Source organism: Mustela nigripes, chromosome 13 (assembly GCF_022355385.1).
Source record: "Mustela nigripes isolate SB6536 chromosome 13, MUSNIG.SB6536, whole genome shotgun sequence".
Taxonomy (NCBI): Eukaryota; Metazoa; Chordata; class Mammalia; order Carnivora; family Mustelidae; genus Mustela; species Mustela nigripes.
This window is the reverse complement of record NC_081569.1, coordinates 133,036,264-133,324,621: the sequence shown is the minus strand read 5'-3', so window position 1 is coordinate 133,324,621 and position 288,358 is coordinate 133,036,264. Positions and strand designations below refer to the sequence as shown.

Here is a 288,358-nt window from a genome sequence, read left to right as displayed (position 1 = left end):
ACAATCTTTCAGTGTGGCAGAAGACATGTTAACAACACCCACATTTATCTTTAGTGTCTCTGTAATAAGCCAAAAAAAATTAAACCTGTGGTCAGTAATGATAATTCAGTATTCTATCTTATTTGGAAGTGATCAGATATTCAGTGAATTTCCATCATTTAAGCTAACTTAGCAAAGCTATTGGTGGAAGTTACCAAAAATTTGGGAAACTATTTTTAAGTAGATATGCCATAAAACATAATTATTGCGGAAAAGTTCACCTAAAAACTCTTGACCCACTTATATCTATTTAATTCACTTGTTTTGAACAACTGTATTTAGATTACTTATGAAAATTTCATGAACTATTATATCAGTAAGCCATCGTTTTCTGTTTTTTTTTCTTGATGGCAACTTTCAACAGATGTAACGTGAGCTTTTTGACTTTTAGTCACGCTAGGTAGAATAAAAGTATTATACTTAATGCTGGTAACTTTAAAGACATGTCTGTATTAACTAAACTCACAAACTAGCTCTTATTTACCAAAAATTACCCTAGATCATGTGACGTAAAAAACATTTGGGTTAGTTTCTATTATATTTCTGAGTTTTAGAAATGCTTAATGTGATAAATTATGTGTCTTTAGGCTAGTTAAATAGAGCTCTTTTTGATTATTTTTACTAACATGTAATGTATTATTTGCCCCAGGGGTACAGGTCTGTGAATCGTCAGGTTTACACACTTCACAGCACTCACCATAGCACATACCCTCCCCAATGTCCATAACCCTACCCCCCTCTCCCAACCTCCCCTACCCCCAGCAACCCTCAGTTTGTTTTGTGAGATTAAGAGTCTCTTATGGTTTGTCTCCCTCCCAATCCCATCTTGTTTCATGTTTTCCTTCCCTATGCCCCAAACCCCTCCCCCTGCCCTGCCTTTCAAGTTCCTCATAACAGAGAGATCACATGATAATTGTCTTTCTCTGATTGACTTATTTCACTCAGCATAATACCCTCTAGTTCCATCCACAGGTTGCAAATGGCAAGATTTCATTTCTTTGGATGGCTGCATAGTATTCCATTGTATATATATACCACAACTTTTTTATCCATTTATCTGTTGATGGACATCTAGGTTCTTTCCATAGTTTGGCTATTGTGGACATCACTGCTATAAACATTCGGGTGCACGTGCCCCTTCGGATCACTCCATTTGTATCTTTAGGTTAAATACCCAGTAGTGTGATTGCTGGGTCATAGGGTAGCTCTATTTTCAACTTTTTGAGGAACCTCCATGCTGCTTTCCAGCTTTCCAGAGTGGCTACACCAGCTTGCATTCCCACCAACAGTGTAGGAGGGTTCCCCTTTCTCCAGAGTCTCGCCAGCAACTGTCGTTTCTTGACTTGTTAATTTTAGCCATTCTGACTGGTGTGAGGTGGTATCTCGTTGTGGTTTTGATTTGTATTTCTCTGATGCCGAGTGATGTGGAGCACTTTTTCACATGTCTGTTGGTCATGTGGATGTCTTCTTTGCAGAAATGTCTGTTCACATCCTCTGCCCATTTCTTGATTGGATTGTTTGTTCTTTGGGTGTTGAGTTTGATAAGTTCTTTATAGATTTTGGATACTAGGCCTTCATCTGATATTGTCATTTGCAAATATCTTCTCCCATTCTGTCAGTAGTCTTTGGTTTTATTGACTGTTTCCTTTGCTGTGCAAAAGCTTTTGATCTTGATGAAGTCCCAATAGCTCATTTTTGCCCTTTCTTCCCTTGCCTTTGGCTATGTTTCTAGGAAGAAGTTGCTGCAGTTGAGGTCGAAGAGGTTGCTGCCTGTGTTTTCCTCAAGGATTTTGATGGCTTCCTGTCTCACATTGAGGTCTTTCATCCATTTTGAGTCTATTTTTGTGTGTGGTGTAAGGAAATGGTCCAGTTTCATTTTTTCTGCATGTGGCTATGCAGTTTTCCCAACACTATTTGTTGAAGAGATTTTCTTTTTTCCATTGGACATTTTTTGCTGCGTTGTTGAAGATTAGTTGACCATAGAGTTGAGGGTCTATTTCTGGGCTCTCTATTCTGTTCCATTGATCTATGTGTCTGTTTTTGTGCCAGTACCATGCTGTCTTGATGTTGACAGCTTTGTTATAGAGCTTGAAGTCTGGAATTGTGATGCCACCAACTTTGGCTTTCTTTTTCAATATATCTCTGGCTATTTGGGGTCTTTTCTGGTTCCATTTGATTTTTAGGATTATTTGTTCCATGTCTTTGAAAAAATTGATGGTATTTTGATAGGGATTGCATTAAATGTGTAAATTGCGTTAGGTAGCATAGACATTTTCACAGTATTTGTTTTTCCAACCCATGAGCATAGACCATTTTTCCATTTCTTTGTGTCTTCCTCAGTTTCTTTCATGAGTACTTTATAGTTTTCTGAGTACAGATTCTTTGCCTCTTTGGTTAGGTTTATTCCTAGGTATCTTATGGTTTTGGGTACAGTTGTAAATGAGATCGACTCCTTCATTTCTCTTTCTTCTGTCTTGTTGTTGGTGTATAGAAATGCAACTGATTTCTGTGCATTGAATTTATATCCTGACATGGTTACTGAATTCCTGTATGAGTTCTAGTAGTTTTGGAGTGGAATCTTTTGGGTGTTCCACATAAAGTATCGTATCATCTGTAAAGAGTGATAGTTTGTCTTCTTCTTTGCCAATTCAGATATGTTTAATTTCTTTTTGTTGTCTGATTGCTGAGGCTAGGACTTCTAGTACTATTTTGAATAGCAGTGGTGATAGTGGACATCCCTGCTGTGTTCCTTACCTTAGGAGAAAAGCTAAAATAGAGCTCTTTACAAATTAACTTTGTCAATACCATCTGGTGGTAGAAAAATACCACATCTATATACATTCATAGACATAAGTAAACACACAGACGCAAACCGAGAAATACCGAGGCTTCTGTTCTAAAATTTTAGCTATGCATCAGGTATAACACAAAACTCACTAGTTTATAAATAACCGTGTCTCTGGCAAAGGAGCAAGTTAAGGTTACCCACTTAAATGGTTAAGGCCTTCTAGTAATATTTGTGGAGAAGACTTTTTCAGTTTGTTTTTAAAGATTTATTTATTTATATTAGAGAGAGAGAGACCCCGTGCACGCACATGAGTGGGGATGGTAGAGGCAGAGAGCAGAGGGAGAATCTCTAGTAGGTTCCCTGGTAAGTGTGGAGCCCATTGTGGGACTCGATCCCACAACCCTGTGATCATAACCCGAGCCAAAATCAAGAGTCAAATATCCAATTGCCCGAGCCACCCAGGTGCCTCACTTGGAGAAAGCTTTTACAATTTATATTTGTCCATAAGAAGTAACGTTATGGAGGCTGTGAAATAGATTGGGCAAGGGAGCCTTTCTAGAAATTTATATTGTAAAAAGCATGCCCCACACCCGTTTTTCCCCTTCATTTTAGGAGACTGTGGGCTGTGTTTTAGTTACCTGCTGTGGTGTATACATTTTTAAGGACAATGGTAAGATTTACAAGATTTCAAGGGATGGAGAAAGAATATACATTATGGCCGAGTTTGGGATATCTTTATCTTTTATCAGAAGCTTAGAATAATTACTATTTAAGTTTTTACTTTTTCTCACATGTAGGACAATTGTATTCCCAGTGTCTTCATTTTTTGCACCATCTGCTAATGTCTGAAGGCAAATGGGAAAGGAACTGAGTGGGTTTTGAGTTTTAGAGTTAAGCTTTTGTTTCTCTTAAGATCCAAGTTGTAAATCAAGAATTATTGCTGTTAACCCCTTTTCTTTTACACTCATGCATGCCATCTCCAAATCATTGGGTAGCTGCTTCCATTGTAGTAATTCAAGGTTGACTAGCCTTGCTAAGCATGTTATTTTGAATTTGTCTTTTTAAACTAGGGAGAAAGTGCCTTACTAAGGTGGAAACTAAAAGATTTTTGTGTTCTGGAACTTCAGGGTATAGTGAATTATGCCTTTGAGAAGTCTATAAAGTGTTCAACAGAGACCTTCAGATGCTCTCCTTCTTTCTGGGTGCATGATTTAACCTTAAACCAATTCACCTTAGAGAGGAAAGCCTCTACTAATGTTTCTGTTAGCCCCTGAATATCAGCCCCCCGCTGAGACATTTCTTGGCCATTTGCAGGAGGCTGGAGAGAATTTGGGCTATCTGTTTTTTTCTGAATTCCCTTCCTGCCCTCCCACTCCCACCCCAGGTTGCCCTGGCTTGTCTGGTAACTACATACAATTGTGGGTGGGAAGAACACTTCTTAGCAACAGAACAAGGTCCATGTGAGTGGCCATTCACCTTTTTAATTGCTCTTTAAATTTGGTTGGATATCCTGAAAGAGGAGTTAGATGGGCTTTATGATTTAAAAGATGTTCCTATTAATGGGGCATGAATTTTTTTGTGCCTGGGAGGATCTAGGATATATCCACAAAGGCTATTACATAGGAAGTCCTGAAGCTGGCAGAGCCTGATTTTTAGAGCCAAGCAGAGCAAGCCTTAGTGTAGTGTGGGTGCTTCTGCTAAATTCACTTCCTGGCTTCCAGCATTCCCATGAGTAACCTGTGTACTGTGGACCTAGAGATTAGGCTGGAGTGCTTTTTGTAAATCTTGTAGGGAAAGGAAAGCTAAAATAGGCAACGGGGTATTTAAGCGATTTTTCTGAGGAGGGTGGAAGGGTTTGGGAGGTAAAGGAATTGGCTGGGGAGATGGGGCTGGATTTTAAGAAAGAGGATTTATGATGCCAATTTTTGTACTTAGTCTAATTTCTGTTCTTTCGTCTTATTAAGGCAGATTTCAACATTAGCCATTATATTCCATTGTGTTCTCTTATTAATTTTGTCTTTTGTAGAATGAGAGCGCTCTAAATTGTTTTTTTTTTTCTTTCACATATAGACAGTTCAATATGGCCATCATCTGGTCCTCGATAGGTCGGATCTTACAGTAATCTCAGCAGTGACATAAAGCAACAAGACTTTTTATGGCATAACCATGGAAAGCCTCCCAAAAGAGGGTGTAAAATACAGCCCTTACCATATCCAGAGAGTTCTTTCCCAGGCTTGGCCTGGGAAAGGGAAGACCTTCTTTGTCACAGGCAGTAAGAATGGTAGTGGAAGAAGCAAGACCTGGGAATCCGTGATATGGGGCAGGCACCATCAGAATGGGACTTCTCAACCATAACAGGACAGTGAAGGTTGAGGGGACAAAGGCCTCCTTAGCAGCAGCCCCCCGCATGACAAACGCCTACAACCTGGCATGGCCAGACAAAGAGGGTGCTGCTTGTGACTTTGTGTCTTGGAATCCTGGTCCATTTGACTGATCACCAGTTGCAGATCAGTACTTACACGTATTGGGTGGTGGAGACCAGAGAGAACATTCTCACTGGTCACAAAGCCAATGTCTCAGGGCTTAGAAGAAAGGAAAACTTCAACTAGTTTTTACATAGGGCACCCATAGGAAAGTTTATCTAGACAGACCCTGGTCTGGTGAGAACTATCCACTCACCAGTCTGTGAGGCTGGCTTGAACAACAGGCTTATAGGCCCCATGCCTACATTCTGCCCTGTGGTTTTTCTTCTTATAACAAACAATGCAAAAGACAGAGAGAAAAGAAGCCAGTGATCATCTCTAAGAGGAAGGGTGATGATCAAAAGAAAATAAGAGCACTCATAACAAATCATTACTGGAGTTGTTATACTGAAGAAACAGATTCACACAGAGTTAATATTTTCTCCCGCTGATATGAATTTAGTGGGAAATAAAGACTATTACCCCTCTCACTTCCACATGACCCTGCAGGCAGAAACCCAGGGGACTGGTGTGGTAAGAATCCTTACATTCTGTGGTATTCTGTCAGCTCCAGCAGCCCCCGAATATTTGTAATGTCCAGCCAGTGGAAAGCCCCACTTTGGGTGCCAAAACTGCAGGGGAGGAAATTTTTTCCTTTTTCCCTTCTAGGTTCTTTGGCTGGTCTAATAATTAAATTCACATAAGGCAGATAAAAACAAATTGAATTTTGTATGTTTAAGAGCCCTAAATAAGTAAGAGATTCCCTGGCATTTAGGGAGTTGGGGCTTATATTCTGTTTCTTAGGAGCTAAGGAAAGTTTTTAACATGTCAGATAAGACTTAATAATTTAGATACCCTATGACAATTCTGGCCAATGAAAAATGGCTTTTGAGAACTCGGTGATAGTATTGACATAGATGGTAATTCAGAGACACATCCTTCTGTTTATACCTTAATCAATTGCTAAGTAGTCTAGTTTTCCAGGTAGTTTAAGTGGATTTTGTTGTAGATTTTGATTGATGTTGTTTGTTGATTTTGTCACTAAATAAGTTACGTTGTGGGGGACTCTGATCTCTCCCTGCAATGCTGGTGTCACAACTGCGTGAATTTTTGCTGTAATCTGTACACCATCCATGTACTTAAATCATTCTTGAGTATCTCACTCCTTGAACCTAACTTTCAATTACTGTTACCTTTCTTTTACTCTCTTGAATTGTGGGCATTTCCTAGAGTTCCATCCATTCTCTTTTGTGAGTTCAGCCCTCTTCCATTTAACCTATTTCAGACCCATCTTAAACCACACCTCAAGCCCTGTCTCCCATGAATAGCCAGAGACCCATATTTTCCACTCCCTTCTTGACTCTGTGCTTCTGCGGCAGATTTGCAAGCTTAAGTGCCTGGCCAGCAATGTCAATGAGTAAAAGCAGGCCTCAGGGTAAGAAAAAATATTTTTCTATACTAAGAAAAGCAACAGAGTAAGTGGAGTGATAAATGGCCGTTGACATAGGCTCAAGGTCAGGAAGACAGAGCTGGGGACAACAGGGAGTGGGGAGGGGAGACTGTAAACCCCATGCAGGCCATTTAGCTCTGGCCATTTGATGTTATATGGGAATGTGAGCCCAAGGTTACCAGATCTCCCAGGTTTTTAAAATTTTTAAATTTTTATTATTATTTTTAAGAACAGCTATAAATGAGGATTTGCTCATTAAACAGTCTGAATATTAAAGGATGGGTTGAATTTTTTAAAACACATATTTTAAAAAAATATGTCTATGGACCAAGTTCAGTATATAGGCTCCTAGTTTATAGGCTCTTCGTGTAAAGGCAGTTTGTGTTCTGGGTTATTGTCAAGCACTCCCCTGCCCATCTCCCATTCTTCCCTTCTGTTTCTGTTCATTTAATGAGAGAACCGTCCCCCAGTTATTTAAGTGAGGAACTTCCAAATCGTCACTGACACCTTCTTACCTCATTGCTTCTTTATTTTGGAGAGAAGAGGTCTGGGTCAAGGGAAAAGCTTTTTATGAATAAAGGGAGATTTGGACTTGTTAATAGGCAAAAGGGACAAAGCCAAACAGAGAGGGTAACGGACAGAGCTTGGGACGTCCACTTGAGGGTGGATCCAGCTGCAGGACCTTCTTGATCTACTGATCTACCCTTCATTACTTATATTTCCCAATGATTTTATTTTACCCAAAACCAAGTATTTTCTCTTTATTTGATGTGCGGATACCATATTTCCTTGAAATTTCTTTTTTTTTTTTCTTTAAGATTTTATTTATTTATTTGAGAGAGAGAGCTAGAGGGAGCACAGGCAGACAGAGTGGCAGGCAGAGTCAGAGGGAGAAGCAGGCTCCCTGTGGAGCAAGGAGCCCGATGTGGGACTCGATCCCAGGATGCTGGGATCATGACCTGAGCCAAAGGTAGCTGCTTAACCAACTGAGCCACCCAGGCGTCTCTCCTTGAAATTTCTTGAGGAAATTTATTATCCTTTTAGAAACAGGTTCTTTGTTTTTTCATTTTAACTCTTTTTTTCTTTGACATTCTTGAATTCAATGTTTCTTTCCATGTTGCTGATTTTTCTGGGGTGGATAGCGATTGTGTAAGGGAGGTAAAACTTCACCTTCTTAGGGTCTCTGACTGGGTCTGAGAATTAAGTTGACATGCGACACATTAGAAAAGCATTTTTTTGAACATGTACATGGGAGTTTTAGCAGGAAAATGAAGACCTGAAAAAACCATTGAGGCCCAAGTGTTTCTATATTAGGTTGAACAAAGAGTAATGATCGTGGAAAAGAAGCTAAAATATATGGGGAGGCTAAAGTAAGATAATAGATTTTATTTTAAAAAGATTTGTTTGTATATGTTCTTCTCAGCCTTGACTACCTGTCTCTGGTGATCAGAATGTCCTTTTCCTCCAGGTACAGGAATGGGAGTTTTCATAGGGGAGTTTTATCTCCTGTTCTCAGGAAGTAAAGGGGAGATCAGTGCATCTTTCTTGTACTTGTGTTTTTTTTTTTTAAAGTAAACTCAGTATACCAAATTGGCATGTTTTGGGGTGTCATATTCTAATCTCCTTTGGCTGTTTATCATAGATTTATTTGTAGTATATGATAGAGCCAAAAGATTGAATTCAGCATTTGTCATGGAGGTTCTGCTGACCTGGTTGTGCATGTGGGCTCTGATTTACAGGAGCCATGATGGGTGGGCCAGCCATGTTGGTAGGGTGAATTTTCCAGAAGATGTGTGGGTTACTTGTCTTCTCAGTGCAGGTAAGCTTCGTTATTAGTTATGTGAGACATTGTCTAGCTTCTCTGGGGTTTAGACTCTAGCTGTGTGATCTACCCTTCGTTACATTTATTTTCCAAAGGCCCAAAGGATCACTCTGTGGGTGTTTCTCAGTGGTTTTAATCCAGGGGCTAATACCACGGAGTATGGTCTCACAGAGAAGGGACTGACGCAGGTGTCACATTCATTAATGACCTGCCTCACTATCCATGGTGTATTTCTGCTGACACGTGTTAGGTTTTCCTAGAGTCTGCTGGGAACTTTTATTTGGAGGTCCATCTTCTAGTTTCTAAGGGATCTTTCAGTTCTGTTGAATTCCATTTTCATTCCGCTTCAGTATGCTTTTTATTTGTTAGAGTTTGTCACAATGATCTGCTAGTGCCACCTGTACTGGGATTTCCTGTAATTGCTGTGCATTTATTTATTTGTTTTTTTAATATTTCTTACAAAATTGGAGATTTTGTAGGTCAAAAGATAAATTTGTGAGTTATTAGCAGTTTTGAACCAGAATTGTTCTCTTTTTATACAGTTTTACCTTTCTGTTTCTGCTTATGCTATTTCCCCTCAGTCCCCTTTCTGTGGACAGACATCAAATGTAGTATGCCTTTACCTGTGATATGTGTATGGCATTGCTCCTAAGATTCTTAGGCTTGGAAGGTTTTTTCCCCATTGTTCTGCCTGGGAAGTAATGTTAGGGAAACTTAGAGCTCAGTAGCTTGACCTCAAGTGTAGGTGCATAACTGGGATCCAGTACCATTTAGTGGCCATATCACCTTGTAGAATTACATCTTTCGCTTCCCTGACCTCCTGAGAATTGTGGACTATACTAGCATCTGCCCCTTAATGGTGCTGTGAATAGTTAGATGGGATAGACATGTTCCAACACCTGCGACATGGTAAGTTCTGAAATACTTAGCTGAATTTAAAAGGTTGGCTGAATAAATTCTGTTGTGGTTTGGCCTTCTCTGTTTTGCACAGTTTCCTTTCTGTTCTCCTGCCCCCTCCCCAGACCCCAAGTTAGAACTCCTGTTCCCCTGTTCTTGTCAGCAGCGAGTGGTCTTCTAGTACACCAGTGATACCCTTGTTTTCCTAGGTAAATTGAGTTAAATGAAGGTATTTCTTTCTTTGTATGACCACAACCTTTAAAACTCATGGCAGGATTCTCATTTTGCCCAGTGTATCCGTCAAGACTCTCTAGAGAAACAAAATCAGTGGGAATACACACGTATGCGTCTTATACATATACATAAATATATTTCCCCCCCAGTTCGATTGGAAAATAATTGATATACATCACTGTATAAGCTTAAGGCACACAGCATGGTGATTTATTCACATATCTTGTAAAATGATTGCCATAACAGGTTAGCTAGTGCCCATTTTCACATGTAGGTAGCAGTAAAAAGAAGAGAAAGATGAAAAGAAAAATAAATATTTTCCTCATGATGAGAACTCTTAGGGTTTACTCTTTGAACAACTTCCCCGTATAGCATACAGAGGTGTTACCTGTAGTTATGTTGTACGTTTCATCCCTAGTACTTGATGTATCTTAAAACTGGAAGGCTGCAAGATTGTGCCTTTTGAGCACTTTCTTCGAATTCTCCCTCCTCCCACCCTCTACCTCTGATAACTATAAGTCTGATTTCTTTTTCTGTGAATTTTGTTTTGTTTTGGTGTAGATCTCCCCTATAAGCGAGATCATATAGTATTTGTCTTTGTCTTTCTCTGACTTCCTTCGCTTAGCATAATGCCTTCAAGGTCTATCCATGTGATCGCATAGGATAGGATTTCTTCTTTTTTATGGCTAGTAATCCGTTGTGTATACACACAGAAGTAGCTCATGGATTTGTGGGCCTACAGGTCTAAAATCTGTAGGGCAGACCAGTAGGCCGAACACTCGGGCAGAAGTTAATGCTGACAGTTTGAGGAATTCCTTCTTCTTTAGGAAACTTCAGTCTTTGGGATTAACACCTTCAGCTAATTAGATGAGGCCTTCCCACATTATCAAGGGTAATCTCTTTTCATAAAGTCAGCTGATTGTAGCTGTTAATCGATCTACAAAATACCTTCACAGCAACCCCTAAATTAGTGTTTGATTAACTGAGCACTATCTAGCCAAGTTAATATATGAAACTCACACCTGATGTAAGCTTAACCAGTACCGAAAAACACTGCATGATTGGTTAAGCATTCTATCAGTAGAGTTGAGGCCACCTGTGCTGATGTCATCAAATATCCAACTGAATATTTATGCTTCAAGTTCTTAGCAATTCTGTGTTTAGTGGTGGTGGAGCATGTATGGTGATGGTGAGGTCTGTGCATGTTTATCCAAATTATCGGAGAAGGCTGTTCTCTCCCATTTTGAGCAGCTATAAATATGACATTTATGATTTGAGCCTGTTTCCTTCATGCTTATTTTTAGTGAAAAGATCTGTATATTGGCTGAATTTCAAAAGAACCTGGTTGTTTAGAATTCAGGCCAAATGCACAGTTGTTACTGTAGAGGGGAAAGCAAACATTACCTTCTGATTATTCAGTGTTCTCTAAAGGAAAGAATGACAAATTCATGTAGCAAAATTATGGCTTAATAAATTCAGTGCCATGTAGACTGGTATACTTAGGGCATACCCTTGAGGATGAAAACGAATGCTTTCCCTGGCCTACTGCTTGTGTGCGCCCTGGCAGTTCGTTTTGTCTCTCACCCTGCATAATTGCCTCTTACATAAGGAAAGATTGTTACCTCTGCTTAAAATAGAAATCTCCTCTATGGGCTGTGGAATTGCTCTTTTTAAAATAACGCCATTAGGAAGCAAACAAAATGAATGAGAGGTGAATCAGGTAGAACTGTCACTCTCTGTCTCTCTGCTACGTAAGGATTCGTTTTGAAGATTTTGTGCATATTCCTACCCATATGAAGTATGGACCATAAGAGTCTGAGTTCTGAACACTATTCATGACATTTGAAATAAAAAAAAAATACATTATGTCTTTGATGACAAATTTAAATATGTAGCCTCTGATTTTTTCCACATTGTTAAAGCATGTTAACCTTACAGTGTAAATAAAGTTAACTTAGGGAACCTCCTGGCCAGGTCAGCTTAGCAAAAGGTGAGTGACACCAGTGTTTATCACTATTAGAGGTTTAATGCTACAGCTCTGAGCAGTTGTGTTCATATAAATGTTTCGTTTCTAATCTCATAGTGTTGACTTGAAAAGTTTTTTTGTAGAAAGTTTTTTTTGTAGAAAAGTTTTTTGTAGAAACTTTTGTAGAAAACTTTTGTAGAAAGTTTTTTTTGTAGAAAGTTTTTTGTAGAAAGTTACACTGTCATAATACATATTTTTAAATGAATCAGTAGTATAATGGGTCTGAGTCTAAGAGAAGCCATCTCCTCCACGCTGGTAGCTGACTGACAGTGTTTTTGGTCTTTTCTTTAATTGTATAGGTTTTTTTTTTTTTAAACCACAGTGTGGATGATGCCTTCTCAAATGTTTTAATTACGTTGGGAAATAAGTATCCTCTTCTTTAGGTAACGATGAGATGTACAATTTTTTATTTTAATGTTTGCCATGGGCTCAATTATTGTGTTCAAAGCTATAGAGAATTATATTATTATCTCTTGGAGGACTTAATAGTCTATGCCTTGGAAACATCCACAGTACTGAGCATAAAACCGTAGAAGGATGGGGTGCTTGGGTGGCTCAGTGGGTTAAGCCTCTGCCTTCAGCTCAGGTCATGATCTCAGGGTCCTGGGATCGAGCCCCCCATCGGGCTCTCTGCTCAGCGTGAGCCTGCTTCTCCCCTGCCTCTCTGCCTGCCTCTCTGCCTACTTGTGATCTTTCTCTCTGTTAAATAAATAAAAAAAAAAAATCTCAACCCCCTCCCCCAAAACCCAAACCCTGTAGGAGGCTTCTAATGACTATTAAGTGGTTTTGACCCAGCCTATAGTGAGCTTGTAATCTAATTTGTTAAAATTTTATATTTTAAAATCTTGTTGTACAAGTATTTAGGGAGATTGTCCCCTTGAATTTTTCCACATTCGTGCATTTAGCATCAGAGTTCACTGATTCTGCTGCAAACAAAACCACATTTTATTTTCCTGTTCCATTGGAATTTGGATTGTTTGCACTTTTCTGAGGTTAGGAACAATTGTGTTTGTCTCTGGGTGACAGTTCTCCTGGTGACCATGAACTCAGGAATGGATTGTTGGCCAGTGAGATATACCCATGCTTGACTGTTTTCCAAAGTGACTATACCAAAGTGCAGCTCCCACCTGAGAGTCTGAATGTTTGCCCTGTTCCACATCTGTGCTGCACACTTGACATTGTCTCACTTGTTAAAAGCAGTTGAGTTGATGGGTGTGTAAATGTGCTTTTTATTTGTTTCCCTAATTACTAAAGAAACCATTGTTTTATGTACATAAGGACCTTCTATATTTTCTTTTATAACTTCCGTCCATTTTTCTCTTGGATCATCTTTCTTAGAAATTCATAAAAGATATATTCCAGATACTTACTGTTTTGTTGGTTATATGTTTTCTTGTTTGTGGTTTTGCCTTTTTTATGATGATTTATAATGAACAGAAAATTTTTTTATTTTAGTGTAGAATGAATTTATTTTTCTTTATGGTTTTTTCTTTTTTATGTTGCTAACCTATTCTGAAGCCATAAGATATTCTTTTATTAAAAAAGTTTTTTAATCCTGCCTTTTATATGCAAGTCTTTAGTTAAATTAGAATTGATTTTTCAATAAAGAGTGGAATATAGATTCAATTTAATTTCCCCCCCACGTGAATAAACACATGTGCAAGCACCATTATTAAATAATTCTACCTTTCTGTATTAATCTACAATTCCTGCTGTGTTGGAATTGATAGTTGGTAGGGCAGGTGCCTCCCTACCATCTTCTTCTTGTGCAATATCTTGATTTTTCTTGAGCCATTGAGTTTTCATGTAAACTTTATATATAATCACCTTGTCTTGTGTCTTGAAAAGCCCTGTGGTTGTAAATGTAAATGTGTGTGCATGTGTGTATGTATAAGCACATACACATGTGTATCCCCCACCTCTGTCACTGTGGGTGTGTCTCAGAGTAGTCCCCACTGGCAATGAACACATCTTGCACTTGGATTTTGATTTCTAAATACCACTTTCTAATCAAAGGACTCAGGACTCCTTGGCTCATTTCAGGGAAAGAAGGTACAAAATGAGACTGAAACATCTATTTTCAAAAAGTAAGAAATGCTCAGAGAATGATAGGGTCATATGAAAATGACCTAGAAGCCATCTTGAAGGGATTTCCACTGGCCAGATCTGGGACAGGTTGGGTTACAAAATGGATAATCGTAGTAGTGTATAATAAGAAAGAATAACAGTGCGGGCATACCTCGTTTCCTTGTGCTTTATTCTATTGCTGTTCACAGATCCTGTGTTTTTTAATAAATTGAAGGTTTGTGGCAGCCCTGTTTGAGCAAGGTTTTGGCGCCATTTTTCCAACTGCATTGGCTCATTTCATGTCTCTCTGTCACATATTGGAAATTTTCACAATATTTCAAGCTTTTTTTTTTTTTAAAGATTTCATTTATTTATTTGACAGAGAGAGATGGCAAGCAGGCAGAGAGGCAGGCAGAGAGAGAGGAGGAAGCAGACTCCTGGCTGAGCAGAGAGCCCGACGCTCGATCTCAGGACCCTGGGATCATGACCTGAGCCGAAGGCAGCGGCATAACCCACTGAGCCACCCAGGCGCCCCAAGCTTTTTATTTTTATTATTATTATTATTATATTTGTATGGTGATCTGTGATCAGTGATAATTATAACTGGTGTAGTTGTTTTGGGCCTCAAAAATCATGCCATATAAGATGGTTAACTTAACTGACAAACGCTGTATGTGTTCTGACTGCTCCACTGACCATCCCTCCCTATTCCTGCAGACACAATACTTTGACGTTAGATTAATTAATTTCCTTGCAATGGTGTCTAAGTGTTTGAGTGAAAGGAAGAGTGGCATGTCTCTCACTTTAAATAAAAAGCTGGAAATGATTATGTTTAGAGAGGAAGGCATGTTGAAAGCCAAGATATGCCAAAAGCTAGGCCTTTTGTGCCAAAAAGCCAAGTTGTGACTGCAAAGGAAAAGTTCTTGAAGGAAATTAAAAGTGCTGCTCCAGGGGACACATGAATGATAAGAAAATGAAACAGCCTTATTGCTGACATGGAGAAACTTCTGGTGGTCTGCAGAGAAGATCAAACAAGCCACATTCCCTTAAGCCAAAATAATCCAGAGTGAGGCCCTAACTGTCTTCAGTGCTGTGAAGACTGAGACAGGTGGGGAAGCTGCGGGAGAGAAGTCTGAAGCTCGCAGAGGCTGGGCCATGAGGTTTAAGGAAAGACGTCGTCTCCCTAACATCAGAGTGCCAGGTGAGGCAGCAGGTGCTGACGGAGAAGCTGCAGCAGGTTCTGCAGAAAGTCCAGCGAAGATCATTCATGAAGGTGGCTGCACTAAGCAAGAGGCTTTCAGTGTGAATGAAACAACCTTCCATTGGAAGGAGATGCCATGCGGGACTTTCATAGCTAGAGAGAAGTCAACGGCTGGCTTCAAAGCCTCAAAGGGCAGGTTGACTCTCTTGTTTAGCTGGTGACTTTCAGTGGAAGCCAGTGCTCACTGGCCATTCTGAAAATCCTAGAGCCCTTTAGAATGATACTAATTCTAATTCTATTCTGCCTGTGCTCTCTGAATGGGTTAAGAAAGCCTAGATGACAGCACATCTGTTTACAACATGGTTTATAGAGTATTTTAAGCCCACTATTGAAAACTGCTCAGAAAAATGTTTCCTTTCAAAATACAACTACTCATTGACAGTGCTCCTGGTCACCCAAGAGCTCCACGGAGATGGACAAGGTTAATGTTTTCATGCCTGCTAACACAACATCTACTGTGCAGCCCACGGATCAAGGAGTCATTTGAACTTTCAAGTCTTACTATTTAAGATATGCATTCAGAAGGGCTCAGATAGTGAGTCCTCTGATGCATTGGTTAGAGTAAATTGAAAACCTTCTAGAAAGGGTTTACGATTCTAGATGCCATTAAGAACATTCATAATTCATGGGAAGAGGTAAAATTACCAACATTAATTAGCAGGAGTTTTGAAGAAGTTCTTTCCAGCCGTCAGGTATGACTTTGAGGGGTTCGAGACTTGAGTCAAGGACGTAATTGCAAATATGACGGAAATAGCGAGAGAACTAGGAAGTGGAGTCTGAAGACAGGACTGACTTGCTGTGATCTCCTGATGAAACTTTAACTGATGAGGAGCTGCTGCTTGTGGACGAGCAAAGAAAGTGGTTTCTTGGGAAGAAATCTCCTTCCGATGTAGATTCTGGGCAGACTGTTGAAATGGCAGCAAACCATTTAGAGTATTACATCAATTTTGTTGATAAAGCCGTGCAGGATCTGAGAAGATTTGACTCCAGTTTTGGAAGACGTTCTGCCACAGGGGAGATGCTGTCGAACAGCTTCACGTGCTACTGAGGAGTTATTGATGAGAGGATGAGTCCATCGATGCAGCAAACCTCATTGTTGTCTTATTTTACGAAACTGCCACAGCCACCCTAAGCTTCAGCCGCCCCCACCCTGCTCAGTCAGCTGCCATCAACATCCAGACAAGACCTTCATCAGCAAAAAGGTTACAACTCACAGAAAACTCAAATGATGGTTAACATTTTTCAATCAAGTACTTTTAAACTTATGTATGTTGTTTTTTAGACATAATGCTATTGCCCACTTAGTGGTCTATTGTACTGTAAACACGACTTTTTTTTTGCTGGGAAACCAGTAAAACCAGTGAGTTTATTGGAATACTCACTTTCTTGGGGTCAACTGGAACTGAGCCCACAGTTTCTCCAAGGTGTGCCTGTGTCTGTCATCACCTATTGAATATATATATTCAAAAGCATGATATCTTTGATTTGAGTTCAACACCACAGAATTCATTCCAGCCTTTCTTTTTTTCTTCCTTTGTTTTGTTTGTAGCCTCAGAGTTTATAGCCAAGACAGTGGTCTCCGAAGAGGCTAGGTTTCTTCTCCCCCATGTTCTCTTGAGTGGTGTTATATTGTGCATTTATAATGCAGTCCATTTGTCACTGATTGTGTTTTCATTTTGAATTGCCCCACATACTGGTTGATTTTAGTTATTTACTTTTTTTGATTTTGTGAAGAATTACCATGTTTATGTATGTCAAAACTAGACAAGGAGTTATATTCGGAGATCCGTCTTCTCTCTATTCCTTGTATTCCATTTCCAACCCCCATTTCCTAGCCTAATGGCTTTGTAATATCTGTAGAATAGAATTCCAACTTAGGGAACACCTGGGTGGCTCAGTTGGTTAAGCATCTACCTTCAGCTCAGGTCATGATCCCAGCGTCCTGGGATCGAGTCCCACATCAGGCTCCTTGCTTGGCAGGGAGCCTGCTTCTCCCTCTGCCTCTGCTGCCACTCTATCTGCCTTTGCTCGCTCTTGCTCCTCTCTCTCTGACAAATAAAAAAATAAAATCTTTAAAAAAAAATTCCAGTTTAGTATAACTGACAGGTTCTTCTGCCATCTCAGTCTTGGCTTGTCCTTGCCCGCCATGTTCTGGCTGCTGCAGATTTCTTGGTACTCCTCAGATAGGACTGGTTCATTCCTGCCCTTGCACATTCTCTCTCTCTGCCTACAAAAATGCTCTTCTCCTCTTCTTACCTTGCTCATCTTTAGTCATTCAAAATCCATTTTAGCTCTTGCCTGTTATGTATAGGAAGACTTTCTTTACCTACCCCTTCTCCCCACTCCTTCTCCATAATAATTCTCTCTCGTTAATTTCTAGCTCCATAGTGCTTGTGAATATTGTATACTGTTAAGACATTTAACTTAAATTATCGATGCCTAGACTTGTCAGCTTCTTTATAACTGTGAGCTCCTTAAAGACAGGAACTTTATCTTTGTGTTTTCAGCATCCAGGTCAGTTTCTTACACATTTCAGTTATGCAGTAAATGCAGTATAGTGAGTGGATTTAACTTTTTTCTTTTCTTTTCTTTTCTTTTTAAATTCCTTTGCTCTTTATTTCATTCATGGTATAAGCAGCTGTAGAGAATGTGAATCCTTGGGTTATGCCTTTGATCTTTTTGTTCATGGCATTGTTGTATTCTCTGCCTCTCCCAGTATATTTGGGCATAACCCTGGTAGTTCAATGTCTTCCTCTGATCCCTGGGATGTTGCATATCTAATTAAATTTTAGACATGGTACGGATGTTTAAGATGAGGTCAAGATATAGAAACTGAAGTATGCAAATGTAGAAAGTCAAGACTATTTTGTCTGTCAGGTTTGCTTCCTCAACTTGAAAAGCTGGAAGAAATTGTACTGGAAACAAATCTGTTCAACAGTGTTTTAAGAACCCTAGTTAGCTTTTAAAATGTCATTATTTTTGTCCAAAGGGCACATTCAGTGACCTTCCAAACTGTGTTTCTAAGCTGCTCCTGTGAGTTTTATTCTGTGTATAGATTATCCAGCAGATAATATGGAAATGTGGGGCTTATTTCCACCAGTTTCCTCATCCACCATCTGTTACTTTCCTTCCTCCCTCTGGATTGCATTCCCTTCCCGCCACTCCTCTGGGTTCTGTCTCATCACAGCTGGAACTCCGAGCAAAGGTTTGGTTGCCGGGCAGACATCATGCTAGATAAGGGAGGGCTTCAGGATCCTGCCTTGTGGGGGTTCAAGATTTGCTGCTGCTCAGAACAGTTGATGTCCAGGGAGCCTGGACTTTGAGAAAGCATCCACTTGTACTACTGACCTGTATTTTTTATTTATAAAACAAAAATCAAAAACTAAAATATTTTACTTTTTTATTTAAGTGTAACACATACGCAGATAAGTAGATCGTAAGGGAGCCCTTTGATGAATCTTCCCAAATTGAGCATGATCATGAAACCACCACTCAAATCAAGGAGTGCAGTATTACTAACGCACCAAAATTCCCTGTTCCACCCCTTTCTGGTATCTTCTTACCCCTCTTCCCACCTCAAAGGTAACTATTATCCTGACTTATATAGGTTTACCTATTTTTGAACTTCCTAAAATGGATCATGCAGTGTATTCTCTCTGTGTCTGGCTTCTTTGTCTCAACATTATGTCTGTGAGATTCATCTGTGATCTTGTATTAATTATGATTCATTTATATTTATTACCATATAGCAGACAAATTACAGTGTTTGGGCTGGCTGCTTTTTTGGGTAAATTAAGTCTTATTGGCACACAGCCAAACCCATTCAATTACGTATTCATCTATGTAAATGTACCCCAAAAGCAGAACTGTGTAGTTGCAATAGGGCTCAGTAGCTATATGGTCTGAAAAACAAAAAATATTTACTGTTTGGCCTTTGCAGAAAAAGCTCACTGACCCTTGTTGTATAATATTTCATTGTATGAATACTTGACAATTTGTTTGTCACTGAGTTTTGGCTATTAAGGTTAATGCTTGACTATTTCTGTGTGTGTCTTTGGGGCTACGAGTGTGCATTCCTGGTAGGTATCCTGCTGGGAGTGGAATTGCTGGGCTACATTGTAAGTTTATGTTCTGTTTTATCTCGTTCTGCTCAACTGTTTTCTAGTTCACACCCCCACCAGCGGTGTGTGAGAGCTGAATTGTTGTTCGTCCTAAGACCTAGTATTGTCAGATTTTCAGTTTTAGCCATCTTAATCAGTATGTACTTTTATTTCATTGTAGCTTTATTTTGTAGTAAATGGTAAGGAATGAGGGTGAGTACCTTGTTGTATGCTTATTGACCATTGGGGTATCTTGTTTAAGTGGTCTTTTTATTGTTTTATCAGAGTTCTTCATATATTCTGAGTGAATCCTTTGATGGATGTATGTACTGCAAATATCTTCTTCCATTCTGAGACTTGCAGCATTATTCTTTTAGTGGTGTTTTTATTTCTGTGAACCTGAAGGTGATCAGAATAGGCCACCCAAAATATGCCACTTGGCACGAGGATTATTTTGAGTGGAGGAAACTGAGAAATGGCAGATGCAGGGAGAGTTCTCTTTCCTCCCTTCCTTCCTGCCTGAAAATTGGGGCATAGATTTCCATTTGTAAGGTCACATCCCATCTCTATACCAGGAAGAGAAGAACCATTCTTCTCACTGGAGAAACTTGGGTCCACAGAATCTTACTAAGTGGTTCTATCTGCCACTTCGTTCCTGGTCCTCTTTCCACAGTTTATCATCCGTAGGCACTCCCATCTCCTTTTCCTGTCTATAGTCACTTCTGCACAATTTGTTGCCCCTTATTAAGATGGTATTTAAGCCTCTGGGTCAAACTGCTTCTCTTGTTTTTTTACTTGTTTTCTGTGAAATCCCCATGGGTGTAAAAATATTAACATCAATAAAGAAACATATACCTTTTCTTCTGTTAATTTGTCCTTGTCAGTTTAATTAGCAGTCCCCTAGAAACTGAACGTGAGACGGTAGAGAAAAAGGTCTTTTCTTCCCTACAAGCTAACGAATGCCCACAACATTGGTGAGCCTTACATACACCGAGGAAGGTGAAATTAGACGTGGTATTTGTAGATATGTGGACAATACCTACTCCCTGCCTTCTCAGAAGGGCACACCATCCCCAGGAAATGTCATAGCAGAGAGTGATTTTTATGTTTTTAAGTCCTTTTTAATTAACAGTGTGATTCGCTATATTGTTATTTGTCCTGAAGTCCAAATAGGGACAAAGTTCTCACCTTTCACTTTCAAATACTCAAAACCTTTCCAGGATCTTGGGGTTCCTAGTTCTGTGGGTGTGTTTCTTTAGTGTTCCATGGTATTCTGAATATTCAAAGTTTTAATAAACATGCTGTCAGAAATTTGATCTAATATATGTATGTATTCTGAGACCTATTCCCTCATATCCCTGAGTTTAGAAATGTAGAAATTGAAGCTGACTTATCTGACTTCAGTTCGTAGTGATTTGAAGAGGGTAGGTAGGTTTTCTAGGGGATGGACTGCATGGTTTTTGAGGTCCATTTAATAATTGTGTTTTTGTTTCAGTTTTACAAATAGCAGTTCAGGACAATGTTAGTTGATTAAAATATATTTAATTTGTTTGATAGTAGATACAGATGATTTGAAGGTATTTAGAGATACTCTAACACTGTAAATGTTTTCTTCTTCTTCTTTTTTTTTTTAAGATTTTTAAGATTTTTAAAAGATTTTATTTATTTATTTGAGAGAGAGAGAGGGTGGGGAGAGGAGCAGAAGGACACTCAAACTCCCCACCGAGCCCAGAGCTCGATGTGGCGCTGGATCCTGATCCCAGGACCCTGACTGAGATGTGACCTGAACCCAAGTCAGACACTCAGCCCACTGAGCCACCCAGGCACCCCTGTTTTCTCTAACTTCTAATTTAAATGCAACTGCCTAGGTTGGTTTGCCTCTTTCAGAAAAAAGATAAAACTTTTTTTTTTCAACTCTTTTCTTTTAATGAGATTTCTTGTGCACTTAGCTATTTTTTTTTCTGGTTTTTTAAACTGCTTTTTTAAACTACTGTATATTTTTCTTTTCTTTTCAGGTTATTCACTATTAATATGGATGCTATTGTCTAAATTTCTGCAGCCATGGCACAAGAATATAGTAAGTACTATCCTCTACTTCCTATGACCTCCATGCTTTAAAATGTGTTGACATTATGTCTTCAGGTTTTTCATTGGAGCAGAGGAAGTACAGAAACAAAAGTTTTTAACACTCTGCTTTTCTCAAAGAGATCAGTTCATTTGGTCATCTACTTCTTGAGTTGGTAGCTTTATACAGAAATTCATCATGGCATTGATTAATTGCATCTTTAGATAAACACAGTCGTGCTCAGCCTGCTTCTGATCAGGACTAGCAGAGCGGGCATCAAGGTTGGATCCGTATCTCGTAGCCCTTCCATCTCCCATGTGGGAGCTCCAGGGTCGGCCCTGTTCAGGGGCAAGCCATCCCTGCTTTGTCTGTGCTTGAGTCCTCATGGACAAATGCCCAGGGTTGGGCGCTACCTGGACAGAAGGATGGTTTCAGGAAGGTCGCGTGATCCTATCGCAGCCAGTGACATTGGAAGGCATGTTGGCCAGGAGCTCCAGGCCGAGGCTGTCTCATACCTGAAACGAGTCTGCAGGAAGAGTCCGCCCCCCTTTCTCTTCCTCTGGGTGCTGTTCCATGCTGGCAGGGGATCTGCTGTGGCTGCAGCCCGAGCAAGAAGCCACCCAGGGCGGAGGACAGAGAAGCCAGCCCAGAGGCCTCCTGAAGGCCCAGCTTTTGAGCCAATGCGTTTCCTTTTTGTTTAAGCCAGTTTACACTGGGAGCCAAAACATCCGAAGTGATTCACTTAATCTCCATTTTATTTTTAGTAATCCATTAGTTTCTCCCTGGGGAATGTGGGAGTAATTGCAAAGCAAGGCAAAATAATTCCGTTAAATTAAACTGGCAGGGTGTGCTGCTGGTGTTGACTGGCACCCTCTTCACTCTGAACAGTTAACTGATGGAGTGATTTAGGATTCAGAGACAGGAGAGTAAAATAGATTGCTTTCACTCTCTCTTTCCCTCCAGAAGGTTCTGCGTTTTAAACAACCCACTTGGCCTGTGAACTCTGAAAAGCGTCTTGGCCTTCCCACCTGAAAACCAGCCCCCATCCCGGTGTAGATTTGGCAGTATGGACCTGTTCTTTGTGTTTTCAGATTTAAAAACAGTGGTATAAGGAATAACACACATACCCATATGTACTCTCCGTGTAATACACTAGCGAAATTGAATGATTACCACTTCTATGGAACAGTTAAAAATCTAGGATAATGCCCCTAACGGCAATGCCCTTCTCTGGCTCCGAAGAACCGTTCCTTATCCTGCTCTTACTCTGTATTTTTCCCGATGCATTTGCCTGTGCTTTTATCGCATTTGTGCAGTACGATTTTTCTGTATGCTCTTTAACTTCAGGTAAATGTAGATACTATGTACATTTGTTCTTTAAAATCACAGAGGAGTTGAGAATAAATTCAGGATCATTGAAAGAGGCCCTAAATTTGTTCCGAGACACTAGACATCCCAGTGACCTATGCTAAATGTGTTAGACTATAAATTGTTGAGTTTAATCAACATGTGGACAGCTTTTTATCTTATTCTCTGAATCGGTGTCTGGTCTGCTAGTGAGTTCCCTTTCCTCACCTGCTTCTGTACTCCCATGCAGGCTCTACTTCTGTTTGAATAACCCATGCTCAGAAGGCTTGCTTTTGGCAGACTTAGGTTAATCTGCATTTTCCTGCCATCACACTTACAGAATTTACTCTCATGCATTCTGAAACGTCAGTTTGTTCCTTGTATTGGTGGCAGCAGTTCCAGAAGAGGCATCCACTCCTGTGAACAGGTTGGGAAGCATGGTGCTTTGAAACACAGGACCTCAGTCACTGGCACTGTGTCATTATTTCCTTTTGTGTCTGAGCTGGAATCTTGGAGATCATTTTGTATCATTCTTGTTGGAAATAGACCTCAAGTCATTTAACTTCTGCGATCAAATAACTCCTTCTGTTGCTCTTGGAGGATTCATGTTACCCCTTGTTCTTGTTTGGAATGTGGCCTACACAGAACTCAACAGTCATTTCCATTCAGGGATCATTAATTCCTTCACTTGGGGACATAATTGCTGATAGAGTGTCAGAGAAAGATTTATGACAGTCAGAAGAGAACTTTTCTTTTTTCCTAGGATGTTATTTTTGTTTAAATGTTTGATGTATAGGGAAAAAAAAAGTAAGCTCAAAAGATATTTTCTCCTTAGTTCATATATACTGTGTACATGTTACAGGAAGGAAAACAATAACATCTTTTGTTGGAATCAAATGGGGGTTTTTGTGCTGTGTACATGCATTTTTCTGTTGTTAAAAGAATGGGTCCTCCTTTAAATTTTATTTAGATGTAACTATCTTTAGCTTTTTTTCCTTCAGTGTGGACCCAGGATTTTAAGTTAAGATGTTGCCAGTGTGAGATGATTATAGCCATCAGTGGAAATGCCCAATGAGGCCCTTGTGAAAAAAGCTACTCTCCCATTGAAAGATAACTAGAATTCAAGATAGCACATGCTGTGTTATACATCAGGCCAAATAGAAGAAATACAAGATATTTACATTTTAATCCCATAGTATATTTTATATGCATTTTCTCATTTAAAAAATTTAATGTTATAGTTGCTTTTTAATGGACGAAGCCTATTGAAAATTTTTTTTTGAGAAATTGATATTGTGAACTGATGTGTTTGTTGTATTTGTGTGTGTGTGTGTGTGTGTGTGTGTGTGTGTGTGTGTAATGGTATCTTCTTATTTATTTTTTTATATAAAGGGATTGGTAGGCTTGGCTTGATTTTATACCTCAAAATGAAATGGTGCCTTTGTGGGGGATGGTCCACAGGGCTGAGAGAACTTCTAGACAGTGACTCAGACCTGTAATTAGGTCTTGCTCTCCGCACCCTTGTTGACTTGAAAGCACTGGCTATAGACCATTTAGTCTGGGAAAGCAATACATGAATCATCTAAATTGGCACAAATTATCTGGAATGCTACTAAATGTTTTCTATTCTTTATTCTGATTGAGGGACTGAGAAAGGGAGACTTGTTCTTTGTGAAAATACTCAAGAGGATACTTACAGATTTGGGGAACTGGTTTTCTTCTCTAGATAGAATGGAAAGCAGTTGAATATTCGACATTTGTAAAACAGTTTTGATTTTGTGGATTTGCTTTAGAATATTCCTCTAAGCTCTGTATCCTTCCCTTTGGTGAACTGTTGCTTGTCCATCTTTCAGGAAGGGGAATCCAGGGACGCTCTTGTTCTCTGGAGCCTCAGCTTAACCGCCACACCACAACGGGAGTTATGGGAGAATCCTAGAAGGTTCTATTGTGCTTATTTTGCTTCCTTCTAACTTGGCCCACTCATCAATATCTCTCATATTTAGGATATAATTTTGTTACCCTTTTCTTCCCTTTCTCAAAATAAAGGATCAACAGACCTGTTGAGACCTGTTAGGTACTTGGCAATGAAGTTGGTGAAAGTTTCTATCTTTACTAAATAAAAAGTTTACTTTGTTTCAACTTAACTTTGTAGCAAAATCTTGAAAATATTCATATTCATTCTGAAGTGGCGGACATTTATAAATCATTTAGGTTAAAGATAAGACTATATATAGAAAGTCAGTCTTTTAATTTTTTTTTTTTCCCCTTTGGGTTTTCTCTGATGGTGCATTAGGGGTCTTGCCAAGGGCTTACTATCTTACTGTGTCTGCTCTAAAGAGAAAAAGACAAGCAGACTAATCCCTAGCAAAAAGACCAGATTTTCAACTTGTAACATGAGTTGACCTTTTGGTGCATGGATAAATCTTTATTTTCATTTTGGAATATATGCGAATGAGCATCTCCTAGGAATGCATCTGTTGACAGGAAGCAGAAGAAAGCCACCGCTTACCGTGTAATTGCATATCTCGCGGGTCTGTCTACTGTTTTGTGTCTGTGGGTAACTGTGCATAAACATGTGAGTTATGTTGTTTGTCTTCATCTAGGGCATTGGCTCCCTGTTAGACATGGCCACATTCACTTTAGAGTTGTTGGAGATCAGGCATTAAAATCATAAAATTATTATTAGCACATGCTGATTTGAGTTGGTAGATGTTAGAGTGAATTTCTAAGAAAGAGGTGAAGTATTTTATGAATACTCTTGACAAAATTCTGTATTAATGTGGTTAGTTAAACTTTTTTCCCTAAAAACAAATCACAGAGACCTTCCTATTTGCAGTTTAGGGTGTGTTCATGGAGAACTGGGATCCTGTTTGTCACGAGGACTTGCTTAGTACACAGTTAGCCTTCCACTTAATTTCTTTCTACAACTAGGGACCATGAGACCATGTCTTGGTACCAAATACAAATCACCCAACCTTTTTCCCTTTAGTTTACATATTGTGTAAACAATTGGGTCATTAGCCAATACATAAACACAGGTGTGTGAAAGCTGTATCTCTAGTGGGAATTTAACATCACTTGATGGTTTCCAAGTTACTTTCTGTAAATTATTTCTTCCATGCCAGTCAGTACCTCTTGTTTGATGGGTACAGTGAATCGTAAAACCTCAGTCAAGAATTCTAAAGTTCTTAATGAATATAAAAATACCTAAAGGAGTTTTATGTTTGATTCTGTCCTATCCCCGAGGAGCAAATGCCTTCTAACTTTGTGCCAAGGAAATCTCAGTGTTCTGAGTGAATGCTAATCCCTGACCAACACGTCCCATCTCTCTCTCTCTTTTTTTTTAAATTCTCAGACTAATTAAATAGAATTAGTCTGGCCTGTAGGGTTAAGTGCCCCTTCTGTAATCTGGAGAACTCTGCTAAACTGTGTGTGAAGATAGACCAGCTGTCTCCATTTCTGTCTGGATATTTGACCCCATCCCTAAAATTTGATAATGTACTCCCTGTACTACATAAAGACTTCATTTAAAGATGGAGGTCAGTGGATTTTGATGCTCTGCAAGGGTATAGAACTTACTGCTTTTAAAGATTTAGGCCAAGGCCCAGCATTAATCACTGCTCTAATTTGATCCTTGACTTGTATTTTGATGATCATTTGGAATATCCATTCAGTTGTATTTATTCAATGCATGGAGAAAATCTCATTTAATACTGTCTCCCAGCATTGGGGCACCTGGATGGCTCAGTGGGTTAAAGCCTCTGCCTTCAGCTCATGTCATGATCCCAGGGTCCTGGGATCGAGTCCCACATTGGGCTCTCTGCTCAGCAGGGACTATGCTTCCCCCTCTCTCTCTGCCTGCTTCTCTGCCTACTTGTGATTTCTGTCTGTCAAATAAATAAATAAAATCTTAAAAAAAATATTGTCTCCCAGCATATTTAAAAAAAATCTTTAATAAAAATAATATATTCTTATGAAAATGTAAAAACAGATAACCATAAAGATGAAAACCAAAATGAGAACCATGTAGAATTATGCCATCTAGAAGTAGCTGTTATTAACATTGGCTAATAATGTGTTCTCACAGAACACAGAGCATGCCATTAAAACATGGATACGTCCCTCACCCCAGTTCTGAATAAAGATGGATGGTGGTGGCACCCAGAAACCCTGAAATACCTCTATATGGTACGTGTTAAACCTAGTATCATCTCAACTGCTACCTGTGTTTAGTTCCACAGGTTGTCATCACGTCGTCACAGGGTAAGGAGATAGCCTCTTGAGAGAGAAGCTGGACTGGGGCCCATACTGGCTACCTTTTGTTACCATCCACTTTGAGGGAGAGATTTTCACGAGTACGGCATAGTTCTTGTTTTTCTTTTTTAAGTGAAGGTGTACTGTGAAAAAGCTGCTTTCTAGAAAGAGTAGATTAGTGTGCTTTTGAAAGAAAGACATTCTGCTCCCTTGATGGAGAGATAGGAGAGGAGAGTCAAGGAACCGAAGGCTCATGTGGTAATTCTCCAGGGATGACTGAATGTCAGAGTCTCTCCTGGGCGGGCTGGCTCTCTCTCTCTCTTGCTCTCTTTCTTTCTTCAAGTACGGCATATCTGTCCCCTGCGACCTCCTCTCCGATGCTCCTCATCATCTCTCCTCTCCCTCTCCTGCCCTGTGGCAGCTTCCCACAACCGAGCAACGCAACATGGCAAACCTGCGGAATTCTGCACTGACTCGTGCTCTGATGTTCCCGCTTCAGGCTTCGGTTTGCAATAACTTGGGCGACTGTGTGGTTTGCAAATCATCGCACCACAAAAACTCAAGCCACAGACATCTCCCTGGATCTAAAAGTATTTGTCCTTTGTGGTGTTGTGATAGTTTCTGAGCATTTGTTTGTTGGCCTCCTTCTCAGAGGCCCCAAATAACGTGGCATGCCACAGCCCTCTAGGCTTCCAGTGGGCCACTTTCAAGTGTCCCTCACTGAGCCATTCTCCATGAGCAGTGATGCGCTGCAGCCCGTTAGTGGGTAATGAGTACCCGCCCCCCCGGTTTCTTGTCCTGAAGCCATTGTGGTGTAAACAGAACAAATGAAGAGAGCTTTACACTCTCTTCCAAGTAGAGAGTGTAAAAGTTGTTTCAGAGGAAGTCTGCATTTTGTGTGGTGTCGTTCAGTTTTGGCACTGCGTCTGCTTAAATGTCAGCCTGGAGTTCTTTGGGAGGCTCCGCCCCTGGAAGGCACTGAGGATTTTTGGAAGAGTGTTAATCCGAAGCTGTTAATGTTAAAGAACGTTTGTTACACAGCAGCAGCTTGCTGACTTCACTTTTGCCATTGCAGTGTCTTCCACTGAGAGACCCCGGAATTCTGTCAGGCAAATAGGGCCAGGTTTTACATTACTTGGTAAGTTTATAGTATTGGAAAACACTCAAACTTAGGTTCATTGATGTCACAATGTGTTTTTCGTTTTAAGTACTTTTTTTTTTTTAAGATTTTATTTATTTGACAGAGAGAGAAAGATCACAAGTAGGCAGAGAGGCAGGCGGAGAGAGAGGGGGAAATAGGTTTCCTGCCGAGCAGGGAGTGTTTTTAGTTTTAAATATCAAATTGAGGTCTTTGTATTTCAGTGGTTGAAGAAAGCAAATTTTAATTCATTTTTAAAAGTCATTATTAAATAATAATCCTATCTTTTCTACCAGTTTTACCTGTGGGACATTTAAATACTGCACAATGATATTTAGTAGTTCTGAACAGTTGTCTTTTTTTTTTTTTTTTTTATGATTTTATTTATTTGTCAGAAAGCACAAGCCGGGGAATGGCAGGCAGAGGGAGAAGTAGGCTTCCCATTGGGCAAGGAGCCTGACGCAGGGCTGGATCCCAGGACCCTGGGATCATGACCTGAGCCAAAACCACATTTTATCCACAATGTTGGGATTGTTTTTCAGTTGATTCTTTTGGATAACACGCATTAGATTTATTTCAGGCAACTCTTCTCAGCCCCGTTGCTGTAAGTAAATAAATAAAGAACTCTCCCCGTTTATTTATTCGCTACTTATACTCCTAACAGGTTACAAGACTATCAGCGGGTTCCTGATTTTATTAAGTTTATTACTCTGCACAAAGGCAGCTTGATGAGTTTTTTTGCTTTTAGGTATGATTCCAATATGATCTCTTTTTGGAAGGGCTGTGGATAAGTCATTTTCAGTCCGTCTCCCCATCTTGTTCCTTAGAGTGGGCTACCTATTTCCTTCTCCACCTCCACTTCTTCCTCCTTTTTGGAGATGGAGAGCTGGAGCTGGAGTGGGGTTAGGGCAGAAGGGTAGTTAGGGTAGTTAGATTTGACCTTTTTTTTTTTTTTTAAGATTTTATTTATTTATTTATTTATTTATTTGACAGAGAGAGAGATCACAAGTAGGCAGAGCAGCAGGCAGAGAGAGGGGGAAGCAGGCTCCCCGCCGAGCAAAGAGCCTGATGCAGGGCTCGATCCCAGGACCCTGAGATCATGACCTGAGCCAAAGGCAGAGAGGCTCAATGCACTGAGCCACCTAGGCGCCCCTAGATTTGACTTTTTCAAAGTGGAGGATGAGAATAAAATCAAGTTCAAGTAAAGAATGAAGTGGTGGACCTGATCTGGGAAAAAAATTAGAGGGTAAAGAATTCGGGCGAGGAATTTATAGTCTAAAAAGTGAAACACCAAAGGGAAGTTGCTAGCTCTGCCCTTCCCCCATCAGCTGTTTCTTCTGTGGACTTCCTTGCACCAGGTAGCCACTATTTCCTCACCAGCGTCTGAGGACAGCTTTTGAGCAATAGTTAACTTGTCAGTGGGTTTTTTTTTTTCCTCTTCCCCCATAGTAGATGCTCAGTTAATAGAAAGTTTGACTTGCAGAATTAGCAGAAAGAAAAATAGTCCTTAAAACTGCCCTTCTAATTTGCTATTAGATGAGTTCCTCCTTCATTATTTCTGTGAGGAGGCTAGGAGGTAAGTGGGGGTGCTTTTTAAAAAAATTGAATCATCCCTACTGTTATACCAGGTTTTTTTCTTTCTCTAGAGGAATGAAAAGTGTGAGAAATCATTCAGGTTTCAAGTTAAGAAGGTACATTGTTGTCTAGTTCCCACAGAGATGATTTCTAGCCATTCTTATATTTCATTGTTCTCCGTATATTGGTTCAATTAAAATTTTGTTCTGAAATCTTGTCACATTGAGTTCGTGGGGTCCCCTAGAGGTAGCGTGAAACCACAGCTCAGAATCATTGCATTAGGGATCATCCCTTGGCCAGAAAGGCAGTTAATCTGGAGTTAGTCTGGAGGAATACCGTCTGGATGCTTTAGTGTTTCTCTTCTGCCTCTTCTGGTTTGCTACCTCAGATCTCTGTCCTTATCACCAGGTCTTTAAACTTCATTGTCAAGTTCACTCTCTTCCTGATGTTACAAAATAGAGGCATGGTGCTTTTTGGAGGAGTTTGTGTCTGTTTTCTGCTATTTCTGGGTACAAAAGGCAAAGCCAGGACCATTCTTCTGGGTTTCAATGCTTAAAAAACAACAAAGTTGAAGGAGAAAGAAAGAAAGGAGAGAACAAAAGGAAAAGAGTCTGGTTTCTTAAGTAGTTTGTCTTTGTTTTGCAGATCCTATTTTGGTCATGATTATTGAATGTCATGTACCACTGACTGCAGGCACAGGGTGTTTCCAATCTGGGAGAACACCATGGTCTATAAAATAGTTTCTCGGTTATGGTTTCTCAGCTGTTCTTTAGCACAAGAGAAGATGCAATTATTTCAGTTTTGCTAGTTGTTTTCCTCTAAGGGCAGAGGAGAACATTGTTTTTCTGTGAGCTTCCTAAGGCCAAGTGGTCTGTTTGACGCTGGGATGTTCCATGTAGTCCCGCATGGACTTGGCCCATTTTCCCAAATGAGATAATGAATACAAAAATGCTCTAGTAAACTATAAAATATCATAAAAAGGAGAAGTATCATAAATTGTTCTCACTATTATTCTGGGCTAGAGTGGGTGACTACAGATATTCTGCTTAGTTCGTGACCTTTCATCTAAGCATCTAAGAACCGGCTACTTCTGATAATCCTGTTTCTGGGGACTAGCTAGTTCTTGATGATGCCGGGTTTTTTGTGTTTGTTTGTTTTTGTTTTTTCATTTTTTTTTTTTTAATCTGCCTGGACCTTTTATGGCAGAAAAATGATTGCATATTGAACAAATGTTGTAATGTATATTGCATTAAAATGAGTTCCTGACATTTCACAATATTTACAAACACAGGAGTCACTGCCCTTCATATACGGCAGTAATTGTCTGTTGGCAATGACCGTGAAGTTCTTGGCCATGTGAAAAAATTACTTCAGAGTCTCAGTCTCCTCGTTCAGCCAGGGGCCTGCTTCTCTGGCAGATGGACTTTGTTGCCTTGGTTGAGCTTTCGTATAGAATATTGCTTTTTGTTTTGGATTAACTCTTTGCCCTCAGGCTTTTCAGTTGGTACAAATCCAGGGCAAAGACCGTTCTGACTTAGAGATGTGACCTGGTCTATAGAAAGTAGAACTTGCGAGGACAATTAAGAGGGGGGAAAAAGACTTTGTTTCCTCTCTCTCCCAGAGGATCTACAAAGCAGAACTGTTCTCGTCTAAGTCCTCAAGCCTCTGTGGGTGAAGCGACCCCGTTTCTGCAGGTACTGTCTCATCAGGTGCCTGCAGTGGGACGCGGCCACGTCAGTCCGCAGGCAGGATGATAGGTGCTTCTGCATTGGCTGCGACCGCCTCATCAGAAACGCTTCCCCGGCTCTCAGTAGTGGACCCGGGCCGACTCTCGGGGGGCTCTGAAAATACTGTCTTCGTTTACATCCCCAGGCCTCTTGGAATTGTTTCCAAACACTAATGGCTTGGTCTCTGCGGCTCGTTTCACTCAGGGGCGGAGATGGGCTGATGGTGGCATGTTTTCTAAGGCTGTCTTATTCGAGGGACGTTGTAGGTTCTTCCTTTCCAATATACAGATCTTCCTCGACTTAGAGGGATTCTGTGCCAATAAACCCATCCTATGTTGAAAATCGCAGAAGTCAAAAATGCATTGAATACACCGATCCTGCTGAACATGAGGCTTGACCTACCTAGCCTGCCTTGACGTGCTCAGAACATTTGCATGAGTCTGAAGGTGGGCAACATCGTCGTTCATAAAGCCTGTTTTACAAGAAAGTGTTTAAGATACCATGTAATTTGTTGAGTGCTGCTCTGAGCGTGAAAAGAAGAACAGTGCTATGGGTACAGGATGGCGGTCGGTGTACCGGTGGTTTACCCTCAAGATCACGTGGCTGACTGGGCCCTCTGGCTGGTGGTCACTGCCCAGCATCCAGCGACAGGATCTTAACATGTATCACTAGCCTGGGAAAAGATGAAAATTCAAAATTCCAAATAGGCATTCTCCTGCTTTTGCACCATTGTAAAGCAAAAAAATCATTAAATTGAACCATCATACCCTGGGGACTGTCTGTATATTGAAATCAAATTCAGCGAAAGGCTGTGATAAAGTTGATTCATGGAATTTGTTTTTAGGTATTTGGGTTTTGTTTGTTTGTTTGTTTGTTTGTTTTTTAAGCAGAGAATTATAACGAAGCTAACAGTTGTCTTGGAAGTGATGTCTTGGCTGAGTAAGAAAAAGAAGAAAGTGGCAGTGGAAACACTTGATGGACCTTGATGAAAATGTTTTAAACTCTTGTTAGCATAGAAGTCTCCTCCTTCAAAAGAGAGGGGGATATTTAAACTTAATTATGGAGGCCTTTTAAACTGGAATTGGGGTGAAAGCAAGAGGACTCAAACATGCAGAGAAAAGAAAGTCCAAGTTGTAACTTCCACAGCAACCAGACTTGTTTAAGCTACAAAGAAGCAATTTCTTGTCTCCACCTCTAGTCCGTGTATATAATTCATGACCCCATATGAGGTGAATTCACTCTTTTATTGGGCCATTTATTAAATGTTAAGTTCCATCTATTGGTGAGTAAATCAGCCTAGAGAACATGTTCCATATTGAGAATGTTTGGCTAACCTAAGGATTCGTGTGTTTATTAGTCTGTGATATCTCCATTTTAAGGAAAGTAAATACAGGCCCAACGACATAGTTCTCTGTTAAAAGCAGCAAAACAAGTCACTTGAAGGGCAGGGAGCAGATGGGTCCTTGCATACTTCGTTCTCAGAAAGATAATTCGTGTGGGCACAATGCAGGCTTCGCTCTAACGAGAGAGAGTCCAGCTCTGCCCGCACGCCCTCGTTCTGTTAGGCCGGCCTATGGCCGCTGCGCAGCGCTACCTCAACGTTCTCCCGTCACACCTTTTCCATCGATGGAGCAGAGGACTTCCACATACCTGGGGACTAGGACAGATGGAGGAGACAAAGGTAGCTTCGGAGCCAGCCTACTTCCCAGCTCCCGTCTCCTTGGTCGCTCTGTACTCGCTTCACACCTGCTCTGTGAGGCCCTGCTCCTGTCCACAGGTGACCCCTTCATCCCCTCTGTCTCGTGGTCCTCCCACCTTCCAGGTGTTGACCTTTAGCTGTGTCATTGCATCTCTCCCAGCTCATCGCTACTTTGCCTGTCAGCACCCTCCAGCTCTTTCTCTGTCCAGCACAGATCTTCCCGCCTGTCACAGATCTGTCATCCTCTCTCGGTCCCTGCACTGGGGGACGAGGAGCTTGACATCATCACTTTTCTACCCTTTGTCTTCAAGATTTTTGTTTTTTATTTTTTTGAGCTGTCATATGCATGCAATAAAATGCATATTAAGATTTGGGCTATGTCTAGTCATTGGCTCTTAGGAATAAGGCTGCTATAAGCATCCTTATGAAATCATTTTCTGGGCATGTATTTTCATTTTTCTTGGGTAGATATCTGGGAGTAGAATTGTTAGATCATGGAGTAGATGGATGTTTTGCTGTCTAAGAACCCATCAAACTGTTTCTCCAAAGTGGTTGTGCCATTTTATACCAACAATGTGTGAGGTTCTAATTGCTCCCCGTTCTTATCAGCATTTGGTATTGTCAGGTTTTGTTTTGGTTTTCATTTTAGCTGTTTCTGGTGGGCTGAGTGTGAAACACTATCTCATTGTGGTTTTAGTTTGCTTTTTTCCCTGAAGTCTAATAATTTTGGGGATCTTTTCATGTGCTTCTTGGCTATTTATCCCCCCCCCACTCTTTTTTTTTTTTTTTTTTGCAGAGTATCTTTTTTCAAGTATTGAGTGTTTTTCTAAATTATTATTGAATTATCTTTTAGTTATTTAGCTGCAAGATTTTAAATATATATTAAAATACTATATATATTTAAGTAATAAAGATACACATAAACACAGACACATACAATGTTTCTGGTGAGAGGAAGGTTTTATTTTAAATTTAATTTACCATTTTTCATGGTCAGTGCTTTACTGTGTGTTATTTGAGAAATCCTTGCCTATACAATATTGGGAGTATACTTTTCCTATATTTACTAAAAGATGCTTTAGGGTTTTATCTTCTACATTTAGCTTGATAACCTAACTTTAATCTTTTAGGGATATGAAATAGGGCAGCTGTTGAGGTGACTTTTTTCATACACACACACACACACACACACACACACACACACACCTAGTACCATTTATTAAAAGATATTTCTATTAACTGAGCTGGTGTTTTGGTTGAAAGTCCGTTGCCCATCTACGTGTGCGCCTATTCCTGGACTCTCTTCTGTTTCTCTGCTCTGTTGTCTGTTCTTAGGGCAGTTACCTGCTGTCTTGAATATTGCAGCTTTATAATAAGTTTTGAAGTGAAATAGTGAAGTCTTCTAACTTTGTTCTTGTTTTTATAATTGTTTTGACTATTATAGGTTCTTTACATTTTCATGTAAATTTTAGAATCAGCTGTGTTTCTTTTTTCCCATAAAGCTTGGGAAAGATACAGAGATCTAACTGTATCTGTGTGATACAGTTATCTATCTGTGTCTAAAATGGGACTGGAACTCACAACCCGAAGATCAAGAGTCCTATGCCATACTGATTGAGCCAACCAGGTGCCCCTAAAGCTTTTTAGATTTTGATTGGGATTTCATTGAACCTCATTTTCAGTTTGTGGAGAATAGACATTTTGGTGATACTAAGTCTCTTCATCCATAAACCTCTCCACTTAATTTCTCTGAGCATTTTGTAGTGTTCAATATAGAGGTTTCTCACATCTTCCATTTGGTAAATGAGTTTTTTAATGCTTCTGCGAATGATGTTTTAAGATTTCATATCCAGTTGTTCACTTGCTGTTTGCATACTGACCTGAAAACTCCTAAATTCTCTTGTTGGTTCTAATATTGTGTGCATGTGTGTTTTCTAGGATTATTGACATATATGATTCTAGGTATCTGTGAATCCCAACACTTATTTTTTCCTTTCCCATCTGTATATCTTTTTAAAGATTTATACCTTTTGCAAAGATTTGCTTTAAATGGCCTTATTGAACTAGCTAGAACTTTCAGTATAAGGCTGACTAGAAGTGCTAAGAATGGAATATTTGCCTTATTTGTGATCTCAGGGAAAACATATTCAGTGTTTTCCTGCTCGGTTTATACCTAATTTTTTTTTTTTTTTACAGTGGCTAAACCCAATAATTCTTTGATCTCCTTAGTTCCAGGTGTGGAGCTCTCAATCTACATGTTCCCAGGCTTCCCTTTGTTTCTGACATTTGTGCTGAATTACCCTCATTCTTCTCTTTGTTTTCTGCCTCATTTCCCCCAAAGTAACTTCCCTCCTGCCCCTTGTCCTTCTTTTTCTTCTTTATTCTCCTACCTCCATGAAAATCGCTTCTTATCTTTCACTAGCTTTTCTTCTTCTCATTCATTTATTCTTCTATCAGCTAGTTATTGAGCAGGTACAGTGTGGCTCGCTGTGCTGGTATCTGGGGCTGTCCAGGTTGATGACGTCCTGGTCTCTGCCCCCAAAGAGCTCACCCTAAAACCATGCGAAGTGGTTCCAACAAATGAATGGCTCACCCAAGATGAGGGGTGTTTCTCTAGTCCTCTGCATGTGGTCACGTGCCTGTTCTCAGTTGTGTCCGTCCCAGGCCGTTTCCGCGTCCAGCCAGAAGCACGGGTGTTGGAATAACGGCGCTGCTTACTGCTTTCTGTTCTCTGGTTCATGGAAGGAGCTAGCCCAACAGTGCTTCAGCACCTGATGGTAGTACCTTGCTTTGTATCTTCAGGGACTCTGTAGAGTTTTATATGCATCAGAAACAGTGTTTTCAAATAAATGAGCTCATAGAAGACCTTGTTCTTTGTTTATTTTTATCCTGTATTTTATGACTAGATAGATACTTTAATCAACTGAATTATGAAAGTGATTTGGGAATGTATTAATTTACCAGGACAATTTTTTCTTGTTCTTGTGTTTTGTTGGAATGTTCCCATGCAGGGCTCCTTTCTTTACCTCTGAGCTACGGGACAGTAGGATGGTTCCCAGGCTTGTTACTGCTGGCAGAGCAGACTCTTTCTTTCCTTGATAAGTAAACATTCATGAGCTACACTTTTTCAAGATTCCTACCTAGGGTTTTCATTCTGTTACTTTATCCAAACAATGTCTGTTTCTTTTCCTTTGTTTGTCAGAATGCTTCTCTTAATAAAGAGCTCTGCTTCTCCTTGTAGAGCCATAATGATGCCACAGAATACATTTCTTAAAGGAGGTACCAACTAAGGATTAATGTATTTTCAGATCATTAAATTATAAAGCCATGAATAGTGTATTAATGCTAATGGAATAGATACATGAAGCATTGTTCAGTGATTTCACTGGCACAAAGGTGAAGCAATTAAATACATTAAATATATACAAATTGAATTATGTATTTCTTTCAGGCAAATGTATGCTACTTAGTATCCATTAAACGTGTCTGCATAGCTTTATTGTGTTTGAGCATCATGTCAGAAGTCTGTAAACCCAATCATGTAATGAAAAGTCTGTTACTAGCATTTTATTCACTGAGTTTCCATCATTTACAAAATTTAAATTACTTTGAAAGATAAAGAACTTATCTTTTATTACCAATGGATTTTTTAAATATCCTTACAGAGAAGAATGTACTGATGATAGAAGGTATTTATGTATCAGATAAAATCCGTGTAGATGGATGTATGTTTTATTGTGATTTTTTTAAGAGCCCTAAAAATGCAGTTATCAACATATAGTCAACAGGAGAATCAGTGTTTTAAATAGAATTTACACTAGGATGTAAACAATTCTTATATTCTTAATTAAAAATAAAATAAATTTTATATTCAGTATTAAAGTGAAATGAAAAGACATGAGTGGACAATGAAATATTTCTTAAACTATTTGACCGGGAGCAATTATTGGGTCTTCCTCTCAGAGGTTGTATTATTCCTTTTCTTGTTTTTAAACTCAAGTCTGTGTTTTCTGTTCTTTTTCTTAATATAAGATTAAAAATTCTTCACTTTGGGGTACCTGAGCATCTGCCTTCAGCTCAGGACATGATCTCAGGGTCCTGGGATGGAGCCCTGTGCTCAGTGGGGAGTCTGCTTCTCCCTCTGCTTTTGCCCCTTTCCCTGCTCTTTCTTTCTCTCTCTCAAATAAATAAAATCTTAAAAAAAAGAACTTCGCCTTTATTATGCCTAATAAGAGTTCATAGTGATTCAGTTTGAGTGGTTTTCAGTGCTGGAAAAAGATTTGAGAAGTCCTTCTGAAGGGCAGTCACAGTGGCTCCCTTAGCCTTAAAGAGGACCTCACAATGCAGGGTTCATTTATCAGTAGATTGGGATTTTGTGGGCATAATTTATTTTCATCGATTACTCTCTCTGAATCCTACTATTTCAATTATGTTACCATCCTTTAGGCAGAGCCTTCTTTGTGGGAGAACATTTTTCCCCCTCCCCTGTTATGCCCTGAGTCTCGTTCTCCCTAGGCAGGATGCTTGCTTGCCCTTACAGGGAAGGGACCGTCCCACAGGGAAGCCCAGGTAATTGTGCTATAGCCCTTGCAAGCCATAGGACCTCTTTTGATTATTTCTGATGTTTTATTTATCCTCTTATTCTCTCTGCCCAGATTGTCCAGATAGAGTCAGATCTGACAAAGGTCAGCTGCAAACATGTGATATTTTCAATCACAAATTGGCCAATCGGGAGGTTTCTATTTAGTTACTTGAACTAGGTCACCAGACACATTGTGTTAATCCCATAGTTTAAATGGGCCATCTGTTGAGTCACCCTGGTAATTGTTCTCTTTCTGAATGCCACTGTACCCAAGTTAAGCTACAGCCGAGGGTGTTAGGAGTCTTTTCAAAGAGACTAATGCCCTGAACTGTGGGCCCCTCTCAACTGAAACTTGCCCTTGGAGGGTTTCTGTTGTTTACTTACTTGCTTCTGTATTCTTTTTCCTCAATTTTGAGATTTTTTTTTTTTTTTTTTTGTGAGAGTTTTGGATTGTAAAAGTTGAAGGTCAAGCTTGTTGAGGATAATTAGAAAAAGGGAGATGTGGGATTGGGAGTAAGAAAATGAAAACATTTGTCAGTAGCAATAGTGGATTTCTTTGCTGGGAAGCTTTGGGAAAGGCACAGGAGAGGGCGGATGAGAAACCTGGTCTGCACATTTGGGCTTTTCTGTGACTCAGGAGAGGAGCTCAGAAGGGTGGGATGAAGGAAGATAGAATGGAGGGTGTGAGTGGAACTGGCTTGCCCGAAGCATCTGAAATATGCATTTTACTTTGTGTTTCTGATTTTCTGGGGAGATCTGGAAAGTAAGAGTCAAAAACATGGAGTGTGAAGTCTGGAGAGCCGTGGCCATGAGGCAGAGAACTGGACCGTAAACACGTTACCTGTGAAAAAGAGAAATACCAGCTCCATCCTGGGGCCTCTTCTCTACCAAGGAGAGGTCATCTCGTTCTGCGACTTTCACTGCCAACCACATACCTCCATGATACCTGCTTCTCTATCTCCAGCTCAGACTTATTTCAGATTTGTGTTTTTGGTGGCTTCCCTGATATCTCCACATACATCTCCAGTGGTCAGCACAAAACTTGATTTCTGCGTCAAGCGCACAACTCAACGTGGTTTCTCAGGACTCTCTTGGTTTTAACACCTTCTGGGGAAGCCTCTCAGTCCTAGGCAGACCAGTGTCGATGGCCATCCTACGTACAGTCCTTAAACCTTCCCGAACATTCCAAATTTCTTGGGAGACTCACCACCCAGAACCGTCCACCCTTCTTGACATTGAAGAGTTACCCTTGATTCATTGTGTTCTACATCCAGCAGAGTGCCATGTAGATTACCAGCATCTAATCTCTAATCTCTCAGCATGCCTACTGTCTGTACCTTCAAAAGACAAGGCCATGCTGCCTTGCAGCTACTTAAGAAGGCCTCCAACCTTCCTTGTAAACTGACACCATCTGTCTCTCCTACCTCAAGTCACCCCCCTCCCTTCCAGCCGTACTGGCTCTCTTCCCTTTGGGCATGCTGAGTCTCTTCCTATTTTAGGGTCTTTCTATTTGCTCTTCCTTCTGCCTGGAATGCCCTTCCTTTATTGTTGTTCTTTAAAGATTTGTTTATTTATTTTACAGAGGGAGTAAGGTGGGGGGGGGTTTCAGTCCCTCCACCCTGAGATCACAACCTAAGAGTCAAACCCCAAACTGACTGTACCCCCGGGTGCCCCAGGAATGTCTTTCCTTTGGGTAGCAGATTCCTTCTTGACGTTTAGGTGTTCTTATCTTAAACGACTTCTTCACAGAGAGGCCTTCCTTGACTAGCCAACTGATGAGAGCTGCCAACCAGCCACGTTGACCACATTATTTTTTTAATTTTATTTTTCTGGATGGCACTTCTCACTCTCTGACCTTTGTATTATTTATTGATGGGCTTGTTCTTGATCTTCCCCTACTAGAATGTAAGCTCTTAGAATGACAGCTTTGCCCCTGTGTTCACCAGCCTATCCTCACATCTTAGAACAGTTCATAGATAGGTAGGTATTCAGGAAATATCATTAATTAAAATAAAGAATGAACTTAATTACCTCTAGACATCTAATTAAAACTTTGAGGGAAAGAAGATTTTGGAAGATTTTTAGCAAGCGAGGATCAGTAAATGGAAATTGTGGGGTATCTGTCATCGCTGCTACAAAATGTATAGTATATCGTTGATACAATTTCATTTAATAACATCATCTTTTGCTTTATGTTATTTAAAATTCTTTTATAACCTTTTCAGGATTATTTGCAAATATATTTCCCTATGTCATATATTTCTTTTCAGTTCGTATAAATCTTTCAGTGGCAAACTCCCCTCTGACAGTGGTTTTCAGGTCTGTACCCCTGAGGGTAAAAGTAGAACCATCATATACATTGGTGTGTGGGCGCTGCAGAGAGCCTGGGAGCCTTCCTCCCTTGTTTAAACCAAGGGACTAAGTTTGGAATTTGGGTGATTATAATCGATGCATTTCAATGCTAAAGATACTTCTGAACCAGGGTGGGAACCTCTGGACCCTTGGCACTTGGGGCCAGATGCTTCTGTTATGGAGTCTGTCTCTGGTGAGGACGTCCGCAGTCTCCCTTGGCCTCTGCTCGGTGGGTGTTCGTAGCATTACTCCCCAGCTGAAACCGTACATGTCTCCAGATACCGCCAAATGGCCCCTTGGGGACAAAATTGAAGCCTACTGTTTGAAACCGCCCTCTCTTTTTCTTTTATATTCTTTACCTTGGGAAATTACTATGCAAAAAAATCAAGTTGATGGCTGATTTGGGGGTGGGGGGGCAGTGAGGAATGTAGCAGATTTTTAAAAAGCTATTATAAAGACAGATTCTTCATCTTACATCATTACTAAGTTATAAGACTCTATTTTCAACTTAGTATGCCTCTGTAGTTCCACGGTAAGCTTTGCGTTAAAAACCCTAAAATATTCTGAGGGAATTTGTTCTTTCCGTGTTTCTATATTTTTCGCCTGCTCCCATCACCATGGAGCTAAACGCTTTGAGAGACATGTTAGGTTAAAAACAGTAATGACAGAAGAGGAAAAAAATGTATTTCTTCTGCTTCATTTTTCCTTCTCTCCAGTTCTTCTTTTCCCCTCAGTCAACCAAATGGGGTCTTTAATGTGAATTTTGCTAAATTGGGCATCAAGGTAGGAAAGATAGGTTTTTTTTTTTCAGAGTGTGTTTCTCTCCCCCTTGGAAAATGCTCACATCAGAATTTGAGCAGATCTATGAATTGATGATATTCTAAGACAAGACAAAGCATACCAGAACCATGTAGGGAAGGAGCCTTTTTCCTTGGCCTGCACCCATTTTAGAGATTTATGTATGACACAGGACACATTGAATTGCTAGGACTCTTCATCATCCAGAATTTTTTTAACATATGGAAAGCAAATATCAAAATGTGTGTATGCTTGTCTTTAGTGCAGAGCTGATTGATTCTCTGAATGAATACTGTTCTTATCAGCGTTCTTAAATTGAGAACTTAGCCCAGGATTGCCTATGAAGCATTTCAGTACTCCGAGATTCTCTATTAGTTGAAGAGTTTGAGTTTCTAGTCTCCTTCCTTTGGAGTGGAGATGTTGCAGCTTGCTGGGTGTTGCATGCTGTAATCAGTCATTTCTGGTCCACAGAGAGCAAAAGGTGGCACCCATCCGCATTTGTGTTTTTCAGGTTAGGGTTTTTATTTGAAGTCATGCCCTCAACCAGTTATATACTTTGAGCCTTGACCTATCTGAGTGGAACATTCTGCTCAGTACTTTCACATGTACCAAGGATTAATAGCAAATGGGGAAAAATTCTTTTTCCCTAGTATTTACAGACAGTGGTATCTTCTGTGAGTTTCTAGGAACATGCACTGATACATTGTTTCTGTTCATCAAAGGTGATTTGGAGAGTGTTTCTGTTTAAACACTGCATTTTTCTTTTTCTAAACAGATTAATGTCTTTTAATATCAATTAGTAATCCAGTGGTGGTCTAACTGTGCTGAAACCTTCCAACGTTAATTTCAGGATGCGGCGGTGCCTCATTTCTTTCTAAACAACATTAGTGCTTCCTTTTGCATGAATGAAGACATGGTATTGAATTTAAGAGTGGATGACTCTTAAACTATGGAATTTAAACATCAGACTTAAAAATAACTGCAAAGATTAAAAAAATAGGAAGTTGAAAAACTTGTATCTGGTTTTGTGCTATGGGCTAGTGAGAGAAGAAGGTCTTTTTCTATATTATGAAGTCCTTTGCTTCTTATCAGTTACCCCAGGATGAAACCCAAGGAGACATTCCTCGCATTCTTGAGTAAAACTCCACCCCCCTCCCTTCTGTATGAATTGCTGGTATGAGCTGCTCTTTGTTCATTTGTATATTGATCAGAACAAAGATAACAATTCACAAATTACAACATCCTCTGATTTTATTTTTAAAAAATATTTTTGGCAAGTTTTTGGATGTTTTCTTTCTTGTTAACTCGCCAGCAGTATCCAGACAACCCTGCTTTTTACAGATTGAGTATAAACATGCATGCAGAAAAGTTACTCTCTTCTTACCTTTATAGTGTTGCTACTCTGTTTGCAAGTATATATAGACACACCCACCCACATACATGTAGATTTACACATGTATGTATATGTGTTATGTGTGTTTCTTCATCTATGTGAATGTTTTTCCTTTGGCTTTCAGTTTAAGCAGCAGATACCTACTATGTGCCCAGTGTGGTGCCCAGTGCTGGAAGTGTAACGAGCTGGTAGAGACCCTGTCTTCTTTAGAGACTGTAGAAAACCTCGATACAATGTAACATGCGTACGGAAGGTTAATAATCACTATTAACATTACCAACCCTGAAATCCTGCTTGTTGTTGTAGTCTCCCCATCTGCACCTGTGCTGTTAATCAGGCGTTTTCCCTTTTTCCATTGTTGAGATATTACTTAAATTTAAACGTAACATTCTGTTGTGTTCTTTCATGTAGTTAAACACTTAAACATAATTGTAATGAGTAAACAGTATTGTGTTTGTGGACATAACATGATTTCTTTAGTTTGGGGACATTTAGGATGCTTAGAGTTCTTTCATTTTTTAAATTTATTATTGTATTTTATTATATTGTATTTTCATCATGCTAAGTGTACTCTTTAGTTCCCATTCCCTATTTCTCCCTCCCTCTCACCCACCTCCCCTCTGGTAACCACCAGTTTGTTCTCTATAGTTAAGAGTCTGTTTCTTGGTTTGTCTCTCTCTCTCTCTCTCTCTCTCTCTCTCTCTTTTTTTTCCTTTGCTTGTTTTATTTCTTAAATTCCACATGAGTGAGATCATATGATGTTTGTCTTTTTCTGACTGACTTATTTCATTCAGGATTTTCCTCTCTAGCTTCGTCCATGTTGTTGCCAATGGTAAGAATTCATTCTTTTTTTTTTAATGGCGGATATTCCATTGTGAGTATGAGTGTGTGTGTGTGTGTGTGTGTGTGTTGGACATTTGGGCTGCTTCCATAGTTTGGCTATTGTAAATAATGCTGTAATAAACATAGAGGTGCATGTAAGCCTTTCAATTAGTGTTTTTTTTTTATTTTTTGGCGAAGCATTCAGTATTGTGATTACAGATTGTAAGGTAGCTCCATTTTTAATTTTTTGAGGACGCTCCATACTGCTTTCCATTGTGGCTGCACCAGTTTGCTTGTCCGCCAGTGGTGCACGAAGGTTCCTTTTTCTCCACATCCTTGCCCACACTTGTTTCTTGTGTTTTTGATGTTGGGCATTCTGACAGGTAGGAGGTTATATCTCATTGTGGTTTTGATCTGCATTTCCCTGATGATCAGTGATGTTGGGCATCTTTTTGTGCGTCTTTTGGTCATCTGTATGTCTTCTGCCAACTTTTTTAAAAAGATTTTTTTTTTTTTAAATTAGAGAGAGAGAGAGCACATGTCAGGAGAGGGAGAGAGAGAATCTTAAGCAGACTCCCTACGGAGCATGAAACCCAATGCAGGGCTCAGTCTCATGACCCCGAGGTCGTGACCTGAGCCACAATCAAGAATCAAAGGTTCAACTGAATGAGCCACCCAGGTGCACTCAGTATTCATTTTAAAATTGGATTATTTGTTTTTTGGGTATTGAGTTGTATCAGTTCTTTATATATTTTGGATACTAACCTTTTATTGGATATGTCATTTGAAAATATCCTTTCCCATTTAGTAGGTTGCCTTTTAGTTTTATTGATTGTTTCCTATTTTAAGGTAGTCTCAGTAGTTTATTTTTGCTTTTATTTCCCTGCCTCCAGAGACTTTTCTAGAAAAAGGTTGCTGTGCCCCATGTCGGAGATTACTGCCTGTCCTTTCTTCAAGGACTTTATGGTTTCAGGTCTCACATTTAGGTCTTTAATCCATTTTGAGTTTGCTTTTATGTATAGTATAAAAAAGTGGTCTAGTTTCATTCTTTTGCATGTTGCTGTCCAGACAGTTTTCCCAACACCATTTGTGGAAGAGACTTTTCCCATTTGATAGTCATTTCTCCTTTGTCAAAGATTAATTGAACATATATAATTGTGAGTTTATTTGTGGATTTTCTGTTGTATTCTATTGATATGTGTGTCTGTTTTTATGCTAGTACCGTACTGTTTAAAATACTAAATTTAACTTGAAATCTGATATTGTGATACTCCCAGTTTTTCTTTTTTAAGATTGCTTTGGCTGTTTGAGAGCTTTTGGGGTTCCATATAATTCTTTTCTATTGTAAATAATGCGGTCATGAACCTATTCTCCATAAGATTGTGTCTTTTGGATTATTTCCTTAAGAAATTTTCAGGAATAAATAGCTGGGTATATAAAAATTATGTAAACATTTTATAAAGGCTCTTGGTACATATTTCAAAGTTTTTTTTTTTTTTTTCTTAAACTAGTTTTCACTCCTCCCTGTAGCTAGGGAGCACATTTTATTGGTGGGGGGGCAATCCCTGCCTCAGCCTCTTTATTTGTATTTATTCCTGAAGAGAAGTATTTTTAAATGCTTATTAGCCAGTTATTTATTTTCTTCTCCTTTGTTAATTGCCTGTTACAACTTTTCCCAGTTTTCTTTTGGAGTCTTAGTACCTCATCTTGATTTATAGGGACTCTTCATAGATGTTCAGTATCTAAACCTGTATTGAACTTGCTAGTTTTTGGTTTGCCTTTTAATACACAGATATCTTCAAGTTTTGTGTAACCAAATATATCGGCCTTTTTTTTTTTTTTTCTGATTTTCTTCATTACTTTTATACATAGGATATCTTTCTCCATTATATATCACTTCCCCCTGCCATTTTATTATAGTTTTACTTAAGTTCTTTACAGTCACTGATTTCATAAGCAAGGAGGTCTGCTGTTCGTGAATCAGCAGGACCTTGCTGCCAATGAAGGCTACTGTGGGTTGTGTCTCTGTGCTTCTCTGCTTAGTGGGGCCACTGAAGCTACTTGTTACCTTCTGGCTTGGGCTCTCAATCCAGGAGTGCCTGTTTAATTCATATGACTATGGTTCTGTTAAACTTGGGCCCTCGTGGATGTACTTTATAGAATACAAAGAATGAAAATGAACAAAGTAAAGTAAAATGAAACTAAAGCCTTGATCGACTCCTACTTGAGTTCGTACTTGTTTTAAGAGGCCCAGCAATGAAACTTGGCTCCTGTCAGGTGTAACTGATAGAAAGAAACCTACCTTACTTTTCCATGTGGGAATACTGTAACATTAGGCGTGAGTTGACTGCCAGATAGAATGTAAATATTATTTCTGGCTGTTTTATGATGAAAACTACTGATTTTTAGATTTGTATAAGTTCAGTTTTTAAGAAATAAGTAACTCATCTTTGCAAGGGCACAGACCGAAAAAATAGGGGGAAAGCATACTTTTGCTTGCGTGTCCAGAATGTACCAAGCCTTGCACTAGATACTCACTGTTCTTATGACTGTAGAGAGAGCCTTGCTTTTCTAAGGATGAATCTGGTTTTTACCTTCTCTGATTTTCTGGATACATTAGGAGCAGTAGGTTGTTAGGAGACAGCAGGGAACTGGACGTGAGGAGAGTGCCCGCCGGTTTGAAGGTAGACTTCCATTCTGAGAGAAGGCATGTCAGCAGCCTCAGAGAACCACTTCCCGGGCTTCCATTTAACTGACCATGGTCAGCGGTGGTGTGGAAGGCTGGGCAGAGCTGGTGCGTGCTGTGGAACTGGCATCCACACATATCGGTGATTTGCTCGTGACGCTTTAGTTTATGAACCTCAGTAATCTAAGTCACCTGCTTTATTTTCTGAAGCATTTTAAATGTATGCAAGCTAGCAGCAGATGCCAACATTTTCATTTTCTGCTCAAACCTAACTGTAACTTCACTTTTTGTAGAGGAAAGCAAAGCAAGATAAAAAAGTATTAATAGTTTTCGTTAATGTGCACTGTTCATGGACTTTTGTTTCCAGTGACATTGGACTCCCCCGTGAATAATTATATACCAGGAAACCAGGATTGTGTTAGAACATTATGGAAGATTATGGTGCCATTGTCTAGGACAGTAATAATCTTAAAGAGATAGCCGCATGAAATGTCATAACCTTTTAATTTATCTGACAGATTAATGTAGAGCAATCATTTGGTAACTGTAATCATTTGATTACAATCAACTTGATTTTTTTTTTTTAATCAAAGAATTTGGACCTCATTCCTGACTCTCACTAGAATACTTTGAGCCTGATTTACCTTTATAGACAATATGAAGTTTTCCACATTTTTTTCATACCATATGTAAAATTTAATTTTGGGGATTTCCAAAAGCAGGTTTTCTAACTTGAAAAATAAGAAGCCAACTCCCATTTAAAGTAGGAAAGAATTATGTAAATTTATTTTTTGTGTGAAGATTCATACCAATTTCTGGAGCAAGCTTTGATGTGGAGTACTTTTCTTGGCTAATCATTAAAATACAGGCTGAAAGAAAGGGACTTCCTTATTAACAACCCAATTTTATACTTCACGTGTATGATTTTTCATATATTTTCTAGTGGTCTCTACGGTAGGAGCTAAATTTAAAGAACTGTCTTAAAGATCCTATTATTGTCTTCTATTTATTCATTTGTTTCTTCATTTCTTTATTCTACCTACTACCTCTGGTTTAAATACCTTTGATCAAAATAGCTCTTGGTAAAAATTAAATGGCAAGTATTTATAAATAGAAATCACCTTTATGCAGATTAATTTCTTGTATCAGGAGTGTGATTTGCTTCAAGTATTAGAAATGACTGTAGTGGTTTAAGCAAAGGCAAGTTAATTTCTCAATAATGCCAACACTTCAGGTCTGGGGTACATGCTCAGGGATGCCATGAAGGACCCCGGATTTTTTTTTTTTTTAAAGATTTTATTTATTTATTTGACAGAGAGAGATCACGAGTAGGCAGAGAGGCAGGCAGAGAGAGAGAGAAGAGGAAGCAGGCTCCCTGCTCAGCAGAGAGCCCGATGTGGGACTTGATCCCAGGACCCTGAGATCATGACCTGAGCTGAAGGCAGAGTCTTAACCCTCTGAGCCACCCAGGCGCCCCGAAGGACCCTGGATTTTGTCCTCCATTCCATTCATGTCCTTTCTCAGGCTGGCCTTGGTTAATGTAAGATGCCCATTGCTCTTCTTGGCTCCTTGTACTTCCAGGAAGAAGAAGGTGTGTTGGCAAAGGGCATGCTAGCCAAATCTGTTACATGGCTGCAGACATCTGCTTACTTCTCATTGGACAAACTGGATTAGGTAGTTACCCCTAGAGCGGTCATTGGTCAGGGGGCCCCAGAGTCCATGAGTGATTTAAAGAATTCCTGCTTTTTCCCTTGGGGCTGGGATAGATGATGTGCACCAAGGCTGCCTGAACAAACTGAGAATTTATCATTAGGGAAGAATGGGGAGGGATAAATTTGAGGTCGGTGATGGACAGGGTCTGCATTTTCAATTCCCTGAACCCCCTGATTTCTGGGAATAAATTATAGATATTTATAGATATTTTTTCAGAATTTCAATTTAGATATTCTTATCTAGTCACAGCCTGTCATTTTCATGGATGACTCAGGTATTAGGGCAGCAAATACTGTGTTTTAGACTCTTCCCTAATATTATGATGAAAAAAATGGGACTTTAGGGTAATACTCTAAAATTGGATTTTGAAATCTGTTTGAGGAATTTGTACTTTTTAAAAGTTCTCTTTAGTATGCCTACAGGATTAATTTTGTCATATTTGTGATTAAAACCTGAAGGTGATTCATTTTCAAAATATATAGACAACAGTCCATATATATATACACACACACATACACATACTAATTCACATTCTGCTTTTTAAGTTTAACATTATATCATGTTTCACTTGTAGTATTATGTCATTTAAAAAATCTTTTGGTGTCTTAATTTATGTAACTATATTCCAATTATATGTTAAATTTACTTTCATTTTTTGCTATTAGTAATGCTTTCATTTACATCTTTATTTGTATAGGTTGATTTTTAATGTTATGGATTATTTTCTTTAAGAATTCCTGCCCTTTGAAGCATTTGGCTAATTGCATCCTGATAGCATTGTAACTAAGGAATTAGTTTGAATTTTGTTTATTTTTGTTTGTTACAGTAGTAAAGTGAAACATTATCTTTCAAACTATTTTCTTTTCTTGTGAATAGACTCTTCTTCTTCTTTTTCAATTTATTTTTCTAAATAACAAAATAACATTTTTTACATTGTAAAATTACATATTTTCACTTCAGAATATGTGTTACCCAAGTGCTATCATCTCGCAAACAACACTAATACTTTCTGAACAATTTGTGTAAAGCTGTTTATGTGAGTGATTATGTATTTTATTCATAGTATATATACTAGTCATTTGTTTTGATCTGTGTGCCTGATAGTGTGAGGCCCCAGGAATACTATGGTCATTATAACAATTATCACATCCATGATATAAAAAATGGTACATTTGTCTCATTTTTTCCCACTATTTGTGTCATTTCGTTTTAGGTCATAATAAATCATCCAATTTCCAATAGTAACTTATGGGTCTTTTTGCTATTTAAAATAAATACCTTTTCCAAAAACAGAAGCCATTCCTACAGAATTCTTATATAGAATTTTATTAAATCATTTTGTATCTACTAAGTGATCTTATACTTTTGTTCTTGTCTTAGTAATTTATGTGACATGCCAACAGATAAAATAATATTGCCTTAAATTTCATTTGTGTTGATAGTGTATGTAAAGTTTTCACTACAGTGCTTGGTGAATAGTAATTTTTCAATAAATAAAATGCAAGAGTTTAGTTTTCTCTAATACCTTGAGTGTTGAAATTGGAACGCTGTTTAAGTTAGAATTGATTAGACAACCTGCCAGCTTTTATTTTACTCTATGTTTTGTATTTTACATGTATTTTTTCCTATGCATATAGAATATATAATGCATGATCTCCTAGTTAAGAAGTTAAAATTTCTTCAAGTTGGAAAGAATTTCCCATTATTTCTGTATCTCATATTTAGGAAGCATTTTATTGATAATTTTTTGTTTCTTCTTTTTTGGCTTTCTTTTGCTATTCTAATTCTTTATACTGTTCTAATGGTCTTTTTTTGGTATTCTAATTGCTTTATACTGTTACGTTTTAAAAGGAAAACACCTGTGTCCTTGCTTATTCATTTTCAGATGTTTAAAAATATCCACTGGTTTATGTATATATATTCTAATCTCAATTTGCTTCTCCTTTATTTTTACTTACATGATTTCTAGGGGGATATAAAGATTTTATTATTTTTATCAAAGAATCTTGTTTGAGACATAATTTATTTTATCCTTGTGTGTTTATGTTTATAGCTTATTTAATTTTACCTTTTTTTTCTTGTTTTTCTTTACATTTTCCTGTATTTTGGGGGAAGGTTATGTTGAATTCTCAGTTTATCATTTGTATTAAAAGTTATAAATTTATCTCTATGATTTTGACTTAATCCAATAGGTTAGAAATTTCACTTTTCAAGTTTTAGGAATTTTTAAGAGTTTTTTTATTTTTTAAAAAAAATTTTTAGAAGTGGGGGCAGTGTATGAGAGTGCAAGCAGAGGGAGGGGCAGAGGGAGAGGGAGAGGGAATCTTAAGGAGACTCCACTTCCAGTGCAGAGCCCAGTGAGGTCGGTTTCATCTCTACGCTGGAGATCATGACCTGAGCTAAAGTCAAGAGATACTTAGCTGACTGGGCCTCCCAGGTACCCCTTAATTTTCAGGAATTCTAAACAATGTCTTCTTATGTTTCAGTTTGTTCTTATATATAGTTATTACTTTGTTTTTATTGGGCATGCCTAAAAATTAAACTTTAATCCAAGTATATAGACTCCATTTTTAAAAATAATCACAATTTTAGGTTTTTTAAATACTTACTATTAGCTCAGTTTATATATACATACCATAGACAGTGAACTGACTAGAAAGGTAATTCTATTTTTAGGACATAGAAGGGAGGACAACTTTGTTTCATGAATTTTGTCCTTCCTTGTCTCTTGTCATTACTGTGCACGCTGGATCTGTGTGACACTGACTGCCTCGCTCCCTTTCCTCATGCTCTTGGCAGAAATGTCCATGCCTCGCTTTGTGTCTTCCTGACCTTCTTTAGAACTAAGATTCCTGGCATTCATTCTCTCTTCTCCTGCTTTGTTCTTCATACTGCTTTGCAGCATGTAAAAAAAAAAAAAAATTATTATTTATTTTTTGTCTGTCTCTCTCCCTAGACTGTGACTCCAAAGAAGGCAAAGAATTTTGTCACTTTCATTCAGTGCTGTAACCTGGGTGCCAAGAATAATAACCTGCTATAGAGTAGACACACAGTAAATATTTGTCTAATTAATAACTGAATGTGATTATTTTCACTTGATTTCTCCTTTTATGTTTCAGTTTTTTCCTTGATTTCTGTTTTTGACTTGACATAAAATGTCATATTTTATTACAGATCTTTCTTTTATCATAGCACCAGCTTGATGTTTTTATTTTAAACCTGATATCCAATAATTTGGCTTCCTTTGTTGTTTTTTTTAATCCAGTTTTGTAAAAAATCACCTTTAAAATTTTCTGTCCTCTTCAGGCTTACGCATTTTGAAAACATGTTGGGAAGTTTTTTTTTATTTTCTTTTATTACAAATTGGGCTCTTTTCTATAAGTTGAAGTAATTTGTTTTCATTTTCCTATTTATATTACTCAGTTATTTAAAATCTGAGAACCTGTATGGTAGTTTAAAAGCTTTGACCCTTCCGGAACTATAATCAATTCCTTTTGATATTTGGACCATGATTTTTTTCATTTTATACCTTCATGTGACTTGGAGCATAATCTCTGGACCAAACCATTTCTCATGATCTATTTATGTATTATATCCATGTTCTTAATCCATCATGATCACTGTGTATACCTCACAGTGCAGTATGGTTTGATCGATTTCTCACTGCTCAAGCGGCGCCTGTTCCTTTTGTACTGAACTACTGTGTCCAGGCTTTGCCTCCCAGCTCCCTCCTGTTTTATCTTCAGGAGAAGCTCATTCTTCTCTCCATGAAGCCTTCCCTCTTACAGACTTCTCCTGTGCCTTCATACGGCACTCTGTGTCTTCTAATGCAGCATGCCTTCCATGGTCCCTGATGTGCACTCAGTGCTGAATAAATACTGCTCTCTGTATTTTTTATAGTATTATTTGTTTATTATTTATACTGTATCCTGTTCCCAAACAGGATGTAAGGGAGCAGGATGGCTGGGCTCCCTGTATTTTTTTTCTTTTTCCTCCTTGATGCTCTTTTGTTCTGTAACTTACAAGGTAGTTGTGCCTTTCTGTTTTCTTCTCCAGACCCACTTTTCTTTGGCTTCATGTGAATAAATGATATACTTTTATGAGCTGTTTTTCTTTTTTTTCCCCAAATATATGGAGGTCTGCTCTGTTCCAACATGTACTTCACTTAGAAATATGAGCAATATTTCTTTCCCTTCCTTGTTGTTCTCGGTTTAAAAAAAAATTTTTTTTTAAAGAAATCTCTACACCCAATGTTGGGCTTGAACTCACGACCCTGAGATCAAGAGTCAAGTCCTCTACCAGAGTCACGTGCTCTACCAACTGAGACAGCCAAGAGCCCAAGAGCTTTTTACCAGTACTTTTCCATACCCTGGTTCCTGACTTAAAAGTACCTTTCTGTCATTTCCTTTCATCCTCTGAATCATGCCCTTCCATTTCTTTCTTTAGAGAAAGTACTTAGATTTCACATTATCAGATTGGTAAAAATTAAAAGCTGTTGGAGAGAATGTGGAGAAATGGGCCCTCTGTTTAAGAACATTAGTGATTTTCAATTTGTTTATATTTTCTCCTTTGAAGTTTCTATTTGGAAATTATCACTTTCATTCTAGTATATTTCATTTTCATATATACCCTAATGTCTCTCATTCACTTTATTTATCTGACAATTTTCCCTTCATGTTATTGTCCAATTTTTGTTTTACTTGTACCACACAACTTTTTCGGTTGGGTCAGGGTTTCATTTTTGTCAGTTTTCTAATTAAGTCACTAGGTCTTGAATACCTAGTCTTAAAGGATACTTTTTTTTTTTAAATTTTATTTATTTATTTGACAGAGATCACAAGTAGGCAGAGAGGCAGGGAGAGAGAGAGAGGAAGGGAAGCAGGCTCTCCGCTGAGCAGAGAGCCTGATATGGGGCTCGATCCCAGGACCCCAGGATCATGACCAGAGCCGAAGGCAGAGGCTTTAACCTACTGAGCCACCCAGGCGCCCCAAAGGAGACTTTTTTGAATTCATTTCCTGTATGTGCTCTCAGTAAGATCCTGAATTTGATTTTGGGAAGGAGGTGGGTAGCCCTGACTCGTGGTTTCATTGAAGGTTAGATCTTCCGTTGATTTTATAATCAAGTCCAAACTACTAGTATTTCAAAAATGCCTTTGAAAGTATAATCCATTTTTTTTCTCTGCCAAAATCATACCAAAAGTAATGTAAGAAGGCAATCTAAAGTGTACTCCTTGCCATATACTTTAGTGAAAATAATAGGCCTAATGGAGTAGTGGCCATTTGTTAGCTGGCAAATCCTTTACCATTGCACAAATACCCACGTGTGGTAAGATTTATTCCTTCTTTAAATATTCTGGCATATTTTCATGACTTTCTTGCTGATTACTCATTAGTTTTAGTAAAATTATGGGGTTTATGTTATTTTCTTAAATATTCCAAAGTAATTGTGTTTTTTTAAAAAACTGCTTTATAGCAAATATTTATAAAGAAGAACATCCTTCCTTCCAAAAAGCCAACTATTTCAACTATTCAACTGCACCATCTCTTGCATTTCCCTTGTATTTAAAGTCCTTGTGTTTTTGCATATATAAATATATGTTTACAAAGTAGGATATGGGGGCACCTGGGTGGCTCAATGGGTTAAGCTTCTTCATTTGGTTCAGGTCATGGTCTCAGGGTCCTGGGATTGAGCCCTACATTGGGTGGGCTCTCTGCTCGGCAGGGAGCCTGCTTCCCCCCCACCCCACCCCTGCCTGCCTCTCTGCCTGCTTTTGATCTCTGTCTGTCAAATAAATAAATAAATAAAATATTTTTTTAAAAAAAGCAACAAAGTAGAATATAGCATATCTTTTTTACTCAATGTTGTATCTTGAATTTAAGCCATTTTAACTACTAGCCAACTCTATAAGACAACAAAAAGGAAAAAAATTTCAATTTGTAAAAAATTAAAGAGAACCATTAAATTTTTAATAATAATAAAAGTTTAATAAGATTCCTGGGTGAAATAAATTGAAAGTAAGCAGCTTTTCAGTGTACAGCAACACTGTATTAAAAATATAATTATATGAATGATCCCAGTCTGAATAAGAAAATACTATAATGTACCTGATAGTAAATATAACAAATGATAAGCGGGGACTCCTGGGTGGCTCAGTCAGTTAAGCACCTGCCTTTGGCTCAGGTCATGATCCCAGGGTCTTGGGATCGAGCCCCGTGTCAGGCTCCTTGCTCAGTGGGAAGCCTGTTTCCCTACCCGCCTTTCCCCCTGCTTGTACTTGCTCACTCTCTCTGAGAAATAAATAAATAAAATCTTAAAAAAAAATGATAAGCAATGACCATTGGATGAAAAGATCTTAAAGACGATCTAAATAAATAGGAGCTATATATGTTATTGAAAGGGAAGACTCAATATTACAAATAATTTAATATTTTCTAAGTTAACTTACAAATTCAGTGCAGTTTGAAAACAAAACAAACTGAGAGTTTGCCATGAAACTTGACAAGAATGATACTTAAATTAATTGAAGGGGAGAACTGATGGGGTCAGCAGTGTTTATTATTATTTTATCGTATTTGAATTGGTTTGGCATTGGCAGTTAGAAAAGCAGTGGCCAGTCTTTCATTGTTTGTTATAGCAAAAAATTGGAAACAAGATAGATTTCACTCAGTAAAATCTAGCATATACAAAGAATGGAAAACATACAAGTTATTATAAAGGCTCTATATCTTCCTGTATCAACATGAATAAATCTTTTTTTTTTTAAAGATTTTATTTATTTAACAGAGATCACAAGTAGGCAGAGAGGCAGGGGGAGGGGGAGGGGAGCAGGCTCCCTGCTGAGCAGAGAGCCTGATGCAGGGCTCAATACCAGGACCCTGGGATCATGACCTGAGCTGAAAGCAGAGGCTCAACCCACTGAGCCACCCAGGCACCCCCAAATACATCTTTAAAAACAATCTTTGTGTGAAAAAAAGTTGTAAAAGGATGGATTCCAAATAATACCATCTCTATAGATTTCATAAATACACAAAATACTTATGGGAGAAGTGCAGAGCATCTTTGGGAGAAAAGTTTCTTCAGAGAAGCTAAGATTGGAATGGAACTGATATTTTAGCTGTACTTGTAATGTTTTATTTCTTTGTAATCTGAAGCAAATTTGGCAGAATACTGACATTTATTAAATCCACATGATGGATAATAGGTATCTCTATGTTTTTGCATGTTTCAAATATTTCATCATTGAAAGTTTTTAGTTTAGAATAAATAGCATCACAGTTCCCAGTTAAACATGTCACATTGAACATACGCCACAGTTATTTACTTCCCATCCTTAAACCCTATGACTTATTAAAGAGCTATAAAAAGCATAAATATTCAAAGACAAATAAGAGAAAAATAGGAGCAAATTAGAATTAGAGGGATAAATGTTTATACCTAATTTAATGATGTGGACAGAGCTGAGAGTGAATGCCTTTATAGAGAGGTTCTAGGGAATTATTAATATTAATTAATTAATATTAATAATTGTACAACCCCAGAATTGGAGGACCCAGGTTGCTTGGAAGATTGGAGAGTTGGGACCAGTTGTAGATAGATACTGGGGTCCCTTCCCTAACCTGGTATAATCATAAAGCCTCCAGAAAGCAGGAGGAATTATTTGAAATATTTTTCGCTGAGCTTGGTTCTTGGAATGATGAACACTAGGTGGGAAATGTAACCATTCTTCTCTAGAGAACCTGTGAATGACTAAAGTGACCTATATACACCTGGCATGTGTGGATTTCCCCAATATAAAGAGAAAACCCTCTGTTTGAGTTAAACTGGAGGAGTTTATGGAAATAATATTTAATGACTTGCAGAATCACTAGGAAGACTGTAGAACTGGGTTTGGAAAATGGGTGAGAGAGCAAGGGAGGCCAAGGGGCTAAGAGGATACTCAGTCACACAGAAAGCCACCGTGGTGTTACCCCTGAACACTGATGTCCAGCCTTGTGTTGCCAGCATGGGCATTTTACTGAGGGCACCACCATGCGCTGGAGGCGCTACTGCTACCACCACTTCCCATGTAAATTGATTCACTAACCCCTTGCTCTCTCCAGATACTACTTTTCAGTTCAGAGTTAAAGATGTGCATATGTCATTGGCCAAGGGGCAGGTTATATGTCTACATCTTATCTGTAAGAATGTCTGCTTGAGTGACACTGTGACATTTGTAACTTCTATTGTGGAAGGTAGATTCTCTGTATAAGGCAAGGAATTGCCCTGGATATAGGAAGAGAGCTCCAAGACTAAACAGGTACTAGACAGTTATAATTATATTTTTCCCTGTGTTCAGTTTCCACAACTAAAACAACTGGGAACCTAACCAGTCCCCTGTAGGAAAGTTTGTGTAGTAGTCAACAAGCCCTGCTTCTACATAGAGCTTCTATCTTTTTAATGCCTGAATGTTAAATATAAAAGGATAGCTAATGACAGCAGACATATGACCAAAAGCCTTCCAAATGAGAAAGACAGAGATCACAACAAACAGAAGAAAAGTATATGTGGGGAAAATACAGATACTGAATATGAAGAAGGAGCTTTAAAAATTAGTTTAACATTAGAGGGGATGAGAAAGAGTATTGCAATTATGAAATAAAAATACATTTTTTTTAACAATCATTGAAATTAAAACAATCATGGAAAACAAAAGTTTTTCCAGAATTGAATCCAAGAGTCAACTGAAACATTTAATAGTATGGTTGGGAAATGAAGGTAAAAAATTTCTCCCTGGTACTGGAAAGAAAAAGAAATGGGTGGTGGGAGAGAAGAGATAAGCTTATCTCCTTATTCAGGAGATCCAATACCTTCAAAATGAAAGAGAAAAGGAAGGAAGAAAATTATAAAAAAAAAAAATGAAGTAAAAAAGAAAATTTCACTTAAGTGAAAGAGATATGTTTTTAAAAGGCTTACTGGGTGTCCAATACAAGGATTATAAAAAGACTCACAGAAAGGCTACTCCAGTATTTTAAAAGACCTTAAAAACATCCTGAAAAACAAACGAATGAACATGTAATGTATAAAAGAATAGGAATCAGACTATCACTGGACTTTTCAGTCCAACAGTGGATGCTAGAGGATAATGAAATAATACCTTTAAAATTCCAATGGTAAATGTTTTCCAACCCAGAGTTCTATACCCAACTGAATTGTCAGTTTAAGGCCAGACCTGCCAAGTCTCAAAGCTTGTACATATGTACTTCTTCTTAGGCGTTTGCTGAATGAAAGTAATGGTTATCAAACTGAGGGAGTTAAGAATGAGGAAGATGTGAGGTCTTCAAAGCATGGGACCCATCAGAGGAGAGAGGAGAAGGAACTGTCAAGATGATAATGATGGGATGCTTCTGAGAATGCCATTACAATAGACCTAGTGATCAGCCAGGTCAAATGGGAGTGTAAGGATGGAAAGCTCTAGGAGAGAGGATTCCAGGAGACAGAAATGGAATTGATAGGGCACGTGTTGTTTTTAACCATCTGGGAAATAGTAATAAAAACTTCTTTTTTTCTCCTCTTCTTGAGTTCAGGGAAAATTAAGGGTATGTGTATAGAAACTAGAGGAACATGGGGAAAATGGGGAAAAATGAAACAATTATTAACTCCAGGAAAAATAATGGAAGCAATTAAGCAAATATAGCCATAATAATACAAATCCTGCTATATGTGTAGCTATAATATATGCACATAGCATAGGGCAAGGGAAGAAAGGAGATACTTATTGATGTATGCTTATTTCTCATTTTCCACAATAAAACTTCAAAAGATAATATCTAAGATAAGTCAAGAAATAGCAGTATGAACATGTTAGTGAGGAATATGAAAATACTGGAGAGAACAGTGGTGTGAATGAAAGGGGTAGCTCCTGCCAGTGGAGAAGATGGGGTAAAGCACTCCGGTTTTGTTCTGTTTTTTTTATATGTTGTAATACTATTTGCCTTTAACTACTCTATGCAGTACTTTGTTAAAAATGTAAATGCAAAACTAAATAGCATAGCAGTGAGTATCTTTGTACAAAGTTTTCCTTCTAGAGATTGTAAAATCACTTCTCAGTGTGTGTTGTCCCACTTGTGTTTAAATGTGGATGACATTTATCATTAAACTTCTGTAGGAACAAAGTATCCAAAGCTAAATAAGGCATAATCTCTCACCTCATGGCCCACTTGTGGCTTAGTTGGTGGTGTATCAGAAGACCTTGAAATATTGGAATATTTTGTATGATTGTCCTTTGAGAACCAAGGATGTGGTGTGAGTGTTTAGAGACTTGAATAGAAAGAGTGGATGCTTAGAACTCACAAGGAACGGAAAGTCTAACACAGATTCCAGGTCCTGCCGGAGAAATAAAGATCAGAAAGAGCTGGCCAGAGTGTGAGGAGGAGTCTTGGGGCTCAGTGAAGGAAAATCCCTCTGCCCTTGGACAACTATACATTTCCAAATGTTGAAAGAGAGATTACAGAGCCCAACAATGTGAATATTTTCTGGTTTACTGGGGTTTGTTTTTTTGTTGTTGTTGTTGTTTGTTTTTTAATTTTTGGTTTCCCCTGAAAGGGTTTTACCAGTTTTTATGACCTCTGTCAACATAAGGATGTCTGTTTTAACTGTGCACCATTAAGTCCTGGCATTCTTAGGATTTTTTCCTAATGGGTATAAAATAATGTAACATTATTTTGATTTGAATGTCTTTGATGCTTATTATACCCATGATTTTTATAATACTAGTTAGCCCTTTTCTTCCACTTGTGTTCTATTAAAAATTTTTTTTCCAACTTCTTTTAACTGCAATTTTGTAAAAAAAAAAAAAAAATTCAGAATCAATTGTTTTGTCAGAAAACTTCAAACTGAGAATTCCTCATTTTTATTGCCAGCAGAGCTGGTGTTAGAAGGTAATGATGCATAGTAGAGTGATAATTTCTTTAAACTAGAGAATCCCTGTCTTGATTCTGAATCACCATATGTTACATGCAGTACTCTCAAGGGATGTTGTGTAAAAGGTAACATGGCAGCATGGCAGGGGCTGGGGTCTGGTGTGGCCAACTTCCTAGGAGGGACTACAGCCAGATGCAGTCTTTTTTTTTTTTTTTTTTAATATTTTATTTATTTATTTGACAGAGAGATCACAAGTAGGCAGAAAGGCAGTCAGAAATAGAGGGGGAAGCAGGTTCTCTGCCAAGCAGAGAGCCCGATGTGGGGCTCGATCCCAGGACCCTGAGATCATGACCTGAGCCGAAGGCAGAGGCCCAACCCACTGAGCCACCCAGGCACCCCCAGATGCAGTCCTGAGGAGTAAGAGTTGGACAGGAGAAAGAGGGGTAGGTAGGAACAAGCCGTGAGAATGAGGGAAGAGAATTGTGTGAGCTTGTATCCCAGCACAGGTTGCCACTTGGTTTCTCCTGAAGGCTCATTCATGGTACATTCAAGAAATTGTAGCTGGATCTCTTTCCCCTTGGCTGAGCTGAAGATTCGGAGAGTAGAGAGCCAAGGCTGCCTATTAGAGGGATCTGTCGTGCATTTGGGAGATTGTTGTTTTGCCTTGAAAGTGGTGGGAAGTTATTGTGAGGTTTTAAGCAGGAGAGTGTAAGTGTTGTGCTTGCATGCAATTTGTAAACACTCAGTACTGAACAGGCAGAGTGCTGAAATTTTAAAGCATGAGTGCTAATGCAGGCACACAAGATGACGTCTGAAGATCCAGCTTTCCATTGCAGCTAAGGGGATTCATTTCACTTTGTCACAAATATGAAAAGCATGGCCAGGAAACAGAAGACTTCCTGCCTCAAGGTCTTGTCTTTGAACACTTGGTTAGTTTGCATTTTAGTTAGTATTTTTTTTTCTAGTTTGTAAATGGAAGTTTAAATGATAAAGTTAATAAATTAGTGGGCAATGTGGAATCTAAAAATAAACCCAAAAAACAAAAGCCAAGCTCATGGATACAGAGGACAGATTGGTGGTTGCCTGAGGTTGGGGAGAATGGGATGAAATGGGTCAAGGTGATCAACAGGTACCAAGTTCCAGTTATAAAATGAGTAAGTCATGGTAGTCTAAGGTACAGCATGGTGACTGTAGTTAATAATATGGTATTGCGTATTTGAAAGGAGCTAGGAGAACAGAACTTGAAAGTTCTCATCAGAAGAAAAAACTTTGTAACCATGTATGCTGATGGATGTTAACTGAACTTACAGATAACATGCAGTTACCATTTTGTAATATATACGAATACTGAATCATTGAGTTGTACACCTGAAACTAACATAATGTTATATCAGTTATACCTCAATTATTTATTTATTTTTAAAAAATTTTTTAAATTTATTTATTTTCTGTATAACAGTATTCATTATTTTTTCACCACACCCAGTGCTCCATGCAATCCGTGCCCTCTATAATATCTCAATTTTTAAAAAATAACAAATTTGTCAGTAAATCTCATTTAGAATTCAGGGGTCTTTAAGTTTGGAGGAATCAATAAACATAATTTTTATTTGAGGGTTATATAGAAATGTGCATGAATATTTGTGTATGTGCATATTTAGTAAAGAAAAAAAAACCTGGGGGAATGTGGTGTGAATTGGTTTAAAAAAGTTATTTCATTCGCTCTTTCTTTAATTGCTGTTGACAAGTTGTCAGAAACATTTGTAGAGGGCTCCTATTGTCAGCACCAGGATATACATGGATTTTAGGTCAGCGTGGCAAGGGGAGGTCTGCTGCCTCTCCTGGAAGCAGGTAGATTCTTTTGTTGTTCACCTTCTGCCCCTCTGCTGTGGTTTTCTGGTTCCGTACTCAATTGAGTCTCCTCGGAAGTGAGCTGTCCCATGTCCTGGATCCTTCCTCTCTTCTGCCCTTATCTTTTGATGCCTATCTTACTGTGGGTGCCCAACCACACCATGTCTGGGGGAGTACCCAAACTATCATGAGTGGCTACCCTTGAAGTTGGTATTGGGGTGTCCTGAAGGAGAAGATGTATTTTTCACTTTTTCTGCACTATTTCCATTTTGTTGGGGTTTTTTTGGGAAACGAAAAGCATATAATTTGTTCACTTAAAAAACAGCATTGCAAAAGGGGGCAGCAATGGGAAGACTTGTATGGGAGAAAAATCACATAAGCATAAAAGATGATTATCCTGACCGTCATGAATTTGATGGTGGTTGTTTGTAATTTCTCGTTTCTATTGTCCTCCTCACCTGTGCTGTACTAACCAGCCCTCCTTTTCCTGTGAATGTGTTTATTTACTTTGCTAGGATTTTAAAGAGCTGATTCTATTGTGCATTAGTTTGCCTTTTGGTGATTTCACTGTGACGGTGCCTTGTCCAGTTCTAACAGATGCACTTCTGGTCTCTCTCTTAAAAGATTTGCTCATTTATGTGGCTGTTTTTCAAGCCCTTTTATGGTAACTGGATAGAAAGGAAGAAGGTCAAATCGCTGTTATTTTTCATTTACTTTTGTTGTGAAGGTTCCTAAAGAGAGAAAAATGAAGCCAAAATCGATATTAAATTTTAGTTAAGTGGGCTTTTTTTTTCCCTTGACCTGTCCTCCTCAACACGGATATTTATGAGATAACCATAAGTACATTTTAGATTACATGATAAATTCTGTTAACTTATCTGTTAATTTCTAGTCCATTTTAACTGAGATCAAGTGATTTTTGTTTCTTAATCATATGATTTCAAGGATATTGAGCTTAGATGCTTTTGGGATTTAAAAAAAAAAAAAAAAGCCCTCAGAAACCTAAACATCTCACCAAGGAGAGACATTTTTAGGAGGGAGGGTGCTCTAGGGCCAGCAGCTTGGGTGTGGAGTCAGACCCCTAGAGCCGTGACCCGGTTTGGGAGGCAGGGTCTTCACGCATGAACTTTGTGGATCACACCGCCGAGCAGTGGCTATGTGGAGTAAACAAGGTTGTGCAGAAAGGATGCTCAAACTGTGGTTCAAACTGATGGCGACAGATTGTAGAGGAGCGTGTTCTGGAAGAACATCAGGGCATAACTGATGGGATAGGAGTCTGGGCTTGAGGAGATCTGGCTTTGTTCGTGGGCTTGCCCCCTGTTTGCCTTCGGTGAATTTACAGTTTCTGACCCCGAGAGACCACATGTAGAAGATGAAGGGTTTGGACAAGGTCTTCTTTCTTATAACTCAGTTTTAAATGCTGAACATAAGGTCAGAGAGGGATATCCTGGATCTGAATCAGTCATCTCCTAGATCTTTATGCCACAATTTTTCCTGAATTCTAGGCCTAAATCACACAATAACAGGGTAGTGATTGAGGAGGAAGGTTCCCAACAGACAAGTGAGTTGACCACCTCGCATTTTAAGGAAGTTAATTATCAATAGTTTTCTCCCACTAAATGTATTTCTGCTAGATATAGAGATTCATATCGGAGTTAGACTTCAGAAGTAATAACTGAGGCTGTAAAGGGAGACCTTTTTTCTTTTACAATATATTTTCGAAGTAGTTTTCTGCCATCAGTTTTCTGCCAGTCCAATAATTATGGAGAGCAAGCCCGCCGGGTGTGAGTACTTTGTGTCATACACAATCTACTTACCTCCCTGGAAATGGAGATAACCTCACATGGTGCTCATGAGGAGTGAAGGCATAAACACCTGTTGGAGAGTGAAGTGGATGGGAATCCGGACACTGTGAAGCCCTGCAGGGAGAGCTTCTGGTCAGAAATAAGGGCAGGATGAAACTGACAAATGAACCATCTGCAATCTACGGAAATGTTAAAACAGGGTGGGGTGATTTTAATTTTTCTTTCTTTCTTTTTAAGCTTTTATTTATTTATTTATTTATTTTAGAGAGAGGGTGCATGAGCAGGGGCAGGGGCGGAGGGAGAGAGAGAGTCTGAAGCGGACTCCAGGTGAGAGCAGAGCCTGATGCAGGGCTCGATCTCATGACCCTGAGATCATGACCTGAGCCCAAACCAGGAGTTGGCCTCTCAACCGAGTGAGTCGCCTAGACGCCCACTTTAAATTTTTCTTTTAAGTCTTGGTCCTTGGGTGGTATTTTAAAATCTGCGAAGTGAAATGTGGTTACTGTTGATATTAATCATGATTAACAATTATTTGGATATTAGAGTTATTATTTGGATATTAGGATATTAGAGTAGAAATAACTATGTTTATTCATTATTCTCACTGATGCTACTTTCTGCTCTTTTTCTAAGCTGAATTTACATATGCTTTTTCGAGTGCACTTTCTTAGATTCTTTTGGACTATAAATACTCAGTTGAGAACCACGTTATGTTTATTAAAGCCACTGGTGATACTCTCTCTGACTGAACCCTCTGGATTCCCCTACTCCTCTCGTCTGTTCCAAGTACATTCGACCTGAGGATGGAAATGTTCCCTCTGTGTCTCCTCCTGGGAGGGTGACTAGCATAGGGCAGAGCACCATCTGGTGCCCCCGAGTCCGTGCTTGCAGCCTGACAAGCTGTCTTCGTGATGTGGATTCTCTGCTGCGGTTCCTCGTGTGTAGGTCAAAGGCGGATTTCACAGCGTATCTAATTTAAATCTGACTTAATACAGTTCGGACGTCTTTTCCTTCTGTCCCCAGAGGAGAAAGAAGGTCAATATTATTGGGCTCTTCTCTCCAGGTTGCAAACAGTTTCAGTTTCTTGAGCCATCGATATCTCATAGCAGAGTCACATGGTGACAGTCTTTACACCGAGGCTGAATCTCTGGGGAAGGAAGCCTGTGAGGACGGAAGGGGAGATGCCTGCAGATGTGGGGAAAGGAGATGCGCCCCCCCGGGAAGGGGGTGAGTGATGGCGGCCCAGCCTCACTCTGGTCAGACAGCCTCACCTGGTTTTCCACGTCACCACCACCTGGTCAGGGGCTGAAAAGGTAGGCCAGCTGGGCAAAAGGGAGCTTTTATATCAGTATTAAATTTAAAGATGTCATCTGTAAATGAGGAAGTATAGGCAGTTGTGTTCATCATCTGTATTAAGTAATTAATCAGATCTGTCAATACTGCTGATCTCAGTCTTGAATACTCTACACGTCACGTAGCCCTCTTTGATTTAATTTAAATCTGACAGTTTAGTGCAGTATCATCTCCTATGAAGGACATCAGATCTTTTGAATTTTGAGTTGTTTGGTGATTTGAATGGTTGGAGTTTTAACACAGTACAGTATCTTATAATTAGTATTCAGATGTGTGTTCATTGTACTATATTCCCAGGGTTTTGTTTTTTTCTTTTTTTGTAACAGAATGATTATTTCTTTCTGTTTCTAAGAATCACTTCTGAAAAATTATAAAATGATTATTTTTCTCTTAAGTTTTTTCTTCTGATTATTAAAGTTACACATGCTCATTTTAGAAAATAGAATGACTACAAAAAAAGGGGGGAGATATAAAGAAAAGAAAAAAGCCCAGAAGTTATTCTTAATCCAATTATCTAAAGACAAGCATTTTAAAATCCTTTGGGGAACTCCCTTTGGCATGTTTATATATCTATATGTAGCTTTTTAAAAAAACAGCTATATTTATAGTGTATATACAATTTTGTTTCTATCCTAGATTATTCTAAAATTGGGCATTCTTGTCCCCAGTTGTGTTCAACAGGATGCACAGTATAAAAATGTTCTGTTTTTTTAAAAAGTGAATCCATGGTCATATCCATTAAGAAACCTTAGTTTAAATAAACTAGGTTTTGTTTTGTTTTGTTTTTCTCATGGAGTCTTTAATCTACTAAAAGTTACTATCATGTCCTAAGGGAGGTGATATATACTGTGTTCCTGCCTTATTTAATTATGGGACCCTTTTATGTGGATTTATAACTTGCAGAATTTGAGGCAGAATTTGGGAAAAGCTGGTAAGGATTTCCCCCTGCATATGAGACATTTGTTGGTTCTTCCCTGGCATCCATTTATCACGTTCCTCTTTCTCTAGATCATATTTGGTATTAAGTGGTTTAGTACCAAGTCCTGTTTGATAGTCAGCTGTGTAGTAGTAGATCACAGTGTACAGTATTGTTGAATACAATTTTTATGAATTTTAAATGAATATTAATATACAAATTATTACATCAAAAACACACACTTGTTTTCCTGATCTAGTCTGGTCTTGTAATATCTTGCTGTCAGATATGGAAATACGCAGGGCCCCTGATAAGAGGGTGAGCTCCGATTTCTTTTTCTTGAAAGTATTAGTTTACCGAGCGTCAAAACCCATTATTTTCCCTTTAATAAATCGGATTCACTGTGACCCTCCTGCTCATTCCCTTTTACTTTACTTCTACCTTTACCATTCCCCCTGGAGCGCCTCAAACCTAGCTCTTTGGCGTTAGAGTAATTACGTAAGTTTAGTCGTACTTAAGTATAAAAGATAAACATTCCCATTTATTTCTCTTTTTCTTTGGCCAGCTGTTGAAACGTTCACTGCTCACGTAACCTGCTCCATACCTACTTTATTCATCATCTCTTTTTTTTTTTGCCATCAAGCTTTCAGCCAAAGTTTGTTGTGTCCTTCACCAGGCCTTTGAAATGTAACTTTTTTTCATTAAACTTTTTTAGTTGGGCAGGTGGGTAGGATCCAGATGTTACTCCCACTTTTGGTTCTTGCTCTGGCTTAATGGACACATTTTAAATTGCTTGCTTATCTCCAAATTCAAATGTGACTTGATCCTGTCACATAGTGTTGTAATCCCATAACTTTTATACTCCGTTAATTTCAGAGTAAGTGTTTTGAATCTCCTTTGTCTCCATCAGTGGTGTCTTTTTCCGATAGTGAATATTTTGAGAACAGGAACTAGATTTATCAACCCTGTTTTTCCCATTCCTTCCTGCTTTTTGTTGAAGGGACAGAATGGAAATGAAAAAAGCGGGAAATTCCTGTCTAAAAAGTTACATTTTGATTCAAAGATCTTAAATTATGCATGACATTGCACTGAGATGTTTGTGTGTGTTTCAGACTCTCTTGAAAGAGTGAGACAGCCCTTCCAATGGAGATGTTGTTTTTATGTAAAGAGAATGAAATTCAGAAAGCCAGGAAGGGATGTAAAGGAAAGAGTTTACCTTATTTGGTCATCTTTGCTAACCTAATGTTCAAGCACTGTAAGCTTATATTTCTATTTTAAAATAAAGCTGCTTATTCCATTCTAAAGAATATTTATGGGCATTCTAAATCTGTATATACAACTTTGTAAAGTATTTACATTGATACTTTCATAAATAGTCAAATTTCATAACTAATATTAAATAAATACCAGTGGATGAATTTAACAACATCCCATTTTGGAATATGGACATGTTTGATGAGAAGGACTGCATCTTTTTGGTGAATATACTGTATTGTGTTGTAAATTATTTTAGGGCAGAGGAAGTGTAGTTGTTGGTTTTTCAGTTTTTGGTTTTGTTTTTATTTTTTCCCTTCCCACATCTTCTTGTGTAGCCTTTAAACCATTTTTTATGCCCTTGGCATAAAGAAAGTTTCTCATGTTCCTTTTATTGGGTTCCTTCAATTCTTTATTGTTCTCACTTCCTTATCCCTCATTCATTTCTTGGGGAAAAAATTATTTTTCCCTTTTTTTGGTAGTTAATTCACCGGACAAAATGGGTAAATAAGGAAGGTATCAAATGAATACTCGCATGTATTTTATCTGGAGTTTAGGGAAAAAGGGTTGTGAGTGGAGACGTGGAGGCTACCGCACAGAGATTATATGTGAAGGTTCGGGTACTTCTGACATTACGAGAAGGTACTGGCTACCGTGCAGCCACTGCCCCGTGCAACTCCATTATTCTGTCTGTGGTCAGTGGCACAGGCAACTGTGTGATCCAACCAAGTGAGCATCCTGCTTTCCAGAGGAGTATGTTTACTTGGGTGTAGCCGTGCCTGCTGTCTCATCCTAATGCCCTCAGTGCCCCCATGCATCCCAGTACCAATACCTTTTATAGCCCCTTTAAAGTATGAATCACCAGTTTTCAGTGGAGCCCACTGGTGATACTGAAGAGTGTGCAAAAAGAGAAAGGCAGGGGAAAATGAAGAACATGATCAGCATGGAAATCTAGAGAAGAACGTTGTAGAAAGGAGGGGAGGGGTCAAGAGTGTAAATGTCTCAAAGAGCCAGAATGATGGGGACTGTTTTCTCTAATGGCCCTAGCGCCAAATGTGTGCTCAACACTCAGAAGGAAATTCAGAAATGCTGGGGATGATGCAGAAGTGAGGAGGAAGCACTTCTGGAAGGTTGATATTATCAGGAAAGAATGGTGGGTTACGCTGTGATGAAAAGACTGTATTATTTTCTGATAGAATCCGCAGCAAGTCACTGAACTAAACAGTGGGTTGGTATTCTTACTAAATGGGTATAACGTAGACACAAGTAGTGGTACCTAGAGGTGGAAAATTAAATGTGTACCAAGGAAATTTCTATATAGCTTACTCCTTCAATAGGTGGAAGTGATGTGCTGTCAGTGAGTATTGTTCTTCTATTTAAATCTATTGCTTTTTACTGTATTTATTGATGTTTAGGCAGGTTTGCTGATAGTAAAGGGAATTGCTAATAATTGTCAGCATATGTTTGCTTTTCTGTCGACCTTAAGGAATGGGTTTTAGGTGTAACTGATCTGTCATAATATTACACAGATGGTTGACATCTTTATTTTTGACTAGTTTAACAAATGCAAAACATACATATATTTCTACATTTATTAGTCTCTGTCCAAAGTTCATATTGCACTGAAAGGGATTTGAGCTATGCTGTACACAAGGATAGTGAGAAAGTGAGGGAGACGGGGCAGGCAGGGAATGAGAATAGTAAAGAAGGTCCCATGACAGAGACAAAAAATACCTGTTACTTGTCTGTCTTCAACTCCTTGGTTTTTACAGGTCATTAAACGGTGGGCATGCTCTCTCCCCCTGTGCCCATCCATATTTTGAAATTAAAAGAAAACATTGCATTGTTTTGCAAGATGTAGCAGGAGTCTTGGCATTTCTTTCAAATTGCAAAGAAATTTTTATGAAATATAAGATTTTTAAAAGCTCATTAAAAAATCCAGGAAGGCTTTGAGATGATTCTGAAGAGGAGGTCTGTATAGAGACAGCCAAGCCTGGGCATTTCCAAGTCAGTTCTATTTATTGTCTTTTAGGGCTGGCTTTCAGTTTCCTCCTACAATGGATACAACTTCACATATCCTAAAAAAGACTGTTCTGCAACAAACTATTTTCTGAGGGAAATGAAACGTGACAAGAATGTCTTTATCCTGGTGGCATTAGTGTGTTGGCCTTTTAGAGACTGAAAGCTCTGAGAATAGATTTATTTGGATTTCTGTGAGCTTGTGAGAAATGTTGAAAGCATCTGATTTTTATAAGAAGCTACTTAGAATTGTTCTTTATGCCAGTGTGTTCTTTGTCTGAAAGCTTGTTTCTTTGAAATCAACACCCCACCTCCCACCCCCCACCCCCAGTTACAAAATAGCTCATAAATTCTAGCTTTGGTTGCCTAAAGATTTTTTCCTTTGGAGATGGGCTGGAGGTTACTTTGTATTTTGGCTCAGTTGCCTGGTTTTCCTCCCATTTTATGTGGAGCACTTCTCGAACCTCAGCTGCGGCCACATGTGCTGTCCCTCTGCTGCTGGAAGCAACAGTTAGCACGTTATTCCGCTTGAAGGCTTACAGTTCGAGAGGAGCATGCAGCCTTGTGAATTGTAAAGGAATCCAGAGCAATCCGGGGAGGGCAGAAGTGGCTGGAGAGCTCAAAAGCCAGGTTTAATTAGGTAGCCCTGCAAAGCCTTTATCCCCTGCACAGAAGCAGGGGTGGGTGGGGGGAGAGGAGCCAGAGTGAAAACAATCTGCGTTTCTCTGCCCGGCTGCCTGGCCGGCCCCTGAGCCCAGCTGGAGCTGAGCCGGCCCTGCATTCTGCAGGCAGCGTGCAGTTTCTGAAACTCCCCTAAATGTTCCAGCCTTTAAATAGCAGCGAGTCTTCTAAAAGGATGCCGCGTGCTCCAAGAGAAATTAAAGCGGCTGCCTCGGAGGCAGGAGGCCGACGAGTGAGATGCTTAATTATCGTGGAAGTAAGTGCTTGTTACCGAGGAGCCGAGTGCAGCAAGCGCGGGTCGTCCTCGGGGTGTCAGCCGTGATTTGTAGACAATGCAGCCCTGTCAGCGCAGTGCTGGTTCAGCAGCATCCTTCCAAACATGTATTTGGCAAGAATTTAAAGGCCACCTCTTGTGTAATTTGTGGAGCCTTGGAAAGGGGTCCTCTGCCTTTATTTTCAGGATGTACGCAACCATGCGGGGTTTTGTACTCAGAATGTGTGCCTCTTCCCTCCTGCCTGATGGGCTCACAAGGAAGTTGGTGTTCTTCACGCGTCACCTGCAAGGATGCTAACACTTCTCTGTCGTCTGTCGGGGAGTGCGGAGAGGTCTGTCCAGAACAGCATTTTTGTTTCTGCTGTCTTAGTACATCAGCACCGGAGGGTGGAGGAGGAAGCAATGCGTAAGGAAATGCAGGCGTTTTGTTAATTAGCGGAATATTTCTAGCTTCAAGAGTAGACTAAAGAGAGCTGGGGAAGAGGTGGTGGTGAATGCGGGACTGCTCCTCAAGCGGTAAGTAATAAAGTGAGGGAAATACAGGGGAGTGCTAATGGAGGTAATGGCTCCGGGAGAACCTGTTTATTTTCTCTCTATTGTATCTGCTCTTGCCAACTATGTTAAGCGTTTGTAAAGAAACTGAAAAAGCAAGTGGGGTTTTGAAATATGAAGGATGTTAAAAAGTGAGTGTTGCAGTGTACTTGATAACATGATTTTTAGTCTGGTTTAAAAACTGACTCTACATTGTTCTGATTATTGAACTCTGTTGCTCGTGTTTCGAACTTCTGCTTGGCACAGTGGTTCATGATGTTCTCCCTTATGGGAGATCACTGGAGCCTGTACTTGGTCTGCACTTGGGCTAGGAGCCTTGATGTCTTGGAACAAGATTCCCTACCCCACCCCACCCCCATTACATGTAACAGTTCAATGAAGCTGAAGTATTAATAGTCTTTCAAAACATATATTACTTAAATGTTGGATTTTATTAAATGCCTTCACTTTCTTTTAAACATGCTTTACTACAAAGATGGGCTGTGAACTGTGACCTGCAGTCCATTATTGAGTCTTTTATTTTCATGTGTCTGGTTTTAGCAATTGCATATTTATTTTTAGAGGTATTTATCAAATGCTAATTCTAATTGTCCTTCTCTCTTTTAGAGAAAGCATGGGATTGTGGCAATCACAGAGTCCCAGTAATACAAGTTCTGTTCAGTTTCTTCTGAAAGAAAGCTGTCTGTGAAAGCAAAGCAAAGGGAACCATTGTGGATTATAATGTTTTGAAGATCTGGATTTTCAGAGGTTTGGAAACAAGGCATCATTTCACCTTTTAAATGAAAAAGATTAAGATCTCATGCAACTGCTGTATTCTCTGGAAACCGTTCTCCAAAAGGGAAGTGCACATTTAAAACTTAGCTATGATGGTCCTTTGTGCAGGGATTTGAGTCTGATTGCTTCTCCATCATGACCAGTTTGAAACGGTCGCAGACAGAGCGGCCCGCTGCTCCCGAAAGGGCCTCGGTGGTGGCCACGGATGGCGCTCCCAAAGTCCACACCGACGACTTCTACATGCGGCGCTTCAGGTCCCAGAATGGCAGCTTAGGGTCCTCGGTCATGGCTCCGGTCGGGCCTCCCCGAAGTGAAGGTTCTCACCATATAACCTCCACCCCCGGAGTCCCCAAGATGGGGGTTAGGGCTAGGATTGCGGATTGGCCCCCACGAAAGGAAAACGTCAAAGAATCTAGCCGTTCAAGCCAGGAAATAGAAACCTCAAGTTGCCTTGAGAGCCTGTCCTCCAAAAGCAGTCCTGTGAGTCAGGGGAGTTCTGTGAGCCTCAATTCCAGTGACTCAGCCATGCTGAAGAGCATACAGAACACGCTGAAAAACAAGACGAGACCGGCGGAGAGCATGGACTCCAGATTTCTCATGCCCGAAGCCTACCCCAGCTCCCCCAGGAAGGCGCTGCGCAGGATCCGGCAGCGGAGCAACAGCGACATCACCATAAGTGAACTTGACGTGGATAGCTTTGATGAATGTGTCTCGCCCACCTACAAGACTGGGCCGTCACTGCACAGGGAATATGGTAGCACCTCTTCCATTGACAAGCAGGGAACGTCCGGGGAAAGCTTCTTCGATCTGTTAAAGGGCTACAAAGACGACAAGTCCGATCGCGGTCCAACTCCAACGAAGCTCAGTGACTTTCTCATCGCCGGCGGGGGCAAGGGCTCTGGTTTCTCTCTGGATGTTATTGACGGGCCCATCTCCCAGAGAGACAACCTCAGGCTCTTTAAGGAAAGGGAAAAACCACTCAAGCGCCGGTCCAAGTCCGAAACCGGAGACTCATCCATTTTTCGGAAATTACGCAATGCCAAAGGTGAGGAACTTGGAAAGTCGTCGGATCTGGAGGATAACCGGTCGGAAGACTCTGTCAGGCCCTGGACGTGCCCAAAGTGCTTTGCCCACTATGATGTCCAGAGTATATTATTTGACTTGAATGAGGCGATTATGAACAGGCACAATGTTATCAAGAGGAGAAACACCACCACGGGGGCATCAGCCGCTGCTGTGGCCTCCCTGGTCTCGGGACCTTTGTCCCACTCGGCCAGTTTTAGCTCCCCGATGGGCAGCACCGAGGACCTCAATTCCAAGGGGAGCCTCAGCATGGACCAGGGAGATGATAAGAGCAACGAGCTGGTCATGAGCTGTCCATATTTTCGGAACGAAATTGGGGGAGAAGGTGAGAGGAAGATCAGCCTGTCAAAATCAAATTCTGGCTCCTTTAGTGGGTGTGAAAGTGCCTCCTTTGAGTCTACGCTTAGTTCCCATTGCACAAACGCGGGGGTGGCTGTCCTCGAGGTGCCCAAGGACGGCCTCGTGCTGCATCTGGACAGGGTGAAGAGGTACATCGTGGAGCACGTGGACCTGGGCGCGTACTATTACAGGAAGTTCTTCTACCAGAAGGGTGAGTGGAGATCCTGCAGCCTCGTGGATAAAGTAGTTAAATGTATCTGCTACCATTTTTGTCTTTTTGCATTTTTGAGTGAGTTCCTCCTTTCAGGCATAGAAATGTATATTTACTAGGAAGGGTTTTTTAAATGTAGTGGATGAAATTATAGTCTTTGTCTAAGAGACTTGCTCTGTTCCCTTGAGAGAGAGATGCCATAAAGTTGAAAATATTTTAAAGATAGGTTTTTTTTTTTTTACTACAAAAACAATCAGAATGCTGCCTTTTTGTAGTTATGGTTTCATAACTACAAAAAGGTTTATAGTTAGTATGGAACCATTTCTTTTCTGCCTCAGTGTTCTCATCAGTAAATGGGACTTACACATTCTTATCCTTTTGATAGGATGTTTGCTCTTTGACAAAAGTCGCAGAGCCAGGAAGTCTCAGGCAGGAGTCAAATCTAGATCTTACAGAATGGGGTAAAAAGGGGACTGAAGAGATAAGTATCCTTAGTATGTTGCTGACTTCCTTTCTAATCTTTCCTACTTTATGTTTGTGTGAGGGGAGGGATATATATGCATCTGTTTTTGGATTGTACTTTATGTATAGTCTTACCTCCTGTTTTAAAGAAAGGCCCTGTGATTTATTGAACCATCAGTAGTTTAAACGAAGCCTTAGGAGCAATCTAATAGTGTTTTTGAGCCACATTATTCACTCAAGAGTGAGCTTAAGTCCAGCAAGTACCCACGCTGAGAAAACAGGCTGCTCGCCAAGGAAGGACCTACCCTGTGGAGCATTAGCCAGCTCAGGAGTCCCCGCGGTCCAGCCAAGGGGCCCCCCAGATGCAAAGTACTAGAGCAGTTTGACTTTCCACTTACTGCTCCAGGGTTTCTGAATCTGACTTAGACGTCTTCTTCCAAATGAAGTTCCACTTCTAGTGCCCATGGTAGCTGTATTACATTGTTCATAGTAGAATAAAACTTTCTCTAAGGTTATTACATGGTAGACCGTATTCACGAGGGTTTATTGACCATAAGAATCTTGTCTTGCTGCCAGGTATCCATGTCTTCGGTCATAGATACTTGACAATACGATAACAAAAATCCCATTTTCATTTTTAAACAACCAGTGTTTTTCAATGATTTTATGGTGTTCAGATTTTAGAAATTACCTTTTCCTTATACAGTGTCCTATATAACTTGACAAGGTTTCTCAGTGTTGCCAACTTGGCATTTGGGTCCGGATAATTCTTTGCTGGAGGGGGCTATCCTATGAGCCTTGTAAGATAAGATTAGCAGCAACTCTGCCCTCTATACCCTAAATGCCAGTAGTTGCCCCTCCCCCAGCTGTAATAACCTGAAATGTCTCCAGATATGTCTTGGGAGGTAAAGTTGCTTCTAGCTGAGAAACCCTGCTTTATTGTACCTGGGAAATTTTTCACAGGTGTTTCTGAGATGTCTGTTGTTGGGGGCTATCTCACTAAAAAAAGACACATTAAGAACATGTTAGTTATAATTTTACTTATGCAGTAGCAGGCACTGTTTCTATTAAGCAGTATATTAATATTAATGAACATTTTGAAGTACATATTATGTATGAGGAAGTTTTAGTAAGTATTTGATATGCCCTGCATTTTTCTCCTTTCATCCTCAAAATGCCCAGTGAGATATAGGTAGCATTAACGATGGCATCTCCCAGTTGAGAAGACAGGACTCACGTGGTTCAGTGGACATAAGTGGTTCAGCTGACAGGGAACTAGTCGTGTGGGAGCCCGGATTCCACTCCTGCTGTCTCACTGGCGTCGTGTTCTTAACCGCCGTGCTCTTCTCTCTGCTATGTTAGACTGAAGGGAAAGAGTATGTTTTTGTGTTTAAATCTGGTAGAGATTTGTATGGCATAAAAATTTGGACATCTATATTCCAGAGGTATACGGCTTAGATCACAGCACTTCATAAACTTAAAAGCCACTAATCCAAAGTCATTTCTAATTTGAAGCATGGAAAATAACCCTCTTACCGAGCATAATTGGAACTGGGTTAATTGAAAATACCAGTTAAAAGTAGGGAATCTTTAAAAGTTATACATGCCCAATATATTTTGTTTTCACTAAAATATGTAGAATGTACTTGCCAAGCTCTTGTGAGGCCAAGGGTTTTTCTTCAACAGTGATGCTACTATTTTGAATTTTATGTTGTATTAACAGTATAAAACCGTCAGAGGTACAACAGACAACAGCAATGCAATCCAGTTTTATGGACTCTGAAGTTTCATTTTTCTCTCATCTTTTATAGTCATCTTGCCCATGTCTAATCCAATAGCTTTCTTTTTAGTGACTTGCTTTCATTAAGTCTTTCTAAGGCCTTCAGCTTAGTTTTTAATAGAAACAAGATTTATCTCTTATACTCCTATTCCATCAGCTTTCATAATATTTAATTAAATTTCATAATTACAATAACAAGTCGACTGGCATAAACAGGTTTGGGAAGACACCGCCTGACTCTGTCAGCATGAAGTCCAGCAGGTGGGAACAAAGTGCGTGTGGCCCTGGAGATGGTCTGCTCCTGTCCTTGGGCGTTCATCATTGTGCTGGACGGGGGGACTCAGAGCAGCAGTTAATCCAGGAAGTCGGTCCGGTGGGAGGCACTGTCACAGTGCCTGCTGCGTTTTCTTGGGCTGAACAACTTAGAATTTTCAAATCAGGCAGGTCATTTGTCACTGTAGGATAATGAACAACAAATTATGGCTCCAGGTAGCCTCATTTGAAGCTAAAGTGAAGCCCCGTAAGGTGTAACTATATACTTAAGATATTACATAGTTGTACTTAGTCACTAATAGGATATGGTTAAACAAAGTATCCTCTTATAATTTTTACACTACAACTTGATTCCCTGAGATTGGTGGGCTAACGCCTTTCCTGATCCCGATCGGGATCTGCAAGCCAGTCCTCTTGCTGGAGGAGGACGTCAGTGTTGGGTGCAGCCGGGTCAGCGCCACTGGCCTGGCTGGCAGTCCAGTCCAGCCTCGTCATGACCAGACCCTTGCCCTTCTGCTGTTTAATGCATTCCTGATTGCACTGTGGCTAAGTCTCTGGACGTGGGAGCGGGAAGGGGTTTCCCTTTCGTGGAACAGTCAACATTATATGTAAAATATAATCTTATTGGGCTTGTGAAACTGCAGTCACTCTCTGATATCACACTGTTTCTATGCATGTCATTGTTTTGTGAATGTAGGCTCCAGAGGATATCTGACTCCGCTGTGTAAGCCGTGTGTGTTGCTTGGTGGAGGCTGGGCCAATGCAGGAAGCCCATTGTTGGCACTTGCTATTAAAATAAGCACGGCACCCTCAAGGTTCTGTGCCCCATCCCTTTCTCCGGACTGCGCCTCTTTGCTGGTTTGCTAGCATGCTGGTCCCTCACCCAAAGTTAAATGACAGGAATAACATAGGTAACATTTATTGTGTCTTTACTTGGTGTTTTATGTGGATTTCTTCACTTCCTGCTCTCAGGACCCTGAGACGAAGCTGTCATTGTGATGATTGCAAGTGATGCAACCACAGCCTTCCTGGAGAGACCCAACCCAGGCAGTAGGATAGCATTAATATCAATAGGGTCACCTCCCTTTGAGTCCCTATGTGTATTTTGTGTCTAGTTTTTATTTAGATAGTCACCGAGATCGAAGTACCCCAGAGGTTTGTTAAGTAGAGAAAACTGTTAAAGTTACGATGTTGCCTAGAGTCAGCATGGCTTGTTGGGGAGGGCACTTCGCCAGCCTTCACTCACCTCACTTTCTGCGGCCATACAGGACTTCTCCAGTTTTGCAAAGAGTGTGCCTGTCTGTGAGGCAGGTCTTCCCCAAATCCCATTCAGACTGAGCATATGTGGAAAAGAGGGGCCCGCGGTCTTGGCAGTGGTGTTTGTTGCTCCATTGGTCAAGAGTGTTGATAGGCTAGTCTCTGTGCCACGTGGAGTGTCGCTCTCAAAGTTACTGGGGATGCTGTGGCAGTGGCAGGCCTCTCCCTACTACATGGTAGCCAGGAGAAACTGCCACTCTCTAGTCTCAGCTCATCTGATAGCTTCCGACTCCTACTGCTTGTCTAATTATTCTTCCAGCAACGTTAAACCATCAGGTTTGATTGTCTCTGTTGTTCTCCCCTTGTCTTCCACCTCTGCTTCTCCTCACCCCACCACACACGTGTCTGTGCTTGCTCCCACAGGTGCATACACACACGCACACATGCACACACCTGTCTCTTCAGCGGTATGCGGGACCCCAGAACTATCAGTTGATTGTTGGATTTCCATTGCTTTTATAACATCCAGTTTTCTTGATAAGAAGGTGAAAGATAAATAATCACCATCTTCAGCATCACGTTTCTCTAGAATATATACCTTACCGTCATGTGTACTCGGAAGCGACAGTTTTAGCAGTCTGATCTCGTCGCAATTTTGCTATCAAGAGCTGGTCTTAAAGCGCAAGTGTGTTAGATGAGGTCAAGCAGCTGTTGTGAAGCCAGTGGACTATACTGTGGTGTGTGTAGATCATCAGGAAACACCATCCAGCTAATAAGCTTATTTGAAAAATCTGTGTTTAGTTTGTTTTTTAATCCTTCTGTAAGTATTGCAATATCAAACTTGAGAAAAGCTGGGTTGTGTGTTTTTTTTTTTTTTTTAATTTTATTTATTTATTTGACAGAGAGAGATCACAAGTAGGCTGAGAGGCAGGCAGAGAGAGAGGAAGGGAAGCAGGCTTCCTGCTGAGCAGAGAGCCCGATGCGGGGCTTGATCCCAGGACCCCGGGATCATGACCCGACCCGAAGGCAGAGGCTTAATCCACTGAGCCACCCAGGCGCCCCAGTTGGATTGTCTTATATTGAGTTCTTTAAGGATAATTATGTCGATGGGACAGTTTTATTTTTCAGGGAGGTGGTAAGCCAACAAGTCTGCATCGCTGGCCCTCTGGGTTCTTGAACTTAACTGTTAATTTGACCAACATTTATAGGGAAAGGTTTTATACATGTATAATAATGCATTGTTTTAATACCCTTGTTTTTTATTTTTCACTGAGCTCACATAAACTGTATATGATAGGTTTGAAGGTGGCTCTCTACTTAGGTAGCCCTTTCAGGGAGATTTTGGGCACTAAATGCCTTCTAGAGCTAACCTGGGAGTGTGATTTGCCACCATCTTTTTTTTTTTTTTTTTTCTTTTAAAGATTTTATTTGTTTATTTGACAGAGATCACAAGTAGCAGAGAGGCAGGCAGAGAGAGAGAGGAGGAAGCAGGTTCCCTGCCGAGCAGAGAGCCCGATGTGGAGCTCCATCCCAGGACCCTGGGATCATGACCCGAGCCGAAGGCAGCGGCTTTAACCCACTGAGCCACCCAGGCGCCCCTGCCTCCATATTTTTATCTGCTCAGGGCTTCCAGAAGCAAGGAGGCCACTGGGTATGAACGTTTGCATGTTTCTCCTTTGAAAATGGTCCTCTTTTTCTTTCTCAGCTGTGATCCCTTAAATTTTAACACTGATGATGATCTGGACTCTGCACTATAAGAACTATATTCTGAATAGAATGCAGTACTACCTGAGCCATCTCCACTCAGTGGTTTGTGGAAGTTGGTTAAAAGGGTATGTGCCTCAGCTCTTCCTCCCTCTGCTTTTATTTTTAAATCAAGATAAACCATCAGAGGCCGCATGTGCACAAACACTTGACTTTATTCAAGGTCATCTTTTTAAGATCCAGTCATATAAAAACAGAATTTGTTGTTGCAATAAAACTGGTGATGAAGCATTGCCCATTATGTCATTCTTTAGCCCCTTTGGAAAGTTCCATGCGAGAAATTTATTTTAGAATGTGATGCCAGGACTTGTTTTCTGGTAGCTACTATGTCTGCTTTCTGGTGATAGGAGTACTTTATTGGTTTGCTTCTCTTGTTGACTGTGTCTCCTGTTTTATTTCAGCTCCCACAACCACATTTGATTCTCAACTGTACAGCCTTCATTAGTAACACCTTGTTTCCACTTGCATAGTTTATTTCTGGTTCATCAGCATAATTTGCATATTTCCTTTATAATTGATGACCTAAAAATTATCTTTGGAAAAGACAATTAGCATACATGTACTTCTAACCAAATGCATCTCTGTCTTCCAAGGCTTTCTCCTCCATTCTAGCTACCTTTCTTTTCTTTCTTTTGGAGTCCAAAACGGGGATAAGACTGGGCTGAGATCAAGAGTTGGAAGCTTAACTGACTGAGCCACCCTGGCTCCCCCTAGTTATGTTTCTCACCATCTGTCACCAGCTTCCACCTGGAAGGCTGATGAGTTGACAACTCAAAGCCATGCATACAATTGTTGACTTCTTAGATTTTCCTCCCTAAACAAGTCTTCCTCATCACTGCTCACTTGCTGTAAATGCCAAGTAATGCCATTACTTGCTGTAAATGCCAAGTAATGCCATTGATATCAGTGCTTCACTAGGCTTTGAAGCACTGAAGCCTCTTTGATGCCTCTCTCCCCTCATTCTCCTCCTCCGATCAGTTGGGAGGGTCCCTTGGGTCTATCTTCAGATTGCTGCTAACTTCCTGTTCTGTCCTGGTCCCAGGGCGATAGCTCTAGGCCCTCATTGCCTCTTGTCCAAGTTCTAGCATAGGTGTCTTTGTCTCTCCATCTCTAATATGCCTTACTCAAAATCCAATCTCCTGCCTTTCCCAAATATAATCCAACCTTGCAACAGTATAAATTTATATTTATATAAATTATATAAATTTAAATTATATAAAATTATAATATTTAAATTATAAAAGTTATATAAAGTTGAATCCTCTGAGAAGCAGATGTTGAGACCGTATAGGCTTTCAAGTGGTTTGTTTGGGACTCGGGGATGATGCCTGGGACAGAAAAAAGAAGTGGAATTGAACAGGGAAAGCCTTCAGTCCATGATGCAGATGTGACCCCTGACAGGAAAAGAGCACAATTGGACAAGGGGAACCTCAGATCATGATATAGAGCTAACAAAGTTGTAGGCAATACAGTGGAGTGAAGAGTAAGCTTTAGAGGAGTGCGGGCACTTTTGGCCCCAACACGCTCAATTCATGGATGGGGCTATCTGGGAAGAGAGTGGCTGGGTTGAGAAACTGTAGCAGATCCAAAGAAGCTACAGCCAGAGACTTTGAACTAATTGCATTTCTTTTCTTTCTTTCTTTTTTTTTTTTTAAAGATTTTATTTATTTACTTGAGAGAGAGACAGCGAGAGAGAGCATGAACGAGGAGAAGGTCAGAGAGAGAAGCAGACTCCCCATAGAGCTGGGAGTCCGATGCGGGACTTGATAGTCGTCCAACCAACTGAGCCACCCAGGCGTCCCACTAATTGCATTTCTCATGGCTCAGTCAATCAGTTGTAAGCCCTCTCTGGAAGGGAGACCCAAGTGTTACATGTCCTCTATGACTGCCACATAGGCACGTGTGCCTATGTCATGTTTGGCAAGGTGTGGGGGACTGGAATGGTAAGTAAAAACAGAACACCCTCGTAGAGGGCAAAGGACACTGACAATAAGTCACATAAAAGTATAATACTCTTCATAAAAATTAATAATACAGAAGTGGAGAAAGTAATCCCTCTCCTAATTCCAAGAATTTGGTTTATAATCTTCATCTTACACATAAATTCATTATCCTATTTAATATCAGCAAGTGTTCTTTATGTTTTTAAAGTAGTTTTAAAAATCAACAAGTAGAGGCACCTGCATGGCTCAGTCAGTTGAGTGTCCGACTCTTGGTTTCTGCCCAGGTTGTAATCTCAGGGTCCTGAGGTAGAGCTTGGAGTCGGGCTCTGTGGTCAGTAGGGAGTCTGCGAGGTTCTCTCTCTCCCTCTGCCCTTTCCCTTGCTCATATAGGCCTATTCTTTCTCTAAAAACAAATATAAAAAAACGAGTACCCATGGGGCACCTGGCTAGCTCAGCCAGTAGAGCATGTACCCCTTGTTCTAGAGGCTAAGAGTTCAAGCCCCAGGGTGGGGCATAGAGCTTACTAGGAAAAAAAGTACATATTTATATCTTCATTTATTAAATAGTATTGATGAAGCATATACTCTGTGCCAGCTGCTGTGCCTGGCAGAGAACAGAAGCACACGCTCCTGTCTTCATGGTGTATAAAGTCTGCCATTGGTGATCTGATCTTGAGACAAATGAGAAACATTTGAGCATTATGAGAAATAATTAAGAATTATGAGAAATAATTCAACCAATATACTTTTTTCTGAATAGTTTTAAAAACCTACAATTTATTTTTTCTCTTTTTCTGGAGTCCATTTAGATGGATGGTGGAACTTCTGAATTTATCCTCCGTGCTTTTGGCTTTGTAATTTTCATTTCTCTGTTTCTGTTCTGTATTTATCAGTTTTATCTCCCGGGCGAGGGATTGGTGTGCAGCTCTCTGCATGCAGTTATCTAGGCCTTTCATTTTTGTCAACAATTGTGTATTTAATCCCAAGGATCCCATTATTTTCATTTCCCTGTAGTTCCGTTGGACAATAACTTATCCTCCCTTTTTCTAACCCACATTCCTCCATTGCTGTCATTAGACATTTCTCCTCCTAAGTTCTTGGAATGATCTGTATCTTCTGGGTTGTATTTTCTGTTTTCTCCTTTTTCTCTCTCATGCTAATACTGGTTTCCTTAGTTGTCTGGTGGTCTTGTTTATGAACCAGGGCCGGGGAGCATTGGCGTGGACGGCGGGCTCCCCCTCGGCACCATGCGCCCCCGACCCCAGCAGGCTTTGCAGGCCGTGGACAGGAAGCGGAAGGGTAGCGCCGCCTGCGGCACAGAGAGCTGCGTGGAGCGTGAGGGGGCGGCGACCGCGGTGCTGCCTCTCCGCCTCCGCGCATGCCTGTTGTGTTCTCATCTCTCCCGACCGCTTGACTGGCTCCTGCCTGTGGTGGGTCTGCCCCCGCCGCCACCCCGAGTCGTCCTGTGCCCTCAGCACTTCCTGCGACGCACGGGCTCACAGCGGGCCTGAGCAGCCCTTGGAGGCCCGCACCTATGCCTCGGCAGGCTCCGTGACCGTGCCGCAGCTGAGGGAATGTTCGGTGCGGGTGCGAAGTCTGTGAGTTCACGGAGTGGAGCGTGTCTTTGCCTACGGCACCCGGGAGAGGCCGTGAGGGCCCTCTGCGCGCACGACCGCGTGTTCCACGGCAGGCCCTGAGTAATGTGTGGCAGTTCCTTTTCCTCCCTTTTCAGGAAATGAGACCACAAACAAGTCTGTGTGTGGTCGTAGTGGTTTAGTGGGAATTAACCCGGACCACCAAGCTGATCCCCACAGGCCCAGAACACCCGTATGGAGACCGCGTTTTTCTGTGGTGAACTGTGCTGGACGCGGCGGCTAGATGCTGGCATCCGTGCGTGACCGGCGACGAGAAGCAGGGTGTGCGCCATGGCAAAGCCTCTCCCGGAAGGTATTTGCAACCCTAAGAACTGGCAGGTGCCCCTGCATGTAGTTGAATCAGGGTCCGTACCCTGAACCCGGGAATTGATGCACTGGGAAGGGGACATCATTTCCTTGGCTCTAGAGTACGCACTCTCGGTCCGATCGCGTGAGACCACCGGGGAGACCCCAGTGGGTTGGGAAGTACTCTGTGAGGGTGCCATGGTCGTGAGAGACGGCGAGCCGAGAGCCAGCAGCTGTCAGAGACTGCAGGGGACTGAGGGGGAGTAACTGAGTACACCATGGGATGCTGCGCGGGATTTCGGGACGAAAAAGGCAGATGGAAACCGTGATGGACTCTGAATAGAATCATCAGTTACTGGGATCATTGTACCCGTCAGAATTTCCTGGTTCTGACCATGATAATTGTATTGTCTGGGGTCACAGAAGATGCTAGGATTGGAGGAAGCTGCGTCATGATCTGTGGAAATTCCTTATACCATTTTTGCAGCTTTTTTCTGCAAAGTAGAGAAGATGAAAAGTGAAAAACAACCACCAGTTACCGTGGTTAACTTAGGAACCATCCACTTGGGAAGTGGGAGTGCTTCCCCAACTTCCTGCGAAGTCTACCAACATGACTACCATGCTCACGGATTCCCATATGCTCTTCTCTTTGCTGAGTCAAGGGAAGAAGGGCTCTTTAGATCTATTACTCAGTACAACTTGATACATAAAGCCTGACTCACCTGTCTTCCAAGCGTGTACCTCATTACGACTTTAGACACCCAGTGAACCCTTCCGTCCTGAGCTCCTAAATCAGGTGTTCAAGAAATATTTGCTTTATTGAATCAGTTCCTTTCCTGGCTTTTCTCATGGAGTCCCTCCTCTATACATGGAGGCCATCCCCATCTGATCTTTGGGACAGCAGGGGACCTCTTCCCACACACACACACACAGGCGCCCCCCCCCCAAGATCTTACTTATTTATTTATTGAGAGAGAGAGAGAGACAGAACACATGAGTGGCAGCGGAGGGACAGAGGGGAGAAAGGATCCTTAAGCAGACTCCCTGTTGAGCAAGGAGCCTGACATGGGGCTCAATCCCACCACCTTGAGATCATGACCTTAGTTGAAGTCAGGAGTCAGATGCTTAAGCAACTGAGCCCCCTGGGAGACCTCTTTCTAACTGCGTTCACGTCCAGCAGAAGCATTTGATGGCAGAGGAGCCTCAGCAGAAGCAATGTCTGCAGCTGGTGCAGGCAGCCAGCAAGTCTATGGCTGTACTGTTTGTGAGACTCTCTGCATCGTCCCTGTCCTGCTGAGCAGCAGTGGTTTCGCCCTCAACCGCATTTCTGGCTGTCTTGGAGGGACGTTATTCCAAAGGCCTTTCAAAAGCATTTTTAGGTAGGAAGACCTCTTGCTGCAATGTCCCTGGTAAGGAGGGACAAAGGGTGTTTAAGTATAAAATAGTTGACTTAGTGATGGGTGTTTCATTGTAATTTCTCATATGTGGTTGTTAAATACATTTTTTTCCCTCTGAGCTGGCATTTGAATCAGGGTTAACATTAAAAGTAAAGAGTTACACTAATGTGCAGCCTTTTACAGTTTTTTAATACTGACTGGCCATTTGCAAACCAAATACATTTTTTAATATTTTAAAAAATCTTCCCATTATAGAAGTTATATATATTCATTACGGAAAAATAGTAACTATAGAAAATTAATCTTGGGATTACTAGTGATTTTATTTGTTTCTTAATACATGCCTATTCATGTTTTCAGTAAGATAGGATCATTAGATACAGTGTATAAATTTTTTCATGCTTCCATTATTGGCTCTGTTAAAGTTTTCCAGCTGTCGCAAATTAAGGTTTTCCCGTTTTTCATTATTACATATAACGTTTATATCAGATAGTCCTAAGGTTTCCCCCCACCCCACCCCACCCCCGCCTGCCCCACCATTGCCCTCTTTGGCAGTTGGGCAAAACCTATGGATTCACCTTAGGATAATTTTTTTTTCACCCAGATTAAAGTAAAAATACAAAGCAATTCAAGCATATTAAAATACAATTGCAAAAGCATTTAAAATTTTGTTTCTTCTGTGTTAACAAAATAATCTAGTATCAGGTCTGATAGCTTTCAAAGTAGTGATGAACATAGTTGACATTTTGACATGTCTGCGATTAACTATCAAGTGACATGAAAATATCTAGTTTCTTTTGGTGTCAAAGTCACATGTACAGCTAATAGTACTGTAGTTTGTTGCCTGTGTTTATCATTGACAGAAATGGGGGTGTTTGTTTAGAAATTGATGAAAATAAAGATCCATATTTTTTTCATTCAAGTACATGGGCACCCTAATTTCTATCCATAGACAAGACGAAAAACCTCTGGACATACATGAATCTTGTTATGTAACTTTCCCCCCACATACCCTGTTACTTCTGTAAGGTAGAGTCCTGTAAATCTAATGGTGTGAACTTTATAGGAACCTTGATTTTTTTACTGCCAGGTTGCTTCTCTTAAGAAAGCACAGACCAGAAAAGTCTACCTGGTATGCTTAAGATTGTATAGTTGAACATTTTCTTGCCTACTAGGAATATTTATAGTTTGTATTTTTGATTACTTACTATAGGCTCAAAACATTTTCTTTTAATCATTCATGAGCTTGAATTTTTTAAAAATATAGTTGTTGGCTATTTGTCATAGATAATGACCAATAAAATTTCCTCGGTTTGATTGTATTACTCTTTATTATCCTTTTGTTTCAAAAAGAGTTTTTTGTGTTTTTTTTTAATCTTTTTGATGCAATTTATTAATGTCAATGTAACACTATTAAAGCCTACCCTTTATTGGCAAGTTATGGAGGTGTTGTGGGCTGCTTAGTCACGTGCTCTCCTAAGCCCCACCACTTCATGCAGTTTTGGCAAGTAAACCACCTTACTTTTTAAGAATTATCTATGGGAAAAAGAATTGGAACTTCAGAGCACTCTGTACTTTGTAAATGTGCACAATTACTCTTATGCAACAATAATTATAAGCTTAGTGGAGTGCTATGGGACAGAATTCTGGCAGGTGGCCAGTCCTGTGTAAATGTCCCCATGCATTACTCTGACCTGCTTTTGATTATGATGCAAAGTCCTGGGCTATTTAGTTCTCATGGAACCTCCACCCTTATAATTAGGATGAGCCCTTTGGGGACTGGAGACTGAGAATATCTGAGTGGTGCACTTCTCGGAAAGAGCCATTCTTTAAAAAGCTGGCGTCTTAATACTTCTACTTTGCCAAACCTGGGTTTCATTTTTTAAAAAGCAGAATATGCTGCTGTTGCTTGCTTGCTTGCTTGCTTTTCTCCTGGCTTTAGGTCTGTCCTCTCTTTCTAACCTAGTTGTCAGTCTTATTAAGATGTAACAAGTTGTACAAAAACAGAACATCTGAACAACTTGAACCCAGCAGGCATAGAGGGGCATGCTACATTGCGGGGCCTTCCCCCTTCCACCTGGAGTCTCTGCCTGATGAAAATACAGAGGGTCCACATTCAGGTCCACGGCACTACCACTGGCACACTTGTAGTCCAGCAAGAGACTGTTCTAGGGAAAAATAGCTTAAAATACTGAAAATGGTGACATAATTGTCATTGGCAGGTCCATTCTTTGACCTGCTACCATATAGGGGGAACCAGGTCTGAGTGCTCAGTGCTAGTACCTTCAGTGTCCCCTTCCACAGTGACTTAAGATGCCTTTTCTGGAGACCATGGAAGGCTCTTCATTTTTCCTTCTGCACAGGCAATTAGGGTAGCTAAGATGAGAATATGAACGTTTTTGTGATGTTAGCATATATTTCTCGATGCTTTCTGAAGTGGCTGCTGTCCGTTCACAGCGCCAGCCACAGAGTATGAATGGGCCACTTGGCGAAACACTGGTTGTACTTGACAAATGTAGATGCCAGCTTGTTAGGTGTGAAATAGTAGCTGTGTTTCATTTGCTTTCTCTTGTGTTTATCATGTCTGTTCTCCCTATATAAATTTCTCAATTTTAAAGAAATACTTTAACTTTACAAATTATTTATAAAAAACTTAGTTTTGTTCATAATTCTGCACAGTGCAGATTCTACTGGTCTCCCTAGAAAAATATACAAATGAAGTACTAATACAGAGTCTGCAAATACTGTGAAGACCAACACAAAGATTGCCTGTTGAACCCTGTAACTCCTGTGATTGTATTTTCCCTTCCCCCTTTACAGATAAAATACCAGGCTTATTTTTTTTTTAATTTTTTTGCCTTGTACACAGCTCATTACCAGGTGATGTGACTGTACTTGATCTAATTACTTGGTGCTTTGAACTACTTAGTACTTCCCTTTTCTCTGAATGTGAAATTACTTATTATTGTGAATGTCAACCAAAATATATAGTTTTTTATGCAGATTGTTCTAGTGATGACAGAACTGCTCATTGCCACATCTTTGTTAAAACTCAGGAACCAGAACTAAACTTCAGGCTAAAGGTTTGTTTAGGTGTTAAATATAGAAAATGCAGGCAGGGACAGGGGAATCAACCATCAATGGATAAAACATTAGTATCTCTCCCTTTGAACATAGCAAAGCCTTGACTTATGGCACATCAAGGAATAACATTTTTGTTTTGATACAAGCTCTTTATTTTTTAAAAATCTGATTTTAGATATTCTCAGATTTGTGATTAAGGTGTTTTAAATAATCTAAATGTTTTTTGGGAATATTAAACCAATCCAAAATTCACTTTTTTTGTGCAAAATACCAGAATTGCCCTTCTAGCCACTTAAGCAATTGGAGCTCAATTAAGCTTTCTTTAGGCATGATCTGGCTACTTAATCCCTTTAGGCATCAAATTTTATTAGACTTTTTTGTATTCATAATATAATTTCTGAAACTTTGGGGAAGATAATGTTAATATAAAATGGCTAAAAAAAAATGAGCTGTGAAATCAGTAGTTAAAATCATGTGTTTGAAATCTGGTACTGCTAGTTGCTCATGGCTAGGTGGTGACTTATTCTCTCTAAATCATTGCTGCCACATCTATAGAAAAGAAGGAAATACCTATATTTCCATGGTGGACATGAATATTAGATAGAATGCTTGGCACAGTGCCTCACTTCCCTGCATTATATCGTTCTGACAGAGTGTTTGCAATATTGATTTTTGGCATTCCAGTGTGCTGGCACTAAAATGTCATTAGCTTTGGTGGCCCAACACCTGTGTTTCAACTCCTGCATCAGTCCATTTACCCACCATACTTGAATATCCAGTTCCTTCTCCCGTCCCCTCTCCTCCCTCAGACTTCATTATCCTGATTTCTCTCCTCACAGGCTTTCGGCTTCTCTGTAACCCTCCTCTTCTGTAACTCCCCCGTTCTTGTTCCCCTTTCACCCCCCTTCCATTCCAGCAAAAGACAGAGTTGATTTGTGGATCTGGCTAGGAGAGCTCTCTGCAGTTGAATAACTCTACTAGCAAAACGTGCAGGTAGATGGCTGCTGGGAGGAAGGTTCGAGTCCACTGAGTTTGAAGGACAGGAAGAGCCCAGACTGGCCAGAAGGACGAGATAAGATAGCCTCCAAAGGCTGGTATTTTGGTTTTAAAAGAAAAAATCAGTCATTTGTCTTGAAATCAAAGTGTAAGGATTCAGAAATTTGATTTAAGGTGACGTACTGAATTCTGCTGTCAGAGAGTTACACAGTGCATTAGGATTTTGAACTGAATAAAGTTATGTTCGTGTAGAGAGGGAATGTTTCTAGAACTCTGTAATCCTCGGGAGCAGGAAACAGGGACAGTGCACACAAAAAAACAAGGCTTTTATTGTGTGAATAATTCTCACTCAAATGGAAAGACATTTTGAACAAGCAGTGTCTGATCATGATAGTAGTGAATTTAACACCAGAAACCAGACCAAGATTTCCATCTACCCCAGTGAAACTGAAATAGTTCAACAAAGGGAAATGCCTTCTTGGAAATAATAGCTAGAGCTCTCTTTCAAGGAAAACAAAACAAAACAAAACAGAATGTTCTGCTAGAGCTTTTTAAATGGGTTTGAAGATAGAGTCTGAAGAAAGTATTAGAAATTAGTTCTAATTATCTCATGAACATTCCCCCAACTCAGCAGCTGTGAAAAACTGCAAAAAAAAACCCAAAAACGGTCAGGACTTAATGATGACACACATAAAACTTCTAAATAATCTTTAAATAATCTTTAACCGATTAAAACACCTAGACTTTTCTGTTTTATAAATATTCTTCATTTTTATGTAAGGTTTAGGGTTTTTTTCAGAATAATACTATTTTAGGGCACCTGGGAGGCTCAGTGGGTTAAAGCCTCTGCCTTCGGTTCAGGTCATGCTCCCAGGGTCCTGGGATCGAGCCCCACATCAGTCTCTCTGCTCAGCGGGGAGCCTGCTTCTTCCTCTCTGCCTGCCTCTCTGCCTACTTGTGATCTCTGTAAAAAAAAAAAATACTATTTTAATTTTTTCTGCCAATTTATACTAGAGTGATAGGGTTTAATATTGACATTATGATGAATTTGTATTTTGGGGGTCCTAATAATATTTCTATATTTTTGTGTTTGAAATATATGAAATATTTCACTTCAGTGATTTGTCATTTTATGCATTCTTCCTTGAAAATGACATTTTGGGGGCGCCTGGGTGGCTCAGTGGTTTAAGCTGCTGCCTTTGGCTCAGATCATGATCTCAGGGTCCTGGGATGGAGTCCTGCATCTGGCTTTCTGCTCCGCAGGGAGTCTGCTTCCCTCTCTCTCTGTCTGCCTCTCTGCCTACTTGTGATCTCTGTCTGTCAAATAAATAAATAAAATCTTTAAAAAAAAAATAAAATAAAATGACGTTTTGGAATTAATACACAGAATAAACACTTTGATTTTGCTCCAGTGTTGTCACATTTTAGAGGATGTCTAGACAGCATTTCATTTGAGACCTGCAGGGTGAGAGGACTTAGTCAAATAAAGTAGAGCTGTTGGAAGAATGTTCTAGACAGTCTTTTAGGTGAGAAGGGGCATAGTGAAATTTGAGCAACCGAGAAAAATTCCATATAGTGGGTTTGGAAGGATGATGGAGCGATCTGACTTGGAACTGGAGTGACAGGCTCACAATAGGCTGAGAGGGCCTTTGGAAAGGCATGGAAAGTATCCAAGAACCCTTGGGAAACCAGAGCATTTAAAACTTAATAGTGATGGTCAGGTCTGCATTTTGAGAAAGATCATCTGGCTGGTGGTGCGAAACTAATTAGAAGACCCACAAATGTCTAGATGGCTGAGGGATGGGAAGGAAGGTAGGTAGATTTGAGAGCTGTGCAGGAGCTGGAATTCCCAGGGAGTCTGGGCTGGACAGCTGGGTGGATGTGGCACTTGTTGCAATTGGGACTGCAGAGAGAGCTCTGCGGGTTGGTGAGGATGGTAACGAGTTCCTGTTTGCAGATGTTCACGGACAGACAGAGTTCCATCGGGAAGATGTGAAGATATGGGTGGGGGGATTCGAGGTGTCTTTAGTGGGCACCTAGACTCTTTTGAGGTGACAGTAGAAGTTCTTTCTGGGCGTGGGTGGAATATTCATGATGGGAAGAGGAAGGGCACCAGAGTAAGACCCGCCAGAGTGGCCAGAAGAACAATGGGCAGAGGTGGTATCACAGAAGCCGGGAGGTGAGTGTGTTTCTAGAGAAAATGATCATCTGTGCCAGATGTTTTGGAGAATTGAAGCACGATAAGGACCAAAATGATGCATTTGCTTTAGCTTGAAAGCTGTCAGTGGTGGCTGTGCGATGAGAGTCGGACTGTAGCAGTTGTGAGGTGAGGAACTAGGCAGCCCTTTCAGGAGGTTGCCAGTGGAAGCAAAGACAAAGGAGAGAACCCAAAGGGTGATAAGGACTTGAGGACAAGTTTTATATTTAAAGATGGAGACATGAGCCTGATTCAGTGATGATGGGAATGAGGAAAAAGAGAGAGACACTGAAGTTGAAGAGGGGGGTTCAAGGTCTCAGGGAAGGTGCAATGAATGGAGGCCAGCATTGCGGGGGAGGTCGGGTTTGGGACTGTAAAGAAAAGGAACACAAGTCTGGATCCAGGTCAGTTTTTGTGTATAATGGCGGACAGTGAGGCTGCTTGCTTCTGATGTGGCTTCTTTTTCCTTGTGGTTAGACAGTTGTTGTCATTTGCTGAGACCAAGGAGAAGGTAGGTGGGGGAAGTGGAAGGAGAACAGAGGACCTCTGCAGTGTCTGCTCCGGGGAGGGGGAGCGAGAGCTGCCTGAGGGCCGCTGAGGTTACCAGCAGGGAACTGAGAGCAGCCCCGAACAGCTGTCCCCAGCCGCAGAGAACGGCGAACCCATCCGCCTTCCTGAGGACTGTGGGGTGTGTTCGAGGACTTTGTAGAGAGTTGGACTGCAGTCCGACCCCCAAAGTGCAAGGAGCAGACTGTAACGCATGTGGCTCCTGCTCCTCTCGGACACCGGCGCGGTGCAGTCCTGTGCTGCGGCAGTAAAATGCTCCGGGTGGTGATTCAAGCGTTCCTTCTCTCAATGGCCCCAGACTGCTGTCTTGTTTCCTTTAAGTTCTCGTCCACATTTTCATACGATTTCTGTCTCCTGTCTTGGTTTTCTTCCTCCTTGTCTGTTGTTCTGTTACATCACTTGCTGCATGCAAGCCTGTGTCAGTCCTACGCTCTGGACATTGTCAACATCTGGAAGGATCACTCCTCTGAAATAAAGCCGCAAGCTTGAAGACCAGACCACCAGGCTTACTAAACTGAGATGCAGAGTAAGAGTAGACAGCCGCGGAGTGTGACGATTCTCACGGGATGTGGTTTGAGAGTGTACATGAGTGTTTGTACACAGATTTCGTGACGCCTATCAGGTTGCTTCTCAGTTGCCCACTTATGAGATGTTCGGTGCCTCGATTCCCACTGAGTTTTCTCATTTTGAATTTCCATGGATTATGACAGTATTCTTGGAGAGCCCTCCTGTATCCTTATATAATCCCTCTTCAGTACCGGCAAAGTGTCTTCATCTATATTACCTGAATTTTAAGACTACATGATTAGACATTTAATGCCATTATTTCTTCTTCTTCTCATGGGCTTTTAAATGCTTTTATATCTCACATGGAAATGATGTGTATTTTCAAATTTATACATTTTGTATGAGGGTGACTTACCATGTCATGGCTCCGTCATCTAGCCATGTCACATGTCAATGAGCTAGGACAATGTAAAGTATTGTGGAGGTTCAAAAAACAAATTAGCTACTTTTGTTTTTTAGCTTTTCATATATTTCTGTTTTACGGGATTCCTCATCTGTGAAAATGTCATGTGTGTATCAACAATTTCAACTTTTTTAGAGAATTATATACTTAGTGTATAGTGAATATCATTTTCAAAGTTTTTTTCTGTTAATTAACTTAAGTTTCATCCTGACCTCCCCTCTGGTCAAGAGGAAGGAATTCAGCATCAGTCATTTGGTGGCTTCCCTCTAACCCCCCAGGCTGTGCCAGGGTTTGGGGTCATGTGCAGGGCCAGCATGTTGAGGAAAGGGCCCTGAATCGTCAGTCATCTGGCTACAGTGCTTACCCAGGAGAGAGCTCTTACCCACCCCAACTGTGCCCTTCGGGTTCATGGCTTTGCAGGATGGCTCTGGTGCTCCCTGTGTGGGAACCACTGGTGAGGCCCAGAGCCCTGGGCCTCAGCTTCTGGCTCTCTCAGCTTCTTCTCCTAGAAGCTCTTTCCTCCGTAGACCCTACTCTTGCTAGGAGACAGTGTGGCTCAGTGACTCCCAGTCCTTTCTCCTCTCTCCTGTTCTAGGAGGTCTTTTCTTTTTTTTTCTTTTTTCTTTAAAGATTTTTACTTATTTATTTGAGAGAGAGAACGTAAGTTGGGGGCAGAGCAGAGGGAGAGGGAGAAGCAGACTCCCTGCTGAGCAGTGAGGGTTTGGGGGTGGGATGCAGGACTTGATCCCAGGCCCTTGAGATCATGACCTGATGCTTAACTGACTGAACCACCCAGATGTCCCTTGGGAAGTCTTTTTTAATCTGGGGGAAAACCCTCAATCCTCAGTCTCTGTTCTCAAGAGATGTAGGGTTTTTTTCTGTTTTTTTGCACAAACACTGGCACTGGCACAAACCTTCCCTTAGGCAAGGAAGCCCACACAGTGTAGCCTATTTAAATGGTAGAATAGAGGGGACAGAACACAAATCTCTTAAAATAATATTAAATAATAAAGTAGTAAGTTGCACACTAGTTTAAAGAAAAAAAAAAGACACTTAACAAGCCAGTGCTCTTCAGTGTTACCTCCCCTGAGACCAAACTTGTATAGCTAAGTCTCTGTTTTTATAACTCACTGAGGAATATTTGCTAAATGTGTTTATATTTTATTGACATAACTTCTGAGCGATCTAAATATCAGGCAGAATGTAACATTTTTAAAGTGACGTGTCAATTTTCTAATTTTGCTTTGTCTTACTTTACCCAAGAACACTGGAACTACTTTGGGGCCGATGAGAATCTTGGTCCAGTGGCTGTGAGCATTCGAAGAGAAAAACCAGAAGAAACAAAGGAAAATGGATCTCCATACAACTACCGAATAATTTTTAGAACCAGTGAGGTAAGTCACAAACTAGAAAGACCGAGGCTTGACCGGAGTGAGGAGTCGCAACAACACAGCCGTGGAAGGTACCAGCGCAGAGCTGCCTGGGTCTCAGAATCTGCCGAGGCCACGCTCATCTGTTCTGCTGGGGACGGGGGTGCACATCACCATTGGATTTGAATCCTTCCTCTCCATCGACCCTGGGTAGATGTGATAATTGAATGAGGGGTTTTGATTGGGAGAAAGATACTCAGATAAGTGTGGCCCCAGGAAGCTGGAGTCCTCAAGATTCCAAAGTGGATGTTGTGTACCGTGCCCCGGCAGCTGGGTGGCACTGAGCCAGTGGCCTGACAGGTGAGAGCGGGTCACCCAAGAGTTAACTCGCTCTTCCACACTGTTGCTTAGAACCATTTTTGACCCAAGAGGAGGGAAAGAGACTTTTCTTCTTCCACTTCTGCTTGGCCACCCCCTGGGCCTGTTCCCCAGCTGTCAGGAGACTCCAAGGGACCCGGCGAACCCGAGGCTACTTCACAGCATGGGAGACCGGCTCTTGGGGCTCTCTAGGACTCAGAGTACACATCACGTGTGAATTTTTTTTTTTTAAAGAAAAAGAAAAAAAAAAAAAGAAAAGGAAAAGAAAAGGAAAGGAAAAATGAAATAGCACTAAAGCAGTTTTTGTTGGTGGTACTGTTGTTGTAAACTCATGAACAAGTTTGGGACCCTGAAGTTTCGCCTTTGTTTTCTTTCTAAACACACAGTTGTGCCAGTTACGAATTTGTTACTGCCTCTGTGCACCACATTCACCGTAGGATTGCTCTTGTGCATTGATGCCCAATACCCCGCTGAGGTAGCTAGAAAATAATGGTTTTGAAACCAGATTAAATAGGACATTTACTTCATTTTCCCCATTGGATACAAGGCAGGTTTCAGGGGTTGGCTTCACTTAGTAATTGTTCCTCAGCTTGAACTCTGGGGAAATTAAAAATAGGATTTTTAAAGGCATGCCTTCAGTATCTAACGGGTTGTACGTAGTGGCCACAGAGAACTGAAGAGCTCACACGCCCCACTGTACTTTCTCTCTTAACCAGAGCTATATGTTAAGCAGATTTGGGTGAACATAAAAAGCACAGAGAACACACTGTTTTTTAATCTGGACGTAGGTAGTTGCCTCTTTCTGCCTTCTTAGATTCCTGTCAGCCTGTTTCTTTACTTCTGGGGTTTTTGTCCTCCTGTTCCTACCTGTTTCCCCTCCCAGGGCCACTCCAGTTGCTACCATCCGTGACGTCCGAGGGCAGAGTTTTCTAAGAGGGATTGCCCGGCTAGCTCAGTCGGTAGAGCATGAGACTCTTAAGAGGGATTCCTCCCTCCCTGGCTCCTGTCACTGGTCTCCATGATTGTCCCCTGCAGCTTGCTTCCCAGCTCTCCCTGTCTGGCCCCGGCCTCTCCTCTCCCTCTGGTCTGAACTGCTGGCCTTTCATCCCCTGCCGCCTACGCCGGGTTCAGGCTGCACACACAACCCTCCCCACCCCCACTGCTCTGGTCTGACAGTTCCGTCCCCTTCCTGCTAGCCCGTCCCATGGTCCCTTGGGTCCATTGCCTTAGCCCTTGACTGGAACATCCAAGTCAAACGTTGTTCCTGCTTTAAGACACCATCATCACTTATTTTTATGTTCAAATTAATGTTTAACTGACAGCTCTGTTACTAAAGTTGTTCAGGCCAGAAACTTAAAGTCACACTGAACTCCTGTCTCCTCCTGGCCTCCTAACCCCCAGTCTGGTCTGTCAGCAAAGCTTGTTGACTCCGTCTTCACAATATGCCCAGAATTCAGCCTCTTCTTTCATCCCACCACCTTGGTTTGGGCCAGGCCACCATCCTCTTTCTCTGAGAGCCTTTCTTCCGGCTCTGCCTTTAAACCCTGCAGGGATTTTTTAGAAATGTAATCCAGATCTGTCATTCCTCAGTGCAAAATCCTTTAAAGGTTTCTCATCTCCTGAGTAACAGCCGGTCAGTGTCCTTGCTAATTTAGGCTTCCTTCCCCTCCAGGCCGCCTCAGTGCCTCTGCCTCAGGGCTCAGCTATTCCTTATTCCTCTGTCCTGCAGAGCCCTTCCCCTGGCTTCCTCAGCCGCAGCTCTCTCATTGCCTCCTGACCTTTACGCATAAATCACAGCGGCCTTCTTTGGCCGCTGGATCTAAAATTTCTACTCCCACACAGCCCATTTCGTGTCTCATGCTAGGCTTTATTTTTTTCACAAACATTTATTACTGTCTCACATGCAGTACTTTTTATTTTGTTTGTTTTCTGTCTCCCCCACGAGAATTTAAGCCCCATGAAGGTGGGACTGTTGCTTAAGTGGTTCCTGACTACACGTCTAATGCGTGGAATCCTAGGTCGTGCTCTCCCTTCCTCTCTGTCTCCTTCCTGTCCTTTCTAATGTGTATGTAATGAAGTGTCCCTAGCTTTCTTGTTAACTTTTTCCTTTCCGATCAAAGTCATCCTTAAATGTGGTGTAACTATAATATCCTAGTTAGGCTTTTCACAAAAATTAACTAACGAAAGTCCTTTGAGAGAAATATCTCTAGATGCCAGTCCCTGTCCCACAGACACTTCGCTGTTTCCTCTTGCATTTCAATAGAAATCATCAGTGCACAACCTAAACATGTTTATAAGCCTGACAGTTTATGAACAAAACCTTACAGCATGTGAATGTTTTTAAGCAAAGGTGCACCAAGACTTCTTAAGATCCTTGTCTTATTTCTGGAAATCGTTAAGAAAAATGGCAGCAATGCTAGTGATCCAGATAGAAAAAAATGAGTCTGTCTTTTTTCTCTGCTTTGGCTTCCGTGAGGTGAGCTGCTGTCTTTCTGTGGTGCAGGATTAGCCTTCCTGGTCTTGGTTTCTCCACTGAACAGACTTCAGCCTGTGTAGCTTCCTGTCCCCAGGCACAGGTGATCCCATGGAAGCAGGGGCACAGTAACTGGGTTGTTCCGCAGTTTACCATGATTTAAAACACAAACAGAAGAAAGCTTCAGAAAACATTTCTGTCAAATTCCATATTAAATCATAGGAAAAATGTTTTTATTACACAAGTGTTATTTGAAAACAAATTATTTGTAAATGAAAGAAAAGATATTAATTAAATGGATAGTACCTTGTTCTTGTATTGAGAGCAAGATGCTGGTAAATTTTGCTTTTCCTGCCCTTCTCTCTCTTCCCCATCAGCTGGGAAATGTTAGAGATTTGCCTTCTCTGGTGCCTGTTCCTTTGGTTTCCATTTCCCTGCTAACCGTGTTTCATGCCCCCTTTGCCTGGTTTCTGAGCCTACTAACAGCTTCCTTCCAGCTGGACTGTCTGCCTGCGGCTTCTTCCTCCTGCAGTTCATCTGAAGGTACACGTCATCTTCCCCATTCAAAGGAGGTCTGAGGCTCCGTGGGGGAGCCTGACAGGGCACAGCTCCCTCATGCACGCACTCCTGGGCCCCGGCTTCCCTGTCCGCCCTCCTGGGCGCTCCCCTCAGATCCTGCTCCGCCACCGTGGTGGCTCTTTCCACCCCATATCTTGTTCTTCTTTGCTCTCCCACATGCTCTTTTACAGAACTTACACACACACCCCCAATCTCGTGGCCCCTTTTTAGTGCCAAGCCTTCCGTGAGGGCCTTTTCTTATGCACTGAGCCACAACATCCTGTACTCTGCCTTTGGACTCTCTTAGAACCTGAGCTTGTTACACTCTTCTTAGCAAATTCAGCCTTCCGAATTGCCACTGAGGGCTGCTTCCCTCGTCCCCTCGCACACAGCGCACCTGGCCATCTGCAGGCACGCCTTCCTCTGTCTCTGGCCACACCTGCTGCGGGTCGGTGCCTGCTGACCTGCTGGCTTCATGGGAAGGTGTTCAGTGTGATGGGGTTTTCTCTTAAGTCACCATACAATGTTTACATTATAGTAACAGTTTTGCTGTGTGACACTTTCTGGGAATTAAGATTCCTCTAGGCTTCATGTTTACTCCAACAAATCATCATTACATGGAGAAATTTCTTTGGTGATGTTTATATTTCATAATAATGGAAAGTGGTTTAAGAAATAAGGGGAAATCTTGGGGTGCCTGGGTGGATCAGTGGGTTAAAGCCTCTGCCTTTGGCTCAGGTCATGATCCCTGAGATGCGGGATTGAGCCCTGCATTGGGCTCTCTGCTCAGCACGGAGCCTGCTTCCTCCTCTCTCTCTCTCTGCCTGCCTCTCTGCCTACTTGTGATCTCCGTCTGTCAAATAAATAAATAAAATCTTTAAAAAAAAAAAAAGGGGGAAATCTAAAGTGATTTTCAGTGCTGTTGTCTAGGCTGCTGTACTACCTGCAGTCATGATCACACTATCGTAGCATTATAAATATAAATAGTATATGCTTGTGAGCAATATGTTATGAAATTTAAAACTTTATCCTTCCCTTTATCTTTTGTAATAAAATAATATAATAGAATTTTGTAATGTAAAATAATTGCATAGTAAAATAATGTAATATAAAATAAAAGGAAGGTGTAACATCTAAGTCCTGAGCCTTTATTCTTCAGATATTTCTCCGGGATATGTCCTTCCTAATTTGGTTAGTGGTGTTTTACAGCCATAGAAAGACTTGATCTTATTGAGCTCTCTAAGGAAATGCTCTATTTGGTTTTTAAGTAGGTGTCCCTGAAAGGCTTGATGATGAGTGCCTTTGGACTTGGCTGGGTCTTGGAAGTGTTGGCCTCTTTTCATACAGACTTCTTCTACCCCTCCTTCATTCTTTCTCCCTCACCAGCTTCCCCTACAGAAGCCCTTCCCTGCTCCTCAGCAGCCCCTTCCTCTAGGCGGTAGCATTCGATGTACTTACATCTCTCCTGCACCCAGAGTCCTCAACGGAGCACGCATCTGTCTTTCAGCTCATGACACTGAGAGGCTCAGTCCTGGAGGACGCCATTCCCTCAACAGCCAAGCACTCGACAGCCAGAGGACTGCCCCTGAAGGAAGTGCTGGAGCATGTGATTCCTGAGCTCAATGTCCAATGCCTGAGGTTGGCCTTCAACACTCCCAAGGTCACGGAGCAACTCATGAAACTGGATGAACAAGGAGTGAGTTTGACTTCTGGGGGAGGGCATTCTTGCTGCTCAGATTAACTGCTAGGTTTCCAGAATATAGACCTCGATACTTCTTTTTTGTCAGGAAAAACTGATACCATATATGACAAAGGATGGTCTCTTTGCAATTACTCATTTTCTCCTTAACTCTCTGAACATTTCTCATCCGATAAAATGTTCTGTCTGAATTGATAGATACAGTTCTTAAACTGTGTTCAGTATAAACTTTCACTATAAAATCTTCCATAAATGCAGTGAATTTTTCAGATACTCTAGGAATAAGTAGTAGTAGTAGTGAGAGGCTCTGTTTTAAGTGCTTTAAATATGTTACCCATTTTATTCTCCCAACCCTATGAGACTGGCACCATTATTATCCCCATTTTAGAGATGAGGACCCTGAGGTTCAGGAAACTGAGTATAAGCCCAGGTTCACACAGTAAGTTCGAAGCCTGTGCTGTTAGCCACTGTACCCTTAAACACTTCAATTTTCAAAAGTCTATTTATGCCATCGAAGATGTATGCTAGCCAAGATTTTAAAAATCTGTGTCCTAATTAGTCACAAATGATCAAGATTTTCTCACTTCCAAACTTACTGTACCTTAATGTTTGGCCATTTGGTCAAGATGCAGATGGTTGATAGGATAATCTACACAGAGACAGCAAAAGGGTAGAGAACAGAAAGTTATGCTCTGGAAAATTCACTAACCAAGGATTCTGCTTGGAATAGTTTGAGCATCTGGGCTAGTTGTGTTAGATGCTGTATTTATATACTCTGATTCTCTCTTTGAACATCTTTGAACATTTCAGCCATATTACATCCTGGCACTATGACTAATTATAGCTTTACTATTGCAATTAAAAAAATTCTCCAAATATAAAATTGGTCCACTTATTTAATGCCATTTTATGAGCAAATTTTGATGGCATCTCCTTAATTAACCCAAAATTCCAACATTATTAAAATGACTAGGAGTTTAAAAAAAAATCCATTTTAAGGTGTACCCTTTTAAGTCAGCCAGTGTTAGGAGCCAGTGGCTGGACACAACTTTTCAAACCATTGCTCTCTGTCCATTCACTTTACTTGTCAGAGAGCCCAGCCGATGTCTGTTCTGTACGTAGATTTCAAGTAGGCTCTGCGTGTCCACGTTAATAACTTTCAAATCAGGCACACTTGGAATGTTTCAGAAGACCACTGATATACCAGTAAGCTCAACTGTTTGGGGGCTGTTTTCTAGTAAATGTTCTGAAATTTAGTCTAACAGAGGAGGAATAGAAAAATGAGGATTAGGTTCTACTTTATGGATTCAGTCTTTCCAGTTACTGTGCTTTTCAAGGAGAATTATATTTAGACACTGATAATGTAATCACAAATTGAACATTCTAAATCCTACATTAGAGCAGGTTATTTTATAGAAGGGAGGTATTTTTTGCCATTTTTCTGTTTTTGTACCCATATTCAGGAAAAAGTGGGTGCCCTAATTATAGACATCTTTTGTGTTCTCTGGTTCATCTTATGCCCTCTCTTAGTGATGAACACTTTCTGGTCCCATCAACATAGAAAAGATAAGAACACTAGATAGTGAGTTTAACTTAAAGCCAAATTGATTTAATTCACAAAACTGCCTATGCTACAATTATGGGCTGCTTATTCTTAGGGGTTATTAAAATATCCTTTCCTTCATAAATTATTGATGATAATATGTGTTAGTTTCTTTAATGCCTTTCATCTGAGAAATTAAAATTTGGCAACCTAGGGTAGTCTCCCCAGTTTTATTTTGGACATTTTACTAGGCAGTAAAACCCAGAAGTTTAAAGCCTGCTATTCTAATCTGCAGCTCTAAATCTGGACTAAGGAGCACCTCCCCGCACCCCATCCCTCCCAACCCCCAACTCCCTTGGCCTCTGTCTTTTCATTTATATCTCCATAGTATTCAAAGCCAGGATTGTGCTGATAAAAAGCAGATGACATGCATACTTGAGCGTTTAGTCTGGGGAGTCATTTTTTTTTTTTTTGGTAGGAAATCTTATTAAGGCCTTGGAATCATTTTGAGAAAATGATTATTTTCATGCGTTTATATATACAGATTTTTAAAAAGAAATGCATCTAAGTGCAGTGGATCACACATTTGAATCATTGCAAAGCATTTTCTGTTTCCGTCCATGTCATCATTTTTAAAAATTTCATGCTTTGTACATCCTTACATTTAAAAAGATTCATAGAATGTTATCAGGAAACTAGACTTACTGAAAAGACCTTCTAGATTTCCCCTTAAGTTTTATTTAAGCAATTCCTTTAGTATCTTTTTTCCTTTAAACAGCATACATGATTATGCTTGGAAAAAGAAAACACTGTTTGCTTGCTTCATTGCGACATTTTGCCTTCCAGATCTCTGGTACTTTATTTTTTCATTTTACCACTTCTAAAAAGTTGAAATGAATAGAAGAGCAAATTAAAATTTTATCTGTAATATATGAAAGAAAGCATTTCACAAAAATATAAAAACTGTATTTTTCATTTGATTAGACTGATATGTTTGTGGGAACTGAAGGTGGGTGTTTTAATTTCTGAAGTTTTAGAAAATAAATATATGCTTATCCACATTTTATATGTGGCTTCTCTGAGCTTTCACATTCTCCTTCCTGATGCCTTTTTGGGCTCTCACTATTTATTGATGTTCATTTCCATTGTCCTAGACAAGGCAATACCCTACCAGTGATTTCACACTGTCAATAATTTAGAACAGACTGTGACTCAGAAAATTTGGATCAGCTCTGGATTTGGCTTATCCATCTTGGTCCTAGACCTTCACTTATTAGATAATTGAGAACATCATTTATGATAAAAATAAATTAGATCAGCATGTATGTTTACTTAGTGCACTGCCGTAAGCACATTAGCACATGTCCTGACTTACTTTTTACAGTGCCCTGCACAGGACTTCTAATCATTGGCCCATTTTATGCTTGAGAAGATTGAGACTTTCAGAAGTTCTCAGTGCTGTTTTCCCTTAATAGTCCTGACCACTGGGTATACACATTTGCAGAATACTGCCCTTTGTTTTTACGATTTGCAAGTTTTTATACTTCTGCATGTCTTGAATTATTTAGATATTCAAAACTATGTTGTAAAATATCAGGAACTTCATGATCTCTTCAGGCCAACTTTTTAATAATATAGCTAATAGTTACTTTTAAATTTGCCATGTCAGAGCCATTTTCTTCATCAGTCTCTTAAAAACATCTTTATCGCATCTATTCTGTGCAAAGGGAATGGAAAGCCACTGTGCTGGGCACATGATGTGCTCCAAAGAACTATTAGCTGTGGTTGATAATGATAAAATATTAGTTTATTAGTGGCCTGTTACATGCACTATCTCATTTAACCTTTGTGAGCGTCCCATGAGAGCACTGCTAGTACAGGCCGAATAATATGTTATGTTCACGGTCATAGGTAAGCACAACTGTTTCAAATCTAATAAATGCTTATTGAGAACCACTCTCTACGGATTGTTAAATACTACGGAGAATAAATAGGCTAGTAAGACACAGTGTTTACCCATGAAGGAGACAAGGTCATAAATTACTATAATGAAAGTCAGGTTTAATATAATGAGTATAATAAAGAGAATTGCAAACAAAGAGCAACGAGGTGCAGGCCAACAGGGCCAAGCCATGACTGATGAGGCCTGTTCCCAAGATGGGCCATGGAAGGGAGGAGGATTTCCTCAGGGCGGTGGTCGAGACCCAGAACAGTAAGAACAAAGCATGGAGGGATGGAAGCAGAGTGTCCAGATGGCAGTGGACAGCGTAGCTGCACAGGAATGGGAGGCAGTAAAAATAGGTTGTGTGTTTTTTTGTTGTTTTTGTTTTTTTTTATTGAGCAGTGACCAAGCCAGGCATCCTTTGAAGCAATTTACATGAATTATTTTAATTAGTTCTCAGAATCCTTTGTGTCTGTGCTGTTATTGTTCTTGATCTACAGACAAGAGCACTGAGGCACAAAGAGGCCGAAAGACCCCCACCATTCACAGTTAGGGTCTGGTGGCAGCGGTCCTGAGTGCAGGCATTCGAATTCCAGAGCCTTCACTCTTTCGCAGTGCACTGAACACCCTGTCCTCCTTTACCTCCCTTGAGTGGGAGAAGAAACTGGAAAGACGGCTCCAAGCAGTACTGCTGCTGACTTCGGCGTTTAATATTAAGTAGAACATATTAGATTATAGTTGCCAGTTTGCAGTAGAGAGAATTGGTAATCCTGTTTCGTTAGGAAATGTCAAGTTTCATGTACGTGGTAGTGGTTTTACCTAAATGAGTATCTCCACTATTTTTCTAGATAATTATTAAAAATGCAAAAAAATGAAAATATTTATTGGGCTTTCTATTCCTTAAAAACTTATGCCTAAGTTATTGAAGTTAAAGGGGAAAATGATCATATCTAATTAGGTCTGCAAGATTTATTTCAAGAAGAAATGTTAAGAAAAGAAGCAAGTGTTATTTGGTAATGAATACCACTGATTCTTTGATTAAAGATATGGATGAAATTCTGTGCTGACAGAGGATATTCATTGCCACGTTGCATTATTTTATTGAGGATAAATGAGTTTGACCAGCCACTTTCTTCTTTGATTCAGGCAACCAGATTTGAAGAATAAACCATAAGGAAAACATCTTTCCCAAAACCCCTTTTATATGAATGAAGCTTTGGCAGAACAATTACCATTCCTGAGATTTTCTTCTTCTTTTAGATTATGATAACAGCTAGTACCCAATTAAATTCAGATGGCCACCACTTTGGTTCTAAACTGCTCATGGACTTATATGTCTGTTATCAGGAGGGAAATACACATGACCATCATCAGGCCAGGGGAAGAAGGCACTGGCATTTGTAGCTTTATTTCATCTCTTCACAAGGATTCTGCCCTGGCTCATCCATGCTCTTGTGCTGGGCTGAGGCTGGGCTGGATGTCTGGCTGGAGTCCTGTCCAGTGCGAAGCTTCTCTGATTAGCACAGCAGTTGGCTGTGGTGGGACCACAGTTTGCAGGATGGATTTGAGCATGGTAAAGTCATGCAGTGGGGATTCTTTGGTTCACAGTCCAGAAAGAGTAATGGAGTGCAAATATCTCAGTCTTGGCTTTAAATTGTGGATTGTGTTTTAATTTCAGCTTTAGAACAAAAATCTAAACTGGTTTCTTTCCTACAGGACTTACCTTAACTAGCTAATATCTTCAAATGGTGCAGAAATCAAACTAATTATGTTTACTTTGAGGGATCCCATTACTACTCTGTTCTATTTCCTCCCCTCTCTTCCTACATAGTTGTTACCCTTTTGCTAGTTTCTTATATAGTCTGTCTTTCTTTATACAGATACCATCATATATGCATATAGAGTCTTATTTTTTCCTGATACAGAATATAGCATGCTGTGGACACTTTCTTTTTTCACTGAGTAATGAATTTTGGAGATCTTTCTATATCAATATCTAAGAAAGCTTTCCCATTGTTTTTATGGCTACATAATACTCTTGTGTTGCTGTACCATAATTTATCAGTTTCCCTTATTGAAGGACATTTGGATTGATTCCAGTCTTTTCCTATTACAAACAATGATGCAATGAAGAGCCTTTTTCTGTATAATAGAAATTTGTCTTAATGCCAAATCAAAACCAGGTACATTTATTATCAATTTAATACACAATATGAAGCTTTTTATTTTTGTGAGAAATTTTGCACATTAGGGAAGATTATTGCATGTTTGTATAAAAATTTTTTATGTTACGCCAAGGTAAAAATAGCTTAGAATATGTCTGTGCACAAATAAAAATAATTTTGACAGCATCTCAGTCAGCTTTTTAAAATAACTTTCCGACCAGTATCCATGTCATTTTAAAAGTGATTTTATTTTTGTTAGTAATTTCCAGTGAGGATTAATTTTCTAAATGGCATTTTTTGCCCACAACACTGAATTTTTCCAGTCTCTTTGATAGTCTTTTTAGGGGATAGTGTAGCGATGAGTCTTTTAAGAAGTGGTTAAGAAATTCATCATGTTAAATGCTGTAAGTGTGAATGATGAGGATTTTGAAAAATGAACAAGGTCTTCACGTCCAGTAATGACAGAATGGTTTGCCCAGACCAGCTTACCCAGTTAGAATAACCAGGAACACTGGACAAAATAGTTTTTAAAAGTAAGTTCGTACTTTTGCTTCTGGAAATACAGAGTAGATCTATTATTTGCCCATTCTTCCTGCTAAGTAAAGCTAAAAGCCTTGTGCACTGTATATAAAGCAAACAGAAAATGAATTTGCAAAGTGGAGCGAAGGAGGCACATTGGCTAAGGATCGAGGGATTTGAGGAACAACAGTGGTTTATTCATTATAAAAAGAGAAGGAGGGAGGAACTTGCTCAACTTAACAGAAAACATCTACAGCTTATATCCTCCTTACTGTGAAAGACTTAGTGTTCAGAAGGCGAGAACACTGTCACCATTGCTGTTTAACATGATACTGGAAGTTCTAGTCAGCGCAATAACGCAAGAAAAGGAAAAGAAAAAAAAAATGGATAAAGGAAAGAAAAAAAGGACAGATAAAGGAGAGAAAAAAAAAACTGTCCCTATTTCAGTGACATGGTAGTCTATGTACAAAACCCCAAAGAATCTACAGAAACTTCCTAGGACTATGGAAGTGTGTTCAGCAAGGTTATAGGATTGAGCATCAGCTCACAGTGATCAGTTTGATATCTTTGTTGGTTCTTTTAATTGAAGTAGAGCTGACACACAATGTTATGTTAGTTTCAGGTGTGCAACTCAGTGGTTCAGCGAGTCTCTGCGTTATTCTGTGCTCACAAGGGTCCTGCCATCTATCACTGCAATGCTGTGACAGTACCAGGGACTGTATTCCCTGTGCCATACCTCTCCTCCCCCCGACTTACTCTTTGCATAACTAGAAACCTGTACCTCCCACTCCCCTTCACCCATTTTGTCTTTCCCACTTTCCCACCCCACTCTGAGCAACCACTGGTTTGTTCTCTATATTTATGGGTCTGTTTCTGCTTCGTGTGTTAGTCTGTTTCAGATTTCACATATAAACAAAATCCTATGGTATTTGTCTTTCTCTGACTTATTTCACTTAGCACAATACCCTTTAGGTCCATCTGTGTTGTTGAAAATGACAAGATCACATTCCTTTTTATGACTGAGTAATATCCCATTGTATATATGTACCACATCTTCTTTATCCATTTGTCTATTAATGGACACTTAGGTTGCTTCTGTGTCTTGGCTATTGGAAATAATGCTGCAATAATAATAGGGGTTCATTTATCATTTTTAATTAGTGTTTTCATTTTCTTTGGGTAAATGCACAGTAGTGGAATTAGTGGATCATATGATATTTCCTGTTTTAATTTTTTTAAGGAACCTCCATTCTGTTTTCCACAGGGGCTGCCCCAATTTGCATTCCCACTAATAATGCACAAGGGTTCCCTTTTCTCCACATCCTCCTCAACACTTGCTATTTCTTGTGGTTGTGATTTTTGTCATTCTGAGGTAATATCTCATTGTGGTTTTGACTTGGATTTTCCTGATGATTAGTGACATTGAGCATCTTTGCATGTGTCTCTTGGTCACCTGTTTGTCTTCTTTAGAAATCTATCTATTCGGGTTCTCCCCTGTTAAAATCAACCATTTGTTGGGCTCTGCAGCCTAAAGAAAAGGTAGAAGCCAGCACAGGTTTCTAGAGTGCCAAAGAGTAACTCTCACAGTGGGTTTTACTCAACAAAAATATTCTTTAAAAATGTAGGGAAAAGTAATTTATAGTTGGGGGTGGGGGACAGTGATCATCTGAGTTGATACAGGGATGGGCTACAAATGGGAACCAGGAAACTCGGAAATGATGGAAATTTTCTGTATTTTGATAGTGGTACCAGGTGTATTAGAACTTATTAAATCCAACAGATGCAGATTGCTGTTCAGAAATATATGCCAATAAAGTTGATCTAAAAATTCAAGGCAGATTTCTGCTTCTAGCCAAGATTAAGAAAGAGGGGCTGGATTTACCTTTTTTTTTTTTTTTTTAAAGATTTTATTTATTTATTTGAGAGAGAGAGAGCATGAGAAGGGAGAGGTCAGAGGGAGAAGCAGATTCCTTGTTGATCAGGAAGCCTGATGTGGGACTCGATCCCGGGACTCCAGGATCATGACCTAAGCCGAAAGTAGTTGCTTAACCAACTGAGCCACCCAGGCGCCCCTGGATTTACCTTTTCATCTGAAACAACTTTAAAAAAAACTAGGCAAAACAATGAAACAATGGTTTTTAGGATTTGGGGCATTAGGCAGCAAAGGACAGTGATCTCTAGGAGGTGGAAAGCAAGTTAAATGGATAGAGAGATCACACCAGCTTCCTGCCTGAAGGGTTTGCAGACTGCGGTACAGGGCTGGAGTGTGAGGGGTTGGGGGGTGTCTGTGGAAGCCCAGCGGTCTCCCAAGTCAGACGTACAGCTTAGTCCAGGGAAACCAAGGAGGGGGCAGCGTTTGCAGAAATGAGTACTAGTAAGTGCCTGCATTTGAGGAAACAACTTGAGTCCGGGGTGAGAACCACCTTCCAGGTTTACGGGGGCAAATCCTTAGTCCTCCCACAAGGCCAGGAATAGCTTCTGCCTCTACCAAGTCAACTGGAGAACCTCCTAGTTCCCATGGCAGAGAATCCTCTCAGCATGGTTTTGCCTCAGTAGTGGGGCAAAATTATCCTTAAGTTAGACATTACTGTTGTATGGCCTAACGGAGTTTAAAAGCAAGAACTGAAAGGATCAGACTACTTCCAAATATCTGTGTCCCAGAGCAAAGCTCAGGCACCCTCACAGCTTCATGGCCCACAGTCTGAGAACCACCTCACAGTGAAATACCATGACTCATACCGATGGTTTGAAATTTCCGGATTAAGTCAAATAATGTAAAGATTGTATAAGAATTTCAAAACTGGGTTGTCTTGTGGTCTTTGCCGCCCCAGTAGCCTCACTGAGGCCGGGACACCAGGCAAGAAGAGGTGGAAATGCAGAACTGAGAAGTTGCTTACTCAGTTATGTTTTTGTTGGTGGAGGGTTCTGACTTTATCATCCATCCTTGCAGACACTCAGGGCTCTGAGTGTTTGTATTTGTTTCTTTAATTCTGTGTTGAAGTTTCCACTTAATTAGAGGAAGAGCAATTTTATCTACTGCTGGTTCCTAGCTCTGAGAGCCCATATCACTTTGGTGGATTTTAAGGACACTCTGATTTATTGACCTTCATGTCAAATATAACCTTTGCCCTGTTCAATTGACCATCATTCCTTGTTATAGTAGAAACATTGGTGGGGGTCTAAATGCTTCCAGAAGGCTCCCTGTCAGCCGTTGATGTGCAAGCATGGGATCGTATAGCATGGCCCTGAGATTAACCAAAGTGAGGATCCCAAACTGTGGGTAAACACAGGCCTGTTCCCAGGATGGCTTCCGGTGTCCTCATAACTCTATTCTGAGAAGGACACAGAAGGATTATATATTCATGTATGTAAACCCATACAGATGTGTTTGTGTTTGTCTCAAAAAAAAAGAAGAGTGCTGTTTTATATAACCTCCTAACGACTCACAACCCCAAACCATAGCTCCGCCTCCGTGTACATGTGCTCTTTCTCTTGAAATGGTCTGTGTTCTATTTACCTCACTCCTCTTCCCCAGCTCCTCTCTTCTGGCAGGGGGCAGGGCTGCTAACGAAGGATTGGAGGGGCCTGCGTTCGGAGAATACCACCTACCTTGATTTAATTGCAGTAGAAACCACGAATACAGTCAGATTGTCACATTAGAGGATAGAGCAGTGACATTTGGCACAGTTTCAGACTGGAGGAAAACTGACATTCGAACAAATTTCATAATCCTCTTAAAGGCTCCTTCTTTTCACAAGCAGCAGATGCCAGTTTGTTCTCCGAGCTGCCGGTGGAGTTCACCAGAGGATGAGAAATCCATCAGAAGGAGGCGGCACACTGTCTCATTGTCCTCGGATTCAGCTCCTCCAGTGGTTTCGGGGGAAGTTTCCTTACTTCTCTCTGTAGTGAACTCCTTTCTTTATAGAAATGAATCCTTTTGAATTTTGCACAGTGAAATCTTAGGCCTTTATCTGAGAAGTTTTACAAAGCCATCCACAAATCCAGTGTCACTCTGATGCTTTCTCTTGAACAGGATGACTTTTGTTTTACATTGTGGCCTGAAAAGGCTGATCTGGGAGGCACAGAGCCAAACAGCAAATAATTCAAAACCCCTTCCTTTCTCCACATGCCTTCCTCTCTTTGATAGCCCTTCCTGCAGGGAGACAGTAGAGATCTGGCCACATGAAGGACTTCTTTTGTAGTTGACACAGAGCCTACCACAACTTCTTATTTGTTGAGACTTAATAGGGTAGATACTCAGATTAATTCTAAGGCCCAGGTGAGATCCCTACCTGTGGGAGTCACCCTGCGGACATTAGCCACATCCAGACACTTGAAGCAGGCTGGCTGAGAGAGGGGAGACATGTCAGCGGTGTGCAGGAGGCTTTATTCTGACATCTTCTGTTCCGTTTTACCTACATTTGGTATATAAAAAAGGAACTAGGTTGAATATGTTTCTGTCAATGATTTAAGTGAAGTAGAAATAATGTGACGTCGAGTGCTGTTTGGAAGATATGCCAGGATTACTCTATCTGGTTGTTGGCAAGTTTCTGACTTGGCACTTGACCTTCTGCCTGCTGGGGTCGCTGGAGCGAGGGAGAGTCACTGCTAGGAGCTCTCCTGACTCTGGGCGTCCTACTAAGGCTGCGGTGCTTCCTCGTCAATGAGATAGTGTGCTGTGGAGGGAGGAAAGCAAGTAAGAGTGTCGCCCCTGTGACATTTCCTCATGACTGTTCTGAATCACTTGGTTTCGAAAGTTGGAAGAGCAGTTCAGGTTCACAGTCCCTTATGTAAAATGGTAGGGGCTGGGTGGGTTTCAGAATTCAGAAATGTCCTTATTTTAGAAGGACAAAAGAATATATATACCATATGGTAATATGCCCACTGGGACTGAGACAGCACCCACAATCACATTAATATTTCCACAGGGAAAAATGTAAATATTCATATAACATGGAATAAATTAAAAATATTTATGTCAGCCCCATCAAGTGATACTGCCACATGTGTTTGCCTAAATTTGGTTTTTCCCTTTCATCTCCAAAATTGCAAGTCAGGGGCTGTGGATTCAAGCCTGGCTGACTGTTGGTGGTACTTAGGAGAGCCAGCACCCAGTCTGTGGTCTTGTGCCTCTTCCTGCTCCCTGGTCACTTCCTCTTCCACTCTCCGGCTCCACTGATCTGTCACAAAGGGATAATATTTGCTCTATGGGCTGTTGTGAGGATCAACTCTTAAACATCAAACAGGGACTGGTGTAGAGTGTGTACTTGGTAAATGTTAGCTGTTACAATCTTTCCTCTTCCCTTTCCCCTTTTGCTTTGGGAGGTGAAAATTGACGGATGCGCTGGCCGCAGTGTCACCCTGGAAAGAAGCCAAAGCAGTAATGGAGTGTCTCGATTTCACTGGGGAATTAAAAGTCTGAGTTTTTATACTGAAAACTAAATGTCTTGGGACGCCTGGGTGGCTCCTTCGGTTGGGTGTCGGGGTCCTGGTTTCTGCTCAGGTCGTGATCTCGGGGTCTTGGAATCCAGGTTGGTCTCCCGCGCTCAACGGGAGTCTGAGCGTCTCTGGGTCCCTCTCCCTCTGCCCCTCCCCCCTTCATGTGTGTGCGCGGGCTCTCTCTCTCTCTCAAGTAAATAAATCTTAAAAGAAAAAAAAACCCTAATGTCTTCTTAAATGGCTAATATCACCATAGAATTTGTTTGCAGAATGACTAGACTTTTCAATGATGAGTAAATATTTTGGTTAATGTTACATCATATTTAAATCTCCTGAATGATTTTTTTTAACTGTCTTTGAGGAGGGAATATTTGCCACTAGCTGATTTGCCATTATGAAACCCCTTTTCAAGTTTCTATTCAAACACTCATCGTTTAGAAAAAATATTTGAAAAGTGTATTGTTGATGATGTTAATGCTCTGACAAAGCTATAACTAAGGTTTATACTTTAGTATATTGGAAAAGTGGCATTGAGATTGAAATCTTTTCCAGTTTTACAAAAAAAAAAAAAAAAAAAAAACACCAAACCAAAACAAAAAAAAAAACAACAAAAATAACAAAAAAAAACCTAAAAATTCGCCAGTACATTTATGGGCTTTTTAGTGTGAAACAATATTTATTTTGAAGTATCTTTTGTAAAGTGAACCTCTGCTTTTAAATTTATAAAGACTTCCCCTTTTCTAAAGGGGGGGATGATTAAAAAAGCACTACCTTTTGTTGTCAAGCTGTTTTTTAGAGTCTCATTTTGTACCCTGTAATCCATTCAGAGAAATTCCCTGAAGTACCAACCTCCCTTCTAAGGGTGCATGATCTTGTCGTACAGAAAGTGTTAATTCATTTTCCTGGCCCTTTCTCTTAACTTGTGAAGATGACAGGTATAAATGCTCGTTCTGCTGTATTTTTTGGATTAGAGACAGAAGAATTAAAACAGAAGGATTTCAAGAGAAGAGAAACATTAGCTTTCTGATGGGCCTGTGCCCTACAGGTGTTAGGAGCATCAAAATGGGGCATGGTGGACCTGCCTACATTTACGTGCCCTGTACTGCCTCTCTTCCCAGCTGAACTATCAGCAGAAGGTGGGCGTCATGTACTGCAGAGCTGGGCAGAGCACTGAAGAAGAGATGTACAACAATGAATCTGCCGGCCCGGCGTTTGAGGAATTCCTTCAGCTCTTGGGAGAACGTGTTCGGCTCAAAGGATTTGAGAAGTATCGTGCACAGCTTGACACCAAAAGTAAGAAATACTTATACTCTCCTGCTAGGCTTATTTCCCTCCTGCTGCGTTGATGTTCATCTGCTAAATTGCCCATAAAACAACATGGCCATTTACTGCAGAACACTGCTGCTGAGAGGGGAGAGAAGCCAGAGAGGGAGGATGTGGCACCAAAACAATTGAAGACTGTAATCAAAGTAGCTAGGATCGGACTGGTAAAAAAAAGAATATCATGTTATCGGAAGTGTTGACGGAGTAGTAGAGCCGTGGTGCAAGTCATGCAGGATGGCTTCTGGATAGTGTTGCACAGATTTCCCTATATTTAGCTGAATGTTAAGAGGGATTGAAAATTCCAGAATCTTCAAACCATCTGGTCGTAAGCTCTAGAATTTTTTATTTTCATGATCCTCGTGCTTATCTACACAGTCAGTCTTCATACGGTTTTCTTACTCATTTTTGTATTCTGTTAATAGTGAGGGCTTTTGTTTGCTTATTTTCTATTTTTATTGTTCAGAGTCTAATTGAATCCCTGAGAAAATAGGCTTCTTAACTTTGGTATCAATTTGGCTCCTGAAATTCGGTGATTGAAAGCACAATGATGGAGCAGGGATTTTTAGTTATGGCTCACGAACATACAAAGTATATGAACATACATGTACACTCCTGTTCCCCTAGTCATTAATAAAGTAGTTAAGTTCTCAAGTATCTATTTAGGTTAGAGTAGGTTGACATCTGCTATGTGTCTGTGAGGAGGCAGTTTTAAATTTTATCTCAAAATCCATCCATGGACACCTGTGACCTGTTTTGCTTAGAGAGGGTCTTTGGGTGAGCATATCTGTACTGTAGTCTGTAGTAATCTCTCCGGTTTTCTGTACAGGAAATTAAATAAGGAGTTGAGTCATGAAAACAGAAAAGCATTCATAAACTCCACTGCAGGGAAGAATTTCCTGTTGCCATGGTTTTGCTGTTGCCAACTTGGAAACGACATGCAAGAGAGACCATTAAAGCCCATAAATAGCCTCAACTCTTAAATATTATTTTAACGTTCCATACTCTGCTTGCAACTGCATGAAATGTGGAATCTCAGTATGCCCTGAGACTCTGCTTTTCCAGAGACTCTGACATTTGCTCTATACGCTTCAGTCCTATTGTCCCAATTTGTTGTGTTATATAAATTATTCTCACTGCAAAGAGCTATATGAAAGGGTCTGGGAAGAGAATATAATAAGCACCCTTGTTCTTTTTTTTTTTTTTATCATATAGTATATTCATAGTTTCAGGAGTAGACTTCAGTGATTCATCAGTTGCATATAACACCCAGTGCCCATTACATCGAGTGCCCTCCTTAATGCCCATCACCCAATTTACCCCATCCCCCCCTCCCGTACCCTCCAGCAACCCTCAGTTTGTTTTCTGAGTTAAAAGTCTTTTGTGGTTTGCCTCTCTCTCTGTTTTTATCTTATTTTATTTTTCCTTCCTTTCCCCTAGATTCATCTGTTTTGTTTCTTAAGTTCCACATATGATTGCGATCGTACAGTATTTGTCTCTCTCTGACTGATTTCACTTACCATAATACCCTCTAGTTCCATCCATGTCACTGCAGATGGCAAGAGTTCATTCTTTTTGATGGCTGACTAATATTCCATTGTATACATATATATTCATATATATATATTCCATATTTCATATGTATGTGTATTAGCATTCCATTGTATATATATACTATATATACACCACATCTTTATCCACTCATCTGTCAATGGATATTTGGGTTCTTTCCATAGTTCAGCTATTGTGGATACTATTAACACCCTGATTCTCTGCATGAGTGGCCAGATTGGAAATTGGACTGCGATTTATGCATTCACACACTCCCCGCTGCCTCTGGGTGATGAAAGGCAATATGAGAATAGCAAGAGTGAGGATAGCAAGACCATGCATAAGCAGTGTGGCATTAAGTAAGACACTAGATAAGCATTGTGCATATTTTGCCTCCAAATCCTAGTAAGGGTGAAGGCTGAGGGGGACAAGCCTCGATTAGTAAACTCTTTCACAGTTCTGGAATGTTCAGCAGGAAAAGGCTCCTCTTAGCTGTGTGCCCTCCTTTAAGGCCCATGTAACCTTTCAGGGCAAAACTGAGGAGCGGAAGAGTCCATAATTTCTTTTTCTGCCCTTTCAGAATGTCAGATTTCCTCCAGGGAACAGAAGTCCAACAAAAGTATGTCTATTCTACAGCCCCGAAAGAGGCAGTTTACATATTTATCTCTCTTACTTCAAGCTGACAGGATTAAAACCAGCCTCTGCATACCTCAGCAGCCTCTCCCTGGCCATGGTGCACCCAGGGATGAGAGTTTGCTGTGTGTGCTAGGAGGTCATCTCACCACATTTTGTCCAATTTTATTTTGGGTCAGGAAACCCTTTCTTTCAATATAATCATTAAAATGAGAAAATGCTGGGACACCCGGGTGGCTAAGTTGGGTAAGTGTCCAACTCTGGATTTCAGCTCAGGTCTTGACCTCAGGGTTGTGAGATCGAGCCCAAGTCAGGCTCTGCGCTGGGCATGGAGCCTGCTTAGAATCGTTCTCTCCCTCTTCCTCTGCACCTCCCTCCTCTGAGAGAGAGAGAGAAAGCTGTCCAGTTCCCTGTTCCTAAAGGATTGTTTCCTTTACATTCAGCAGTGATTGGATGTGATTGGATCTGTGGATTTGCTTTTCATCAAATAAAAATAGTAATTGTCAATCTTGATTTCTTAATTTTTACTGTGCCCATCTTCTGAATCATCCGGTTACACATACATTAGATCACTCACCAGCATACTATGGGTAAATGAGGCTCTATTAATTTAATTTTTTTAACTTTTTTGTCTCCCTATGCTTCCATATGGATAATTCCTCTTAATATATCTTCCAAATTCACTGTTTTTCTTTTCTTCCATAGTGTCTTAATCTGCTGTTAATGCAGTCCAATGAAATTTTCATTTCAGATATTGTCATCTTCAGGGCCGAAATTGCATTTGGTCCTCTTTTCTTATATTTCTCACTTTCTCCTCTGTAGGTTCACGTTTTCCTTTAAATACTTGAAGATATCTATGATTGCTGTTTAAACGTTTTTGTGTGCCACTTTTCTCATCCTTGTCATTTGAGGTCTCCATTTAACAGATTTTCTCCAGCTTTTGAGTTATATTTTACTGCTTCATGTCTCTGGTTACTTTTGATTAGAGAGTGTATATTGCGAAGGTTTTATGGTTGTCCAGATTTTGTTGTCTTCTGTAAAAGGACTGTTGAGTTTTGTTTTGGTGGACAGATACATTACTTACAAAACAGCTTGATCTTTGTGAATCTTGTTCTTAAGCTTTATTAAAGCGTACCTAGAGCTGTTCTTTGCCCTCTAATTTAGCTCTATTCTAAGGCATGACTTTTCTTGTGTCTGAATACCCACAGATGCAGTGAGGTCTCTTTCCTATGGCTCGTTAGGACTTGAGTGTCTTCCAGCCTATGTGAACTGTGAGAATTGTTTTCTTCATAATTCTCTGCTGGTTTTTCTTTCCCTCATAGTTTTTCTGTCTTTCTTTTATTGAAGTATAATTGACATATAGCATTCTGTTAGTTTCCGGTGTAGAATGTAATGATTCATTACTTGTGTATATTGTAAATTACCTCACAGTAAGTCTAGTCAACACGTGTTGGCAAACAAGGTTACAAAATTTTTTTTCTTGGGATGAGAACTTTTAAGATCTACTCGTAGACACTTTAAGATACGCAATATAGTATTATTAACTATAGTCACTATGCTGCACACTCCCCTGATAGTTTTTCTTTGCCTGGCTTTTGGAATCTTACTCTCTGTGTGTGCAGTCCAAGACTGAAGGACCCTTATGCAGAATTCTGAACCTCTCTCACTGTGGAGTTTCCTCCTCTTTGGTACTCTGCCCAGCAAGCATCAGCTACCTCGGGCTTCTTGAACTCCAGTGTGTTTTGGTTTCCCCCTTCAAAGCCATACTCTGTGCTCTTGTTCCAAAAGCACCTCCAAGTGGAAAACCTGGTGGGAATCAGAGGGTTCCTCTTCTTTGGCTCTTTTTTCCTCTGAGATCACTATCCATCCCTGCCTATTATAAAATGCCTGAAAAAATTTGTTTCAGATATTTTGTCAGTTTTCCTAGTTACTCATAACAGGAGAACAAGTCCTGTACCAAATACTCTTACGGGTGGAAGTGGAAGTTCCAGATATTTTCATGTTTGCCATCTCATGCAACTCTCACAGGCATTGCCAGGTACACAGAATTGGCTTCTTTACATTAACGTGCCCAAGTTTAGATGGCTGGGAAGCATGAGGGAGGTAGAACAGATCCTAATGCTGAGGTTAACGACGTGTTCAGAGAAAGCATTAATGTGGAATTAAGTACAACAAACCCCAGAGCTCTGCCTCGTGGCTGTGTCCCCCTTTCTCAAGCCCTTGGGCTCACATTACCCAAGCCATCTCAAGAAATGGCTCTGCTTGTTATGTATTACGATTCTATTCAGATTTTAGGAAGAATTGATGGAGTTTTTGAACCATTTCTTGTTTTTCCCAGTTTTTCATACAAAGTCCATTTTCCTGGTTCAAAAATAAGGTCTTATTCACAAACAAGCTACAGATGTGTCAGGGGTTGGAACGGTTCTACAATGAAGACATTTTCGGTGGTGGATTTTTTTTTCTTCCTTACTTTGTCTCCTCATTTGGATGACATAACCTCTAGATAATTACCATCCTCTCACACTACAGTAAATGCAAAAATAAACTTCCCACCAAGCAATTTGTTGTTTGGAAGCGGGAGGCCACCTTCATTTTTAGCTGTGTATATGGGTGAGGGAAATCATTTCCTGGGCGAGTCTTGTTTGACAAGGCAGGACATGGGCGACTTTAGAAGCCCTTTGTAAAGCATTACTCCCCGAAGCTTTCACCTTCCTTCATTTGCTGCAGTGTTTGTGAGTGCCTGTCACTTCCCCCATTTTTCCGTAGTGTTACAAGAGCTGCTGAGATTCAGGGTCTTGGAAGAGTAACAAATTTTTTCCAAAAGAAATAAGTCTTTTATTTGGAATAAATATTTAAACTTTGATAGGGAACTGGATGAAACTAACACTGCTCACCTCAAATGCTTTTGCATATGCAAAAGTCCGTTTGGAGTTGCAGACATGGATGAGTGAAGTAAAGGATTCTGTTTTCACCTCCTTAACTCTGTGTGTTACACTGTAAGGTTTTTCCTTTGAGCATTCCTGGAATGCACCTGGCAAAGAATTTAAAGTATGTAAAGGTCCCTCTTTAAGAAAACTACCCTCTTTTACTTCCACTGTACAACATTCTAAATTCTACTCCGCCCATCCTGAGCATCTTTTGTGGGCAAGGACTTTCATATACATTATTTCATGTAATCCTCACAGCGGCGAGAATATCGATGGACAGAGAAGTGGAGTGATTTGTTTGTGGTCATTTAGCAAATGATGCTACTGTCATTCAAATTCAGATCTTACTTCCGAAATGAGAAGCCAGGTAACTGCAGGTGTCTTGCCAAGTGAGTTGTTGACAGAAAACTGTAGTGGCTGACTCCTTAGTGCCAGCCCCCACTGTCTCCTCCTTCCTCACATCTCCAAGTGTTAGAGGTTCTGAGAAGCCTCGAGTCCCAGGTGTATCCACTGGCACCAGCCTCGAGCTGATACAGTATGGGCTCACCTGTCATGGCAAAGGGCAGGACAACAAACTTTTCTTGATCCTGTCCCTGAAGTAAAGGCCACCACTAAACATACCTTGAAAAATTATTAGTAAACATGATAAATGCCAGAGCAGTTAGAACTCTTGATTTCCCCAAATACTTCATTAGTGAATGAGTGAAATCATACCACAAAGGCAGAAGTGTGTGTCCTTTTGAATATGTGCTGCTATTCCAGATGTCAGTACTTGGCCCTGGCTGTGCTTGTGGGCACAGGGTTCTGCGTTCCCCATACCCCAAGACAAGGTTGCATGGATGGGACATCTGGGGATGGGACATTGAGGGATAGTCCCCAGAAGCCAACTGACGATTATTGTATTTCAAATTAAATAAAGGGATAAAAACGAGACTTATAAGCTATCTGATTTCATCTTGCATTTGATGTGTTCTGTAGTGGTGAGTATGTTTAATTAAGGGAGCTTAAGCTTTCTTCATTCTGTTGACTTTATTTAGCCTACATGCATTTAGTTAATGAGATTACTTTTCTCTTGTGTTCATAAATATTTAAAACCAGGAACTTTCCTGAAATTAAATTGCATAGGTTTGTTTGCCTTCATCAAGCTTTTCTTAACTCTGATACATCTTCAGTGATTGAGAAATGGTTGTTATAACAGTCTGATTACTTGCCCTCATTCAGATTTGTACACAGACACCTTTTTAACCAAGCTTTAGACTACGGAGAAGTCAAGGCGTTGAGTCTACACGAGCAGTCAAGGGTGATTATGACACTGACTGTCTCTGAAACTGCTCTACAAACTCATTAACCAGTTCATACCATCCTCAATCAAAATGCTTAATGTAGGATGTGATCGTGTGTTTTACACTTTTTCAAAGCGGCTGAGAAAAATACTGTTACCATTCCTCAATTATTCAGTACTGCCTGTCATCTTCATTGAATATTAGAAATTTTACTTTCTCTGACTTTATTAGTGGGTATCCGTCACTTGCGGGTAGTATGATTTGGAGACAGATCATGTGATTATCAAGATGACCCATAGGATGCCTGAATTTACTTTTTAACTTTTAAAGCCCCTTGACAAGTATGAAGGAGCATTATCTTCCTTTTACCCCTCTTCTCAAAGCATATTTCCCTTTAGAAATTTTTTAATATATATTCTCTTCAGCCAGAGAAAAAAGGATTTTTGTCACTTTCATTTTCCTGATTGTCATGCTATTAAATTTTTCATGGTTTCAGGGTTTCAAGGTCGCTAAAAATGCCACAATAGCAACATTGGATGCTTTATTTTTAAGAAAATATAACAAACATTCATTTTCCATGCTCTCTGATAAAGTTTAGCAATTCTGGTATGTATATAGTATTTTCAGGATTTTGGAATTCCTTCCTTCTCAGAAAGGAAAATGTCATTTTTTTGGCCCTCATTTCACCTCTGAAACTTTTAAAACTATTTAAACTGTCTAAAATTATCAGCAAAACTTGGGGATTTCCAGAAGTCTCCAGAAAAAGGCTGGTCAAGCAGCATTCATGACATAAATGAGGCATGCAGAAAAGATAGCAAAAATGGGCCAGAAGTAGAAAAGCAGATGACCTTCCACATTATCTTCCACATCAGCTATCTTCTCTGGCAGTAATCCTTTTAGAATTAGACAGACATAAAAAGCGCAATGTAATTCATGAATACTAGATGACAGTCTCTTTTCTAGTTCATTAATTTTGCTCAAAATTGACTTGAAACACATGTAAGTACACGTCAAAGCTGACACATTCACTTTAAGGTTTTAAAATGTACTAATCAGTTCAAGAGTTATTTATAGCAGGAGTCCTTAACAGTAGATAGGTTCTTCATATTCAAGATCCATCTTAGCTAGTTTAATTATTTATTATAGTGATTTGTAGTTTTTTGTGTTGGTGGTCATTAGGACTTAGAAGATATTTTTTCTTGGAAAGTTATATGTTGGTCCCTATTTTTACAATGTTAGAAGAGTAGTCTGTGCTTTATTTCACTTTTATCTTACTTCTAATTCTAACCCTTTGCATTTAACGTTAGCTTCAAAAATTAAGGTCCTCTGAGAAGCTTGAGGTTGAAATTCCAGGCTCTACAACATTCTTACAAGTCTGTCTTCGAGGCACCACGGTGGTAGTCTATTCTTGGAGCAGCGCCTAAGGGCAGTGGAGCTCCTGGGTTACAGTCGCCCTGCGGGTGTTTATTAAAATAGATTCCTTCACCCAGCCCCATACCCACGGAGCAGGATTTCTGGGGGTGGTGCATGGGAATCTGCCTTTTAAACTCACTCCCCAGATGTTACTGTACATGCTAAATTTGAGAACTACTGCCTCCTGGTATATGCCAGGGGCTCTGTCTTGCAGCTTCTCTAAAATGCAGTTGAGCATTTTGGTCCTCAGCAGTATGGTTGATGGAGGCTTGAGTTTACCCAGGATGAACACAGTTCTGTCATTTTGCAGTCAATGCGTCCAGGGCCTTTAAGACTAAAGATGCTCCCTTTTGATTGGACTTATTTCTCTGGTTTCCAGTTATTTGTGGGCAATTGAGTTGTTAATGATTAAGTGGGAAGGGGTTGCTGTTGACTTAAGGAAGGTGAGAGCAGAATGGTCTTAGAACATTGTTGGACATTGCTAGAATACCTTTGTTGTTCAGTTTTACAGTCTTGGTAAATCTCCATCTGTTTCTTAAGAACAGAACATTTCTCTTGCTTAAATGAGAAGTATTGGAAAAGATGTTCTTCGACTGATGTTTGGGTAGAATTCAGGGGTGTGTAAACTTGGATGGGAAATAATTTTACCTTTATTTTCACTGATCCCCTAAAACTTAGCACTTTCTTAATAATTGAAGGTAACAAACTCTAATTGTTTAAGTTCTACCTATAATTTTATTGCAAGTAGAAAGTATAGGTATTTTTATACTGTATTTTTTTTGGAGACTCTTTAAAATATTACTTATGTACATCACTACTTCAGAGACAGAGTAGTTACTAGATCAATTGCTAAAACTTTTTAGAGAAATCTAGTATCATTTTAAAAGTATTTTTGATAACTATTTTGCTGTATAATAGATTTCTGTTGTAATCATATATATTTTATACATTTACAAATACTATTCTGACAAGGGACCCATAGGCTTCACGTGACTACCAAAGGGAATCAGATACAAAAAATGGGTTAAGTACACCAATGCTCAGGCCCTTGGGTGGCTCAGTCAGTTTAGTGGCTGCCTTCAGCTCAGGTCATGATCCCAGACCCTAGGATCCAGCCCCGCATCAGGCTGCCTGCTCCACAGGGAGTCTGCTTCACCCTCTACCTGCCGCTCCCCCTTGCTTGTGCTTGCTCTCTCTCTCTCTTTGACAAATAAATAAATAAAATTAAATTTAAAAAGAAAACACTGATACTAGATCTTATTCTAACACCTTTTCATTCTAAACCATTTCCTTTTTTTTTCTAAGATATTTTCCGTAAGTGAACTGTTTTTCCTATTACAGTCATCTCGTCATTATATATATATATTTTTTACTGTAGCTGACTCCACTGGAACCCATTCTCTGTACACAACATACAAAGACTATGAAATCATGTTCCATGTTTCCACCATGCTGCCGTACACGCCGAACAACAAGCAGCAGGTAAGAGACCGACCCGGCGTTGTCTGTGTTTCCTCACCCTCGTTCATCTCCCCCAGAAGCCCGAGTGGCAAGTTTGTAAAATCTTAAACCAGAATTTAATGTTGCACCTGTCACCACAGCAGGAAGCTTTGTACTTTGCGGAAATAACGAATAGCAAATGAGCTGAAAACAAATGAAGAGACACAAATTCTAGGTTAACAGCCAGCTGGATGGCTTTGTGAATTAATCACTTGCTTTTCACCCGCGGGGACGGAGGTTTTCATGGAATCTGAAGAGAACAACTTGAAATCATGGTGATTAGGTGACCCTGCAGGGTTGCAGAGACCATGTATGAGTGGGTGGAATTCCATCTCAAGAGGCCAAGGTACAAAGTAGGAAAGTACTGATGTGTCATGCAGATTTCAGAGGAGGTTTGGTACCCTAACTGGGAGCAAAACCAAAATAAATGTCAGTGAGATCTCAGAAAAAGGTATTTTCTTAACCTTAATCAGGAGACCACAAAGAAGATAAAAAACAATTACCTTTGTATACATTATACGCAGTTTCTTTTTAAAAAGATCTAAAAGCACAATGTCTATTACTAAAATGTGGTGGTTGACATAGGAAATGAAGAAACCTAGAAGTGGCAGATTGTCACAGAGCAAAAAGGAAACGGGCAGTATTGTTTTAGAAAGTATGTGGTTATTGCTGTTTTTAAAAAATATGTCAAAATAAATGATACCAAACTGACATTTAAAAGAGCTGGAGAGCAAACACCTTCTCCTTTCGATAGCAGTTATAAACACAAGCCGTCCAGAATTACTTCTGACCTTAAAATGGATCTAGATTTTGTTATTGTCAACTGTTGTGCTAACAGAACACAGGCCAGCTGCAGAATGAATCACATCCTCTCTTCCAGAATTTAACCAAACAGAGATCTAATCGAACACTTCATCACTGCAGGTTTGATTAAATCACAAATCGAGGTAATGAAATTTTGCTTCTTATAATTACCAAAGGAATCAAAGAGAGGAGGCAAAGCAGTGAATCACCTATAAATCTGAAATAAATCTATTTAGAATAAATTCTATGATCTTGAATTTGATAGCAGTTTTTTAATGCAAAGTCCAAGTTCCAGATTACCCAAAGAGGAAAACATGATGGTAAGGAAAATGTACTTTTCTTATTCTGACCAGTAAGTAGACAAAAAATTTCAGGATGTTCACAAGTGATGTTTAAAGGATTATTCTTTCTACCTGATTACTCAGCAGAGAAAGTAAGATATATGAAAGGATAAAAAATTAGTTAACAAGATTCAGTTACTTGTTTATTTCTCCTAAATGAGTTGAAGTATGTTGAGCAGCATTAGTTGGTATTTAAATAGACATCTATCTATCCAAGTTATTTAATTTGGAGGCGCAGTCAAGGCAAAAGTGTTATTATGGTCCTAAATCAGAGTGAAAGAATAGTTGGTACTGCTACATCTTAAGAAATTTTAATTCTCTACCTAGAGAATTTATTTCTTTTATGTAGATCACTTTAGGCTTAGAAAAAACAAACAGAACATAGCTTTTAAAATCTTGTGGCAGGAATTTATTTATAAATAATGTCTTTCATTATATATAATGTGAGATGGATAAGTGGATTTATTTCTGTTTGGGTCCTTTACTAAGACTTTAGTGTTACATATCAAGCAAGAAGAAAGAATGACATTGCATCAAAAAGACAATGACATCATTGTATGTATACATCAATGATGTAATACATAGACAAATTGCATTTTCTTTTTTTTGGCATGCCCAAGATCCTGAGTAGATTAATAATGTTTAATAATGGGTAAGTTCTTTATAGCAATCAGTACAGACCAGCCTTTATTTCTGTAACATTCAATAATGTATCATGTTTAGAAATGAAAATAAATGGCCTCATTAGAAGATAATTTTGGGATGCTTTGAAACGGGAGATAAACCATAAGAGACTCTTAATCTCAGGAAACAACCTGAGGGTTGCTTGAGGGTGAGGGGAAAGAGAGGGCGGCTGGGTGATGGACCATTGCGGAGGGTATGTGCTAAGGTGAATGCTGTGAATTGTGTAAGACTGATGAATCACAGACCTGTACCCCTGGGGAAAATAATACATTATGTGTTAATAATAAAAAAAAAGTACATTTCTGGAACATTCTAACTCCCAATTCTCATCCCTAATCTAAAAGGCTACTGTTTCTCCCAGCTGGCAGCCAATACTAAATCATTGATTTTACTGGTATGTAATTTGTGTAGGTTAAAGTCACTGGAGAATTTAAAAAAAAAAAAAAGTTTTACAAATGTAAGCCTATACCTTATAGATAGTTGATATAAATTGTATATTTTGTTATTTTTCTCCTTGACAGAACCTCTATATAATGAATGAGAAATGCAAATTTTGTTCAACTTTTTTTTCATACTGCTTAATTAAACTATCTAATAAACCCCTCTGACAGAACCGCTGACCTAACCTGACTTGGGGTGCCTGAATTTGAAAGCCACCTTTCCAGAATGCTGTTGAATGTGAAACAGAAGGTGGCCTTAAGCAGCTTCCACTGTAATTAAAAAAGCTGCTTCAACTTGAAATTTAACCCACTTTAGAAATATTAGGAATGTCTGCATTCCCAGCTGGTAGGTAATACAGAAAGCATCTTCGAAAACACCTTAGCCACATTTCTTTAAATGGACTGAATTCAACCAGAACATAAATTGCATTGTAATTACTTCAGCCATTCTCTTCTCTAACACATCTTCCCTATGGCAAGTTTCTTTCTTATGTGAAAATGGAACAAAACTGTTGTTATGGAAACAGAATTTGGAGAGGCTGGAACTTGGCATAATATGCCAGATATTGGTTTGGTCCTGAATGGGCTCTATATTTTATGCAAATTTCAGAATATTCATTTCTGTATTCTTCCTGGGAGGGATTAAGACAGACTAAAATATTACCAGCAACTGTGTCGATTACCTCCCTTAATATGTCCTGATTAATAATAAATGTTTTAAATACAGTCACAGAAGGGAGTTGGGAGGAAAATGCAGAGTGTCGTCATTTGTGTTGTTTGCTTATTTTTTCTTTTAGCTCCTACGGAAGCGGCACATTGGAAATGATATTGTCACAATTGTTTTCCAAGAGCCGGGAGCACAGCCATTCAGCCCCAAAAACATCCGCTCTCACTTCCAGCACGTGTTTGTCATCGTGCGTGTCCACAACCCCTGCACTGACGGGGTCTGTTACAGGTACTGGCACCACGGCTGTGGCTGCATGGGTGTTGGGTGGCGCTTGCACCGAGGGCCCCCTCCAGCTCCGCTTTCTCAAGTGGCAGTGGGAAGTCCATTAATACTTACTTTTGTCTTTAAACTGTGCGTGTAGATGGCTGAAGTCACATGAAGATGTCACCTGACGGTGTTGACATTGCCCAGACACGTTGGCTAGACACCTGCTGTTTCCATTTGTACCTGTTCCTTAGGTGGTGTCCTTCATCCATACCATCTGGTCACCAACTAATTACTCATACTGCTAATTATACTTTGCTTTTGGTGTGGCAAGAGCAGAGAATGATGATCATAATAAGTAGAAAAGTTTTAATTATTATTATTTAAAAAGCTCAGACCGTTGCTCAGGACCGATTTGATTCATGCTGACATTTCTGACTGCCATCTTGGAGGCATTTCTCAGCCTTAGTAAGCCCGTGATGGAGTTGTTCCCGTGCTCCTTGTTGACTTGGTCTCATGAGTATCAGAATTCAGGCGTCTCTGCAAGAGGCCTTTGAATTGCTGGGTTGATGTGGGCAGAGTACCAAGAAGATATGGAAGGCTGTTCTGGCATTAACAAGATGTTTCTAATATGAATCTGTCCTTTTAAAGTATGGATTTTTATCCTGTCTTCCTATCCCTAAAATTTGGAAGATTAGGCTTTGTTAATTTGGGGTATTTGTTTTTGAATTAATACAGCCACCTACCCAGAAGCTGGCCCACGCAGACTGATAACTGGTTTGTTGTGAGCTCCACACCCGTCTAATTCTAGGTGTCAGGCGGATTAATTGCAGAAGTTGAGCAAGTTTCTGGGCATGAAACAAATAAAGGTTCCTGCGGACTCCTGCAGGCCGCCACCTTCCGTGCACCCGTCCCATGTACGTGTTGGCCTCTGGTGATAAGCCCAGCACAATGCTCGGCGCTTGATGTGGGGTACCTCATTTAAGTTTGAAAACCCATGCCTTAGGTACTGTTTTTTAAAAATCCCCATTTTCAGATGAGGGAGTTTAAGCAGTGGGACTAGGTAGTTAGATTGTAATGCACTAAGTCTGATTCCACAGCGGGGCCCTTCACTGTTCTGTGTGCGGACTCGCTCCCAGGCCCTGTGAAGCGTGGGTCCTTGCTGCCCTGGCTGCTAACACAAAGGCTTTTCCAGAACTCTAGGCGAAGGGGTGGAAACTCCAACAAAAGAGGCCTAGATCTGCAGCCTTTTCCTGGGAAAATGGTCCCTGAAGGCTGCGTGTTTAGGTGTGCAGAACATTTGACTCTAACTGGGAGGGATATTTCTTCCCATTTAGAAAATACCCCCAAACAACTGAAACACTCCTCGTGCTGATTCGTGCTGGGGATTTCATACAGCTTTGGTAGAAATCAAATCCCTTTTTGATTGGTCACTACCATGTTTGGGAGTAGAAGGCTGTGCAGTTTGTTTTAGAGAGAGATTCTTCTTTAAAAGCCATTGTCTAAATGAAATGCTGTTACATAGAAATGTATAGCATAGAAATGCAAGCCATATGTTAATTTATATTTTTTAATGGCCATATTTTTTAAGGTAACAAGAAATGGGTAAAATTAATTTTAGCAATATGTTTTGACCCAGGAATATATTTTATTTACCTGCTATATCCAAATGTTATTATTTCAACAGGTGATTTTGAAGTTTTAAAAATTATTGGCCTATTTTACTTATTTTTGGACTAAGACTCTGGAATCTGGAGTCTGTTTTAGACTTCCAGCTCGTCTCAGGAAGGATGCTTGATTTTCATTGGAAGTAATCTGTGTTGAGATTTCATAAAATTTGTAACTGGAAAAGTAGATTCGTATACCCAGATTTTCCAGACATCCTTTTTCAAAGCTTTCGAATAACTGAGTTGAATGTCACTTTTAAAAATATAATGTAACTTCCTACTCCTTGGTCACAGTAGCCACATTTCAAGTGCTCAGTAGCCTGCACGTCGCCAGTGCAAGTCTAAACAGACGGATCGGGAAGAAAGTGTCTCCCAGCCCTGTTCACACTTTGCTAGATGACGAAGTGAGGTCTGTCTTACTCTTTTATGTCCCTCCTACAACCTCACCTTGAAAATCATGCTTTTTTGCTGCCTTTCTTATTTTTAATCTGTTGTCTGGAGAGCCAGTCTTCTTAACCCCACCATGCCATGTGATGCTGGACCCTTTGTGGGAGGACACTGGCCTCCCTGGGTCATGCCACATGAGCTAGTCTGGGATTTCCTAGTTGTCAAGCTTGTTTGGGGACCCAGCACACTGCTTTGTAAACTGGGAATGTGGGTCCTCTGTAAACCCAAGAGAACATACCAGTTTGGAACATCACTAAAAGAAATCACAAGAAACTAAAGTAGTGCTCTTCTGTTGTAAACTTTACATGTATTAATTGTTCTCAGTCCCTCTCAAACAGGGGTTGGCATGTTTCTTGGGGTGTGTGGTGACATCAGATGTTTAAAGTCTCAGAAGAGGGCAGTTTTTTATAGTTAATACTTGGGAGAAAGCGTGTGAAGGGATTCATGTTCTCATGAAAATAAATGGTCATGAGGTGCCTGGGTGGCTCAGTTGGTAAAGCAGCTGACTCTTGATTCAGCTCAGGGCATGATCTCAGAATCCTGGGATCGAGCCCCGTGTTGGGCTCACACTCAGTGGGGAGTTTGCTTGGGATTTTCTCCCTCCCTCTCCCTCTGCTCCTCCCCTAGTTAAAGTGCATCCAAGTCCTTGCTCTCTCCTTCTCTAAAATAAGTAATCTTTAGGAAAAAAAAAAGAAAAAAGAAAACTCAGAAAGAAAAGAAATGTATTATGAAGCACAATAGAAAATTTGTATAAATTTTAAGATAAAACATGGGTCTTCCAAAGAATTTCTGTACATATGAGTTTGTCTCATACTCCATCCACTCCCCAGACTACTAGGGATACGAATTTATGGGCCTCTTTTATTAGAGGTACTTTGGTAGAAAAGTTTAGTGCTGCATTAATCATACTAAATTAGATTTAAATCTAATTTAACTCTATTTCTGAGTGATAGAGTGATTCAGATGCTTTTTATCATTGAAAATCTCTTGTTCCGAACTTTCCACCCTATGAACATTCACATTTATTTATTGACATCTACTTGGTGCCTGTAATGAGGAAAGTGCAAAAGTTGTTTTCTCAAAAGAGCTTCTTGCTGTATTCAGGTAGGAAAGTGTGGGGTCAGTACAGGCTGAAATTATAAGGAACATTTAACTGAGAAAATGGGGTTTGGCGTGTGTTTTAAAGCACCAATGGATGAAATTCAGTGGGGAAAAGAGAAACAGTTCTAGGAGTGGCCAGCATTACATACAGAAGCATAGACACAGGAGGGGGTATAGAAGGTACAGTAAGAAGGCTGCTCTAGTAGTTGGGGTTGGGCGGTGGAGGCCCTTGGAATGCTAGGCTGTCTAGTAGCACAATATAAATGGAGTTCTAGGGAAATTCACCCAGTGTCACCATGCAAGGTAATTTGTATACAAAAAGGCAAATTTGGAGCTCATTGCTGTTGTTCATTGATTTTTTGCCTGTTCTTTACAGTCCTTATCGCATAGTATGTGTGCTAGACACTATTCTAGGCCTTGGGCTGCCTCAGGTAAGCCAAGAGAGAAAAATCCCTGTGGTGGATATGGAGAAGAGGTCCTGTTATCTCCCCAGGGATTGAAAAGTTTATAATAGGAAAAACTGACTATTTCAAACTAATTTCAGAGGCCAGTTAACTTTGAACAGTAGACATAGCCAAGAACTCAGAAATGAATCGCTAAGTCTGTACTATGCCCATACCTGTTAAGAGAGTCCTCTGGTCTCTTTATTTTGTTTGGTATCATCGTACTGAGCTTAATTGTCTGGTCCTGCTTGATAGAGCAGGTTAGAAGCAATAAATCAAAAAGATGAGGAACTGTTCAGTGGCAAGAATGCACCGAAAACATCAATAAGTGATTACTAATAAGAGAGATGCAGGAAAATTATTCAGATCAGTGATACAAAGCTAATAAGCATAGCAGTCTGGGGTCATTTGGTTTGAGAACAAAGGACCAATTATACTTCATTCACCCCTGGGGCCTCACTTTGTAAAAACTCAGTGTAAAATGATTTTCAACATATTTTTAGCAACCAGTGAATTAGGAGATCCAGGCATTGATCTTCAGAGGTTGCAGATAGCACAAAAAGAGACAAATACGTGTGTCATAAAGGAAGGGCACAACCCCACTTATGAATTGGTCTTGTTCCCTATGCCCCCAACATTGAACCTGAATCTGATCAAACTTCTAGAGAAGCCAATGTACAGGAAATACAAAAGACAGAAGAACATGCCCATATTCAGCAAAATTCAGGCATCATGCAACTCTATGTGATAAGTAGCCCAATTTCCTAACACATAAATATAAGAAATAAAACAGAACATAAGAAGTAGAGAGCAATGAACAGATAAAAAAAATTAATATAAAATTAATTAAAACATGTGGGTCTAACTTGAATTCATTTTAGATAAAAAGATTTAAAAAATTTTTTTTAATTTAATTTTTTTTTCAGTGTTCCAGAATTCATTGTTCATGCACCATACCCAGTGCTCCATGCAATACGTGGCCTCCATAAAATTTTAAAGCATCTTCTGGAGCGCCTGGTGGCTCAGTGGGTTAAAGCCTTTGCCTTCAGCTCAGGTCATGATCCCAGGATCCTGGGATCAAGCCCCACATCGGGCTCTCTGCTTGGTGGGGAGCCTGCTTCTCCATCTCTCTCTGCCTGCCTCTCTGCCTACATGTGATCTCTGTCTGTCAAATAGATAAATCTTTTTTAAAAATGTTAAAACACCTTCAACAACTGAAAATTGGAAGATTGACTCACTGTGAAATTAAATAATTATTACAGTTTTAAAACTAGTGTGATAATAAGTGGTTATAATAATAACCTGAGTCTTCAAAACAAGTGTTAAATTGTGTTCAGTAACCATGTTTAGAGAGGTAGAAATGTATGTTTCTTCTCTGAGAAAGATTTCCATATTCAGAGGTTAAAATACAATAAGTGTTGAAAGGAGGTAGTAGGATATAGTCCAAAAACCACTGGGAATCAGACCAGACTGTTAAACCTCTCAGATCCTAAATTTCCCTTTCTATGCAGTGGAAGGTTGCTTGACATCTACTTAAAAGCCCATAAGTAAAGTATCTAGTTGTAGGCAGGCAGTGTGCTGTATGCATAGTAAATGTGCACGCCCTTCTTTTCTGGAATAAAAGCAAATAAATATGCAGGCTTTAGCTCAGAGGAACAATTCAAAGTGGGTCAAGTGGTAGACATTTCTTTCAGAAAGTGTTCAAAGCCTCGTCGGCATCCCTGTTGTCCAGTGTTGCCAACCTTTTTTAAGACAAAAAGCGAAATATGTCCCTCTCGGTGCTTCAGACCATTTGGGAAAAGCTCAGCCTCCCTAGTGTACAGCCTCCTGCATGAGGTCCTTCGGGCCCAGCCTTTCCACTCTCAGCCTCCACTGGGGCTTCTGCCGATTCTCCTCCGCACCCCTACTCCCAGAGCCGCATGGAGCTCCTTATAGCTCCCAGAACATACCGTGCCCTGGCCCTCTTCTCTGCATATGCTGCTTTCCAGGCAGAAAGGCCTCTTCTTACACACCCCACCCCTCCTTTAGAGGATGAATTCCTGCTTTTCTTTTCTTGGGGAGGGCTCTCCTGACCTCCCAGGACTAGGTAAATTGCTCTTCCTAAGTGTTTCCAGTAGAACCCCATACCTCCCACAAGAGCACCCAAACCTCTGGATGCAGCCCCGTGAGACCTGGAGCTTCTGGAGGCCCAAGCTTGTGACAGCGGTGCCTGCCTTGTTACAGCAGGTGCTCCGTGTGCATCAGTGAATGAGTACTAGTAGAGGCCAAGAGCCCCCCAGGGAGAGAGCAATGGGCACACATTTGTTTTGCTGCTGATCCTTCTTGTCCTTGCCCCGGATCTGCTTTCTCAGAAAGCTCCCCAAGCTGACAATCTGATCCAGCCCCCAAGAAGGGGAAGCCTCCCCTACCGTTCTGACGCCGAGTCCCCATCCTTCTAAATTTGGGGTTGGAATTGTTTATTACCATTTCCGTGGTACTTCAGAAATTCAAGCATTGTCGTCTTATCACTTTTTTTTTTTTCCCATTGGGACATCTGTTCGGATATCTCTGGAACATTCCCATGTATCAACTTGAAACTGGCTTTGGGTATCAAAATCTGCTACTTTATCCAAGGTCACTGATGCCATCAAATGCTACAAAGCCCAGCCTAATGGTGGTCTCTTCAGCTCTGTGACTCTTGTAGATGGTGCCTTGTGTAAGCATCTCAAGAGTGGGGTGTTCAAAAATGTTCCTTCAGAAGGAACAGCGTGGTCTTGTCATAGAGCACACTGCTGTCCATCCAGAAGCTCAGATTCCAATCCTGGATCTCTGTAACAGGCTCTGGGCACATCATTTTACTTCTCAGAGTCTGTTTCCTGGATAAGTGGAAAAATTCGTACCAGCCATTCAAATGGAGGTTCAGGGCTATGCCACATGTCAGTAAAGCAGGATACTTTCCTAGTCCTTGAGTTGTACTCCCAAGACTTGGGGGGACAGAAGATGTTTTTGTGTTAAAACGAGCACAAATATTCCTCAGTAGAATGCAAAATCAAGATGACTTAAGAAGAAACTCAAGATTTTATTGGCAGAATTTGAGGAACACTGAATTCTCCATGTTCTTTTCTGGTGCTAACTTTCCATAATTGCTTCAGCCTCTGAGCGTCGGTCTGCTGGATAACTCTCCTGGTAGAACATCCAATCCTCAGCCCTGCCGAGTACATCCAGAGTGGCTAGGATTATAAAGAATGTATAATTTCTTAGGAGATACAGTATTGCATATGAGGCTAACAGAAGTGTGTCTAAGCAGAAGCCCTTTGGAATCTGCTTTTAGAAATAGCAAGAACCATTTATAATTACTACATCTTTAAGGATCTATATATAGCAAACTGAAGTTCTAGAAAGCCTTCTTATAAGGCAAAAATATTCACTCTTCTGAACTTAAAGCAGGCATTATTAGCAGGAGTTCAGAATGTGTGGCATCTAAATCAATGTGCTTTTAACCTTGTAGAAAACCTTGAAGTTATATTAACCCAGAACAAGACCTTTTGTTTGAAAAAAAGCATCCCTGGGCTGCTTCCTCCTCCTCTTCTGCAAGGGTTCTATTTCTAATGATGCGAAACTGATTTTAGCATCTGTATCGTTTACCTCCCTACCATGATGAATCGTTGATAATTATATGTTGAGGCTTCGTTTTTTTCCCCTCATAGTTCATTCTAGAGGCTTCTAATTATTGTTGGGTTTTCAATATATGTTTGTCTAAAGTTCTAACAGTTAATAAGTAGATCTGTAGAGAGCCAGTGAGTTAAGGGGCAAGCGGGTAGATGATGCTCATCTTGGCACCTCTGGTAAGCATTTTCCTCTTGTATTTAAAAGAAAACCGCAGCTGCTTCTTGAGAAAGAATAACAATTTGAAGTGAAATTAACAAGAAAAGGAATTGCCTATTTAAAAATGAGTGTTTCTGGATCCTTATAGGATTCCTCTTTAGAAAAGCTAGCATATCTGGATTTTAGCATCTTTTGCTTGACTTTTTAAGGAAAAAAAAAAAAGGATCAAATTAAAATTATACAGCTGTCAGCATTCAAGCCAGACAGCTCACAACAGACAAGAAAAATTGCCTTTCTAATACTGGTGTAATTAGGCTGTAATGCATATGGAGGTTTCTGTGAATTCTTATCTCCAGTTAGAAAATGGAGTGTCGCTTGCCACCTTTTTTCACCATGAAGCCAACTAGATAATCTTTTTTTTTTTTTTTAATAAAGTTTTGAAAACCAACAAATAGGCCATTCCATGGCATCTTCAGACAAAATAGGTAACTTAAGACCTGGGTTTCCTGATTTTTATTTATTTATCCTATTTTCATGACAAATAATCCTTTTTTGAAAAGCAAAGCTAAATATCTTAAGCCCTTTTTAAGCAGAGCAAAAATAGTAATGAAGTCAAGGTCTTCAATTTATTTCGAAAGATACACACTCTCTGATTCACTTTTCCCTTCTGGAAATTCAGAAAAATATTTTTGTATATCTTCTCTAATACTTAGTACAATTGCATAATAGACTCACTTTTAAATAATTAGGTAATTTGAAAAGAGGGGCATTCAGTCTGTTAGACTCATCATTTCCAGCCCTCTCAAAGTCCACTGAGGTCCTAGAATGAGGTCGTAGAACATGACAGAAAACACACAACCTTTCTGTTTCTATTTAACTTTTGTTGTTACTGTTTTAGGAAAAACTTTATTTCTTTGTTGAGATGAAAAATAATAGGCTATTACAGATGCTCATATGGTCCTTATCTTAGTCCCAGTTTTAACAGTATTATGCAGAAAAATGACTGGGTCAGGCTTTCTCAAATTAATTGTGCTTGGAGGAAAAGGAAAAGGGAAATATTTCCTCACAAACAAGTTGTCAGAATCAAATACCAGATGTAGAGAATGTGGATCAAAGAATAGCTCAGTTTAATACTATGATTTTTTAAAAATTTTTTATTTTTTATAAACATATAATATATTTTTATCCCCAGGGGTACAGGTCTGTGAATCACCAGGTTTACACACTTCACAGCACTCACCAAAGCACATACCCTCCCCAGTGTCCATAACCCCCCCCCCCCCCCCCCAACCCCCCTCCCCCCAGCAACCCTCAGTTTCTTTTGTGAGATTAAGAGTCACTTATGGTTTGTCTCCCTCCCAATCCCATCTTGTTTCATTTATTCTTCTCCTACCCCCTTAACCCCCCATGTTGCGTCACCACTTCCTCATATCAGGGAGTAATACTATGATTGTAAAGCACGATTGCTATTACTATAAAAACCATAATCATTTTAATACTGCAATTTCAATTTTCATTTTAAAATTATGCTTTTTGGTCTGGTTGCATAGGCCAACAAATAATATTTTAAATTAAAAAATTTTTTTTTTTAAATTTAATCCATATCTTTCATGACATGCATCTTGGGATATTTTCATTATAGACTGTCTGCGCATAGGCATCATAATCTAAAATGGAGACCACAGTTGTATTCTTAAGAAATCTATGCTTATTCTAAAAGGTTATGCTGATTATAGTAACCCATGCTTTGAAATAATCAGTAGGTATTTAAAGGTAAAATATTACAGTACACATTTTTCCCTCATGGAGTTATGGTTGGTTTACTATCCATTAATGTAAGGATGCTTTTTGGGGTTTCTTGGACTAAAAAAAAAAAAATCTATAAATAGAAATTTCTATTATTTCTTGTGAGACAGGTCTTCTTCTTTGAGAATGTGTATTTTATTCTCATGCTATGAGACTGAGAACTCCTGACGCTCCACTTTTTCACCTTTGCTCTGTCTCGTAGTGTGGCTGTCACCAGGTCCAGAGACGTGCCTTCCTTTGGACCTCCCATCCCCAAAGGGGTCACTTTCCCTAAGTCAAATGTGTTCAGGGACTTCCTTTTGGCCAAAGTGATTAACGCAGAAAATGCTGCTCATAAATCAGAAAAGTTTCGGGCCATGGCCACTCGGACCCGCCAGGAATACCTGAAAGATCTGGCAGAGAAGAATGTCACCAACACCCCTATTGACCCATCTGGCAAGTTCCCATTCATCTCTCTGGCCTCCAAGAAGAAGGAGAAGTCTAAACCATATCCAGGAGCTGAGCTCAGTAGCATGGGGGCCATCGTGTGGGCCGTCCGGGCCAAGGACTACAACAAGGCCATGGAAATGGACTGCCTGTTAGGGGTGTCCAATGAGTTCATCGTTCTCATCGAGCAGGAAACCAAGAGTGTGGTTTTCAACTGTTCCTGCAGAGATGTGATAGGGTGGACCTCAACTGACACCAGCCTCAAAATCTTCTACGAGCGAGGAGAATGCGTTTCAGTGGAGAGTTTAATTAATAACGAGGACATTAAAGAGATCGTCAAAAGGTTGCAGGTGAGTATTTTCTTTCCACTTACCCACATTCCATTTCACTTTCCTGAAGCTTTCAGTACAGACCAGAAGCAAGTTCCTGAAGCTGGTGCAATTTTATTAGCTCTTCTGGAAACTCCCTTGATGATGTGAAGCAACCCAGAGTTTCTGTCACTCGTTTTCCATCCTTTTCCGAAAGGAAAAGTAGAGCAAGTGGGAGAAGACACGCCGGCTGTGCGTGTGTGCTGGAAACCACTTGCACGTGACCTGATCCTACTACCCTGATGGCTGATGGGGTGGCCCAGCAGGTCTGCCTTGGCTGTCGAGGGACGCTGTTCAGTTGAGCATCTGCTGCCCTGAATTTTCTAAGGGCGAAGTGAGTAGCAGAATATGGTCTCTGTTGGCTGCCAGCTCCCCGTGGGTTCTCTGTTAGAGGTTTCCTTGTAAGCTCAGCAAAGCCATTGAGTCTTTGGACACAAAAAGTATGTTCTTTTTGGCCTGATGAATGGAGGTCAGTGAAGGGGAAGTAACTGGTCGCTCGTCAGCTGGCGTTACAGTATTCGCAATGACCCCACAGGCGGTGTTTCTCCAGCATCCTGCCCAACACTCAACACCCCATGGCATTAAACTGTGCTCCCTTTTGTTTCCTTGTTCAGTTTGTATCCAAAGGTTGTGAATCGGTGGAGATGACTCTGCGGAGGAACGGGCTGGGGCAGCTTGGCTTCCACGTCAACTACGAGGGCATCGTGGCAGACGTGGAGCCCTACGGCTACGCCTGGCAGGCGGGGCTGAGGCAAGGCAGCCGGTTGGTGGAGATCTGCAAGGTGGCCGTGGCCACCCTGAGCCACGAGCAGATGATCGATCTCCTGAGAACATCTGTCACGGTGAAGGTCGTCATCATCCCCCCGCACGATGACTGCACCCCGCGGAGGTAGGTCTGAGTTGGCAGCTGGGAACCGGGCCATCCAAGGCCAGGTTTGTGTGCCATAGAGAACATCTCCTGCTGGGCGGGGAGAAGGGTGCTGTGCGGCGTCCTGGGTCACACACAGTGCTCAGAGTTCCATCCACGGAAAGCCTGACTCAGGACCTAGCTCCCTTTCGGTCTGTGGCAAGAGCAGCTGGAAAGAGTGACTGGGCTGGACCCTTCCCCAGATTTTACGTCTGTGGGTTTATAAACTTGCCAGTACTACAGATAGAGAAGTCTGGTAACATGGGCTTAAGGATCTTGCGCCGGTAGCTATCTTAGCATGGAGTGCTTAATATTAGAAGACACTCAGCAGCACAGACTGTCAGGCTTCATGACGCTCCTATTCATCTTCCTGTCCGAAATTCAGAGTGCCGTTCTGACCCCTGCCTGCTCTGTCATCCTGGAGCCCTGGACGTGACTTAGCAAGCATTCTCTTAACTGCATCTGTGTGTGTGTCGGGAATTGGCTTCAAATGAGCTGGCTGGTCCTGCTCATGCTGCTTGGCAGTTGGGTCCCCAGCCCTTTGGCAGAAAGAAGCCTGGGAGCTCCCTGGCCCTCCCAGCTCCTGCCAAGCCAGCAACATGCTTGGAAACTTAATTTCTTGGTCTCTGGGGAGATTTCTTGGGGGAACAAATTTAGTCAACTTTTTCTTTTCTCCTTTGGGCATGTCCATGCTATTTTTACTAATTTTTTCCAATCTGTTCATTCACTTTCAGCCCATTATTTCCTATGAGTTTCTCTTAAGCGTTGGCAATTAATTCTTAGGCCTTCTAAAGCCAAAACATCCTTCACCTGTTTGTTTTTTCCTCAAAATGTGACCTGTCCTACACCTGAGCTCTTGCAGATTCATGAATGGTGGATGGCAGAATGTGCAAACCGTTATGTGGGTTATCTGTGACCTTTAAAAAGTCAGCAACAAGGACAGTTTACGTGCATGTCAGTCCTTCGGACCAATGCTGTGGAACAGACTGTGCTCAAGGTAGTGTTTCTGAGCAGTGCTTACGGCCTAGACAGCCCAGAGACTAGGCGGTCCCGTGTCACAATATGGTGAACTCCCGTGTCTGATGGCTTCAAGACATGTTCCCTTTTGGATGACTGGATTTTTCTGGAAACCAAAATATGTATCTAGAGCTTTTTATTATTTCAGCTATTTGGGGGGAATGGGGGGTATATCCTGAAATTGTCTTACACACGACCCTGCCTCAGTTAGCCAAGTGTTTCCTGGTTTCCTGAAGCACATCATCATTAATGTTAAAATTTTGCTGAACCGGGATTCAGGAATGACTCTGGTGACGGATCAGAGAGGTGGTTAGGTCCTTATAGCACTCTCTGGCTGCTCTGTGCTCCTTCTCTTGTCCTTCTGTCTTCTGTCCCTTGGTCTTTCCTTCACATTGTTTACTTGGTTGTTTCTAAGTAGGCAGCTATAAACTGGAGAAGAGAACCAAGCTTTGTAACTTGTCAACCTTAATTACACACAGTACAGAATTAAAGACGCTGGTGTATGGACTAATGGTCTAAGAATGAGTCTGTGGATGGTGTGGTGCCATCTTGTCTGCTCAGAGGCCTTTCCCCTGGCTTCATAGGCTCCCCAGTTTGTGTGGGAAGAGGGGAGGGGATAGGCACACGTGAGTATGAATATGTGTGAATGGACAGGCAGCATGACTGACGTTGAACTGTGCGCAGTTACTACCGGAAAGGTGGTTTAGAAGGCCTGACTCTGGATAGATAGGCCTGCGGCAGAAGGTGGTTTATCTACAGTGATATACTAAGCCAGATATGTCTTCTGTGGAATGCTGGTAAAAACAACTAACGTTTGCTGAGGATTTAATTTTCCAGGTTAGAAAAAACACTTTTACGTGGATTAGCACTTTTAATCCTTGTAACAACCTTATGAGGTAATAATATTAATAGGATTCCTATTTAAAGGAAACCAAGACTCAGGTTAGTCACTTTCCAAGCTCATCTGGCAAATTTAGTTAGGTCTCACTTCAGAATCCAAGCTCTTAACTACTACTTAGTGGGCTTGGGGCACAAATCCTTTTTTTTTTTTTTTTTTTAAATATACCAGCATAAGCAGGGATCTGCTGGTACGTTGGCTTTATGCTGAAGAACAGAACCTCGATTTGTAGCCTTTGCTGATGCCCATGTGCCAATACTGCTTCTGGGGTCGATTTCAAGCTCCCGACATGACAGTGCTGGACTCAGTTGGGATAGATGCTCCCAGCCTGCTCTTGCAAGCCGGGACAGGCTCCCGCACACCTCCGAATGAGCGAACTATGTTTATCTTCATTTTCCAGCACTGCTGCCGAGACACCCGTTGCTGCTCTCGGGGGCCAGTGGAGCCTGGCAGTGACGCAACAGAAAGGCGTTAGGAACCTGCCCCCTTAGGGCGGGGACTGAGAGGCTGGGATGCAGGATGGGTGCCATGCATAGCCCCATGCCTGGGAGGCACACTCTGCCTTTCCCACAACGGTTTCCATGTGAAAAGCCCCAGTCACACCTTCTGGGCAGGTGTGAAATGGTGCCTTGGATGCCTTTTGGGGGACTGGAAACTCTCCTCTCTCCCTTTCCTCATTTAAAAACAATTTCAAAGGAACATTGGAAGCATGAACACCTTGCTGTAATTTTCAACGAAATAAGATAATGCTCTTCTGTCATTTTTCTCTCCTCCACACTTCAGACTCCCACTGCTGTTTTCCTAACAGCTGATTACTCTGTTCTTTGACGAGTGACTCTCTTTGTCAGCTGTTCCTGCAGCTCCAGCACGAGGGAATGGCCCTCCTCCAGGTCCCCTGCCCCATAGTCCCTCTGCGACCTGCTTCCCGGGGGGCCAGGGTCCTGAGGGGTCACAGGCACCCAGTGTGCTGACTGGACATACATGCAGACACCATGTGTGTTCACATGGGAGAGTCCTTGGTTTTGAAAAGGCAGGTTTTTTGTTTTAATGAAAAGAACAGTTTAACAGCAACATGGGGCTTCAATCATAAAAGTGAAGTAGGGCTCTTTTCCCTGTTTTTAGGACATAAGCAGATCCTCTGACCTACTGCTTTCATGCTAACATCGTTTTTAAGAGACAGAAGGACAAGGGAAGTAAAATTCCCGAGCCCCTGCTAAGTATGGGGCATTAAAAATAAATAAATAAAGTCAAGTCATCCATTTCCATTAAAACGAGAAGGAGGAGGTGTGAAGAGATTCCATCACTGCGCAGTGGGCCAGCAGGACGAGTGAGAATGTGCACCTGCTGGAGGCCCTCCTGCAGCCTCTGTCAGGAAGTTTCCTGGGGAGGAAGATGTCCAGCATCAGGAGGGGCCCCTCACCCCCTGCCCAACCCTGACTCCAGAGTGCTGGAGTGCATGACCCGCATGTATCTGTTGGTGCCTGCGACCTCTGAATCCTCAGGAACTGAGCCCTTGGCAAGATGAAAAACACCCCGCTAGCAATTACACCGACGTGAAATCATGAGGTTCTGAGTAGTGGTGCGCCGGAGTGGTGGACCTTTCTTCTGTTGAGGGCCACAAACCTACAGCCTCTGAAGAACGCAATCAGGGACCATTCAGAGGAAGAGCTAAAAACAAACAGTTACATAAAAGGACCAAATTACTTTGTAAGTAGAACAGATCACAGAGTTTTGTCTTCATTTTAAAACACAAGTATTCAAAATGCAAAAGCATACTGCTTGGGAACCAGAAGGGCTGTGAGAGTTCATTGGTTCAGATCGCTCATCCTTTCAGGCAGAGAGCTTTGGTGCAAAGAAGTTAGGTGTTTTTCCCAAACCCAAATCACATGGCCTGTTAGGGTCCCAGCCGTCCTCAGACATCTGAGTTGGCTGCTTCCGGAGTCCAGTGTTGAGATGATCTATTGGGTGTGCTGTACACTGGTTCCTCTTACCTGCATTCCTAGCGTTGAGAGGGAAAAGGAGAAAGCGATGAACCATCAGAACCTAAAGGAGGAAGACTAAGAAGGCTGAGAAAAGAGACTGGGGACAAGGAGTGGCTTTTCAACCAGCAGGGCTTCAGTGTGTAGCCATGTGTCTCTTGGGCCTGAAATCCTGAAATCATAATTCCAGTGCCCATCGCTCCTCAGAGACTATTAAGTTTTCCATTTTATCGTCAGCTATGCCAAATGAAGCAAGTAGCCCTGGAAATGAAGACGGCTGGGGACTTGGCATGGATGTAGCCTTTAGTTAGTGATGAAGGCCAGTGTCCGTGTAGATTAATTATGCGAGTTCAGATCCCGGCTGGGCCATCTCAGGCAGATTCATCTCTCCAGGCCTCCGTTTCCTCATCTAAGAAGGTGGGGATAACGATAGCACCTACTTCAGAGCCGTGGGGGCGCCGCGAGATCTGCGCCTGGCCCGTCAGGGTTCACTGCCATTCAACACTGCGTTTTCTTAAATGACATAATAAAAATCCTTCTATGAATTTTCATGTGTCACTACAAACCAACTCTTATCTTTGTTCTTCAGCGTACAGCCCACTTCCTGACTCTATGTATCATTCTTATATTTTCGGAGCTAAGTCAGTGATGGGAAGCAGGTGGGTGGGCTGTCCCATCCTGGACGGCAGTGAGCCGTGGCGAGTTAGCTGAAGTTTAAGATTGCAGACCCGCTGTTTCTCGTTCTCTGCGAATGAGCCTTCTCTCCCTGCTTAGGCTTTCTCATACTGCATCCTGTTATCATTGACTGTGCAGGAGGTTTCTTGCTACACGTTAGAGGTGGTGGAAACAAGAAACAGACGAAGACGACCAAGTCTTGGGGTACCGGGGTCTTTTAACCGGTTTTAGTATGAAATGTTATATAGCTCAGAAGTCTATTTCAAAGAGTTTTTGAACTAGAAGAGAGTCCAGCAATCACCAATTCCCAATCTTTCATTTCCCAAAGAAGCTAAGGCCCCAGGGATGAAAGCAGCTCGTCTGTTTCGGAATAGGTTACATTTGTTTCTGTTACAGGAGGCAGCCTGTGCCTGGAAGGTGCATGTAGGGTGCTGGGGAGTTAAAACCCAGCAAGAGAATCTGTCAGAGGGTGGGGTGTGCTGAAGGGAAGACATGGCCCACGGGAACATTTTTGAAAAGTTGGTGCCCAAAATATGTGACAGCAATGTTCTGTACATGTGCTGGTTGCCAGCACCCAACAGAAGGATGGAAGATACATATACGTCTTTGCCATGTAAGTGATACGACACATTGGATTTACAAGTTAAGACAGACCACTATGGGGGGGAAGCAGAAGCTAGTCTTGATTTTGGCGTGGAGGGAAATTTTCCCAGGGATCACTGCAAGTTTTTATTACTGCCCCTTCTGCAAGCTGCAACATTCTTGCCTTATATTTATAGACCCGGAGCACAAGTTACTGTGTCATATGCCGTATTTGGTCAGAAATGGAAGACTTCAAACTGTACTACAGTGATAGCTCTATTAAGAACCAAAAAGGTATCACACCTTTTTTGTCAGAACGATCAGGATCAAAGCTAGAAATTACGTCCAAGCCTCAGGTGACAGTCCCTTCTATCAGAGGAAAAGTTTATTACATAAGAAGTCACGAGCTGCTGAAAGTCATGTCAGATGTGCCACAAAGCAGTGTTCTGCACACCGCAGGTTGTAACTCCAAAGGAGATCGTGAAATCCACTTAGGGAGCTGCATTCAGTGTGCTTCTTTAATGAAGGGGATTAACACAGAATACAGCCGAGTGGAAGAGTGTGAGTGTGTATATATGTGCATACAGCTGAGTGGAAGGGTATGTGTGTGAGTGAGTGAGTGTGTGTGTGTGTGTGTGTGTGTGTATACAGCCGAGTGGAAGGGTGTGTGTGAGTGTGTGTGTGGTTGGGCTGCATCACATTGTAAAATGTATTTCTTACTGGGCTCATGGTCCCAAAGGTTTGAAAACCACCACGGTCCTTAATGCTTCTAAGGAGTACAGAGGAGCCTTGGGCAGAGAGTCAGATTAAGGTTGATTTAGGCTTTTAGGGAATCAGGAAGAGTGGTAAGAAAACTCTGAGAAGAGGTTCCTGTTGGAGACTGGGGCTGAGACTGAGCAGGCAAGGACCCCAGCAAGTACATGCACCTCAGAAGCAGCCCTTCTCAAACCCGCGTCTCACGGAGGTGTGCGAGAGGGCGCACGGTGGTGTAGACGTTGGAAACGCCAGGAGTCCTACCTGAGACACACAGACAAGGTCCCGAGACAGTGATACCCTCCACTGGGCTTATTCTCCCACCAACACAAGCCCGTTTCCCAAACCAAGACCCAGCCTCTGGCCCTGTGCTATGCAGAGCGGAGCCACAAGTCGTCCGTGGCTAAGGGGACTAGTCCGCAGTGAGAAGTGCTGTACGTGTACAGTACGCACCAAATTTAGATGCATGTACATCATCTCCTTGTTGAGTTTTTATATTGATTTTCTTGCTTACATGTTCACATGACAGCATCTTAGATATATTAGACTAAATAAAAGAGTAAATTAATTTCACCGTTCCCTTTGACTTTTTTCATGTGGCTGCTAGCTCGCATTGTCTCTAGTGGACCTCACTGTTAGGACTCTCCTTCCTCTGTCTCTGAAGTGTTTCATAATCAGCTTTAACCCATCCTTGAAATGTAGCAACCCTTCCTTTCCCACCTGCTGCTCAAGCTTTGAAATTCCTTTACGCAAGGAAGTCTTTATTTTTTTTTTTGCTTAGTACGCAGTTTGAGTTAATGCCTTAGTGGGCATAGGGTTTTCTCAGTAATTTGTAGTTCAGTGAAGTTAATAATAGACTGAACATTCCTTGGTTGTTCCAGTAAAGAGAATGGAGAGTGGGTTCCACATTTCCTAAGGTTTCGGGGGCCGGGACAGTAGCACCAGAAAAGGGGCTAAAGCAACAGAAAGACATTTGGGCCTGACATCAGTTTCACTCAGGCTGCTCCCGGGGGCCAACCCTGCTTTCCCTGCTGTGGGAGATTTTTGGCTTGGGGTAGTCGGGGGTGGGGGCAGTGAGGGGAGTCTGATTTCAGATTATGCTTTGTTCCCTGGTGATTTGATAATTGCAAAATTTCTATAATTGGGTTTTTGTTTTCTCCTTCTGAGCTAAATGTGGCTCTCATTTTGGATTTTGAAATCTATCCCCCCCTTCATTTTTTGACTGTTAAGATCCCAGACAAACTCAGTACCTTTTTAGATCCACAGTCATGCTACTGAGTGAAGGGTGTGTAGAGCTTACTGCTTGCTTCTTCTGAGGCCTGGTCTTGGGGTTCTGCTGCCTTGCCCTGCCGGCCTGGCAGCCTTCCCTGCTCAGGCCTCAGGCCTGACCCTGCTCCTACTGGCTCCCTCTGCTCACTGGGATGACTCTGGGTCTCACTGTTTTTTCAAGACTCCATAGGTGAGACTGAGCAAGGGAAATACACAGTATAATATACTCCTGTGGTTCTGGTTTTTGAAAGGATAGTAATGATTAAGACAGTTTGAAAAAAAGGATGAAGTATTTGATCCACTTTCACTGTTAATGAGAAGCAGTGTGGTTCCACTCACAAGAACAACAATATTAATTTTTCTTCTTTCTGTGCCCTCACTAGGAGCTGCTCAGAAACCTACCGTATGCCCGTGATGGAATACAAGATGAATGAAGGGGTTTCCTATGAATTCAAGTTTCCCTTTCGAAATAATAACAAATGGCAGAGGAATGCCAACAAGGGGACTCATTCACCGCAAGTCCCCTCTCAGGTGCAGAGTCCCATGACCTCGAGGCTGAGCGCTGGGAAAGGAGATGGAAAGATGCCTCCTCCGGAAAGAGCTGCCAACATCCCTCGAAGCATCTCCAGTGATGGGCGCCCACTGGAGCGGCGGTGAGTGTGCCTCCAAATGCTTGCTCTGCATCTCGGCCCCAGAGATGCAGAGCACCAGACCCACAAGCACTAACTGTAGGTCTTCTCATATTGTACTAGAAATCCAGACTTGTGGGGCACCTGTGGCTCAGTCAGTTAAACATCCAGCTTTTGATTTTGGCTCAGGTCACCATCTCAGGGTTGTGAGATCGAGCCCCACGTTGGTTTCACACTGGGCATGGAGCCTGCTTAAGATTCTCCCTCTCCCTCTCTCCCCTTCCTCCTCTCTAAAAAGAAGGAGGAAAAAAGAAATCAGGAATTAAAATAGAAACAGGTGTGTGCCCTGGTGGCTTTCAAAGCATGGTGGCGTTCTAAAGCCGTAAGGATGAGTGTCCAGCAAAGCATTCAGCTCTGAGCAGTGAATCTGTGCTTTGTGCTCACTTCCATGTGACAGCAGCAGAAACGGTCACTGCACACTTAGTGGCAACAGGGGTTAGAAGTTGGCAGACTCCTTGAGGGGACATTGGCCATATTATCATCTTTCATAGTCTTCGTCTTTTGGGGAGAAGTGATATGATAGTAGCAAAAGACTGCAGGTTTTTGATTGTCTGTGTGTCACTTTGTTAATAAAGATTGTAAAAATTTTAAACAATAGCACTGTAAATGACCTATGCCAACAAGGGAGACAGTTGAATTTAGTAAGCTGGTAGTCACCCGCTAGAAGCCAACTTCTCTCTGTACACTTTCCTTTCTGCATCACTTCTGCTTGTCTTGATCACGTCTCAGAATGTTTTTGTGGCCCCCATGCTGGAGAGGGGTCAGGAATCCCCGGAGCTGGGGAGAGTTCTCTGTTTCAAGAGCTGTGCGGGGCAGAAGGAAGGTGGGAGCCAAAATCTGAGTCTAGGCCAATGGAGCAGCAGAAACAGGGTGCCCCCAGCTTTGCTTAAGTAGCCATTGATTGGTTCAGACTGGGAGCAGAAAGCTGGAGGCTTTAAAAACCACACTGTGACATTTCTTTTCTTAGTCTAACTATTGTACCTTTATGCGTTTTGTGTGCTATTGCATAAAACATTGTCACTTAACTAGCTCAGAAATATTTGAGTATCGTGTAGAAATAATTTATAGACAACAACGACAAAAAACTAGCTGTCTTTCTAAACTTCCTCACTTAATCCTGGAGATCTGCTTACAGAGCTTCACCAGTCACCACAATAAAAGATGCCTCCCAAAGTGGCTACTTTCCCATCTGGACTCCTCTTGTTTTCATCATTTTCGAGGAGGAAAATATCCGAGAGATCTCTGAATAAACTCTTTGTTCTCCACATTCCAGACTTGGCTCTCCCTGAGGTGTGTGTGAGCTGCAATTCATGATTTGGCCCACATTTTGAAAGATGAACTGCAGGAACTGATTGTTTGGAGAAGGACCTTCTCAGTGCTATTTTCTTTCTCTTTCAAGACAATCATGAGACTTTTATAAGTTAAATTGTTTTGTGTGGTTTTCTTTATACAGTATTTCATATAATAACAGAGCAGGATATATTTTGATTCCATGCTGAATTTAGTTTCTGCAACAGAAACTGAAGCCTGTTGCTGAACATCCTGACTTCAGAAGTGGAAATATTTTTTGTAGCTAATTGTCACCTTATGATGCAAGCAGATTTCAGTGCTAGAGAATGCATCAGCTCCCTTATTTCCAGAGGGAGCTCTCTGATTCCTGAGGGCACTTGTGTCTGCCCTTCATCTTGACCACTCCCTGTCCCCCACCCCTGGGGGAAGGGGAATCTGAGCGCTGTCCCTGAAGACCATCAGAGTAGCCCTGGGGCCCTCCACGCTTTAGAGATGAAAGTGGCAGGAGCGAGGTTGCCAGTGGTTTTCAGAGAACTTTAACCTCCACTCAATTAAAACTTCTTAGTTTCAGGTATCTTCAGAACACTGGACTGGTATCTTGTATCTTAACAAGGAGGGTTTATGTGACCTGTGAAGTCTCAGGTGTACATATGCAGGATATTCGGATTATCTGACTCCCCTTCCTTTTGAAATATGTGGTGGTTTGATAGTCATCTTCTGTGGAGTCTTAAGAGTTCACTTTCCTATCCCGTCATCGCTCATTTTCAGTAATACATTATTTCTTTTTGTAAGTTTTAACTTGGAGTCACAAATAGAAGGTGCTCTCTAAGAACCTTTGTTTTGCTACTGTTTCAAGGATAATCCGATAGAGAACAGACATGACATTCATCAGGAATATTTTCTGAGTCCTCCATGAATCCCCAGATTTGTAAATTTACCTGGAAGTATCATTTTCTTCTTGAAATGTAGTAAAATGTTACCGGAAGGCATCCCCTCGTGGTGTTACTGAGAACGAAACACCTTCCTGAAATGGGGAAGGCGGGCTCCTGGCTGCCGGATTTTCCTCATCTGTTCAGCCTTCCCCTTCCTGCCGGTCCTGCCCTGGGCATCATTTGCATTTGTACCTGGGCAGTCTGTAAAGTATGACTCCTTTCAGATGAGTTGCAAGTGGTCAAAATAAATGCCATTCTCTGCCATACCTTGAATCTTGCCGTATTGATCACATCGTGAGCCTAATACTGAGAACAGAGTACTGCCTTTACGTAATTTTCATTCCATTTATTTTCCTCCCCAACATGAGGCAAGTCATACTGAACTGGTGAGAAACCAGCTGTTTTTAAGCTGAAGCCAATAGCCCTCTCATGTGTGCCCTGCCCACATTCGCTACTCAGATCTGCCTGCTTCATTCACCGTGGCGGGTTCCAGCCTGCTTTGCTTTCGATGAAAACACCAATTACTGCCTGTAGAAGTCTAGTTTTCATTGCATTTTTATGTAAGATCCCAGACTTCAAGGTCATTAGGAAGAATTTTTTTTTAATACTTGTGGAACAGATTTTTCCTTTTTCCTTTAATACCAAGGGCATGATTTTTATAACATACCAAAATGTGTTGGTGTTTAAAGTTCCTAATAAGAATTATTTCACTGAATTGTGTTCTGAATACATTGTTGAGAGAAGCTGATGCAGTACAAGCAGAGGGTTCATTTGCCATCCAAATAGACTCAAGTCTAATTCTGTTTGGCTTAAATATGTGAGCTTTATGCGCTCCAGGTGGCCTTTTGAGTACAGGATTTTATAGTATTTGTGGGAGTAGTATTTATTAACAGAATTAATATTTACTCAACAAAAATAGGTAATATGACTCAAAAATATCACTATTTTGGCCTCAGATTTATCTAGAGTGTAAGGGTAGAATTGGAACTGAAATATCTACCGTAGCGCATTGAACTTACTGCATTACTGTGCTTAAACCTAGTGTGGGACCAGTCATAAAGCCCTGATGCGTGTTAATGTATTTCAGGAGCTTTGCCAAACAACAGGCATCTTAGCATAAGGAATTTTCCTTTCCTTTTTTTTTTAGTTGAAGCATCACCAGCCTTTATGCAAATATTTGGTGTTGGAACTTAACCAGCTTTGGTACTTTTAAGTCGTGCCTGGATGCCACTGTTCCCTGCATGCCCTGCTTTTAGCTCTGAGCAGCTGGGGGGAGTCCTTCCCCACTTGGGAGGTTAAGGCTGGCTGCGTGGAGCCTCCGTGCCCCTTCAGCAGACACCAGCCCCCCACAAAGGGCATGATGGTCATGTGCCTGCTCAGTCGGTGTCCTTAAGGAGATGCTGAATTTATTTCAGCAGTCCCACGCCAGTCTTCACTGTTACTTTCTGCTTTATCATAAGGCAAGCGCCCATTTGATCCCCCAGTGGTGGTTAGACGGTTTAGGACTTGCATGTCCTAAGTGCCGTCTCCCTGGCTCGTAGTTGTTTGTCTTGAGTTGAGGACCTTGAAACCCTAGAACTTGAGAGTGTCGCTGTCGCTCCATCTACATCCCTGCCCTCTGTGTTTCTAGAGCTCTGGCCCCCGGATGCGGCAGTCTTCAGTTCATCTGGCACCATTCGCTGCTCCCGCTTTCAGACTCCTTTTCTCTGTCTTCCAAAACTTTGCCCCTGGTTTTTTGTTTGTTTATTTTGTTTCTTTTTTGTTTGTTTCTCCTTTTTTTTGGTCAGCTCTTTGCACCTGTCTCATTGCTCCCCCAAACTGTGTGTCCTCCAAGACTCTTTCCTCCCGTGGCGTGCAGTGCCTCACGGCGGGCTCATTGACCTCCACCACATCCCCAGCGTGCGGGCAGTTCCTCAGTGGTGTAGCTGTGCCTTGACCTCCTTTTCACTGTTCATATCCATTTGCCTGAGGACGAGCTGAATCTGCCCTTGAAGGTCACGCCCGTGTCTCCTCACAAGCCCGGGAGGCCTGCAGCCAAGGCCTGTAGCCACGCCCCTGCTCGTCCATTCCGTCCTCTTTCTCACATGTCACCAGGCACGGTGAATGGCTGTGCCAGGGCCACAGGTATCCAGGGCAGGGCTAGGATTCCTAATCGCCTTCCTCTCCACCCTGTGCCCCATCCCACGCCCATCCAGGTAGGAGTCCCAAACTTCTCTGAGCTCTTGGTTTTCAAGCTTCCCCAGTCATCATCACAGGCGTGTCAGGTCACACTAGGACTGTTCTGGCCCAGACCATGTTGCAGACTTGGGGGACGCGCAGGCCGATAGAAGTGGAGGCGCCCCTCATCGCCGCCTTCTGCCAGCCGTCAGCGCGAGTCCGTCGGCCTGGGAGCCCTGGCTCAGCGGGCTGGCACCTTCCACCCGCCACCCCAGGCTCTGGACTGTGAAGGACTCCGTGGCTGGGTTTTCTGTCCTTGATGCCTTGATGTGAGTGGCCCTGCTCGGACTGCCCTTCGGCTCCCTGTTTCTTACAACTGGTCCTTCCCAGAACCGGTTCCAGCGGACCCTTGAACAACATGGGTTCGGACTGCATGTGTCCACTTGTGTGTGGGTTTTTTTCACAGCGCAGTGCTGTGAATGTATTTTCTTTACTAACATTTTCCTTTCTCTGCTTACTTTACTGCAAGAATATCGTGTATAATATATACAACATAGAACACATGTGTTAATCAGCTGTTACCAGTAAGGCTCTGGGTCACGAGGCAGCTCTTAGTAAAGTTTTGGGGGTGCCTAAAGTTATACATGGATTTTCACGTGCTTTAGGGGTCGGCACCTCTAATGCTCACATTGTTGAAGGGTCAGCTGTAAATTTCATTGTAGTCTTACTTGGGGATATTGCCAGTTTTAGCCTGTCTTATTCATCATTATATCCCAAGGATTAATTATAAATTCTGGCATTGTCATGGGCCCGCAATCAATTTTTTAAAACTTTATTTAGTAATTAAACCAATGAACAAAAGAACTTACTTAAATAGTAGGAACAGAGGTAAATCAATTCAGGAGAAAGTACATTTTTTTTACTTTTACATTTTTTGTCATTTTTTTGCCCTTCTTTATTGTGGTGTAATATATATGACCTGAAATGTACCACGCTGGCAGTTTACGTGTAGAGTCCTGTGGCTCTGGGAGCATTCACTGTTGTGGCAGCCTCCCACTGTCCCATCTCTAGAACCTCTTCAGCCTGGCAGAACGGAGACTGTCCCCGTTAAACAGTCCTTTCCCATCCCTCCCTGTCCCCCTCCCCACCCTTAGTGACCACCATTCTATTTTCTGTCTCTGTGACTTCTGTTTCTTATATAAATGAAATTATAAAATACTCATCCTTTCAGGACTGGTTGTTTCACTGTAACATAGTGTCTTCGAGGTTCACCTGTGTGGGGATTCTGACCTGTGTTAATGCAGGCTGCTGTAGCAAAACTCCATTGGCCAGGTGGCTTAAATAGCAGACACGATTTCTCGAGGCTCTGGGGGCTGGGAATGCCAAGGTCAGGTGCCCGCAGCTGCAGTTTTTGATGAGGACCCTCTCCCCAGCTGTGGACAGCAGCCTTCCTACCATACCCTCACACGGCAGAGAAGGAAGTTTTGGTTTCTCTTTTTCTCCTTACAAGGGTACTGATACCATTGCGGGGGCTACGCTTTCATGACCTTGTCTATGACCAGTCAGCACCTCCCCCAAAGGCTCCCTTCCTAATATCATTACAATGGGGGTTAGGGCTTCAGCCCATGCATTTGGTAGGGGTTGGCGGGCGGGAGACACATATTCAGTCCATGACACTTCCTTCTGAACCTGAATAATTTTCCTTTCCGTGAAGATACCACATTCTGTTTATCCATTCATCCTTCAGTGGGCACTTGGCAAATCAGTTCATTTTTATAAAATTTAAAAGATCAGTAGAACTGAAGCATTCAGTAGTCTGACAAAGCTATAGAATTAAAGCTAGATTTAGATAGAATTCCTTGATTTTTGTTGGCTTAATTTTAAATACTCCTATTTTAAAAGTATATTGCGAGTAAAGCTGTCTCAGACTGACTCAGAGTGAAGTGTGAGTTGTTCTTGATTGAATTTCGTATGAAGCTTTCCATTTAGTGGAAACCGAATTACAGTATTGTATTTATTTATGGCCAAGAGGAGGAAAAGCAGAGGACCATATTTGATGTAAATTCACTGGGCTCTTTTTTTTTTTTTTTTTAAGATTTTATTTATTTATTCGACAGAGAGATCACAAGTAGGCAGAGAGAGGAAGGGAAGCAGGCTCCCCGCTGAGCAGAGAGCCTGATGTGGGACTCGATCCCAGGACCCTGAGATCATGACCTGAGCCGAAGGCAGAGGCTTTAACCTACTGAGCCACCCGCGCCCCTCACTAGGCTCTTAATGCTCCTTTTCCCCCAACTCTGCGCAGGAGCTGGCATCCTGTGGCATCCACACTAGGATTAGGGTCAGGTGGGATGCAGGCTCCCACGTTCAGATTATAGTACAGTGATGTTTCCTGTTTAAGTGTTCAGGAAACGGGCACAGTGCTGGAGTTCCACATACCCCCTGTTCCCTTTCCTTTATGTACTCCAGACAGACCCAGGGAATGAGACCAGAGTGCTCCAGCATGGCCCCCAGCCCAGGCTCTCCAAGTGCTTCGAAGTAGCTGTCATGCGCTCAGCCCAGACACATGTCCCCACTGGGCTTCCCCCAACATGTCCACCAGTGTTGCAGCGTGAGCCACTGGAAAACTCCCACATGTGCCAGGAGCGCAGAGGCCTTGGTTCACATGTGAGTGCTGGGAGTGATAGACAGTGGGAGGTTCCCTGCTCCCCCCTGTACTTCAGGGCACCACGCATCAAATGGGCACTAGCCCCACGCCCCAGAGCTGATACAAAGATTGACCAAGGCGGTATGGTTACGAACAGGTATGGTTTAGAACAGGCCTGCCACATAGGGAGGCTCAGAAAATGGTGGTTGCTGTTTGTCACTGTTGTCCTTTTTTCGCTGCTTTTCCAGACAGAGCTTCGTTGTGGGTGGGTGGTGTTGAGCGAGGGCGGAGGAGATCATGTTCCACTGGAGCATTTTTGGGCTGTGGTGGCTCGGCCAGCCTGGGCCGGTGAATCCGTCTGCAGCCTAATCCAGGCTAGGCGTGTGGTAGGTCAGTGTGTTTTCACAGGCACGTTGTATTGTCTTCAGTGACAGTGTCACGGGTGACTTCGGTGAGACAGAGGATGAGTTCAGGAGGCCTGCTGTGCTGAGAGCAGTACTGATGAGCTGTGCATTTGCAGGAAGTATAGGAAATTCTGGCAAACCCATCCATGCAAATTAGAATGACCTTCAAGAGGATCTGATGAAGCAGTTGTGTTCTGGGAAGAGCCATAAGGGGGCATGTGACCATGCTGCTCTGTGTGTCACAAAGGAACTGTACTCCTGTGAGTGCCCAGCAGCAAGGTCTTACCCTCCGACCCAACGCTGGGAGGCTGCTACCATAGGACTGCCTGAGGAGTCCTGGCCTGGCCATACCCTATGGGAGGCTCTACAGAGGCCCACGATGGCCCTGAGGCTACCTCAGCCCCTATGTGTGTGCACGCACGCGCGTGCGCGCGCACACACACACACACACACACACACACAAAACATGGGGAGGCCTTTCTAGAAGTCATAGCTAACATATGTCTTGCTGTCACTCTCCTCCCCGTGGAGAAGTTAGTCCTTTGCCTGATGAAGGCACATCAGCTACATGAATACATTTCTCAAGAATTTAAATAACTCACGGGGGAAAAAAGTACATTCTGCTGCCTTATATTTGAAACGACTGACATTTTTCTTTAAGATCTGTTGATTGCACAGTATATATATATATATATATATATATATATATATATATATATACTTGTAGAAATTAGTTATAATGAAGACATATGAGCCACCAAACCCACTGCCACAATCATCTGTGTGAAATTTTCCCCTAAGCTTTTTTGTTCAGGGTCCTGGATAATGAACGGGCCAAGGTCAGCTTCCGCTTGTGAGAATCACCCAGTATGGTTATAGAGTGGCCGTTTGGGATCTGCCTGTCGTTAAAGTACTTGCTGAGAAAAGTGGATTTAATTTCCTTTTTATTTGCAGGACCAATTGCTATGTATCATTAGATGGGGAGAGGGTCCTTAGGGCTGGTCTTAAGAGCTGAGGTGCTCTCTCGAGAGTGTGTGTTTCTGCGTGTTGGGTGTATTTGGGCTGAGTGCTGGGTGCTTGGCGGTGGCCGTACCGCAAGAGGGCTCATGAGACCCTGCTTCAGGCCATGTAAAGACGGCCCTGAGCCACTGGCTCTGGAGCTGCAGGCTCATTTTAAGGAGCGCAGTGCAAACACATAAGGAGGGTTGATAGGGAAGGAGCTCACTCCTGTACCTGTGGCCTGCTTACAGGTCTGTGCTGGAGTTCACTGTCCCCTACAGTCCCCACTCTGGAGAGACTCTGAGCCCAGCCAAGTGAAACAGCCTGGAGTGTCCCAATCTGCCACTTTTTGTTTGACTCTCTCAGCTTCCCATTATATTTTTTAAAAGGACAGATGATCATAGTGTATGAAATATGCCAAAATAAAAGTAGGGGTGTAGAGATGAAGATGGAGTGCAGCCTGGAACCGTGGCCGACAGCAAGCGGTTCAGACTTGGGTACTAGTAGGGTCCGGTGGGAAAGGAAAGTGGGTTGTGGGGTGGAGGTTTTTTCTCCCAGCTTAGGGCAGCTGTGAGGAGAGGACTGGGGGTCTCAGAGACCCCCCGGAGGGGGCTGCCAGTGCGCAGCCGCTCTGAGCGGAGGCCAGCATGGCGTGCCGTCATTCCGCTTCTGCTTCCCTTATTCTTGTTTGTAAACTGGGACAGGGAAGGAACTTATTTCGTCTAGTTTTTTAGTCTTTAAAATTCTAGCATGTCAAATCCAAACAAAATCTCTTAGCTTCTCCCAGAAGGATTTGGTTGTGACTTCTTTTCATGAAGGATTGTGGGTATTGGTGGAGGGTAAGACTAATCGAAGAAGCTAGTGTTTGTGGTGGGCTAATGGATCCTCAGCTGTCTGTATCTCCCTCAGATTTGACTGTTTAAGGTCAGCTCCGGCCATACCAGTGCTTTCCTCCAGAAGCTTCTGTGCATCCCTGTTACCTGACAGAGAAGGGTTGTGCTTCCTTGGCCCACCACAGGGGGCTCACCCTGCAAGACCCACGCATCCTCCCAGTCACAGCCCCTTCCCGTCTTCTGCAAGGATAGAGCTCTCACCTAACTCATGGCAGCCACACACACCCACAGTCCCCTGTGTCCCAACTCCTGACTTCTGTGGAAATCCTTGGCTTCCTACAAGACCTATTCCAGATACATTTCTTCATAAAGCTTCCTTTCTCCTAGTTTTCGCAGTAGGAGTTGACTTCTAACCTGCCTGAGCCCCCTGACACCCTATGTGTTCCGCTCTCATGCCATTTACATTTTATTTGTGTTTTATGTAAAAACTCTAAGTCGGTAGTATTGAGTTCCTCTTCTGTGCCAGGCTCTATTCACAGTCCCCTGTGTGAGTTTTCTCAGTTCACCCAACAGCCCAGGACCTTGGTTGCCGTTCCCCTCTTTCTTCAAACACGGATGCTCAGGGATTAAGAGATGAGATAATTAGCATAGAGTGCTAGCAGGCTGGTGGTGGAGCTGGGGTTAGCATCAAAGCCATCGGCCTCCATAGCCTCCAGCGCCATGCTACAGGAGCGAAATCTAGCACCATACATAGACCAGAGCTCAAGACAGATGAGCTTGTCAGATGAGTACATGCGTGTTTGTGTGTTGGGGGCCCCATTGCATGCACTGCAGTCTGGGCCGGCTTCGCAGAGCAGCCTCTGCAGGTGCGCAGAGCCCCACGCTCGTGAGGCTCTGTGCTGGGTTCTGTGCTCTGCTGTCCCTGTCTTGACAAAGGGGATTCTTTGTTTTCATTTTGCAACTGAGTCCCATGAATTATGTGGCTGATCCTGCAAGCAATCCATTTTTATTTTCTGTTCTTTCGAGTCACCCTTAGATAGAAAATTGACTCTTGTCAAGAGGCCCCCATGATGGACGCCAGGCTGGGAACTTCTAACAGCGTGCCAGCAGCTGCGACGTGATGATTCATTTATCTCAGTGTGATGGATTGCTGTATTTTCCTAATTGTGTAAAGAAGTTATCCCTTGTTGTAGAGTGACCTTGTCGCAGGAGGCTCATCAGAACAGGATTTTCATGATCCATTCTGAACAGCTGATATGAACTGCTTGTTCAGAAAGCCAGGGGGCTAGCTCTGGTTCACAAAGAACACGGTAGAAAGAGATGAAATGACAGAGGGACAAGTGGCTTGAATTAGAATAGCTTGTTCAAACTTTGGTCTGGAGATAGCACCCAAATTATATTACATTGAATCATTTGTGAGAATTTGTTGTTGTTGTTGTTGTTTTTTTACAAAATTCTGGAAGAATCCCGGTTGATCTACATTTCTGAAGACAGATTTTAACTTGGTCCTGCTCTCTGGGTGAATAGCATTTTAATTGCTAAGTTGTGGTAAAGTGCTGTGCTTAATTATGGACTCAAGTATCTAATTTGTCAGTCATTGGTGCTATTTGAAACCCTCTCTCTTGTTTTTACCATCATTCCACTGTTTGCACTTGGGTTACGGAGGGCCTCGTCTCCTTGGACACATCTAGGCAGTGCTGTCACTTTGGAGTATAAAGCAGGACAGAGAGGCATAATTAAATCTATATGTAACTACTCAGGAAAATGTTTTATCATTAGCCACTCAGATACTAAGAATTCTTTATCCACAAGTTGATAAATTATAATCAGCCATGATCTGAAGAGATCAATTTAATGAGACTCTATTAATGTTAATACTGTGTGTATAGACCTGTGAGTTGATTTATGGGAAGGGCATGATGGAGTGCAAGAGTTTTACTTTATTAGAAATCTGAGTTTTGTGGGTAAGTCTCTTCTCCCTTTGCCCTGGTATAAGAATGCTTCTGGAAAATGAGGGACTGATTCTGATCTTGGACCATCTCTTCCTTAATGTCCATTCCATTCAATTCTGTTTCCATTGCAGTGAAATGCATTGCATATAAATGAAAAGCTGGTCTTAAGCAGAATCTTGTGTGGACTCTGGAGGTATTATCTAGCTGGCTGACGATTATGACTTTTTCAGTTGCTGCATTTTTCATGGGATCAGAAAGCCCTGGTGTTTTGTTTCTGCAGAGGGAAGTCATAGGGACCTCCAGAGAACATTTAATTTCAGTTGCTTTAAAAACATTTAGTTATTTCTTGGCTAAATTAAAAAAAAAAAAAAAAGTTGGGAAAAGAATCTACCAAAATTAACACTAAAAGGTTTAGACATTTCCTCACAGTGACCGGAACATTCCTGGAAATTCTTACATTCCACAGAATTGAAAAGTCTCACAGCCGCTGAAAGATGTTTTAGTGTGAGTCCTCTAAACCTATTTGGCATTAATGTCCAGAAGTCAGAGGCTTGTTGAGACTAAGATAGTAGAAAGATCTCAGTTTCTCTCAAAAGAGAAGAGAAGCCCTAATCTTACACTGACTTTTCAGTGGTGCTTTCAAATACAGGGGTGGTGGGGTGGAGAGAGCCAAAAGGTCAGCGTGCTGGCTTCCTCTGTGAGCCAGTTTGGGGGTCCCCCTTTTCCAAGTGGTGGGATAGCACGTGGCTGGCCCAGCTTGAGTCACAGCCAACCCCAGGCTCTCTCTGGCAGAAGTGGACTGCCCAGCAGGCAGCACCCCGCCCCAGTCACTGAACGAGGGCTGTTCTCAAACAGTAATTGTGATGGTATTCATTTCGGACTGTTAGAAAAAAATAGTAAGTCATCAGAATAAGAGCTAATTCTGAAAATTCCTTTGCCCACCATACATACGCATCTAGCGTCGTAAAAACATTTGGATGGCATTCCATCGGTTTCTGTTTGTGTGTTCTATGTGTGTGAACAGACAGAAAACAAAGCCACTATTGAGTTATATAAATGCAGAAGAGGGATGGGAGTGAATGCTGGCCTTCTGGAAATGCTATTTTTTCACTTTGGGATAACTCCAGTAACCAAGTAGAATTTTCTGATACATATGCCAAATAAAAGAGCTGAGGTTGAGAACTAGCATGAGATATGTTAAATTAATGTACGTTTTGGAGAGCAGAGTAAGCAGAGCAAGCTCTAAATACAAATGTAAAAGTTACATCTGACTTTTCCTACGGAGTCCGTTGTCACTTCCTTTCGGAAACACAAACATCTGAATATTTACTGTAGTTTAATTCACTGGCATGACTGGTTCAGCTGAAGAGAGTTGGAGGGTCACAGGTCCCCCAGATGTTGCAGCGGCCCTGACCTGGCGACCATGCTCACACTGTGTCTCCTTTGTTTTCATCTTTCTTTAATGCCTCCTCCTCTATGCGGCAGAAACACAAAGTCTCCACAAACGCAGCTAGTCCCTGACCCCACTGAGGCTGCCCCACACCTACCCTCTGCCGAGCCGGTATCCGCCAGCCGTGGAACTAGTCTTTCTGTGAGTCTGCGTAGCAAGAACAAGATCGCTGATGATGACCAGGGGAGCTTAGGAACTCGGCCTCTTGTCCCAGCTTCTCATCCCATTCCCTCAAGACCTGGCATCCTCGGTGTCCTTATTCGCCGCACGGGGCAATGCCTAGAGGAGCCGTGGTCAGGAAGTTCTCTTGCCACTGCACGTCAGAGCGAGGATATGCTCAAGAGTGTCTGGGGTCATTCCACCGTCCCTTTTTCTCACATTTAAGGAGGAACGTTAACTTTGAAGCTGTTCTAATTGCTTTTTAGTAATTAGTAATAATAGTCGCCAGTTTGGGCATTTTATTATTAGTGACTGACTGTTTTCCAGCTGATGTAGACCCACCATGGCTGTGAACCCCTGGCTGGGCTTCTGAGGTCACTAAGGGCCCTGATCCTGAACCCGCCTTCTGTTCGTCATTTTCTGCCCTGCCGATAGGGGCCTCCTTCTTTCAGCAGACGTGTTTGAAGCCACCAGAAATGTAAAGGGAAATAAAGCTCAGAGCTGCCCCTTAAGGAGCGTGTCTGGTTGGGAAGATAGACACACATAAGACTAACCTTTCGGATGGATGTGTGACAGCGACACAGAAAGCAGGCGGTGGGGGCCCCCCAGGAAGTTCTGATTAGGCATTCGTGGACCTGATGTTGGAATTAGGTCTCAGAGAAAAAGGATTTTATGTCAGAAAGGGAGACAAGAGGCAGAGAGGACGAGATGAGTAAAAGTATGCATGTGGTAGCTGTGTCTGAGAACAGGGGCACCCCGAACGTGTCCAGGATGGAGGGTGCGCGGAGGCGGCAAAGAGCACAGAGAGAAGGAAGGGCTTAGACAGGATGGTCCAAGGCCTGGAAGAAGGGGCTGGGGATTCGGTCCTCTTCTCTGAAGGCAATGGGAAGGCGTGCAGAGCATAGTGCGAGTCCCATGGCTCGGCCTGGTGGGGGTGGGAGGAGTGGGCTGCACAGAGCCTAGAAGTCAGAAGACCAGTTAGAACAGAGCCGTGCTGCTCCAGGCCAGAGGGAGGACAGTCAGCAGGCTGAAGACCAGTCACCGCCTTAGTCTTCGCGTTGTCAGGACCAGCCCCCAGGCTGCCTGACACACTCACTCATTAAAAGTTGAACTTAGAGCAGTTGATGTGGAAGGTGAAGAAAGGGGGAGGGAAGAGGACAGTTCCAAGGGGTTTAGCTCAAGATAACAAATGCAGGAGGGACAGGTTTGGGGGAATGGCAAAACCTTGGGTTGGATGAGGTTTAATTCGAGCTGCGGGTCAGGGTGTTGGGTAGGGACCTCCAGGAGACAGTGGGAGAGGCTGGGCTTGTCCTGGAACAGATTGAGAATCTGGATTCTCAAGTCTTTGGAACAGATGGGTTCGGGAGTCATGCTCTCAGCATCCACCCCTGTTGTTGTTCTGTTAGAAAAGCCTCTTGTGATTCTGTTATCCCTTGTGTCACCTTCTGGCACCCAAACCGCATCCTGTCCTGCTTCAGAAGGTACATAGTCGTGCTGTTAGAAAATGCTCTAGTTCAGCGAATCAGGGTCTGTCCCAGGCTGCTGAACTTTGGTTTGAGTAAAAGATATCTTTTCCTGCGAAAACACCTGTGCAGACCTGCTGCAAGCTATCCCTGGAAGCGGAGAAGAGTTGTCCTTCTCTGGGGGACAGCAGTGGCTTAGCAAAGAGCAGTGGATTCACAGTCAAGGGTCCCAGCTTACCGAACCAGTGACTTTGATCCCGCTGCCTCAGCTGTCCCGTGGAAATGGCTTGCCTGCTACAGAGTCAGGTGCTACAGAGCTGGTGGTGCAGCCAGCTTTCACCTCCGAACTAGAATCTCCATAGTGAGATGGACTTCACGTCCATTCACATGGCCATGTCACCTACTGATGTCCCCGGGGCTACGCTGTCATCCACTAGAGGAGAGGAGGTAAAGGACACAATCTGTCCCAATGACAGAGCTCCGGTGTCTGTCCCCAGCGCCTGTCAGCAGAGTGAGGAATCTGGGGCACACCTCTACCACACTCTTACATAAATTCACTAGTGCCAATTAAATTCAGTAACTGACACGCCAGGCATTTTTTTTTATGGGGGTTTTTAGATGGTGATGCTCTATAATCAACCCCATTTATAAATACTAAATAGCATAATCTGAATATTCATTCCCCACTTTGAGTAAGAAAATTGGAAAACAAAGACATATACGAAGAGTGCACTAGTCTCACTGTGGTCACACTCTGGAAGAACCAGTGTGAGAAATTGGAATTAATTGCTGTGTCAGTGTCACTGGGGTTCCATTATCCTTTGCACTGCCATACTAGGAATTCACTCCACTGAATTTTGGCAGCTTTGGGAAGCATACATGCCCCCCCCCCCCCCATTATTTTTTGACGTCCCCCAACCACATCCCCTTCAAGGCCATTCTCCAGCTGTTCCCTGAGGGAGTCATTTTATAGGGAAGTTTCTTTTGTAGGCTTCCAGCTGGCTTCATTTTCACTACCTCCGCGAAGTGGCTTTCTTTGTCGTGTTTATATGATATTATCCATCATGCACTGCCTTGGGGCTTTCCCTTGGATTGACTTCATATTTTTGGTTTGCGCTCACAGGCTGTCTCCCGGTTCAGACATCTACGTGACGGTCTCCTCCATGGCTCTGGCAAGGCCCCAGCCCTGCCGTAACTCCCCTAGCAACCTGTCTTCATCCAGCGAGACTGGCTCTGGTGGAGGCACTTACAGGCAGAAGTCCATGCCCGAAGGGTAGGTGTGGCGCCCATTGACATCGCTGTCTTTCTTCTGTAATTCAGACAAGCCTTGATCACTCTCAAAGGAGCAAGAGGGAAAATGTGGTTAATACCGCAGATAGAACTCTATACATGTTTTAATGTCTGGTTAAACCATTTCTCAGGAAGTTCATCATTCTCTGGCCTCCAAGGGCTCCATGGCAGAGAAATCAGGTTACGTTCATGTTTCCAATTGTATGCATTGCCTAGTTTCATGGTATAGTAGTTGCATAGTTCAGGTTTTGTTTCTTCCTCCAAAGCAAACTCCATAGTACTGGCTAGAGTTTGTGTTGGTGTTGCCGTTAAAGCAGGGGAAATAATCATCCTAGCCAAAGCTTAAAATTACTTTTCTCACACTTTCAAAGTCTCCTGTGACTTTAGCTTGAGAGTTTTTCTGGCTGGCTTGCTTTCTTTCTTTCTTTCTTTCTTTCTTTCTTTCTTTAATTCCTTTTTGGAAAACACCAAACACCCAAAGGTTAACTCTTTGCTTCTGACAAGACTTAAAAATAAAAGGCTGAGCATACATGATTTTAGAGGCTACTAAAGAGAAAAACACCACCACGACCGCCAGAATGTCTGAAGCTGGGACATAATTAGCAGCAAAACGTTACATGACACACACATGCCCCCTTTGCCCAGAGGAAGAGTAAAGGAACCATCGAAGACATCCTGTTGGGCCATCTCTCTGGGAAAGGTGGTAGAGAACTTGGAACTATTTGAAAATCAAATGTGAGGCATTTATAAAAACATGTTTCTATTGAGTTTTCCCTATATATATATTTTTAACAAATGCACAATGATTTGGTTACTTTCTTGAGATTTTATCATGTTATAAAATAGTCATATTTACTAAGAATACCTTCATAATGGATATTTTGTTATAGCATTTTGTTGGTTTTTACAACCATTTAGTGTTGTTGTTGCTAAATATTTATGTTAACAGGAAGTAGGTAATAAACCACCACCACTCCCTCTGCCATCTCAGTGTCCCCCCGGGACTCCCCTAGTAGCATATCTAAAATGCACATGTCTCTTTTAATTACTTTAGTGACAATGAGAAAAAAAAGTTAGCTCTTATCATGAGTTAAAAGGTTATATGATTTTAAGTATTACTATCATACCCTACCATGGGCCCAACTAATTATTTGTTGTTTTAATTAGTAGATTTTAAATGGGCCTGGTTTGACTTCAAAAATAAGAATTCACTGCCTCTTCAGTGTTGGTACAGCAATAAGACATAAGCTAACAGCAGCAAGAGCACTGTTTTCTTGTGACCTGATACGTGTACCCTCGAAACGTGTACCAGAAATGTAAGCCGAAATCTGAGTGTCTTGGTGAATGTTAGCAACACAGTTCCTGTGCCCATCCTGCAATGTTTTTAATTATTCAACCTGATCTGTAATGCCAGCCCTACCGTAGGTGATATTGAGGGTTTTTCCATTATTTGTGAGGTTACCCGGTAATTGTTGACCATAGATGTGTATCTATATCAACATAGATGTTGACCAAAGATGTGTAACATCTTTTTTCACCTGGACTGCTCTTTGATAAGAAGGTAATGATCCAGTGTTCTCTAGAGCCTGGGCATTTTTGCCTGTACCAGTGATAGAGGAGACGGTGCACAGTCTGACTCACATGCTTGTCCCATGGGCCAGGCTGGATTCTAAAGTTACCCTTATCAAGAGAAAGATGATCTCCTCTACTCTACAGCATAGCCCCGTACATGTAGGTATGTACCATTGATGGTGGGGCAGGACTGTATGGGGTCCACGGCAGACTCAGTCCTGCTCAGCTGTAAGAAGCTCAGTAGCGTGGGGTAATACCAGTAGATCAGAGCAGGACATGGTTGTCATCCACATGTGTAATCTGCTCATTCCTAGTCCTCCCTCTGCTTTAAGGGGCCCAGTATCTGCCTTTGTGCCCCCAGTGCAGAATTCTGAGACTACCCAGATGGGTTGAGAGATGAAATTTAGCAGGGTGACTGATAATGCCCGTTCCACACAGGTTGGGGGAAGGTACCTGCGCAAGTTTAGGATGGCAACAAGAGATAAGTAGAAAGCAACACTGTGAAAAAGACAAAGGGTTTGTTCTACTCTCCTTGGAGATTTGTCTTCGGACTACATGCTTGAGGGCTGTGGAGTCAATGGCCAGAGGCAGGGATGGGCTGAGTGAATGAGAAGCTTGGAGATCGAGTCCAGAAGCATAGTGGAGGGCCCACAGCCCAAAGGTGAGACAGAGACAGGCCACTGTAGCTTCCTTCTAGCACTCTGCCATGAGGGTCGAAGCTTGTCCCTGAGGACCACTGAGATCAAGAAAGGAAAGTTGTAGAGAAGTTTCCAGCCTGTGATGAGGAAAGGCCATGAGCCTGCTCTGCAGCCGTGGACTGGCTCATGAGTTAGAGAGCCCCTGGTCCCTGAACATGCCTCGTGTCAGCCAAATGGTACCTGCTTCTCAAGGTAGGATTGAAGGACAGCCTTGCTTTATCGCTTATTTAAAACCAGACAGCCAGAAAAGCACTCAGCTTTAAATCCAGAGGTTTTAAAAGTTGTCTTTGGTTTCCATTGCTACCAAAAAGGAGAAGCAAGACTGAACCCATGTCTAACTTTTATATCTGTGCCTTTTTTAAAAGTCTTTTTTAAAAGTCTTCATTTATTGCAAATTTGAAATAAAATCATAAAATCATAGGGCCAGTTGGAGGATATTGACTGTTCTTGAGCTAAACAAGGACCCTACCTAGGGAGGAAATGGCAAATTTCATAATTAGAGACTCACCCCACCAACCGTTTTTGTTGTCATTGTTAATGAAAATCAGCATCATTGCATCAATTAATAAATACGTACAAAGATGCAAACAGTTTTAGTCATTTTCTTCCAGATGTTTGGATCAACTTACAGGAAAGGCAGAACTGAAATCCACACACAGTCTGCAGGAACCACTGTTTTGTTTCTTAAACAGCACCTTTCACTGAAATTTTCACAAGTCAGTTTTCTTGTTTAACATAAGAGAGGTAACTTCCTTTAGGAAGGTTTGTGATTGAATTTGTAAGCAATTGTCATTGTGCAGAAGTAATTTAGGGAAATGTTAGAGTACAAGGTTCATGTTAACAGCCTTCTCTCCTTTGCAAATGCTTTTGTATAGATTTTTCTCCCCATCCATAAGATAGAATTGCCATTTTACAAATAAAGGCATGGAGATAAAATTCAAGTGACTTGGGGGGGGGTGGCTGGAACTTGACTCCAGGCCTCCTCATCTCCCGCTCTTTCCAGTGCACCACTTGCTGGGCCTCCCCATGCATTTATCAGTCCCTAGCAAATAGGACACCTGTCATAAGCCTGAATCAGTTGGGATCTGTTGATTTTTTATCACATTGATTACTCATAAGTTCGTTAGTAACCACACACAAACGTGTAAGTGTCCACATGAGTCTTTGAATTTTTCACTCTGGCCCTTTCTCCTGGGATCACTCAATATTTACCAGCTGATATTGCTAATCAAGGCATGTGCTTTATAATTAGGCATATATTATTATTCTACCCAGGGTAAAATAAAACTGGCTCATTAAATAACTAACAGTTCTTTCCAGAAATAGCCACTTGCCTTTATGTATGCCAGTTTCCTACTTCCAAATTGCCATTCCCAAAGGCAATTTAAAATTTAGACATCTTGAAAGTGGTCACTCTGTAACGTAAATGTTAGCAATCTTTGTCTTTCAGACCTTGGAGCACACATTTGGAAAATATTGGCCCCGAACCTGAGTGACTTAGTGACTTAGCAGATTACTGAGTTAAGAGAAACCCCTAATGTGTTCCAGTCAGAAGACAGACATGGAACATGAAGATGGTGAAATCTTTCCTTTGCCCACGAATGAGAATCTGAGCTTAGCTACATGTGGGCTGGAACATTTGGGTTTTCTTATTCTATATTTATTGGGTTAGCTTTGAGCCCTTGTCTACAGAGTATGTACTGAACATATACCCTGTTCTTGAACAGACGTGTGTTCACCATGACTCTCACAGTTTCAGCATCCGCGCACACGAGCGCAAGCGTGGGTAGGCGAGGGCCTTCATTAGAGTGTTGCTCATTTTCCTGAGGCCCATCTTCCCCTTCTGGCTGGAGGTCCCTGATGTCGTCTTTGCCTTTGTTTGGGGGCAATCGCCACAGGTTTGGAGTCAGCCGCAGGTCACCCGCCTCCATCGACAGGCAGAACACCCAGTCAGATATTGGCGGCAGCGGGAAATCCACACCCAGCTGGCAAAGAAGCGAGGACAGCATTGCTGACCAAATGGGTAAGTAACTAATTCCTACAAGCAGCAAGTTGGCCACCTCTTGACCTCATGACCACATTCTATGATAGAATACAGCCTCGGTTAATACATGTGGTTAATACATGTGGAGGATTAAGGATTAAGTTCAATTATGTATGAGTGAGGGCAGCAAATAAGACCTGAGAGAAAAGTCAAAGAATTCTAAGTGACCCCCCCCCCGCCCCATTTAGACATAGAAAGGCCATAGGAATTAGTTTTGTCACCGAGATTAAAATGCCACACTGCCAAGCCCCTTGTGTCCTGAGTATCTCCCTCAGCCCTTGCTTGTTGGGTGGTGGCTGCCTACTCTCAGTGCCCTGGAGATTTGTTGGTATTCTTAATGTCAAGTTTAAAAAAACAAAACAGAAGTACAAAGTGGGAAGGAGATGCAGTTGCTGTTGGGTCCCATCTGTAGCGTGCTTAATATCTTGCTCCTCCCGCCTGGGCTGTTCCCCCCTGGCTCTGCTATTAAGCTGTCAGCTGTGGACAGGTCCTAGCAGTAAAAAACAGCTGGATGGGGAGGATTCCCACTGGTGAGCCTCCACTGGGATTTCTGGCACAGCCTTTCTCTCGCTACGTGGAGCTGTTCCACAGTGACACCGTAACCCTCGTTGATACCATAAAACTTTGCCATGAAGCAAGACCAAGTCTCAAAACAGTAGCCTCAGGGATTTAGTGTCAACCTTGTTCATCCATCTGGGACTCGAGTCTGGCCCGTGGGGTGGGCTTTTATTTTTTTCCCCTTTATCCTAGCTCTAGCAGCATTACCACCAGTGGGGGTAAAAAGAGGGAAACTTCAGGGCCAAAAAAGATAACTTTTAAGGCAAAGACCCATCTTTATTTTTTTTTCTTTTTTGCAAATATATTGTTTGGCTCTGTTCTAATGACTCTTCCCCTGTAAATGTACCAATAAGCACAAATGTAGAAAGCAGTGGAGACGTATTTAGCTAAGCCAGGAAGTGAGGAAAAGAAATGTAATTCTCAGGTTTGGAAGATCTGCTTTGTTCCAGTCACATCAGTGAGACATGCCTTGTTACCGGAGCCATCTGTCATTACCCACTCTCACGGCACCTACCCCCAACGCAGAAAACCTGAGCATTTTCCGATCTGCTGTTCTGCTCTTGACGGAATGTTTTTAATTCCATATGTTTTGATACTGTTGAGATGGTAACGCCACATGTGAAAAGGATCCCTTCTTCAACATGACTTTTAGCAGCTTTTTTTGGCTCCTAGTGCGGCCTTCAAGCAGAGCTGCGAGCAAGGTCTTTGTGCAGCGTTCAGAGCCCCACTTCCCACTCATGTGAAGTCACAAAGGTATCTTGGGACTGGAAAGGGTAATTACAAGGTTCGTCCTAGACCCACATTCATTGTTTCACATAAACCTCCCTCCAGTCTTTTTTGCTTTGCATCTACTCTCATTTGGTGGCATCCCCCTCTTCATAGATGAGGCTCGGAAATTAATATCAATGAGTCTTTTTAATATAATTGTTCATCCTTTTAGTAAGATATGCCTTTTTGCTTGCCTGTTTGCTTGCTTTTTTTTTTTTTTTTTTTTTTTTTTAAAAGTAAGATACCCCAGAACCTGCCAGAGAAGCCTTTTCACCAACTGGTGGCCTTTCCATCCAAAATCGATGGCTTCAAATAAAATGTTAAAATAATTTTTTTTCTAATTTTTTAAATTCTACCTTTCCAGAGGAATAACCTTGCTTTCTCTAACTGGAACATCAGACGGAATCTGGGGCTTGGTTGGTCTAAGCCATGCTAGGGAGAAACCAAGAAAAATAATTGCCCTGTTCTCATTACTCAGAGCACTGTACATTGCATGTATCAGGGGCCGACCTTGATACACTCAATTTGTAAGAGCAATTCTCTAATGACTCTCAGGTCACTGAGTGAAAATGCTGAGGGGACTTTTATCTGGTAGCCAGACCCACCTGTCTCTGTACCTCACGTGTGACACACTGGTGCCCTGGTGGAAGTGAGGGCTTGAGCGTGATTGGCTCACCCATCTCGGTGGATTTCGTTTTTCTGCCTCTGCTTCCGGAGGTGGTCAAGAGTCAGAGTAAAAGAGGATGTTGCCCTGTCCTTTACATTCAGGAATGGTGTCGCAGAAGTCCAGACCTGTTGCTCTTAGCTATCAGTATGTTAAAGAAGCTAAATCGCTCACCTTTTACCTTTGGAACCCCACCTTGAACGCCGGCTTGGAGTCCAAAAGGAAGCAATTGTCTTAAGTAAACTAGTTGCTGTGTGTCTTTTCTGTTGTGCTTAGCTTACAGTTATAGAGGACCTCAGGATTTCAATTCTTTTGTCCTCGAGCAGCATGAATATACAGGTAAAATATTTCCAAAGTGTCCTGGTAAGTAACACGTGATTGCATCCGTGCCTGTCTAGGTAATGTAGACCGAGCTAGGTTAGCCACACTTGGCAATGAACAAATTTCATAAATTGAATCCATATAGTCTCTACTTTCCCCCAAAACCAAAAGTTGATTCCTAACTTTGCCGCGTTGTCCATGGCCTTTGGTTTGGTGGTACTTGGCTCTGCTACTGTGTATGACGTGACACACTGTCACCAGCTGCAAGCTTCACCCATCAGCCACTTAGTTTCTGACATGCTGTCTATTGTGTAAACTCTCAACAAGCTTATCGCTGAAATTCAGAGTTTGCTGGTCAGTGACCTGAGAGATGCAATGGCAAGCCGTCTTCATTTGTCAACATGTGCTCGTGCCTGTGTAGCGCCTGCCCCATAACGTCCTGTGCTGTATTCCAGAGCCGACGTGCCATCTCCCCGCAGTATCAAAGGTACTGCCTGCTTTCCGAGAGAGCCCCAGTGGGAGATTAATGCGGCAGGATCCGGTGGTCCATTTGTCTCCAAACAAACAAGGGCATGTAAGTTAACTGTAAAATAATGAAAACGATAAGATTCCTAGCAGCGTACCTTCCGTGCAATGTGAAAATGGCACAGGCGCGCTTCGCTGTTTCTTCCATGTGGTCAAAGAAGCCATTCTGGCGGGAGGTGGGCATTTACTGCTCTGGCCCTGAAATTTCTATTGCCGGTGGCCCTATGGTTGCTTTGAGATAAACTCAGATTCCTCTGTGGTATGCACCCGCCACCCCCACAGATCTGGATGGAAGGCCACATGATGCATTCACAAGGAGTCCTAAAGTATTGGGAACAGAAAGTGCTACACATGGGTCTTATTTGCTTACACAATGGCAAGGATGGGATATGGTGGAAGCATCCATCCAGGGACAGAGAGCTTCTGACAACTGCCCTTCCTGCTTCTCTTGTCTTGTGTAGCTACACACATTTTTGTTTTGCCATACTTCTACATAATTTCTGATCATGAACGGGTAGAATGAAGGATCAGAGGTTTTGCTCATATAAGCTGTGCTCTAGTAAAATGAATATGAAGCTACAGAAACAGAGCACATGCCCGTGGCCAAGCACCCTACGCTAGGCTGTGTGGTGAGAGGCTTCACTGCAGAAATGTGATGTGGTCGTAGTTCTACTTGTAAGTGATAAATTACCCCATCCGTCAGTTTCCCTTCCCTCATTAACACCTTTATATTGGTGACACAGTGAAATAATATTTTGAATAGATTGAGTTAGATTAAATATATTCTTAAAATTAAGTTCACCTGTTTCATTTACTTTTTTAAATGTGGCTACTATAAAGTTTAAAATTACAAATGTGCTTCCTATTATGTTCCTATAGAAATCTGTTACGTAGTTTATACCCTCAGCACATCTTGTTTTGGACTAACCACATTCAAAGTGCTCAGTAGCCATACATGGCAAGGGGCCCCCAAATCCCACAGCACAGATCCAGAGCTAAGGAAGTTCTGCCCCACAAACATTAAGAGTAAAGGAAGACCTCGTAACACATGTGGTGGTGTGGCAAACAAACTAGAGTGCACCGGTGAAGTAGCGGGTTGATTGGTTCTTGTTTTAGAAGGGATTGTTCATTTGAAGTGAAATTTTTGCATCCTTCTCCTGCTCCTTCCCCTCGCCTGTGAAGAACGTGTCCCTTCCTCAGGCAGTACATGCACACACGTGCGTGTAGTTCCTTCTGTCCCCTTTTCACTCAATCTCTACCACGTATCTGGACTTGCTGTCTCCTTCCTAATTTAAAATGATACTTTATTCAAATACCTTTTGAAGTTTTATTTCTTGGGTCAACTGTAGAATGTTCTAGGCAACCAAGCAAGCCTCCGTGTGGAAAGGATTCTGTACACATTTTGATTGAGATAATTCCCATACCATAATATTCACCCACCTGAGTATGCAGCTCACAGAGTTGTGCGCCCATCACTGCGGTCCTCTTCCCTCCGAGCCCTTGACCACCATTCATCCACTTTCTGTCTCTGTGGACATGCCTGTTCTGGACATTTCCCATGAGTGGAATCAAACAACATGTGGCCTTTTGTGAGTGGCTTCCTGCACTCAGCACAACACTCTTAAGGCTCTTCTGTGTTACGGCATGTATTTGTACTTCATTTCTTTCTGAATAACATACCATTGAATGGATATACCACATTTTTAAATCAGGTGACGGACATTGGGGTTGTTTCTGCATTTTGGCTGTGATGAATAATGCAGTTGTAAATACTCATTTAGGTTTTTCATGAACACGTTTTCATCTCTTTTCAGTAGATACTGAGAATGGGATTGCAATTGTTTTCCCACAGCATCTGTCCCATTTTACATTCCCGCCAACCATCATTCCTCTCTGCCTTTTTGGTTAGAACCATCCTAGTGTGTGAAGTGTTGTCTCACTGTGGGGTTTTACACCTCTCTAGAGACTGGGGATCGTGAGCATCTTTTTGTGTTTGTTGGCTATGTGATACTATCTTTGGAGAAATGTCTATTCAAATCCTTTGCCCATTTTTAAATTGGATTTCTTGAAGCACAAAAGTTTTTAGTTTTGATGAAATCCAGTTTATTGTTTCTTTTTATCTTTTGTGCTTTTGGTGTCATATCCAAGAAACCACTGCATAAATAGGTCATGAAAATGTATATGTACATTTCCTTCTAAGAGTCTGATGGTTTTGGTTCCTACATTTAGGCCTTTGATCTTTCTGAGTTTATTTTTCTGCGTGGTAAGGATCCAGCTTCATTCTTTTCTTTTGCATGCAGATCTCCGGTTGTCCTCGCACCATGATTTCCCCCCATTGAATTGTCTTGGCATCTCTGCATAAATTTTCCCTCTAAGCACTCCTTAGAAAGAAAGTGGTGTTCTAAAGAGCTGCCAGTTGGGGAAGGAAAAGGAGATCTCTTTAGGAATAGGTCTTATATTCTGCCTTGTTTCCACTCCGAGTGGTAGGACTTTTGGAATCCAGCACACTTTCTGATTAAGGTGATCTCAATACTATTGATATTTTAGCCCAAGTGAATGAAAAATGGATTCTTAAAAAACAACCTGTCTCTAGCGTTCTTTGCCACAAATGCTGCAAGTGGGTTTGTCCAGGCACCTCCTGTCTTTCTTCGGCTTGTTGTCATTTGAATTTTTGTGCCTTGAGAACCCCATAACCAGGCACGGGCCAGGAGGTGCTTCTCCCTCGCGTTCTAGCGCTTAAGTCAGTCTTGCTTCCCTTGCAGTCCGATAGCCACTACTCAAGCCACTCCAGCAGCAATACTCTCTCCAGCAACGCATCGAGCGCCCACAGTGACGAGAAGTGGTATGACGGGGACCGCACCGAATCCGAACTCAACAGCTACAACTATCTGCAGGGCACCTCTGCCGACAGTGGTATTGACACCACCTCCTATGGCCCCAGCCATGGCAGCACGGCCTCCCTGGGGGCCGCCACGTCGTCCCCTCGCTCGGGGCCAGGCAAGGAGAAGGTGGCCCCCCTGTGGCACAGTTCCAGCGAAGTGATCTCCCTGGCAGATCGGACTTTAGAGACAGAGAGCCTCGGCATGGAGCGGAAGGCAGAGTCCTCCCTGAGCCTGGATATCCACAGCAAGAGCCAGGCTGGCTCAAACCCGCTGACCAGGGAGAACAGCACTTTCAGCATCAACGATGCCGCTTCCCATACAAGGTAATGCTGTTCCCCGCTGCCTCGGCCGCCGCGCCCAGCCCGGTCCTGGGTCCGGCGGCCAGCCTCATCCCGCCTTCCTGCACCCACCAGTGTCCAAAGAAGGGGGTTCCGAGGCAGTGACTGCCCGTTTTACATTTGCCTTGGATCTGCCACCCGACACTGGATTCCTCCCGTCCCCACACATTATCTTTCACTGCAAATAGAAAATAGAAAAGTTCGCAGATTTAGTCTTCATGAAGTTGTGTTTGATGTTATAAAAGACTTTCTTCTGTACCAGAATCAGAGAAGAATTTTAGAATTCTGGCTGTCAGGTAGTGATAGAGAATGAAACAGTCTTTAAAGATGCTAAAAGAGAATCTTGAGCATATTTTTAAAAGAAAGGGGTCCTTCTAGACTCATGTGGCTTTATTTATGACGCCGAACACATCCTCCACACTGCCTCTCCGTCACCGAACATCACTCAGCCTGTGTTCACATGAGAATTCTTTTTCAGGAAGTGCCTCCTGACAGTGATGTGTTGATTGGGGGCAGGGGGGTGTCCAGTAGAAAAGTGTGGCTAAAATTAGACCTCGAATCTCCCTTTCTGAATAAAAGAAGTGCACATTCTCCAATCTCTGATAGGCAAAATAAATGCCATTTTCCATTTCCTCTTTTGGATTTGAGCCTAAAATCCAAAGTATGGCAGGATTCTTCCGTTTCAAGGAGGAAGTATTCTACTACGATGTTTTGGGGCCTATTAATGTCTGTTGTGGTTTCTCCTTTTGCCTTTTGTTGTTGTCAGTCATTGATCATTTTGCTTGACAGCACCTAACTTTGCTGTCCGCTGGGCTTCCTTTATCATTACGCCCTGAAGAAAAGTAGCAGAGAAACTGAATTTAGTTTTTCTTTTTTGATGGGAATCTAGGCACATAAATTGTCAGTAAACCCCAGATAATCTAAATAACAGAGGATGCCCTCTGTGTAATGTGGATTTGTTTAACATGGTCGGGTAAATACTCAGTTCTCTCATTGTGTCTGCACTGTTACTGATGAGGTTCTTGAGCTCCCCATCAAGCATTTCAGAAGCTTTACTTCTGTTTACTACTACCTGTCTAGAAACCACGTGACTCCCAAGCAGGAAGGTGATTGGGAAAGTCATCTCTGTATTCTTGAGTACCAGGCATCCAGTTACTTTTCCATAATTCAGAAAATAGAATGTTTGGTTCAGATAGGTTAAGGACATTGTTGGGAAAGCAGAACAGAAAGCTGAGCATCAAATGCCATCCTGCTGTAACGTAGACCTAGGGTCACGTGACAGAGAACTATGGCAATTTGAGGCCGTACCATCTCCTCGACTAATCCTGTGCCCTAACTCAGACTGTTTTTCTGTGTGTCTTCTAGGTTTAGCTCGACTCTTGTCTTTTTGGTGTTCAGTTATTTTGAAAGGAGGTTATCTTTTTAAGAATGATATTCCGGGGACACCTAGGTGGCTAAGTCAGTTAAGTGTGTGCTTTTGGCTTGGGTCATGGTCCTAGGAGCAAGCCCCACATCAGGGTCCCTGCTCAGTGTGGAGTCTGCTTCTTCCTCTTCCTCTGCCTCTTCCTGACTTGTGTGCATGTGCACACATGCGCTCTTTCTCTCTCACTTTCTCAAATAAAATCTTTGAAAAATTATATTCCATTTGGGGATGTATATGTCTGGTCTGATTTGATGGCAGAAGAAAGTCAAGTTATGGAGGTCTTATCTGGAATAGCATCCCCGTGGAGTAAGGTTGACAGGCTGGGCCTCTGAAGCCAAAGCCCAAGATGTTAGCTGTGCCATCTAACACATGCTGAGGCTACAGAGATTCCCCCTGTGAAAAGTAGGGTTTGTATAATCTGGGCTGGCATTATCTGAATGTGCTGATGGGGGCTGCCTAAAGGCCTCAAAGGATTATCTAAATTTTCTGCTTCAAACTGACCATGCAGAAATCATTGAAATCATCATTTGGAAATAACTCTTCGGTTGAAAGTCAGACTTTGTAGAGAAGAATGTGGCCTTTCAGGCAAGGTGGAGGGCTTCCCACCCGCTGACAGGTTGAGTCACAGTCATTGTTAGACTCTGGTAAGCAGGGATGCTTTGTGCCTTCTGTCTGTTGATCTTGGCAGACTGAGCTGGATAATCAGAGCTTCTGCAAACTTCCTTCTCTGAAGGAAAGAGGGACTTAGCCACCAAATGCACGGTGCTGGAGAAACCAGAATCACTGCAAATTAGAGTGTGCATGTCCTCAGAAGACGGGAATAGCAATTAATGTGGAGATCTCTTGACAGTGCAGAAAAGAGCTCGTACCTGGGACGTGGTGACAGAATCTAAATTACAGTGATTAAGTTCCACCGCGTGTTTCTGGCTGGGCTGTGTTCCTACCCCTCTGTCCTCCAGTCTCACTGCGGATGATCGTGCAGGTTTTTTGTGCCCCCCCCCCCTCAGGAGAACTGCATTAATGTAAGTTGATAATTACATAGGCTTGTTCTATTTGCATATCATTAAGAGAAGCCACACACACTGATAACAGTTCAGTCTATTCATGGCTCTGAAGTGTTGCTCCCTAGAATATACATGTGTTTTCTATGAAGTTTGGAAGTTTAGGGAGAGATTTTTGGTTTTTTGCAATGGCTGTTTCACTTTGAGGTCTTAAACCATTCCAAAAATAAAATAAAATGGTTTATGGTGACCATAAGAGAGATGAAGACCTTTCCAGTTTTAAAACACTCTTACCAGGGGACCTGGGGGTGGCTCAGTTGGTTAAGCATCCAACTGTTGATCTCAGCTCAGGTCTTGATCTCAGCATCGTGGGTTCAAGCCCCATGTTGGGGCTCCACGACCAGCATGGAACCTGCTTTAAAAAAAATAAAAATAAATAAAAGTAAAAGACTCTTACCAGCTGGGCTCTTCTTTTTCTTAGAGTTCTGGCCTGGGTGGTAGACAGTGCTGGTTTGTGTGGTGACCAAAGACCCCTCTGTTAGTGTATGGCACTCTCGTCCCACATAGCCAGTGATATTACTGCCATCAGACCAGACTCAGGAGCACATGTTATAAAGCTGAAAACTCCTTTCATAGGTACAAATCCACATTTCTTCTGTAACGTCCTGACCTGTTCTGTTCGGGGTTCAGGCTTCCACAACCCCCCTCATGTGCCAGCCATTCTGCCCTATCCTCCTGATGCCTATAGCCCCTCGGAGCTCGGCGGTCAAGGCGTTCCCACACATGCAGTGACATCCTTTCCCCCTGATGGCCAGCACTAGACTGTTTCCCACCCACTGTCCATCCTGAGCACCTCTCCGTACTGTGTGCCACCACGAGCGTAGTTTGGAGCGCTCGGGACGTCACAGACCTCAGATAGGAACAACTTGTTCCTTAAAGTTCCCACCTTTTTGAGTGCTGTGAAACGTGTAAGCCTGACAATTCACAGACCTGTACCCCTAGGCCAAATAATACATTATATGTTAATAAAAAAAAAGATCCCACCTTTTGCCTGATGACTCCTCAGGCCTTCCACCAATAATCCAGTTCAAAACTAACATAAATCCTCCACTCCTGACTACGACTGTATCTCAAAGCTTGTTGTAGAGAAGTGCCCGTATTCTCACAGAGGTGTGCTGCTTTTATGAATAGGTATATGGAGAAGAGTATACAAAAGTCCCGGGACAGCGTGAACGTTGAGTGAAGTCATCTCTACGTAAGGTTTGTTTCATCTGCAAAATACAGCTGGGGAGAACTTTTTAATAGCGTCCATGCAAGTATCAGTCACTATCTGGATGTCAGTTGGTCAGTGTCTGACATTCACTAAAAGGGCTGATTTCAGTCCAGGAAAAATGCCTGCTCCTGGTCATCAGTACAGTTCAATTTCATGACTGTGCTTTTTCTGGCTGACTTAATGAGTTCACTAGTCATGCCAGGAAAGCTGTAGGTTTCTTGAGAGTAGAGGTATAGAAGGACTTCTTCAATTGAGTTCACATAGAACAGCAGGATGTGCCTCGGCCTCCTGGAGCTCCCTGGACTGTCCGTGTGCCGCTGAGTCTGCGTTAGAGCCGGCGTGTTTGCCTTTCATTCTCTGCCCTTTTTGGCATCTTGTGTATGAGAGAAATATGCCTTCTTTGTTTAGAAGTTACTCTGTTATCTTTATTCTGCTAACATTTCTCTCTCAGATCTCTCCTGCCTGGAATTTTTTTTTTTTTTTTTTTTTTTTTTTATTGCTAACAGTGAATTGCCTCTCATCTGTGCTTTTTTCTTAAGATGAGAATATTATTTTTCTAAGTGTTATGAGCTAATTCAGAATTTGAATGTGAAGCCTCTGAAATGATAAACCCAGAACTTATCCTCAACATGTGGTTGGCTCTGCTTGTCTTATGTTGGTTGGGTCATTTTCATTGGTCATTTCTTTGGTCTGACACACAGTGGGCATTCAGGATTATTGTATTTTGCTTTTACCTAGCAGAAACTTGCACAGATTTGTGCTAAGCTGTTGTGCCCCATTTCTTTCAGTTTATGGGAGAGGGTGATTATTTTATCTAGAATACAGTGCTGTCTAGTTAACCTGAAAGACTAAGAAACAGAACCACTGTGGTTGAAATTTCAAGAGAACACTGAGAAAATGAGACATCTCTCAAGCCTTAGACATCAGACGGCTGGATGGGGCACTCACTGCCATAAGGTTTATTACCTCTCTGATCTGTGATGCAGCTAATTAGTTCATCCAGTCAATATGGACAGCCCCAATTCTCCCAATGCCATTATATCATCAGGCCAAAAGGAATTCGGAAAGAACTGAGTCCATCCCTTGTCCTATTGAAACCATCTTACCAGGATCAGAACTTGCCCAGCTGCCTCAAATGCGGGGAGAGGGAAGATGATCCCAAACAGAGAGAGGCCATGTCCTCTCTGAGCAATTCCTGTGCTCATGTTCTCTCCTTCTTCAAAACTTCGTCCTATGTCTACCTACCTGAAATTCTTCTCACTGCAGCTTAAATGAACAATTAAGAGAGACTAAATGGTTTCTCTGAGCTGAGTTTTTCCTAAACATTAAGATTTTTGAATGCTAAGATTATAAAAAATTGTAGATATCAATAAGAAACCATGTGCAAAATATACAAAATATACATACGTATATATATGTATGTGTGTGTGTACACACACATACACACACACACACACAATCTCTTTTTTTTTTTTTTTAAGAAATATTTTTAAAGAAATTTTATAACAGTTCTCCACCCCCAGGCAAGTTGAGAGGGGAACGGAGGGAAAGTAGGTTTGCATCCTGAGATGGTGGTACAGGTCTCATTCTGCCACTCAACAGCCCTCTGGCTGGTCAGGGCATTTCACCACGTGGGTCCCTTATCTGGGAGCGAATAACACCTGGCCTACTTAACAAAATGGTTGTTTTTCTATGTCTGTGAGAATAAGAAAAGGTTATCAAGTGTATTGCAAACTGTAAATTTTCTTTTGAGGTGAAAGGCTTTTGGCATTTTTTTTTAAGCTCTCCATCACCTGCCTTAATGAGGTTTATCTTGCTCCTTTTCCTTCAACAAACAGGGATCTCCCACAGGTCCTATAATTGTCTTTTATGTGTCTCATTCTATAATTACATTTTTGCTTCTCAAGCTCCCTGCTTTTTCTTTTTCCTTTTTAGATGCCAAACCTGAACGTGACATTCTTCTCAGCTGTGCTTAAAAATATGATAATATTCGTAGTTCTCTTATTAGCTCCCTCCTATCTAGCTCAGCAGACTTGTTCAGCTTGTGGTCCACTGTGACCCCTGAAGCCCCTTCTACTGTGTATGCCTCGCCACCCACTTCTCTATGCTTTATATATCAGTGTGCCCTTGGACTTACTAAATATCTTGTGTTGTTTGTTTTTTAATTTGAATTCTAGTTAGTTAACCTACAGGGCAATATTGGCTTCACAGCATTCAGTGCTCATCAAATAAGTATCTCATGTTCTAGATGAATAGTTTTCTTTACCATAATTATTTGCACATCTCCTTTGCCAGCTTAATCATTCCTGTTTCTTTTCCGCGATCCTTTAGATTGAGGCTTCTCAAGCCCTCCTACATTGTGGAGCCCAGTATTGGACAGAATCAGCTAGTGTTGAACACAGCGGAAACAGGAGTCCTCCTTAAATACATCCTCCACGTTATCTGTCACCCAGAGGCTTAAGTATTTGTTATTTGTACAAGTAATCACAGGAAACCTGATCCCTCCCCTTGGTGTCTGGCCAGCATTCAGACTTCATGCAGATTTTGTCATAGCCATTACACTGGTGACTGATTGCTGGTCTCCCCGTCCTGAAAATATACTTAGTACACCCAGCCTGTCTAAACTCTGTCCCTCTGTGTCATCCCTGGAGGGCAGATGACTCCAAGTGTTTCCTTCGGCAGCTTTTGGCAGCGCAAGAGCAAGCATAGCCCGTGTGTCCCACAGGAGGCGGTGGCCTTAGTGACAGTGCAGACGTGCAGGACGGCTCCCCAGGCCCTCAGAGCTCTGGTATTTGGGCTTTTGTCTCCTGACACTCAGGCTGCTCCATCCTCCTTGGGTTATCCCTTTGCAAGGTCCACAAGCAGAGGTAGCCCCTCCTCCATGACGCGGTACATGTTGTGACTCGCAGATAGGTCGTCCAGCATCTTCTCCTAGGAGGTTTGACCACGGCTGGGAAGGTGAAATCACCAGCTCGTGGGGCATTGGGTTCATGGTTTCACTGGGCTGAGACAAGAAGTTGGGACAGACTGCCCCAAGTGTCCAATTACCCCGTGGCCTCCGTTCTTTTTGTGTGAGGTAGTACATATGTCCATGCAGCTCTCTTCCTTTTCCAAAATTCATGTCCTGGAATGACCAGACAAATAAAACCTGGTCCATTTTGAGGAAAGGGAAACACACTGTAGTTGGTATGAGAAGTAAAGCTGGTGGCCCCTTCTTGTGGCATCCAGGAGCCCCCGACTGGACGGCTCAGTTTGGCCGTACTCACAGTTAAACTCACTTCTGATACAGTGAGAAAAGTCACGAGTGTTGTATCTGTCATGTCCTAACATACCGATTGCTGTTCTCTTTCTGTTCCGTCTTGCTCGCTCATTACCTTCCTCCACAGCTCCCGTGGAGAGATCTAATTTGCCCAGGCTACCACCGGATGGCAGCGTATTGGATTAACATGAAATCTGCGGGATGGTGAAACAACGCAGCCACACCGTCCCCCTGTACAAGGGAGCTGATGGCTTCATTGTAGTTGTTTTGTAATTAAAGCCGCCTCAGAGATGCTCAGGGCCAGCGGGGTGGGCAGCTTCAAGGAGCCCCACCACCGGCAGGGGCCAGGAGCGGGGCTGCGAAGCAAGGACGAGCCCACCCATTTTAGAATGGGGGGGCTGAGAGGCTGACGCAGTAGTTCGTAAACCTCTAGGGACATCTCTGGGCACTCCTCCAGATTTCTGGGGCTCTCGAAGATCTGACATAAGCCAAGGAAACTTCATTTACATCAATCCCTGCAGGTGGCCACAGTCATGGCTGGAGGAACACTGCTCCAGGGGCTTCACCGTTTCACCTTTTTTTTTTTTTTTTCCTTTTTGAGAGTTTTATTTATTTGAGAGAGAGAGGGAGAGAAAGTGTGTGCAGGGTGGGGGCGGGTGGGGGCGGGTGGGGGCAGAGGGAGAAGCAGTCTCTCCAGTGAGCAAGGAGCCCGATGCGGGACTCGATCCCGGACCCTGGGATCATGACCTGAGCAGACGGCAGACACTTAACCAACTGAGCCACCCAGGCGCCCCGTGGCTTCACTTTCTTGATGGTGATCTTCACTTTCTTGATGTTTGATGATGTCTTAACAGTCTGAATAAGTCAAGTGATTGGAGCAGTTCTCGATCAGTGTGCACACTTAGAGGGAGATTCCACAAGAATCCATACTCTAGGCACCAGCCCAGCTCTTATCAAATTAAAATATCTGGCATTGGAGCCCAAGAATGTGTGTTTTGAAAGCTCCCAGGTGATCTTCATGTGCCTGCTTGGAATTAGAGGCCAAATGTGCCAGAGTCTCACCTTGCTTCATGCTGTGAGTGGTATACATTAAAGAAGGAAGCACTGCTGATGAATTATTCATTTGTTTTTACTTTTACTTTTGTTCCCAAATCTAATCAGTTGTTAAGTAGGGCTGTCTTGATTATAACCATTAGTGAATAAAAGTGCGCTGTAATTTCACACCTGAGAGCTAGTGCCAGCCATCACGTTCACAAATAAAACTGATAATCGGGGTCTATGGTCTTACTTAAGCAATCATCCTTTTAAGAATATGCTTAGAAGCATAATCTGTAGATTTAATTATTTCCTGCAATAAAAATAAAGCAACACCTAGTTTTAAATACAGCCTGAGTAAAACACATTGTCTTCACACCTAACTCTCTCTTACATTTAAAATGAATAGCTGATTTATTTGACCGTTTCTCTCATCACATTTTGAATGCCTACTATGGCCGGCGACTCTGGTAGGCATGGAGAGTACAGCAGTGAAGGAGAAAAAGATCAGCCCTTGTGGGGCTTCCATTTAAGTGGGGGAGACAGACTATCAACAAGATAAGCAAGTTAAGTAGATAGTGAGCTCCGTACGTACTGAAGAGAAACCCTTTGTCCAACAACTCTTTCATCGGGAGTCCACTATATTCTGGCATTGTTACACACCCAAGAATGTCTGCCTTCAAAGAGTTTATAATCTGGTTCAAAAACTTACTGAACGCCTCCCAGGAAAATGGTACTAATTAAATTCATACAGGAAGCAAAGAGCTCCAAAAACTGTATATGCTGTATATATTGTTCTCTCTTTGATGTCTCTAAGCCTTTCCTATAATTTCCCTTTTCACAGAGGCCAGACATGGCTGAAACCAGCATAGCTATTTTTTAAAACATGGGAGAAATGATTTAAAAATTAATGGACTATGCAATTTACATTTTATTCTCATTCTACATTCTACATTTAATGGCAAATTATTTCTATTTTGACCACACGCTTAGTCTTTCAAAGCCCCAGGGTTCTGAATCTTCGTGCTATCATATCAAGATACTTGCTGAGAAATGGAAACTACCGGAGTTTCGAAGGCTTGTCTGGTGCAGTGGTTTTCAGGTTTTGAGTTAAGGACCATGGCATTGGCTGGGAACGAGTCAGAGCGCAGATTCCCGTGTGTCTGCCAAGGCACCCAATCAGAATCTCTGGGGTCTGTCCTTCAACGTAAAACATGCCCTGACATGCTCCGGCACTAGTAATTCACAAACACTTGCTTTCACCTCTGGGTGCTAATCGAAGCAGGTAAAACCAGCCCATGATTATCCAAGACGAAGGTGTACAGGTCAGACCCTGATGTACTATTTTTGACTTATGGGAATCTGCTTCCCATCAAGAAAGCATGCTTCCCATGCTTCACCGTAACCATAGATGAGTGGAGACACCCCCACATCTGTGTTATAAGTGTGTATGAGAGAGGTATCATGGGGGGGGGGGCAAGTCTACAAGCCAGAGATAAGCTCTTGTCCCTAAAAACGCAATAAACAGCCACAACCCTGTCATATTGTGGCAAATGACTGCAAAGGCTACGTCTACTCTTAGCGCCTAGGAAGCTCCTGCTGGTGTTCCGGAGTTACTGTGTGTTGCTTTGTCTCTGGAGACACAGTCTGAGCTTGTCTGCCTCTGTCTTTATGTCCTTCCTGATTCCTTTTTCCTTCTGGTTCATCTTTCCACTTTTAGTCTGTTTTCCACAACAGAGTCCTACTATTATTTTGTTCTTATTGATTTAACGCGTGGCATTTATGGAAGAGTTCTGTATCCCTTTTTCCCTTTTCTTCCTTTTAAAGGCAAACAAATGGGATATTTTTTATCAAGAGGTGAAAACTAAATGAGATTACATGGCCTTTACATTTATGCTGCCCTTTGAGGTCTTGGGAGACATTTTTTTTCTTTCCTTTCCGCTCTAGCTACAAGTCTCTGGGAAAAAGAAAACTGTTAGAGCAATCAGAATATAGCTAGTCGTTTCTTTTTATCGTATTTTTTGTGAAGTTTGAGCCTGGTCCCTCCTCTTTAATTACAAAAATAAAGATGTTTATGTTTGTTCTGTGGCAATAAGGCCCATTTAGTGTAGCGAACTTTGCAGATCCCCTCTGTTCCGTGCCGTTCCCTCTAGTCTGTGGCAAAGCCTCGTGGACTGATAAGGCCTTCTCCTTTCAGGTCATCTACTTCTGATTTATTTTTGTGGGTGTGTTCTCATTGAAGTATGACACATGTAGAGAAAGAGGTTCAGGTCATACTGTCCATTGGCGTGAATTTTCACGAAACGAACATATCTCGTGTAATCTCTACCCAAATCAAGCGCTGGAACAGAGCCAACATCCAGACACGACCTCCTCTCACTTGTCTTCCCCGGTCATTCCCACCTCCTCGCCCGGGTAAACACAGTCTCGAATGCTAAAATCACACACACATTTTGCCTATTTTGGGCTTTATGTGAGTGGAATCGTGCCATATGTTTTACTCCATGTCTGGTGTCTTTAAGTCAACAGTACCTCAGTGAGCGTCACCATGTGTCTTAGGTAGCATCAGTTTAGCTGCGTGGCTGTGTCAAATTTACCTCGTGAGAACATGGAACAACTCATGTATCCCTTCTGTGGAGCATTTGGAGTGTTTCCAATTTGGGGACATTACAGATTCTTGCACATGTCCTTTGGTACACCTGCGTGTGCATATGGCAGGCACAGGCCTAGGAGTGGAGCTGCTGTGTCCTTCGATACACACACGTTCAACTTCAGCAGAGAACGTGAGCTGCTTCATCTCAAGACGGTGACAGCATATCCGTAGTGTAGGAGAGTTCAGGCCACTTCACATCGTTGTAGCACTTCATGTTGGAAGTCTTCTTAATTTTAGCCTTTCATTTGGGTGTGTAACTGGTTTTTCTTTTGGCTTCAGTTTGTAGTTTCCTGATAACTGACAATGTTAAGCATTAATGTTTACTTATTAATCTTTTAGATATCCTTGTTTGTGGAATTCCTTTTCAAATCTTTGCTCATTTTTCCTATTGGAATGTCTGTCATGTTGAGTTTCAGAAGTTCTGTATTCTGGATTGGAGCCCACCGTTGGGTGTATATGTTTTACACATATTCTGCTTCTCTTTCTTTTGAGGACTAGAAGTCCTTACTTTCAGCGGGGTTCAATCCTTTCCTTTATGATCCTATGAAAGAAACCTCTGCCTCTGTCGCAAAGATGTTCTTCGCAGTGTGGTCCAGAATCTTTAGATACACACTTAACTATGCGAGCCAGTGGGAATGGATTTTTAGGTGAGGTTGCAGGTGGGGGTTCAACACTGACTTTCATCTGTGCGTGCTCCCTCGGCACCACTGAGATTGGGTGGTTTTGATTTTTTGTTGTTGTTGTTCATGCCCTTAGTTTTTTTTTTTTAATAAAAAATGTTTTTATTTTAGACTAGTTTTTGATTGGCAGAAACATTACAAAGACAGTGCAGAGAGTTCCCGTGTACCCTCCCACCCATGGTCTGGGGTACACACGTCGTAGCTAATGCGTCATTATGAAGTCCGGGCTTTATTCAGATCAGGATCATTGGTTTCTGACAAAGCGCTGCTGGCAGATGCTGTGAGACCACGTCCTCGTGACTAAATCTTCCATGACAAGTGTGCTGTGGTAGGAGCCCACATCTTTGGTCTCCGCTGACACTCGAGAACTCAGCAGGGCTCGCGTGGTGTGGACACAGGTCCTGGGAGACCCTGGGGAGGGACGTGTGGAAATTCTGCCATCGAAGAGCCTCCAGCGTTGTAGAAATCCTGAACTCTCAGGCCCGGCCTTGGAAATCCTGAGCTTTAGTATGTGATGAGTAGCCTTTCCTTGGGTCCTGAAGACTTTAGTTTTGTTAATCTTGAACCAAAGTTTAAAATCCACAAATCATGACCTGCTTTGTGTTTTCTATTTAGTCAACATGCTATACATCACATCCCCAGGACTCCCACATGGACATTTGTACCTTTTGACCCTCTTCCCTCAGTTTCCCCCATCCTCCACCCCCACCTGTGGCCACCAGTCTGTTCTCTGTGTCTGTGAACTTGGGTTTTTTTAGATGGCACGCATAAGTAGATGACATAGTATTTGTCCAGCTTATTTCAATTAGCGTAATGTCCTCAAAGTCCATTTATATTGTTACAAATGGCAGAATTTCCTTCTTTTTATGGCTGTATAGTATTTCATTGTGTATTTATACCACTCTTTTTTTATCCATTCGTCCATCAGTGGACACTTAGGTTATTTCCATAGCTTGGGTCTTGTAAATAATACTGCAATAGACATGGGATTGTAGATGCTTTCAAGTTAGTATTTTCACTTTGTCTAGGTAAAACTCAGAAGTGGAATTTCTAGATCATATGGTAGTTCTATTTTTAATTTTTTGAGGAACATTTTGCTGTTTTCCGTAGTGGCTGCACCAAATTACATCCCCACCAACAGTGCACAAGGGGTCCCTTTTCTCCACATTCTTGTCAACACCTATTATTTCTTATCTTTTTGATAACAGCCATTCTAACAGGTGTGAGTGATATTTAATTGTGGTTCAGATTTGCATTTCCCAGATAATTAGTGAGGTTGAGCATCTTTTCATGTAACTGTTAGCCATCTGTATGTCTTCTTTGGAAAAATGTTTATTGAGATTCCTTTGCCCATTTAAAAAAAATTATTTTTTATTAACATATAATGTATTATTTGCCCCAGGGGTACAGGTCTGTGAATCGTCAGGCTTACACACTCACAGCACTCATCATAGCACATACCCTCCATTTACTCCTTTCCTACCCCCCAAACCCCCCAACGTTGCCTCTCAACTTCCTCATGTCAGGGAGATCATATGATAATTGTCTTATTCTGCTCAGCATAATACCCTCTCATTCCATCCACGTGATCACAAATGGCAAGATTTCATTTCTTTTGATAGCTGCATAGTATTCCATTGTGTATGTGTATATGTGTGTGTGTGTGTGTGTGTGTGTGTGTGTGTGTATGTATACACACAAACACCACATCTTTATCTATTCATCTGTTGATAGACATCCTTTTTTAACCAGATTTTTTTTCTCTGGAGTTATATGAGTTATTTATATATTCTGGGTATTGTGCCATTATCAGATGTATGATTTACAAGTATTTTCTCCTTCACTAGGTTGCCTTTTCATTTTATTGATGGTTACCTTTGCCGTGCAGCTTTTTAATTTGACATAGTCCCACATGTTTATTTTTGCATTTGTTACCTTTGTTTTTGGTGTCAAATTCAGAGACATCATGGCCAAGATCGATGTCAAGGATATTACCCTATGATTTCCTCTAGGAGTTTTGTGGTTTCAGGACTTACAGTCAAGTCTTTAATCCATTTTGAGTTGATTTTTGTACATGGTGTAGGAGAGTGGCCCATTTTCACTCCACTGATCAGCCTTTTAAGAGTCCCTCTTACTGCCGGATGCCATGGGGAAGGAGACATCAGTGTCCCTCTTTGGCCTTGGATGTGGGTGTTTGGAGAACTGTATGCTGATCTAGCTTGGACCTGGGGAGCATCACCATGACCCCTATTTCTGAGGAAGGCAGGCAGACAGCCACTGAGATGGCCAGACCTTTTATTGCCATTTCTCCTGTTCCTTGCCTGTCCTAGAGCCCCTAACAAACTCTGGTGTGCCAGCATGTTTCAAAGCATCCCTGATTTCCTCAACTGTTTTTACCTTTTAACTTAGAGTGCAGACTAAGCCCCAGTGACTGTGTTTCATTTTTATAGCAGACATTTAAATTGTAGCAAGAAAAAAAGAAAGACTAGCCAGCCAATCCCATTAATATTTGATGATACAGTCATTGTTCTTTAACGTGGCCATAACCCCTGTCCTGGATGACACTTTGATAGCCGCCGTGTGGACCCCGGAATGCACACATGCACACTGGGGTCCTTTTGTCTTTGTCACGCTTCTCCTCAGTACCATGAGCTCTCGACACTCTGCCAGCCCAGTGGTCTTCACCAGTGCCAGAAGTTCCCCCAAAGAAGAGCTCCATCCTGCCACCTCGCAGCTCGCACCTTCCTTCCCCTCCTCCTCCTCCTCCTCTTCGTCTGGCCCTAGGACCTTCTACCCTCGCCAGGGCGCGACCAGCAAGTACCTGATTGGGTGGAAGAAACCCGAAGGAACCATAAACTCTGTGGGATTTATGGACACGAGAAAGTAAGAATTCTTTCGCTTCTCTTACTGGGTGGTTTGCTTTTAACAGGACAGAGAACAGAAAAGGTTGAGGCAATTTCCTACCACAGAGGCGGCCGGCTGGGGGTTGTCAAGAGATTTTTATTTTTCCCTCCTAAGTAAAACTTAAATTATTTCTCTCCTTCATTCCTTAAATAAGTTATGTGGCAAATCATTGATTTGAGAATCTTAGATGTTGTAGGAAGGAGTCTGTCTAGAGAACAAACTGCAGAATAATTGACCTTCTGGCACGAAGGTGACATTCTCCCTTTGGTGATGTTAATCACAGCCTTCCCATGGGGTTTTTAACTCAGGGCCCAGCAGAAGGGAGTGTTAGAGAGGGACTGCCCTGAATATAAAGAACTTTTTGACAAAGTAGTACAGGAGTAAAAAAAAGTTCTAAATGAGTCATTCGATCATATTGTTTGAGTTTGTACAGAAGTAACATTTGGGATTTGTAGCCTGTGGTCTTACTAGTAAGTCGTGCTAACTCTGGCTTAGTGGGACTAATGGGTTCCTGTAGAAGAGCAGTTTGTGGTGCTTCCAGTTGGTTGTGTTTCTTTCACAAGCACTTACCTGAGCAGCTTGTCCTTGTGTCTCCTTGAATACGTACCTCCTGACTCACCGCCTCAGGGTCCATCATGGCCTTACGTCACCCTGCTTGGTTTCTCCCATCTCTTCCTTTCAAGGCGCCATCAGAGTGATGGCAACGAGATGGCCCACACCAGGCTGCGCGCCTCAACCAGGGACCTCCGGGCGTCCCCCAAGCCAGCCTCCAAGTCCACCATCGAGGAGGACCTCAAGAAACTCATCGACCTGGAAAGCCCAACTCCTGAATCCCAGAAGAACTTTAAGGTATAGGACAGAGCTCGGGGCGTGTGGCTGTTAGGGTGGGTGGCCGGAAGGGCCGGGGCTGCTCACCACGGTGGCCCCTCCAGGAGGTGTTGGCTCCCAGCTCCTGCCCTCATGCACTCTGCCCTAAAATGAGCTTATGACGTTCTCCAAGCGTTTTGTCCCCACTGCCACAGCTTTCAGTCTGGGTTTTATATTTACCTGTCCCTACCACCCTTTATCTTCCTTAGTGTACCCCACTGCCCGTGCACAAGCCACGCTCTTCCACAGACGTTAACCCAGATGGCACTGCTTCTGAGAAGTTGGCAGAGCACCTGTGGCTCCCTCATCACAAAAGTTTTCTGTAAATGCCTTAGAGCCTTCTGTCCAAAGGGTCCCTCCTCCCACAAGTAGCTCCCAGTTCACGTCCTGTCCTGTGTGCCTCACCTCTGTCTGTGCACCACGTAGCATTCAGTCACTCGGAGAGATGGCCTGATTTACACCCACTCTCTTCACCTCCTCATCCTCCAGAAGCCACCTCTGCAGCCCAGCAAACTAGGTCTACATACTTACCTTCAGAACTTTCTAAACTGTCTTTACTTTGCAAAAACCTCTCCACTTCCCTTGCAGAATTCTAGGCTAGAAATTCTCTAAAGCCAGCCTCCCTCCCCATCATGTCCTGAGTGCCTGCTCAGGGTTTATGTTTGTGGGTCAGTGGCCAGACCTTGGCGCAACCACGTGGAAGAGTTTGTTCTGCCCGCCTTAGCTTGGAGGAGCCCTGAAGCCTACTTGAGGGTCTTTCTTGTCCTCAGAAGTGTATCATCTCCTCCTCCCAGGGCTTGGAGCTGGCCTTTGTTGAGTGGGGCCCAGAGCTCTGAGCACAAGGCATTTCTGTGTGCGGTGTGTTGTGTAGCCCCAGAAGGAGGGGATCTACCCCCCAGGAAGGGCAGCACAGCACACTTGGACATGTTCTGTTGTCCAGCTGCTTAGCTGAGTGACTGGTAGTCTGTTTGAAGTGACTAGAGAGTATAGTTTAAGAGGAACTCTGATAGTTGATTGGAAAGATAAACTGAAGTATTTCCTTAACTACTTGCTGTCCTCAAACCAGGAGCAGAGTGCAGGGGCCATGCCCAGCGGGATGAGCTATGTGGCCTTGTCCATTCTCTCTCCAGCTTCTCGTCACAAGAGTGTGTGTGTGCGTGCACCTTTCTCAAGATAGGCCAGACATACCCCCTAAACTGAAAAATCAGCATTTATAGAAATTAAGTGTACTCCAAAGGCCATTCTGGCATTGTGCTGCGAAATAAAGATTTATTAACATAAACATTAACATCATAAATCATTTTAAAGAATTGGTCATTCTTGATTTCTGTAATTTCTGTTTTATAAGCCAGCACTTCACAGCTCTGACTCATCACGCAGGGTACAAATTGTTTCCTTAGCAACCTCGCAAAAGACAGTACTTGAAACTTCTTTATCCGTCAGAACCCAAAGAGGTGTATTAAAATGTTTAAGTACCAGTTTCAAAATACAATTTTTTTCAGATTTTTTTCCTTTGAGGTTAGAGGAAAATAAAACTTGCCCTGAAAGGAATCTTTCCTCTAATTCTCGGTTTCCCATTTTTGGAAAGGGGCAAACTTAGAGCTTTGATTCTTTTGACTTACTCATGCAGTAGAAATAATTGAAAGCAAATGTCTCTTTTGCCCTCATTCCTGTTCTTGGCTTTTATTTCCAAAATGAATTATTTTAACATTCCTGAAACAGGGGTGTACCTTCTTTGTGTCCCGATTGCATTATCGAGAGACCCTCTGTAAAGAAGGCTCTCTGCAGGCTACTCCCTTACTGGGAAGGGCTGGAAGTAAGGCTCGTCTTTCTCCAGTGTCCTCCTTTTTGGTTTGGTTTCAAATGACTTTAGCTAAGTATCTCTGTGTGTCTTCCGAAATTCTCCGTTGGGATGTCCCTGGCTCTGCTGTGTCAGAAAGGCCCTTGTGAGACCTTTGAGAGGTCTTCCAGGCCAAGCCTGGCTTGAGGCCCCAGGCCACTGCATCAGGTGTCAGGGTCCTGGCAGTGGCCAGCTTTGGGCTATGAGACTTGGAACCCACTCGGACCACACTGGCTTTCTTGGAGAGCCCGTGCTACCTGTGAGTGAGTGTCAATATCAAATGAGAGGGTTAATCCAGGGTGATTTGCCAGCAATGTGTGATATCTGCTGTGGGACGTGGTGAGCTGTGGCTCAGCAGTAGGTGGCCACAGGGCCTAAGCACCTGCCACAGAGCTCCTGTCTCAAGGAAGATGGCAGTCTGCTGACCTTCTAAGAAACCTCACTGGCAGGCAGAGAGGGATCACCTTACCTCCCCCAACGGCTGCACCCAGCGGCAGGTGAACAGACACAGCGCAAACCCATGGTCCCGCTTTGCAGCCAGAGTTGTGAGGCACAGGCCAGAGGTGGTGGCTGCGGGCAGCTCCAGGTCTCGGGAAGTGCTGGTGCTTGCTTACGGCGGGTGCTGGTGACCAGCTCATGAAGCCAGGAGGCCTGGGAAGAGGGCGGGAACAGGAGCTGACCTGGAGCAAGAGGCCCCTCCTCTAGGCCGTGTTCCTCGGCTTTGAAATAGATTGGTGGTGCCGGATGGTTTTAAAGTTTGGGAACCCCCCCTTTTTAAAGAAAATAAAACATGGAAGTCTAATACGGAGAAGTCAGAAAGTGGAGTCCTCTGACGGGAGGGGTGGCTGTCATGGGCGCCTGGTTCTCTGCTTGAATGTCTCTGCTCCGCAGGCAGTGATGCTGTGAGGAACCGGTAAGGTCCCCAGGACAGTCTGCAAAGCCCCCTGGCCTGATGCGCTCTCAGAGCCCTTGTGAGTCAGTGTTGACTCATGGTGGTTCTTTCCCAGGGCTGCAGCACTGGGCACAGCCCAGCAAGCACCCTGGGAGGCAGGCCCAGGGCGCTCTCAGAACCAGATCGGTGTGCACGTGCCTTCAAGACTAGAGGGGAACAGGGATGGGGTGACGGGCCTCCCCAACATGTTGGGACGAGACAACTTTTTTTTTTCTCAATTTATTTATTTTCAGAAAAACAGTATTCATTATTTTTTCACCACACCCAGTGCTCCATGCAATCTGTGCCCTCTATAATACCCACCACCTGGTACCCCAACTTCCCACCCCCCCCTGCCACTTCAAACCCCTCAGATTGTTTTTCAGAGTCCATAGTCTCTCATGATTCACCTCCCCTTCCAATTTACCCCAACTCCCTTCTCCTCTCTAACACTCTAACAAATATCATGTCCTTTTAATGGGCGCGAAGCATCAAGGCGGATTGCCTACTTCCATCTCCTGCCCTGCCTCCCTTCAGTGCAAGATGTTAGAACTTCTAAGAAAGCATTGCCGCTCCAAGGATATCCTCAAGGTGGCAGCTCACAGCCCTGAAGTTTGTTAATATTTCCCAAAGAGGCTGAAACTAGAATTAGTGGAAAACCACCTTCCTGTATGACCATCAGGGCAGGGATACTCACTAGAAAAGGAAATCCCTTTGCTGACCCCAGAGATGCTAAAACAGGTTGGGAGCAGTGTTTGAATGGAGAGATCTGGGGCCTGGCCTGGTAGGCAGGAGTCGTACGTGATAGTCCTAGAAGCTTGCCGATGGGAGAAAGAGAGGATCTGGCTATATTTTTTAAAATCATGATCAGCGGGCCATTTCACCTCTGCCATGCCCACTCTTCTCGGTGAGGGTAAAGAAAAACCACCATTTCCATACCCAGTTCCCTGCACTGACAGACTCACAGAGCCCTGATCTCAGCAGCTTCGCTTTCTAGGCAAGCGTATATGTACCTTGTGCTTAACTCATCATGAATTTTTAGAAGTGAGCATAACTTTTACACCATCGGCTACACCTGGGGCTCATTGGCAATGCGCTTGACTAATTATTTGTTCATATTTATGTGGCAGCTGTGCACACCACTTCCTAGGGAGCTTTGACTTGATTAACCCTTGGTTTGATGAACAGAAGCATGTTAGACCCTGAGTGTCAGCTCTCTTCCCGGCGTCCTCAGCGGAGACACGGTTGTGTCGTCCTCTCTCTGCCCCTTCCCATTGTCCCAGAACGTCCCGCAGAGGCCTTCTGCCGGCTGAGACTCCGCCCTCCTACTCACATCTTTGCCCGTCCTCTACATCGTTCTCCCTGCCAAGGAGAATACTTGTCTAGGAAGGACTGAAGAAATGCAACTTTATTGCTAACCGACCAGATACTCTGCTGGCTCTGAGGCTGGATATTTAAAATACTGTTAATGTGTCTCTTGTTTCTCAAGTAATGGATTCTCAGAAGCTTGCTTTTTGCAAAAGGACCTCAACTAAATGTCAAATCTGGTGACAAAAGCAAAGGACAAGAGAGAACAGCTATCTAGAACTTCTGCCATTTATATAGAACTGTATCAATATGTAGATGGCTTCTCTATTTTAGTGGGTAGAAATCCATCCTCAAAAACATTCTGTCAGACTGATTCAGTAGACTCTTAGCAGCTGCTGTTTATTAAGAGGCACCTCCTACTAGAGCTGCTCTCTGTCCTGAGGACATAGGCCACCATGTAACTCCTTGTCCGCCCGCCGCTCTCAGTTCCAGGCGCTCTCCTCGCCACAGTCGCCTTTTCCTGCCACGCCCACGGCGAGACGGGCCCTGCACCGCACGCTGTCCGATGAGAGCATCTACAGCGGCCAGAGGGAGCACTTCTTTGCCTCCAGGGCATCACTTCTGGACCAAGCCCTGCCCAATGATGTCCTCTTCAGCAGCACGTACCCTTCCCTGCCCAAGTCTCTCCCGCTGCGGAGGCCTTCTTACACCTTGGGGATGAAGTCGCTGCATGGTGAGTGGTTTTGGGTGCTCAGATTCCTGGCTTGCCAACCTCGGTCAGCTGCGCGCCTGTAATCCCAGACCTCAGGGTACGCACGCTCCGCCTCCCCAGAGTCATCTGGGATGCCTATTTGGGGTCTGTTTGATTCGATGGTTGTCTATATTGTGAAATGGCCGCCATGGTGAGTCTAGTTAATATCCGTCACCTTGCGTAGTTGCAGAGTGTTTTCTTCCTTGTGATGGGAACTTCTAAGATGCATTCTTAGCAAACTCCACATAATAATAATAATAATTCCACACAGTAGTCCCCGTGACTTGTCTTTCTCTAATTTATTTCAATCAGCATAGTGCCCTCAGGGGCCGTCCATGTTGTTGCAAATGAGAAGATTTCATTTTTTAAGGCCAAGTAATATTCGTGTGTGTGTGTGTGTGTGTGTGTGTGTGTGTGTGTGTGTGTGTGTGTTTCATCCGTCAGTGGACACTTAGGTTGTCTCTTTATCTTGGCTATTATAAATAATGGTGTAGTGAACTTGGGGCTATATACCATATATTTTTCAAGCTTGTGTTTTCATTTTCTTCGTATAAATACCCAGAGAGGAATTTCTAGATCATATGGTAGCTCTATTTTTGAAGAACCTCCGTACTGTTCTGCGCAGTGGCTGCACCACTTTACATTCCCATTAACAGTGCACAAGGGCTCCCTTTTCTCCACAGCCTTGCCAACACTTGTATCTTCCCTTAACAAGTGTGAAGTGGTGTGGAGTGTTATGCCTCCATCAGAAAGGATGAATCCCCAACTTTTGTATCAACATGGTCGGGACTGGAAGAGATTATGCTGAGTGAAATAAGTTAAGTAGAGAGAGTCAATTATCATATGGTTTCACTTATTTGTGGAGCATAACAAATAGCATGGAGGACATAGGGAGATGGAGAGGAGAAGGGAGTTGAGGGAAATTGGAAGGGGAGGTGAACCATGAGAGACTATGGACTCTGAAAAACAACCTGAGGGTTTTGAAGGGACGGGGGGGTGGGAGGTTGGGGGAGCCAGGTGGTGGGTATTAGGAAGGACATGTATTACACGGAGCACTGGGCGTGGTGCATAAACAATGAATTCTGTTATGCTGAAAAGAAATTTTTTTTAAAAAAGCGTGAAGTGGTATCTCATTGTGGTTTTGGATTTGCATTTCCCTTATCATTAATGATGTTGAGCATCTATTCACTTACCTGTTGGCCATCTCTATTTTGTCTTCAGAAAGATACCTATTCAGATTCTATTTTCTAATTGGTTTGTTTTTTGGTTATTGAATTATAGGAATTCTTTATACATTATGAATGTTACCCCCTTATCAGATCTGATTTGCAAATATTATCTCCCAGTCCATAGGTTGCCTTTTCATTTTGTTAATGGTTTTCTTTGCTGTGCAGAAATTTTTTAGTGTGCATGTGGTCTATTTGTTTATTTTTACCTAACAAAGGTAACAAACCTTTGCTTTTGGTGTCAAATCCAAAAAGTCGTCATCATCAAAACTGATGTCAGGGAGCTTACTGCCTGTATTTCTTCTGGAAGTTTGGCTTTAGGTCTTACAGTTAAGTCTTTTATCCATAATGAGTTAACTTTTGCGGTTTGGTGTAAGATAGTGCTCTGGTTTCATTCTTTTGCATGTGGCTATCCCATTTTCCCCACACTGTTTATTAAAGACCATCCTTTCCCAATTGTATATTCTTGGCTCCTTTGTCATAAATTAATTGACCACATATGCATATGTTTATTTCTGGGCTCTGTTCTGTTTCATTGATGTGTTTGTTTTGATGCTAACACCATACTGTTTTGATTACTATAGCTTTGTAATATAGTTTGAAATCAGGAACATGAATGCCTCCAGCTTTATTTTTTTCCAAGATAGCTTTGGCTATTCAGAGTCTTTTGTAATTACATAATTTTAGGATTGCTTGTTCTACTTCTGAGAAGAATGTCGTTAAAATTTTGGTAGGGATTGCCCTGAATCTGTAGATTACTTTGGGTAGTAGCATGGACATTTTAATTATATTCTTTTATGAGCATGGAGTATCTCTCCACTGCTTTGCTTCTTCAGTTTTCTTTTATCAGTATCTAATGTAAGTTTACAGTGTGCAGGTCTTTTACCTCCCTGGTTAAAGTTATTCCTAGGTATTTTATTCCTTTTGTTTACTGTTGTGAGTGGGATTGTTAATTTCTCTGATAATTTTGTTATTAGTGTATAGAAATGCAGCAGACTTATGTGAATTGATTTGGTATCCTACAACTTTACTGAACTCCTTTGTTAATTCTTAGAGTTTCTGGTAGAGTCTTTAGGGTTGTCTAGTATCATACCACATTGCAAATAGTGAGTTTTACATCATATTTGGATGCCTTTTATTTCTTGTCTAATGCCCCGACTAGGACTCCTGATATTTTGTTGCGTACATGTGGTAAGAGTGTGCATCCTTGTCTTGTTCCTGGCCTTAGAGGGAAGGCTTTCGGCTTCCATCGTGGAGTATGTCAGCCATGGCCTTTATTATGTTAAAGTACATCCCCTCTATACCTACTTTTTGTGATTTTTTTAAAATCATAAATGGATGTTGAGTTTTGTCAAATGCTTTTTCTGCATCCACAGAGATGATTATATGATTTTTATCCTTCATTTCATCAGTGTGGTATGTATCACATTGATTTGTGGATGTTGAACCATCCTTCCATCCCTGAGACAGATTCCACTTGAGCATAGTATAAGGAGGTCCTCTTAATATATTGTAAATTCAGTCTGCTAATATTTTGTTGAGGATTTTTGCATCTGTGTTCATCAAGGGTATTGGCCTGTCATTTTTTTTTTTTTTTCTTATGGTGTCCCTGTCTAGTTTTCGTATCTGGGGGGGTAATGCCAGCCTCATAAAATGAGTTTGGCAGTGTTCCTTTTGCTACTGCTTTTTTGGGGGAAGAGTTTTAAAAGAGTTAATTCTTCTTTAAATGTTCAGAAGAATTCGCCAGTAAAGTCCTCTGTTTCTGGATTTTTGTTTGAATCAGTACTCAACAGACCTTCCGACCATCTCCTTACTAGTAATCAGTCTGTTCAGATTTTCAGTTCCTTCATGATTCAGTCTTAGTGACTTAGCACAGCAGGTGGCACATCAGTCTCATAATCATGATTCAGTCTTGGCAAGTTGTATGTTTATGGGGTTTATGCATTTCTTATGCACACTTTGTTGGCATAAAATTCTCCATAGTAGTCTCTTAAGATCCTCTCTATTTCTTTGGTATCAGTTATAGTGTCTGCTCTTTGATTTCTGATTTTGAGTCTTTTTCTTTCTTGGTGAATCTAGCTAAAGCTTTGTCAATTTTGTTGACCTTTTCCAAGAACCAGTTCTTAGTTTCATTGATCTCTATTTTATGTGTTTTGTTTATTTATTTCCACTCTGATCTGTTATTTCCTTCCTTTTACTAACTTTGGGCTTTATTTGTTGTTCTTTTCCTAGGTCCTTCAGGTGTAAAGTTAGGTTATTTGAGATGTTTCTTGATATGTAGGCATTGTCACTATGAACTTCCCTCTTGGAACTGCTTTTCCTGCATCCCATAAGCTTTGGTATGTTGTATTTTCTTTTTCATTCTTCTAAAAGTATTTCTTGATTTCTCTTGTCATGTCTTCTTTGACCAATTGCTTGTTCAGTAGCAATTAGTAATTATTTAGACTTTTGTCATAGTTATTTAGTAGTATTTAGTTATTTAGTCTTCACACATTTGTGAATTTTCCTGTTTTCTTCATATAATTGATCCCTAGTTCCATAGCATTATTGTGGGGAAAATGTTTGATTTCAGTCATCTAAAAATTTAGTAAGACTTGTGACCTAACATATGATCCATCCTGGAGAATGTTCTATGTGTGACTGAAAAGAATGTCTATTCTTTTGTTTTTGGATGGACTATTCAGTATAAGCTGTAAAGTCCATTTGGTCTAGTGTGTCATTTAAGGTGGATGTTTCTTAATTGACCTGTCTAGATGATCTCTCCATTGATGAAAGTGGGTTATCAGAGTCCCCTACTATCACCATATTGCTGTTTCTCCCTTTAGGTCTGTTAATATTTGCTTCACATACTTAGGTGCTCCAGTGTTGGGTACATAAATATTTACAAACATTATATCCTCTTATTGGATTGTTCCATTTATCATTATGTAATACCTTTTTTGTCTTTTATTATAGTGTTTGTTTTAAAGTGTTTTTCATCTAATACATTACCTTTCTTTGGTTTCCGGTTTGCATGGAATATCTTTTTTCAGTTTGTTTATGTCCTTACTTCTCAAGTGACTCTCTTACAGGCAGCATATAGGTGGGTCATGGGTTTTCTTTACTCATTCAGCCACTCTGTGTCTTTTAATTGGAGAATACAGTACATTTACATTTAAAATAATCAATGATAGGCATAAACTTTTGTTTGTTTGTTTTTTTAATAGTTCCTCTGTATTCTTTTCCTCTCCTGCTCTCTTCCTTCATAGTTTAATAAATTTCTGTTGTGGTAGGCTTAGGTTCCTTTCTGTTTATCCTCTGTGTATCTATCATAGGTTTTTGCTTTGTGGTTACCATGAGGCTTATGTATAACTTAGATTTATAACCATTTATTTTCAGTTCATAATAACTTAAGTTTAAATGCATTCTAAAGTTCCACATTTTTACTCTCCCCCAACATTTTATGTTTTAGATGTCACAATTTACATCTTTTTATCATGTGTATCCCTTAATTAATTACAGTTGACCTTTGAGCAACGAAGGAGTGTGGGATATCAACCATCTATATACTCAAAAATCCATGTATAACTGTTGACTTCCCAGAAACATTAACTACTGTAGCCTAATGTTGACTGGAAGGCTTACCATTAACATAAACAGCCATTTCAAATATTTTGTATGGTATAGGTCTAATAAACTAGAATCTTACAATAAACTAGAGAAAAGAAAATATTAAAAATCGTAAGAGAAGATACATTTATTTTTTTTTTAAGATTTTATTTATTTATTTGTAAGAGAGAGAGAGTGAGAGCGAGCACAGGCAGACAGAGTGGAAGGCAGAGTCAGAGGGAGAAGCAGGCTCCCTGCGGAGCAAGGAGCCCGATGTGGGACTCGATCCCAGGACGCTGGGATCATGACCTGAGCCGAAGGCAGCTGCTTAACCAACTGAGCCACCCAGGCGTCCCGAGAAGATACATTTATAATACTGTACTGCATTTACCAATATCATAAACTTACCTTGTCTGTTTGATTAACCATCTGTCAGTACCTATACAATTTTTGTCTTATAGGATTCAAAACACTGTAGATGTTATATGTATTGCTAACACTAGATGTCAAAAGTGAAAAGGAATGCGTACTTATTTATAGGTATAACAGTTTGTGCACAGATGATGAAGCAAGAGCAGTATGATTGCTCTCTGATAGCCTAGCGGAACTGATACACTTCTTCACAGTGGCCTTGTCTGTACACTAATGAATGAAGCCCTCTAAAATTTTTATGGCATAAAGTACTACAGTCATATTCGTAGTACAGTTCTAGAAACATTGTTACATTTTTTCCTATGATGATAGGCTGATACAAGAGCAAGAGACATAATTTACAGTAATGTAATTCCTTGAAAGCAAAATTTTAAAACAGTAGAAAAACTAAGGCATTATTAATTATGTATTAAACATCAGGCACACGTGCCTATGTAAGGACAGGTCATCCACTTCCATACAAGACTTACACTCAGTGTTCTACATGATGAGTATTTGGATGATGGTGATATTGGCAGAAAAGCATCTTGTACAATTACTGCTATATGGTTAGATTTTTACACAAAATGTTTACATATACAACAGATCAGTTTATTAACTGTATGGCCTGATGATTAGTTATTATTCATTAAGTGGAAGTGGATCATCATAATGGTCTTCACCCCTGTCTTCACGTTGAGTAGGCTGAGGAGAGGGAGGATGAGGGGTTGGCCATGCTGTCTCAGGGGTGGCCGAGTTGGAAGGAGAGGTCGGAGAGGCAACACACTCAGTGTAATTCTTTGGAAATACATTGTAATTTCTGTTTTGCTTTTTCATCTCTCTAAATATGTTTCTATACAGTACCGATCCTTCCACTGTGAGCATTAGTTCAGAACCCACATCCTATAACGGTTCATGTCATAAAAGGAGTCAAAAGCAGTCTTAGAGAATCAGAACTCTTCTGCCAGACTGTCCAGTGTCAATTTGTTTTCTGGCACTTCTTCTCTGTCTTGTTCTTCCTCATCTGGCACTAGTTTGGAAGCACTCATCTCCATCCAGTGGCCTTCTGTTAATTCCTCTGGTGTGTTGTCTGTTACCTCTTGGACTTCTCCAGGATCTGCATCTTAAAACCCTTCACCTCCCTAGTCTTTTTGCCAAATCCACAGCCTCTTTCATGATTTTCTTGATTGGTTCTATTGTAAATCCTATGAAGTTATATACAACATCTGGACAGTTTTCTCCAGCAGGAATCCATTATTTCAGGCTTGATGGTTTTCACAGCTTTTTCTATAATCTTGGTGGCATCTTTGATGGTACAGACCTTCCAGAATTTCATGATGTTCTATCACAATTCCCTTCCATAGTGGTGTTGACAGTCCTTTTCACAGACTGCTGTGTGTAGGGAGGCCTAGGTGACTCTGTCACGTAAGCATTTGCCTTCAGCTCAGGTCATGATCCCAGATTCCTGGGATCAAATCCTGGATCAGGCTCCTTGCCCAGTGGGGAGTCTGCTTCTGCCTGCTCCTCCCCCTGCTTGTGCACCACTCTCTGACAAATCTTTTTAAGAAGAAGAAGAAGAAGAATATTGTGTGTAATCATCCTTAAAGGTTCTGATGACCCCTTCCTTGATCTGGGGGCTGAATTGGAGATGTCATGTTTGGGGGCAAGTAGACTACTTCAACACCAACTCATGGGGTTCTAGGTGGCGAGGGCATTGTCCAATATCTAAAGTACATTAGAAGGCAATCTCTTGCTGGCAAGGTACTTCCTGACTTCAGGGACAAAGCAGCAATGGAACCAATCCAGAAAAAGGGTCTTCACTTTCCAGGCCTTCTTGTACAACAAAAAAGTCTGACAGCTGGTATTGTTTCAAGACTCGGGGTTGGTAGGTTTATAGAAGAGGGCAGCTCTGATCCTAAACTAAACTGCATTTGCACAGAACAGTAGTCTGTCCCTTTCTGCCTTAAATCCTGCTGCTCACGTCTCTTCATATGGATTAAATAATAAATGCCTTTTGTGACATTTAATTCTAGAATAGGGCACTTTTGTCTGCATTAAAAACCTGTTCAGGCAGATATCCTTTCTCCTCAGTGATTTTCTTAATGGTGTCTGGGAACTCATCTGCTGCCTCTTGGTTGGCAGAAGCTGCTTCTCCTGTTATCTTGACATTTTTAAAACCAAACCTCTTTCTAAAATTATCAAACCATTCTTTGTTGGCATTAAATTCTGTAGCTTTCGATCTTTCACCTTCCGTTTCCTTTGAGTCGTCATATAATGACTTTGCTTTTTCTTGAATCATATTAGAGTCTGCAGGAATGCCTTTCTTATTAGCCATCCTACACCCCCCTGAAAGCTGCATTTTCAATAGGAGATAAAAGGGTATTTGACAAAAAGTACCACATTTTTGTGTCTTGTGGCACTGCTCTGGTGACAGTTTCATGAATTTCCTCTTCTTTTTTTCACAATGGTCCTTATGCTAGATTCATTTACCTTGAAATGGCAGGCAACCACAGCTGCAGACCTCAATCTGGGATACACGTCAAGCAGTTCAACGTTTTTGTGTTATTTCATGTCTTTTCTGCTTTTTGGGAACACTTCCAGCATCGCTAGTAGCACTTTGGATGGGTCCCCTGGCATTATGCAGGGTTTATGGTGTTGCACTTTTTATATGAAAAGTACGTGAGAACGGAGACCAGTTTTTGCTGTGATACCCAGTTCACTGGAGAGAGGAACTGCTCATGCAGAGATGATCAGCCTCACATGCATTTTAAGTAGCTACTTTGAACACCAGGCCTCACTGCAGTAGCAACAGGAGGTGGCTCCAGAATTATTATAATAGTCCACAGTATGTGCCATAGTGAATTTTGTGCAATTATGATGTAATACTGCATCGTTGTACACATTTCTCTCAACTGTGAGTGGTGCCCTGTACAGTATGTCTGTGTTTTGGAAAGTTTTAACTTTTTATAATAGATTTATATATGTATTTGGCATTCAAGATATTCTCTTTATAGATATATTTCTAAGCTGTGTAGTTTGTCTGCAAATTTTTGAAATTGTTGCAGATCTTCAAAAATTTTTCTGAAATATTTGTAGAAAAAAATCCACACAGAAGTGGACCCATGCACTTCAAATCTGTGTTGCTCAGAAGCCAACTGTAAAATAATTATTTTTATTATATTTGTCTTCTTTCTTGCTAGCCTTGTAATTAATTTAATTAATTTACTACTGCCTGCACTATATGCTTACCTTTTCCAGTAAGATTTATATTTTATATTTCCTTTTTACTAATTAGCACACCTTCTTTTCAGCTTAAAGACATCCCTTTGACATTTCCAGTAAAGCCATTCTAGTTGTGTTGGACTCTTAGATTTTTTTTTTTTTCTTAAAGATTTATTTATTTTAGAGTAAGAGAGAGCACAAACAGGGGGCGAGGCAGAGAGAGGTGACAAGCAGACTCCCGGCTGAGTGGGGAGTCCTGAGTGGGGAGATCTGAGCTGAAATCAAGAGTTGGATGCTTAGCTAACCAAGCCACCCAGGCACCCCCTTCTTCAACTTTGTTTGTCTGGAAAACTTTATCTCACTTTCAATTCTGAAGGACCACCTTCTTGGGTAGAGGATTCTTGGTTGGCAGTTTCTTTTTCTTTCAGCCACTCCCTTCTGGCTTGGAAAGTTCCTGTTGAAAAGTCTTGTGGGGGTTCATTTGTACCTACCAACTTGTTTTTCTCTTGCTGTGTTTAAGATGTTCTTGTCTAACTTTGGAGACTTTAATTATAATGGGTCTTGGTGTGAGTCTTTTTATATTCATCTTGTCTGGAACTCTGGTCTTCCTGGATCCATAGGTTAGGGAAGTTTTCTCTCTCCTCTTCTGGGACCCCTCTAATGCAAATGTTGGTCTGCTTAATATTGTCTTATAGGTCTCTTGAGCTGTTTCACTCCTTTTCATTCTTTTTTTCTTTTTGCTGCTCTGATTGGATGAGCTTCATTGCCTTATCTTTGAATCCACTGATCCTTTCTTCTGCTTCATCTAATCTGCTGTTGAACCCCTCTAGTATATTTTTTTAGTTCAGTTATTGTATTCTTTGGCTCTGTGACTTCTACTTGATATTTCCTTATGTTCTCTTTTTGTCGAAGCTCTCACTATGTTCACTCTTCTCCCAAGTTCAGTGAGCATCTTTATGTCCACTACCTTGAACTCTTCAGGCAGATTACTTATCTTCCTTAAATTAAGGATTTTTTTTTCCATGGTTTTATCTTGTTTTGTTCATTACCTACTTCTCTGTCTCCTCGTGTTGCTGGGCTCCTTGTGTCAGTCTCTGTGTTAGATAAGACAGCCGCCTCTCCCAGTCTTGAAGGAGTAGCCTCGTTTGGGAGATGAACCTAATCCTTCAACTCAGACCTAGCTCTTTCTGGTCTCTCAAACCTTTGTGATGGTCCAAACAGCCTGTTTCATTTTTAATAGACCCTAGTAGTTGGGGGTCTGCCAAGACCAGTGTCCTAAAGGGGAAGATCTCAGTCAGCACCTAGATTTGTAGGTGATTAAAACCAGATCCTGGGCACCTGGGTGGCTCAGTGGGTTAAAGCCTCTGCCTTCAGCTTGGGTCATGATCCCAGGGTCCTGGGATCGAGTCCCACGTCAGGCTCCCTGCTCAGTGGGGAGCCTGCTTCCTCCTCTCTCTCTCTGCCTGCCTCTCTACCTACTTGTGATCTCTGTCTGTCCAATAAATAAATAAAAATCTTTAAAAAAAAAAAAAGCCAGACCCTCTGGCAGCAGCTCTTAAAGTATGAAAATATACAGTCTTATTGGACGATAACTATAAGCCCCACTGGCCATCAGAGTCTGGTGATTTCAGAGTGTCTCCTAGGTGGCATTCCTAAAAATTGGGGTACTAAGTGAGTGTATAAGTTCCTTTCTGAGAGATAACAGTGAGCCTGAGGAAGGCAGAGGGCAGGCACAAGGATAGCAGACACTGGCTGGCCTCTGTGCCCCACGAGCACTGCCATGTGCCAGACCTGATGCCTGCCCTAGGCCAAAGCTATGGAATAAGCAGAAAGACAGGAGCTTGTTTCGGTCTGCGTTCTGTGCAGTGCCCTACAAGTGGTAGGCTGTCAAGAACTGTCCCTTCAATTGTTAAAGTTCCATGGGACCCAGGATTGCAGGTCCCCCCATGGCTCCCAGAGCCAGGCAATCAAGGGGCATCCCTTGGGTGGCAGCCCTAATAAGTACTAGGACACCAGGTGCACGTACCAATCCTCTCCGAGCATGCTTGCTAAAAACAGATTTCCAGACCTTACCCAAAGCCTGCTGAAATTTAATACAAAGGTGTAGTTTGGAGATTATATTCTTACCAAACATCCCATCTGCTATTGTGATTGGGCACATTTGGGTAAAATTACATTATTTTTTGGAGACTTGTATCCATTGGACCCCTCCAGCCACCATAAGAGCCCAGACTTGCCATTGCTCTGTCTTCACTAGACTCTGAGGGTATTGCCTGTGGTGTCAGCCAGTTGTTGGTTGACTCATTCATTCAGTGAACAGCCAAGTATTTGTCTAGGGAAAGACGTATTGATGCCAGGTACCTCCATGTTCTTGCCTTTAGTTTATAAATGCCTTCTCTGTGACTGCTTTCTTTTATGAAAGTCCATATTCTGAGACTGTGGTTTACATTTGTTCTTTTTCTTCCTCCTCGGTCCACCTCCATTCCGAAGTTCTGCACCCACCCTCCCCTACTGTGACCTAGCTCAGCAGACTCCGGCTATGAAACCTGGGGTCCTGCTTGTTCATTAGATATGCTGTACCCGGGCTCCCATCTGGCCTTTCTCCTTCCGGGTGTTCTGCGTCCATTCAAACCCATGTTACTTTTCCTTTCTGCTGCTTCTCTGGAGCAATATTTTCTTTGAATCTCCTGCTTGCCTCATTTGCTCTCTCCCCACATCCCACAAGCTCTCAACCCACACTTGTGCGTGTCCCTCTACACTTCTGTCCTGCTCACTGCTCCCCTTCACCCCGATGATAGGCATCCCTTGGGGAGCATGCCAGCTTCCCCCTGCTCCCTCTCCCCCATCTGATGACAGCTGGAATCTGGCTTCTCTTTTCTTCACAAGATCACCCTCCAAAGTTGACACATGAAATGACTGCTTTTTACCATCTAGACTCTAGAAAAAACTTCCTGGTAGTGACCAAATAGGCCCTAGCCTTTTCTCCCCCTTGGGTCTCTACATTGGGGCCACTCCCCCCTGAGTTCCATTGCTCCTGCAGCAATAAACCCTTTGTGAAGGCATGTCTGCATGTGTCCCGTCAGAGCAGACCCGGTCTTCTAGAGGTTTTCGTTCTAAGAGAGCAACCTGGAAATCGCACATGCAGACACTATCCAGCCGCGGAAGGCAGGGAACAGGCTGCCCTCTGTGAGCTTCTTGCTTTCCTGAAAGTCAGGCAGCACGGTGACCCATCTCCTAGACGGAGCAGCCCTTGTTGGGCCGATGCCTCAGCCCTGGCCTTTTCAGCGACTGTCACTGGGCAGTGGGGAGGAGTGGCTTCTTTTGTACATATGGAAATGTGGGTGCCAGAGATAAAAGGGGAGAAGGGTTGTGAGTGACACGCAGAATTGTCTGTTCCACCTACTTCCCCTTGGTGGGAGCATGTTTAAATAGATCAGAGCATTTAATATCTGGCAGTATTTGTTGATTTCCATTTACTCATCATTTTGCTAATTTAAGCACATTAATAACTAGCAGCTGTACTTCAGAGCAGTTCTTTTTGTCATTTGAAAGGGAAAACAAGCACTAAATATACTTTGGTTTACCAGGCTATCATCACTGGGGAAACTTTTTAACTCCTTGTAAACAGGTGTTTCTGGAGTCACTCAGCAATTTTAACTGAGATTTGAGCTTGCGGTGGCATGGATTTTTACTGTTACAGTCCCGGTGTCCCTTATCGAGAGGTCGCACACTCTGCCCTTGCTTCTGCCTCAGCCTCTGCCCTGCTGAGAGCATCTGTGTGTCGTGCACTCTGTTACCTGCCTCCGTGAACTTGAGCTGTAGCAGCTTGCGCTTGGACAGCGGGGGGCTCCCTGCACCCACTCTTCCGTGCCTCAGGCTGAGCAAAGGCTCGTCGTCACGATGACTTCATGTTTGTGTTTTTAAAATTGTTACCTTAAGGAAGCTCAGGCTACTGGACTGCTATGATCCAAAACCGATCCCAAGAGTTGCTGCTTCTGTCCTTGGGAAGGAGAGCATGCCCACACCAATCCTAAAATCACCTGCCTGTAGTAACTGCGTTCGGGTAATCGAGCACTCTCGTGCAATCTGATTTGCTCCCCACATCAGCCTGCAGACACATCAGCTGTGGAAACCAGCGGGCCAGTCCCCGGGGACAGGGAGTCCACAGGCAGGTGGTCAGGCCCCAGGGCCGAGTCCAGTATTCTGCCCCAGAACAGGGATCAACAAGCTTCTCCGGTCTGGCTTTTGAAACAGGCCTCGTTGTCCTAGTCTGAATCCTTGACTCTGGGGAAAAAACAAAAACAGGAGGACGTGTCTCCCCACTCCCCATAGACAGACAGCTCCTATGGAAGCAGACATGCTGTCTCAGGGCAAAATTAACTTTTCTGGGCCTCACACTACTAGAGCTGAGACAGTGAGAGACGATTAGGCAATGAGGTAAGACTGGAAGAAGCTAGTTCCTAGTTCACGGCTGCTTTAGAAGAGCCCCTGACCATCTGCAGGTCGAGAAACAGGTTCTAGGTCACACTGCCTGGGTAAGATCTCGAGCGGTTCTCCAACAGGCGTGAGAAGGATCTCATCTCTCTTCTCCATCACAGGAGAGTTCTCGGCCTCAGACAGCTCCCTCACGGACGTCCAGGAGACCCGAAGGCCTCCCATGCCCGACCCTGGCCTGATGCCCCTGCCCGACGCGGCTGCCGATTTAGATTGGTCCAACCTGGTGGATGCGGCCAAGGCCTACGAGGGTGAGTCCGGGCAGGACACGCAGGGCTACAAGGCCATGCCGAGTTTTGGGGGGTGTGAGGCTCTGGTTAGTCTGTCCACTCTGCTGTTTTGCACACACAGACCGCACGGGGCGGGGGGCGCGCTTCCAGCTGGGGCACTCACTGTATGATTTAATCTGATGTAGCCTGACATTTCCTCTACGCAGGATTTTGTAGCATGGCTGTCTCCCCTCCCCACACGTGGGAAGGGCAGGGAGTGGGGGAATCCCAGCTGTCACTTGGCTGAAAAGAACACCTGTCCAGAGAGAGTCTTTGACCAAGTGGCGAGTTCGTCATTGCGAAGTGCACCATTGGATCTGTTAGGGATGCTTGTCCCACTTGGCCCTGCCCCAGCCTTGACAGATGTTGGGTATTCCCTTTGCGTTTCCCATTCACCTCTCCTGACTCTGGCAGCATGTTCTCAGTCCACACTGCCCTGTGCCAACCCTCTGTCTGCGCGCTTCTCGGACGCAAGCCCTCCCACGGGCGCTGGTGTGCCAGCACAGAAAGAACGCGGAGTGTCAAGCTGTCCGTGTATGTGGACGTGAGGTTGGCAGATGCCCTTTTTGAACTGACTGACTCCACTCTGTGGTCATCATTCCAGATTCTTCAGTGCTAAAATGTTCTTTAGAAAACAAAGACAACAGATGAGTGGTTTAGGGTTAGGGGTTTTTTGTTTTGTTGTTTGTGGGGGGGGGGGGTGGCTTATGTTTGAAGAATTGAAAGTAGCTAGTGCATCAAGCTGTAATTTTCAGAACTTGCTGAGGTGACAGTGAATTAGGCCACAGGCAGCCCCGTGCTGGCCGCTGGCAGTTCCCCAGTACTGACATGACTGTAAATTTCAATTTATTGGTTACTCTCCCTTCTAGGAGATGGTAATAGTTTTGTGTTTTTAATGAGAGGTTTTGAAAATTTTATGGTGTTTTCTTGGCTCAAGTTTTAGGTTGGGTATATTTTAAAACATGTATGGTTGGACTTTGGCTAAAACCCACCAAGGTAGCCAGGAATCTTGGCTAGTGGAAAACCTACTTCTAGAAGTGCGTTTTATATCATCACTGAGTGGAAAAAGCCCTGGTCTGGAAATCTGGCACAATGCCTGTTTCCAGGGAAACATGTCATAGAATGCTACTTGATGAGTAAGAAAAAGAAGACTACAAATGGATTCACAGCCCGGGTTTTCAGAAGGGATCTTCTACCGCTCCTGTCCTATAGCTGAAACAGTGGTTTTCTCCTCCAGGGTCAGCAGAGAAGCCTCCTGATGTATCCCCATATGGGGATTAGATGTGACCGTCAGTGTAGGCTAGTTGTTGACCTTTGACAGACCCGGCCTGGAACGTGGCTCCGAAATACTGATCGTCTCCTCCTCTCCTCCTCTCCCTCCAGTCCAAAGAGCCTCCTTCTTTGCTGCTACTGACGAAGGCCACCGGCCCTTGAGTGCTGCATCCAACAGTGACCAGCTCGAGGAGCAGGCTCTGGCCCAGATGAAGTCCTACAGCAGGTTAGTCACCCTGTAGCGAGGTCGGTACTCTGCACCGTGTGTCCCCAGCTGTCGTGACAGCAGGTGGGGGAAGAGGTGGAGGCCGCAGGCATTCGCTGACCGGAGCTCACCACCACAAGGCCAGACTCTTCACATCTTAGAACGCTCTATAACTAAAGCTGTACACATAATGAAACTGTTCTTGATGACTTAGTCTTAATCATGAATATTTATAATTCACGAGGCCTTAATACACGTATGCCCTCAGGACTGATCACCTCAGGTGAGGAAAAGTATGTACCTGGCATCCTTGAGCCTGGTTTTGGAGTGCCGCCCCCCAGTTGGTCGTACTTGGTCAGTTGGTGCCCCCATCTTAGCAGCTCCCCCCGTGCCGTGTCAGATCGACGTTAGATCCGGGTCACCAGGAGAGGGAAGATTCGAGAGGACTCGAAAGGCAAGTGCAAACTGAGACCCAGATGGTTTCCTGAGTAGTTAAGAGCAGGGATTTTGACTTTTGCTGAACTGTACCGAGATGGATCCCACTGTCTGATTTCAAGTGGTGAGGCTGCTGGGGAGTTGCGTGCTCGGACTCTGTGGGAAAGCATCTGACAGGCCGCCGTGGTACACGCTGTGGGTGCTCCCTGATGCAGGAGGAGGTCAGCGGCTTGAAATCGCTCCTTTTAAAACCTTTTGAGGATGGTTAAGAATCCAGGTATCCAGGAGACAGGCGACAACAGGGAAAGTGAGGTTAGCACAGGTTGTTCAAATAGCTGTGGACTGTTGCTAAAGACTTCGCTGATCGAGTGTATAAGGAAATGCTCTGCACAGGGAAAGCGGAAGAGTCGGGGTGGCTTGTCTGGGGTGTAAGGGACAGGTGCTGCGTTCGCTCTGATCACTGAGGCATCTTGGGACCGAGAATGGCAGTTACTTTGGCTGTTGAGAACTTTAAAAAGAAAAAACAAAATAGAGCATCAAGGGCACAGTGAACCCAGAATGTACCTTAGGATGGGCCCTCCGAGCAGAAGTCTGAGTGAACAAGTCTGTCTTCCTGCGGAAGGATTATCGAGCAGTGAGTTCTTCAGTCTTCGCAGAACCCGAAGAGGGTGGTGGTGCCAGGCACGTGTGTTCAGTGAACAGATGGAGTTGTGTTTCTAAAAATCAGAGCCTCTGCAGGCACGTAATTCACTCTGAAAACCTTCAGAAGTCAAGACAGGCTGCTACGCGTTTTCCTGGGGCGCCCCCTCTTAGGGGTTTGGAGCTTCTTATCGTTTCATTTATTTACAGCCTTGAGACACTCGTGCCACTGTGAATTTGGCCTTTGGGGCTTGTAGATCTAGAACCAGCAGAAGACAGCAACACAGCTCCAGTACATATTGCCTTTGAGTCCAGGACTCGAAAACCTCGGTCTATCTGTGTCTTTTCTTTTGGCCTCTGGGGAGAGGCAGCTGCACGTTCTCCTAGCGGAAGGCTTTAGCTTGTGGGTTGTGGACTCTGAGGTGGTGGATCCGGCTCGAGCTCACTCAGACCTGACTTCAGGTCACAGGAGCTGGACGAAGAACGGCTGACGAGGGCTGTCTGCCCAGCCAGTTGGGTGGCCTTGTCATCCACTAGCTCCCTGGGGGGGGTTTTGGTATTCCATAAGCGTGGCATTACCAGCACTTCTGTTAATTGGGAGAAAGAAACTGGCGGGCCTAGTTTGCTATTATGATCTACAAAGGAGACATTAAGGTTGGACGGATGAGCTTTTGAAACACTCTTATTTTTTAAAATATTTTAAAGGATATTTAGACAAGCTTTCGAGACAGGAGCATGATAAGTTAGCTGCACGTGGATGAGTAACCACAGACTGTTTTCTGGGGACAGAGACCTACCTTCTCCTGGTCTCCCCAAGGTAGGGCTGACCTCAGCCCTTCTGCCCCCAGAGGAGTGGCTCTCTCTTTCCTTCAGCCACTAAAGAGAATAGGAAACACTGCACAGCTGTGCGGTGGAAACACAGATATTTGTACCTTCCAGAAAGTACCGCTCCTGTTGCCAAACAGACCATTTTCACTTACTGTCCTGTATTCTTTTGTCGTGACAGTGGAAGCTACTGATGGGCTGCCATTCACCCTTGCATTACCTTTTGTTAAAAATGACCATTTTCTTTTTTTAAAGTGAAAATGCACATTGGGTCACTGTACTGAGAAATTTGACATTAAAAAACCGTTTTACAGAGACAGCAGCCTCATTAACAACTGCCCAGCAAACCCGGCCAACACTGTCTTTTGTTTCTCATCCCCAGCAGTAAAGATTCCTCCCCCACTCTGGCTTCTAAAGTGGACCAGCTGGAAGGTATGCTGAAGATGCTCCGGGAAGATCTGAAGAAGGTAAACACATACTCTCAAAGCAGAGCCCGGTCAGTGCCAACTGCCCTTGAACAAATCCCTATTAGTGGAAGAACACGTGGGTATTGTCTGTTTTCTCGGGACACACGGTCCACGAGCTTCTTGGTGCTCGGTTCCCACCAGCACACCCCGTGCAAGCAGGCCTTCGTTGTCACGTGTGCAGAAAAGTTGTTGACCCCGGCCAGCCCCGCGGAGCCCTCTCTCGGCCTCCCCACCCCCGGTCTAATGGGTCGGTAGCCCAGACCCACCCATCTTCACTGTCAGTCGGGCTCTCACACCAAGAACATGGAATGTAGTTTGACTGTATTAAGAGCCTAAAACCAAACAACAGTCCAGAATTTTAGACCGCCCTCGCAGAAGACATTAAGGTACACGGTAATGTCTTCACGTTCCAAAATAAACCGTAGTGAGCCCCCGGGGGACCCGATCCCTGGCTTTGAGTATCGGGATCCCCAGGGCCAGGCCGGGGATACAGTGTTAGGATGAAGAACAGAAGTGGGTGAAGGGGACACGCAGGTCCCCGGCCACCCCTCCAGCCGCTGGGTCCCAGCCCTCTCCTCCTCTGCCCTGCCTCCCAGGAAAAGGAAGACAAAGCCCACCTGCAGGCGGAAGTCCAGCACCTCCGGGAGGACAACCTGAGGCTGCAGGAGGAGTCCCAGAATGCCTCGGACAAGCTGAAGAAGTTCACGGAATGGGTCTTCAACACCATAGACATGAGCTAGGGCAGGCTGCGGGGGGCCGGCCCGGGCTGGGGGAGGGGGCCCGGGAGGAGGGGGCTCTGTGGTGAGGTTTGGCGCTGCTTCGGCCACGCCGCCGAGAGCCTGCTCAGCCCGCCCGCCCTAGCTTCCTACTCTGGCCCCTTGCGGGGAGCGCACAACACAACAATTGCAGATCAACAATCATTATCTGCCTTTTGTAGAAAAGAAAAACAAAAAAGTAAATAAAAATTTTAAAAAGTAAAATAAAAGTTTAACTGCTAAAATGTGAATGTCTTTATTTTTTTGCACAATATCTTTATCTGTTACGTATTTTAAAAAGCAAGTGGGCCTAGGCCGCCTGGGGCCCATCTGCCTCTATTTCCATGAGCTCTTACTGATTTCAGGTAACCCAAGCTTTCCCTCGTTATCCTGACCCATGTCATTGCTCCTAGGAAAATAAAGTTTTTGCACATGGTTTCTTGGGGGAGGGGGATTTCCTTACCTTTGTCCTAAAATGCCTGGGGAGGGAGGTGCTTGGAGAAGATGCCTCCCTCCCTTGAATGACCTGTGCATGAGCTAGTGCCCTTTGTCCCTACCTTCTGGAGGACAGCGGGCTCAGGGTTACCCGAAAGTCCGTGCGGGAGACAGAGCCAGTGCCTCGGGCGAAGCCCCTTTCCTGTCCTGCATTGTGACGTCACTCCACCCCTCAGTTACTCTCCCCTAGAGATGGTCCCCCGTGTGCGCTGCTCAGAGCTAGAACCCTTTCTGTCTGGTTTGACTGGAATCTGCCTCTACAGCTTCCTGGCTCCAAACATTACTGGCTTTCAGAATTCCTCCAGACTAAAATCTCACTTGTATGCATTTTGGTCAAAAGTATATCTTTTGTTTGAGATGTGTAAAGATGAAAATGTGGCAAAACTGTATTTTTAGCTTACTCAAAAATTACCATATTAATCAATTCTCTCCAAAGCAAGACTTGACCAGTCTAGGGAAAAGTGAATGTTAAATTGTTTTAATTCTCGCTTGTTAGGAGCAACGACTGTGATCATAGAATGGGCTCTGGAAACCTGCATGTCCCAGTGTGCAATTCCAGCACGGCGTTTTCTGAATCCTTTTGTGGCCAGCCAGAGGATTCTGCTGCAGAAATGACTGATGTGCTATTTTTCCTGTCTAGTGATGCAGCTGCCCTGGGCCTCTGGCCATCATCCCAAGGCCCGCAGGCCTGCAGACGGACACACCAGGCCCAGGCCCACCAGTGTTGAGGGACCCAGGGAGCCCTGGGGGCCTTGTTTCTTGCCTTCATAAAAATGTCATGAAGCTGCCACCTGTGTCCATTCAGTGGCAACTCTGATGTAGGGAACATTCTGCGATGTCATCTGCTCGGAAGCTTCCTGCCCCAAGTGATCTCAACTCCTTCCTCCATCCCTGAAAGACACAGGATGGATTTTCTCTCTCCTCCCCTTGCCCCCTCCTCCAGATTTTTACAGTTTCATTCATGATTGTGATTTTTCCAGAGAATTATTATTCTTTTTTTTTGGGGGGGGGTGACATTTCCATCCTGGAAATAGGAAGATTTCGGAGTGCTCTGTAAAGATCTCAACTGTCTGTCTCTTTCTCTCTTTGACTTGTATGAAGGAGATTGTTACATTGCCTGATATCTCTTTGTAAATGAGAAAGATCGCTGACCTCCAAGCATTCTGAAGTCTTGCTTATCCTTCTGAGTTCAGTTTTTATTTTGTCTTTCATTTGTTTGGGGACTTGGGGCAAGCTATTTATTAGAGTTTTGCAACAGAATCTTGTTTGAAGCCTTTAAAGACTACTTGTAAAATTCAAACAATAAAATTCATTTTAAACGCTCTTTTAAAATGCTTTGGTATTATTGCTTGAGGTTTTTAGATTTGAAAGACCACCCAGGAGCTCATTGACCCTCCTTGCAACCAAGTATTCTCTCAGGGCTCCATTAACACTAAATGATTCTTCAAAGTTTCTGTGCCTCTCAGAATGTTAATAACCTTTTTTTACTCCGTTCATATGTCCTTCGAGAATTCCTAATTTGGCTTCTCTACTTAAAATTTAATATTTGCAGAGCACTTTCTAATTAGTTCCCTCTTCATTATCCATGTGTGGGTTTTCCATAACAACACTGTCATTCCCTGAGACCAGCACATTTTTGGACTGCCTCTACGGCATCACCCAAATCTGAGTTAGATGTTCTGTGCTCAGAGAATACAAATGCCTGTTAATATCAGGCTGTGTAAAATATAATTAGAAAAGTTAATCTACTGAAAAAATCATAATGCATTCCAAAGCCAAATGGAACCAAATTTTTAAAATCTACCACATCAGTGTTCCTCTCCACTGGTGCAGCTAATTGAGAACTGACAGAGTTCCTTCCTTCTATTTGGTTCAATAACCCTACAAATTCTAGAATTTCAAGACAGGGCAAGACTGGATGCCATGAGATAAATCTGATGAGCAAGCTAAAATCGTGGTCTGTCTAGACCATGATTCTTACCTGGTTTGAAGGGCTTTTCCATTGTTGTCGAAAGGCTTGGAGGGGGGTTGGGAGTCCCTGGGAGAAGGGGCCATTAGCCTACATTGATGGAAGGGCCATTTGGTTGCGCTTCATCTCTGCTGCCTGTGATAAAGAGATGGGGTCGGATTGGGTTACCAACTCCTCAGATGGGGATAAAATTGATAATCCAGGGGCAAAGGAAATAGACCAGTGAGCTTAACCCACTTGTCTCTAGTTAAATACAGAACAGTAACCTGAACCATTTCAGCAACCTGCTGCTGCTTCCCTCTCTCAACCAAACCGGAGAGGAAAGTGCAAGATGGTGCAGCTGGGCCACAAACCTGGGGCCAGTGCAGCCCAGGGCATGGTTCAACAAAAACGCTGTTATTTTTTAAAGAATGATTCCACAATAATGGCTCTTCTCGGTAGAAATTAGGCCCCTGATGGCCTATTCATAAGGAATAAGCATTGGGTCCATCTGAAAAACTTTTAAGGTGTTCAGAGACTCAAATCCCATCGACTGCACAGCAACTCTGTCCTAGGTTACATTACCTAAATCTCTGAGCATGGCTTTTTCATGGTAAAATCGTCACAGTTTCATAGAGTTTGAAGGATTAAATGGGATCAGACGTGTAAAGACAGTGATGGGCAAACCGAAGATACAATAACACGTCTTCCTCGTCTTCCATCTCCAACAGGTTAAGGCTTTTCTGTTGTTTTTCTGGGAGGGTGTCCTGGCGTGTTAATAGCAGAATGGGATGGAAGGGTCAGAATGAGCTCCTCCGTCCACCTTCCTGTCAGTCAGGAGCTTTCCATCCCCTGCTATGCTTTTTACAACACTGACTCTCAGACTTGAGCCTTCACCAGAATAGGTCATAGGGCTACATCCCCAGGATCTATGATTTAGCAGGGCTGGGGTGGGGACTTAGCGTTTATATCTTCTAGAAGCTCCCAGGTGATGGCTTAGGAGCAGGGCTTTCAAAGAGTAGCCTCAGCATGTGGACATCCAAACCCATGGACAGTTAAAAGAAACAGATGCTACAGGGAGAGGCACATAGTGTGTCCACATGCCTGAGTATCATTTTCATGGGTCAGCCAACCACAGAGCACCTTGTAGGAGAAACAGGCTTAAAGTATAGCTAAAGAGAGATTAGGTAAAAGGCTTTTTTTTTTCCTTTTTTACTAAAGAGGTAATAATTTAGAGCCCCCTTTACATGAATCTTTCTGCCACTCAACTATTTTTTGTTTTGTTTTATTTTTTTTTAATTTTTTATTTTTTATAAACATATATTTTTATCCCCAGGGGTACAGGTCTGTGAATTGCCAGGTTTACACACTTCACAGCTCTCACCAAAGCACATACCCTCCCCAATGTCCATAACCCCACCACCCTCTCCCTACCCGCCTCCCCCCAGCAACCCTCAGTTTGTTTTGTGAGATTAAGAGTCACTTATGGTTTGTCTCACTCCCAATCCCATCTTGTTTCATTTATTCTTCTCCTACCCCCTTAACCCCCCATGTTGCATCGCCACTTCCTCATATCAGGGAGATCATATGATAGTTGTCTTTCTCCGCTTGATTTATTTCGCTAAGCATGATACCCTCTAGTTCCATCCACGTCGTCGCAAATGGCAAGATTTCATTTCTTTTGATGGCTGCATAGTATTCCATTGTGTATATATACCACATCTTCTTGATCCATTCATCTGTTGATGGACATCTAGGTTCTTTCCATAGTTTGGCTATTGTGGACATTGCTGCTATAAACATTCGGGTGCATGTGCCCCTTTGGATCACTACATTTGTATCTTTAGGGTAAATACCCAATAGTGCAATTGCTGGGTCATAGGGCAGTTCTATTTTCAACATTTTGAGGAACCTCCATGCTGTTTTCCAGAGTGGCTGCACCAGCTTGCATTCCCACCAACAGTGTAGGAGGGTTCCCCTTTCTCCGCATCCTCGCCAGCATCTGTCATTTCCTGACTTGTAAATTTTAGCCATTCTGACTGGTGTGAGGTGATATCTCATTGTGGTTTTGATTTGTATTTCCCTGATGCCGTGCCACTCGACTATTTTAAATTCCTTTGTTACCTGGATGGTTCTGTAGTGTTCTCACGACCATTAATAGGATGAGACTAGTTACCAGGTCAGCGAGAAATGGCCTAGGTCACCTTGGGCCACCTTGGGGGTGGTGGCAGACAGTTTAGATGGCAGTGCTGCCGAGGAAAGCAAGGCCCTTGGCCGGGCCTACAGTGAGTGGCTACTCAGGAACACAAAAACTGGGAGACTTGCATCAAGGCTGGGAGTTCTGAATTCCACTCACCAACATCCAGATTCAATCCAGCCTGCTCACCCCAATCTCCGAGTGCCTGTCAAACCTCAAAGTTCCCAGACAAGCAAAGTTTGGACTGCCTTCATACCTGCCGAAGCTGTTAAGGAACCTTTGCCTAAATCCTCATGCTGTAGACCAGCTCCTTTTCTCCACTTCTGTCCAGAAAGGAAGGAAGGGTTGCTGCTCATCTTCATATCCTTTGGATAAGTTGCAGCTCAGAGACTTGGAGACACTAGCAGTCTCTCCCGAGACGATCATTAGAACCTTGTTTGATTGGCCCCTGCTCTGGCCCCTCCTTGCTCTCCTTTCCACAGATCTCCTGCCTTTCCCCAGGTCTGCCAGCCTTGTGTTCCCTCCATGCACCTTCAGACTAGCCTTCTGGCCCTCCATCCACGTAAACCTAGCATCTCCCTCTGACTTGCCTTTGTGCACCCGAGTCATCACCTATGAGACCCGAGAGCTTTCCCCTCCTCTTCTCTTCTCTGCCTCTCGTTACACCCCTTCAGTCATGCTTGCCGTCGACCGCACAGCTCCTTCCATCACTTGCCCTGCCTGAGCACATGCCCTCGCGCAGCCTACATGGCTCATCCTCCAGGCACCGCCCACCTTTAAATATATGCAGCCCGTTTTTATCCTTCCATTTGGACCCCTCATGACCCATCTTCCTTCAACCTGAATGATCTCCCAGACAAAATAACCCGAGTTTTGTGTACCTTCCTCTGTATCGTTAGACAGATGCTTTCTGGAGGGATTTCACCCCATTCTGGGGGTGCATCTGTCATTCTTTTTCCTTAACCAAAGTGCTCTGTGTTCCTTTAAATGGGCCAATCTCCCTACACGTTGTTTTGCTTACATATTTGTTAGCACACGTCCATAGGGCTAATGAGTCCATCCAGCCACACTTCTACGCATTTCTGTAATCCAGCATGGAAGCATCATAAAATGGTATCTACCAATAAAATCCAGCCTCCTTTGCAAGAGTATCAATGCCCTGGGAGGGTATGGGCTCTCTGGGGTAACAGATGCCTCCATCCGCATTGCCTTCCACACCCCCAGCTCACCGCACACATTTACATAACTGGCCTGATTTAACCAGCATTCAAGTTGCTTCCCCAGGATCCCATTGGCGAACCCAAGAGAGCCATTACCTTCCCAGCCCCAGTGCCCCTCACACACACACACACACACACACACACACACACACACACATCACACTCCCACACACTCATCATACCCCCTACCCTCACCCACTGGTATTCCTGGAAGTGAACGCTCTTAGAAAATACACCAAGGAAGGAGTTTTATTCAAGTTCAAATGGCAAACCAGAAGTGACCAACAAAGTTGCCTGGAGGTGGTCCTTCTGTCACATTTCCTAATGAAGAGGTAGGATGGGTTTGTAACTGACCTAGTAATTCTTCTAAAGAGCTAAGAGTCCATGAACACAGTAACTCTTTTAAACTACTTACATGTTCTGCCATCTTAAAGCAATGAATGTGCGTAACAAACTTTTGTCTTAGTTGGTACAAAGAGAAACTTGACTCAGTGTAGATTCATATCAAATCAATGAGACTATGCCTATTAAAACAAGCATCTTAATTCAGTCTAGCTTTATACTAATGATTCCAGCTGGAGTCAAAGCCAGTGCTTCTTTCATAGGCCCTGAGAACCAGCAATTCTACCTCCAAAAAGTAAAGACCTGGGGGTATGGAGTTACTGACCACCATCTTTAAGTATTTGACACACTGTGGTATAAAGCAGAAACCAGTTTTGATGTCTGTGGTTCTAGAGGCAAAAATGAAACCAGTGGATGTTTGTTGCAGGAAACAGGTTTTTGTCTCTGAGATTGATAAATAAATAGTGACTGGGTGGTTTCCTGGGCTTGAAGCCAAGAATTAAGAGTCAAACTAGGAACCACTTTGCAAAGATTCCATTATCCTTTCATCTTTTCTAGTGGACTCTTGCTCATCGTAAATAAACTTGGAGTCATGAGTCACAGACTCAGGAAGGAAGGGGACCTTTAGAGATGGGCAGTTCTACCCCCCCAGCCCAGACAGGACTGAATTTCCTCTTCGTCATCCAGCCACCTGAGCGTAAGCATCTCCGGTGAGGGGGAGCTCGCTACTGACTGGGGCAGCACACTGGTCTTTCAATGTCTCTTTTAAGTCATTCCTTTCATTTAGGGAAAGTCAATTTCCCTTTAGTTTTTGTGACTACTCCCAACCCTACCACTTTGAATTACACAAATATAAATTTCTCTCCCCAAGTAATAACCATCGATACGTTGGAAAATACAAAGTCTTCCCAGTGTTATTTATTTATTCCCTGGACAAAAACCCCCATTGTCTCAACTTTTCCTCCTGGGTCATGGACTCCAGCCCCAGCCCCACAATAATATAATCATCTATGATACGCCTTAAGGACACAAATGCTCTATGTGCATTAGCCCCTTGAGTCCTCACAGCCGCCCTCTGAGGTGGGGCTATTGTTGTCCCCACTTTACAAAAGGAGAAACTAAGGACTAGAGAGGTCAAATAATGTGTTCGCAGTAAAATAGCTGGTAAATGGTAGAGGTAGAGCTGGGACTCAGACCCACACCTCCAGATTCCAGAGCCAATACTTATTTAATCTGTACTTTATCAATGCTTTTGCTCCAACCCATGGTCCCCTGCATTGAGCAGTTGCATGGATCCTTGCTGCAGGGACCTAGACACTATCATGGACACTAGATGGTAAATGGGATGGGTAGGGGGGGCCACAGCAGAAGACTAGAAGGACACCTAAAGGCCAGAAGACTACGAGGAAACCACCTCTTTGGGGGGCCCTGAACAGAGAGGGGGCTCTGAAGTGCTCCAACATTCTTTCTGATACAATATAGATGTTCTCCCTGCAAATGACAATGCAAGAAAGCATCTCTGTCCAATCCCAGGCCAAATCTAGAGGTAAAAGAATCTTTGAAAGCTTGAGTCACTGGTTCTTAGACATCAGCACCACCTGGACAAGTTGATTAGTTTCTGTTCCTTGGCTCTAGGCTTAGAGGTTCGGTATGAATAGGTCTGGTAGAGCCGGCAATCTTCATTTTAATAAGCATACCAAGGGTTTAGGATATGGATGATTCCTGGACCCATTTATTTGAGAAACTCCACCCTAGCTTTCAAAAACCCCTGGGCAACTCTCCTGAGCAAGGGAACAGGCAAGGTGTTACAGGTAAGCATACTGTCTGCTTGAAATACCTGGATACTTGGCTGCTTCTCAACATGTGGGAATGGCTAGCTGAAGCCAGCTGGCTGGGCAGGATTCTGTATGAGGGAAGTGTAGAGTGACCCTTTTGAAAAGCCATTTACTTAGTGGCTGATAATTCTCAGCTTCACCCCACTCTACATCCAGATTTTCTTATTTCTTTTTTTTCTTAACCAAGAGGCATTTGCTTAGTGGAGGCCAATTAAAATCTTTGTTTTAAAACCAACTTCTTAAATATTGTATAGAACACTCACCTCTCCTTAGGATAAACTGCCACAACATTAATTTTACACTCCGTCTAATCAGATCTCTTTGCTGATGTTCCTGTAATAGCCTGCTACCAGTTCTGTATCCTTATCAGGGAGCAGGTAGGAGTCAGAGATTTCAAAGTTGGTCCCTGTTTTCAGCCATCAAAAGACAAAAAAGACTTCTTGTTTCTACCACTAAGCCCATCTGTCAGAAACTGCCCAAAGTCCTTGCAGTCTGCTTGCCAAAGCAACAGACAGGAACAGAACCAGCCCAGCCTCCCAGGGTAAATCTTGGCAACAGCCCAAACCTATTCCAACTGCCTGCCACAGTGTTCCTGGGGGCCAGGGTCCCTGGTCAGCTTCTCTTCCTTTTGCCAGTGTTCTGGTTATCAATGGCCATGGAAGCCACTTCATACTTAGTTACTTAGTTACTTAAAACAACTACCACTTTACTAAGCAGTAACACTTTATTGTGTTTCACTCCACTCCACGGCACAGACATTGCAGAAGGTGTGTGGCAACCGTGCATTGAGCAAGTCTATCGGTGCCATTTTTCCCACCGCATTTGCTCACTTCAGGTACTCTGTGTCACATTTTGGTAATTATCACAACACGTCAAACTTTCATTATTATTACACTTGTTAAGCTGATCTGTGATCAGTGATCATAGATGTCACTATTGTCATTGTTTTGTAGTGCCAGAAACTGTACCCATATAAGACAGCAAACTTAATATATGCTGTGTGTTCTGCCTGCCCCACCAAGAAACCACTCCCCCATCTTTGCTCCTCTCCTCGGGCCTCCCTGTTCCTTGAGACACAGAAATATTGAAATTAGGCCATTACTAACCCTACAATGGCCTCTAAGTGTTCAAGTGAAAGAAGAGTGAAGTGTCTCTCATTCTAAATCAAAAGCTAGAAATGATTAAGCTTAGTGAGGAAGACATGTGGAAAGCCACGAGAGGCCAAAAGCTAGGCCTCCTGCACTCAACAGTGAGCCAAGCTGTGAACGCAAAGAAAACATTCTTGAAGGAAATGAAAAGTGGGATTCCAGTGAACACATGAATGGTAAGAAAGTGAATCAGCCTTGTGGACATGGAGAGTTTTAGTGGTCTGGGGAGAAACCAGCCAAAGCTGAATCCAGAGCGAGGCCCTAACGCTCTTCAAATACTGTGAAGGCTGAGACAGGTGGGGAAGCTGCGGGAGAGAAGTCTGAAGCTCGCAGAGGCTGGGCCATGAGGTTTAAGGAAAGACGCCGTCTCCGTAACATCAGAGTGCCAGGTGAAGCAGCAGGTGCTGACGGAGAAGCTGCAGCAGGTTCTGCAGAAGGTCCAGCGAAGATCATTCATGAAGGTGGCGGCACTAAGCAGGAGGCTTTCAGTGTGAATGAAACAGCCTTCCATTGGAAGGAGATGCCATGCGGGACTTTCCTAGCTAGGGAGGAGAAGTCAACGCCTGGCTTCAAAGCCTCAAAGGGCAGGTTGACTCTCTTGTTAGGGGCTAAGGTAGCTGGTGACTTTCAGTGGAAGCCAATGCTCACTGGCCATTCTGAAAATCCTAGAGCCCTTTAGAATGATACTAATTCTATTCTGCCTGTGCTCTCTGAATGGGTTAAGAAAGCCTAGATGACAGCACATCTGTTTACAACATGGTTTACTGAGTATTTTAAGCCCACTGTTGAGATAACTGCTCAGAAAAGAATCCTTCCAAAATATTCATTAACAGCTTCTTCATTGACAATACATCGGACCACCCAAGAGTTCTGCTGGAGATGTACAATGAGATTAATGTTTTCAAGTCTGCTAACACAACATCTATTCTGCAACCCATGAATCAAGGAGTAATTTTGACTTTCAAGTTTTTATTATTAAAGAAATACATTTCATAAGGCTATAGTTACCATAGTGATTCCTCTGATGGATCTGGGAAAAGCAAACTGAAAAACTTCTGGGAAGGATTCACAATTCTAGATGGCATTAAGAACATTCATGATTCTTATGTAAAATAGTATGGAGGTTCCTCAAAAAATTAAAGATAGAATTACCATATGATCCAGTATTCCAAAATGGGGTATTTACCCAAAGAAAACAAAAACACTAATTCAAAAAGATGTATGCACTCACATGTTTATTGTAGCATTATTTACAGTAACCAAGATAATGAAGCAACCCAAGTGTTCATTCATAGATGAATGGATAAAGATGTAACATATATACACACTGGAATATTATTCAGCCATAAAAAGGAATGAAATATTGCCATTTGCAACATGGGCAGATCTAGAGGGTATAATATGTGAAATGTCAGTCAGAAAAAGACAAATACCATATGATTTCTCTCATATGTGGAATTTAAGAAACAAATGAACAAAGAAAAAAAGATGAAAAATAAGACACTTCAATATAGAGAACAAAGTGGTGTTTACCAGAGGGGAGGGAGGCAGAGGGATGGGGGAACTAGGTGAAGGGGATTAAAAAATAAAACAATCATGATGAGCCCTAAGTCATGTATAGAATTGTTGAATGACTATGTTGTATACCTGAAACTAATATAACATGATATGTTAACTATACTGGAATCTTAAAAAAAAAAATCATGATTCACGGGAGGAAGTCAAAACATCAACAATAACAGAAATTTGGAAGAAACTGATTCCAGCCCTCATGGATGACACTGAAGGGTTCAAGTCCTCAATGGAGGAAGTAACTGCAGATGTGGTAGAAATAGCAACAGAATTAGAATTGGAAGTAGAGTCTGAATATGGGACTGAATTGTTGTGATTTCTTGATGAAACTTTAATAGATGAGCAGTTGCTTCTTATGGATGAGCAAAGAAAGTGGCTTCATGAGATGGGATCTACCACTAATATGAAAGTTGTTGAAATGATAACAAATGATTTAGAATATTACAAAAACTTAGTTGATAAAGCCACAGCAGAGTCTGAGAGAATGACTTCAAATTTGAAAGAAGTTCTACTGTGGGTAAAAATGTTATCAAACAATATCACACGCTACAGAGAAATTGCTCATGAAAGGAAGAATCAACCTAGATGGCAAACTTTTTGTTGTCTTAAATTTCCAACTCACCTCACCAAGCAGCCACCACCCTGATCAGTTAGCAGTCATCAACCTGGAGACAAGACCTTCTGCCAGCAAAAACACTACAACTCACTGAAAGCTCAGATGATGGTTAGCATTTTTCAGTAAGAAAGTGTTTTTTTAATTTATTTTTAATTTGATTTAATTTATTTTATTTTTTAGATTTGAGAGAGACAGAGACAGAGATAGGAGAGAGAGAGAGAGAGAGAGAGAGAGCATAAGCAGGGAGAAAAGGGAGAAGCAGGCCTCCGGCTAAGCATGGAGCCAGATGTAGGACCCAATCTCAGAACCCTAAGATCATGACCTGAGCCCAGGGAAGATCCCTAACCTACAAGCCACATAGGTGCCCTTACACCAAAGTATTTTTTATTTAAGGTATAGCATTATTTTATAAGACATAATGCTCTTGCACACTTAACAGACTATTGTATAATGTAAACATAACTTTTTTTGGCAAACATAATTTTACCCGCCCTGGGAAACCAAAAAAATCACACGACTTGCTTTACTGCAGTGTTCTGGAACCAAACCTGCAATCTCACCAAGGTAAGCTTATATACAATTCCACAGGTCAGGAATCACTCACTTGAGTGATTCTTCCACTCCATGTGCTATTAACTGGAGTGACTTAGTGGTATTCAACTGGGCTGGTTTACAGAGTGCGAGATGGCTCCACTCACATTCTTATTCCCTCAGCAGGGCCCCTTCTCCTCCCTCCCTGTACAGTCTCAGAGCCTTTCCATGTGCTCTTCCTAACAGGCTACTTGGGCTTCTAACAGGATATTCAAGGTTCCAAGAGACCAAGGTGGAAGTGGCTGTTCTGCTTTACAGCTAGGTCTATGAAGCACCTGGGTGGCTCAGTTGGTTGAGTGTCTGCCTTCTGCTCAGGTCATGATGTCAGGGTCCTTGGATCAAGCCCCATGTTGGCTTCCTGTTCAGGGGGAGACCTGTTTCTCCCTCTCCCTCTGCTGCTCCCCCTTCTTATGTTATCTCAAGCACACTAGTGCTCTCTCCCTCTGTCAAATAAATAAATATAAAAAAATAAAAATAAAAAAAATAAAGCTAGGTCCAGAAATGGCAGAATATCACTTTCCCATGTTTTTTCAAGTCTAGGGGAAACAGACTCCCCCTCTCAAGGAGAGGCTTGTCAAAGGATATGCACCATCTTTAATCTCCCACAGCTGGCCTCCTCTCCCCTGGTCTGCATGTGATCAGTTATTCTCTCTCAGGCTCCTAGACCCTCACCAAGGCTAGAATATGAGGTTCTAGTTCAAGACGGCGATGTAGGAAGATACTGAATTCACCTCCTCCTCCAGATACTGAATCTACAGTTATATATGGAACAATTTCCTCTGAAAAAAGAGCCTAAAACTAGCTGAGTGACTTTACACATTGGGCAAATGAGGAAGAAAACCACATCAAAGTGGGAAAGAGAAGCTGAGACACAATCTCATCATAAGCCCCACCCCTGGTGTGTGACCCACAATCAGGAGAGAACCTACAAACCAGAATTTGCTAAGGAGCAAAGGTTTTGAACCCCACATGTGGCATCTGAACTTTAAAGACCTGTATATGAGAGATAAGACCCCAAAACATCTAGCTTTGAAGCCAATGGGCTTGCATCCCTGAGACCCACAGAGAAACAGTTCTTTAAAAGGTTCAGAGAGGCAAACTCTCCACTCCAGGACACAGAACAAAGGCAGAGTCTTATTTGCTTATCTTAAAGTATCAGCCTGAGGAGCAGGTATCTAATTTAACATACATCTAAAGAGCTACTGAAAGAAACACTCTCCAAAGGCAGAGGCCAGTGAGCACCATCTTTGCCTTCTCCTTCTGCTCTTCCAGTTTGCCAGTATCTCCCAGAAAGGAGCTTATACTTTCACCTGGGACCGTGGTTTTTGTGGCTGCCCCCTGAGGGACACCTCTAAATTGCTTGGATCTGCTTGCCAGTAGGGTTTGTGCTCATGGGCTTCACAGAACTGTAACATATGGAGAAAGAGTGTTTAACAGGCTACCATCTCTAGAGCACAGCATTTAGGAAACAGAGACTCCCAGTCTTTCTGTGAAAGAGGCCTATTAGCCTATCTCCATAGCTCTGCCCTAAGGGCCAGGCTTCTAATTAAACACACTTCTAAAAGCCAACTGTAATCTTCTCTGGGCATATCCTCCCACTCTCCCTCCACACACTCCAAAGCACAGGTTTCCCAGAGGGGAGCCTGTACACATGTCTGGTGTCCCAGTTTTTAGACCAGTGCCCCAGTTTTTGTGGATGTCACCCTGGAGACATCCCTTGGTCACCTGAGTGTGGTGGCAGGCAGGACTTGTGTTCATTTCAATGTGATGGTAGCCAAGAAAGAAATGGTTCTTTACTGACTATCGTCCCTGAGCTCAGGACAGAGGGAGCCAAGAGAACTGCCAATTCCCAGTCTTCCCCTGAGAGAGGTATATTTGCATATTTAAAAACCTGCAGCCTAAGGGTCTGGCTTCTAATCAGCCTCAATTTAGATGCTGACTTAGATCCTCCCCTTTGAGACACTGAGAAGTGTTGGCACACCCTCAGCTACTGGGAGCCACTAAAAATAAAATTGGCTGCTTGGACAATCACAAAGGTTTGGGAGAAAATTAAGAGCTAAGTCAGGGTTGAACAATAATTTCATCACCAACATGAGGCCATTCCTTTAAGATTGGGAGAGGTGGCTGTTTTATTTAATACATAAAATCCAACACACACACACACACACACACACACACACACAACCAACAAAGAATAAAGAAAAATAAAGAAATAGAGGAAAATATTTCAAACGGGAAGAGCAAAACAAAACCTCAGAATAAGGCCCTAATGAAATGAAGATTTTAATTCACCTGATAAATATTTCAAAATATTAGTCATAAAAATGCTCACGAAGCTTGGGAGAAGAATGAATTAAAGTGAAAATTTCAATGAAGAGGAAATATTTAAAGCACCAAATGGAAGTCACAGAGCCGAGGAATACAAGTACTGTATTGAAAAATACACTAGATGGGTTCAACATCAGACTTAATGAAGCAGAAGAAATAAAGACAAGTCAATAGAACCTATACAGAGAATAAAATGAAGAATGAAAAATAGCAAAGATAGTTTAAGGGACCTATAGATAATATTAAATGGACCAACATTTGCATTATAGGAGTCCCAGAAGGAAAAGAGAAAAAGAGGCAGAAAATTTTGAAGAAATAATGGTTAAAAACCTCTCTAACCTGGGGAAGAAAACACCTATCCAGGTCCAGGAAGACTGGAGAGTTCCAAATAAGATGAACTCAAAGAGATATACAACAACACACATTATAATAAGAGTCTCAATAGTTAAAGACAAGGAGAAATTCTTAAAGCAGCAAAGGACAAAATAACTTTTATATACAAGTGAACCCTTATAAGACTACCAGCAGATTTTTCAACAGAAACTTTATAGGCCAGAAGAAAGTGCATGATAAATTCACATTGTTGAAAAAAAAAAAAAACAAAAAACACTTCCAACCAAGAAAACTCTACCCAGAAAAGTTGTCTTTCACAATTGAAAGAGGACTAGATAGTATTCTGGACAAGCAAAAGCTAAAGAATTTCATCACCACAAGACTGGAGTTAATTTTAAAGGGACTTCAAACAGACAAATGGGTACTAATTAGTAACAGGAAAAACATACAAAAGTATATATCTCACTGATAAAAGTAAATACACAGTATAGTTCAGAATAATCTAATGTTGTAAAGGTGGTAGGTTGATTATTTATAAAGCTACTATGAAGATTGAAAGACAAAAGTAGTAAAAATAACTATAACTACAAAAATATGTTAAGAGATACACAAGATATAAAGATGTAAATTGTGACATTAAAAAGCAAAAATGTTGAGGTGGCAGTTAAAAGGTAGAAGTTTAGAATATTTTCAAATTTAAGTTGTTATCAACTAGAAATATGAGGTTATAAATATACATTCTTTTATACATGTCTCATAGTAACCCTGAAGCAACAAATCTATAGTAGACACACAAAAGATAAAGAGAAATGACTCTAAGCACCACCACTAAAGTAAAGTAGTTCACAGAGGAAGAGAGCAAGAGAAGAAGGAACAGAAAGTACTAAACAGCCAGAAAACAATGAACAAAATGGCAATAAGGACATACCTATTACACATCACAGTAAATGTAAATGTACTACATTTTCCAATCCAAAGATATAGTGGCTGAATGGATTAAAAGAAAGAATATAATCTATCTCTACACTGCCTACAATTCATTTCAGATATAAGGACACATGAAGACTGAAAGCGAAGAGATGGGAAAAGACATTCTCTGTAAATGGAAACCAAAGGAAAGCCAGGGTAGCTGTACTTATATCAGACAAAATAGACTTTAAGACAGAGACTGTAATAAGTGACAAAGAAGACCATTACATAATGATAAAGGGATCAAGCCTATAAGGACATAACAGGTGTAAAAATTTATGCACCTAACATAAGAGCACCTAAATATCTAAAGCAAATATAAATATACCTAAAGGAGAATATAATCAGTATATTGAGAGAAATATAATAATAGCAGGGAAATTTAATATCCCACTTAAATCAAAGGATGGATCATCCAGACAGAAATATCAGCCTTAAACATGTTAGATCTGGTTAATTTAATGGATGAAATAAATGGAACATTCCATCCAAAAGCATAATACTCATGCTTTTCAAGTGCACATGGAACATTCTCCAAGATAAATCATATGGTAGGCCAAAACAAGTCTTTTTTTTTCTAAATTTATTTTCAGCATAAAAGTATTCATTGTTTTTGCACCACACCCAGTGCTCCGTGCAATCCATGCCCTCTCTAATACCCACCACCTGGTTCCCCCAACCTCCCACCCCCCCACCCCTTCAAAACGCTCAGATTGTTTTTCAGAGTCCATAGACTCTCATGGTTCACCTCCCCTTCCAATTTTCCTCAACTCCCTCCTCCTCTCTAACTCCCCTTGTCCTCCATGCTATTTGTTATGCTCCACAAATAAGTGAAACCATATGATAATTGACTCTCTCTGCTTGACTTATTTCACTCAACATAATCTCTTTGAGTCCCGTCCATGTTGCTACAAAAGTTGGGTATTCATCCTTTCTGATGGAGGCATAATACTCCATAGTGTATATGGACCACATTTTCCTTATCCATTCATCCGTTGAAGGGCATCTTGGTTCTTTCCACAGTTTGGCGACAAAACAAGTCTTAATAAGTTTAAGAGGATTGAAATCATATTACGTATACTTTGTGACCACAGTGGTAAGAACTAGAAATTAGTTACAAGAAGAAAACTGGAAAAGTTAGAAATATGAGATTAAATGAAAACCAAAGAGTCACTGAAGAAGTAAAAATACTTTAGACAAAAATGGAAATACATCCAAATTTATTTGATACACCAAAAGTAGTTCTAAAAGGGGAAATTTATAGTTATAAAAGCCTACACATCAAGAAACAGATCTCAAATAAACAGCTTAAGTTTACACCAGAAGAAACTGGAAAAGAAACAAAGCCCAAAGATAGTAGAAGAAAATAAATAAAGATCAGAGCAGAAATAAAGACTAAAAAGACAACAAAAAATATCAATGAAACTAAGAGCTAGTTCTTCAAAAAGATAAATAAAATTGTCAAAACCAATTGGGTCGATTAACCAAGAAAAAGAGAAGGCCTCAAATAAAAATCAGAAATGAAAGAGGAGATGTTATAACTGATACCACAGAAATACAAATGATCATAAAAGACTACATATAAACAATTATATGCCAGCAAATGGAACAATCTAGAAGAAATGGAAAATTCCTAATCATATTACCTACTAAGACTGAATTATAAAGAAATTCCAGAACTAGAAGACTTCACTTAACACCAATTCTATGACTTATGATCAAGTAGAATTTCAGTGATACAAGGATGGTTCAACCTCCAAAAACCAATCAAGATCATACACAAGATTAACAAAGGAAAGATAAAAAAAAATATATCATCTCAATAAATACAGAAAAAAGCATTTGCAAATATTTAACATCAATTTATGATAAAAACTCTCAACAAAGTGAATATAAAAAGGGAATATACCTCAACTTAATAAGGGCCTTATATGACAAGTGAATAGCTAACATTATACTCAATAGTGAAAACCTTAAAAACATTTCTTCTAAAATTTTCTTCTAAAATTAGAAACAATAAGGATGCCCGCTCTCACCCCTTCTATCTAACAAAGTATTAGAAGACCAGAGCAATTAGGCAAGAAAAAGAAATAAAAGTCATCCAAATAAGAAAGGAAAAGTAAAACTGTAACTTTGCAAATAGCCGGATACCATTTATAGAAAACTCTAAATATTATACCAAAAAACTGTTAAGACTAATAAATGAATTCAGTAAAGTTGCAAGATACAAAATCAATATACAGAAATCTATTACATTTCTCTACACTAATTATGAACTATCAGAAAAGAAAATTAACAATCCCACTCACAATTGTACCAAAAGGAATAAAATACATAGGAATAAATTTAACCAAGGAAGTGAAAAACTTGTACACCGAAAACTGTAAGATATTAATGAAAAAGATTTAAGACACAAATAAATAGAAAAGTATACCATCCTCAAGGAATGGAAGACAATTGTTAAAATTATAAAATAATTATTGATCAAATTTTATCAAATATGGTTGCTGAATATTGTTAAAATATCCATAACACCTAAAGCAATCTACAGACTCAAACAATCTATCAAAATTCCAATGGGACTTTTCAGAGAAATAGAACAATCCTAACATTTGTATAGAACCACAAAAAACTAAATAGCCAAAGCAATTTTTTGTTTAGCTTTTTTTTTTTTTTAAGATTTATTTGACAGAGAGAGACACAGCAAAAAAGGGAACACAAGAGGGGGAGTGGGAGAAGGAGAAGCAGGCTTCCCGCTGAGTGGGGAGCCTGATGTGGGGCTTGATCCCAGGACCCTGGGATCATGACCTGAGCTGAAGGCAGATGCTTAATGAACGAGCTACCCAGGCACCCCTAGTTAAAGGAATCTTGAGAAAGAACAAAGCTGGAGGCATTACACTCCCTCTTTCAAACTATATTGCAAAGCTATATTAATCAAAACAGTATAGTATTGGCATAAAGACAGACCCATAAAGAAATGGAACAGAATAGAAAGCCCAGAAATCCATACATATATGGTCAGTTAATTGATGATAAAGGAGCCAAGAATATACAATGGGAGAGGAACAGTATCTTCAATAACTGATGCTGGGAAAACTGGAGAGCCATATGTAAAAATGAAACAGGACTCCCTCTTGTGCACCGTACATAGAAATTAACTCAAAATGGATTAAAGACCAAAATGTAAAAACTTGATAAACTCCTGGAAGAAAACATAGGCATTAAGCCCCTTCACAGTGGTTGTGGCAATGATTTTTCAGATTTGACACCAAAAGCAAAGGTAACAGGAGCAAAAGTAAACAAATGGAAATACATCAAACTAAAAAGCTTCTGGACAACTCACCAAATTGGAGAAAATATTTGGAAACCATATCTGATAAAGGGCTAATATCCCAAAAATATATAGAACTCATACAACTCAATAGCAAAAAACAAAAACAAAAACAAAAACAACAACAAATCCCCAATCTGATTAAAAAATGGGCAGAGGGTCTGAATAGACATTTTTTCAAAGACAACATCCAGATGGCCAACAGATACAAAAAAAGATGCTCAGCATCACCCATCACCAGGGAAATGCAAATCAAACACAGAGTGAGATACTGTCTTGCACCTGTTAGAACGGCTATTACGGAAAAGGCAGGAAGTAATAGTGTTGGTGAAGATGCAGAGAAAAGGGAACATTTGGGACACTGTTGGTGGGAATAGAAGTTGATGCCACGAAAATAGGATAGAGGTCCTCAAAAAGTAAGACTAGAACTACCATATGATACAGAAATTCTACATCTGGGTTTTTATCTGAGAGCAATGAAAACAGTAATTCAAAATGTAACTATACCTCCACATTCGCTGTAGCAAGACTTACAACAGATAAGACATGGAGGCAACTCAAGTGTCCATCAATGAACAAAAGGGTCAGGAAAATAAGGTGTATACACGTGTGTGTGCGCACACACACACACACAGAAGCATGGAGGAATATTATGCAGCCATAACAAAGGAGGAGATTTTGCCATTCGTGATAACATGGATGGACACTGAAGACATTATGCTGAGTAAAATGTTAAAGACAAACACTGCATAATATCCATTATATGTGGAACCTAAAAAAACTCAAAAGCTAACCACCCCCCCCACATACCCCCAAACTCCAAACTTATAGACAACAGACTGGTGATGGCCACAGTTGGGGGTAAGAGGATGTGGGAAACTGAGGGAAGAGGGTCAAAAGTTACAAATGTCCATGTGGGAGTCCTGGGAATGTGATGTACAGCGTGTTGACTAAATATAAAAACAGAAAACAAGTCATCATCTGTATATTTTAAACTTTGGTTCAAGATTAACAAAACTAAAGTCTACAGGACTTCAGGAGAAGGCTACTCATCACATACTAAAACTCAGGATTTCTAAGGCCGGGCCTGAGAGTTCAGGGGGTCTATAATGCTGGAGGCTCTTCGATGGCAGAATTACCACACGTCCCTCCCCAGGGTCTCCTGGGACCTGTGTCCACACCCCGCGAGCCCTGCTGAGTTCTCCAGTGTCAGCGGAGACCAGAGACGTGGGCTCCTACCACAGCACACTTGTCATGGAAGGTTTAGTCATGAGGACGTGGTCTCACAGCATCTGCCAGCAGCACTTTGTCAGAAACCAATGATCCTGATCTGAATAAAGCCCGGACTTCATAATGACGCATTAGCTACGACGCGTGTACCCCAGACCATGGGTGGGAGGGTACACGGGAACTCTCTGCACCGTCTTTGTAACGTTTCTGCCAATCAAAAACTAGTCTAAAATAAAAAAGTTTTTTATTTTAAAAAACGTTGGGAAGAACAACAACAAAAAATCAAAACCACCCAATCTCAGTGGTGCTGAGGGAGCACGCACAGATGAAAGTCAGTGTTGAACCCCCACCTGCAACCTCACCTAAAAATCCATTCCCACTGGCTCGCATAGTTAAGTGTGGATCTAAAGATTCTGGACCACACTGCAAAGAACATCTCAGCGACAGAGGCAGGTTTCTTTCATAGGATCCTCAAGGAAAGGATCGAACCCCGCTGAAAGTAAGGACTTCTAGTCCTCAAAGATGGAGAGGAGAACATACGTAAAACGTATACCCGACAATCCAATCCAGAATACAGAACTCCTAAAAATCAGTAAGACAGACCACCATACAGACAAAATGAGCAAAGATCTGAAAAGGAATTTCGCAACCGAGGTTATCTGAAAGACCAATAAACTCACGATCGGCATCCTCAGTTACCAGGAAAATGCACTTTATCACCAGCTGGGTCTGAGGGCCCTGGTTTGCCATCAGAACAGGCCGGCAGAGGGAGAGGGTATCAGTTTTCACCCCGGCCCCTTCCCACGAAGACCAAGAACTCTGCCCTAAAACCCTGGTGAAGGTTGACAGTGGTTGCGGGTCCTGAAAGGGTCCCCACACCTTCAGGGCTGGGAAAGAGCAATCTTTCTGGGCTTTCCCCGCCTTCCAGAGAATATGGGGTTTGCTATCTGGGGCAGCCTTCCTGCCTCCAGAAGGACAGGGTAAGCAGGGCAGTCGGAAGGTAGTGGTAAGCGGAGCCCTAGCCGGCAGCAGGTCCGGTGGCCGAAGCTCTAGGAACATTTCCCAGCTGCTTGGGGAGCCCCAGGGACAGAGCTTCCGCTGCCAGGGAAACGAGGTGCCCAGAGCTGCATTTCGTGGGGCCATGACACCCCCTGCCTGCCGTCCAGAGGTATGGGAGGCAGCGCGGCAGCCCTGCCTTCTGAGCCTCGAGGCTGGGGGAGCTTAATATGGGAGATCTGTCCGCTTAACCCCCTGAACATCTTCCTTCTGTGAACCTTGTGCTCAGCCGCGTGTCCAGCCTTAGCCGCGTGCCCACAGCCTTAGCTTGCCAGACCAATGGCCACACAGAGCAGTGGAGGCAGCGGGAGGGGAGGACAGAAATCAAAGAAAGCCCCCGCCTGGGGTGCAGGGAGCATCTCCAGGTATCACCGCGACCCTTTAAGAATGATGCTGTCAGATGGGGCAGGGACACCCCCCTCCCCCGACACCCACAGGCCTCTTCACGTCCAGCTGCCTCCAGCCGGTCTCTGCCTTCACAGCCTCCGCGCCCGGCTTCATGGCCGGGATGGGGACCACCACCCCTGGTTAGGGACAGCTTCCCCAGGTCTAGCGGGGGGACCTCTCCTCACCTCCCCTTCGACGGGTGGAAGGGAGCCTGCGTAGGGTAGTCAGAGAGAAGCCGAGCACAGCTTTTTTTCTTTTTTAAAAAATATTTTATTTATTTATTTATTTGACAGACAGAGATCACACGTAGGCAGAGAGGCAGGCAGAGAGGGAGAGGAGGAAGCAGGTTCCCCGCCAGGCAGAGAGCCTGATGTAGGGCTCCATCCCAGGACCCTGGGATCATGACCTGAGCCGAAGGCAGAGGCTTTAACCCACTGAGCCACCCAGGCGCCCACCGAGCACAGCTCTTATCGCAAAGGCAGGAAGAGCCTGATCACGAAATTCTCCCGAGGTGAGAGGAAACACTTGGAATCAGTCTCTCGAGGCCCGAGAAAGCGTGCCGCCTCCTGTATGATCACCACCTGGGTGCCCATACCTGCCGAAGCTGCCTTCTGTGCCGGGCGAGTTCCAAGGCCTAGAAGAGTCTTTTCACACTTAAACCAAAAATTGCCTCCCTCTAACTGCTGCGTAGCAGTAACCAGAGGTCCACGCGATCAAGAATGTACCCTGTTTCTGGCCCTCTCTTAGTCACTTCGTGGCTGTTGTCCTGTCCTGAGGAGGGTTCTGGAGCTCAGTGGTACTGGGACCCTTGTATTACAGCCGAGAAAGCCAAGACCCAGAGGGCTAGGGAGCTCACTGAGTCACTCAGCTGGGTTTGAACACGGGTCTGTGAGATCCTAATGCCTGGCCAATGCTTCCCCTAGACTTCTGGGCCTGGTTCTGTCCCCTGAAACCCCAAAGCGTGCCCCCCCCCCTTTCCCAAGGCTTTTCCATATCCCTGTCTTTTGTCCTGGACCAAGCGTCCTTGGGCTTCTCATTGCCACTCCATGGCTTTGGCCTCAGTCCCCTCCCCATCCTGGTCACCGCGTGCCTGGGGTCCCGTCTAAGGGTGATGGGCAGGAACGGACACAGCCTCCCAGCGCTGGTAACCACCTCTCCAATTCTGGATTCAATATCCCTCACGATGCCGCCTCTGAGTCCCGGGCATGTTTTCCCTGCCGTGCCCTCCAAAGCAACTCCAACACCTGAGACGTTCTCACATGCGGTATTTGAAATTCTCCCTTCTGCCTTCAAAACTTCACGCTTATCTCAGTTAAATTTCATCCTGTTCAATCTGACTATTTCAGTCTGTTGAATACATTTAACAATGCTGGCCCTGTCACGGAGGACAGCAGCTGTCCCTCCAAGCGGATCACAGTAAGTGTGAGTCACACGCCTCATGCAATGGCTGTCCTTGAGGACGGTGCTGAATGGCCGAGGACATGGCCAGTGGCCACCACCCACCACCCTCCAGACTGGGACCCCTCGCTTTTAAACAAGATTCTTCGGGAAGCACTGGGGAGCCCTTTATGAACCCTCCACTTAGCCCAAACCCCTACTCACCCTTCTAGGCTCACTCCTGGTCCCCACTGCCTTCTCCTGGCCCGTCAGGCTCTGGGCTTGTTGTGTCGCGCAGATGGAGGCTGACTGTGCCTCCTTCGGTGAGGAAGCGTGGTCGGTGGGTGCCCCCATCAGTGTTCTCTGTAGTGTCTCTCGACAAAGCTGGCAGTTGGGTGGCTGAGGCCTCGGTGGTGCTGTGGGGGGGGATCAGGGTGCAGGGGACAGAAGGAGGACCTTGGGAAGCAGCCAGGGAGCTCAGTGGTGGGCAGGGAGTAGGACGAGGAAGACACCCTCCCGGAGCGTGAGGGTAGGAGGGCTGTTAAAAGCAGTCAGTCCGGGCTGAGGGAAATAACCCTCTGGCACCTGCCCCGGGAACCTGCGCGCAGCCCGCGGCCCCGGGGAGCGCTCGAGGCCTTAGCTGAGGGAAGGAAGGAAGCAGCCCTGGCCTGGCCGAGCCCATGGACGTGGGGAATGGACAGGCGTTGCCTCTGCTCCTTTTTCTCTTCACATCTTCCTCAACAGGGGTTAAGCCCCAGGTGTGCTGTGACGGGCTCAGCCCCTCTTTGGAAAGGAGACCCCTACAGCACCAAGGGCAGGGGTCTCACTTTAAGAACGCCGCCTCAAAAACCAGGCACCGCAGAGCTGGCCGAGTGGATTAGTTTCATGGCCAAAAGGTGCTTCTTGTAGATGATTCGTTCATTCAAGGCCCCCAGAAGCCAGGAGTCCCTCTACTGCCTTCCCAGGTGTCCACAGACTAATCGTGTGAAGAGGGACAGAGGGAAGGGGCAGACAGGTCAGATCCAGGAGAGGCGAAGGATTGTCTCCTGCAGAGGAGCTGGAAATGAAGGTGCATCCCCCCTGCAAGTCTCTGGGCAAAAAGGGGTTTAACAGAACCGAGCTGTCCTTGCGGCTGCTTACTAGGAGCCGGGCTGCCGTGGAAGGCCGGGTTTACCTGCGGGTCCTGATTTTGGACGGAAGCCACAGTGGGCCCTTGGGAGGCATTCACGTAAGCGACCGTGTAGGTTCTGTGCGCCCCAGTGCCTTGGGGGATGAGCCCGCACGCCCTCAGAACCGCGGCCGCCGGGCCCCTCTGAGCGCCAACGGCAGGCCGCTGGCGCCCTCTGCTGTCTGCTTCTGAGCTTTGCCTTCCAGTGAAGGATGCTGTGCCAGGAGACCATCTGAAGGCAAGACGACGAGGCTCAGGACAGGAGCTCGACCCGGAGATCCCCTGGGCTGGACCCACAGTCCTGCCAGTGTCTGAGCTAACAGCGGGAGTGACCCCCTCATGGGCCAGGTGAGCCCCCGAGCGTTACTCTCAAGGACGTTTCTTGAAACAGGGGAGCAGAGGGAGGCCCCTGAAAGCAAAGGTGTCCTCGGGGCACCGCGCAAATGATAAAGACGTTATTCCTCAACCCAGAAGGCCTTCAGAGGAAAGAAGACGTCGCATTGATGGCTCCATTTTCCCCTCCTCGGGCTGATACCGATAACCTCCCTCCTCTAGAAGCTGAGCCAGCGTGGGAAGAATCAGCGAGCAGGGATGGGGATGAAGTGCTTGAACTCGGAGAGGGCTGCCAGGCTCTGGCTCCTCTGACCAGCATGATTCTCCACAGCACGGTCTGCAAGCGTCCAGACGCAGAAACACAGCCCGTTTCCCCGCTACAGTAAGTTCCAGAAACACCATGGGCTGTCTGGGACGGAAGGCCCCAACACCCACTCTTCTCCAGACCGTGAGCTCCCCGCTCCCTTCAGCACTGTGGGGCAGAGAAAGGAAGAGAAGAGTGTCAGGCTTCCCCAAACTTATTTATGTGGTAGACTGATTTTGTGGAACAAAATGGTGTGTAAGAAATGTCACATTTCTTTCTTCCCACTCTAGATCTGGCTAATCGTTTCTGATCTGGCTCTGTTCACCGGGCTTTCTAGTTTGGTAACTACTGAGGCTTTCACCTGCCCTTCAGGGCTCATATAAATGTCCTGGGGCTCCTAGCAGAGAGGGCTCCTGTTTTCTGGTCACCACATCTCTCTTTAATATCCTCTTTGTTCTGCACCTGTTGAGCTGCAGCCTGGAGGTCACTGCCCAAACCGGGGTCCCTGCCTCTAGCAGATGTTCCTCTGAGGTCCCCTCACATCCCAGGGATTCCTTCCCCCTTCCTGGGCTTGGGGGATGCTCACAAGATGTCATCCTAGACTTCCTGATTTTCTGCGCCCAGTGAAGCCTGAGGCAGGTGGATCCCAAAGAGAATGGCCCCTCAGTGGCAGCACCACCCTTAAACCTAAGGAAGAGGGGTGCCATGCTATACGGGACCCACAAACCATGCACCCACGCAGCATACACAATGTGCAAGAGAACACCTGGTCACTCACGATGCGGCCCCCTGCGCTAGTACAGGGTCACTTGTCACCCAAAACCCTCCCCTGACACCATCAGGAATCAGAGAAATGCCTGTCTTTGTCTCTTGCTCTGGGGCTTTAAAACAAAAGGCGGGGGGGGGGGGGGCATGGCAGACCGCCCCAAGTTTTATGGGAACCGGATGCTGCCGTGTAATGTAGGACGGATTTGTGCCCTGGCAGTGCCTCGGGTGGAAAAAAGACAGATTAACTTGTCAAATACTTCCTCTTAGCATCAAAGAAATAGTTTTGGCACAGCAAAGGGTTGCTTCTTACGGTGCCAGGTGTCCGTTTTCTTGCTTCTCTTTGTGTTCTGATTCACGGTTGCAATTCTGTGGTATTCACAACAGGTGCCTATGGTGGCACATAGGAACATTCTGTAACATTAAACAATTCAAATGGCTCTTAAATGTATGTTTGTGAAGGTCTAGAGGTAGCACGTCTGAAAGGGCGATGCTGATTGGTTTTTATTCTTACATTTATGGTCATTGACTTTTTTTGATAAATAGATACAAGTCTATTTTTCCAGATCCTTGAAAGTATGAGAACAAGTCAAGATAATGACAAAAACAGAAAATAAGACAGCAGAGCTCAGTAAAGTAAAAAGGCTGAAGAGAAAAAAAAAATCTTCTGAGAAATGAACGCTGAAGTTTTTAAAACCTGAAAACCCTAAATGTGAGCAGGTTTCCATATCAAATGCACTTATTAAAACGACAGAAGAAACCTGAATAAATAGCCATGAGTCAAGGTATTCAACAACAAAAAAACAAGTGTCAAAGCCTGAAGTAATATTATATATCAATATTTAGCCAAATAGAGTGATGCTTTTGATGACAGGTAGCAGTGCGATATTTACAGAAAATAATGGATCATTTTTAATATTAATAGAAATGATTTTGAGACCGGATGCTGGAATGGTTGAAAGGCGCCTTTTGGGTAAAAACTACAGAAGTAACCTCTCTCTAGGATAGAAAATTCCAAATGAGATGATTAATGTATGAGTAATAAAGTGAGGAAAGAAATCATCCACATTCTATAGCCAATCGAACGAGATGGCCCTAGGGAGGGACAAAAGTCATGTCGCGCAGCTACCATTCATTATGCACTGAACTAAAGAAGAAAACAAGGAAGCTGAATCCAATATTTGAGTTGGTTTAACAAATATTATGAAAGATAATATTCTTGTTCTAAGGGAAGGACTAAAAAAATTAAAATTTTAGGCATCTATCTAAAGGGGAGGTCTAAAAACTTTCCATGTAAAGGGCTAAATTGTAAACATTTTGGTCTTTGTAAGCTGACTGCACAGCCAATTCCTATAGATCTTTCAGGCACGAAGGATAGGTTCTGGAATAGTACTGGGGTCAGCCTATCCCAGCTGGAACGATCTAGGAAATGCTGCAAACCAGCATGGGATCCCCAGCTCCGGATGCTTGGCAGGGTTCCTGTTTACAAATGTGCCCGCACGAAGGGGCTTGTACAGTTAGAGACACCAATCTCCATTTTTCAACATCCTGTTTATCGTCTGCCACTGGAAGAATAAAATTAGGCATGCCTGTGGCACAGCATGTTTAACAATGTCCTACCAATGCCGCATACGTTCTTTGTGAATGTTTAGGACTTTCTCCTTTAATGGGATTCCAGCACCTTCTAAGGGAACCACACTATTTGACCAAGCAAGTTGAGTCTTGATATTGAAAACTCAATGCAGAAGAAGTTCCTCAATTCTTTTATATGTTTTAGGTTTCTTGCTGGGGTCCAACCCATCACCTTCATAGAAGAGGGAACATGAAAAGAAAAAAATAAAAGCCCTCACAAGTTCAGAGGGGTTTCGGTACCAGCATATCATGTCACCATCCTAAGGAAAGCAGACCCCAGAGTTAAACATGAAACCTAAGAAGTTGAGACTATATTTTACTGTGTGTTTGTAAACAGTTTTGTTATTTCTCTGATAATACATGCAAAGTCTCCTTTGAAGTTATGAAAGGGGAGGAGTGTGGGGGGGAAGGGAGGGAGAGAGGGCGTTTTCTGTTTTCTTTTTTCTGAATGTCCTGACAGGCTACCCTGGGCTGGGGTTAGACCCAGAATTTGAGAGAGAAAAGGTAGAAAATCTCTTGAAGTTTGCCTGCTGGTCTCCTAGCAACTGGCTTCCTGTCTGAGGCACCGTCGAACTGTGTGGGGACCCAGGACGCGGGGAAGGGGCACGGATTTGCTTTCCCACTGGATGACGAAGTTGTTTGTAATTAATATAAACACTCCATGTAAGCCACAGTGAAGGAAAGAAGGAGAATTTTCAGAGTGAGCTTTCCTGAGTGGCCGTGCCCGCTGCTGTGACGAGAGAGGCAGGTGTGCGAGGCGAGGGCTGATGGAGGGGCCCACAGGGGGCCGGGGGGCTGCCTGACTGGGGGGAGGCTGGGGGGGGGGGGGGGGGGGGCAGAGCCTGGTGAGGAGGACTTGGCTCTCACTCTCAGACTGAGGCAAGGTCTCTTCCAGCCGGCCGCTGAGAGGGAATCCTGCTCACATGAAGCAACCCACTTACCTCACTTCAGACCCCACTGGCAGGGGGTCTCACCCAGGTCACCTGCAGAAGGGGCCACGTCTCGCCTCAAGACAGCATTTGCGCTGAGACTCTGAGCTCACTTACCAGATCACTTTGTTTTTTGTTTTGTTTTGTTTTCAGATCACTTAGTTTTTAAAGAAACCACAGGAATCTAGATTTGTCTGTGTGTGAGCATACACTAAAATCTCCCAATTTAAAAATGTTTTCCTCTGGGACACCTGGGTGGCTCAGTGGGTTAAGCCTCTGCCTTCGGCTCCGGTCATGGTCTCAGGGTCCTGGGATGGAGCCCTGCATCGGGCTCTCTGCTCAGCAGGCAGCCTGCTTCTCCACCCCTCTCTCTCTGCCTGCATGTGATCTCTGTCAAATAAACAAATAAAATATTTTTTTAAAAAATGTTTCCTTCGAACTTTTTCCATTCACTTGAGACCTATAAGGGCCACAATTTGAAGAACATCCCTCTGCTTAAATCTTTCTCTAAGCAGTCCTTGCTGTTAAAAAATCTTCTCCATCCCATTTCTAAAAGCCATGCATCTCCCCTTCGAGCAGGGTGATGATCTGGGAGTGTGAGAAGCATCGGAGACTTTCCAGGTCCACAGCTCAGCCTGTGAGCCCTGTCCCCCAGACACAGGGGGTTGAGGGTCTCCTACTCCTGTTCCCCATTGGTACAGATCCTTAGCAGACAGGGGAGACCCTGGTCGTTGGGGAGTCAGAAACGTGATGACCAGGTCTTGCCATCAGTGATGACCACTCCTTGCCATTATAGGAGTGAAAAGTCCAATAAGTAAAAATACCTCAGAGTAAGGGAATGGAGAGTGTATATTTTGGGGGGCGGGTGCAGGGTGGGCAGCAGTTTAGCCAAGGGAAGACCTGTGAAGCCAAGTTCTACTTGTGGGTGGGTTACATTAGACCATGGCAGACCAAGTCACCTACTGGCAAAAGCAAGGAAAAAGCTTGCTAAATTATGAAAGTCTTATTTTTTTGTTTAATTTTTTTAAATATTTCATTTATTTATTTGTCAGAGAGAGGGAGAGAGAGAGAGAGCACAAGCAGGCAGACAGGCTGGCAGAGGCAGAGAGAGAAGCAGGCTCCCTGCCGAGCAAGGAGCCCATGTGGGCCTCGATCCCAGGACTCTGGGATCATGACCCGAGCCGAAGGCAGTGGCTTAACCCACTGAGCCACCCAGGCATCCCTTTTAATTTTTAAAGAAGATTTTATTTGAGAGAGAGAGAGCACACACGAGAAAGAGCACAAGTGGGGAAGAGGGACAGAGGGAGAGGGAGAAGCAGACTCAACAGATGCGGGGCTCAGTCCAAGGACCTGGGATGCTGACCTGAGCGGAAGGCAGACGCTTAACCAACTGAACCACCCAGGCGACACAGTGCTACTTTTAATGGCATCTGAGAGTTGAGGAAGCTGCAAGAGCCAATGGACTAGTATTTCAGAAAAAGGAGAACTGTTGAAGGTGGTCGACCTTTGGTTGCCTTTTACTTCCCTGGGTCATTGTCTGATTGTGGTCTGGACTGAGGCTGCCCACCGGGAGGGCAGAGAATGTGGCAACTCTCCCAGTGGTCCTGTGGGGCTGTGCTGCCCAAAGCAGGGGTTTGAGGAGCCTCAAACATGTGGCTGGTGCACCCCCCCACCCAGCCTCCCAGCTCCTATCCCATAACATTTTCTGAATCTGAGGCTGGATGGGTGACCAAAGAGTTAGGTAAGAAGTTGTAAATGGCAGAGTGAAATAGTCTACGTTTTGGAGGTGCTGAAGAAAGGAAAATGGCTGTGGGGTAGGGGTAGCTGAACTGAATGCAAAGAGGTGACAGATGGAGGCTGTAGGGAGTGGGGGTACTGTCTTGAGGCCCCACGGGCCCCTTTCACCTGAAGATTCTGGAAGCTGCTAGAGCCTAGGAATCTAGGCTTGCCCCTAAGCCAGCTGCAGAAGGACAAAGAGTTTATGACAGTTATGAGAGACAGAGATGACCCAACAGAAGATCAGAGAGACCTCAAGCAGATGGCTGGGCTCCCTCTTGATATACTCCGAATTCAGAATCTGTGTAAGATGAGATGCTAAAAAACTAAGCACAAACCTCTAAAAGGTAGGGATGAATCTCCTACAGTCCTACAGGGACAGAGGCTGGCCAGGCTCTAATTGAAATCTCTGGGGAGTCACACCCTAGGAAAGGGTACGTAAGCTGAGGGTGAATGGGGTTTTCCCATAACTCTTACCTATACCGTATCCACGTCTTGATTCAGCTCAGTCTTTGAGGAACTGTCTCCTGCCTGATGCCTGATGAGGACCTGGAGCCTTTACAGGTCTTTATGAAAATGTCTGGCATACAGTAAAAATCTACCAAGGAGCTAAGGTCAGGTCACAGATAACTAAGTAAAAAAAAAAAAAAAAAAAATCAGGCAATAGAAAGAAATGACAGGTGGTCCACACAGCAGCAGTTAAGAACTTTAGTATGACAGGTGGGAGAGTTTTGAGTCTCAGAAGGAACAGGGAGAGGTGATGGAAGCCATATTTAGGGAATTATGACTGGAAATTTTCTCAAACTGATGAAAGACATCATCCCACAGATTCAGAAGGCTCAGTGAACCCCACACTGTGGAGCCCTTCCATGGTGGAAGGACTGTGGAGCCCTTCCATGCTGTTTTTAGATCCTGGATGGAGGGTTTCCATCATTAAAAATAAAGGCTTTGACTTAGAGTAATACAAGAATTTACTCAGGAGCATCTAACACTTTGGTTAGAAAACTCACATATTCAAGGAACTGTGATTTTGCCCCATTTCTCAAAGCACTGCATACACAGAGAAATCTCTCTGCTTTGCTCTTGCTTTTCCTGAGGAGACTCTATTGCTGAATATCCTTTATTCCTCCAGACCTGTTGGCACGGATGCTTCCTTACTGCTCCTCACGTCTGAGGAGAGAGGAGGGCACGAGGAGGGAAGAGGCTGCAGAAAGACGTCCATTCCTTCTCTTCTGCTTGGCTGTATCTCTTTAGGGAAGGAGGCATAATTTTTTGGACTGGAGAGTCGGAGGGGTCTGACAGTTGTCTGCCACCTATGGTGAGGCTGATGTGTTAAAAATGTCTCCCACACAGGGCGCTCCTCTCTTCTGCGTTCAGCCTGCACGTGGCAGTCCACAACCCTGCCTGCTGGCCGAGTCCACCCCGCTTGCCCAGTTTCCTCCTGAACTCAGTCTGTGCGCAGTTCCTGAGGTCTAGACTTTGAGAGAAAGGTAAGGATGATTTTTTTTTTTTTTTTTTTTGCCTGTGGGTCCAAACCTCATTGTGTAATCCAGTTTTATATGCAATATTTTACTCCCTATTATATTTCTTAATTGGTTCAAACTCCAAGAGGATAGAGAGAGCTTTGTTACAACCCTTAAAACCCCAATAAAACACACCTCAAAAGTTACATCTTCTCTATAGCCTTTCTCATCCCTTCAAAGCAGAATGAACTCCCTTTCTGGCTCTGAAGCCCTCTATTACGGCAACATACTGGGTGGGAATTATTTCTTAATCTACAAGTCTTCTGCACTAGGGCCCGGCAGGTTCTCGGGGGCCGGCCGATTTGTCTTTGTTTCCTCATGTCATCTGACAGTACCTGGCACATTCTACGTGTTCAGGAACTGTTTAAGGAAGGGACTCTGGAATTCACCAAGTATCTCTACGCGAGCATCACTAACACTAGCACCTAGTTCTTGGCTCTGCAGTGGTTTCCAATGTCAGGTTCAGAGTCCTTGAGACAGGGAAACTGAAGGGACCCCACGAAGAGCTGCTTTTTTGGCTCCTTTCCTGCTTTTGTTCTTGTAAGCACCTGCACCCCCACCCCACACGAGCCTTATATTACAAAGTATGCACATCCCACTTGCAAAGGTCAAGGAGTTGATTTCTTTGGTGTCTCTCAGCACAACAGAGAGGGTCTAAGGAGTGACCGAGTGGGGTGGTTATGTTCACTTTTCAAGATCGTGGGCTCCAGACACGACTCCAGCCAAGACCCCTGAGTCCCCGGCATGAGTGACTTATGGAGGACACCTGAGCACTCATCCTCGTTTTGACCAGTTCCTGGAAGCCTGAGACGGCTCGTACAAAATAACATTAAAAACTCTGGGCCCCGAGCAAAGACCAGACTCTCTCCTTTCCTTTTCTAGATACGGTGTCTGTATCTGCACTCTCTGTCTTCGAGAACCCCTGCTCTCACTTCCTTCCTGCTCACGTTTGATTTCTCTTCTCCTTGAAGCCAAGGATCCTCTTAGCTGGTCCTGTGAGAATCCCTCTGGGTCCTGGACCTGTCCTGCCTACCTCATAACCAGGAATGGGCTATTTAAAAAGGTTAATTCTTAGATGACAAAAATTTCTTCTTTAAGCACCAAGTCTAAATTTTCTTAACCTTTTTGAAAAATAAAAGGTTTCCATACATTTGTAAACATATCACTTTATTATATATTTTTTTTGCTCTCTGAGATAGACTCTCTTGAGCATAGCACAATCTTCCAAAGTCTCAGGACCAGAGCTCCCAAAAGGTTATGGAGATCTAAGTTTCTCTGTGTTCATGTCAAGCGACTGAAATGATTTTTCAAGTTCAGGACTTCCCTTTGTCTGTTAACTGACACTTGTCGCCTCTGACAGGGGCTTAACTCTAATAACCAGTTAGCCATTTCCAATCTGGTGGTGGTTAGGAAACCAGATGAGGAGGACTGTCTTAACTACATGTTCAAAAAGAGGGAAAGATTCTGAGACGTTCTTTTAAAGGGTCAAGAGCCTGATTTAGTGCATGAATGTCACAAGAGCCACAGCGATGGTCTACCCTGCTGGGCAATTTCTGTATCTGTCACCTCCATTCTTGGATCAGGTGCTGAGGAAAATGTGGGTGTCGCGGTAGGAGATACATGGAAAGTGAAAATCCCAGCTCTAAGGAGACCCCGGTTCTTCAAGAGATAACAAGCATGGGGAGGGGGAGCAGCGAGGGTGAAAAGACAGCTGTTGGAACCACTTATGGGAGAAAGATTGGATTTGTTGTGCTTCATTTATTGATGAGCTCACACTTAGCAGTGACTCTGAATTAATTTACCTTAAACATGTTAAATGCAGCACAACAATATAGTTTGGCTCCATGAGCTGAGCAATCAGCCTTCCCAGACTGAGCTGGCTTAGGAGCGAAAAGAGTTCTCTAGGGAATTTAACACAGAAGGAATTTAGTTTATTTTGTAGAGCAAAACAATTTCTAATGGCACATCTTACTAATTACTAGGTAACTGAAATATCAGCTTTGGAACCACTTAGGAGGTTTTAGCCAACATCAAATATATCCAGATGCTGCCTACACTCCCAAATTGTATATATTTTGGGAAAGGCCTGTGCCGGTGGTTCTTGTCAACAGTGTTATACACAAAGCAAGAAAATCAAGGAACTGATGTATAAGACTTTATTTCTCCCTCGTATTCATTTTAAAAACATTTTTTGTTTCGGGGCGCCTGGGTGGCTCAGTGGGTTAAGCCTCTGCCTTCAGCTCAGGTCATGATCCCAGGGTTCTGGGATTGAGCCCCGCATCGGGCTCTCTGCTCAGCGTGGAACCTGCTTCCTCCTCTCTCTCTCTCTCTCTCTCTCTCTCTGCCTGCCTCTCTGCCTACTTGTGATCTCTGTCTGTCAAATAAATAAATAAAATCTTTAACAAACAAACAAACAAACACATTTTTTGTTTCATATAAAATTTACTATAGTTTCCTTTGGCTATTTTCCCCCCACAATTTATGAACAAGTGTAGTTTTGTGTGTATTTATTTATTTGTTTGACAGACAGATGGAACACAAGTAGGCAGAGAGGCAGGCAGAGGGCGAGGGAGAAACAGGCTCTCTGCTGAGCAGAGAGCTCGACATGGGGTTCGATCCCAGGACCCTGGGATCATGACCTGAGCCAAAGGCAGCTGCTTAATTGCTCACCTGAGCCACCTAGGCACCCCATGCGTTTTTATTGAAATGAGAGAAATTGTCTGTGTCCTATAAAAGGTCTCTCGTGAATTCCTCTTAGTTACGTAAATACAAAGAGAGTTGGCCCCATTAGTCTAGAATTAGGGATGAAAAGGTTCTAGAGTTTTTTGAGCTTCCTGGAAAAAGCTACCTTATCCCATGGTATGCAGAACTGATGTCCAAGGAGGGCATGATTTGGTGCAAAGATCTCTGTGGTGGCCTTCTTTCTTTTCTTCTCTTTTTTCTTTTCCTTTCTTTCTTTCAATAGTTTTAGTGAGATATGACTCACATGTATGCCATGTCTCAGTCTTCCTGGGGCCTGTAACTAAATAGACTGGGGGTTTAAACAACAGATGCTTCTTTCTCCCAGTTCTTGAGGCTGGGAAGTCCAGAATCGAGGTGCTGGCAGGTCCTGTTCTTAGTGAGGGCCTCCTCTAGGCCTATACATAGCACCTTCTTGCTGTGTGTTCACAGAACCTTTGCTTGATGCATGCACCTGGAGAGAGAAACTTCCTGTCTTCCTTATAAGGGCATAAATCCCATCCTGAGGGTCCACCCTCATGACCTAATCTAAGCCTAATTATCTCCCCCAAACCTCACTTTAAAAAAAAAAAAAAAGATTTTATTTATTTATTTGACAGAGAGAGAGAGAGCGAGAGATCACAAGTAGACATAGAGCCCAGGGCTTGATCCCAGGATCCTAAGATCATGACCTGAGCCAAAGGCAGAAGCTTTAACTCACTGAGCCACCCAGGTGCCCCCAAACCCCACCTTTAAATACTATTATGATGGGGATTAGGGCTTAGACATCTGAATTTTGGGGAGACACATTCAGCCCAAAACATCCTACATTCACCCATCTAAAGTGTACAGTTCAATGAATTTTAGTATTAACTCAGGGGTTAATACCATCACCATAGTCTACTTTAGAACATTTTTAATCACCTCAAAAAGAAATCCCATACTCTTTAGCTATTATCCCATTCTCCTCCTAGTATCCAAATCCAAGCAATCACTAATCGACTTTCTGTCACTATAGACTTGCCACAGCTGGTATATTTCCTAGAACACGCAGCCATTGGTGAGTTAGATGAGTGGTGTGGATAAGTCTCTCTTATGAAGTTGGAGTCAAGATGTTGGCTGGAGCCTACATAGACAGAAGACTTCAGTTCCTTATGATATGGACCTCTCCATGAGGCTGCTTCAGTGTCCTCACAATGCGGCTCCTCCTAGAGCAAATGACCTTCAGTGAAGCATTTTATGACCTCACCTCAGAAGCCACACATCATCACGTTCACCACATTCCATTTGTTAACACCCGTCACCAAACCTATACTCAGGGGATAGGAATAGGATCCACCTCTTGAAGGAAGGAGAATCAAATAATATGTGGACATATTTTTAAATCACCGCAGAAATACTGCTGGGTTAAAGATCAGTTAAAAACCAATACCATTTCTGGGGCACCTGAGTGGCTCAGTGGGTTGAGTGTCCAATTCCTGGTCTCAGCTCTGGTTATGATATCAGGGTCATGGGACTGAGCCCTGCATCAAGCTTTGCACTCAGCGGTGAGTCTGCCTGAGATTCTCTCGACCCCTCCCTCTGCTCGCATGCACACACTCTCTCTCTAAATTAAAGAAATATTGAAAATAATCAATGCTATTTCTTTATACCAGCAATAATTAACTAGTTAATGTAACGAAAACAAAACACACCATTTACCACAGTATCAGATAAAATGGATTTAAGAATTAACTAAGAAATCTGAGTTCCCGATAAAGTATATAGAAGAAGATCTGACAAATGGGAAGATATTCCGTGTTTTACCATGAGACCTCATACCAATATAAACATGTCAATCTCCTCCTGCAGTTATCTAAAATTTAAAAATTTACTATTATCAAAATGAAGATTCATTTTTAACTGTTTGAGACTTTTCTAAGCTTATGCCAAAATCTAGATGGAAAAAAGTCAGTCTACAAATAAGTAAGATAATTTTAACGTTAACAAAGAAGCAAAAAGATTTAGTTAATCGTCTGACTTCAGCTCAGGTCATGATCTCAGGGGCCTGGAATCAAGCCCCCAGTCAGGCTCCTTGCTTAATGGGGAGTCTGCTTGTCCATCTCCCTCCGTCCCCCTGCACCTCCTACTGCTAGGACTCTCTCTCACTCTATCTCAAATAAATAACTTTAGAATTATGAAGAAATAAATTTATGTTGTTTAAGCTAAAAATAAATAAATAAATAATAAATAAATACCATCTTTAAAAAAGAAAGAAGGGCACTTGCTCTATCATATATTAAACATATGGGAGAGTTATAATAAAAACCACACCAAGCCCCGAACAGTGTGGTACCAGCACAAGAACAGTCAAATAGTCTGTTGGAACAGAGGAGAAAGCTCATTAAGAGAGGTAGAAATTTATATCAGAACTTAAGATAAACATGATGCATAAATTGATGGGGACTGGTTGGCTTGTCTGACCATTGGTACTGGGACAGTAGCCACTGTATGGTGAAAGACACAATGCATGCCTACCTCACACCTTGTAAAAAGAGGGACTCAAGATGGATAAAAGAGCTAAATATAGAAGATTAAACTATTTGGTTCATAGGAAAAATGTCAACAATATTGTTCTGAACGAACCGTATAAAACCTGACAAAATTACATTTGTTTAAATAAAAATTAAGTCTTGCTTTTCAAAAAAGTAAACCATGGCTCTCTGTTGATAGAATGAAAGAAGATGTTTGTAATGTCTAAAACTGGAAATTATATTAATATCTAAAAGGCTGCTTCTGAAACTTTCCTAGGGATACTAATTCCTCAGAGACCTTGTTAAACTTCAGTTTCTGATTCAGTAGGTCTGGGGTGGGGCTCTGAATTCCGCATTTCTAACAGGCTTCCGGCTGATGCCAATGCTTTTGAAAAGCAAGGATCTAGAGGATATAACAAACTCCCCAAATAGGAGAAATCCCAATAGGAAAATGGACAGAAGTCATGAGCACATGATTTGTAGATAGAAAACCCCAAAGGTGATCATACATATGAAGAGTCTCTAATACAAAAATTATCAGATAATTGCAAATTCAAACAATAGCAAGATATTATTTTACATATATCAGGGTGTCAAAAGTAGGAATATTGAAAATGCCAATTATTGGCACAGATTCGGGGAATATGGAAGCACTCATGCACTGCTGGTGGGAGGGTAGACAGGCATGGCCATTTTTCTGAGCAGTCCCTATTTGATAAATTTAAATATATTCCTACCAGATGTATAGGCATTCTACTCCTGGTTACATTTTCCCCCAAAATATTCTCACAAAGGCTCATAAAAAGACATGTTTACTTATAAGGATGTTTATTAGATCATTATTTATGGTGCTAAGAGTTGGAGGTTCTCTGGAAATCAGTTTTTTTTTTTTAAGATTTTATTTATTTATTTGACAGACAGAAATCACAAGTAGACAGAGAGGCAGGCAGAGAGAGAGAGGGGGAAGCAGGCTCCCGCTGAGCAGAGAGCCCGTCGTGGGGATCACGACCCTGGGACCCTGGGATCACGACCTGAACCGAAGGCAGAGGCTTTAACCCACTGAGCCACCCAGGTGCCCCTGGAAATCAATTCTTGAGAGAGTAGACAGATGTCCACCTTAGAACACGTACCATGTTAATGGATCGGGAAACTGAATGTTGTTAAGATGACAATACTCCCCTAATGGATAGACAGATTCAGCATAACCTCTATTAAAATCCAAGCTACTTTTTCTGTGGGTGTTGACAAGCTGATCTTAAAATTCATACAATAATACAAGGGACACAGAATAGCTACAAGGGGAGGGGTGCCTACGTGGTTCAGTTGGTTGAGCATCTGACTTCTGCTGAGGTCATGGTCTTGGGGTCATGGGATCCAGTCCCGAGTTGGGCTTGGTGCTGCTCCGTAGGGAGTCTGCTTGAGATTCTCTCTTCCCTCTATCCCTCTCCCCCACCCCCTCTTTCTCTCTCTCAAATAAATAAATACTTTTTTTTTTTTTTTTTTTTAAGAAGGAATAGCTACATGGGACTTTTGGCAAGGTTGAGTGAGGAGTTTGGCAAATCCAACCAATCTTACTCAGTGGTAAAAGACTAAAAGCTTTTCCCCTAAGATGAGGAACAAAACAATTATGTCCTATCTTGCCACATCTATCCAACATTCTGACAGAGTTTTCGCCAGAGGAGTTAGTCAAGAAAAATAAGTAAAAGGTATCTAGATTGTAAGAAAGAAGTAAAACTATCTCTACTTGCAGATGACATGGTCTTATCTAGAGAAAACCTGAGAGAATTCACTTAAAATAATACTAGAATTAATGAGTTCAGCAAAGTTGAAGGCTACAAAATCAATACACAAAAGTCAGTTATATTTCTTTCAACTTGAACTGATCAGTTAAAAAATAAAATTAATAATACAGTTCCATTTATAATAGCATCAAAAAGAATAAGAAACTTAGGAATATAGGGGCGCCTGGGGGGCTCAGCCTTCGCCTCAGGGCATGATCCTGGGGTCCTGGGATGGAGTTCTGTGTCAGGCTCCCTGGTCCACAGAGTCTGCTTCTCCCTCGGCCCTCTCCCTGCCCCACTCATTCTCTCTCTCTGTCTCACTCACTCTCTCTCAAATAAATAAAATCTTAAAAAAAAACAACAACAAACCTTTAAGAATACATTTCAAAAAGGGGTGCAAAACATCCACTCTGAAAACTATAAAACATTGTTAAAAGGAATTAAAAGAAGATCTAAGACATGGAAAGCCATTCCATGTTCACGGATTGGCAGATTTTCTATTTAGAAGGCAATACTCCCCAAACTGATCTGCAATTTCAATGCAGTCCCTATCGAAATCACAGCTGGCTTCTCTGTAGAAACTCACAAGCTGATTCTAAAATTTGTGTGGAAATTCAAGGGACCCAGAATCATCAAACAATCCTGAAAAAGAACAAAGTTTGGCAGTTCCCGATTTCAGAACTTACTAAAAACGATAGTAATCAAGATAGTAAAGTACTGATAAACACAGACTTAGGTGTCAACAGAATGAAAATTAGAGATAAACTGTCACATTTTTAATCAAATGATTTTTAACGAGGATGCCAAAACAATTCAATGAGTAAAGAATAAACGGTATTGGGACAACTGAATATCTACATGTAAATATGTACTTTGGACTCTACACATATGCAAAAGTTAACTCCAAATGGAAAAGCATTGAAACTATAATATTTTTAGACAAAAACATAGGCATAAACCTTCATCACCTCCCATTAGGCAATGCCTTCTTAGATATGACACCAGAGGCACAAGAAAAGAAAAGAAAAAAATACTGGCCATCACTAAGAGTAAAAACTTCTGTGCATCAAAGGACACCAGTAAGGAAGTCAAAAGAGAACCCACAGAATGAGAGAAAACTTTTGGAAATTGTATGTCTATTAAGGGAGTGGTATCCAGAATATGGATATATAGAAAGATACAGAATAAATATATGGAAAGATAGATATGGAAAGAACTCTTATAATTCAATAATAACCCATTTAAAAAATGGGCAAAGGATCTGAATATTTCTCCAAAGAAAGTATACAAATGTCCAGTAGGCACATGAAAAGATGCTTCATGTGATTGGTCATTAGAGCAATGCAAAGCAAAACCACAATGAAATAGTCAATTACAAGTACTGGTGAGAATGTGGAGATATTGGAACCTTGTTACACAGCTAGCAAGAATTTAAAATGGTATTGCCATTTTGAAGAGCATTTTGGCAATTTCTTTTCTTTTCTTTTTTTTAAGATTTTATTTGACAGAAGAGATCACAGTAGACAGAGAGGCAGGCAGAGAGAGAGGGGGGGGGGGGAAGCAGGCTCCCCGCTGAGCAGAGATCCTGATGCGGGACTCGATTCCAGGACCCTGAGATCATGACCTGAGCTGAAGGCAGCAGCTTAACCCACTGAGCCACCCAGGCGCCCCATTTTGGCAATTTCTTAAGAAGTTAAATAAACTCTCGATATAGTCCTTCAATTTTATCCCTAGGTATTTACTCAAGAGAAATGAAAGCAGGGTGTCACACAAAGACTTGTACGGCAAATGTGCAGAGACAGAGAACATCAGGGATGGCCTGGTTGCAAATGGGAGCAGGTACTGACTATAAGAGGAACGAGTGAAGTTTTGTGGTGTTGGAGACATTTTAAAATCGGGTTTTGTGATGGTTACATAGATTACAAATTAATAATGGTTACACAGGTTACAAATTAATAGCATTGACTTACACTCTTACAATGGGTGAATTTTATATTTGAAAATTATACTTCAGAAAAACTGTTCAAAAATATAACCAGTAAGAGTTAGCAGGAATGGTGGTATGGATAAACCAAGATTGGCAATGTGCTGGGGTGCCTGGGTGGCTCAGTTAAGCATCTGACTCTTGATTTTGGCTCAGGTCATGATCTCAGGTCATGGAATCAAGCTCCACATGGGGCTCCTGCTCAGTGCAAGTCTGTTTGAAATTCTCTCTCTCCCTCTGCCCCTCCCCCTGCTCACTATCTCTCTTCCCCTCCCTCAAAGTAAATAAAGAAAGAAAGAAAGAAAGAAAGAAAATCTTTTTAAAAAATGGCAGTAAGTTAAACACTGTTGAAGCTTCATGATTTGCAAGGAGGGTCCATTATACTATTCCTTCTATTTTTGTATATATTTTAAAATTTTCATGATACAAAGTTAAAGAATAAACCAATAGTATTCTAAGAAAATTATAACCAAAAAACCATGGGACAGGAAAAGTCTACTTAATGGTAAGATTATTCAGAAAAAAATTGCACATTGAAATTAATTGTACACATCTCTAACTAATAAAGTCAAACAGCATTTGAGGTATTTACTCAACTACCATTTAAAGAGGTACATTTTGAAAATCTGTATCATAACCTCACATGTCTGTGTTCCCCAAAACACAGTGTTGCCAGTGCTCAGCATCTCCTCAGGTGGGCAAACCAGATTGTCCACTGGATGACCTCTCTTGCTCTTGGCAGGTTGCTTGGCAACAAACTTTCTGGGATCAGTGGCTTCCCCTCTTCCAGTACAAGAGACTGCACACAGTTTTGACTTTCCACAGGGTCTCCATGTGTTATCAGCACTGGTCTGCAATCCCCCGGACAGCTTGAGTTTATGCTCAGACTCTTTTCGCCTTTCGCGAGGCTGCTTTCTGAGTTGTCCTGTAAAAATGCAGAGCGATAGAAGGAAAGTTTTCACGTGGAGCACATACAGCTTGTTCTTTTATAGTCCTTCTAAAAAAAGTTGAAGGAGTCAGTTAGATCATCCTTGGTATGTGAGACATGGCATCAAGGGACAATGGCAGGCCACTAGTTGAGCCAGACTGTCAGTGACCACGGGGTCTGATTGATGCCCATCGACTACAGGAACCATCGAGTACTGGTTCAGATTTTAAAGAGAGCTATATAATGGAAGACAAGCCTACCCATTACTTTGCCTTTCTGGAAAATATTTTGAGCTTTAAGGACAAGAAGAAACAAAAGAGCCCTTTCCTAGGCTACCAACAGAATGGCTGGGTCATCCTAACCAGTTAAATCTGAAATGCATTAATATGCAGGAAACAGGGTCATTTTGTGGAGAATCCACAACAGAAGTGTGAATCAGGCTCTCTCCATCATTGCCTCCACTGGCCAGAGGACCCCTGGGACGTGTGTTCACTTAAAGGTCATGAAAGAGCCACATACGATACATTGTTCTCAGGTATCTTTTCCCATTTGCATCTTCTCCCAGTTGCCTTTTCATTTTGTCGATTGTTTCCTTTGCTGGGCAGAAGCTTTTTATTTTGATAAAGTCCCAATAGTTTATTTTTGCTTTTATTTCCCTTGTCTCAGGAAATATATCTAGAAAAATGTAGCTATGGCCAATGTCAGAGAGATTATTGCCTATGCTCTCCTCAAGGACTTTATGATTTCAGGTCTCACACTTCGGTCTTTAACCCACTTTGAGTTCATTTTTTTGGTATGGTGTAAGAAAGTGGTCCAGTTTCAATCTTTTGCATGTAGCTCTCCAGATTTCCCAACACCATTGGTTGAAGAAACTATCTTTTCCTCATTAGATAGTTATTCCTCTTTTGAGGAGAGACTAATTGGCCATATAATTGTGGGTTTATTTCTGGGTTTTCTATTCTGTCCCACTTATCTATGTGTCTGTTTTTGTGCCAGTACCATACTGTTTTAATGATTACTGCTCTGTAGTATAGAACCTGTCCAATTTAGCACTGGGTGCCTGGGGATTCGGGTCCACATAACATATGAGATGGCTCTGAGACCTTGAATGTAACATGGGATTCTACTGATGTCATCACAGCCATTTGAGATAGCTTGTGGCATTGTAAGGAGCTCTCAACCATATACCTCTGACTCCCAGTTGGCCGGATGATTGAACACAGGCAGAGACTTCCGAATAGAAGACATGCCTAACCTTGTTCCATGAGTGAAGGTGTGGGGTGGGGAAACATTATGAGATGTAGGATAGTGATTTTAGCTGATGTATACCATGCCTCAAGGGAGAAGATGGAGATAACGGGGCCAAATAGGGGTCCACATGTCTGACTGCAATGGAAAGAAAGGGGTAGAAGTGGGGATGAGCAAAGAGAGAGAAGACCTAAGGGTCAAACTCATGCAAGACAATCGGGCTGTTGTCCAAAGGGCTTGTTACTGAGGAAGCAGAATGATGGGCTACCCAATGCTAATATGTGGGAGGGGGGGGGGGGAAGCAGACTTCTGAAATCTGGGCTTCTGCGGGCTCTGGATTTCCCCTTCCTTCCTTGGTCAGGGGCCTAGGAGGGTCCTGAGGGGCTGTATCAGTCTCAGTACTGACCCTTGAACAAGTGACTCTCTGGTCTAGAGCCCTCTCCTGGCCAATCTTGGGCCCTGCCCAGCGGGACAGAGAAGACACAGGCCACAGGAACAGTTTGTAGGGGTGGAGGAGGTGGTTGGTAGACATCCCACCCAGACACGTGGCAGGCAGTGTTTCTGGGAGATACAGTCTTGGGTCTAGGGGTCATCTATGGGATTCTGCTTTTTTTTTTTTTTTTGCTTTTTTCTCCTCCTGTTCCCAGGGCACCTGTCATAGCCAGAGTGATCTTCATGATGGACAAGTCCTGGTTCACACTGGAAAAAGTGTGATGCTCCGATGGGCTTTGTTTCCCTGGGAAGTGACAACAGTGGCAGCCACAGTAATAGCCAATCCAGGCTGAGTACTCTCCAGTGAGGACTTGGTGCATATTGACTCACAGATCCTCTCGAGGATTCCATCAGGTAGATTACCTCTGCTTTACAGATGAGAAAACAGAGGCACAGAGAAGTTAAGTAACTAGTCCAGGGTAACTCAGCCAGAGAGAGGATGTAGGTGTTCAGGAGAAGCCACAGACATGGAAGGACTGCCTCTCAGACTACGGACTGCATACCTGCACTGCTTTCCCACCTCCCCTCTGCTAGTTCTCAGAAAGGCTGGGACAGTGAGTGATGTGGTGTGGTGTGAAAGAAAGTAAACTATGGAGTCAGATGACTTGTGTTCAAGTCCTGACTCTACCACTCGGTCCACTGCAAGTTACTTAAACTCTCTTCGTATGTTTCTGCTTCCTCATCCTTAAAAAGGAGATGCTGATGTTAATACCTCCCTCATGGGACATTATCAGTATTAAAGGAGACAACATGGTAATTCTAGACACAGGGCTGGGTGTGTAGGATGCCCTCCACAAATGGTGGTCACTGTCATTGTTCATACACCTGGAGGTGCAACTCGCACATTGTAGGGCTCTATGAGATCCATGCACTCATATACCCGGGCAGTGGGCAAAGGAAGGTGGAAAGGACCAACAGGTATATATACCCTCTCTGTTTGAAGGAGCCCTTCTGAAGCCCAGCACAGCATTCCAGCTTGCATCTCAGAGGCCAGAGCTTAGCCACATGGCCACTCTAGGCACAAAGGAGACTGTGAAGTACATGGTGGTCGTGAATCCAGGTTCTGATTCTAAGGAGGAGGGGATAATGGGCAATGAGACCCATGCTTCGCCACACGCCTCCAGATGTGAGGTTTTCAGAATTTCAAATTAATCATGGAGATGGATGATGCATTTGGTTTTACCATTGGAGCAGAATCATGTTGTGGCTTACTCAATCAACACGTATTCCCTCTATCTCCATTTCCAGCAGAATCCCCATTATGGGGGGGATTGCAATTTTGGAAGAATGTCGGTTTTTTGCCCCCCCCCTATTTTAAAAATATTCCCCTTATGTGAAGTGGAGCAGTGGGACCCACTTTGGAGCTACTATAAGGCATAAACCATCATCTTTCTCAGTATCTGGGAAACCCTTCGCTCCCTAGAGAGAAGTGCTTTCCACCATTTTCCCTCCTTCTCCCTGCCTAGAACGTGGAGGTGATAGTTAGGTCTGATGCACCACATTGAGCCCAAAGGCAAAGACCCAGTATGGAGGAGACATTAGTTTTACTATCCCAAACCCTCTCAACTCACACTGGCAACCATGTATCTAGACTTCTTATATGAGAAAACAAAACAAAACAAAAAACCACTTAGGTGTTTAAGCCACTGGCCGCCTCTCCAGCTGTGAAAAATTTCTAAATATCTGTCATTTAAGCCACCCAGTTGATGGGATTTTGTTTTAACTGTCCAAGTAGACAAGGACAGAATGCATGCAAATAAACTTAAAAAACTTAAAAATTCCCTTGCAGGGGGATATGTAAGATTTGAAATAAACGGAAAGCTAAGATATTTTTAATAAAAAAACTCAAATATTAAGGATGTCAATTTTACCCAAGATGGTTTATGTCATGATCCTGATTTAAAAAGGAATATTAACTGCATGTTATGAGAATTGGGCAAGCTAGTGATGAAGTTCATATGGAGAAATAAATGGGTCACAGAGCCAGGCTATCTCCATCCCAGGTCCCCAGTGAAAATGGAAGAAAGCAAAAACCAAACAAATGTTCTGGTGAAGCCTGGCCTGTTCTTCATTCAATCCGTGAGACCGAGACATGGCCCAGACCTGGCTGCTGGAGGGAGTGGGGCTGGGAACATGGCGGCCTCCCAGTAGCCACACTGTGACTATGGAAGGGAACCCATTGCCTGATGTATTTCTTCTAAGGACTGATAGGAGGCTTACCATCGTGCCTATTTTAGAGACCTCCCTCATCTTTAGGGAGGTTAAGAACCTTTCAAGCTTACAATTAGTCATGGTCAGCCCTGAGAATCAAACTGGGTTTGTTCTGCTGCAATGAATCCTAAGCCTGACCTTTTTTCCTCCACGGCATGTTAAATTTTAGAGCTGGAAGGGCATTTAGAGATTACCTAGTTGCCTCCTAGGTGACAAAATGCAGGTGGGCATCTCCTGGGGTATCGACTCAATTATATAGGTCGCCTGCCTGATTCTGCTCCAGATGAGGAAACCGAGGTCTGGCCTTTGAAGCACGTGTCTAGGCCCTCAGCTAGGACCTAGCTGGTAGGACTGGGATGAGGTCCTGTCAGTTTATTGCTCTCTGTCTCCTAGGCCACAATGCCACAATGTCCTTCTGTCCTCCATCTGAACGCATTCCAGCCCACCCAACCCCTCTTGACAGAGGCTAAATCCTTTATTCTGCACCGTGAGGGTTGAACATGGCTCACAGGCAGGCACTGTGCAGATTTTCACGCAGTGATAACTTCAGAGAAAAGCTTGACTTCTCATCTGAGGTCTTTCATTTCACTTCTGAGGCTTCACCAGCTTCACTTCCTTCTTAATGTCCCCCCTCCAGACAAAAACAAAGTTCTTTCTGGTTTTCCTTCCTCTTTGAATTCAATTTGGAAACTTCCCTAAACTCCTCACCCCTGGAACTGATTTCTCTCTCAGCTGCTTCTTTACCAATCTAGACTCTCTTAAATTGTCTTTCCCTTGGATTCCTAAGCTGAGGCCAGATCCACCTTTGGTTTAATTCCAAATGCCTTCTGCCTCATAATTAACCATTGCTGTCGTGGACAGTTGCAAGGAAGAATCTGGCCCTGGGCCCAACCCTGTCCCCAGATGTCTGCCTTGGGTTGCATCTGCTCTGCCCACCAAGCACTCCAAGCACTCAAACTTTCCTGTATGGTTTAGTCACCCCCAGTAAGCTTCTTACTTATTGGCGGTCTGCACTTGCAGGAAACCACCCCCCTCCACATATACACCTTACAGTCACACACAGCCTTCCTATTTATATGGGTTTGTTCTTACCTGCACCTAAGCACAGATACATGTATTTTACCCCGCAGAATCAGTGGGTTATTCATCACAGCAGTAATGAATCTGGGAAAGCCCAGATCCGCCCTTGGAGCTGACTTCACTTTTGCCCATCGGGAACGATTCTCCTGGGTGACAGGAGGGAGTAGTTCAATACCATCCAGACACAAGAGCCAAGCCAAACCAAACCTCAACAACTCATAACCTGAGGCCCTGGAGAACTCTAATTAAAATCTCTTTAAGGAAATTTTGAGAGGCAGTGATTATCTTGCTAAGTAACCCCTATTTTAGGTGTCCCCCTGAGTAGGAAAATTTCTGTCTGAATAGGCCAGCAACCTTTAAATTTCATGCAGATGAAAAAAGTGTCATAACATTAAAGATATGGATAAAAGGAGTTCCTTCAACTCATGTGTTTATTTGACACTGAAAATAATAGCTTTCATTTCAAGTAATATTATGCGATGTCTTGAGCCCACTAAGCTGGACATGTGGTTATAGCATTACCCATGTTTATCCGCTTTCACCTTGTGTGTTCTTATCTTATTTTAGGGCAAAAGAATGTACATGCAAATAATCACAATGTAATCAGACCATAAAGGATTCTTTACAAACCAACAACAGACATGATACCTCTCCCTTTTCACAATCACCTCTTTCAGCTAAATCTGACACACAGATGGTGGAGATACAAGGGCCAAGCCCAGGCTGAAGGCATGCTCTCTCTCTCTCTCTCTCTCTCTCTCCATCAGGGAAAACTGGGGACCACATAGCAGCCAAATGCAACATCTTTGAGTTTCTTCCTCGTCATGTCCTAAATCTCCTGACTTATCCTTATCCTGGGAAGCAAAGGGAAATTCATATATTCCTACGGAAAGGAAGTTGGAGTGTGAAGGTCATCCAAAGTGAGCTGCCAGGGAGGAGGTTCTATGGTGAGTAGGGAAGATGGAAGAGGGAAAATCAAAGGCGTTCACACGGCTGGGACGAAGGCAAGGTGGCTATGTCAACAGCTTGCCATCTGTCTGGAGACTTACTGCAGGCCTGTGGCTCAGGTGCAGAGGTGGAGAAGCAGGACACGTGAGGGGTCTAGCACGTGCCTTGGAACAGCAGCTGAGGCAGGAAAGACAATGTGTGTGGGTCCAGCTTTGAACACAGCAGCCTGAGCCCAGAGAGCACACTGAAGATGCCCTCGATGGGGTGTCTTGCACATGGGTACAAAAAGGAGGCAGAGTGAATGCTAGCATCAGGGAGAAACATTCTAGTTGTAATGAAGTAGTGGGGAGAGAAGCCTTTTATATGGGTAGTGTAGTTGTATTCTTGGATCTCCAGAGGCTTCTGGGACAAGCCAGCACAATGGGGTGATAGTCTTCATTTCCACAAACCCCTGGGACCCTACCCTTCCATGAGCATTCATCAGACTGTGTTCTCAGGGGGGAGTTATCAGAGTGAAATGCTACAGACAAAGTAAACCCCAACCATTGTTTGGGCCTTGGCTTTCCAATGGACATTTACATCGCTAACTGGGCAAAACCCCACATGTTGAATACCAAAGCCATAGTGTGCGCCATATACGATAGGCCTGGAAAGGGAGGCAATGTTGTCATAACCAGCTGTCCTGCCCTAAACTTGATCAAGGGTCAAGAGCACTGGAAGAGGGTAGACTCACAGCTAGCAAGAGAAGTGGGGATGGTAAGATGCCCAAGATTGTTAGTCTGTGCAAGAGTCTGAGTGGGGTTGGATAAGAATGAAAACCTTATTGGGATTTACAGCTTTCAGCCCACCTCTCCCTCCTGGGATCAGGAATTCCACAAGTTCATCTGTTTTGATTGTGAGTCTGCTTGGCTATTATTTTGATCATTTGTTTCCATTGTTTTCAGCACCTACTCTATTTCTAGAGTTTAAATCTTAAAGGACCTACCAAACCAGCTCTTTCAAGCTCTAAGGAATGGTTCCATGTTCCATCCTGGGGAGTGGTGCTTAGAAAGGAGTTGCTCTGCCCAGACTTTCATTGTTCTGGGTTCTGTGATTGTAGTCACTTTCAGCTGGAAAGGTAAAGCTTTTAGAAATTCTAAGCCATCAAACAGTGTGTGGTCATTTTGCAGAGTGAGGAAACACATATCAACTCTCTGTAGAGTGCTATCCATTCCGCAGCTCAGCAATTACTGCCCTTATGAAAAGATATGAGAGAATACTTAATTTTCAGAAATCAGAGGCATTTAAGCTCTTCCTCTTCAGGATGGTGAATATATAACTTCTTTGTGGATGTCAAGATCAGAGGGCTTGGAGAGAAGTTTCAGCCTCCCTTTAAGTTCCGGCCCCTTGACTTATTATTTTTCTTCTTGAGCAAATAAGGCAGTGGCAATGTTCCAAACATTTCTGAGGAATAGACTTCACAAACATTGGAAACTCAGTAAGTGAGCCGTAGAAATTTATGTGACTTAGGAACAAAAGTGTAATGGCTCCTGGAGGCAGTAAAGGGTGGCTTTCCTCAAGATTCTTCTTCTTCTTCTTTTTTTTTTTTTTTTTAAAGATTTTATTTATTTACTTGACAGGCAGAGATCACAAGAAGGCAGAGAGGCAGGCAGAGAGAGAGGAGGAAGCAGGCTCCCCGCTGAGCAGAGAGTCTGATGCGGGGCTTGATCCCAGGACCCTGGGATCATGACCTGAGCCAAAGGCAGAGGCTTTAACTCACTGAACCACCCAGGCACCCCTCCTCAAGCTTCTTTTATTCTTGGGTTTTCCTAGGGGAAGGAAGGGTGGTAAGTGGGTTTATGGACCACACATAGAGTGGATGATCAATTTCAACATTTCTAGAAGAATCCATTCACATAGCGGTAGACACTGAGGACTTCCTGCCTCCTGTGTACAGAATTCAATACAAGGTTGTTTTCTACGCACTCACAAAGGGGACTATGTATTTTTCAGCACCTATTTCCTTTCTGTAAAGAACAAGAGAAGTGACTGAGGCTTTGTCGCATGTTAAAGTGTGTGGCTATGTAGGCTGATCAGTGTAGGAATTAGAGCAACAGTAGTGAGGCTAAGGGTTTAGCCCATCCTCAAACTCGTTAGCTTCAATGTCTGACCACAACTACCTTCCTAATGTGACTTGCAAATGCCCAGCACTGGTCATGAAAACTGATGGAGAAGTACAGATGGCTCAGTGCATATCCGTCACCCCAGTGGGGAAGTAACGCCAAATGCATGCTGACAGCTTATTCCAGGCGACAAATGGCTTCCTTTCTGGTTGTGTTGAAAGCTGAAGGTTTTTCTTATTATAAAAAGATGCTATTTAAATTATTGTTTGCTTTTGCTCTGATGTGAGAAAGGAAAAAAAAAAGAGAGTGTGGATTGCAAAGACCCCTTTCCTGCTGCGATGAAGCTGAGAAGGATAGGCTGCAAGCTGAGAGGGCATCTGTGGTCTCTGCTTGTCTGGAGACCCCAGGGTAGCAGGAAGACACCTTCATTCCATTATAGGGGTGATGCAGATTCAGAAAGGAAGCACAACAGCCTCCAAGGTCATGGGCTTTCTCTGAGAGGAAAGGAACTAATGAAGGAAGCCACAAAGAGATGGCAGGGAAACCAAGGAGGAATGAGTCTGCCAAGAGCAATTTTCCATTGACTTTTGTTATGCACAAGACAATTAGGCGACATTCAAGGCCAAGTCCTTCAAGGGCAGTCATAAACAAAGCTTTCTCCAGCATTTGCAGTAGGTTCACAAATTAACTGGGTCAGTGCCTCATTTGCAACTCAGCTGGTGAATGATGCCTCTGCCCTTCAGACGTCATGTGGCAGGTGTTCTTTGGGCATTGAGGAATTCACGAAGATAAGTAGTAAGCTGGAGTTATGTTCAGAGCATAGTTGATATCGGCTGAGGCAGAACCTCTTGGGGGAAACTGAGCCTCACCCTGAGCAAGTCCATACATTTGATTTTGGTTTAGGTGTTGCAAGTCAGTACCCGAGGAACTGACTCACACTAGCCAAACTCATAGGAGGCAGAGGAAAGAACCCAAGTGACAACTCATTAATTTGCAGCAAAAAAAGTTAATAGTAGCATACTGTGTCAGCTGGTGAGCATGTTGACTCCCCAGAGGGATGGCAAATCTAATTGCTGATCAGGCCAAGCAGATAAAGAAATGAACTGACCAAAGGTAAGGTGAAGGGGAATCATGGAGATTGTGCCCAACAGGGAACCCTAGTCCCCTTGTAAAACACACAGCCAAAGTGATCTCTACCCAGTTTTTGCTGTTCAGAGCTTGGTGTGTCTAGAGTTTCTGATTTTTCAGAAGCTAAAGATCTAGATTTATATGAGAAACTTCCTGATGTATAAATATTAACAACTAATGTTAAAAATCACTGTGCAAGCCAAACATGCCCACACACTTCTCATTTGTAACCACTAACTACATTATAACCAGAATGCTGCCTTGAGAGCCAGTTTTAGGATAAAGGAGTTAGTGGATTGACCTCAATGGTTAGGGTCATCAAACTGTCAAAGTTGATGTGTCTGATTCCATCCTGCCCGCATGCATCTGCCAGGAAGTGTGGAAATCTTCTCTAGTCCAGATACATAGTCAATTTGCCTCAACTTTACAGGTCTCAGGAAGACCACTCCCCCCAACCCCCACCCAGGCTAACAACACTCTCTTCATTTACAGTGCTATGTTTGGTGTTTGCTAATTAAGGCTCCATCTTTCTCTACATCTTCTGGAACTGCATTCTCACTCCCAAGTTGGACTTTACCAATCTTCTGCTTTTACCCAAGGATTCAGGAGTACTCTGTCCATGTGGATACATACGCTTATCCATTAAGAGTTGATTTTTCTTAATTTTTTTAAGATTTTATTTATTCATTTGAGAGAGAAAGAGAGAGACAGACAGAGAGAGCACAAGGAGGGGGAGAGGCAGAGGGAGAGGGAGAAGCAGACTCCCCACTGAGCTGGGAGTCCAACATGGGGGCTTGATCCCAGGACCTGGGGGTCATGACCTGAGCTGAAGGCAGACGCTTAATCATCTGAGCCACCCAGGCACCCCAGGAATTGATTTTTCTTGTTTAATTTTCCAAAGGAAACAATGCCAATACTGATAATATTCATTAATTCATTAAGTGTTTATTGGGTTCCTCCATGGAACGAGGCACTGAGCCGGACATCAAGCACGCATTTGCAAATAAGACGGAACTCCTGGAGCGGACATTCTAAGCACTTCCAGCTTTCTATGTATTAGGCTCTGTGGGGGACATTTTATGTAATTACCTCATTTAATCTTTAGGCCAAATGTACAAAGCCAATATTGTAATTATTTCTATTTTATGGTTAAGAAAGCTGTAGGTAATCAAGATCAAATTGAGATAAGAAAACTAAAGGGATCCCATGAAAACCCGTGTGTGTGGTTTTTTTTTTGCTCCTTTTCCTGCTTTTCTTCTCACTAGGACCTGCACTCCACCCTGCATCATGGCTGATAGTACAAATAATGCCTGTCTTCCTTGTGAAGGTCAAGGAATTAATGATTTCTTTGGAGTCTCCCAGCACAATCGATAACATCTGAGAAGTGACTAGATGGGGTGGTTATGTTCGCTTTTTCAAGATCACAGACTCAAGACACCACTGACTCCTAATGACAAGACCCCTGGCTCCAGGACATGAGAGACTTATGGAGGACACCTGAGCCTCACCGTTGTTTTGACCAGTCCCTGGATGCCAGAGAGGACTCGGACACCAGACTACCGTCCTCAGTAAAAACTCTGGACCCCAAGCAGGGATGAGACTTATTCTTCTTTCCTTTCTCAGTCTCCCAGACACTCTGTCTGCATCGGTGCTCTATGTCTTCAATAAACTCTGCTCTTATTTCCTGCCCACTCACATTTGATTTCTAACCCGTGTGAAGCCAAGGATACTCTCAGCTGGTCCAGTGGACCCAGCCAGGCTGCATCAAAAATGATGCTACCTCTACCCTCCAGAGAGGCGCTGTGGGTCCCCATCTATCAACCTGTGTCTAACTAGGTTCTCATGACTCAGCTCCAGCTCACACAATGTTGTTTTAGGAAGGGACTTGGTGGAAGGTAGCAACTCTTTTTCTTTTTCTTTTTTTTTTTAAAGATTTTTTTTTTTTTTTTAATTTGACAGAGAGCCCGATGTGGGACTCGATCCCAGGACCCTGAGATCATGACCTGAGCCGAAGGCATCGGCTTAACCCACTGAGCCACCCAGGCGCCCTAGCAACTCTTTTTCTTACAGAAATTCCACATATGTGTTTGATTTCTTTCCAATTCAAGAGTTATTAATAATACAATTTTTTAAAGATTTATTTATTTGAGAGAGAGAGAGCGAGCCCGAGCAGGAGAAAGGACAGAGAGAGAGAGAGAGAGAGAGGGGTGCTTGGGTGGCTCAGTTGGTTGAGCGGCTGCCTTTGGCTCAGGTCATGATCCTGGAGTCCCAGGATCCAGTCCCGCATCACACTCCCTGCTCGGTGGGGAGTCTGCTTCTCCCTCTGACCCTCCCCTCTCTCATGCTCTCTCATTTTCTCTCTCAAATGAATAAATAAAAATCTTTAAAAAAAAGTGGTGGGGGGAGAGAGACAGGAAGACTCCCTGCTGAGTGGGAAGCTGGATACAGGGTTTGATCCCAGAACTCTGAGATCATGACCTGAGCAGAAATCAAGAATCAGATGCTTAACCGACTGAGCCACCCAGCTGCTCCAAAATTTATTAATAATGATTATTAAAAAGAGATACCATTTTCTAAGTGCTTACATTGCTCTAGGCCCATGCTACATAATTTACAAATATTCCATTATATCTTCAAAGCTATCGTATGAAGTAGGCATTATTGCCCCTTCTGCCAAAAGGAGAAACTGGAGCTCAGAGAAGTTGATAATTCGTCCAAGGTTTCACAGGGGTCACTGTATATCTCAAAAGGCAGTGACATTACAGACCATGGAGTTAGGGGATACACAATCTAGTCATTCACAGAGTTAACACAGGATCATGCTGAGAAATGACCCAGAGCAGATGCAATGAGATTGGAACATAGGGGAAGGTGGAGAGGAAAGAATGCCAAGGAGGGATTTGAGAGAGACCCCCCCACCCCCCACCAAAGGATGTGGGAAATGCCATCATCATATGGAAGCAACCTCTTCAATATCCTAATTTTGTTTGTGGCCAATCCCATTCATTGGGACGGGTTTGTTCAGCTCATAACCGGTCCTACACGCAAGCATGAGATAGAATCTTGTTAAATTGTTGGATTTGTTCAATATCTTTGATATGACTGATCTGAGAACAGAATTGACTCTCTTGGCCAGGTCTCTTGACATGGACAAGGTGGCACAATCAACCCTAAGATCCAAGAAGTTCTTACACTGGGCCAGAGCACATCTCTGCTGTCCTTGAGGGCTACCTGGGGGGCTGTTTGGGGGTTCTAAAATAAATAGTTAATTTATTAATGTTATAAATTCAAAAACATAGTTTTTCTCTAAACTTTAACCCTTCACTTGTATCTTATATTTTATTTATCAAGCAGCTTTATTGAGCCCAGTTAATAAAATTCTTTTAAAATCCCTTAAACATTATTTATAAAGGTCTTATATTCCATTTTCGTTTTTAAAGGTTTTAAATGTCTGAACTAATAAACAACTTTCCCAAGTACCTAACCCTAACAGATCGAATAAATCTAGTAGAAATTTTAGTGACCATCAATCTTAACCGCTTCCGTAAAGTTGTAACACGACGAACTAAAAATCACAAGCTGAAGTCGATCTTACTTTTTAAGTTGTAATCACAAGGCAATGTTTTATTCTGTAATACATCAAATTCCTTTAAACATTTTAGACATCTTGGGCGCCTGGGTGGCTCAGTGGGTTAAGCCGCTGCCTTCGGCTCAGGTCGTGATTTCAGGGTCCCCGGATCGAGTCCCGCATGGGGCTCTCTGCTCGGCAGGGAGCCTGCTTCTCTCTCTCTCTCTCTCTCTCTCTGCCTGCCTCTCCATCTACTTGTGATCTCTGTCAAAAAAAAAAAAAAAAACCATTTTAGACATCTTAAGCATCAAATATACACAGATTGTCCCAATGTTCACAAAATCTGTTCTTTAATAAGAAAGTATCAATTGAAAGTATCAATCATTTTGAGTGTAAATCTTCATCTGAGGAAAAAGCAACCCTTACTCCATGCCCGGGCTGAGGCTGTCACCTCAGGAACTGAAGTTGCTGATGGAGCCACGAAGAACTCCACTGCCAAGGAGAGGTCAAAACCTTTTGCAAGAAGGGGAGTCATCCCAGGAGGCCCACTACATCTTGAACTATTTAAAAATTGTTACTTTGATGACACTGTCTTCTAGCCCAGTTCCTCTGTTTTGAAATGAATGGTTTTTTTTTTTTTTTTTTTTTTTTTTTTGTGGCGGGGGAGGAGACAGAGAATGTGCCTGCTTGCAGGTGGCAGGGAGGGACAGAGAGAGAGGGAAAGGGAGAGAGAGAGAATCTTCAGTAGGCTCCACACCCTGCACTACCTGAAGGGTGGTGGGAGGTTCAATGTCATGACCCTGAGATCATGACCTGAGCTAAAATCAAGAGTCAGAAATTAACCAACTAAGCCAGCAGGTGCCCTGACACATTGTTTCTTTTGACTTTCTTGTCCATTCCCTTCCCACTCCTAAGTGTGCTTTGCAACTTGATTGGATTCAAATAATCTCTCTACTGCCTGGGTGTGTTCTGAGATTTTCCCTTGTTCCTGTTGCCCAGACCACAACTCTTACAATATTTAAATGACATCTACCTGGATTCTGTTTGGATATTTCAGAGTTTTGTCCATTTCTGGGGTCACATAATCCAATGATACCCCAGAGGTCTTTCACACATCTTTCTCTGTTGACATGCTGGTCAGTCTCTGCACAGTGTCTGGTGACTGCAGCCCTCTCCTTCCTCTCTCCCAGAAAAAAATACTCTTAAGACCTGATTGCCTTATGGAACTGAGCCAGGGCCCAGTATTCCCCAGGGAACTAGTTCCCCAGGTACATACAACAGCTTTATTATGCAGTGTTCTTTCTCTCTCTCTCTCTCTCTCTCTCTCTTTCTTTCTTCTTTTATGAAAGCAGTGTTCTTACATGGGAGACATTTCAATAAAAAGCTTTTTAAGATAATGAGGTTTCTGGTGTCTCTTAACACTGTATGAATACAAAATTTGGAGGGTATGTTTAGGTAGTAAAATAAAACAAAATAAAATAGTTATGTGGTGTGCCCTAATTATACTTAGAAGAGTCCTGGGAGCTTCAAAGTGATTGGGAATTATACTTCAGAGAAATAGAAGCCCAGATATAATGGGGAGTCCAAATGGCTTTAGGAATTACATTTTAGAGAAATAGAAGCTCAGATATAATGGGGAGTCCCAATGGCTTTTAGTCAAGAGTAATCTATCCCATGTATTAAGATGCTGTAAGCAGAGAAAACAAGCAATGGTTTCAGATATAAGTTCCTAATCAAAACTCACCTTGAATTACAGGTGTTGATTTGCAATTGGGCGGCTCCTTTCATGAGCATATTCCTAGGTACAGGGCAGCTGGGCATGAATGGTTAAAAAAGGCTCAGTGATTGTGTGTTCCCATATATGTATACTCTTCCAAATTAAGAAAGGAAACAGAAGTTCCTTTAGCTAGTTTATTTACTGAAGTGTTTAGCTGAGCTTGACAAAATTCCTGAACGTGTGTAGCAGATGTCCTTAAGTCTCTGCTCCTTTGGTAAAGCCCAGCCTGTAGATGGTGTAGTTCAGTCCCTCGGCATTGGGTCTTAGGGTATTAGAAGAAAAAAAAAAAACCCCAACATTTAAGAGTAAGAAGGTAGCACATAAATGTTTGAACTTCTTAACAGTAGGAACACCTGGCCATACATCCAGTGTTCCCCCAGGGTGACCGTGCTGTCCCTACTAGATGGGGCTTGTACTCTCTGGTCCTTCACAGTCCCCATCGGTCCCCATGTCTACCTGACATGCATGCCAGTTGCTGTCTGTCATCACTCTCACCCTGTTCTTTCTCTTATAGTAGTGTGAAGAACCAGCAGCATAATCCTATCCAAAATGAAAAAAGTAAGACAAAGGGAGTCGTGTGTTTCAAGGCATTAAAGAGTATATTTTTGTGCAGAAATAAAAACTAGACCTGTTTTTTAAGATGCAAAGTTTGCCTGGACCCAGCATTATGCATTGACTTGGGTTTTCTTGTAGGCACTTGAACACGCACTGCCCTGGGTAGACTGTGTTTGGGAATAAGTGCTTATACTCAGCTTCCGGACAGTAATGAGTGTTAGCACACTGTAACCTTCTGACACACTCATGGCATGGAAGGGGCGGTGAACCTCACTCATGGCATGGAAGGGCATAGTTTCTACTTCTTATGCTCCCTAAAATCTCAGAATGAGCCCACTTATCTCATGAAACTCCAAGCCAGTTGCACTAACTCTAATTTACACAAACAAAATTGCCTTCACTGGTACCTTTGCTTTTCCAATCTCCCTTGAAATAATGGGGTTATTGCAGTAGAAGGGTTCTGGCTGATAGAAGCGAATAGAACTATGTAACACAGAAGACTCATACTCCCTTAGGAAATTATAGTGGAAGAGAGTTGAAAAGGGAAGATATTAAAACCAAGACAATGTTGAGTGAGATTGAAAAGGAAACACTGTAATTGAGAGGAGGAAAAGAAAGTTGTTAGAGGGATTTCTTGATTTTAAACTTCATTCTATTGGGGTTCCTGGGTGGCATAGCAGGTTGAGTGTCTCACTCTTGATTTTGGCTCAGGTCATGATCTCAGGGTTGTGAGATCAAGCCCCCCAAGCATACTCCATGTTAGGCGTGAAGCTTGCTTGAGTTTTTCTCCCTCTACCCCTCCTCCTATTCTCTCTCTCTCCCTCTCAAAAAGAAAAAAAAAATCATTCTATTAAAAGGAAATTTGTGGTTTAGAATAGGCCCTAGTCTTAGCTTTGATTAAAAAATTGGAAGAAGAAATAAATATTTCAAACTTCCATCTGGGCAGAGTAGACTTGTGAATCACTCATTTCAAAGGGGAAAGAAAAGAAAATGTCTTCTTGCAGTTTGGAAATAGTGCTGAAGAAGAGGCATATCTTTCAGACAATGAATCTGATCTACTTAAATTCAGGGTCCTTAGAAACATGGAAACACTGAAGCGCTAAGGAGTCACTGTGATCAGGTCCTCTCTTTTCTGTATGAGACTTTTATGGAAAACCACAACCAATGCAATGAACAGAAAGGACTGAGTGTTCAGGTACTGGCCCGAACAACCTTACTGGTACTTCTACCCCCGATCCTGGCTCAGATTTGCTCTGTAGAACTCCTTTTCCTGATTCTTCTGAGATCTAAGGCAGGTTCCAGATTATCTCAGTCACTTGCAGAGAAGAAAAAAATCTTCCGATCCCCTCAAGTCACAAAATCAGTCTCATCTCAGTAATTAAAATATTTGGTTCCACAAAATCATCTCAACTTCAACTACATTTAGAATTGCAGGTCTTATGATTCTTTATATAGAAAACCCAAAAGACTCCACCCTCAAACTATTAGAATTCATACAGCAATTCAGCAACATGGCAGGATACAAAGTCAATGTACAGAAATCAGTGGCTTTCTTATACACTAACAATGAAAATACAGAAAGGGAAATTAGAGAATCGATTCCATTTACTATAGCACCAAGAACCATAAGATAACTGGGAATAAACCTAACCAAAGAGGTAATGGATCTGTACTCAAGAACTACAGAACACTCCTGAAAGAAATTGAAGAAGACACAAAAAGATGGAAGACCATTCCATGCTCTTGGATTGGAAGAATAAACATTGTTAAAATGTCTATACTGCCTGGAGCAATCAATACTTTTAATGTCATTCTGATCAAAATTCCACTGGTATTCTTCAAAGAGCTGGAGCAAATAATCCAAAAATTTGTACGGAATCAGAAGAGACCCTGAATCGCTAAGGAAATGTTGAAAAACAAAAATAAAACTGGGGACATCACGCTACCTGATTTCAAGCTTTACTACAAAGCTGTGATCACTAAGACAGCATGGTACTGGCATAAAAACAGACGCACAGACCAGTGGAACAGAGTAGAGAGCCCAGATATGGACCCTCAACTCTATGGGTAAATAATCTTCGACAAAACAGGAAAAAATATACAGTGGAAAAAAGACAGTCTCTTCAACAAATGGTGCTGGGAAAACTGGGCAGCTATATGTAGAAGAATGAAACTCAACCATTCTCTTACACCACACACAAAGATAAACTCAAAATGGATAAAAGACCTCAACGTGAGGCAGGAATCCATCAGAATCCTAGAGGAGAACATAGGCAGTAATCTCTTTGATATCAGCCACAGCAACTTCTTTCAAGATATGTCTCCAAAGGCAAAGGAAAAAAAATCAAAAATAAACTTTTGGGACTTCATCAAAATCAAAAGCTTCTGCACAGCAAAGGAAACCGTCAAGAAAACAAAGAGGCAACCCACGGAATGGGAGAAAATATTTGCAAATGACAGTACAGACAAAAGGCTGATATCCAGGATCTATAAAGAACTCCTCAAACTCAACACACACAAAACAGACAATCATATCAAAAAATGGGTAGAAGATATGAACAGACACTTCTCCAATGAAGACATACAAATGGCTATCAGACACATGAAAAAATGTTCATCATCACTAGCCATCAGGGAGATTCAAATTAAAACCACATTGAGATATCACCTTATACCAGTTAGAATGGCCAAAATTAGCAAGACAGGAAACAACATGTGTTGGAGGGGATGTGGAGAAAGGAGAACCCTCTTCCACTGTTGGTGGGAATGCAAGTTGGTGCAGCCTCTTTGGAGAACAGTGCGGAGATTCCTCAAGAAATTAAAAATAGAACTTCCCTATGACCCTGCCATTGCACTCCTAGGTATTTACCCCAAAGATACAGATGTAGTGAACAGAAGGGCCATCTGTACCCCAATGTTTATAGTAGCAATGGCCACAGTTGCCAAACTGTGGAAAGAACCAAGATGCCCTTCAACTGGCGAATGGATAAGGAAGATGTGGTCCATATACACTATGGAGTATTATGCCTCCATCAGAAAGGACCGAATACCCAACTTTTGTAGCAACATGGATGGGACTGGAAGAGATTATGCTGAGTGAAATAAGTCAAGCAGAGAGAATCAATTATCATATGGTTTTTACTTATTTGTGGAGCATAACAAATAGCATGGAGGATATGGGGAGATGGAGAGGAGAAGGGAGTTGAGGGAAATTGGAAGGGGAGGTGAATCATGAGAGATTATGGACCTGAAAAACAATCTGAGGGTTTTGAAGGGGTGGGGGGGGTGGGAGGTTGGCGTACCAGGTCGTGGGTATTATGGAGGGCACGGATTGCATGGAGCACTGGGTGTGGTGCAAAAACAATGAATACTGTTACGCTGAAAAGAAATTAAAAAAAAAAAAAAAGAATTGCAGGTCTTTCTTCATTTAACTCAGCTTTGCCCTGTGTAAAGGGGACCTGACTGAATTCTTCAAGATTTCCCACTCTCTCCGCCCTCCCTCCTCAGTTTGCTAACCACCATTTCTGATCATTCAAGAGCAATGGAGGAGGAGGGAAAAGAGGGGAGATGTCAGGAATAGTTTTCTCTGTCAGAGATGGATGTGACTGTCATCAGGGCTGAGATTAAGACATAAAGTTTAAGGGCCCCCCAAATAGCTAAACAATATAAATAATATTTTAAAGTATGGGACGCCTGGGTGGCTCAGTTGGTTAAGCAGCTGCCTTCGGCTCAGGTCATGATCCCAGCATCCTGGGGTCGAGTCCCACTTCGGGCTCCTTCCTCGGCAGGGAACCTGCTTCGCCCTCTGCCTGCCATTCTGTCTGCCTGTGCTCGCTCTTTCTCCCTCTCTCTCTGACAAATAAAATATGAAAAAAAAATTTTTTAAGGTACAATTCTAAAGAATTAATACAAAAATCTGATGAATAAAATGTCAAAATTTTAAATAAAGACAGGATAAGTTGAAATTAATTAAAAAATGATTTCAAATAGTCACTTAGACAAGAGAAATTGCCAAACACAGCAATTCTCTCATTTGAAAATGACATAAGCAAATATAATGATTTTGAAAATACTGATAAGTTTATGTCCATAAATGCCAGGAAATTAAAATGATAGTAAATGTATTTGGGATATAAATAAAATATGTAAATGTAAAGTAAGGTGGTTTCAATACACTTCAACTTTTCAATGTTTTTTCAACTATGTTAATGTTCTGGAAAAAAGTTACCATGAAAAAGAAACATTAAAACTGTACATAGAGAGGGCGCCTGCATGGCTCTGTTGGTTGGGCGAATGCCTTAGGCTTGGGTCATGGTCTTGGAGTCCCGGGATCAAGTCTGGTGTTGGGCTCCCTGCTCAGTGGGGAGTCTGCTTCTCCCTCTGACCTTCTCCCCTTTCATGCTCTCTCTTAAGCAAATAAATAAAATCTTTTTTTTTTTTTAAAGTGTATATAGAGCACATACATGTTTCCTTTCACCTCAGGCTCCGATATGACTTGGCGTGGCACTGTTACTAATCACTTCTTTTTAAAAAATTCTATTTCTTCGTTCATCATGGATGTTTTAACCTTAATTTTAATTTTTCAAAAAAAATCAGTATATTATTCATCTTGATTACTGAGTTTTTTGGTGTTCCCTTAAATTTTGTGCCCACCTGAAATTCCTCAGTTCCCTTATTCGAATTCCAGCCCTGGGTGACACTGTGTTTGAATGTAGACTAAAAAAGTATTTAAAGATGACTTTCACCGGGGTGACTCCCTTGCTGGAGGTGGATATACTTGGTCTCTATAGACTCATGATTTCTCCCTCAGGCTTTGGACATCCCACAGGACACTTCCAGCCATCCTTGTAGCTCTTGGCCATGATCACTAAGCACACATAAGTGACTGTCAAATGCCCATACCTTTCCCAAAAAGCAGATGCCTTAGGCCTTCTGTTGGTGGAGCATAGTTATATCCCAACTATAGCCCTCTGTTGCTGCCGCCACCTCCTACCTTTTAGATTTCTCATGTGTATGTCACTGCATACCCCGGGGAGTCCGATCAAGTTTCTAATGTGGTCACCTTGATGTCCCTCTCACTCATCATAAAATGAAGGAAAAGTAGTTCTTCTTTACCCATCATGGGGAAAATTCCTCTGATCTTCTCTTCAGTCTCCAATCACTGTCTCTACCTCTACAAATTCTTGGACTGGAAGACCATTGTCAGCTTAGGCTTGAAAAACTTTTTTTTTTTTTTTAGAACAGCTTTATTGAAATTTAATTTGCATACAATATACTTCACCCATTTGAAGTATAAAATTTATTAATTTTTAATGTATTTATAGAGTTGGGTAACCATCGCCATAATCAAATTTAGGGGATTTTTATCAGCCCCACAAGACTTTCTATCCCCATCAGCACTCACTCCCCATACCTCCCCATAAAACCCACCCCTAGCTCTTGATCCATACAAATCTACTTCTCTTTCTATGGATTTGCCTATTCTGGACTTTTCATATACATGGACTCATGCGATGTGAGGTCTTTTGTGACTGACTGTGTATAATTAGCATAATGTTTTTAAGGTTCATCTATGTTGTCATATGAATCAGTATTTAGTTCCTTTTTATTGCCAAATAATATCCCATTGCACAGAGAGGTATCTATTCATATTCTTTGCCCATATTAAGTTATTTATTTGCCATTGTAAGTGTTCATTCTATAATCTGGATAAAAGTGTCTTATCAGGTATCTCATTTGAAAAAAGGATTCTCCCATTCTGTGGATTATTTTTTCACTTCTTGAAAGTGTCCTTTGGTGCAAAGAAGTTTTGAATTTTGATGATGTCCAGCATATTTATTTTTTCCTTTTGTTACCTGTGCTTTTGGTGTTGTAGCTAAGAAGTCATTGCCTAATAAAAGGTCATTAAGATTTATACCCATGTTTTCTTCTAAGAATTTTATAGTTTTAGCTATCTGGTTGAGGTCTTTGTTGAATTTGGAGTTAATTTTTGTAAATGGTGTGAGGTAGGGTTTCAAGTTATTTATTTTGTATGTGAATACCCAGCTGTCCCAGTACCACTTATGGAAAAGAGTGCTCTTTACTCAGTGAATTGTCTTGGTACCTTTGTTTAAAATCCATTGACTGAGAATGCTTTAGTTTATTTTTCATTTCTGTTCTGTTGACTTACATGTCTATTTCATGCCAGTACTTGACTGTCTTGCTTACTATAGCTTCATAGTAAATTTTCCAAATCAGGAAACTTCCATCTTTATTCTTCTTTTCCAAGATTGTCTTGGCTATTCTGGGTCTCTCAAATTTCCACACCAATTTTAGGATCAGCTTGCCAATTTATGCAAAGATGCCAGCTGGGATTTTGATAGGGATTACATTGAGTTTGTAGATCAATCTGGGGAGTATTGTCATCTGAATGATATTAAAACTTCTGAACCTTGAACATGGTATTTCCATTTATTTAGGTCTCTTTGAATTTCTTTCAACAATATTTTATAGTTTTGAGATTATAAATTTTGCAGCCTTTTTATGAAATTTATTCCTAGGTATTTTAATTCTTTTTGATGCTACTATAAATGGAATTATGTCCTTAATTTTATTTTTGAATTGTTGAAGGCAAATATATAGAAATATAATTGCTTTTTATATATTGGTCTTATGGCCTGAAAATTTGCTGAACTCATTTATTAATTCTAATAGTTTTTTAGTGGATTCTTCAAGGTTTTTTATTTATAAAACCATGTCATCTGCATACAGAGATAGTTTTACCTCTTTCTTTCCAAATGGATACATTTTATTTATTTTCCTTGAATAATTGCTTTGGCTAGAACCTCTGGTACAGAGAGGTATCTATTCATATTCTTTGCCCATAATAAGTTATTGATTTACTATTGTAAACATTCATTCTATAATCTGGATAAAAGTGCCTTATCAGGTATCTAATTTGAAAAATATGTTGAATAGAAGTGACAAAATAAGACATCATCTTTGTTTTGTTCCTTATTTTAGGAGAAAAGCCTTTAGTAAGATGTGAGCAATTGTTTTTTCATATATACCAAATTTAAGATGAAGGAAGTTCCCTTCTAGTACTACTTTGTTAAGTGTGTTTATCATGAAAGATTTTTCAATTTATCCAAATTTTTATTCTGCTTATATTGAGATGATCATGTAGTATTTATCCTTATTCTTTTGATATGTTGTAGTATATAAACTGATTTTTGGATATTAAACCAACCTTGCATTCCTGGGATAAATCACAGTTGATCATGATGTATATAATCTCTTCTATGTTGCTGGATTGGTTTGGTAATATTTTCTCGAGGGTTTTTGTGCCCATATTTATAACAGATATTAGTCTGTCATTTCTTGTGATGTGTTTATCTGCTTTTGACATTGGGTAATACTGGCTTCAAAGTGTGAATTTGGAAGTAGTTTCTCCTTTTCTATATTTTGGAAGGGTTTGAGAAGAATTGGTATTAATTTTTTCTTAAATGTTTGGTAAAATTCACCAGTGAAGCCATTTGGGCCTGAGATTTCTTTGTGGGTAGGGTTTCCTCCCCACCCCCAATTCAATCTCTTGTTACAAGTCTATTCATATTTTATTTCTTCTTGAGTCGGTTTTGGTAATTTGTGTTGATCTGTTTCAAAGACCCGAGCGTTTTCCTATTCTCTCTCTTATTTATTCTCTGATCTTTATTATATTCTTCCTTCTGCTTGCTTTTAGCTGCTCTTCTTTTTCCATTGTCTTAAGGAGGAACGCTAGGTTATTGATTTGAGACTTTTCTTTGTTATAAAATAAAGCTTGTTTGTAAAACTGTTTTATATTTACAGAAAAACTGAGCAGATAGTACAGAAGTTTCTAAAATATCCCCACCCTAGTTTTCCTTATTATTAACATCTTACATGAGTAAAGGACATTTAGGACAATCACCCAGTACTGATACATTATTAATAACTAATGTCCTGGGGCGCCTGGGTGGCTCAGTTGGTTAAGCATCTGCCTTAGGCTCAGATCATGATCCCAGGGTCCTGGGATCAAGTCCCACCTGGGGATCCCTGCTCAGCAGAGAGTTTGCTTCCCCTCTCTCTCTGCCTGCCACTACCCCTGCTTGTGCATGCTTTCTCTCTCTCTGTGTGTGTCAAATAAGTCAATAAAATCTTAAAAAAAATAACTAATGTCCTTTGTTTATATTTTCTTAGTTTTAACTTAATGTCCTTTTAGAATTTAAATTTATTTTTATTTAAAATTTTATAAAGAAGTCTTAATTTTTTAGAGCAGTTTTGGTTTCACAGCAAAATTAAGAGGAAAATATAGACATTTCCTATATACCTCCTCCCCCACACACATGGATAGACTCCTGCATTACTGGCATCCTCCCCTAGAGTGGTACCTTTGTCACAACTGACAAACCTGCAATACAACATAATCATCTAACTTCTGTTGTTTACATTAGGGTCCAATGTTGTGTTGTACATTACATGGTTTTAGACAAATGTATAACGACACATATCCATCATTATGGTATCATACAGAATAACTGCACTATTCTAAAAATCCTGTGTTCTGCCTGTTCATCCTTCCTACCCCATTCCTAACCCCAGAAACCACCAAACTTTTTACTGTCTTCATAGTTCTGCCTTTTCCAGAATGGTGGATAGTTGGAATCATATGGTACATAGCCCTTCAGATGTTGATGCTGGTCACCTAGATGAGGTGTGTTTTTAGATCTCTCCTCTATGAAATTACACTTGTTCAACTCCTTTCTATACTCTTTGGAAGGCCGCTCACATTTCAAGAATGGGAATGATGCTCCCCCTCTTTCATTTATTTATTTTCTCCAAGTTTTTATTTACATAAGAGTTAGTTAACATACCATGTAATATTAGTTTCAAGTGTAGAATTTAGTGATTCATCACCATGTTCATCAGAAGTGTCTTTTTGTAGCATTCGGTGACTCATTTGCTCCATACCACTCATCACAACATGTGCCCTCTCTAATATCCATCACCTGGTTGCCACATGTCCCCACCCGACTCTGTTCTGCAACCCTCAGTTTGTTTCCTGGATTCCGGAGTTTCTCGTGCTTTGTCTCCCTGATTGACAAATGTCCTCTTTAATCCTCACCACCTATTTAACCTATCCCCTGGCTGCCTCCTCTCCAGTAACCATCAGTTTGTGCTCTACACTTAAGAATTTGTTTCTTGGTTTGCATCTCCTCCCCAACCCCCCTGCCCAGGTTCATTCGTTTTGTTTCTTAAATTCCACATAGAAGTGCTATCGTATGGTATTGGTCTTTCTCTGACTGACTTATTTCACTTAGCATAATACTATCTAGCTCTATCCACCTTGTGGCAAGTGGCAAGATGTCATTCTTTTCTATGGCTGAGGAATATTCTAATATATATACACATACATACACACACACACACATATACATACATACCAACACCACTTCTTTATTTGTTCATCAGTCAGTGGATATCTGGGGTCTTTCCATAATTTGGCTAGTGTTGACAATACTGCTATAAACATTCAGATGCATGTATCCCTTCAAATTAGTATTTTTTGTATCCTTTGGGTAAATACTTTGTAGTGCAATTGTTGGATCATAGGGTAGTTCTATTTTTTAACTTTTTGAGGACGCTCCATATTGTTCCCATACTGATTTCCATGTTCCCCTCTTTTTTATTTTTTTAAAAGATTTTATTTATTTGAGAGAGAGAGAGAGAGAGAGAGAGAGAATGTGCAAGAGGGAGGAGGGGCAAAGAAGGAGACAGAATCACTACTGGGCTCAGAGCTCCACATGGGGCTCAATCTCACAACCCTGAGATCATGATCTCAAGCAAACCATGACCTGAGGAAACCAAGAGATGGAGGCTTAACCCACAGACGTCTCTCCATACACCCTCCCCCTTTTAGAGTGGGGTGTCCATACAAGTTATTTGTAATTTTTCTCTGTAGGACATTTGTCATTTATTAATGTATTCAATAACTTATTTGTATCAGTAGGTCTCATGTACATTTATTTTATTCTTCCTTCTTTTTCAAGGTAGCTGTTTATAGCTATGAAATTCCTCTGAAGCACCACTTAGCTGCATTCCGTAAGTACAAAACGGGTTTTTAACCAATTCCTGAGCGAGTCCTTTAGAGCCACTGTTTGCCAGTTACACCGTGGGGCTGAGCCAAAACTTAAGACTGAGTGCCATTTTAGCATCTCAGGACACTCACAACAAGATTCTCTGGCTCCTCTCCAACAAACTCCTTTATTATGAAATCACAATAGATTTGCACTTAAACTTCACAGTTCTGTGATAGAAAGCAAAGTTCCAAGGCAGGAGGCGTCCCGCAGTTGGGGATTGCCAGAACAGGAAGCACAATTTCTAATGCTCGCCGTGGCTGCTTTTAGTTTAGTTTAGGTCTATCCTGGGGCCAGTTTCAGAGCTGCAGTTGTGAGGTGAGCAGAGTGAACAGACCGATCTCTCCTGAATTATCTGGTTAACTTAGACAAGTGCATGTGTTTAGATGTGAAAGTACAGAGGGAGGGGAGGGAGCACGGAAATAGTAAATATTTGTGACAGTTGAGTCTGGCTCGTCCCCCAGAAGGGAGCTCAGACAACAACCAAGGGTGAAGTTCTTGGGGAGTCACAGTGACTTCAGGGTAGTTTGAAAATTCTTGTTGGCACAAAACCAACGAAGTAACTTATTTGAAATAGCATCATTCAGGCCCACATCCTCATTTCTTGGCTCTGAAATAAACTGAAGTTGACCTTTGGCTCTGGGAATGCTGACCTCCCAGGACTGACTCCTGGGGAAGCCGGCATCTCCTGGGGACAGCTCTCTACTGGGGAAGATTTGAGGCTTCCCAGGGCTGGGATACTAACCCGTCAGCCCCAGCTCCTCCATAACTGTCTGTGTGGCCTCCTGCAAGCTGCTTCCATTCACCTGACACTCCCTGTCCTTATCTAAAAAGTGAGAAGGAAAGGGACCGAGGACATGACTTCTAGATGCCCTTCCAGCTCTAAACGTCTGTAGGATTTCCTGTCTGGGTTTAGCTCCTTGACCCTTATAAAAGGACCCCATGAGGAACAAAGAGTACTCGTCTGGTCTTCCCCTTCTTTCTGTTCTCCCCCCCCCCCCCCCCCCACCACTGCCCATGCTATTCTTCCTTATGTGTCCTGAAAAACCCAAATCTCCCTTAACTTTTAAACTGGGATGGAACTGGAAAAGACATGCGACTTCCCATACATCTATGTAACAGGAGGGTAGGATGGTTGTTTTAATTAGGGAGGGAAGGGACACCTGGGTGGCTCCGTGGGTTAAGCCTCTGCCTTCAGCTCAGGTCATGGTCTCAGGGTCCTGAGATCGATCCCCCCCAGCGGGGAGCCTGCTTCTCCCCCCCCCACCTCTGCCTGCCTCTGTACCTACCTGTGATCTCTCTCTGTCAAATAAATAAATAAAATCTTTAATTAGGGAGGGAAGGCCTCTGGAAGCCCAACAAAAGAAACCTAGTTCTCTAGGGCATGCCCCAACGATGGTTTCATCAGGGCATTTTCAGCTACCAAAGATAGTTAACAATAAAGTGGGAGCAAAGAGAGTCCATTTGTGCCCCTTTGCATTCTCATCACAGGGTGATACCTAATTCTGGAAGCAATGGTAAAAAACAAAAAACAAAAAACAAAAAAAGAAAAAAAAACAGCAAAGAGCTGTGTTGTGATTCAGCGGGTCAACAGCACACTCCAGTTCTTTTCCAACATGCAAAAGGTCGGGGAAGGGCTCAAATAGGACTAGGCTGCAAAAGCCTTGTTTGGCAAAAGCTCTGAACTTTCCATTTGTGTTGTACCTCCTGAGACCTGACGTGGGAAACAAAGGCAGAAGGAAACGTAGGTACGACTCACTGTCCTCCTACCTGCGGCAGGCAGAATACTTGCAGCAGGCAGAGCAGAGTGTTCCTCCAGGAAGCCGCTGAACCGTCTTAAAGGTAGTGCCTTGCTGGAGGGAGAAACAACCTTGGTTTGACAACAGCAAGGCCTCTGTATCCTGTGAGTCTTCTTACCATAGGAAAACCCTTCTGGAATGTTCCTTATCTTGGGAGTGTGCTCTCCCCAGCCCCGAAGTATATAATCAGTTGTCGCTCACAATCCTGGGGCACTTTCTGCCCATGGGTCCTGTCCTCATGCCTTAATAAAACCACCTTAAAGACGTCTTAAGAATTCTTTCTTGGCCGTTGGCTCTGGACCCCAACAACAAACAGTACTAAAAAAAAAAAAAAACAAAAAAAAAACCCGACATCAAAACCCACTGAAATATCTTTTCTGCTGAAAACACTTCATAGCAGGTGCACAAGGGGAAAGAGCAGAGATGTCTGGGATGGGTCTGGCCATGGTTTAGTCCAGAGATGGCCTCGAGTCGGACGTGGCTCAGGGATGACGTACAGTGGAGGTGAGAGGGGCCCTGGAGTGGGAGTCACTGGCTGGTTCCTGCCTCACGTGACTATCATGACGACCAAGAAAAGATGCGTTAAAGTGCTCTGAAAACCCCAACTCCCATGGGCTTTTGTCGCAAAGTGGCCATGCTCCTTGGAAACAGAGACGCATTCTACGCAGAGCAGGCATTGCTGGTGGGGCCGTATTTGAGGATGGCAAGGGCTTTGGGGACGTGTACCCCATTCTTACCACATGTATCCCTTCCTGCAGAAACAGATTTGTAACCAGTGAGGCAGGGGCCTCACAGGCAATTGCCAGAGGGAGGTCGGGGGAACTGGAACCAGCCTTGAGGACTCAGGCAGGTGAGATACTTGAGGACCTGGGGATGCTCCAAAGAAAGGGCTAGCTTGCTACAGAGGCTCTGAGAAGGACCGTAGTCACCTGCTAAGGGTCAGCGCACCTCTCCCTCCTAGCTAGAATGGTGCTGAACTTAGCCGGATGGTTAAGCTTTCTTTCTCTGAAGCATTCAAATAAGCAAGCCAAAGAGCCCCAGGATCACAGACTAGCGGCTGTCATCTGTTTTAGTAACTCATTTTCTTCTCCTATCTCATGGTCTTGTTCTTTAGGCTTCCAGAGTGCCTTACCCTGCCAGCTTCATTGCCCTTTATCCCCTTGAGTCCTTCTCTTGCCTTTACACACACACACACACACCCCATTGATATGTTCCAACCTTCCCTCCCTGGTAGTCTTCCAACCCTCCTAGAGATACTCATTCCTTTCTACGTAGTCAAGAAGCCCTGACTCTGTATTCTGTGTCCGGCAAACTCCAGCCACTTGGGTTTCAACAGGACAGTAGTGGAGGGTTTCCTTTGATGACTTTAGTGTGCGGTAGGTAGGAGCCGCAGAGGGACAGCCTGGTTATGGAAGGAAGATCTCATTGTGGGTTACAGTATGGTTTTCTAATCTAGGAGAGATGAGGTGAGGTGAGCCACCTGCCCAAGATGGGTTGAGTTTTCTCCTAAATTAACTTACATGAAAATACACCTTGTGTTTCTAGACAAAAGTATGGAAAAGTGTGTGTGTGTGTGTGTGTGTCTGGTAGGGCTGGAGGAAGAGGGATCTTAATACCATTCTCTTTTTCAGTGGGATCATTTTAACCACTGAGCCACCCAGGCGCCCCGCAGCAGGATCGTTTTAGAACTTAATTTAAAAAATTTTAACTGGGAGCATGGATAGATGGTTAAACATCATTTAGAGTATAAGCTTTACTGTCCATATGGTAATGAAGGATGTTCAGAACAAACTGAAGTAAATGATAACTCAGCAGATTCGATGTGGTCTTGAGGCTTTGTCATAAATCTCCTTAATGAATAGCAGAGACAGCACTACTGAAATCCATCACCTATCTCACTGAAAACTTCTTTAACTTGACCAAAAGAACACATTTTCACACACACATCATCTAAAATGGAGCAAACCAAGCACAGTGAAGTGTCAAATTCATTAATAATTTTAGTCCAATCAGAAATTAAAATGGGGTTGACTTTAGTCTCTCAGTCAGAGATCAGATATGTCTTTGGAACATGTAAAAATGCATCATCTCAGCTTGGCTGTCTCTTCTTTTTCTTTTCTTCTTCTTCCTTTTTTTTTTTTTTTTTTAATCCTAGCAAAGGAGAGAAAGAGAGCATGCTCGAACGAGCAGGGGAGGGGCAGAGAGAGAATACCAAGCAGACACCACATCCTGCATGGAGCATGGGCTTCATCTCATCACCCTGAGATCATGACCTGAGCTGAAATCAAGAGTTAGATGCTTAACAGACTGCACCACCCAGGCATTCCTCTTGGCTGTCTCTTCTTGAGCTGAAACACATTCAGTCAGATCTGTAAGATAAATCTTGACCAAGTTGTCTCATATAAAGTGATTCTGAAATTTTGAAAGAAGCTTTAAGCAATTTTTATTTGATTTCAATTGTATTATTTCTAGCCCTGACATCTTTCTTGTCAAGCCACAGAACTTCTGGAACTCATTCAAAATTGCATGATTGACTTTCAAAATGTCACTGCAATAATGGTTCTTTATTGATCAGTTTTATCACACAAAGTTTTGTCATATCAGAGTTTAAGTTCATTTGCATCACCACAATCACAAAGCCCAAGTTGAAAATAAAAATCTATGTACATTCTAAATCAGAAATAAAAATGGGGTTGACTTTAGTCTCTCAGTCAGAGTTCATATAGGTCTTTGGACTTTAGACATACTTTAAAATTGCCCACAGATTACTTGTCATGGTTTTGGAAATACCACCATCTTTTGTATACAATGGCGTGTAAAAAGTAATGAGCATGTATTCATAAGAAGACGGCTCATGTAGACATATGGGCAATGCTCAGGAGAAAGCAGCCCACACCAAAGCCATGGCCAGGTACCAACAGTCACGCCACACTTATTCAGATCACCTTACCTCAAAGGGTCTGTATCATTCAGGGTAGAACCAATAGGTTATAGATAGTTATATGGGAAGATTTATTATTTGTAACTGGTTCAGGTGATCATGAAGGCTGAGAAGTCCCACAACCTCCTCTCTGCCAGCTGAAGGTCTAGGAAAGCCTATGGTATGGGTCCAGTCCCAACCTAAAGGCTTGAGAATGTGGGGGAACAGATAGCCTAGCCTGAGTCCAAAGGCCTGAGAGCCAACAGCACCAATATCCAAGATGAGCAAATTCATCTTTCCGATGCTTTTCTGTGCTGTTCAGGTCCTCTATGGACTGAATGACGTCCACCTGCATGGGGTTGGGGGGTGAGGATGTTTTCTTTACTCAGTCTACTGATCGAAATGCTAGTGTCTTCTGGAAATATCCTCATAGACCCACCCGAAAATCATGTTTTGTCAGCTACCTCAGCATCCCTTAGCCCAGACAAGTTGACATATACAGTTAACCATCTTAGGGTCTGAGTCTTAACCTTCTCAGTGGGCATCAGTGCTCTCACTTTGTTCACTTTTAAAAATAGTATATAAACCATGTAAAGACCAGTGATTTGAACACTGGCTTTTTTTGAGAATGTTGACAGCTTGTGCCAGTATCTATGTGTATGCTCTCTCAGCTGGGACAAAGTCCTCATTAAAATTTTCAAGCAAAGAATTAAACTGTTGTTTGTCTTTGTGGAGAAAACGTTAGAACTTGTGGCAAAGGTAAATACATGAAGGGGAATATGATTTTATTGTTGACCTTGATGATAAAAAGTGATTCACAAAGTTGCCTTTTCCCCACAGATATTCCTTTCAAGATTGAGCATTCTCATTCAACACAAAGGCAAACATAACATTTTTAATTGCACTCGACTGAAGTTTGAGAGCTTGGTGAAGGCGGTGGATTGTGAGGACAATGAGTCATTCCAGACTCTACCTGTATCCCAAATTGGTAAAATAAAGAACAACATCGGTAGTCATCTTTTATCGTGGAAAAAGCCATTTAATGAATATTTCCTGAGAGAGTTAAAGGGCCAGACAGGGGCTCCTTCAAGACATCGTGTGACATGAGCAACTCGACCTCTTAACAAATATGCATTTATTGGGGCACCTGAGTGGCTTGGTTGGTTGTGTCCAACTCTTGATTTTCACTCAGGTCATAGTGTCAGGGTCATGATCTCATGGGTCATGAGAAGGAGCTCCATGTTGAGCCCCGCACTCATCAGGGCATCTGTTTGAGATTCTCTCTCTCTTCTCCCTCTGTGCTCCCACCTCCCACTGTGCGTGCTCTCTCTAAAATAAATATATAAATATTTTTTAAAAACCCTAAAAGCCAAATACACATTTGTTGACTTTGCATGAACTGAGGATTAGTAGCCTGAAAGCCTGGTGGTGCTACAGACCTCTTAGGTATACTTCTGGCATCTCTGCTCAGTAGTTACTGTGACATCTTTTAAGCTATATAAAAAAAGGTGTAGCCCTTATGTTTATGTATATCTGGGTCTATAAATATTATGGCCAAGACAGAGAAGAGACATTGCCTCAGTGGTGGAAGTGCCATGCGTCCCCTTACACACCCTAGTCCTCTATCCCACTGAGGCAGCTGTGGTAGTCAGGACTCAGCTCCATTCCCCTGTGGCTTCCTCTTTGTCAGACTTGGGGAAGCCATGATCACTTCCTCCCTGTGATGTAGTGAAAAGAGCTCTTATAGACCCAGGAGTTTTTTGCAAAGTGCTCTTCTGGCCCAGTTCCCAGGTTATGGGGTAGGTACTTCATAAACGTGTGCAGCTGAGCGGTGTTCAGCTGCTGTGTTTTCTGGGCTTTCCCATCCGGGGTACTTGGGCTCCCGTCACAGTTTTTGAAGTGTTCTTTTCATTGTGGTATTCTCTTTGACTTCACTGGTTTCAAGTGCCTGGTATTTTTGGTCTTTGGCACACTCTTCCTGGGTTTCCAATAAGAGGCCCTTTAAATAGTGTCTACCCTTCCTGTGGGTTTGTTTGCCTGGTTTTTAAAAAATCGTGTCTTGTAACTCTTCCTCTCCATCTTCCCCCCTCATGAGTGTCCACATGGTGTCAAATTTCCCTTTTCTAGCATTGAATGGCTATCCTTGGTTTTCTGTCTCCCTGTGGGCAGCGGGGGAGAGGTACAGTTGGTGTTGAAAGGAGGGAACATTCATTCTCAACAGTATAGATTTTACGTGTAATTTTTATTTAATTCTCACAAATGGTTATGCCCAAGATTATTATAATAAAGAGGCAGTATTTTCGGAGCATTTACGACCTCAGGAAAGACCCAGCTTTTGCTAAGTGATGCGTATTATCTCATTCGATTCCCAGATGGGGTAGAATATAGCGTTCCCACCATTTTAAAGGTAAGGAGCTGAGGGTCAGAGAGGCCAAGTGACCTGCCCAAGGTCTCACATCTAGGAAATGACACTCCGTCCAGGGCTTCAGCAGTGATGCACTTGGACATCCTGCTACTAGCTGCTCTAGGCAGGTTTCACAGCCAGGCAGGCCTGGTGGCAACGGCCACGTTCTTTCATGATAGTGTCCCTGCCTCCCTTGCCACCGTGTGTTATTAGACTCAACTGCGTGCAATCTAATTGTTTTGCAGTTCCTGGCCCATGCTGGAAAGGTAATATCCCTACCTTGCCTCTAACGGCATAGCCATAATATGGCTGAACAAATGTGGTCATAAATGAGAGATCGATGATCTGAAAATTTATACTGAATTTTGAATAGTTTGCAATAAGTTAAATGACATTGAGAGGCTCTTTCTGTCCAGGATGCAAAAGATTTACCAGCCCTGTATGAACTCAACTATGTTCCCATTGGAACCCTATTGGTTTCCTGTTAACCACATTGGTGCAACACAGAAATTGAGCTCATGAATGACTCCAATTCATTCATGTGTTCATTCTTTCCCTCACTGGTTCATTCAACAAATATATTTATTAAGTTCTACCAATGTCTACCAGACACTGTGGTAGGTAACATGGTTATAAATGGAACCAAGAGCAGTAAGTCCCCTGGATTGTAGTCTAAGGGTGACAGGAGCCACTGAAAGGTTTAAGCAGGGGTTTGTGGATTATTCTTGTGTATGTTTTAGAAAGATCACTTTGGGGCGCCTGGGTAGCTCAGTTAGTTAAGCATCCAACTCTTGACTTCAGCTCAGGTTGTGAGATCAAGCCCTGCCCAAGTTGGGCTCCACACTCAGTGGGGAGTCTGCTTGTCCGCCTCCCTCTGCCCCTCCCCCTGCTCTTGTGTGCTCTCTCTCTCAAGTAAATACATAAAATCTTAAAAAAAAAAAACAAAAAAAACAAAACACCAAAATAAAATCAAAGGATTATTCAGGCTGCCAGAGGTCAAGAGCAGAGGAAGGTAGGCTAGGTAGAGGGATTTTGCAGGGGTCTGCATGAGAAGTTACGGCAGCCTGAATGATCAAGGTGCTAGGGTTCAAAGGCTGAGGTCAGGATGCATCTGAAGTCACAACCAAAGGGACTTGCCTACAGATGCGCCGTGGTGAAGGAGGGAGAAAGTGAAAGATGGCTCCCAGTTGGGGGGTGGGCAGCTGGTGAAATGGAAATGCTGCTTCCTGTGCAGGCAGCCCTGGTGGGTAGCAGGCTGGGAAGGGACTTCTGTTTTGACGACTTGCACTTATAAGCACCATGTCAGGGTGGTCGAGGATGCATGGTCCAGAGCCCAGGGGAAAAGTCAGGTGCTCCCTGCCTCTGAACTGCCCCACCTGACTTGGCATTGACTGGCCTCACCATGTAGGAACATGGGGAGGCATACGTGGTTTCTGTGGTGTGCCCTCCTGATGGGCACCTGACCCCTCTGAGCTCCTCATATTTCCACAGAAGAAATTTTCCAGACGGAGGACATGGCTCCCAGGGCTCTGGAAGAGGGAGCCCAATGGCCAGCTGGAAGAGGTTTTATCAACCGACAAGGTGCTAGATCACTTCTTTACCTCCACTCCTCCTTCCTACATCTGTGGTGTAAGAACACCAGTAAATACTTTGTAATGCTTGCAGGAGTCAGGCATGGTTCCAAGCACCTGAATGTATCACCCCATTAACCCTCACAATACCATGTGGAAGGCTCTCTTATTATCCCCATTTCACAGACAGCGCACTGAGGCACAGAGAGGGTACAGAACATGTGGCCAACAGGCTGACCTGCCCTCTGTCCTGCTGGTCGCCATGAGGTCCCCCTTCCTTGGACCTGCTGCTCACCCTAGCTCCCTTCACCTTCCTGGCTGAAGCCTGGCGAAGGTGATGGGCTTTCTGTGTAGTGCTCAGGGCCTGCTTATTCTCCTTATAGCCCTGGAGGACGGTTGGACCACCAGCTCAACCCTCTGTGGTGGGGTCCTCAGTCAGAGCCTGGCCTACATTAGGTGAACCCCACTTCTCTGTTTGACCTCTGAAGCACTCCAAACAGTCCATCCCCCATGAGTTTACTAGACAAAGTGTGACTGCGGAAGTTCCAAGTACAGGAAGAGAAGGCCTCACGGTTCTTGGTACTGCTTTGAGCATATCACCTGGGTGGGTCTTCTCAGTGTTTCAATATTTTCCTTCAGTTATCTTTGTACATATTTTGTTAAGCTTCTTCCTAGGTATTTTATGTTTTTGGATTGTTCCTTAAATTTCAAAAAAAATTCCCACTTTACTGAAGAGTTGCCATTTATATGTCTTTGGAAACTACTGATTTTGTATATTTACTTTGTATCCCACTACGACACTGAACTCTTACTATTAGCAGTGAATTTTCAACTGGTTTTCTTGGGTTGTACAGGTAAAGAGTAATATCTTCAAATAATGAGAATTTTAACCTCTCCTTTTAAATTTTTTATATGTTTAATTTCCTATTCTTTCCTGCCTGTGTTGGCTAGTACCTCCAGGACAATGTTAATAACAGTGATGAAAGAGAGCATATGACTTGTTGACTTTAGTGAGATGGCCTCTCCTAGCTCCTGATTCACCTGATATCAAGCATGAAGGAGATAAATCATGCTGAGATGTATCCATACATTCCTTCTGTATTGTGCATTTTGATCAAGGTGGTTTACTCATTTTGTCCGATGTTGCTTCAGGTCTATGCACATGATTACATGATTTTCTCTTAGAGTCATTAATCTGATAAATTATATTAATATTTCTTGAATATTGTTGCTTTAATTTTGAGTCCTATGGGAATTCCAGGAATAAACCCCACTTGGTCATGAGGTATTAGTTTTAGATGAGCTGTTAAATTCACAAATGTTATCCATACCTGAGATTGTCCTATAGTCGGTTTGTTTTGTACAAGCTTGGACAGATTTTATCATTATTATGCTGACCTCATACAAGGAATTTGAGCATTTTCCTTCTTTTTCCATGCTCTGAGATGGTGTGCGTTAGAATGACCTAGTCTCCGAGGGTTTGGCAGAATTCCTCTATGGAATTTCCTGATGCCCTCCTGGGAGTCAATTCTTTGACAACGTTCTCTCCTTTTCCTATGGAATAGACCTGTTGTGATTTTCTCTTCCTTCTAGTTGGTTTATTAAGTTCTATTTTCCTAGAATATTGTCCATTTCATTCCTATGGACATGTTGTAAGTCTCTAATTTCCTCTGTATCTATGGTTATCATCCTCTTACCATTTCGCATTCCGTGTCTGTGTGCTTTTGGCCTCCCTCTGCTGACCAGAGCTAGTGGCTTGTTGGGAGATGGATACCCAGGGTAGAGAACTACGAGAAGAGTTGAGGGCACAGATGTTTATCAGGGAATGCAAGTAGAATCAAGACCTGTGGATGGTGTGGGGCAGGGTAGCAGCGGCAGAGGAGAAGTGAGGCAGAGCCACCGACAACTTCTGGCAACTTCTTGGGCAGCTCTGGAGCCTGAACATTCTTTCAGAGCTATTCCCTAGTGGGCTGGGAAGCCAGGCCTCTCTGTTTCTGCCCCCAACAAATAGTGGATCTGAGTGACTCCAGAAAATGTGTCCACCTGAGTGAGGTGGCTCTCTCTTTTCAGCTGAGGCAATCCCCAGAGCTGCTGAAGGCTGAGGCCACAAGTCTTTCAAGGAGAGAGAAGTGGGGTGGCCCATCTCCGTGTGCCCTACATGGGTTATCGATGTTTTACTTCTTGAAGATTGTACTTTTTAACTTATTTATTGTTGTTATTATTGTTTCATTGTTATTATTGTTGTTATTTATTTTGTTATTTTATATATTATGTTATATTATGTTTTACATATATGTCATATATATTTTTTATTTATTGTTATTATTTATTGTTATTATTGTTGTTATTATTGTTATTTGTCTGCTGTTTTTCCCCTAACATACAGTTTTTGCTTTTATCTGTCTTGATATCTCCTATCTTTTCATTTCTTTTCTTGTTTATTTCCTGACTTTTTGAGTCAGATGCCTTATTCACATGTTTGGTTTTCTTCCATGTTTATTTTTATAAATATTTTTTTAAGGTTCCACCATTTCTTCTGAGTGTGACTAGCTGTATTCTGTAGGTTCTGATATATCCGAAAAGTCTTCTTCTTTCTATTAAGTTAAAAATTTCTGTTTGTATTTCCTTTGGCCCTCAAAGTTGTTTAAGAGTGTTCAAAATTTGCTGATGGAATAAACTTTGTTTTCTGGTTGTTATTAATTTCTAATTTTATTGCCTTTCATTAGAATATGTTGTCTGTGCTATTCCTACTCCTTGAAATTTACTGAGGTTTTCTTTGCAGATTTAATATGTGGTCAGTTTTTACAAATGTCCCACAGGCACTTGAAGAGAATGTATTTTTAATTTTTAGGATACACAGTTTGATGTTTATCAATTTAGACAGACCTTATTAATTATTTAGGTATTCTATATCTTATTTGTTCTTTGTTCCACTAAATGCTTTTTGGCCTAAATTCTAGCTTAGATTATATTTAAGACTGTGACCTCTGCTTTTTTGTTTGTTTGCTTGCTTTGGTCTACTATGTCTTAGCACAGATTTCTGTTTCCAACCTTGCTGTATACACTAATTTTTTTTCAGATGTATATTTTATATGTTGCATAGAGGTAATTTCTGTTTTGAAATCCAATCTGATAATCCTTTTACTTTTTTATAATTTTTTTTAAAGTAGCCTCCATGCCTGAGGTGGGGCTCAAACTCATGACCCTAACAGTGAGAGTCATGTGCTCTGTTGACTAAGCGAGCCAGGCACCCCCTGGAAAATCTTTTTATTTTAATAGGTAGTTAAGCCATTTATATTAGTTGATGTGACAGATATATTTGGTTTCAGTTCTATCATTTTGATTTGTTTTCTGAATGTAGAGGAGTTCTTATTTTGTGGGTTTTTTAGAAAGATTTTATTTATATATCTGTGAGAGAGAGTAAGGGTGGTAGGGGCTAAGGGAGGGAGCAAATCTCAAGCAGACTCTGCTGAGTGCAGAACCCCACACAGGACTTGATCTCACGACCCTGAGATCATGACCTGAGCCAAAATCAAGTGTTGGATGTTCAACTGACTGAGCCATCTAGGCGCCCCTTTTGTTTTTTTGTTTTGTGTTTTAACCATGTGGGTTTTTTTTTCTTTGCAATGGGTCTCTGGGCAGTCCTTTGCTATTTAGAAAGGGATCTATTTTTGTTTTTTTAACAAACAATAACTTGTAATGCAATTGTGTTTAATGCCCTTAGTTCTCTGTTTCTTTAGAAAATATCGATTCATTCCATACTAAGAGACGTTATAAAGTTACTATGTCTTTTAACTTACACTCCCCATTTTTTTTCCTCCTTCACCTGATTCTTGTCAATGTTCTCTTTCTTAGCATTTCTTTGGAACTGTTACATGAACTTTCACTTTGATTACTTGTTAAATTTTAATTTTCTTTTCTTTAAGAGAGAGAGGACGCACGCAGAGGGAGTTGGGATGGACAGAGAGGTAGAGGAAGAGAGATCTCAAGCAAATTCACTGAGTATGGAGCCCGATGCTCCATCTCTCAACCCTGAGATCATGACCTGAGCAGAAACCCAGAGTCAAGCACTGAATGACTGACCCACCCACATGCCCTTAATTACTTGTTAAGTTTTAAATGATCTTTGGCTCCCATTTTTACAGATGAGGTCATCTGTGAACTTACTCTACTATCCCTAACAAGCTTCTCTTCCCTCTCTCCCACTTTTTATTGTATAATTTTTACATTGTCAAGAATAAGTTTCCCTGACATGGGATGTGCCATTTCAAGACACAAATTTAAGACTGAGGAAAGAGCTCGTGAATTTTTTTTTTTAAAGATTTTATTTATTTATTTGACAGAGAGAGAGATTACAAGTAGGCAGAGAGAGAGAGGAGGAAGCAGGCCCCTGCTGAGCAGAGAGCCCGATGCGGGACTCGATCCCAGGACCCTGAGATCATGACCTGAGCCAAAGGCAGCGGCTTAACCCACTGAGCCACCCAGGCGCCCGAGCTCGTGAATTTTACCTTTACATGTTCTTCTCTTTGATTGTCTTGACTTTCTTCTTTCTTTCAGTTGAAGGCACATCTTGGGGCACCTGAGGGGCTCAGTCAGTTGAGCATCTGCTTTTGGCTCCAGTCATGATCCCAGGGTCCTGGGATCAGGCCCTGCATTGGGCTCCCTGCTCAGTGGGGAGTCTGCTGCTCCTTCTGTCACTCCCCTGCCCCACCTTGGCTTGTACTTGCACTCTCTCTCTCTCACTATATTAATATATAGAATCTTAAAAAAATAAAGGCATATCCAGTTTAATTTATCTGTTCTCCAACTGTTTTCTCTAACCCTTTTTAATTATTCCTCTGCTTGCATTTCATTTTAGTCTTTGCTTTTATTTCTGTCCTCTGTCTCCCTTAGTACCTTTTTCTATAATACCTGTGCTCCCTGTGCTCTTTCCAAATTTTGCTTTTTTCTTTCCTTTGACACTTTTCCGAGTTATAGTAACTCAGGTTTTATCTCCTCTTGAAGGCTGCTATCTCCTCCTTGATTTCTTACATTTGTGCTTTGTGGATTTTCCTTTGCAGAAGCCAAGTATTTCATTAGGTTCATTTTAATTCTTAGCTAAGTATCTGCCAGCCATTTCTATCCATTTCATTGGAACAGTTTTCTGATAGCAATTTGATCTGTTGGTAAGTTTCATTGTTCTTCTCCACCTTTTTTTTCCCTTATGATATCTTTGTATCTACATTGTGTCAGTCTCCTTACGATTACTCACCTTTGAGTGAGCTATATTTTTGTGGAAGCTATATGCACGAATTTTCTTGGGGTAGGGCAGCCAGTAACTTTTAAGGCTTCGTAATTCGAAGGCTCTCTACTATCTGCAGCTGCAGAGGCTGCCTTCTGCATATACGGCTCATCTGGTGAGTCTTTGAGCAGTTAGTTCCCACTGTTTCTCTGATGCCAACCAGACCCAGGAGGTCACCAGCCCTGCTCATTTCAGTTCCCATACTTGCGATGTAAATAAGAGACATTTGCACTTTGGATGAGCCTCGTCACTTGCAGCAAGAGTATTTTATGGCACCTTTGTAGATATCAGACCACTGAACCTTCTTGCAATTCTCTCTGTTTCTTGCCTTTACATTTTACCCTATTTTAGCTGCTTTGGGCATCTTTTAGCATATTTTGAAGGCTATGAATTATAATAGTCTCCTAGTATTGCTGAAATTGAATTTGTGGGTTTTTCCTTTTCATTTCTTTTTTATTGCTTCTGTATAATTTCCAGGAGAAGGGAAAAGATACTGATTTGGGTACTTTGTTTATATCAGAAGTTCTGAAAAATAACCTTCTTGAAAGAAAAGCCAAATCCTGTTATTCCCACCTTGAAGTTCTCTGTGGCTTCACACTTTGCCTAGAATAAAATCCAAATTCTGTTGTACTAATCCGTCCGGTGTGGTGGCCTAGCCTCTGTTCACCTGTCCAACTTGACCTTAAACCTCCCTCACACACATCATGCTCCAGGCACGTGGATTATCGTGGGGCCCTTCGAACATACCAGGTTCTTGCTCACTAAGGGTCTTTGTCCATTAAACTCATCTTTCCCCCCCTCCTTTGGTCTCTGCATTCTTTACATTAGCTCCTTCTCGTTTTACAGGTCTCAGCTTAAACAACCCATTTAGAGCAGTGCCTTCTCTGACCATTCCATTCCAGCCCCTTGCTTGTGATGACAGCAGAAAACAGCACCCCAAAATATGTGTTTGGCATATTGATTTTTCTGCACTGTAGGAACCTGAGAACCAGCAAATGCAAGGAGAGGCTTTCTCTGAACTCCCTTATATGCCTAAAGATAGATCCTCCAAGAGGAACTCACTTGTCATACATCTCCTTCCCTGGAGTTTCATTAACCAGGAAAGGTGAACCCATCACAGGAGAGGAGACCAGAAGGCGATACCACACCCAGCCAAACTTCACCACAAACCCACCTGTTCTCCTAAGGGCCCACTCATCTTTCCTAAAAACCATTTACTCTCCCCTAAGAGGCCTACCTCTCACTCCCCTTTCCCTATTAGGATGGCATGTAATCCTGAATTCTAAGGGTCTTGGGGAGTCACTCATTTTTCCTGGTTTCTCCCATGTGTATGTGTGGTATCCATGTTAATAAGCTTCTGTTCGTTTTTCTCTTATTGATCTTTTATTGTAGGGGTCTCAGCTAGGACATCAGCAAAGGGAAATTAGTTGCTCTCCACACTTGCTTCTTTCATGGTATTTCATACATTTTGTGATTATTTGTCTCTTTCCCTTCTCTTTCTCCTTCCTTTCTTCCCTCTTTTCTTTTTCATATTTCTCTGCTTCCACCCTTCCCTCCCTTTCTCTCTCTAAGCTTTAGGAGGACAGTGAAAGAATGATGATTATCTTGTTCTCTGTTTATCTTCAGCTCCTAACAATGTCTGTCATCAATGTGTGCTTGGTAGTCATTTGTTAAAAGAATAAATACATTAAAACATGAAGATTGTTTTCACATGTGAATGTCGTATTTCAGTAGGGAAATTGATGGAGTCTGTTGTTTGTGTTAGAGAACAAGCAAGTTGGATGGTGGTTTGGAGACCGTTTCTTAGAAGAGATGGTTACAGGAATAAGGGATATTTCATTTTGGAAAAAAGAGAAGTTTGGAAATAGAAATTAATAACCTTCAAATACAGGAAGTTTAATCTTTCAGAAAAGTGGTTTTTATCCTCAGAATCAGCTGGAGGGCTGTTTAAAAATATGGAATCCAGGCTGTACCATGATCTTTGATTCACTGGGTATGGAGTAGGACTAGAGAATTGGGATTTGTTTGCTGGTTTGTGTGTTTGGCTTTTTAACCCCAGCTAGTCCTTTCTATCAGAAAGTATCAAGAATGCTGTCTTGTAAGAGACAGTGTTGTTACCGTGGGAGAAAGTGGACTGCATGGATTGAAGTCCTAGAAAGACAACTTTGGACAAAGGGAAGCTGTTTCAGGCTAGAAGGGCACCAGAGTGGCTGAGGCCACCTCCCTGGAGGGGTGCCCATAGAGTCTGTCAACCTCCAGGGCAGGGAGTGAATGAGAGCCCTGGTAATGAGGCTGAAATCTTGGATTCAAGGAAATGCAGTTTTAAATGCTTGGGGCTTGCTGTTATGGTGCCAGTGGGGAGAGACAGGAGACAAGACAGTAACAAACAAGAATAAGGAAGAAAACCACAGACACAAAACCAAAGCGGGCTGGAAGCACTACTGGGGATGTAACGGAGCCCTCAGAGGCCTGGAAGAGCACAGGACACCTGGTACTTTCTGCACAGGCAGAGTCCCAGGACAAATGACAAGCGTGATGAAGTAAGCTGCCATCCCATTTAGTAACTAGACTATCTTAAAGTGCAAGGATCTCAGCAATGAACTTGCACAACTGTTCTGCATTTGCAAATAGAAAATTATGAGGAAACGTGAGGAAATGAACTACAGAGCCACAGGACAAGGAACTTGCCAGAAATTGTTTCTCTGTGGCGGGTAATTCCCCAGGCAGTCCCAGGGGGAAGAGAAGGCTATGGCCATTCTGACTTCCAGGGGCCACGAGTCAAACACAAAAGGTCTGGTTTGTTTCTGGATCATGAGGCTGCAGCAGAAACAAAGGCTGGTTCTAGAAACTCATTCTAGATTGGCCTGAGGAAGCCTCACAAAGGCAGGGCTCAGCATCATCACCATTAACATGTACTAAGTCACAAATATTACCCATGATTCCATTCTCATAAAAGCCCTGAGTGACGGACTGTATTACCCCATTTCCCAACAAGGAGACTAAGGTTCTGAGAGGGTACTTATATTGCCCAAAGGAACATTGCTATTCCCTGAACAAAAGCCTATCAAGTATTTTCTAGGGACTAGTAAGTGAAAGAGAGGCCACATTTGAACTCATATCTCACTCCAGAGCCCACACTTCTTCTTCTTTTTTTTTAATCCATTATAACAATAAAGAAAATGCTATCACAAACCTGTAAGAGAAATTCCAAGAATCCAAAAGAAAAATTGGCGGAAGATATGAATAAACAGGCTTCCAAAAAAGTTAATACAAGTGAGTTTAAAGGGCATGAGTGGGGTATAAAAATTTAAGGACATCACAATAAAAGGAAAGCAGGGAATACGCAATGGCATATTTGTTGGAGAATATGTAAATTAGTGTAACTTCTTTGGAGGGCAAGTTGGCAGGTAGTATCCATGGAAGATTTCAAATGCACATTCCTTTTGGGGCACCTGGG

The 288,358-nt window shown here is 42.3% G+C and overlaps 1 protein-coding gene across 4 annotated transcripts; it reads left to right on the top strand.

Annotated features, from left to right (window-relative positions):
* The first annotated feature begins 69,535 nt into the window (after positions 1-69,535).
* Positions 69,536-206,179, top strand: SIPA1L1 (signal induced proliferation associated 1 like 1). 4 transcript variants are annotated; one of them, XM_059373832.1, is made up of 21 exons: positions 69,536-71,309; positions 91,202-91,332; positions 96,225-96,413; positions 109,143-109,317; positions 118,530-118,633; positions 121,718-121,875; positions 131,322-131,895; positions 132,528-132,802; positions 140,377-140,646; positions 156,089-156,238; positions 160,424-160,548; positions 162,836-162,898; positions 163,336-163,454; positions 166,168-166,610; positions 180,593-180,832; positions 181,537-181,702; positions 186,286-186,532; positions 199,596-199,742; positions 201,144-201,258; positions 203,522-203,603; positions 204,200-206,179. In XM_059373832.1, exons 1-21 carry the CDS (start codon positions 69,812-69,814, stop codon positions 204,341-204,343), a joined length of 5,415 nt encoding a protein of 1,804 aa, XP_059229815.1. In that variant the 5' UTR covers positions 69,536-69,811; the 3' UTR covers positions 204,344-206,179. The 4 variants fall into 4 exon arrangements, with proteins under 4 accessions (XP_059229815.1, XP_059229814.1, XP_059229818.1 ...); XM_059373831.1 differs by having other exon boundaries at positions 203,519-203,603; XM_059373835.1 differs by lacking the exon at positions 162,836-162,898.
* Positions 206,180-288,358: the final 82,179 nt, after the last annotated feature.

Bases quoted from the DNA above. Each gene is read 5' to 3' on its own strand.
- SIPA1L1 (XM_059373831.1), top strand. From the start codon at position 69,812: ATGACCAGTTTGAAACGGTCGCAGACAGAGCGGCCCGCTGCTCCCGAA. The intron at 91,333-96,224 runs GTAAGTCACAAA...TCTGTCTTTCAG, and splicing joins TAATTTTTAGAACCAGTGAG to CTCATGACACTGAGAGGCTC. The intron at 199,743-201,143 runs GTGAGTCCGGGC...CTCTCCCTCCAG, and splicing joins TGCGGCCAAGGCCTACGAGG to TCCAAAGAGCCTCCTTCTTT.